At 45.9% G+C, this 260,873-nt stretch overlaps 8 protein-coding genes and 1 long non-coding RNA gene across 20 annotated transcripts; 4 read left to right on the top strand and 5 right to left on the bottom strand.

Moving 5' to 3' along the window:
• Nucleotides 1-44,160: 44,160 nt before the first annotated feature.
• Nucleotides 44,161-78,336, top strand: CSK (C-terminal Src kinase). Of its 5 annotated transcripts, XM_072628338.1 has the most exons (15): nucleotides 44,161-44,749; nucleotides 46,953-47,152; nucleotides 51,932-51,986; nucleotides 64,357-64,433; nucleotides 65,263-65,376; nucleotides 65,679-65,791; nucleotides 68,168-68,387; nucleotides 74,228-74,321; nucleotides 74,530-74,595; nucleotides 74,694-74,793; nucleotides 74,910-75,000; nucleotides 75,392-75,465; nucleotides 76,420-76,615; nucleotides 77,105-77,191; nucleotides 77,288-78,336. In XM_072628338.1, exons 4-15 carry the CDS (start codon nucleotides 64,419-64,421, stop codon nucleotides 77,468-77,470), a joined length of 1,353 nt encoding a protein of 450 aa, XP_072484439.1. In that variant the 5' UTR covers nucleotides 44,161-44,749; nucleotides 46,953-47,152; nucleotides 51,932-51,986; nucleotides 64,357-64,418; the 3' UTR covers nucleotides 77,471-78,336. The 5 variants fall into 5 exon arrangements, with proteins under 5 accessions (XP_072484439.1, XP_072484438.1, XP_072484441.1 ...); XM_072628337.1 differs by lacking the exon at nucleotides 46,953-47,152; XM_072628340.1 differs by lacking the exon at nucleotides 51,932-51,986.
• Nucleotides 78,337-78,438: 102 nt separating this feature from the next.
• LMAN1L (lectin, mannose binding 1 like) lies at nucleotides 78,439-121,280 on the top strand. The gene is made up of 13 exons (XM_072624387.1): nucleotides 78,439-82,992; nucleotides 91,628-91,782; nucleotides 92,097-92,204; nucleotides 92,304-92,362; nucleotides 93,774-93,873; nucleotides 95,205-95,406; nucleotides 107,843-107,914; nucleotides 108,377-108,574; nucleotides 109,088-109,356; nucleotides 111,743-111,810; nucleotides 116,550-116,682; nucleotides 117,739-117,863; nucleotides 121,000-121,280. The coding sequence occupies exons 1-13, from the start codon at nucleotides 82,824-82,826 to the stop codon at nucleotides 121,124-121,126; spliced, it is 1,785 nt and encodes a 594-aa protein (XP_072480488.1). The 5' UTR covers nucleotides 78,439-82,823; the 3' UTR covers nucleotides 121,127-121,280.
• A 4,126-nt stretch (nucleotides 121,281-125,406) lies between these two features.
• On the top strand, nucleotides 125,407-132,097 carry CPLX3 (complexin 3). Its single transcript, XM_072628335.1, has 3 exons — nucleotides 125,407-125,570; nucleotides 130,171-130,258; nucleotides 131,873-132,097. The coding sequence occupies exons 1-3, from the start codon at nucleotides 125,407-125,409 to the stop codon at nucleotides 132,095-132,097; spliced, it is 477 nt and encodes a 158-aa protein (XP_072484436.1).
• Nucleotides 128,887-141,423, bottom strand: LOC140517245 (uncharacterized). Its single transcript, XR_011971521.1, has 2 exons — nucleotides 141,329-141,423; nucleotides 128,887-129,449 (listed from the first exon to the last, which is right to left on the bottom strand). It is a non-coding gene; the product is annotated as an uncharacterized lncRNA (long non-coding RNA).
• Nucleotides 141,424-149,441: 8,018 nt separating this feature from the next.
• ULK3 (unc-51 like kinase 3) lies at nucleotides 149,442-165,095 on the bottom strand. 4 transcript variants are annotated; one of them, XM_072628333.1, is made up of 16 exons: nucleotides 164,940-165,095; nucleotides 163,167-163,307; nucleotides 162,408-162,528; nucleotides 161,931-162,035; nucleotides 156,255-156,398; nucleotides 155,174-155,256; nucleotides 154,520-154,675; nucleotides 154,314-154,419; nucleotides 153,888-153,928; nucleotides 153,385-153,487; nucleotides 152,349-152,413; nucleotides 152,165-152,243; nucleotides 152,033-152,073; nucleotides 151,733-151,780; nucleotides 151,443-151,509; nucleotides 149,442-151,253 (listed from the first exon to the last, which is right to left on the bottom strand). In XM_072628333.1, exons 1-16 carry the CDS (start codon nucleotides 165,039-165,041, stop codon nucleotides 151,237-151,239), a joined length of 1,419 nt encoding a protein of 472 aa, XP_072484434.1. In that variant the 5' UTR covers nucleotides 165,042-165,095; the 3' UTR covers nucleotides 149,442-151,236. The 4 variants fall into 4 exon arrangements, with proteins under 4 accessions (XP_072484434.1, XP_072484432.1, XP_072484435.1 ...); XM_072628331.1 differs by having other exon boundaries at nucleotides 162,408-162,591; nucleotides 164,940-165,077; XM_072628334.1 differs by having other exon boundaries at nucleotides 149,680-149,953; nucleotides 164,940-165,093.
• Nucleotides 165,096-167,945: 2,850 nt separating this feature from the next.
• On the bottom strand, nucleotides 167,946-190,464 carry SCAMP2 (secretory carrier membrane protein 2). The gene is made up of 9 exons (XM_072628328.1): nucleotides 190,273-190,464; nucleotides 180,013-180,093; nucleotides 179,228-179,320; nucleotides 175,841-175,958; nucleotides 175,071-175,199; nucleotides 172,661-172,820; nucleotides 172,397-172,498; nucleotides 169,806-169,929; nucleotides 167,946-169,602 (listed from the first exon to the last, which is right to left on the bottom strand). The coding sequence occupies exons 1-9, from the start codon at nucleotides 190,327-190,329 to the stop codon at nucleotides 169,468-169,470; spliced, it is 999 nt and encodes a 332-aa protein (XP_072484429.1). The 5' UTR covers nucleotides 190,330-190,464; the 3' UTR covers nucleotides 167,946-169,467.
• On the top strand, nucleotides 190,166-210,385 carry MPI (mannose phosphate isomerase). 4 transcript variants are annotated; one of them, XM_072628326.1, is made up of 11 exons: nucleotides 190,166-190,308; nucleotides 190,815-190,925; nucleotides 191,372-191,429; nucleotides 197,468-197,629; nucleotides 203,106-203,233; nucleotides 204,706-204,903; nucleotides 205,762-205,903; nucleotides 206,315-206,497; nucleotides 208,485-208,658; nucleotides 209,354-209,562; nucleotides 209,860-210,385. In XM_072628326.1, exons 6-11 carry the CDS (start codon nucleotides 204,706-204,708, stop codon nucleotides 210,076-210,078), a joined length of 1,125 nt encoding a protein of 374 aa, XP_072484427.1. In that variant the 5' UTR covers nucleotides 190,166-190,308; nucleotides 190,815-190,925; nucleotides 191,372-191,429; nucleotides 197,468-197,629; nucleotides 203,106-203,233; the 3' UTR covers nucleotides 210,079-210,385. The 4 variants fall into 4 exon arrangements, with proteins under 4 accessions (XP_072484427.1, XP_072484425.1, XP_072484428.1 ...); XM_072628327.1 differs by lacking the exons at nucleotides 190,166-190,308; nucleotides 190,815-190,925; nucleotides 191,372-191,429 and adding an exon at nucleotides 191,656-191,703; XM_072628324.1 differs by lacking the exons at nucleotides 190,166-190,308; nucleotides 197,468-197,629 and having other exon boundaries at nucleotides 190,845-191,703.
• Nucleotides 210,386-211,663: 1,278 nt separating this feature from the next.
• On the bottom strand, nucleotides 211,664-221,800 carry FAM219B (family with sequence similarity 219 member B). 2 transcript variants are annotated; one of them, XR_011971519.1, is made up of 7 exons: nucleotides 221,603-221,798; nucleotides 221,205-221,304; nucleotides 220,328-220,415; nucleotides 217,751-217,828; nucleotides 217,300-217,348; nucleotides 214,304-214,607; nucleotides 211,664-211,842 (listed from the first exon to the last, which is right to left on the bottom strand). XR_011971519.1 is itself a non-coding variant. In XM_072628329.1 (6 exons), the coding sequence occupies exons 1-6, from the start codon at nucleotides 221,720-221,722 to the stop codon at nucleotides 214,440-214,442; spliced, it is 603 nt and encodes a 200-aa protein (XP_072484430.1). In that variant the 5' UTR covers nucleotides 221,723-221,800; the 3' UTR covers nucleotides 211,841-214,439. The 2 variants fall into 2 exon arrangements, 1 of the variants encoding a protein (XP_072484430.1); XM_072628329.1 differs by having other exon boundaries at nucleotides 211,841-214,607; nucleotides 221,603-221,800.
• Nucleotides 221,801-237,427: 15,627 nt separating this feature from the next.
• Nucleotides 237,428-254,322, bottom strand: COX5A (cytochrome c oxidase subunit 5A). The gene is made up of 5 exons (XM_072628330.1): nucleotides 253,946-254,322; nucleotides 242,430-242,546; nucleotides 241,082-241,203; nucleotides 240,144-240,266; nucleotides 237,428-237,636 (listed from the first exon to the last, which is right to left on the bottom strand). The coding sequence occupies exons 1-4, from the start codon at nucleotides 254,055-254,057 to the stop codon at nucleotides 240,153-240,155; spliced, it is 465 nt and encodes a 154-aa protein (XP_072484431.1). The 5' UTR covers nucleotides 254,058-254,322; the 3' UTR covers nucleotides 237,428-237,636; nucleotides 240,144-240,152.
• Nucleotides 254,323-260,873: the final 6,551 nt, after the last annotated feature.

The raw sequence follows: 260,873 nt of genomic DNA, 5'->3' as shown, positions 1-260,873 counted from the left end.
CTGGGGTCTCTCTACTCCTCACTCCTACACACATCATACTAAGCAGATGGTCCCCTCCAGCAACAACCCATCTCTGGGGCTTTCTCTCTCTCTCCAAGGCAAGTTTTTCTGGTTTCTTAGGGATAATGCCATTCAATCTGTTCCTTAAATCCCTTTCCCCTTCTCAGTTCCTTGACCTTCCCCTCCCACTCTATCCCTCAGGTGCTATTTAGTGACAGTTAATACTAATTCTCTGATTGAAGACTATGGAGGTGAAAGGTCAGGCAGGAGGATAGCTGGGGGTGGAGTTAGGGAACATAGGAACAGGAAGGAATGTTCTCTGAGGTTTAGTGTAGAAGAGAAGGGAACGCACATTTATTATGTGCCTGCTGCATGCCCAGCACTCTACAAATATTATCTCATTTGACCCTCACAACAACCCTTCGTATTACTATTATCCCCTTTTTACAGTTTGGGAAACTGAGGCAAGCAGAGGTTAAGTATTTAAGTTACTAAGTGTCTGAGGTTGGATTTGAACTCAGGTCTTTTTGACTGCAGGCCCAGCACTCTATCCACATTTCCACCTAGATGCCTCAGGTCTCACTCTTTCCTCGAATTCCTGGATCTATGAAAGGAAAACCCTTCTAAGGTAGATAGGTTATTCACTGAATAGAATGGGTAATGGGGATAGCTATCAATTACAGTGCTTTTTTCCAAGATCACAATAGAGTTCTGTGACTGTCCCTAATCAATTTTTCTGTCTTTATTAATTTCTAACTTTTCTTTCAGACATATTTTTCTCATATGAGACTTTTATCTTTCTACTCATTTGCTCAAGAGCTTTCTTCAGCAGCTTCCCATTACTTACAAGATAAAAGCCAAACTCCTTCCTGAGCATGGCATTCAAGGCCCTCCACAACTGGTCCTAACCTATACCTCCAGCTGCATTTCCCGTGTTGGTTCATGACTTTCTGTTTGCAGATGATTGTGCACTCAATGCAACCTCTGAAGCTGAGAAGCAACAAAGTATGGATCAATTCTCTGCTGCCTGTGCTAACTGTGGCCTAATAATTAACATCAAAAAAACACAGGTGCTCTATCAGCCACCACCACACCATCTATATGTGGAACTATGGGTTACAACAAATGGAGAAGTTTTGAATGCTATGGATAAGTTCACTTACCTTGGTACTGTACTTTCCAGGGATGTACATTGACAATGAGGTTGATGCACGCATTGCCAGAGCTAGCTCAGTGTTTGGGAGGCTCCAAAGAAAAGTTTGGGAGAGAAGAGGTATTAGACTGACTACCAAACTGAAGACCTACAGAGCTATTGTGCTGATCTCATTGTTGTATGGCTGTGAAACATGGACAGTCTGCCAGCACCATGCCAGGAAACTGAATCGCTTCCATTTGAACTGTCTTAGGAAGATTCTGAGGATCACCTGGCAGTATGAGGCACCAGACATTGAAGTCCTTGCTCGAGCTGAACTGCCAAGTATTCAAACTATGCTTCAGAGAGAGCAACTTCGATGGGCTGGCCATGTTGTTCAAATGCAATATGTATACTTGCCTAAAAGACTATTTTATGGAGAACTCACATGGAGCAGGCGATCACATGGTGGTCTGAAGAAGTGACACAAGGTCACTCTCAAGAACTTTGGATTTGACTGTGCAACATGGGAGACACTGGCACAGGACCACTCAGCATGGCATGCCCACATAAGAAAAGGTGCTGTGCTCTTTGAGCAAAGCAGAATTGAGACAGCACAAAGTAAATGCAGGATACGTAAATCTGGGACATCCACCCCAAATATTCATACGGACTATCTGTGCCCAACCTGTGGTAGAGCATTCCAAGCTCATATTGGTCTGATCAGCCACAGTTGGACACACTGAAATTTCACTTTGTAATGGTGATGTCATTTTGGTCCTCTTCGAAGACGAAGAAAAACAGCCAACCATTCCTTCCCCATACCCCTACTTGACTGGTCTCCTCATTGTGCCCTGCATACAAAAGGCTCATTTTATTTTTATTTTTTAAATCAATAAAAATCTACCTCCTCTCTCTCCTACCCCCCACCCACCCAAAGGGGGAGGGGGCAGAAACACTTTTACAAACATATATAGTCAAACAAGGCAAATTCTTGCATTGGCCATGTCACCCCCCAAAATTTCAATCTGCTTTCACTCATCTTCTCTCTGGAATGTTCCTCATGGAACTCTCTCTGGGAACTTCTATGGCGAGGGGAGGAGTATCTACCTGATGAGGGCTGAAGGGAGGGTGTGAGACCCCCACAAAGACTGGGGCATCAGGGGCAGGTCACCTGGAGAAGAATTCACAGACTCAAGCATTGTTGAGGTCAAGGTAAAGATTTATTATGCTTTTCAGTGGGCAAGAGTTCTTAGGGAACCTGCAACCTTGGAGGGGTATAGGTAAAGTTTACATAGGATAGTCCACAGTAAAGCATGTGCCAAATATGCTAACTAGGTGTTTTGGGGTGAGATTAGGGAGTAGTTAAGGAGTGGTTAGTTCTTAAAGGAACATGCATTTTTGGTATCTACTGTGCAGGCATTTTACCCAAAATTCATCAGGAAATAGCCCGGGGAGGGGGGGAGGCTACCTGGAGGTGTGGTTTTAGGCCTGAAACATCTAGCAGTCAGGGCTGGCTCAGAAATACCAGGTTGCTCTCATCAATGTCTTGTTAGACAAGATAAATGTAAGGGAGTACACATATGTCTAAGTCTAGGATACATATGATTGGTCAGTGAGTAGTAAATGTCGTTATGACCCAGTGTACAGCCCATTCAGTCAGTACACAACTGGTTCAAACTAATGACTTTTATAAGTGCAGCTGGCTACTATAGCAGGAAGGGAGATAACTGTCGTTGCCAGGGCAGGCTGTGTCCTTGGGCTGGGGAGAAACTGCCTGGGATAGTGTTTTGAGGCTAGGGAGAAATGTGATTTTTAAAGAGAAATGTGATTTTAGAATTGGGGTCCAAGCACATATACTCATCATCCCCACCTACCCTGGACCTCTGTTCCTTGACTATGGCAGGTAGAGAAGGTGGCAGGCTGGGTGGGTCTGAGTTGGTATGTCAAGGTCCTGGCTGCCCCTTCAGCTTCATGTCTGTTTCCCTAAGCATGAGTAACACTGAGATACATGTTTTCCAGCTGGGAGGTAATCTTATAAGTTCTAACTGTCAGGAGCTCCTGGGCTTTTCTCAGCTCCAAGTGGGATGAGGATGGGGGCCAGCTGGGCTGAGTTGTTCCATGCAGCTACTATGGTACTTCTTGGGGGAGAAGGCCATGGGCAGGAGGATGAGCCTAGGCTATGGTCTGGCTGCCCAGAAGACTTGAGGGAGTCGTTCAGACAGTGCAGAGCACAAGTAAAGGTGAACCACCTACTTGATAATTCCACTAAATGCCCCATGTTTTAATATATTAGCTATCAACCCCCCAAGAGAGCATAAGAGGAGTCATAGGTTATGGGGTAATGTTGTAAGTCTTTGTCAAAGCTTTCATGGGTGTCTTTTGTGTTTTCACTCTTTATTTTGAATGGAGTAAATCAGTTGCTGAACAATAACACCCACTGAGTATTTTTCTAGGATAGCTAGGTGGTATGGTGGGTGAAGCACTGGGCCTGGACTCAGAGGACCTGAACTCTAATTTGGCCTCAGATATTTCCTAGCTGTATGACTCTGGGCAAGTCACTTAACCATGTTTGCCTCAGTTGCCTCATCTTTAAAATGAATTGGAGAAGGGAATGACAAAGCACTCTGCATCTCTGCCAAGAAAACTCCAAAATGGGGTGGTGAAGAGTTGGACATGGTTGAAAAACAATTACACAACTAAAAGTCCCCTCCACTGGGCTAGTCTCTTCTTTGTGACCTGAATACTTCTATTCTCTTTTGGGGATGCCTGAAATGTGAGCTAAACCTTAGCTTTAAGTGGTCTTTTCCTGGTCTAGGGTAAGGCCGTAAAGAGCTAGAGCATTCTAAAAATTCTAGGTGGAGCAATGGAAAGAGCACTAGGCCTGGAACTGGTAAGATCTGAGTTCAAATTTAGTCTCACACACTTACTAGCTGTGTGATCTTGGGCAAGTCACTTAACTTGTCTGCCTTGGTTTCTTCAACTATAAAAATGGAGATAGTAGTGGTACCTACCTCTTAAGGTTGTGGTTAGGATCAAATGAGATAATATGGGTAAAGTGCTTAGCACAGTCCCTGGCACATAGTTAGCATGTTTTCTTTCCCCTAAAAAAAGAAATGATCCCATTCTTTAGAGACCAGGCTTGCTCCAATACTAGTCCTGTTGAATAAATGCCCAGAGCTAAGGGTGCCTTAGCAAGTATCCCAGACTCCTTGAGTCCCTCTAGGGGGTCTGTTGTTACATGTAAAATGAGAAAGGATTGGACTATGTGACCTCAAAATCCCAAGATCCTGTGAAAACTAGCCTCTCTTCTACTTGTGAGGCAATGTTGAATAGTGGTTAGAGTACTGAACTTGGAGTTAGGAAAACTTGGGTTCAGATACTTATTGGCTGCAGAGTCCTGAGCAAAGTTCTCAGCCTTCCTATGCCTCAGTTTCCCCAAATTAGAAGATTGGATTCCATGACCTTTTAATTCCCTTCTAGCTCCAAATCTATGATAATCCAAACTTTTGTTCAGAGCTCCTGGCTTGATCCTCTGGAGCTGAATAAACCAAGTTCAAATCATCTTCTACATGCCAGACCTTCTAATATTTGAAGTCAGCTATGGGGGCACAGGCTCCGGTCCCCTAGCTTCTCTTTGCCTTGTCAAACATCCCTAGTTCCTTCAACAGATTCTCAGATGGCTCAGTTTTCCAACCCTCCCCATCCCAACATGTACTTCCAACATGCTTGTCCCTGTCCTTCCCAGAAGATGGCCCTCAGAACGCAACACAGAGCTCATGACAGGGCCTGACCACAAGTGTGTGTCCTGTGTTTATACAGGTGATTTTTTTAATTTGACTTCAGCGTCTGGCTTTCCATTCATCCCTATTCCATTAAATTTTATTTCATTAGGCCCATTGTTCTGACCTGACTGTAGGTCACTCAGTCAACAAGCATTTTTAATCACTTCCTATGTTCCAGGCACTGTGCTAAGGGCTGGGGATACACGTTGTTGCTGTTGTGTTTGTCGTCCTTCATTTTTGAAGAAGACCATGACATCAGAGAAATGATGACATGACTTGCACTTGACTTTGATTTGAGAGAGGGAAGGCTGTGCAAGGGCACCAGCCTCACTTTCTCCTCCTGAGCCATCTGGATCCAGTGGCCAGATATTCATCAGGATGACTGGAGATGGCCCAGGATGCAATGGGAGACCTTGGCCTTTTTAGGACAGACCTTTTCACATACTCATTTATGATGGGAAGGTAACACCCCTTGAGTGTATGGGCCTCTTTAAGAAGTGGTCAGGGAAAGGCCCTTTTAATGAATAAAGGAGAAAAAAATAACTAAATCAAACTAGCTTAGCATGATTATCAATAGTAACAGCTTCGGTTTCCCTCCCAGTTTGGGGATACAAAAAGAAGCAGAAAGAAAGATTGTACCTGCCCTCAAGGTCCTTACATTCCAACAGGGAGAGATAGCACATCAAAAAAATGATGAGTGGGGGGGAACATAGCCCTTAAAGCAGGGGCTGGTAAGGAGTCTCATGAGAAATGAAGAGATGGCTGGCAAGGGTACCATGCTTCACTGAAGGCTCTGCCTGGGGGAGCCATCCAGTGAGAGGGAAGGGCCTAGGGGGCAGCAGAGGGGACTTGGAAGAGGGCACTTCTGAAGTGTGAATTCCAGGGACAGTAATCCTTCAGAACAAAGTTTTCTGAGGCATGAGGGAGGAGTCAGGATTGCAGGTGGGTGCGAAAAATGAATTCTTTCTAATGTCTTTCAAATGTCTCCAGGTCTTACCATACATAGATCACAGAGGCAGAGCTGGAAGAGATCTCAGAGTCCAACTCTGAAGACTTAGCCTCACTCCTTTACTTTTAAAGATGGGGAAACTGAGTCATAGTGGAGCTGCAAAAATACCTCTGAGGCCAGTTAATCTAATGCTGTTACTTTTGCAGATGAGTAAACTGAGGCCAAGAAAAGTTTAGTGACATAGACTATAAACCAAGAACTACCCTCATAGGCAATTAGTCTAATTCCCTCATTTTAGAGGAAGACTCTGAGGCCCAGGGAGGTTAACTGTGAGGCAAATGGTGAAAGCTATTGTCCCTATTTATTTATTCTCTCCATTTTGAAGCTAAGAAAACTGAGGCTCACAGATGGAAAGTGACTTGTCCAAGGTCCCCAGCGATCCATATTGGCAAGAGAATAGGTCAGTGCTCTTTCTACCATCAGTTGTACTGTTTGCACCCCCTGCTTCATGAAGCAAGTTTGAGGAAAAGTGGTCTGTAAACTTAGAAGTTGCCCTAGAAATGTAAGCTATTATTAATTGTAAAATGACAGCGTTGAACTGGATAATTCCTAAAATGTCCTTTGGTCCTATGGTTCTGTAAGGGAAAGAAAAACTTGGCATGGCTACCTCAGAAGCTAGGGAGGAGGGAAGGAGGGACCTCAAGCCCAGCATTCCCAGTGGAGCCAGGAGAGCCGCTCCAGACTCTCTGCCTGCTAGTGACTATAACCATCAGAACATATGCTGCTAACCTGAATAATACATGGGTCTGATTGCATCTGTCTAAGAGCAGTAAAGTAGAGAGAAAGCTGGCCTCAGGGAGTCAGGGAGATCTAGGTTCAAATTCCTCCTCTGACATACTATGTGATCCTGAACAAGTCACCTGATCTTTCAGTGACCAGGGCAATTCTATGTGATTTCTAAGTTAAGGAAAAGATGTTGATCTACAATGGAATAGAAAGATCTTCACAAGCAACCTCCTAACCCAGTGAAGGGGCAGTTAGGTATCACAGTAGAGGTCAGGAAGACCTGAGTTCAAATCTAACCTCAGATTCTTTGTGACCCTGAGCAAGTCACTTCACCCTGTTTGCCTCAGTGTCCTCATCTGTAAAATGAGCTGGAGAAGGAAGTGGCCAACCACTCCATTGTCTTTGCCAAGAAAACCCGAAATGGGGTTGAGAAGAGTGGGACATGACTGAAAGACCCAACAATAAAAATCCAATGAATCTCAGATTCAGACTGCCCTCCCCCTTAAAAAATCTTGGGGGAAGAATGTGGTAAGCAGAGGAAAATCTGCATATGTATATGCAGACTGATCTGTGTATCCGTCCAAATGGGGATGCCCACGTTTCTGTTTTGTGGCGCTCTGATGTAATAAAAGACCTCCCACTCCTAGACCTGGAATCAGGGCTAGCCTGTGTTTCATTTCTTCCTCTGCCTCTTGCTGGACCTGTAACCCCAGAACCATTCACTGAACCTTTTAGTTTCTTCATCTGTAAAATGGGGAAAATTGAACTCACCTTCCCTAAGTTGCTGGGTTATAGTGGGGAAAACACTCTCTAAACCTTCAAGTGTTATATGAGTGTGAGATTATTAGGACAGAGGCTAGACCTATGATTTCATGGATGTTAGGAACCCCCAGGTGAGGAAGCTCCCGCCATCAATGCAGGCTGCCACCCTCTCTTACCATCTTAGAGCTGCTTAGACTCTAGAATACTGAGAGTTGAAGTGATTAACTACTCTGGGCCACCTAGCTAATATCAATGGGAGGCAAAGCTTGAACCCAGTGGTCTTCTTGGCTCTCTCTCTACTAGGCCAGATGCCTCTTTCATGTTAGCTGTTCTATCATCATCATCATCACTGTATATCAGTAAGTAACTTATAGTACGCACATCAAGATGACTCTTCCCATGACCTAAGCCTTGGTTCTCTTTTCTGGAAAATAGGGATGATACTTCAGTGCCTTCCTCATGGGGCTGTCACTCATAGGGCTAATATGTTATTTTGCTAACCTTAAAGTACTGTATAAATAGGAATTATGTTTATTGCTACTGCTATTGTTATTAGACCAAGGGTACAGATGCTCCCAGGGTTCTCCTGGAGCAGACTTCCAGGTTCCCTTCCCAGACACACCCCATGCCCTAGGCAGCCCCTTGGGAAGGCTTGGCCAGGCCAATGTCCTTATGCCGTGCCCCTCCCCCCATCCGCCTGGACCTCAGGCCTAGGCCCCCTGCCCAGGCCATCTTTCCAGGCTCCAGACTACATTCCATCGCCTACCCTCCACTAGCCCTGAAGGACTGGAAAGATGCCAGGGAATTGGAGTGGGGGGAGGGGGCAGTTGGGTGGGGGTTGGCGTGCCAGTGAACAATGAGGAGCTCCCCTCAACCCCTCCCCCGGTCCCCATCGCGTGAGAGCTGCCGGAAACCCATCCCCGAGCCAGAGCTGGGTGGGGCCCCAGCCGGCACCTCCACCTCTCCCGCCCCCTCTGGGCCAAGGGTCAGGGGCGGCTGGTCCAAGGAGCTCCAGCCCCATTCCCGATCTGCAGCCAGCCCCAGGGAGCCTGGGCTGGTCAGCTCCTGTGTTTGAAGGGTTCGGGGTGTGAGGTAGGGGGTGTGTATGCCCCCTGTGGGGCTCCTGCCAGGCCAGGGACGTGGACTAGGGACCGTGATGAGACAGGCCGCCCTAGGTCAGAGGGCTGGAGAGGGTGTCGCAGCCCCCCCCAGGGTCGCCTCCCATGCTCTCTGAGCTCCCCTAGTCCGAGACTCCCTCCATCCTGACTTCAGCGGCCTTGGGCTCTGCCTTCCTACTTCCTCCTCCGATGGGAGCCTCAGTTTCCTCATCCATTAAACCAGAAATAATACTAACACTTACTTCTCAGGTCATTATATTCCTCATTCCTCTGAATTCCCTCACAGTGCCCAACCCAGGACTGGGCACACAGGACACTCCACCTCAAGTTGTGTGTGCTGGAAGAAAGTCAGGACAGACTTTCAAAGATCAAATAAAAGAAGGCATATAAAGCGAGATCTATCCATCTGGCCACAACATCATACCTGCATGTATGAATGCATGCACACGCACGTGCACATATACACATGGACACATGCATGTACCTACATGCACATACAGGATGTCCCAAAAGACTTAGGGCAGTTTTAAGCTTTAATAGGTTATATAGGCATCATATAACCTTTCCCATTCACGTGTGGACATCTTTCCCTCCCAAACTCTTGAATTTAAATACTTTGTATTTATTCTTTTTTATGTTTATTCTGCAAATCCTTATATTTATTTTTCTCTCCAGATAGAATGTGGGAACTCCTTGAGAGTAGGGATTGTTTCATTCTTTGAATTTGTATTTCCAGCTTCTGGTCCAGTGCCAGGCATGTGGCAAGTGCTTAATAAAGACCTGTTTACACACACTAGAAACTGCATCCCAAAAGTCTTTGGGGATACCCTGAATGTATGCATGTGTAAATATATGCATGTACATGTATATGTTTTTACATATGTATTATCATATAAAATAATAAAACTATTTTCCAGAGGTAACTTGGAATAGAAAGTATAGAGAGTCATCTTGGAATCAAGTTCAAGTATCCTATCTTGGACACACACTGATTGTGTGACCCTGGATGAGTCCCTTAACTTAATCCCCCACAGCCTCTAGGACTCAAAGTTGCAGAGCTGGTGCTTATCTCCATTGGTAGAGGGGGAAACCCTAATTTTCTATACCAATGAAATCATAGGTCCAGGTTTGGGGTTTTTTAAAATATTATTTTGTAGTTGTTATTGACAGGAGCAAAGTATCCAGTAAGCTCTCGTTCCCTTCCAGTGGTTGGACTGAGTGAGTCTCCCTTCCTGGGGTGTTAGTGTCATGACAGAAGAACCCATTAAGGGTGCAGCTAAAGCCAAAGGATGGAAGTCTGATGGGGGAATGATGCCAGGCTCCCTGGCAGGTCAGGGAGAGATCTTTGGGCAGAAGAGTCTTCCTCCCAGCCTCTCACATCACACTCTTTAGGGGGGTGGGGTGGGCATCTGGTTGCCTTGCCTTCAAGACTGAGGCTCAGGACAAGAAGAAGCTGTCCTGGGGACTTGGAACCTTGGCTCCCCCCTGATATACTCCCCTAGCCTCTGTATCCAGACAGGGGTATACGGGAACATAGAGAGTTCACCAGAAGAGAAGACAAAGTAAGGGTTCCAGCCCTGACCCCCCCCCCCCCACACACACACACACTTGACAGATGTAGAGAAAGAAGACAGATGGGCAATGGACATCTTCCTGGGTCTGGAGGCAGCTGGGTGGGAATGCTGGAGACACAGGCAGCTTACCTGAAGGGGAGTGGGGGAGGAACTTGGGACTCATCACTTGTTTCTGTCACTTCAGGTCAAGAAGTTTTTATTGAGAGCCTGCTGTGTGTCACGCACTGTGCTTGGTGCTAGGAACTCAAAGGCAAAAGTGAGGCACTTCCTGCCTTCTAGGAGCCTATATAGGGCTTTACACTAGATTTGTAGATGTTTCCAGAGAATGGTGCAGGTCATGTGGGCAGGTGGTCCAGGGAGTCTGTAGAAAGATCTTTTACCGGAGCAGGGTGGCTCATCCCTCTGGAATAGCATTCAAACCCCTCTCACTCCTTCTCACTCTCTCACCTGGCTCAGGTTGGGGGGGAGGGGGAAGGACAGTCCTTGAGAGCAGGACCATGTCTTCTGCTTCCTCTGAATCTCTTCACAGTGCCTACACATGGCTGGGCACATGGGGACTACATCCAGGGTGTGGAATGACTGCCTCAGGCTGTGATGTACCAGAGGAAAGTTTTGGGATACAAAGATCCCACCGAAGTCAACCCTTCCCAAGCCTTCCCAAGGACCGAAGGCATACCCACAGATGTTTCTTCCCCAGTCCTCCCTCAACCTCCACATTCCAAAAGGAGGGCGAGGGGTCACTGACTCCATGAACAGAAAGGTGAAGCAACTGGCCGAGAGTCCCCAAAAGTCTTCTAATTTGACTAGGCTGGCCTGCCAAGACCCGAGGGATCTGTCCAGGAGAGGGGAGGCTGGGTAGGAAAGGCAAGTGGGCGGAGTCCCTTCATGGGATCTGTCGCTCTCTGGATGCCTCTTAGCTGTGACTGATTCCTTGGTTTTATCACAGGGCCTCGCACGCACACACGCACCCGAATACCAGCACAGACTAGGGTTCAGGGTGGGGCAGATGCAGGGTTCCCCCACCCAGTCTCCCACCCCCAACCTGGAAGGAAATTCTAATCTCTTCAGGGAGGGGAGACTTGGCCCTTCTCACGGCAACACTAACTCCAAGGCACGCAAGCTGGCTCCCAGCCCCAAGGGCAGACATGGGAGAAAACTTCCATAGAACCCAAGTCTCACAATTGAGACATCTCAGTGTTAGAAGATAGAGCCATATACACCTGGTTGATTTCAAATCCAAGCAAGTCAACAAGCTTTTAAGATAGCCAAGGCATGACCACCGATGTCTATGCATCTGGCCAGGCCATATAACACACAGAATAACACATGTATACATGCAAACCCATAGCTGGCTGGTCAGCAAGCATATACTCTGGTTAGCTAGCATATCCCTCCTAATGAGGACCTCTCTCTATCCCAGTATCAGCCCTGGGAACTAAAGGAGGACATTTGGAATCTCCCCAGGATATCTGAAGGTCTCCCCTGACACTACCTCCAACATGTGACCTTTTCTGATCTCCCCAGTTACTCATGCTTCAACCCCCCCAAATTATCATGAATTTCTATTTGTATATTTTGTTTCCTTCAATAGAATGTAAACCTTGTAAGAGCATGGACTACTTCCTTTTTGTCCTTTATCCGTATCACTTAACACAGTGCCTGGCACACAGCATAATACAGGCTTGTGGATTGATTGACATCATCATCATCATTACTCAAATGTCAAGATAGAGAACTAGCCTTTGAACCAATTCAAGTGTGACATATATTCACTGTACAACCCTGGGTAAGTCAAGTCATGTCTCAGTTACCTCCATTAATTCTCTAAGACTATAAATTGTATTAAAAATACAAAACAGAAGGAATTTCCTCCCCTGGGAGGAGAAGAAATTCATCAGGAAATTCACCAGTTCCACCAATGAAATGACAAGTCAGGTCTCTAGCCCTAAAACTCATATACTCAGATTGATTTGTCTACATTCCCTCAGATCATCCAAGTGGTCATTCCCTCTAGTGATGCAGATTGCAACCATCCACGGCTGCTCCTTTTGTGTGACGTATCCATGTTCTCCTCCACCTGTGAGGGATCTGCCTTGATTTCACCAACATTCTAAGGATACTGGTGAAGTTCATCCATTAATTATCATTATTATTACACTCATTGGTGAGTCTATCCTTCCATCTAGAATGTTGGCTCTCATAATCCAGGGCTCCCTACTCTTAAGATCTTATCCCCTAAAAAGTCCAACTTTCCAAGAGAACAAGGCAGTCTGGAATTGCAGTGGACCAGATACCAACTAGGGTTCTGTTCCCCATTGCCTGGTATATGTGTGACCTTGGATAAGTCCCTTCACTTCTCAGATGTCCTCATCTGTAAAATGAGGCTGGTAATATCTGCCCCCACATATCTCACAGGATAGCTGTGCAGATCTTGCTTCAATACTGGAAGGAAGAAGTACTTAAGAAAGAAGAAAACACCACCCGTACATGAGATATTATTGTTGTTCTCAGGATAGACAGGTGTGAGGAGGGGAAGGGAGGGAGGGAGAGGCAGGTTGGAAATGAACTGAGGGAGGAGATTGCCTGCAGTGGAGGGGGCAGATGAAGGGAAAGAAATCAGGGCAACCTACAGAGTGGAAACAGTCAGTAGCCAAAGAAATTAGTGTAGCAGAGACCATGTAGACTGCCCTGGACCTCCTCTTTTTCTGACATGCCTCATTGTCAATTCCCTCCTTTTACAACCTGCAAATTGAATGGGTTGGGAGATTCACTTGATCCAATCTTTTGATCAGTCTCACCCTTCCCACTAACAGATTAGTCAATAAGGATCTATTAAGTCCCTAATATGTACCAGGCAATGTGCTATGTGGTAGGGGTCCTGCCCTAAAGGAGAGACAACATGAACATGTATAAAAATATATAGGGAATAGATAAAATAAATACAAGGTGGGCTTGGAAAGGGGAAAGCTCAGGAGAAGCTTCATGTTGAGGGCAGTATTTGAGCTGAGTCTGGAAGGAAGTAGTGGATTCTGTGAGGCTGAAGGGAGGGTAGGGGAAGCATTCCAGGCATACATGCAAAAGCAAAAAGATAGGAGATGGCATGCCCCCAATGAAGGTCAGGAGAACAGATAATGAAACATACCTCCTTGAGCTCTACAGAGAAGTTGGAGGGGGAAAAGGGGCGGTGCTTAGGACAGGATATGGTCTATACATTGTCAGGTTCAGTCACGATGGAATATTTTCACTTAATTGTTAAGTGTTTAATCTCACAGGAGAGGTTCAGTTTAAGGAGCTGGGGCAGTTGAAATGCCTAATATAAAAGACAGAATAAATTTTTATAGACAGTTTCTCAGATAAAAGTCTCATGTCTTAAATATAGAGAGAACTTTGTCAAATTTATAAGAATATGAGTCATTTACCAGGTTGATAAATGGTCAAAGGACATGAACAGACAGTTTTTGGATGAAGAAATCAAAGCTATATATATAGTCATGTGAAAAATGCTCTGAATCATTGATTAGAGAAATGCAAATTAAAACAATTTTGATATATCATCTGTCACTTATCAGATTGGCTAAAATGACAGAAGAAAATGACAAATGTTGGAGGAGATGTGGAAAAACTGAGATATTGATACATTATTGGTGGTACTGTGAACTGGAATTACTCTCAAAGAGTTATAAAACTCTTTTGACACAGCAATACCACTCTTTCCCAAGGTGATCAAGTAAAAAGGAAAAGAACCTATATGTTCTAAAATATTTATAGCTGCTCTTTTTATGGTGGCAAAGAACTGGAAATTGAGGTGATATCCCCCAATTAAGGAATGGCTGAACACATTGTGGTATGTGATTGCGATAGAACACTACTGTGCTATAAGAAGATCATCAGGTTGGCCTTAGAAAAATATGGAAAGACTTGAATGAAATAAAGGAGAATAAAATGAACATAATCAAGAGAATGGCATACAGTAATGGTAATATTGTATCAAAGGATATCTGTGAACAACTGAACTATATTCAAATCAGCTACAAAGGACCTATGAAAGAAGATGCTGTCCATCACCAGAGAAAGCTCTGATAAACAGAAGTATGAACAGTATGTTTTTTACATATATTTATGTGTGTGTGTGTGTGTGTGTGTGTGTGTGTGTGTGTCAAATGGTGGCCTTCTCTAGTGTGGGGGGAAGAAAGAGGGAAGGAGATAGTTTAGAACTTAAAATGGAACAAAAATTTTATTTAATTAAAAAAATAAAAGACATAATAGCTAACATTTATATAACACTTTAAGATTTGCAAAGAGTTTAACATGTATTACTCTCATGTGAGCCTCACAACAAGCCTGATGGAATATTTAAAAGAAAAAAAAAGACCTTCATGGGCAGCTCCTCTCAGGAAGAATTCTGGGAGGACATGAGCAAGACTCACACAGAATGAGAAGGAGTGGGCAAAAGTTGGATTTTGGTTTAAGGTTTGGGGAAAGACAAGAAGGAAAGGAAGGAAGGAAGGAAGGAAGGGAGGGAGGGAGGGAGAGAGGGAGGGAGGGAGGGAAGGAGGAAGGAAGGAAGGAAGGAATTAAGGAACCCCAAGTTAACTGGATGTACTCTGGCCATCCAAACTTACCTTCCTTTGGAAAGGAGAAAGAAGGGGGAGTGGGGACAGAAGGGAGCGAATGAGCTGAGTTACACAGCTGGTTGGGTCCCCATTCAGGCAGTTCGGTCTACTCACAGGTCTGTGTTTGTCCTTCATTTTCAAAGAAGACCATGACATCAGAGAAATGATGACATGACCTGGACTTGATTTTGTCTTGAGTCATGCTTGCCAGTCTAAATTCTAGGCACTACACTAAGCATTGAAGATATGAAGACAAAATGAAACTCCCCTGCCCTCAGGGAACTTCCGTTCTACGAAAACAGCCAAGTGACACTTGCTGCCTATGGAACCTCCTCTGTAGAATGAAAGTGTTGGGCTTGATGACCCTTAAGGCCCTTTCCAGATCTAAATCTCTGAGTTAATGATCAGTATAAGGGAGAGCAAAAGAACTGAAAACTGCAGGAAGGGGGAATCAGAGAAGACTTCATGGAAGAAGAGGTGACTTGAGCCTTGGAAGAAGTCATGAGTTCTAAGATGCAGGGAGAAGAAGGAAGTGTATTCTAAGTACAGAGAATAACCACATTTACTCTCCTCTGGAAAGTCTCAGAGAGTGGATCTTCTTTTTTTTTTTTTTTTTTTTAAGATTTAGATTTTTTTTATTTTTTAATGTTTAACAATCACTGCCATACAATTGAGATTTTATCCCCCCCACCTACCCCCTACTACCCCCCTCCCTCCCCACGACTGCATACAATTCTGTATAGATTCTACATATACTTTCCTATTGAGTATATTTTCACTATAGTCATGCTATGTAGTCAGACTAAAATAAATGAAAGAAATCGTATAACAAATCAGAACATGATATACAAACACATACACATACATAAACATGATCTGCTACATTTTGTGAGTGACTTCCATATTTCTTTCTCTGAGTGTGGAAGGCATTTTGCCTTGAGAACCACCTTTGGGATTTTTTTTTTTTATAAGAAGTTTTTGCATTATTACAAAATTCCAAGTCTACCAGAAAAAACTCTCACACACTGTGGTCGTTGCTGTGCACAAAGTTCTCCTGGTTCTGCTCCTTTCACTCAGCATCAGGTCATATAAGTCCTTCCAGGCCTCTCTGAAGTCTTCTTGTTCATCATTTCTTATGGCACAATAGTACTCCATTACATTCATATACCATAATTTATTCAGCCATTCCCCAATTGATGGACATCCCCTTGACTTCCAGTTTTTGGCAACCACATAGAGTGCTGCTATAAATATTTTTGTACATGTGGAACCCTTTCCCATTTTTATGATCTCTTGGGGATATAGTCCTAGTAGCGATATTGCTGGGTCAAAGGGTATGCACATTTTTGTAGCCCTTTGGGCATAGTTCCAAATTGCTCTCCAGAATGGTTGGATGCGCTCACAGCTCCACCAACAATGAATTAGTGTTCCAACTCTCCCACATCCTCTCCAGCATTTATCATTTTCTTGTTCTGTCATGTTTGCCAATCTTATAGGTGTGATGTGGTACCTCAGAGTTGTTTTGATTTGCATCTCTCTAATCAATAGTGATTTAGAGCATTTTTTCATATGATTATAGATAGCTTTAATTTCTTCCTCTGAAAATTGCCTGTTCATATCCTTTGACCATTTATCAATTGGGGAATGACTTGTATGATTATACATTTGGGTCAGTTCTCTATATATTCTAGAAATGAGGCCTTTATCCCCGAGCTTAGCTGTAAAAATTCTTTCCCAATTTACTACATCCCTCCGGATTTTGGTTGCATTGGGTTTGGTTGTGCAAAAACTTCTCAGTTTAATGTAATCAAAGTTATTCATTTTGCATTTCATAATGCTTTCTATCTCTCCTTTAGTAAAGAATTCTTCCCTTCTCCATAGATCTGATAAATACACTATTCGAGAGTGGATCTTCTTTCCAGTGGAATCAAATCCCCCAGGCCAGAAACACGAAGGTTCTCTCTCTGTGCAGATGTGAATCTGTACGTGTGAATTTGTGTGTGCATGTATGAAAATGTATATGTGTATCTGCATATGAATGTGAATGTGAACTTGTATGTGGACATGTGTGAGAATGAAAGCAGAGAATGTCAGAGCTGTTGAGAATCATTGGGAACAAAGGGAACAAAGAAATATTGATTTTGAGCAGGAAGAAACCAAATCTCTTTGTAGCTCATTTTGCATCAGTTGAATGTCTTCTGGTCCCACTGTCTCTTCCTTTACTACTGGTTCAGAAGCATGAGGGCCCTTCTTGAAAAGGCCAGCCCCTCTCCTTAAACCTCAGTGCTTAGCACTTAGATGCTTAATAAACGCTTGTTTATTGATTGACTTCAACTTCTGCTTGTTGATCCTCCTGATTTCTCCATCAAATTGCCTAACTTAGCTTTTCTACTAATTCCTTTCCTGCTGCCCCTATATTCCTTCTTCCTTAAAAAAAAAATCTTCACTTAATCCAATCATCAACCTTCTCAGCTATTATTGGAAATCTCTCCCTTCTTTCTCAACTGAACTCTTAAAGAAATCCATCTACAATGGATGCCTCTACTTCCTCCCCTCTCATTCTCTTTTAAACACTCTAAAATTCGGCTTCAGACTTCAGCCAACTGAAACTGCCTTCTCCTGGGTTACCAAGGATCCTTGGATTGTTACCCATGACTCAGCTGATGTCCAGTAGATATCTTAACATAACCCAAACCAAACGTTATCTTTTCACCTAAACCTTCCCTTTTACTGGAGAAGGTGACATCTTCCTCCCAGTCCTCCCAGGCTGACCACCTAAGTGTCCTCAATTGTACACTCTCACCAACCAAATCTGGGTTGCTCCCTCCCCTCTGTCTCTTAGATTCCATGGACTTTCCAGTTGCTTATTTCTTCCCCTTTCCCGTCACCTACTCTGAATTTAACTTGTGTGTACTTAGTTATTTCCATGTTGTCTCCCCCACTTAAAGTTCCCTTGGCAGGGGATATTTCTCTGTACCTCCACTGCCTAGCCCAGTGCTGACATGTAGTTAATGCTCAATAAATGCTTATTGACTGACTGAGTGACTAATTGAAGAGACTGGAAGAATCCATAGACCAGAGGAGCTGTATGAGAAGGAAATACATAGCTGGAAACACCTGCTCCTGGATGTCGATTCCCTAGGCCAAAGCCCCATTCTCCAGGGCTAGTTCTGGCTCTGCTTGACCTCTCAGACACAAGAACTTCATTTCCAACTACTTGCTGGATATCTTCTCTTGGAATTCTGACCAGTGCCTCAAAATGGATATATCTGAACCATCGATTTCCTCCTGAAACCAGACCCTCCTCCCAACCCCCTCATTTCAGTAGATGACTCCCTCCATCTTCCTTTTACTGATACTTGAGACGTCGTAAGAGTTTCTGCCTCTTCCCTCTCCCTCAGCCTCTAGAGCTTCCAAGTCCTTGAAATTCTGCTTCTGCCATTTCTCTAGACTCTATCCCCTCCTCTCCATTCCCACAGTTACCACTTTAGTCCAGATCCTCCTTCCTTTTTGCTTAAGGTGAGTGGAACAACCTTCTCAGGGGTCTCCTCATTTCCAGTTTCTTTCCAGCTAATCATCTGCTGCCAGGCAAATATTTGTCAGGCACAAGTCTAATTGTGTCATATCTAAAGTATTTACTTCACAAGGTTGTGGTGAGGATTAAATGAGATCACACAGACACTCTCACACACACACATTTATAAAGTATTTTGTAAACCTTAAATCACTATATGTGTCTTTTTTTTAGGATGCTACTCCTCTGCTCAGGAACCTCCCATAACTCCCCAAGACCCATAAGGTAAAGTCCAAATTCCTCAGCCTGGTATCGGAGACTTTCTATGTTCTTTCCCCAATCTCCTTTCTCCACCTTTATGTCCTATTCTTCCCTGAAACATATTTCATGTTCCAGTCACGCTGGATGACCTCATGTCCCATGAATATCTCTTGTACTTTCCTATCTACTTGTCTTTGTTCAAAATGGTTTCCGTTGCCTAGAACACCCTCCTCCACCTCTATCTGTTAAGGTCCTAAATGCTATCTCCTTTATTATCACCAAATGAGATAATATCTGTAAAGTACTTCGCATAGTGCCTGGCATACAGTTAGTGCTTAATTAATGCCCATGCCTTTCCTATTATTCCTTCTGTTATCCTCCCTCCTCTGCATCCCCTCCCTCATCCCTCATTCTTTTTGTTATCACATTATACCTGCTGTTATAATCACTGTTCCTTTCTTGTCTTTCCAGCTAGAATGGAAGCTATAAGAGGATAGTGACCAGATTTCTTAGTCCTTAGTATAGGGACTCACCCCAGGAGGGCTCAGGGAATGTTTCTGAAGCAGCCTTTATTGAATGGAGTGGAATTTCAGATGACCTCTGATCGCCAGACCAGTCCCCATTCATCAACAATTACTACAGAGCTCCAAAGTCCAGCTGTTGTACAGGGGCAACGCAGCATCTGGAGTTAAGAGTACCTGGGCTTAAATCTGGGATCTGCTGCTTAATACCCACGTGATCCCAGACAAATGAGTCACAACCTTTCTCGGCATCCATGATTTTCCTAAATCCAAGATTCCAACTCACAACATTGAGAGCTATGAGGGAATCTGAAAAGTCTACTGACCACCCCCCCAACTGGAAGCTGTGGAAACTGAGGCACACAATATTACAACCATACAAAGTGGTGAGAGGGCTTGACTTGCATTCCAATTCTGTCCCTGGGATGTTTATCTAGCTCTGTGACCTCAAACAAGTCACTTGACTTCCTGAGCCTCAGTTTTCTCATCTGTTCAACAGGGAGATGTATTTAGTAACTATGGTAAATACTTCACAAAAATAAAATAAAGCATATAAAGCATTTTTCAAACCTTAAGGTGTATAGGACTGTTGCTTATCATTATCAAGTGGTAAGAAGCATTGAGAGACAATGTGATATAATGGATAAAGAGCTGGCCTCGGAAGTAGGAAGACCTGGGTTCAAATCCCACCCCTGACACATACCAGCTGAATGGTCCTAGGCTAGTCACTCTTAGGGTCTGCAACAACTCTCTAAGACTACAAATTGCACAGCAGTCGGTCAATAAACATGTATTAAGAACCTACTATGTGCCAGTCACAGTGCTAAGTGCTGGAAGCAGGCTATGGCCTTCATTTGGTGGGTGTTTCCCCACTGGGAACTCCTTTCAACATGAATCAACAGGTTCCAACCAAATAAAAGAGGCATTCACACCACCCACTTGGGCCTCCTCAGAGTTCAGCATATGTCAAGCTTCCTGATAGAAAGAAGGTGAATCTTGCCTTCCCCTGGAAGGTGCCCCGGTCAGCCCAGAACACCGTGGGGGGTGGGGAGGATGCGGTGGGGCTCTGTGCTGGGGAGGGGGGCCACACGATAGAATATTTTTCCCTCTCCTGATCTCAGAGGAGGCCCCTGCCTACTCCTTCCCCCTGCAGCCTCCGGGGAGGAGGGTCCACACCTGCTGAGATTAAGGAGCTGCCTCCTTGGAAAGCAGTTGGGACAGCTGAGAGCAGGTGTTCTCAGGATGCTAGGAGTTTTTTAGGAAGAACTCGGGAGCCCTGAGTATCTGGAGGTAGGACAGGTGGGACCACCTTCAGGGTGTGCTTTTCTGGGGCCTTCCAGGAAACTGCCCAGCCCACCTCTCACAGGCTAAGTCCAAGTCCTCTTAGGGGCAATGTGGAATAGATTCTTTCATTTCTGGGATGGAGGACAAAGGACGATGCAGATGGAGGATGCTGAGGAGCCACCTATCTCTGGGAGAAGGCATCTAAGAGCTGAGGTTCTGAGGGGTCAATGACTGATCTTGGAGCCTCTTCTGAATGCAAGGTCCATTTGGGAAGGAGGGAAGGAGGAACGAAAGTATCAGGTTCTGAGCAAGTAGAAAGCACATCAGAAAGTGGTGGAATCAGCCTGACTGGGTCTGGATGTGACCCACTTACTGCTCCCAGGGCCAGCCCTGAGTGGAGTCTTTCTCAGTGGGGGGTTAGTAAATAGCTGAGAACAAGACCTTGTGTGAGGAAAGGTGGAATCACTTCTTGGGGCTGGAGAATGGGGAAGAGAGAGGCTCATACATGCTTCCCATGTTCCAGATGATGAGGATCATAGTACTGGAATTTAGGGATCACCAAGTCCAGACCTCTCATGTTATCAGTGAGGAAGCTATGGCTCACATTAGGTAGGGGATTTCCAGCATTATGTAGAGAGCAGAGCTAGGATTTGAAGCCAGGTAGAGCTTCAGATGCCAGGCTCTTTGCTGTGTACCCCCATGACTTAAAGACAGACTGTCCTTCTTCTACACATCTGCACATGTGGGATTCCCTGCATGGGAAATGCATGCCAACATGCCCAGGAAATCTAACCCACTTACATGCTCCTAAGTCCAGGCAGAATCAAGTCAAGTCTGGAAGGGACCCTCCTCCATCGTACAAATGGAGAAATAGTCCCAGAAAGGAGAGGTGCTTATGCACACTTCAGAACTGACCTCTCTTCACATCCATAAGGGCTCTCTCTCCTTCCACGAGGCAGGGGGTGGTGGATGATCAGAAACCTCTCCTTTCAGAGAGGATTCTCCAAAGCATCTTGTACCTAGCTCCCATGCCTCAGCTTCCCAGAAAAGAACAGGTGAGATAAGGAGTCCTGGGTTTAAAGGCATAGCCAAGTAAGCAGCTACCAACCCTGGTGTGATGTAAGGGTGTCAAGATCATCAGACTGTCACAGAGAGGAAAATGTCTCCACAAAAGCTTCCTCCTTTTGGCCTCTTCTTTGCCTGGAGCCTGAAGGTCCCTGAGAAGGGTAGCATCTTCAGTCCGTCTCAGGGGAAAGGAGCTGATTACACACTCAGAGAATGTTAGAACTGCAGGTACCATCCAGACCATCTGGTCCAGTCCCACCCCGCCATTTGACAGATAGGGAAACAAAGGCTCAGTGAGGGGAAAGAGACTTGGTGAGTTAAATGCAGAGCTAGTGTTTGAATCAGTCATTTTCCCCCTGACTCAGGAGTAAGTAGGGAAATTCTGGGAAAGCAGAAAGGTGAGGAGTGCTTGGGCATGGGAGGGAGAAGACAACAGCAGTCTCCACTGAAGGCTAGATAATGACTTGTTGGGGATGTTCTGCTCAAATTGAGGAGGCAGTGTCATATTCTGGAAAGAACCCCAAGCTCTGAGGTGAGAGGCCTTGGGACAGATCCTGGCTCTGCCACTTAGACCTGGGGGCTTTTGGCCAAATCATTCCCTGGGCCTCTGCTTCCCCGTCTGCCAGATGAAGGGTTTGGACTCCAGGAAGTCTAAGGTGCCTTCAGGATCTATGACCCTAGATTCAACATTGAAATTCTGTGAGAGAAGGGGTAGAAGGCATAGAACAGGAAGGCACAGACCACAGAGACAGACTTTACCCAGGGTGGGCCAACACTGTGCCCCTGGCCAGAGCACATCCCTGTGCTTGGGCAGCAGGACCTAGAACGTGTGGAGCTATATCTGTGGGGGACCCCTTTAGGGAAAGAAAAAGAGGGGCTGATGCCAGAGGTCTGATTCCTGATGCTCCATCCTTGCCTAGTGGGATACAACTGCTACAGGGATATTCCTAAAGCACCATTCTGATCAAGTCACTTCCCTGCTTGAAAACCTTAAATGACTCCCTAGTGCCTCCAAGACAAAAATACAAATTCCACTCTTTGGCATTTAAGGCCTTTCACAATCTGGTTCCAACCTACCTCTTTTAGGCTTGTTACACATGAATTCCCTTTTACACACACTACAAGGTCCAATTAAACAGGCCCGCTTATTGTTTTTCAAACACCACATTTCATCTCTATCCCCCAGGCTCAGAATTCCCTCCAACCCCAACTCCACCTCTTCCAATTCCTGGCCTTTTTCAGAGCTTTCCTCAAGTGCTAACCTCCTCTATGAGGCCTTTCCTGATTTCCCATACCCCCACCAGCAAGAATTAATGATAATAATAACTAGCATTTTAATATTGTCTTACATTTTGCAAAATCCTTTACATATGTTATCTCATTTGAACCTCAAGGTGCTGTTAGGATCCCTATCTTACAACTGAGGAAACTGAAGCAGACAGAGGATAAATGACTTGCCCAGAATACCAAAGACAGTAAGTATCTGAGGCAGAATTTGAACTTGGATCTTTCCTGACTCCAAGTTTCATTTTCTATCACTCAGTTACCTGTCTCCTTCTGTTTGTAAATATATAAGTATGTATAAATATAATGTATAAATATATGTGTATTTATGACTATAATATATAATTATATGTGTGTGTATATGTACATACATGTGTAAGCATACAGGTGTATGTACCTATATGCACTGCATACATGTGTATATATTTACATATTGTACATGTTATTTCCCTAGGCACAGCTGGGAACACCGTAGCTAGTGCTAAAGTGGGAGTTTAATCAATGCATGTTAATTGATTGACTGTTGGGGGGACAATACCTGGTCCCCTACCCACCCCTGAGACTGTGACCTCCCCACACCTCAATAGATATTTCCATGGGATCCAGGCTGACGGGTGTCATCATCCAGTAGAGCCTCTCTGAGGAAATGGAGTGGTCCTCAGTGACAGATTTGTAAGTCATCCCTGCCTGTTCTGCCAGCCTGGGGAAAAGATGAGGAAGACCTCGAGTTATGGGATCAGTGTGGAGATGAACCAGGCATGTGCTGCCCTCTTGTGACTAACAACAGACTCCCAGCTTCTTTCAGACACTTGGAGAGGTCAGAGCTTCACAGGGTTCAGAGACGAGAGGGAGCTTAGAGATTAGTAGTCCAGCTCTCTTATTTTACTAATGTAAACTGAGGCCCAAGAAGACAAAGTAATTGACCTAGAGGAAGCTATGGGGCTCAATGGGTAGAATGTGGGAGTCAGTTCAAATTCAGCCTCAGATACTTACTAGCTGTGTGAGTCACTTCAATTAGTCAGTTATGAAGCACCTGCTAGGTGCCAGGCGTGGTGCTAAACACGAGGATACAAAGAAAGACAAAAGACATCCCCAGCTCTCCAGGAACTCCCAGTCTAATGGGGGAGACAACATGCAAATAACCACGTACAAACACAACATATATAGGAGAGAAGGGAGAGAATGAAAAGACAGAAGGCATCAGTATTGGGGAGGGGGGTTCTGAAAAGGCTTCTTGTAGTTTGAGGGATTTCAGTTGTGGTTTAAAGGAAGCCCAGAGGGCTGAGAGGCTCTTTGAGGTGTGGCAGATAGTGAGAACAGCCTTGAGATGTCTTATTTAGGGAATAAATAAATAATTTTTGTTACTGGAACTAGGAGTAATGGAGGGGGTGGGGTGGAAAGGTAGGAGGGGCAAGGTTATGAAAGGCTTTGAATGTGAAACAGAAGATTTCCTATTTGATCCCAGAAATAACAAGTGCCGCTGGAGTGTTTTGAAGAGGGGGAAGACATAAAAAGATCTGCACTTTAGGAAGATGAATTTGGCAAATGGATAATGGACTAGAGTGGGGAGAGATCTGAGGCAGGAGGACCAATAGCAGTCCATACGCTCAACCTCAGTTTCTTTATCTAGAAAGTGGGGATAATGATAACACCTACTTTACAGGGTTGTGAGGATCAAATGAGTTAACACATGTAATCATTGTTCAGTTGTTTTCCATCATGTCTGACTTTTCATGATCCAATTTGAGGGTTTTCTTGGCAAACGTATTAGGGTGGTTTGCCATTTCCTAATCCTACTTATTTTACAGATGAGGAAACTGAGGCAAATAGGGTTAAGTAACTTACCCAGGGTCACCCAGTTAGTAAGTGTCTGAGATCATAGTTGAACTCAGGTCCTCTTGACTCCAGGGCTGTTGCTCTATCCAGGCCACCTAGCGCACAAACAAAGCACTACACAAACGTTTAAATGACATACAAATGCTAGCTCTCATCATCATCATCATCATTATTGCCCTGAGTTACATGACTGAGCTCTTTTGCCTCTATGTCCAGACTCTGTCTTGCTCTGGAGCATTCCCAATGAGATGGGACCACCTGCTGTCCCTCTGGTCCTACAGAGGAGCTCTCAGAGAAGTCCAGGTGGTTTTGGGAAGGGAGAATGATGGAGATGGGAGGGACCAGGGAGGTCGCTCTAGGCTGGGGTGGGAATAATACCCCTAAAGAAAGAACTGAATGTGTGTTAAATATCTTTCACAGCTCTTCTAAGGATGTTCTCTATAATTTCCATTTTTCTGTAACTCAGTTTCCCTGTATGTCAGGGCCTGCCCTCTTCCAGCATAGCGTTCCAGGACCTCAGGTTCTCTGTGCTAAAATGAAGCATCAGAAGAGGATCTTGATGGAGAAACTAGCTAGTTTGTATCAATAATCTACTGAGAAAATGGTGTACGAAAACTATGGCCTTGTAATAATAGTTCTAATTATGTCTGACACAATAGCAATGCAGTCACAGGACAGTGTGGTATAGACCCCAGCACACAAGACTGTGAGCCCTCATGGGGGACCCAGGGGCTAAGAGGAAGAGAATAGGGGAGCTCTGAGTCATTTAGATCTTGACCCATTTCTTTTTGCCTCTTGGCCATATGAGATCACACTCAAACTCTAGGCTTCTTTTCTGAAAAAAAAATCTAACCTTCCTGCTTAGAGATCTGGAGAACACACTCCCAGGATGGCTGCTGAAACAGGCTCAGCCTTAAGCCTGGGTGTTCTCCACTGTTCCGAGAATGCCTCTCCCCATCCAAACAGAGTGACCAGAAAATGATTGTTGCATTTGTGGGTTGGTGTTTGTTCATTTTTCTAATTACAGAGTAAAACCTCTGGGTATAAGTGAGCATGGCCCTTCACAGCAGTTCCCCTGAGAAGACACCCCAATTCTAGGCAAGCTGACATTGCTCAAAACAGAGGAAGAATGATGTAATGGATTGGAAGTCAGAGGAACTGGGTGTGCCTTTGGACAAATCACTTCCCCTTCATGAGCATGAGTTCCCTCATCTGTAAAAATGGGGGGACTGGGCAAGATCAGGGCTTCCTAACCTTCCCTTGGACAGTTGGGGAAAGCATATGGACCCCTTTTCAGAATTGTGTTTTTAAATAGATGAAACACATATGATCACAAAGGAAACCAATTATATTGAATGTAGCTATCAAAATATATACACAAAATAAAACAAAATCCCATGTTCACAGGCTCCAGGTTAAAAACCCCTGGAGATGATTTCTAAGGTCCCTTCCAGCTCTAGGTGTGTGACTCTGAGGTTCTGGAGAGCATAGCAGCTTTGTGATTCTATAGGTAAGATACTAAAAAACTGAGGTTGAGCCAATCAAGAGCTTCCTGATTGGCTGAGAAGAAACCAGAGGTTATAGAACTGGTCAGTGAGTTCATCCAGTTGATAAAATTTCTAAACATAACTCTAGGAAGTGTTCTGAAAGCATTTCTGTGTGGGGCAAATGAGTATAGTTCAGGCTGGACCTACAGAAATATAGCTACATTGAGTATTTTGGGAAATTTAGAGTCTAGGAAAGGGATTAAGAAGTCTTCTTTTCTATGCATATCTCATTTAATTACTTTCTTGTATTTTCTCAGAATTTGTATAGGAAGATCTCCAGGATGTTGGATAGACCCTCAGTGGCAGATTTGTGGGATGGGAGTCATATCTGATAGGAAGACAGATGGGTTACAATTTGCATCATCCGAAGGATACCTACAGTGATGAAACCACAGATCTGTTGCTGTAGTGGACGTTAGCGCAAGATAGGTAAGTTCCTTGAGGGCAGGGACAGACAGACAGACAGATAGAATATTTATTAAGGCTTACTACATGCCAGGCACTATGCCAAGTTCTGGAGATACAAATACAAAACAAGCAAAGCAGTATCTACCTTCAAAGTGCTTACATTCTAATGAAGGAACACAACCCATAAAGATGAGCTAAAAAAAGGGTGGGAGGATCACAGTGTAGAGATGTCTGGAAAGACAGGGGGATCTATGTATGCCAACCTATTTTATAATCACACTTTTTGTGAAATCTAAGAATTGGAAACAAAGTAGATGCCCATTGATTGGGGAATGGCTAAGCAAAATGTGGTATATGAATGTAATGGAATACTCCTGTGCCATAAGAAATGATGCATATGATAAATACGGGAAGCATGGAAAGATCTCTATGAACTGATGCAGAATAAAGTAAGCTAAGAAATACACGCGATAACTGTAACAATGTAAACATAAGGAATGACTCCTCGCCAAAAAGTCAAAAGCAAATGCAACAAAGTTACAAAGATCAAGCATGACTCAAAAGTAGAGATATGACAGGACACCCCCAACCCACCTCTCACGGAGATGAAAGGTCCACAGGTCTTACACACTGTATAGATTTTCAGACTTTTTTAGTGTATTGACCAGCTCTGCAGATTTTACCTCTTAAAAATATTTGTTATATAAGATGGTTCTCCAGGAGGGGGAGAACAATACTAGGGGTAATTCTGATGGTGTAAGAAACAAAAAAAAGAGAGGTAGAGGTCCGGATCCAGTCAAGATAAGGGAAAAACTCACATGACCAAGACCAGAATGGTTCCCAAGAATGGAATCCAAAGTTCCAGTAGAAAGGAGGTAGGGAGAAAGTGAGAGGATGGCAGCCAGAGTGGAGGTAGCATGGTTTGGAGATGGCTGGGAAGTGAGGTAGAAGCCTGGATTCACGGAAGATAAGAGGGAAAGGACTGTATTTCTTTTTGCTTTTGTTTCCCCAATGCCTGTGCAATGCCTGGCATGTAGTAGACATTTAATAAATGTTTGTTGATTTAAATTAAATTAAAATTTTAATTAAATTAAACTAAATAAAAGAGAGGTAAGCAATGTCCTCTATGGGGTTTAAAGGAGAAAAAGTCATGAAAATAAAAGAAGCTGGGCTAGAGGAGGTTTCGTAGAAGGATTCATGGGGAGGCAGAATCCAGAGCTGCAAATTTCTGAACCCAAGGAGCTAAGCAAACTCGGGGACCCAGCAAAATCAGTAGGTTCAACAACTTAAGTTGAGTTTCATTGTTCAATGTGGGGACTTTCAATGTAAAGAAAGTTGAAAGCTCTGAGACCAAAGGGCCAGGACCTGTGAATCATTCTGAAAGAAGGAGCCAGTAGAAACAGAAACCAAGTTAGCTATGGCCTAAGGTCCAGCTTCTTGGGATCCTCTTTCCATTTCCATTTCCCTAACTAAGAAAATGGATCCTATCTGCCTCAAGACATGTCTACGGGTGAGGTTTCAAACTGAGGGCCAATGAAACATGTAGGTGAGAAAAGGAAATATCCTGTGGTCCTTTGCCTGAAATTGACAAAAAAAGATGAATGTCAAGGAGATGGTGTTGAACAATAAGAGAAATCCATGACTTGGTCTGATCTGGCCCAAAGAATTAAATGATGTGATGAGGAAAGACAGAAAGGAGACAGAGAGGAGAGAAAAGTCACCCTCCCAAATATCTCCCATCAAATGGCAGAGGTCATCCAGGGAGCAACCAAACCAAGACAAGACTTTTGGGAAAGGGGCTCAGCCAAGGGGATGGCTGGTGTTCATGGCCCTAAGTGAACCTGAGCATTTACATTCATCTTTGTGACCAATAGGTGGTGTCTTAGCAACTCTTTTTATTTCCTCTGTAATATTGTGAATTGCTTCCTTTTAGATGGGGAGTTGTTCTCAGTGCACTAGGAGGCATCATACAATTATATAGGAACCACAAGAGAGGAGAGGGAAAAAACCCTCCAAGGGGGTTCTGATCCCTTTGTGTCATGAATGCTTTTCTGACCCGTGTTACATTTCATAGGCAGGAAGTAGGAATGTCTGATTGAAGTGTGTCCCCATCAAATTTAGTGGTCATGTCCTCCAGACCTGTGCTTCTTGCCTGGGGGCAAGCTAAAAGACAATCCCTTAGTCCTCAAAGAGCTTGTACTCTGTCTAGAGGGACTTTTCATTTAAGGTCCTGCTCAAATCATGGAATAAAAAGATTAGGTGACCAGAATGGGCCCTAGCCAAAGGCGGTAAGGGTGGGAGTGGAATGGTACTGTCAGTGAGGCAGAAGGATATAGGGTATGGAGGGGTGGAGGGCTGGGGTCATGCAGAAGATAAAATCCTGCTCTCTACTAAACAGAACAATTGCTTGGACTTTGGGGAAGCCCTTTCAATAGTTAAAGACACTGTGCGGGGTAGGGTGGGGAGTGGTGAAAGATAGTTTGAGATGAGCTATGAAGGCTGTTAGAAAAGAAAGATCAGAGACAGGTAGGAAGACAGGCAGTCTCCCTGGTCACTTCGCTCTCATCACTCTAGGATGCCAAAAGTTCATGTGCATAAATGCATCCACGTGTAAAAGGGGATCTCTGGAGAGCGGTGGTGTGTGTCTGCAAAGGAGTTCTGAATAGAGATAGTGAGCAGGGAGGTGTGAATCAGGACATTGGTGAACAAAGGAGTGTGTGATTAACCAAGTGGGAGGGGGTCAGGAGGATGAAAGCAGACACTGGGCATATGAGCAAGGTCACTTAAGCTGGAATTGCTTCTTTTTGTCTGTTTCCTAAACCTGGCACATAGTAGGTGCTTCAGAAATGTTTGTTTAATTGAGCCGAATTGAAAGGTGTGAGTCAAAGGTGGGATTAGCAAAGGAATGCATGTGTGGAGGGGTAGAAACTGGTGGTGGGAAGTTGAGCTGGGAGGAAGTGAGAAGGTTTTACAAGGAGGAGGGGAAGGGTATCTGGTAGCCTATTGACTCAAGCTTCTGATCTTGCTGCAGTTCACACCCTCCAGGGTGGTTTATGTACAGCATGTCCCCAAAGTCTTAGTGCGGTTTTAAGTGACACAATGTATTAGACCTCCTTGGTCCACTCCTCCCAACTCTCCTCTCCTCCCACCCTCTCACTAAATCAGATCAGGGACAGGAAGAATAATGTATTTGTCTTGGGACAATGTTGGGAGGAGCTTCAGTATCTCCCCAAGGGGCCAGGGCCAAATCTGAGTTTCTCCCTCACCAGGCGCAGCTTTTGCTTCCATATCTCCCTATGGGGCCCACAATTACAAAAAAAAAAAAAAGAACAAACAAAACAAACAAACAAACTGGCGACTGAGTGAAGATGGAGGTCAGGGTTGACATCGGGAGCACTGACTCCACCTCTAGCCATAGGACAACTAAACGGTGAATGGATGCTGGGCTCGGCAGTCATGAAGATCTGGATTCACATCATGCCTCAGATACTTACTACCTGTAGGACCCTAGCTGAGTCACTTCCCCTCTTTCGACCTCAGTTTCCCCATCTATAAAGTGGGGATACTAATTTCAACTACCTCAGTTTCCCCATTTGTAAAGTGGAGATACTAATTTCAACTCACAAGGTTTCTGTGAGGGTCAAATGAGATAACATACAGTACTTTTCAAACTTTAAAGTGCTATATAAATGCTGGTTATTGTTATTTGAGAGGATATTGACAAACTACAGAGTCTAGAGAAGTTGGTGTCTCGAAAGCGCCATAGTATGGGAGAACAACCATAGCATTCCAGAAATTATTAAAAGAACCAAAAAGAGAACAAAGGCTAAGGGCTGACATGTGGAAGAAGGCTTAGATGACATGGGGTTAGAGGGGGCTGGCCCCAGAAGGCACAGTAACTGGTGGTTTTACAGAGTTGGAAGTTTCCAGTTACCGTAAGAAAAAAACTTCTCAATAATTGGAGCTTTTGAAAAGTAGGCTGGGCAGCTTTGGGTGGTAAGTGAGTCCTCCAATCACTGGAGACTAGATGACCATGCAGTCAGGCACTATTTTCAAAATACTTTACTGATATCTTGTTTTTCCATCATCTTTATTTCCTCATCTTTCTCCCCCTTCTCCTATCCAGTGAGCCACTCCTTAGAATAAAGGGGGTGGGGAAAGGGAGAGAGGGACAGAGAGACCCACAGACAGAGGAGGAAGAGAGGAGAAAGGGAGGGAAGAAGGGAGAGAGAGAGGAAGAAAGGGGGAAAGAGAGAGGGAGGAGGAATCAGAGGGAGAGGGAGAAAGAGGGAGGAAGAAGGAGAGGGAGAGAGACAGAGACAGAGAGACAGAGAGAGAGAGAGCAGTTCAGTAAAGCTAAACAATACTGATTCAATCTACAAATATTAAGCCTCTATTTTGTGTCAAGCCCTATCCTAAAGGGACAAAATTGCAACAGTCCCTGCCTTCAGGGACATCCTCTAAATTTGATGGTATACACTTAACATTCTACTTGGGGAATATACATACTTATAGACACTATTGTGTAATGTTATGTGACAAATACATCAGAAATAAAATAAAGCACAGTATAATATCAGAAGAGTCACTACTGACTAGTGGAATTGGAGATGGCATTTGTATTCGTGTAGGACTTTAAAAAATAGGCAGTAATTCAACACAGGAAAAGAGGGGGAAAGAAGGTCATGGGGTACAGCCTGAGCAAAGGCACAGAGGTGGGAAAGCAGAGTATGAGATAAAAACTAGTCTGGTTTGGCTAGTTTGTAGAAAGCAGTAGGAGGTATAAAAGTGAAAATGTCAGATGACATCATCTTGTGGTGGGTTTTGAATTCCGGGCAAAAAATTCCAGCACTGTCGACTTTTGAGAAGAGGATTCTGGGAGCTCTATGAAAGGTCGTTTGGAGGGAGTTGTGAGGGCAAAGTGGGATCTTTCTGCTGTTTTTATTTATACCAAGAAGTATAATGCCTCTTAATAATGTGATTAAGGAGGAACTTTCCCACTCATTGTTGGACCTGACCATAGAGGGAAGCTTGATTAGAGGAGTTGTTTTGTAGGAGGGTCCCACGTACCTTTTGTTTTTTCTACAGAGGCACTGGGTCAGAGGGTCATGCTCTCTGGCTCTGAAACGTGTATAAACACTCTGAGAGTGAGGTTTTACTTCAAGGCTTAGTTTTTGGAAGAAGGTTTATGTGCCAGAGGAGAGTCTGGAAAGCCGATAAGCAACCTCCCCTTCCCCTTTGAAAAACCCAGATGTCAGTACTTCCCTCTCTGGTAACTACGGTGAGACAGTTGGACCTGTCTGTTAAATTGTTTCATATGTATTGATTATGGTCAGACAGAGGAAGCAACGTCTGTTGATCTTTGATTTCTCTGTATTTTCTCTGAAGCTCAGGGTGCTGACTTTTTCACCTGAACTAACTGAATGATACATGTGCTTGATTAAAATGATTGCTAACCCCTCAAAAGTTGCCTTTCCTTTTAGAAATGCAGATCAAAGAACCTGTGATAGCAGGCCCCCATGTGTATGTTGGGGTGCTTACTGATACAGGAGGTGAGAGTGAAGACAGAAACCCTGTGAGGAGGCTACAGTTGTAATCAGAGCAGGTGGTAAACTCTTGAATTAGGAGGGTGGCAATGGGGATAGATAGGTGGAATTCACTTTTAACCAACTACCTAGAAGTGAGGGAGAGATTCCAGAAGAACCCAAAGGTCTTGAACAAGAGATAGAATGAATATGGGAGGCCAGACAGAGTCAAGTCACGAAGAGGAGGTTGGGATGGGGGAGACATTTCAAATATAATTGTGACCCAGTTGGCGAGGTGGGTCTGGAACGCAGAGGAACAGAGTCTGGAGCCAGAGCTGGGGACTGGCAAAGCCAGGGAGTGAGTGAAGATCCTGCACAGGGTGATGATGGTGGGAGCAGAGTCAGAAGGGGGAAGTATCTTTGTGTGATCAGAGCCGCAAAGACTACCCTGAGGTTATGGATGTGAATGGAAAAAAGGATGCTGAGTTTGTCATTTAGAAAGTCCGTGCTGATCTTGGAGAGCATATTCAGTGGGTGGGAGCAGAAGCAAGGGATTGCAAAGAGTGGGGGAGATGAGGAAGTGGAAATATTTGGTGGAGAAAGTTTTTCAGAAAGTAAAGAGAGAGGAGAAAGTAACTGTGAGAGATAGAAGGCTTTTTAGGATTGGTAACATCTGAGTGTATTTGTAGGTAGACTGGAGCAGGGCAGAGTTTGAAGATGCTTGATGGGGCTGGAGGAGGTTCATGATCGCAGAGGGATACTCTGGGGAATTACTGCTCAAGTTTGGGTTGGACTGGATTTAGAATCTGAGGGCCTAGGTTCGAAACCACCTTCTGCCACCTACTTCCTATGTGGTCTGTGACCATAGGCAAGGCATTTTTTCTTTGGGCCTCAATTTCTTTATCTGTCAAAGGAGGATGTTGGCCTTGACAAGCTCTGAGATCTCTCTGGGCTCTAAATCCATGATCCGATGGATGACTAGGGGATACTCCCCAATCATTTGAGACTTAGTGACTTATGATCTTCTAGCAGAAGGGACTGGGGGAAATGAGAGGTTAGCCAATAGACTTAGTCTTTTGCATTGATTGAAGGACCTGCTGCTCTAAGGCCCCTGGAGTGTCAGGTTTTCCTTTTTGGCCCAGAAACATAAGGGCTGAAGATAGCTCTTCCTGTTTTCTCTATTCCCAACCATCAGAGGTCCAGCCCTCTCCTATAAATAAGCTGAGCCATTTGATATCCATGCACCTGTCCTAGAGTGAGACTGGCCAGAAGGTATGCCACTGTTGGGGTGAGGAGAGGTACCAGCTTAGGGTATTAGCAGCAAGGACATCCCTTTCTTCTCCCAGCCCATGGCTCACAAAGAGAGGGGATCATTGTCTGAGGATATAACCATGATGGGCCAGTCAGGAGAGAATACACATGCATTCACCACATGGGTATTGGCTTTGGGAGCCACATTTTCTCCAATCCTCCCAAGCTCTACACATTCCTTCCCACTGCCTCAGCTTCCCACCTTCACCCACACCCCACATAATGTGCTAGTTTAGGTTGGGGGAAAAACCAACCATCCACAACTGATTTCCTTCTGGTTGCTCTGTTCACAAACAAGACAAATAGAGAGCAAAGACCAATAAACAGACTCCAAACCCAACCATCCCCAAACTCCACTGGGTCAACAGGAAAGCAGGAGGGCAGATTAGCCTGGAATCAAAGCATCTGGGCCTTTCCAATCAATCGGCACCAGGCTAGCATGATGGAAAGGACACTGGACTAGGAGTGAGAAGATCTTAACTGAAGCCCCTGCTCTGAAATATACCAGCTATGAGACCCTGGGCAAAGCTCTTAACCCAGGGGTGGGAAATCTGCAGCCTCAAGGCCACATGTGGCCCTGTAGGTCCTCAGGTGTGGCTTTTTGATTGAATCCAAACTTCACAGAACAAATCCCCTTAACAAAAGGATTTGTTCTGTAAAACTTGGACACAGTCAAAAGTTCACATCTGAGGACCTAGAAGGCCATGTGTGACCTTGAAGCCACAGGTTTCCCACCCGTCTCAACCTCTCTGTAAAATGGGACCAACAATTGTTCACATTTTGACCATGCATTAAAGATTAACAAAGTGCTTTCTCCTTATAGTTTCACATGGTAGGTAGTACCAAGAATCATCATGACCTCCATTTTTACAAATGAAGCAACTGAGAATGTTTTTATTGCCTGTCTCCCAGTGTGTGTGTGTGTGTGTGTGTGTGTGTGTGTATTTTCTCATAAATTTCTCTCTTATGGTTCAAACCCTTAGTGGAATGTGAAACTAGGGAACTCTAAAGTCATTTGGGAGTTATATTCTCAACCTTAGAAAGGCCATAAATGTGTGATTCTGTTTCTTTTCTGAAATCCTATGTCGAAGGCTCACATTCTGGCTTGGGAGGCAACACACACACACACAAAACTGTATGAAACAGGAAAGAATCAGATTTAGTTTGTGTGGTTCAGATTGGTAACTGCTGTAACCCATAGAGAGGAGAGATCAGTACAGTGCAAAGAAAACTAACAGTCAAGGAGATATTGGAGGATTGGAGTTTCATAAGGCCTTAGTAGCACTTCATAGTATTTCATTAGAAGACAGTGGGACTCACCCAAGGTCACACAGCTAGCTTGTAATGCCCTATTCTATGCTGTTGCTATTTCAGTGAATAAATTAAGCACCAGACACTGAACTAAACACCCCCTAACACCTCTTCTAGAGAGTCCCTCGAATCTCCTGAGAAAAAAAGGTCAGCATGCTCCCTTCTCCCCAGGGACTTTGTGGTGCAAGAGAGGAACCTGGAGCAGACAATAATAACCTCAAAAGAGAAATGTCAGGTACCAGGGATGAGGAAGATATTTGGGGACAAGCAAACTCTATTTCTTGATCTCAGGGGAAAGTGACCAAGGGTTGTACCTACCAAGGACTTTGATATATCCAGTTTCTTAGTCCAGGCAAACTCTATGTCCACAAGCGAACAAGGCTGCAGAGAGAAGATTTGGGAGGAGAGGGAGGAACCCCTGCCGTCCACTTGGGCAGTAAACTGTCCAGTTGCTCACCTCTACTTAGGACACCAGGTGGCGCTGCACCCCCATCTCATATCTGTCAAGGCCAAACCTGGAGAGGCTTTAATCCAGGTGTGGCACTGGACCCTTTGATTCTGATCTGGGGAGTTCCGCAGACACTCTGCATTGGTCTGGCCCTGCAGGGGTTATTTGAATACTAATTTATCGAACACCTCTCATGTGGAAGAGCCGTTGCCAGGAGCTCCCCATCCTTCTTGGCTCATTCCATTAAAGACCCTGACAGCCCCACAACCCTTCCAGGTACAGACTCTGGAAGCAGCTGCATTCATTCCCCCAAACAACTCTCCTCAAAAGGCATCTGTCCCTCAGGGATTTCTTCAAATGCCTCTTCCAGAGCCTGGTTCTGTTATCAGCTTAGGCTTGAGGAACAAGTCACAGAATGACAACCTGCTGAGGAAATAGGGATTGCCCAGGACTGGTCCTTAGATGACCCCTTGACCTCTAAGAAAGTCTCTCATTTAAATAGCAGGCTTGGGCCATGCAGAATTTAGGTCCTCATGGACTTGGCTTCATGTTTGCACTGGGTACATTCTGGTCAGTTTCTTTCCTGGTTTTCAAGTTCTCTTTTGTTTCTCTCTGGGTCTCAGTTTTCTCATCTCTCAAAGGAAGAGACAAGATTTGTCCTCTGAGAACTCTCTTGGCTTGAAATCTATGATCCCATGGCTTGGGATACTCCTGATCTTTTGAGATTTAGTAGTTTATGAGTCTATAATAGTGGGGATTAGGATCTATCTGTGAGGACTGGGGAAGATGGGGCTTAGCCAATGGGTTCAGCCCTTTGAATTGAATAATCAAGGGAAATAAAAAACCTCTGAACCAAAGCCTTGAAACTCAGTTATTACTATAATAACAGAACTCTAGACAAACAATAGTACAGAAGCATAAGCATTTAGTTGGAACAGAAAATGAAACAAACCAAAAAAAAGAGAAATGTTCTCAGCAATTATCCAAATTAGTACACACTTCTCTCTTCCCCCATATATTCTGGAAAGCCCCTCCCCTATCCATAAAAATACTGATAATAATCTAAAATAAGTAGTATATATTATCAATAATAATTAAAAACTTAATAGTTTAAATTTGTAGGGCGCTTCAAGGTTCTCAGACATTTTCCTGATGTGATGATCATATCCTAGCAGCCAGAACCCCAGTGCTTGCTGGCCTCCCCACACCAGTGGGTGATCTCAACAGACTCTGCCATATTTTGGCTGCCAGCAGTATGTGCAGAAGTTGACCTCTGCCTTTGGACCGGCTGGATCCACCTAGAGTTGCTCAGAACCTGGGCTTGGTCCTGTTCCCATTTTCTGGTTTTCCTCTTCCCAGTAACGAGTGTCTCCTGTGCCCATCAATCACCCTTCTAGGAAATGAAGTCCTGATCAGACAGGCTGCAACAAGTCTTCATTGGGCAGGCATTACTGAGAGCCTGGGATGAGCCAGGTCCTTGTGCTGGGTGCTAGGATAACAAAGAGAAGCTTACATTCTTGAAGGGGAAGAGAAATAATACTATACGTTGTAGAATAAATAGAAAATGATAAGGGCAGGGTGCCAACGACTGGGAATATTAGGAAAGGTTTGGTAGGAGGAAGCACATGATGTGCTTTTTGGGAAGCTAGGGAGTCTATGAGGCAGTGTGGAGGAAGAACAGCATTCCAGAGGGAGGGTACTGCTTGTGCAAAGGCACATAGGTGGGAACTGAAACATGGTTTGGGGGATAATTTGGTTCTCTGCCACTGATTACACCCAGAAAGCATAGTCCTGCCATTGTCTCCCATCACAACTTGAAAGGTCTGAAGACCTCAACCTACAGTGATGGTAAAGACAGATAACAGCAGTTAGGACTGGCAGGTAGGACGGGCAGGTGATAATTGCAGAATGATGGACAAATGAATAACGCTCATGGTGGTGTCAGCAGAATAGGACAGGTGATGGTGACGGTGGAGAACAGTCCTAAATGACACTACCTAGGGCTTGGCCCTCCCTGGCCTTGGTAGGTCCATCTACCTGTTGGGCATCTCCTGGGAGTGCCTTCGAAGAGCTTACAGGGAAAGAGGAGGAGGAAGAGAGACAAGGTGGGGGAGGGAGGGAGCCATGTTATAATAAGTAACAATGCTATATAAGGGTAGAGTTGGGCCCGGCTAGTTTCCTCCCATGTCTAGCTCAGCCCTGAGCACCTGCTCTGCAGGAAGTAGATGGGGACTCGCTGCAAATCAATCTTTTATCTTGGCTTCCTGTTTTCTGCCCCTGGGGGCCGACATACAGTCAGAGTTCCAAACCACTTCACACTGACTTCTTTAAACTGTCAGCTCTGGCCCCTTGGGGAAGGGGGGGGGGGGGGTAGAAGGGAATGGGGGAGGAGGCCCAGAGGGCGTTGGCCTGCCACAATCCTATTGTCAAGGGTGCCCCAGTTGGGAAGCACAGCTCAATTCATCCTTACTGGCATAGATTTTGCATTTCACTGGTATAACTAAATGCAGAAGTCCCTTCGGGTCTCTCTTCCTTCTCCTCTCCTCCCACTGTTTTCCCATTCTTCCTCTTTTCTCAAGACCTCTGATACCTCACCAACCACAATGTAAGAGCTGCGGGGACCTTGGGGATCCTCCACCAGTTCATGCCCCTCATTGACCAGAGGAGGAAGCTGAAGCCCAGAGAGGGGAAGTAACTTGGCCAAAGTCAGGAGGCCAAGAACGGTTCTTCACTCTTCCCTCAGTTGAAGTGGGCCTAGCCGCAAACCCAAAACATCAATCATCGATGCACCTCCACTTAGGTTCATTTAACCTGGGAGCTGGAATACTGGGTAAGAGGGAAAAAAAGTTACATCTTAATTTTCTAGGATGAATTTTTTAAATATACATTATGCAGAGAAGGGGTCCATGGGTTTGAGACTGCCAAGAGTGTTCATGAAGTTAAAAGGTTTAAGAGCTCCTGACCAAACTGCTTATTAAAACTGGATTCTAGGCCTGGCTTCCTATATATCTTTCCCAAAAACTGGCTGGAAATATTGTTCTCCAGGCTGTTCTCCCAGTAGCCCTCTAACCAGGTACCCCTATTTGCTACCCATACCAAATCATCTCTCAAAGGCACGGGTCTGCCCGCTCAAAAGTTTTCCAAGGACCCCACTGTTTATAGGCAACCTTTTAAACCGTCTTGGCTCTCAGTAAACCTTCCTGTCCCCCTCATCCAGACACACGTTATCCAAATACATTCTAGAGTTCATTGTGCCTTTATGGAGATCAAAACCAAGTAAAGAGGTTCATAAAGAAAAATTCTCCCCGACTTGACAAGCTTCTCCTATTCCCAGGCTAGAACTCCAGATGCTGGCACTGAAAGTTCTCCACAATCCTGCCACTGCCTGCTGGCCTGCCCAGGTCTGTTCACAAAGCTCCTCTTCTGGAAGTCTCCAGGCCAGTCCAACTGGCCTAACAGCTGTTCCCTGACTCTTTTCTCTGGGCCTTGGGCCAGGCTGTCTCACCAAGCCTCTGGGCTGGCCCACTTCTTAGAAGCCAGAGCTTCCTTCAAGGCTCAGCTCTGGGGGCACATGTTTCCCAAAGCTTTCCCAGACTACCCCTACCTCTGCTCCGCACCCTCACACAACAATATCACTTCAGTTCTTTCCTTATCTGCGTACCAGCTGTATATCCCCTCCCCAAACCAAGTCTGCTAGAAGCACCTAGGCATCCCAGGTCAGGTACCAAGCCTGGAGCCCAGCACACAGCAGGCCCTTAATATGAAAATGTTGGTTGAATTGAAAGACCCTTTACCACATCAATAAGGAGTCTTCTTTGCCAAGTCTCCATTGACTTAGGACCATCATCCCCCACCCCAGCATAAGACCTAAGACTAGGAGTTAAATGACCTGGATTGTAGCCCTGTATCTATCATGAATTTGCTGTGCAACCTCAGGCAAATCTGGACCTCTCTGGATCTCAAATCCCTCAACTGTCAGGTAGGTTCTGTGAGAATCCAGCAGGACCAATAAAAGCACTTTGTCTCTCCCTGCTCCAGTCCACCCTCTACTCAGCTGTCAGTGATCAAGTCTCAAGTCACCACCACCACTCCTCACTCAAGAAACTCCACTGGCTCCCTATCACCTTGAGGATTAAATATAAAATTCACCAGCCCTCTCCCCAACCCCTGCAATACCTTTTTGTCAACACACACACACACACACACACACACACACACACACACACACACACACACACACACTCATATTCATTCTCTCCTTTTCTCTCTCTCTCTCTCACACTCACACACATATTCATTCTCTCCCTTTGTCTCTCTCTCTCTCTCTCTCTCTCCTCCTCTCTCTCTCTGTCCCTTTCTCTCTCTCTCTCTGAGATCCAGTGACAGTGGCCTCCTTTTTGGTCCAGAACAAGACATTCCATCTCCCAACAATCTATGTCTCCTAGCTTCTTTTAAGTACCAGATAAAAATCCCACTTTCCACAGGAAGACTTTTCAGACTTCTCCTCTCCCTTTAATCCAGGGCCTTCCCTGTCGATAATATCCAATTTGTCCTTGAGAGCAGACACTGTCTTTTACCTTTCTTTGTCTCTCCAGTGCTTAGCATGGTGCCTGGTGATTAGTAGGCACTTAATAAATCTGGAAAGTACAAAAAAGACCTGTATGAACTGAGACACAGAGTGAGCGACAACCATGAAAGCCCTAAAAACTGTGAACACCACAACGATCGACCACGTTTCAGGAGACCAACCAAGCTACCACCTTTGGAGGGCATGGGAGTGGGGAATGGATTCTGGTCGCAAATGGCAACATCTATTTTTTGGACAAAGTAGGAATTTCTTTTGCTTGATTACGCACATCTGTGACAAAAGTTTTGCCTTTGTTTTCTGTCAGGGAGGAGTGGATTTTTGTTCATTAAAAGTTTTCAATAAAAAATAGAAAAATAAAGTGTGACACACCATGTACATCTGAAATCAGTCAGCAAGGCTTTATTAAGGACTTCCCATGTGCTTGGCCCTGGGGAGACAAATGTCAAGAATGAACGAGCCCCCAAACAGAAAATGAAAAAACGAAAAAGAGATGGAAAAGGCACTGCCATTATAACAAGGCAGGAGGATAAGAAATAGTTCACATTCATATAGCCAACATTTATATGGTACTTCCTTTATAGCAACACCATGAGGAAAGCAGCAGCATTACCTTCAATTTCCAGAAAGGGAAACTGAGCCACAGAAAGGTTAAAGTGACTCACCCAGGGTCACACAGTGTTGAAAACCGTCCTCTAACTCTGCTCTGACTCATTATTATTTTCTGACAAATTAGCATCAGCTCGGGTGCCCAGTGGCTACTTTGTGGAAGAGGGACAGGGACAGTGAGCCAGGGAATATAAACTAGGCACAGTGCTGGGCCCTCCCTGGATTGGCCAAGGCTAGTTTTGTTTGGAGCCCAGGAGAGGGGAGAATTCAGAACTCTTTTTCCCCCCAAAATTTATTAATTTATTTGTTTTCAGTTTTCAACATTCATTTCCATAAGTTTAAAATTTTTCTCCCCCTCCCTCCCCAAGACAGCATGCAATCATATATGGGCTCTACACATACGTTCCCATTAAACACATTTTCACATTAGTCATGTTGCATAAAAGAATTATAGCTAATGGGAGAAACCATTAGCTATAATTCTTCTATGAGAATTCAGTACTCTTGAAGGACATTTGTCTATCATCTTCCATATCTATTCCTTTCACCTAGTATTTAGAGTGTTTCACTCTTCTCTTCTCCCTCCATTTCTCTCCCCCTCCCTCCCTTTTCCTTTCCTCTCCCCCCTCTCTCTACCCCTTTCTTTTCCCCTTCCCCTCCCCCAATATCGGTTGGTAGTCTCTCTCAGACTAGGTCTTCCCCCATCAATCCCAGGGCCTCAGTGCTAACCCCACCGTAAGGAATCCAGGAGACAGGTGGCTTTGGTGAATATTCTTTCCTCCTGTTACTCAGAATCCTTTGCTGAGGAAATGCAAGGATTCCTTGGGGTCCAGTTTCCTGCTTCACTTCTACTTTAAAGATCGAAATTTCAGTTCAACTGCTGATAACCAGGTTACTAGAGAGCTGCTTGACCTTGAGCAATTCATTTGGGAACTCCTCATCTCCAAAATGCAGGATTAAAAGACCTCTGAGGCTCAGTGGGGTACAGCACAATGTTGTGGCTCTGTTCCTTACTACCTGGGTAATTTGAGGAAAGTCATAATCTCCCAGCCTCAGTTTCCCCAGCTGTAAGTAAAGGAGTTGTGCTTCTAAGGGTCTTTGGAACTGTAGCTCTATGATTCTATCCTGGTTCTAATTCTCATCCCACAGACTAAGAAATGCTGAAGGGGTTGATTGTGGGAAAAGTCTAAGAAGCCCTGATGTAGATCCTATTCTGGGATGTTGCTGGGAATACCAAGGAAATGTCAGAAGACTCACTACCTGTTGTTGGGATTGCTGTTGGGGTTTTTGAAGGCCTTTATGGTTATTTAACTTTGCTTTCATTGATTATCTTCATATTTATCCTATATATACAGGTAGATACAGATTTGTATATGTATAAACACATACTTGTTTTCTCTCCAATTAGAATGTGGAAGGTACTTGAAAGAAGGGATGGTTTCATCCTTTGTCTTTCTATCCCCAACACCCTAACACAGTGCCAGGCACATCGGGTACCCTTAATAAAGACTTGTTCACTGACTAGTACAAAGCACTGTGCTCAGTGCTGGCAAAATAAAGATGAAAAATGATCCCAACAAATTCAGAGTTTGTAATCTATGAAATGCACCAGGTAGGTAAAGGAGAATAACACAAAGACAGAATGTGAATGGCACAGGGCAGCTAAGTGGCCCAGTGGGTAGTTGAGTCAGGAGGACCCAAGTTCAAATCCAGCCTCAGACACTTGACACTTATTAGCTGTGTGACCCTGGGCAAGTCACTTAACTCCAATTGCCTCCCTACCCTGACCCTGCCAAAAGAAAACAACAGAAAGTGAGTGGGACCAAGGCAAAATTCAGACCAAGTGCTTTAGGAAAATCTGAAGTTTGAGATCACCTTTAGTTGAGGGGAAATACAGAAGGGCCTCCTGGCAGAGGAAGCCCCTGAGCTGAGCCTTGAAGAAAGAGGCAGGGAGGTTCCAATTAGCCTGCACTAAATCAGGAAACAGCAGGACCAAAATCAGAGCTAATCATCAGTTTGTTGAGAAAGGAGAATGTGTGAAAGAGAATATTGAGAAAATCAGTCTAGAAAGGTAGGATGGAAACAGGAGACTGTGGTGACAAAGAGCCAAAGGTTTTAGAAAAAGGGAGTAACTCCTCAAATCTACATAAAAGGATGGTTACTATGACAACAGTTTGAAGGGCAGGGTTGATGTCCATCTTGACTCCTGGAGTCTCTAAGCTGTCATTATTTTAAAACTTTTTTTGAGCCAATTGGGGTTAAGTGACTTGGCCAGGGTCACACAGCTGGTAAGTTTGAGTCCTCCTGACTCCAAGGCCAATGCTCTATCCACTGGGTCACCTAGCTGTCCCAAGATGTCTTCTTAAGAGCAGGCAGGGAAAAAGTCTTCTAGATCAGGGCTTCTTAAACTTTTTCCACTCTTGACCCCTTCAGCATTTCTTAAACTGTGGGTCGAGAAAATGGTAGGGCTACCTTCCTCCAGACTATGGGGGAGAAAGGAGAAGACCCCTTTTCTCTCCATAAAGTCTGGTGACCCTACAGCTTATTAAAGGCCAGGGAACCCATCCCTCCAAGAACCCTTAAGTTTATTTACACTGGGTGTAAATAAATCCTCCTCCAAACATATTGTACCATTCCTGTTCACTCTGACCTTTCTAGGGATCCAGGGTATCTAGTTCTTTGTGGCTACCCCTGGCTTCCTTCAAGTCTCAACTAAAGTCCTACCTTCAGCAAGAAGCCTCTCTTAAGGATCCTCAATCTTTGCACAATCCCTTCCATGATTATGGCCAACTTATCCTGTCTAGTCTGTTACAAGTGTGTGAATCTCCTTTCCCCCAAGTGAACCAGAGAATCTTAGGGTGTGGAGGTTTGGGAGTCATCTAGAGAAATTCACCCCTGAAGGAGAATCTTTTCTAGGACATACTGGACAAATGGTCAGCCAGCCTCTGCTTGAAGACACCCCAGTGAGGGGAAATCAACTGCCCTCTCCCCAAGGCTGCCCATTTTGCTTCTTAATTGCTCTAATCGTTGGGGAGAAGCTTCTCTTCTTTCTAACAACTCCTCATTGCTCCTGGTTTGGGCACAAAGCTAGTGTCCCTTCCACCGGACCACCCACCACAGACCGCTTAGTTTGGCAGTGAAGCCTGTGAGTCCCTTGAAAGAAGGAGCTGTCTTCTACCTTCCTTTACCCTGCCAGGCTTAGCACGGTACTGGCACACAGCAGACACACACACACTCGAACTCACTCTCACACACACAGCACGCACACACTCACACTCACATACACAGCACACACACACACTCACAGCGCACGCACACACACACAGACACACACACACACACACAGAGCACGCGCGTGCACACACACTCACACACACACACACACACACACACACACACACACACACACACACACACTCGGTTACACCAGTAAGGGCTCTGACCATGTACACTTGACCTCTAGACCTTGATCCTCGGGCTATTCCAGTCCTGTCCCGGGGTGCCGTCAGGCCGTGCGCTCGCACTGATCACAAAGTGACGAAGAGCTCCCCGCCCTGCCCCCGGCCGGCCCGGAGTTCTGAGGGAGCCGTCTGGACTGCGCCCACCGGTGCCCACTCACCACTTTGCAGGCGAAGGGCGGCGAGCGGGTCACTGTCTCGGGCTTCCAACTCCGCGCCCACCTGCCGGGATGAGCGACCCCCGACTTCAGGCGTCCGGCTGCCATTGGGTCGGCGGCCAAGATGTGAGGCTCGGGACGCGGGGACCTGGACACACCCCCATGCGATGCCCGTGGCCTCCAGTAGGTGGCGCAGCCTCCCCGCTCGCGCCCGGTCCGCGAGCGGGTCCAGCCCATTTGGCGCAGGCGCGCTGCTACAGGCGGATGGATCCAGGCTCCGCTTCCTCCGGCCAGGCCTGCGAGCTTCCTTCCAGCTGAGCCGGAGAGGGCCTGGGGAGGGGGCGGCCCCCGCAGCAGAGGACGCGCGCGCGCGCCGCCAGTCTTCCCCCCCCTCCCCGCCCCGCCCCGCCCCGCCCCTCCCGCCGCGCTCCCGGGGTGGGGGCAGCCGCCGCCGGCCTCCAGTCCGGCCGGGAGCCGTCGGGTCCGTTCCTCCGTCCAGCCCGCTTCCAGCCCGGGCCGCCGGTGCCGGGGGGGCTGGGACGCCGGGGCCCGCCCCGCTCCAGAGCCAAACGTCGCGTGTCTGGGCTGCCCAGGCGGCCCGCGCTACGTCCCCACCTCAAGGCTCGGCGGCGGCGTTCGGAAGCGGAACTCTCCCGGGGCCGCGGCGGCTACATTGTTTCCTCCTCCCTCCCCGACCCGGGCCGAGCGGTGCTCCCCGGCCCAGCCTCTCGCTGCCCTCTTCCCGCTCCTTCTCTCCTCCCCCCTCCCCCCGCTCCTTTGGACCCCTCCCACCAGGGCGCCCCCCCGCCCCCCGCCTCCACCCAGCCCCCGGCCACATGGACTGTCCCGCAGCCCACTGATGTCGCCGGCGGCTAAGTGGATCGGACCGCAGCGCTCGGAGAGAGGTGAGTGAGTGCCCGGCGTTCGGGGCCCTGGCCGCGGCGGCCCGAGCTGGGTGGAGATCGCCAGCCCCGGAACCTACTGGTCCTTGGCCGGCTCCCGCCCTCCCCGCGGCCGCTCCCCTCCCCCACCCGAGCTCCGACGGGTTTGAATTCTCCCGGGAGTTGCTGTCACGGTGTAGACCCGGGCAATAAGCCGTCCTCCGAGATGGGTCCCGGGCCCGTGGGGCAGGCGAGCCCAGTGCCAAGTTGGTGGGTCCTCACCGCCCCGGGGCCTACCGGGGGGTTCGAGTGGGGTCTGCGTGGGGGACTGGAAAAAACTCCACTCCTTAAGAGGTTCTGACTAAATCCTCGCCAGCCCTTTATCTTCCTCCACCCAAGAGCTCGGAGCCTCAGTCCCGGCTTTGGAGGGGCAAGGATGGGGCGGGGACCCAGGATAATGCCAGCCTTCCCTTAGTGGGACTGTGCAGGACGGGCATGTGGCTGATGGAGGAGGAATTAAGCTTCCAACATGGGGTGGGGTCAGACTGGACCAAGGTGGGGGTGTGTGGAAAGAGAAGCCATTTCATTGTCTCTGGGGGTTTGCCAGCACTGCCCCAAGCTCTATCTTCTCCTCCCCTTCCATTCTCCCCCCCACCCCACCCCCATTCCCACCCTCTACGCTGTAACCGTGCAACCTGCTGACGGAGCCTGAAGCCTGACAACAGGGCTGCTCACGCCGGCCTGTGCACAATGCTCCTGGTTCCCCAACCCATGCTTTAGGACTCAGGCTCAGACACCCGACTTTGGGCTACTTGTACCCAGGACAGGATTTCGGAGGATTAGTTTCCTCGATTTGACTCCCACTGAAGAGGTTGAAATACCCTCTCTGGATGGGACTGCTCCTTCTAGCCCGCCATCCCCAGATTGCATCCTTGGGTAGCCAGGGAGAGCAGCCTTGGAAACAAAGCCCCCTGTACCACCTAGAGGGAGCTGGTCTTGCACATGTGAATTGCATCTTTCCCCTTCCCCGCCCCACTCTGCCTGGACACCTAGGCCTGTGTTAGACATCCAGGATTGGAGTCATCGAATTAAGGCAAAAGGAACCTAGAGAACATTTAGACCAATCTCTTTTATTTTACTTTGGGGCAAAGTGAGGCATGGAAAAGAAAAGGGGTTTGCCCAAAGTTAGGGTCATAGAATTTAAAACTGGAAACAAGTTTATTTAGAGGTAGTCTAGTCCTTGTTCCTCATTTTACAGATGAGGAAACCGAGGCCCAGAAGTGACTCGGCCATAGTCACACATTAAATTACTTCCTGACACTGGGAGAGGTGGAGCAACTAATAGAAACCAAAACTGTTCCTTGAGCAGGCGGTAGCCAAGACAGACTGAGCCAGGCCCTGAGAGGCTTAACATGTGCTCAGCTGGGCTGCAGATCTAGGCATCTGGAGAAGAGAGGTTTGGAGAAAGTACCCAGCTGGCAGGTTTATGGCTCAGAGTGGGGTACTGGCCCTGGGGCATCCCTCCCCCAGGCTTGCTTCCTCTTATTGGGGTCCTGGGCTCTGAAGTCTCAGCTGCTTTGGGGACTCAGACCTTGTCTTTCTATCTTCAAAGCAACCATCCTGTCAGCTATGATTAAAATTTAATGTGTGGAGTGGGGAGTGATTAGAGCTTTTGATTTTTTTTTTTTTTTGGAGGGAGGTGGTAACTACTGAGGTAACTTGGTGTCCTTGGCTTTCCTTGGAGAGAGCTTTGCCCATATGAGTTACCCATAGACCTGGTTGTGCTGGGTAAGAATTCTTCATGTTCAGGGATACAGAAGGTAACTAGCAGAACAGGAAGGGTGATGTGGCTAACTAGGGACTCATATGTTCAGAAGCCCCACATTTCATCTTCCTCCTTTCTCTTTGATTTGGGATGGTAAGGGGAGCCAGGAAACTTGGCAGGGAACGGGGGGAGATCCTAACTTTCTAGCTGAATGTCATCTTTATGCCTGATTGGTCACTAAGGTGGCTTCTACCCCCAGAGGCATACTGCCTTGTACCATTGCCATGACCACCTCAGAGTACCTGAATTCCAGGGTCTGATAGCAGAGTCAGAGAAACACTTGGAAATTTCCTTGGCAAGGAAACTGTCTCTAAGGAGAGAATTGGGGTAGTGGGGGGGAAAGGGATGTGGGGCACCTATCTCTTAAAAGCTTTTTGACCTCATCTCTGGTGTGTGTCGCAGGAAGAAGAAACATTATTGAGGCATAGTTTAGAGGTGTCCAGACTCGGTTCCTTTAGCACAGAGCCAAGGGTCAGCCTTTGCCTTCCTTGGAGGCTGATTCCCACGAGCTGGTTCCAGCCACACTTTCTCCCTCAAAGGAGAGTTGGGGAGAGTCCAGTATCCAAGCTCAAAGTCATTTAAATCCCTCACTCCCAGTTCTTGTGAGTATTCCGTATGACTCTCCTCCCCTTCCTCATCTTTCAAAATAATGGCTGGAAGCCTCCATAAAACTGTGTTCCTACCCCTCCTTTTCTTAGTGGCCATCATCAGCTTTGTTGGGACTTGGGGAGGAGGCTCCAAAGCTGAGGGACCTGAAGGTGGGAACGTTTCCAATTTCCCTCATGGGCTACGTCCTCATCTCCATCCCATCCCCATCCTCTGGGACCTATGCTGCAGCCTCTGAGATCAGTCTAGGACATCAACCTCTACGGTGGCTGCCTTCCATAAATTTGCCTCAGACCCCCTGCATCCCAGGCCATCTTCTTCTAGCTGACGGTCCTGATAGAACTCAGTCCTTCTGATCCTGCCAATCTCTCTGTCCCCTAAAGTGGCCACACTGGGAGCTTGTGGCAAACTGGCTTAAAATATGGGTCCCAGCCTTGGGAGAGGGACAGAGAAGGTCCCATCCTTCTTCTTTCCCATACCAGCCTACCAAATAAGATGAGAGATCTGAAATAAAGGGGAGGAGCCGATACCAGGGTGGAGCTCTGGTGGGCTGGAAGCAGCTGGAGCCTTTTACATCCGGTCAGGACCATCCCCAGGGCTCCCCAGGGGACACTTGCTTAGCCTCTTGGGAAATCCCCATCAGCTTTGTCAAAGCTCAAGAGGTCTCAGTCTGGGTGTAAGTGCTGGGGGTGGGGGTGGGGAGAGGGAGAGAGTACCCACTTCTCATTAGCTACTGAAAGGAGGCACAGGAATATTCCTCCAACCAAAGGGACAAGAGCAGGGCCCTTGAGGTTGAAATAGATCCCCAAAGAGATAACCCAGGGAGACATGAACTGGACTCTGGACCATTGTTAGGATATTTCTTACGAGCTGCTGAAGGATAAAGACCTAAATTGTACCCTTCGTGGGCTGGTGGGAGGACACCCCTCCAACTGGTTACTTTGCCAGTGCAATGGGTCACAAGGGAAACTGGTCTAGACACTGGATGGTTCAGTGCGGTCCATCCTAACTACATCCCCTGCTGATGGTGGGTCATTTGAGCTTAGCTGAGGCATAGCTTGAGACCCCTCCAGAGATGGAGAGAAATCTTCATAGGTGACTCACTTCCCCTTATCACAGCCTGGTTAAGTAAGGACGGTTTAGAGGTGATTTCTCTCCCCCTCTCCCCCCTTTTCTAGCTTGGCTCCAGAAAGGTTCAGTCATCTGCTGGATGAAATGGCAAGCATCAGAGCTGAGATCCCTTCTGACCCTCTTGATTTCTGATGTGTGCCTTGTCTGTGTTAACTGGGGTTGGGTGAGAGAGGCTGGTCCTGGTCTTGACTTAACCCATCCTTTTTCCTGTCCTCCTCGGAGCAGAAGGGAGATTTTTCTTCCTTCCCGGCTGTCTCCTTCCTACTGTCCTGTTGCTTCTTGGGCTGAGCCCAGCCTTTTCCTAAGTAGCAGAGATCCCGGGGGCTTCATGGAACAAGATGAGCATCAGAGGCTCAAGGATGGGACTCAGACATCCTGACTGGAGCTTTGGTTCCCATCTTCCCTTACTGTTTCTCTATCTCTTTATGGGGAGGGGCTTGTGGTGGGAACTGTGGTTTTGAGATTTTCTAGGCTAGACCACACAGATCCCCCAAATCAGAGCAAAGAGTTGGAAAAAACAGAAAAACCATTTACTGTGGCCTCCAGGCAGGGCCTGTCTGCTTCAACCATCCCTAGTAGGTGCCTGTCCCCCTGCTCCTCAAGGGAGGGTACATAATCCCCCTTGGCCTGTGCTCCATTATCTGCTTTGAGAGCCAGCCGTGGAGATGGGCAGGGTAGACAGCCACCAGGGGCGGAAAACATGGGCAGGGACTCAATGAAGGAACTTTTAATCTGATTTTTTACAAGCATGTTTTTCGTGTCTGTGGAGTGTAGAGTTGGTTGTTATCAGTTAAGCTACATGTGACAGCCTGGGGCCCTCCAGTAGACAGTAACCATGGAGATGAAATTGTCCAGCCTTGCCTAGACCTTGGCTGTGCTGTTCAACCCATCAGCCGGGTCATCTTTAGGTCTACCCTGAACATGCCTTGCTGCATCGAGAGTCACCTTCTCTTCTGCCCTCTTCGGAGCTGGAGAGCAGCAGCCAATATCTCCTTCTTGCCATTCCACCAGGGAGTAAGGGCCAGTCCTCGAGGCATGAGACTGAGGTGGCTACTGGGTGCAAGTTCCCAGAGAAATCTCAGCAACCCTGAGAGCACTTGGGGCTCCCAAGGACCTGCTTTAGATGGACACAGTTTGGCCCAGTGCATGAGTTCTGGATTTGGGAGTCTGCAAGACCTGGTTCAAATCTCACCTCTGGTATTTATTTGACCTGTGGCCACAGGCTTGATGACTTCTAAGTGTCTAATGGTTCTGTCTAAATCCAGGATCTTTTGTCTTGACTTTCTAGAAAGAGGCCATTGATATGCTGGATCAGTTTGGGGAGCTATAACTCTGAGGCTATGTAGCCTTTAATCCTGGTCTCTAGAACTTAGACCAAAGCACGTTCCCTCAGGATATTCTTTCAGGTCCCATCTTCCTTCTCTTAGAATGCTCTAGACAAAGCTGGAGTGAGCTACCTTACCTAGGTCAGGGTAAGGGGCACCTCTGAGGCTCTAATTCATTAATCAGCTTTTTTTTTTTTTTTGACAGGGATAAGGGGTGGGTGGACAGTTGGATGAGGTCAAAATCCAGTGTGTCCCAGAACTAGATGAGTCAAAGGACGTTGTGCCTTAACTAACTGTGTGACTTTGAACAAGTCATTTCCTGTCCCTGGGCCCCAGTTTCCCCATTTGTGAAGTGAGTGGGGGTGATTTCTGAGTTCCCTTTCAGCTGTACAGTCCTGTGATTATAATGCCCCTCTTCCCAAGGGAGATCCTCCAGTTTCTTTCATGTCTGCCTCCTTTCTGTGGGGATTCCCTAGCCCCCTTTGGGGTAGTATGTGAGGTGGCTGGCTCCCCCATCCCATCCTCCACCCCACAGATCACTGCCTGCCTGCCTTGGGCTGCCCTCCGTGGGCTGGAAATAGAATCCGCTAAGTAACGATTAAAGTCAAATTCGGGCCTAAAAATAAAGTACTGGGGAAGGAAGAGTGAGAGCACATGTGAATGTACTTGGGCACAAGGGGAGAAGTGGAGCCTCCAACTGGGGCCCCTAGTACCTGTGTGGAGGGGGAGCAAGAGAACCTCCAAGGGCTGCCCAGACCACAGCCATCCTGCCAGTCTGAGCACCTTTAGACTTCTTTCCCATTCATTGACCCATTTGATTTTCCCAAGCAACCCAGTGTGGTAGACAAGGCAGGTGCTCTCCCCATTGTACAGGTGAGCAAACTGAGGCCTAGAGAAAGGAAGTGCCTCATGGTCACATAATAGCTTAATGGCAGAGTCACAGTTTAAACCCAGTATGTTGTTTTGTTTTGTTTTTTAACTTCACAGGCCCTAACTTAAGAACCGCAGCGTTAGTTTGGGGTAGGGGTGGGGGTGATTCTGAAATCAGACAATTTGGTTTCGAGTCCCATCTCTGATGCTCACTAACTGTCAGAACTTAGACAAATGATTTAACTTATTTAGGCTTCAGGTCCCTCCATTGGAACATTGCAAAGTTAGGTTGCATGGTCTCTGAGGTCCCTCTGACCTCTAGAGCTGTGCTCTTATGGCTGAGGTATCCTGTGGAAGCTCTGAGCCTGGAGGAGAAACCCATGTTAACTTACCTGTGTCACTTTGAACAAGTCATTCCTCTCTTTCTCGGATTGTTTTCCTATGTGTCAAATGAAGACATTGGACTTGGGTAACGTCCACGCTCCTCCTGGATTATAACTGGGAACCTCTAGGTATAACCCCGCTGGGCAGGATCAAAGGTGGAGGAGAGCATGGCCCTGCCTTGGAACCAGAGCAGTCTTTTTTTGTAGGAAAGTAGGCTCTACCCGACTGGGGTAGTGACCTCCCTGCTTGAGTGCAGGGTCCCCAGGACAAGCCCTGGCTGTCAGTGTGTATTGGGGGCGGGTCACTGCTGCCAGGCTGCCCTGGGTCCCCTCATTGGGCTCTCCTCCCCTGACCTCTTTCTCCCTCCTTTTCTGCAGTTTCCCTTCCTGCTTTTAAGGCCCAAAGTCCTGGGGGTGGGGACGGAAGCTGATTTTTAGGCTCTTAAATACTCTGCTCCTGTTAGAATGAGTGAACAAAAGGTCCCTCCTCTTACCTTCCCACCAGTTCCAGCCCAGAAAACTGGGGGAGGGAGGAAGGGAAGTGGCCACAGCTTGATCCTTTCCATCCCTCCCTTAAGAAACCTAGCCTCCGAACCAGACATCCTAGACCTCTTAACCTCTGGGTAGGTTATGGGGAATTCTGCCTGGGGCCTCTCCCTTCCACTCCATGCCCTCTCCATTTCAGAGGCAGTTCATCGAATCCCCCGGATTTCCCCTAGGTCCTGCTGACCAGCTGGGGTACTGTGTTCTCCCATTGTTGTGTGCACTCCACACGTGGCCCAGTTAGGCCCTGGACGGGGTGGAGATAGATTTGGAGAGGGAAATAGAAGAAAAGACTAGATGCTGCCCCGGGTAATTCAGCAGAATTGGGGATTCACACAGAAAATAGAGAGCTGTCAGTGGAAATGCCTCCTCCCAGAAGGGAGAGGGACCGGTCAACTTCCAAGGATTCTTGGAAGAGGTAGCCCTTGAGGTCTGCTTTTGAAGACTGAATAAACTTTATATAAATCAGAGAATCTCTGAGTTAGAAGGGATATCATTTCTAGTCTTACCACTTTCTTTGCAGATTGGGAAACTGAGGCCAGCTAAAGTGACTTGCTTCCAGTCAAAGTTATTTAGAGGTGAGTATAGGATTACAAGGAGAGACTGTGTCAAGTATTTCTTAAGGCCCACAATGCTAAACACTGGGAAAGCAAAAACTAGACTCCACTGTCAAGGAATTCACAGTCTAATAAAGTAGAAAACATGCAAACAACTGTACAAACAAGATCTAAGAAGGATAAATTGGGGATAATCTCAGGTTAATTTAGGTTAACCTTCACTGAGAGTCAGGAGGACTGGGAAAGACATTTGGAGTGAGACTGGAAGGCAGGAGACACAGATGAAGGAGAGCATTCTAGGTATGGGGGACACCAGGGAGATATCCCCAAGCGGAGTTAGTGCCCTGGATCACAAAGGGGAGAAAGGTGTAAAGACAGAGAAGGAAGGCACCAGGTTGTGAAAGGCTTCAGAAGTCGTACAGGATTTTCCATTTGATCTCAGAGATAATAAGAAACCACTGGAGTTTATTGAATGAACGTTGGCATGATCAGAGTTGCACTATAAAAAGATCGCTTTGATAGCTGAGTGGAGGATGGAACGGAGTGGGGAGAGACTTGAGGCAGGCAGAACCCCACCAGGAGACTATTGCCACAGTCCAGGCAGGAGGTAAAATAAGGACCTGCACCAGGGTAGTGGCAGAGGAGAGAGGCTGGTGGTTAGGAGAGATATTATGGAGATGGAAATGATAGACCTTGGCAACTGATTGGATGGATAAAGAGGTGAGAGTGAGATGTCAAGGATGACACCTGGCTTGTGAGCCTTGGTGACTGGGACAGTGATGGTCACCTCCAATCAGTAATTTGACAGTTTGGGAAGAGGGGAGGATCTGGGGAGGAAATATAATGAACTGAGTTTAGGATGTGTTGAGTTTAAGATGTCTGTGGGACAGGTATCCAGTTCCAAATGTCCAGCTGTGCTCTCCTCACTAGGCTAGTTATTCATTCCAACCCAACAGGATTTAAGTACCTACTGTGTGTACTGTACAGTGTAAACAAAAATTCCACCCCCAAGGAATTTTTATTCTACTAGGGATTTCTGCTGGGTTCTGCCCAGGAGCTAGGGCTAGCAAAAAGTGGATAAGTTTAAAATGTGTTGCACAGTATTTTTAACTTTGGAAATCTTGACTCAGGTGTATAACAACTTGCCCTCCCTGAGCTTAAAGGGATGTAGGGAAAGAAAGTCAACAGTCTATCCAATATAAACAAACCTTTATTAAGCACTCGGGTGCCAGGCACTGTGTTAGGCTGGAAATTCAAAGAAAGGGAGAAAAACAGTCCCTCCCTTTAAGAATCATACATCCTCAATTGGGGAGAGACAGCTGGCACTTATCTGGGCATATCCAAGATGTATAGAGAGTATTTGGAAAGTAGTGGGAAAGGGAAAGGGGAACCAGGAAAGGGCTCCTGCAGAAGGTGAGCTTGAAGCTGAGTGTTGAAGGAAGCCAGGGAAAATAGAGATGAGGAGGCAGATCAGGCCACCTTAGTGAGGGCATGCTTTAGCCAGGGACTTAACTTTAGCCAGAATAAATCAAGTCTTGGTTCTTTGTGATAGGAGGCAATGCCCTGTCATGCCAAGAAAGGGTGCTAGGCAGATAAAGGTTGACCTGGACTCTGACCTTTGGTCCCTTTGCAACCTGAATGATGAGACTGGAAGACAATTCAGATGTCTCACACCTTGACCAAGTGATTTCCTCCTTGGGGCAGCAAGTGATTATGTGTTAGGTGCTGGAGACTAAGACAAAAAGGCCTGGCAGAGACCATATGTATATACCTCAGTATTTACAAGATGCAAGGCGGGGTTGGGGAAGGCATCGAAGCTGGGCTAATCAGGAAAAGGCTTCATGTAGGGGGTGGGGTTTGACCTGAGCTTTGAAGGTATCTAGGAATTCTACAAGAAAAAGTGCCTTCCTGGTATGGAGGGGTAGGGAGGGGGTAAGACAGTCCAAGGTCCTATAGGACTAGAGCAGAATGACCTGGTAGGTCCCTTACATGGGACAGGGGACTACATACAGCCCAGGTTTTTTGACTCCCAGGCCAATGCCCTTTTTGCCAATCCCAAACCTGGGCACCAGTAGAATGGAAGCTCATACTACCCCATGGGGATGGGCAGAGGAGGAGAACAGAAGAGCTGGTTAGATTAGTAGACCTCTGAGGGGTCCCATGCCAGTCCAGTCATCCCCAGATTCTAGGATTAGTTTGCTGGGTTAATCTGCAGACTTAGGAAGGTTTATGAAAATGTAAGCAAATGGAGATGCAAACGCATTTATGCCCAAACCTGGACTCAAGGGCACTTGGCGCCTGGGATCACTGGTTCAGGTGAAGAGTGTGTGGGTGGGGAAGAGGGAGTGCATTCCTCCCACCTTCTACTGGCCTCTGATCCAACCCTTCTACTTTCTCCCTCCCCCCCCGGATTTCGTATCGTAGCTCAGGATACCCAACTGGCCTGGGTCACGCCTCTCGCTGTGCGGAGCTGAGCTCCGGCTCCACTACTCTCCCAGGCCCAGGTGGGGCGGGGCACTCCTCCCCAAGGGCCCAGCTGCCTGGTAATTAGGCGATGAAGCAGTAGTTAAATACCTTTCTGGGCCGGTAGGGCCGAGCTGTGCACGCTGCTGCTCAGCCCCGATGGGGGAAAGGAGGAAGGAAGGGAGAGATCGAGGAAAAGCCTCTGGTCCCAAGTTCTGGGCAGGGACAGATCAAGGCTAGTGCATGCATACAAGTAGGACTTCGGTACTGTTTTATTTTTAATGAATGCAAAGAAATGCCTTTATGTCTGGTTGAAAACGTTTTTTTCCTAGCAGCCAGGATTTAAGAAAAAGCCTAAGGGAAGCTAGCCTGGGATTCCCTTCCCCCCCACCCAGAAGATTACATGGCCTCTGTTTGACTACCTGTAAAATGGAGGAATCTGGGGTGGCCAGCCCCAATCCTCCCATTAGTATAATTAGGATGTAGAGCCTGGCCTGAGGGTAAAGAGCCCCCTGGATTTTAGTCCCTATTCAGGAACTAATTTATGAACTTGACCAAGTGACTTCGACTCCCAGACTGGTCTGGCTCCCACTTCTAGCAAAGGGGTAGATCACAAAATTAGCCCTACCCCCACCTCTCAGGCACTGCTGTGAAGACTCAGTTAAAATATACGTGCTGTGTGATCCTGGCAATTCTCTGAGCCTCAGGCTCTTCTGTAAATGGGAATGATTTTATTTGTAGCATTTGCCTCCTAGTGTGGTGAGATATTGTCTATAAAGAACCTTGCACATTTACCTCCGTATTTATAAAAGGCAAGTATTATTATTTGTAGTGCAGTCACTTTCCCCTTTGTATCTTAGTTACTCATGGTCTCCTCTCTGCCAAGCAGCTCTTCACCCCTATTCAGCTCTTCTGGGACCTTTCCCTTTGTGTCCCCAGGGCTCAAGTGTCCTGACCTTAGTAGGTGCTTAATGTTTGCAGAGCCTTTAAGGAATACTTGTGAAGAATTCTGAGAACCCAATAAAAAGACCCTCTATTGATAGGTAGAACTGATACCAATTTTGACCATTCCCCACTCTGTCACTCCCCAAGATCCCAACCCTGCCTTAAGGTTATTAAGAATGAATAAAGTTTCTCATTGGTGTCCTTTTTCAGCATATCCAGATATATGATTTCTTTTTTAAAACGATCTCCACTGGAGAGGTTGAATTTCTAAGTTTCCACCTGGAGGACCTTGTTTGGGCAGGTCACTTAATGGGGCGCAGGGAGGCCAAACAGCACCTTCCTAGAGAAGCCTCTAATTTATCCGATAAAAAGTGTTTACTGGCTAGTTTGGAGGTCATCTCAGAGGGTTGTGAAGTGAAGTGGGGAGGCTTCCAAGCTCTCTTCCGGTTCCAGATCTCGGACCCCAGGACTTTATTTGGCTGGTCTCCTGGGGCCGGAAACCAGAGGGCTTGCTTTTCCTTTTCGGGTAGCCTGAGCGAGGAGGTTCATTTAACTAACTACCTTGGAAAAAGTGGCTTGTATAAATAAATGCCGGCCAGTCCTCTCTTTATTGTGATTGTTTGATTGCTGCTGAACGAGCCGAGCGGTACGGGGCGGTTGGCACACCCTGCCCCGGGGCCTCCATGCTACTGTTTCCGAGATGCAGTTCAGCTTTTGAGCACCTCCTGGTATGCTCACCTGGCCTAGCTAGCCCAGCCCAGCCCAGGCCTGGGCCAGGTATGCTGGGAGAGAGCCCGCCTGCCTTATTATCCCCGATGCTTAAAGCCTTCGCTCCCCACGGTCTACCGCAGGAGTGGGAGCCCTTCAGCCTCGAGACCACGTGTGGCCCTTTAGGTCCTCGAGTGTGGCGGGGCCTTGAGCTAAGAGTTGCACATGAGGACCAAGAGGGACACATATGGCTCCCGAAGTGGTCCCCTTGTTCCTGGCTTTCCCTCTTCCAAGAATTCCTTCCCTCCCCCCATTTCTGCCTGTCCTTCACGGGCTAGCTCCTGCCTCACCTCCTCCTGGGAGTCTTCTCTGACCTCCTCAGCCCCACACTGATCTTTTTCTTTGGGGGGAGAGGGATCGGTGCTGTGCCTCTTAGAACCCATCCTAGCATCCTTTGTATACATAGTGCTCTGCATGACAGATCCCAGCAGTGTGATTTAAGGGCTCAGAGTGGCCTCAGAACAGGAGCTCTTCCCACTGTGGGAGTCTCAGACCCCTTTGACATTGTCTGCCCAGGTCTGTGGGCCTCTTCTCAGAATCGTGGTTTTAAATGCATAAAATAAAATACATCAATTTACAAAGGAAACCAAATATGACCTTACAGTCAAATTATTATGATTATTGTACTCTATGGTCAGATAATTTATATATTACTAGAAAATGCAGTTTAAGAAGACAAGTTCATATACTTCAAATTAAGAACTCCTTCCTTAGAACGTAGGACTTCAGGACTAGAAGAGATCTGAAGAACATGGGCTTTTCAACTTAGAAAATATCTTAGAATGCAGAATATCAGGTCTAGAAGAAACCAGAAATGTCATCAAGTTTAACTTCATTTTTTAGAAAAGGAAACTGAGGCTCAGAGAAGGAAGTGACTGACACCTAGCAGGTAGGATTGTCTAATATCTGGGCTCTTGAACAACAGTGATAACAATAATAACAGCTTGCATTTATATGGCAGTACTTCACAAGATGTTATCACCAACCCTGGGAGGTAGGTGCTGTTATTATCCTCATTTTACAGATGAGGACACTGAGGTAGCTGGGGTAAGTGACTTGGCCAGGGTCACATAGGTGTGAACTTCAGATTCAGTGCTGTATCCACTACACTTCTCAATGTCCCTGAGTTCTTCAGGCAAGGATGACCTGTTCTTCCAGACTAGCCACACTTGTGGCTTAGCTCACCTTAGTGTTCAGTGAGTACTTGACTACGAGTTAATGAACAGAAGACCCTTCCCTGCTCTCAGGAAGCTGATATTTTCATTGGGGAGTCAATTCACCCTGGGGAGTCATGTGGATGGGTAGAAAATTGACCCTAGCTGCTTTTATGCCCAGTAGAATGGTGGCAGTGTCCACCGTAAGGGGGTGGGGGTAGGGTCAGGATTCACAGTGAAAGATCACAGTTTAAATCTCCCCTCCTGTTGCCAGACTGGTTGTAAGAGACAATCTTAATAGTGGGGCAGGGATGGGTGGGCCTCTTGCGGATGGGGCTATACCCACACACAATCATTGGCCCATTTGGAGACTTCCAGGTGAAGATGGATTACACTCCCCACCCCACTCCCTCTGCCCGCCCCAGCTTCATGCTGAGGTATTCCATAACTATTTCTGGGACTCCATTAGGATCTAATTCCTACCAGTTCCTGCTTTGAGGTGCCTCTGCCTGAATTTACAAAGTACCCACCCAACCCCCCTTCTGTTCGCTTCCCTTTTCAGCTGGTATTTTTAGACTCGTGTAAACAGCCGCCCAGTGGCTCCCACGCCCCACCAGACTGGGCTGAGCTTGGGGGGTGGGGGAGTAGGGGGTAGGGAGCTAGGCTAGAGACCTTGTGTCCCTCCTTCTCTTCAACATCTACCTGGTTTTCTAGGGTCCCTGGCTGGTCCCTCTTCCATGGGCACTCTGGGTAGCTGGGACCATACCCCTCCAATCCCCCGTACCCACTCTTTGCTTTTAGCCATCCCCTCTTTATCCCCTAGGAGCCCATACTTTCTAAGAAAGGGCTGCTTGATGCCGTAGCCACTGACCTCAGAGCAGACGGCACAATGCCCGACTTGTTCCCCTGGACCTCAACACACACAGAGGCCCCTTCTCTGAGTCAGGGGCTGCCTCAACCCCCACCCCCACCCTCTCCTCAGGGAGCAGCCCCCAGGGCCTGCTGGGAATTGTAGTTTTGGGACCCACCCCATCCCACATCCCTTCCCATTGGTCCCAAGGGGATGTGACAGCTGCTTCCAGGAGTTAAATATAGCAGTTCAACCGAAGAAGGGTACATTCAGCATGGAGGTGCTAGAGGAGGAGGAGAAGGTATTGCTGGGAGCTCTGTCCATATGGCTTCTCCAGTCCTGGGCTTTCTGGTGGAGCTCCCTGTTACCTCTCCCTCTCTGAGGCTAGCCTGCTCAAACAACCGGAGGAGGAGGAGGAGGGGCTGCCTAGGGATACTTCCCTTGAATGAGTGGGGCCCCATCCCTGGAGGCCAGGCCACGAGACTGAGAGTGTCGTGAGAGATAGTGGTGGTGTGATCATCACTTCCTTTCCTATAACCCTTGATAATTTTCAGCCAGTCAACAAGCATCTCTCTAGGGCTCACTATGTGCTAGGCAGTGTACTAAGCCATGAGGTTACAAGGAGACAGAAACAGTACCTACTCCCAAGGAACTCACATTCTAATGGGGGGCGGGAACAACATGAAAAGAACTAGCAACATATGAGCTGTCCATACTGTCAAAGGAAGGGAAACTCAGAGAAGGTATAGTTGTTGTTATTCAATCCTGTCCAACACTTCGTGACCCTATTAGAGTTTTTCTTGGCAGAGATACTGGAGTGGTTGGCCATTTCCTTCTCCAACTCATTTTATAAATGGGGAAACTGAGCTAGACAGGGTTAGGTGACTTGCCCAGGGTCACACAGTTAATAAATATTTGAGGCCACATTTGAACTCCAGAAGATGAGCCACCTAGCTGCCAACTAAAATCCCATCTTTTGGGAAGCCTTCTCTACCCTCTCTTAATTCTTGAGCCTGCCCTCTGTTAATTATTTATTTGCCCTGTATCTAGCTTGCTTTATATCTGTTTGCATGTTGTCTGCCCCATTAGATTTTAAGCTCCTTGAGGGCAGGGACTGTCTTGCCTCTTTTTGTGTCCTCTGCACTTAACCCTGGTGCCTGGCTGCAGTAAGTGCTTAATAAATACTGATTGATTGATAACAACTGAGGGTTTGGGGGGGGGCAAGACTGGACTTGGAAAGGCCTCCTGAAGGTAAGATTTGAGCTGAGCCTTGAAGGAAGCCTAGGGAGCCAGAGCATTACAGGTGTAGGCAACAATCATTGGGAAGGCCCAAGAGGGGAGTTGGAGGAATGGAGGAATAGCTGATTGTAGAGGGTGTGCTGGGGACCACACTTTGAAGTGCTTTACTTCCAGAGAGGATTTTATGTTTGATCCTGGAGTATTGGGGGACCACAAGGGCCGGGGTGACATGGCCAGACCTCCCAAGATATAAAAATCACCTTGGCTGCTGAGCAGTGGAAGTTAGATTGATGGTGGGTTGCCATTTAGATAGCTGAGATGGGGGAGAGAGGGACACAGAGGTTGTTGCTGTAGTCCAAGAGAGGAGAGGAGATGAGGGGCTGAACAGGGGGTGGGGGGAGTGGGGTTGTGAGTGGAGTGTCCCAGTAACCCCATAAGAGTAGGGAGTGCAAATGTCTTCTCCATTTTACAGAGATAAAAGACACACCTCCCAACTCCCTTATCTGATGAAGGGCAGAGCCAGGAACTCGAACCCTAGGCTGTCCCCATCAGCAAATCCAGTGTTCTTTTCACTACTGTTCTAGGTCTTCCCAACCATCCTGGGAGCCCCCTGAGGGCAGGGAGGTGTCCTGGAATTGCTTGTTTCTTTCCAGTATTTTCCTTCCTTGGCAGATTGGGACTCTTGATTTGTGGATGATTGAGGGGACTCAGCTTTGCAGAGCCAAATTCCTAGGGGCCTGAGTCAGGAGGAGAGGGAGGAAGCTGCTGCTGCTGGTGAGAGACAGTCAAGAGAGGGAGTATTTGCCTCAATATTTGTTTAACAGATGGGGCTGATTGGAGCAGCACTGGAGGGCCTGCCCTTCTTCTTTGCCTGTGAGTGGAGGGGATTCTGGGCCCCCTCCCCTCCTGTACGCTGAGGACTCACTGTAAATATGGGCAGTAGGTGACTGATGATGGGAAACATCCCCATTTTGCAGATGGAAAAGTTGAGTAGTAAAGTGATCTGCCTTGGGGGTTTCATAGTGCCAGAATGTGACAGCTGAGATTGAATGGGGAGCTCCTGCTTTTTGCCACAACACTCTACCTCCCTCTCTTGATGCTCTACAGTCAACAGAGGACTGATGTGAGGCCCATTCCTCTCAGCAGCCACTGACCAACTCTGTGAGCTTGAATGAACCACTTAAACTGGACTTCAATTTGCCCATCTCTCAAATGGAAGTTGTTGAATCCTCTCATTCACCTTGTCATGACCCCTTTTTGGAGTTTTCTTGACAAAGATACTGGGGTAGTTTGCCATTTTCTTCTCCAGCTCATTTTACAGATAAGGAAACTGAGGGTTGAGTGACTTGCCCAGGGTCACACAACTAGTAAGTGTCTGGGGCCAGATTTGAACTCAGGTCTTCTTGACTTCAGGTGTGGAGCCATATCCACAGCACCACAGAGCTGCCTTTGTCAGATGGGTTTAAGTATAAATGCCTACCCCACTGATTTGATGAAAATGGATTGGGCGCCTTTAACATGCAGGGTGCTGCTGGGCACACACGAGCTATGTAAGATATTATCTCTGCCCTTGAAGAGCCTGCCACCCACCGTCTAGTTGAGAGAGCTGACGGATGTCAACTGCACATATAAAGGATGGGGAGAGGCGCGATTAGATAACAGGTCATGTGGAAAAAGATCTGGGGCTTTTAGTGGGCCGCAAGTTGGATATGACTCAGCACTGTGATGGTACAATCCAGCAAGGAGAGGCTGATTAAAGAGGCCTATTATCTGCAGAGTGAAGGAGGTTAGCTTCCTGTCCAGACCATGCTATAGGTTGAGGGCACTGAATTTTAGGGACCCCCAGAGAGAAGGGTGGGGAGGGGTCTAGAGAGGATTCACCATGAGAGGATCAGCTGAAGGAATGAATGGTGCGGGGAGTAGAAATAGCCAAATATTGGAAGGTCTGTTACTGAAGGAAGGATTAGATCCAGGGAAAGGGCAGTGGACCCCAAGGTAGAACTGGGGGCTAAGGGAGAGGTGACAAAGAGTGAAGATTCCTGACAAAGTCATCCCAGAACAGAATGGGCTGCCTCCTGAGGTACTGAGTTTGAGAAGCACCTTACTGCCCTGGAGGGGGTCCAGAGAATGGAGGCCAGTTTGGTCAGTAGGTCTAATATGGAGCAGTTGAAGGAACTGGGGATATTTTTTCCAAAGAACAGAACCCATTGTGGATGGGATGAGGATTCAAGTGTCTGACGGCCTGTTCTTTGGAAGAGGGATCAGACTTGTTCTTGTGAATGACAAAGAGGCAGATAAGAGCCCTGGGTGGTTGTTCAGTCGTTCTGGAGTTTGCTTGGCAAAGATGCTGGAGTTTGCCATTTTCTTCTCCAGCTCATTTTATAGATAAGAAAACAGGGTTGAGTGACTTGCCCAGGGTCATGCAGCTAGTAAGTGTCTGAGGCCAGATTTGAACTCTTCAAAATGAGTCTTCCAGGCTCCAGGCCCAGCCACTGTGCACCATGGTGCCCCCTGGCAGCCCCAAAGGGCACAGGATATAATTCCTAACAATTTGAGCAGTCCAAAAGTAGTCTTTGGTGGTAGTGAGCTAGGTTTTCAAGGAGAAGCTGGCTGGCTGTTTGGGTTTGACCAGCAGGGGCCAGGTGACATGTGAATGCTCTGGATATGCCTTGGATACAGGAGATGTACCAGAACATATCTGGTGCAACTTGGAGAAACTGAGGCACAGAGAAATATTTTTGCCTGTTATCCAAACAATAAGTAACAGCAGAATTCACACCTGATCCCATGCTCTCTCTCCACTATGTGAATAGACAAGCATTTTGCCAGTGAGTTAGTTTAATAAGAGTAATAGTGTTCTTGAGGGAGCTTGGGAGGAGTAACTAAAAGAGTCAGCTTAGAACCAGGGAGACCTGAGTTCTAGCCCTGCCTCTGACCAACACTGTTTGGGGCAGGTCTGTGCAACCTTTAGCAGTCTAGGTGAATAAAGACTTCAGTGGCAGAGAGAGTAGTGAGCATCATTGGGAGGAGTATCCTCACCTGGTAATCCCAATGCCTGGGAAATCACAAACCCATCCTTAATAGTATTCTTGTGGTCCCTGACCCTCTGAAGCATAGCTTGGACAAAAGAGCCCTACCTTGGTCTACTGCTTGGTGCAGTCCATGAGATTCCTTCACCTACCAGCAGGGGATGGCTTCAGGGACTTTCCCTGGCCAGCCCTGGGTGAGACTAAGCTGCCCAAGGGCTTCACCACAGATTCTCTGTTCCCCTTTTGCTTTGCTGGGTAACAGAAATCCATCCTGGGAGTCCCACTTGACTTCAGGATCCTAACTAACCTCAGCGGTTCTTTCCCCTTTTCCCTCTCCTCTTTGGTGTCATGGTGGGTTTTCCTTCCCAGATCCTTCCCTTGGAATAAAGTACCACCTTTAAGCAAAACAAAGGCCGTGTGTGATATCAGTCTGCCTCATTCTGGACCCATAGTCCATCTCTCCAAGAGGAGATGGGAAGTCTATTCCATTGACAGTCCACCACATTTATTAAGCCCTTGCTGTGTGCCAGACATCATACTAGTCACAGCTGATCAAGGTATTGATCAGTTTTTTGACATTTTTCTGAGTTGTTTTAATCACTGTTTCTTTTGAAGATGGATGAATTTCCCCAGAGAATCTAGTCAGCTCAGGGTGTGGTGGCAGTCTGGTGGAACTGCCCTGCTTACCACCTCTTTGTCTTTGCCCGACTCCTATTAGCTCATCCTTGCTCACCAGGTTGGAAGAGTTTTCCCTCAGCCCCCATAACTGGTCAGTTGCTGAGTCCTTCTTTTTGGCCTTTCAAGGTCATCAGACTGTAGATCTAAAACTAGAAGATACCTTCAAGGCTTGTTAGTTCAGCCCCCTCATTTATAGATGAGGAAACCGAGCCCCAGAGAAATCAAGTTACCTGCCCATTTTACAGAAGAGGCAAGCTGAAGCTCATGTGTTAGTCGTGTCTTCAAGACTCCTTTTGGGGTTTCCTTGGCAAAGACACTAGAGTGGCTTGCCATTTCCTTCTCTGGTTCATTTTACAGAGGAGGAACTGAGGCAAACAGGAGTGATTTGCCCAGTCAGGTCTTTCTGACGCTAGACCTGGTACTCTATCCACTGTATTATATTGCCGCTGAAATGAGTTATTACTATGTGCTCATGCTCAAAGCCACATAAGCCAGCATCAGATGCTACCCTCACCAAGGCCAGTAAGGGGTAGGGAGTGGTAGGAATTCAGAAAATGTGAAGGGCAAGGTCCCTTTTGGTAGAGGTAGAGGGTGTCCATTAGGCCGTGTTTGGTGAAGTGAGAAGGGCAGAGGGCACCACTCTTGGCAGATGCAGCCCACCAGCAAGACCGTGAGGTGGGTGCAGAATGCTAGGACAGATAAGCATGGCTTTTAGGTCCTTGGGCTGAGAACGACCAAGTTAGGTGGACTTTGCTCAGCCTGCATGTGTTTTAATGGGGCCTAGAAGAAAATCTTCACCTGGGGAGAAGGATTAATGTTCCTATCAGTGCTACTATCCCAGCTGGCCCAAGGGCAGCTCCTATGTCTCCAGTGTCTTGTTCTGTCCTTTTTCACACCCTTTAACCTTCTGGGCCTCTGGAGCCAAAGCTGGCTCTCTGATCCCTGTTCCTCATTCCCCTCTCCCCTCATCAAACTCAGGAAAGACTTTGAGGTCAGCCAGGGAGCCTTCGTTGAGACTCACTCTCCCAAAGCCATGTTCACCCCAAGCCTAAAGTCCCCTTCCCCTTGCCCCAAGTAATGAAGGACTGGCCCTCTGGATAAGTGTTCTCAGTCATCCTATTAGAGGAAAAATTTGGAGGACCCTGGGTCCCAGCATCCCTCTTGACAGACCGGCTACCTGCTTTGCTTCTAGGTAAAGCCAAAGGAGGAGGAGGGTGGTGCTTCAGGCCTACCTCCTCACTCTGCCTCCTCTTCCTTCTTTCTAGCTCTAATGGTACCAAGTGACGGATCCTTCTTGTGAGAGTTGGACGTCAGAACTCTAGAGAAGATGTCAGCAATTCAGGTATGGACAAGACACAGGTACCAAGGAAGGGAAAGCATGGAAGGAGTGGAGGGGGCAGTGGGTGCTCTGTGCCCATCTGGGGGGAGGCAACACGGAGTGGCATCAGGAACCCTAAATCTAGAGTCAAGAACCCAGCTTTGTGTCTGAACTCAGGCTTCTCTTCGCTGTAGGATCTGGAGCAAGTTCCTGCCTGTCTCCTGGGGCCTGAGTTTCTCATCTGTAAAATAAGTTGCTTGGGCTAGGTCATCCCTGGGGTCCCTTTAGCTAATGCCCCTTGATATCTGGAGGTCTGCAAAGCTGAATGAACACCACACCCTGCCCCCAGACCAGGGATGCTGTAGGAGTGTCTTCAGGTACCATTTGGGTTGGACCTTCAGCACTGAGTTTCTGAGGCTCTCTTTCCCCTTTGGAGCCTTCCCAGGAAGGAGATGGCAGGGTTGGGATAGATCTCTCTAGTCCTGGCCCCCTTCTTGCCTGTCCCCTAATTCTAGCTTCTTAATTTCATTGGGAGAAATTCCCATGAGAGCCAGGAAGCCATCTGAATGTAGGAGCTGGCAATTGTGAGGGTAGGATTTCAGGAACGAAAGGACCTCAGAAGTCATCTAGTCCTTTTCCTACTTAATTTCCAGAGAAGGGAAATTGAGACCCAGCAAGATTAAGCAGTATCCCGAAGGTTACACAGAGTGTTAGGGACAGAGCTGGGACTAGAATCTAGGATTAATGACTAGGGCTCGAGCTCTTCCTCCTCTAGCCTGAAGAAGTGATAACATGTGAGACTCGGGGGAGGCTGGGCTGGGTGCTGACCCCCTGTTGTCCTTCTGTCTGACAGGCCGTCTGGCCATCCGGTACAGAATGTATTGCCAAGTACAACTTCCACGGCACAGCCGAGCAAGACCTGCCCTTCAGCAAAGGAGATGTGCTCACCATAGTTGCTGTCACCAAGGTAACAGTTGCCCAGCAACAGTGGACTCCTTTCCCTCCTTTCTTCCTCTTTCCTCCTTGTCCTTTCTGTTTCCCAGTGCTTGGTCTCCAGCATGACAGGAGTCCTTCCCTAGAGGAGAGCAGGGGCTTCTGGGTCCTGCCCAATACTTTGTACCTCAATCCATCCTGGTAGTGGCTCTTAAAGTCACCTGTTGTCACACAGGCCCCCTTCCCTCCCAGTCTTGTACTCTTACTCATCAGCAGGATGGGGGAGCACTGGCAGCTGGTTCCCCACTCACCTATGCACCTCCTTTCCCTTCCTAGGACCCCAATTGGTACAAAGCCAAAAACAAGGTTGGCCGGGAAGGCATCATCCCAGCCAACTATGTGCAGAAGCGGGAAGGAGTGAAAGCGGGCACCAAGCTGAGCCTCATGCCGTGAGTAGCCAGGCCGGGCATCCTCAGGAAGGGAGGAGTTTGCTCTCTGCTCTGGTCTGCCTCATACTGCCCTTTCCCATTGGACCCCCATTGCCCATTCCCAGTCTGGCCTCCGTGTCCATATACCTCTGAAAGCAGGGCATCAGACAGTGATTAAGCACCTGCTGGGTGCAGAGCACTGTGCTGGGGATGGTTTGAAGCTTAACACAACTGTAGTCTCTTCATGCCTTAGTAGAGGGAAAGAGCCTGGACAGATAACTGTGATGCACAATATTGTAAGATAAAGGTGCTCAGGAGTTGTGGGCCAGAGTGTTCTCTGGGAGGCCCAAAGGGCAGGTTATTACTTATGTGTGTGTTTGGGGAGGGACAGAGGGTCACAGAAAGCTCTAGAAGGGGACCTTTTAGAGATGGGACTTTAATGCTTAAAGTAATTTGAAGAGAGGGCATGGATGGACCAGGGTGAGCAGGGGGTGGAAGGAAGTAGATGGCAGCAGCGGTTCAGGAGGCAGTTTGGGGGCCAACAGAGCACATATTGGGGGAGTGGAAGGCATGGCTGTATATTTGATTCAGCACCTTCTTGGGTGGGCCTGGCTCTGGGGTCAGGCACTTACCAGGGAGGCAGGAGGAGGAAGAGACATAGCCCCTGCTCTGGGAAGCTCCAGGTCCATCCACGGAGACAGAACAATTATTGTTATCATCAATAATATTAATTAATGATCCGTAATAAAAATAAGAGAGAGGCAGCTCAGTCTCTATTATAGTGCATAGAGAGCTGGCCTCAGGAGTCTGGAGGACCTGGCTTCTGACCCTGCCAACTGGGGCAAGTGCCCCAGGAACAGGTGGTGGTGACCTGCTTTGTGAAGGGCCTTTCCTCCCCTGGGAGTTCCCTCCTAGAATGAACCCTCAGGTCCTTCCCCTGTCAGTAACAACAGCAGCGGTAATAACATATTTCTGGAATGCTTTTCAGTTTACACAGACCTCACCTCATCACTTGCTTGTGAGCTTGTGGGTACAGGTTTATCTTGATTTTACAGCTGAGGAGGCAGGTTCAGAGAGGGACTGGAATCTGTCTGAGGTCACACAGACTGTGGAGACTGGTTGGGAACACAGAGGCCCACACCCCAGGTGCATTTTGACAAATGATACTGTAGTGACAGGTGTAGACATTGCCTGTGCATAGGCTTTGCCTAGACCCTTCAGCCCCCAGTGTCCCTTGTCCCCATCCAGGATCTCCTCTTTCTCCGAGAGGCCCTTCCCAGTCCCCACAGTTACTAGTGCTCCTCCATCCCATTCCCAAATTACTTGGATGAGGTTTTTTTTTGCTTGACTCTTGAACAGTGGTGGCTTCTCTCAATTTTCCACTTTGAGGGCAGGACTTACGTCTTTGTGACATCGCTGCCTAGCATAGAACTTGCTTAATAAACGATCCTTGTTATGAAGCTATGCAGAATCCCATCACTGGACCTGGTGTCTAGGGATCCAGGAAGTCAGGAAAGGAGGGATCCATATGGACTATAGAGGTTGGGGGGCAGGATCCCCCAACACAGAGGGGGCTTGAGGGAGAGTCAGAGAGGAAGGGGAGTGCACTATCAGAAGAGTGATGTGACTTGAGATAGGAAGAAGCCTGGTGTGTGCATGGGGAAGGAGGAGCCCTGCCTGGCCAGCGTGAGATAAACTTCTCAGTGAGGAAATGCCACCAACTGGTGCAAATTACCACCTTCTTTACCATTAATAATCTTCGAGAGATGCCTAGACTACAAAGAGGTTAATTTGCCCAGTGTCAGAGCTGTGTAGGACTTGAACCTAGACCCCCCCCCACCTGCAAGACTTGCTCTCTGTCCATGGTAGCCCTCCTGCCTTTCCTTAAATTGCCATTTTGGAGTCAGGCTGTGAGTGGTCTCAAATTACTTAGGATTTTGAACTCTCTCCTTTAGATAGTAGGGAACTATTGATCACTAAGCAGGGGAATGATAAACATGAAAAAATAAAAACAACTCACAAACCTTAGGCAGCAGTTCCTGCTTTTATGGCGTTTTGGAGTTTACAAAGCCCCTCATCAGTGCTGTAAGATTAGGTGTCTTATCAGTTCCCTCTTGATGAACAAGAATACCAAGATGCAGCAGAGGTCAGGTGGTTTGCCCAAAACCAGGTCAGCTGCCCCTCAGTTCTGTCTTTTCACATGCTGGATTTTGGCAAGGAGGCTGGCTGAGATCAGGGCCTCCTTCACTGGGGACTGAACATAATAGAGGAAAGATGGGACAAGTAAGGTTTGATCCCCACACCTTAGGGACCCTCCCAGGGGCCCTGCCTCAAGATTACCCCCAAGCCAGGGTTAGACCTCTAGCCCTGACACCCCAGGTGCATCCCCTCCCCCAGGTGGTTCCATGGGAAGATCACTCGGGAGCAAGCAGAGAGGCTGCTCTACCCCCCAGAGACAGGCCTATTCCTGGTCCGAGAGAGCACCAACTACCCTGGGGACTACACGCTGTGCGTGAGCTGCGAGGGCAAGGTGGAACACTACCGGATTATCTATTCTGCCAGCAAGCTCAGCATTGATGAGGAAGTCTACTTTGAGAATCTCATGCAGCTGGTGGAGGTGAGTGCCCAGCATGGGGTGAGAACTTGGCTTCACAGATGGCGTCTGGCCTGGTGATGTGATGTGAATGATGGGGAGTTAACACTCTTCCATCCTCTTTCTCTTTGTTAGACCAGAAGCTGCACTTAGAGATTCTTGCCCTTCTTGGCATCACGGCCCTCTGGGGCAGCCTGGCGAGGGCCCCTTCTCACATTTATAGTTTAAAATGCATAAAATAAAATATAGAAGAGCCGATTACATCGAAATACAATTATCAGGATTTTTTTAAGTCCACAGGTCCTTGAAATCTCTTGGTAGAGCCCTTGGTTAAGACCCCAGATTTAGGGCTGGGTTTCTTACCCTTGTCAACTATGAGTACAACCGCCCTCATAACTCCCGAACATCTCAGCCTCCAACTGCCAGAATATAGGAGCTGTGCTTTTAACAGCCATCGATGCCGGAAAATGCAGGATTGTATAATATGGAAAATCCATAATTCAGGAACACTCAGATTTGTATTTCATGAAGCACAACAGCATCTGTGCTCATTTGAAAGTAATGGGTCTGTGTATGACACATTGAGTCCACAGAAAATGTTTTTGTTCCTTAAAGGGGCAATCTCTGGGAGTCTCAGACCCTGGGACCTTTGTGATAACTCCATAGCCCTCCTCCAGAAGATTGCAGTCCAGAGGTTGGGAACCTCCTGCCCTAGTGGGAGAGGTAGGGATCAAAAAGGGCAGTGGATTTGGAATCAGAGACCTAGGTTCAAATCCTCCCTCTGGCACTTCTTAGCTGTGTGACCCTGGACAGGTCACTTCACCTATTCTTGTCTCCGTTTCCTCATCCATAAAATGAGTGGGGTTGGATTCAATGATCTCTAAGTTTCATTCCAGCTCCAATAATGTCATAGTCTTCCTCTCCTTTATCAGCTGTCAGACAAAACAAATCTAGTTAGAAGTAGCTGGTGGTACAGTGGATAGAACAGGAAGCTTGTCAGGAAGATGAGTTCGAATTCTGCCTCAGACATTTCATCTCTCTCTGCCTCGGTTCCTCACCTTTAAAATAGGGATAGTAACAACCCCTGTTTCCCAGGAATGTTATGAGGATCATGTGAGATATTGTGCTTTTTGTTGAGAGTATCGTTGCAGCTAATAGTAACCCTCCTCCTGCCCTTCAGAATTCTTTTTCAAAGCAGTGCTCATTGAGTCTTCTCTGAGGCCAAAATGTCCTGAATTCTTCCTTTTCCGTAGTGCTCACTATCCCCCTCAGCTTCTCAGCCCCTCTCTGGGTGCTACTTCTCAGTGGCACTCCATAGATTGAACACCAGTAGGGGACAAAGTCCTGTGGATGTGTTCTGCCTGGAGTGAGGACAGGAGGATGGGCACCCCTCATTCCCTTGTTGTGTAGACTGGTTTTCTTAATGGAACTTAGGATGAAATTCAGATTTGGGGCTATCAGGCTGCCCTATTTGGCATATGCAGGTCGAAAGAGGGCCATTGGAACACCCTTTTAAATGCACAAGAGAGCAGAAGGGAATTCAGAAAGAAACCCAGACAAACAGGACAGTTTTGAAAATAATAGGTGAAATTTATTAGACTTTTTTTTAAAACACAGTTTCATATACAATCCTCTTTCTGTTTTGCTTTGTATATGGAAATTCTTAGGGGGTGTTTATGTTCAGAATAAAAAATAAAATTTTAGCAGAGACAGATCCCCAGTCCTCTCCCCCAAACGGCCCCTCTCTCCCTCACATAGACAAGGCTCAGCTGCTGATTGACCAACCCAGATTGTGCTGGGTTGGGTCTGTGGGTGAGCCAGCCCTGCCCCTCCCCCTGGTCACAAGCCTCTCCACCCAAGACACACCTTCCATATGGGAAACCCTATGAGTGTACTGTGTGCTGGAGGATAGAAAAGGCTGTGGCTCTTCTGCAGCTGGCAAGCTAGCTGCCACCTTTTACATGGGGAGAGATAGGCTCAAGAGAGAGGAAACCGCTCACCCCGAGGTCCCACCTTGGTCACGTGGCTCAGTGGCTGAGCTGATCTCCTGACTTCCAGGCCAGGCCAGTGTCTTCCTCTTCAGTGTACAATTACACGTGACATCATCAGAGGTTTACATGCATATACATGTGAAAACATGGTCCCTTTAGAAAGTCAAGTGACATGTGACCCTTGCCCCATTCCCTTGGGTGTGGTACGGCACCTCACCTCTACTACCGGGGCCCCTGTGAACACTTACTTGATTTCCAATCAGGGTGACCTGGGTGCTTCTCCTTAGATCGTGAGCTCGTGAGGGCAGGGAGAGTGTTCTGCCTCTTTTTGTAGCCCTGGCACTTAACACAGTGTCTGGCACACAGTAGATGCTTAGTAAATGTTTATTGGTTGATTTACTCTCTTGACCTCAGTTCCCCCATCTGTAAAATGGGAATAACTGTACTTCATACTTTGCAGTGTTTTTGTGGAGTTCAGCAAGGATGTGTAAGCCAAAATAAAGCACTATGTGTGTTAATAATCTTGTAACAGCTATGTAAACAGGTCCAGAACAGACCCTGAAGTGGGAGGCACCTTCCTCAGCATCCCTTGTCCACAGAAAATCCCTTCTCCTACTTTTCTCCATCCCTGCCCTGAAGCCATTGTGGGCTGCTACAACCTAGTCAGTTTGGGATCTTCACTGCCTCTTCTCCCTTCCCCTCCCCCCCACTTCACCCCCTCACCCCCAAGCCTGTGACTGTGTGTGCCTGATAGGGAGTAGAGTGTTTCCGGCAGAGGCAGGAAGCCCTGCTCCCCAGCTCGCCCCCACAGAATAACTTATTCCATTACCCACAGTGGGGGAGGGGACTCATGGGGAGCACAGCTCAAGCTACCCAGCTCAACCCCTCCATGGCTGATGTGCCTCCCACCAGGGGCACTGGCCCCTGGCAAGAAGGAAGGGAGTCCCCTAGACATTCAGGAACCTTCAGCCCCTCTTTGACAGTGAGGGAAATGATGATACAGGGTAGGAAACGCTGAGAATCAAGACCAACCATCTTCAATATCTATCTTATCAATTCCCTCCACCTTCCTCATCCTACCCCTCCCCAGCCCCCAAAAAAGTTCAGACCTGTTTGAGCTTGACTAATCCAAAGGAGTGAGGGCTAAACCAGCCTGGTCCTAGTCTGCCCTCTCATGGCCAATCTTAGAAGCGCACCTCAAACTTTCATCACCCAACTCCTAACTTCCCCAAGGAGTATTAAGCACCCTACTGTATGTAAAGCAGTGTGCCAAGCCCTGGGAGAGAGACAGTGATCGAATTAGGCACAACCCCTTCCTTCCTGCTACTCACAGACTGCTCTCTCTTTCCCCACCCCTTTCCCTCCCTCTCTCTCTCTCACCCACTCACACACACACTCACACACTCACACACATACTCGCACACTCACACACACACACACACACACACACACACACACACACACACACTCACACTCCCTGTAGTGTACAATGTTGCCTCAGAAATACAAACCAGGTGTTTCTGTGGTCTTAGTGGGACGAAGTTATCACCAGAGGGGGTGAAGGTAGGAAGGGAGTTGGGGAAGAAAACAATAATAATCATGGTAACTGACAGGGTTTGCAGAGTCCTCTCCACCCTTTGAGGTAAGTGCTAAAGGTGTCGTCCTCATTTGACAGATGAGGAAACTGAGACTTCACTTGACTGGAGTCATCACTAGTCAGTGTAAGGAATAGGATTTGAACCCAGATCCAGCTGCTTCTCCAACAGATGGACAGGGAGGGATGCCTTTCTAGGAACAGAGAACAGTGACCAACACTAGCGGCGATTGTTGTCATTGATTGTCCTCACCATTGGAGTTCCTATAGAGGGGGTGTTGGGACATGTTGCTGTCCTGACGGGCCGGTGAATAAGATAGCTGCTTTTTGTGGTTGGATGAAAATACTAGGAAGAAGGTGCCTCCTTGGGGCTCACGAGGAGAGCGTTTGATGCAGCTCTGGCAGCAGATGAGATGTCCCCCTGGATCTGGATCTCCTCAGCATGCTCCCTGTATTTTTAAAAGCTTTTCATTATTTGCAGCTTAGCAGTTTTGGTGTTTAGTAGGACACAGTCTCTTCAATCCTAATTTGTCAGTTTCTTCCCAGTTAGGGTTCTGTCTGGGTAGCTGTGTACCACAGCTTGGTCTGTGGACGCCAGGTCCAACCCAGTGTGTTGGTCAGATTCCCCGGGATATACTGAGGGCTGTCGTTGTAGGACGGAAGTTGGCTAGGTGGTCCATGAAAGATGGGGACTTTTTGAGTCTTGCTGGAGAGTCAGAGCTGTATTTTTTTAGAGTTGTGAGGATCAAATGAGTTAGCATATACAAAGTACTTTCTAGCTAGCTATTGTTGTCTTTATCATCATTATCATTGCTATGCAGTTTTTTCCATTTTTCTCTACACCATAGCCTGGCAGAGTGGTTTCAGACTCAAAAAGGAATGGATCCCTACAGACTATATTGATTTAGAAAACCATAAATTAACATTATCTATGTTGTGTTGTATTTTTATTTATTTTCCCAAGGACATTTTGAGTTTTTCTCTGAGTTTGACACTTTTGGCCTAGTGCTTACAAGTTGGAGCTAGGGCTCAGACCTTCCTGACCCCAGGCCCCAGATCCTTACAGATGACCATAGTCTGCTCCCAGATTGCTTTCATAAATCCCTCTGGTTCCCCCAACAAATTCACAGGACAGTTAGCAATCATTTGCTTGCTGCTTATGAGTGGATAAGCTAAGTGGTGCCACAGTGACAGAGTGCTGGCCTTGGAGTCAGGAAGACCTGAATTCAGATTTGGCTGTGTGACTGTGGGCCAGTCATTTAACTTCTGTCTGCCTCATATTCCTCACCTGTAAAATGGAGATGATAACAGCACCTGTCTCCCAGGGTTGTTTTGAGGATAAGATCATTTTTCATACGACTAGAGATAGCTTTGTTTCCTTTGTCTAAAAATTGCCTGTTCATACCCTTTGACTATTTATCAATTGGGGAATGACTTGTATTCTTAGAAACTTGACTCAGTTCTCTATATATTTGAGAAATGAGGCCTTTATCAGAGATATTTGCTATAAAACAATTTTTTTTTCCTAGCTTTCTGCTTTCCTCATTCTTGGCTGCATTGGTTTTGTCTGTGCAAAATTAAATTTAATTAATTTAATTTAATATAATCAGAATTCTCCATTTTACATTGGACAAGATCATTTTTGTAAAGCACTGAACAAATGCTAGCTGTTACCAGACTGTTCATGGTACAATATAACAAACAATGGCTCTGGACTCCAAGGACCTGGGTTTAAATCCCACCTCAAATGCTCCTTTGCTTAGGCAAGTCATGACTTTACTTAACAGTAAAACAAGGGACTGGACTAAGACTTCTGGGATTCTTTCCAGCTCTGAATCTGTGATCTGTGTGGAACAAAGAGTTTTTCTTTATTCCCTCTGAGCCCTGCAACGTAAAGGCTATTATCTTCCCCATTTTACAGATGAGAAAATTGAGACTCCAAAATGGTGTAGCGACTTTCTAGCTAGTATAGCATTGGTACTTGGGTTTGAATCCTGCCTTGGACACTTTGTAAATGTTCAACCCTTGGCAAGTCGCTCAACTTGCGTGGGCTTCAGTTCTTCATCAGTAAAAATGAAGGCACTTGGACCAGATGGGCCTAAGAGGCCAGATGGTATCAGCCTGTGGAGAGCCTTGGGTGCTGAGCTAAAGCATTAGAACTCTATGTGATAGTTGGCGGGCAGTTTGAAGAGAGCAGATAGGAGCTGAGCAGGCGAGTGTAGGCCTGGGATGCCAAGGGGAGCCCCCGTATGATGTTCTTCCACCCCTTCTCTCCTCAGCACTACACCAGCGATGCTGATGGGCTCTGCACCCGCCTCATCAAACCAAAGGTCATGGAGGGGACTGTCGCAGCTCAAGATGAGTTCTCCCGAAGTGAGTGCCAGCTCCCCCAAGCACCATTTCTTCTTCTCCGTCCCTGACTTCTCACAGTCACCTCCCTCCTCCATCCCCAGACCTACCACTGCCTTCCCTGTGTGCCCTGGGGTAGCTCTTTCTCATTGCTCCTAGCTCTTGTCAGACTTACTGGGTCCCCCTGCCCCTCCCCTGTCCTCCCTAACACTTAGCTTCCTTCCTTGGACAGGTGGCTGGGCCCTCAACATGAAAGACCTCAAGCTGCTTCAAACCATTGGCAAGGGCGAGTTTGGGGGTGAGTGGTGGTGCCAAGCTGGGATCCAGAGGGGTTAGGGAGGGCAGGCTGGGGACCCCAAGAGTCTCAACCCTCGACCCCTATCTGTCATCCCCTAGATGTGATGCTTGGGGACTACCGGGGGAACAAAGTTGCCGTTAAGTGCATTAAGAATGATGCCACCGCTCAGGCCTTCCTGGCAGAAGCCTCGGTCATGACGTGAGTGGAGAAGGGAGGCTGAGGCTGGGGAGGGAGCTCACATTGGATGGAGGGTGGGAAAGACTCGGGAGCCAGTGTCTGAGCAGCCCAGATGATTTCCTTCACCCTCACCCCAGGCAACTCCGGCATAGTAACCTGGTGCAGCTCCTAGGGGTGATTGTGGAGGAGAAGGGAGGCCTTTATATTGTCACGGAATACATGGCCAAGGTGAGCAGCCCGTCCCCCCTCCTCCACACTGTATCCCCTTTCCTTGCCCTCCCCACCTCCCCTTTGGGGGGAGGGGAGGACACTTTCCAGCCCCTCCCCTTCCCACAGCACCTCAGAATTGCTCCAACACCATTGATGGGAATCAATGAGCCAGGGCAATGTTGGAGGGAAAGAGGAGATTGACAGTCTCTGAAAAAGAGGCATTGTGTCCTGAGTTAGGATCTGGGTTCAGATCCTACTCTTTGACTTCCCCTCTCTGTGATCTTGGGCAAGATACCCCTTCTGAAGGAGGCTGAGGACTTGAGGCCTCTGTAAAAGGAGCTCAGTGAGCTCTGCAGGCCATCCCAACTTGTAATTGATGATTCTTCCTGGATTTATCTCCCTGTCCCAGGGCAGCCTGGTGGATTATCTGCGCTCAAGGGGCAGGTCGGTGCTGGGCGGAGATTGTCTCCTCAAATTTTCCCTGTGAGTACCACCAACACTGAGGAGGAGGGGTCTGGGAAAGGGCAGGACTTTCATCTCCAGGGAGTGTCCTTTCTTAAGGAAAGATGAGGGAGGCCTTCGGTCCTCCTGTGGGTGGAACCCAGGACTGGGCACTGTAAGAGGAGGCTCAGGAGAGAAGTCATAGCCTGTCCTTTACAGGAGGAACACAACCTTCCCCTCAGGGATCTTCCTGTCTGAGTGGGACACAGGGTCTATTGCAAAGGGTCAAAAAGACACAAGATTGTTGGAGAGAGGAGGAGGCAGTTGGGGTTAAGTGACTTGCGCAGGGTCATACAGCTAGTAAGTATCTAAGACTGGATTTAAACTCGGGTACTTCCTGTTCCAGTGCCGTGCTCTATCCACTGTCCCTTAAAAAGACCTAAGTTTGACTCCCAAGTCAGACATTTCCTAGCTGTGATGACCCTAGGCAATGCAGTTAGCCTCACCCTGCCTCAATTTCCTAATTTGAAAAAAAACAGAGATAATGATAAGACCCACCTCAGATCGGATCCAGCTACCAGGGTTGTGGTGAAGATATAAAACCAACAATCTTGTTAGCTTGTTATTATTAGGTGCTTACTTATCTCACACACTAGGCTTGTGGGATAGAAAAGCAGAAATGAAACAATCCCTGTCCTTGGGGGCAGCTGTTCCACTGTGGTGGGGTGGGGTACAGTGGGGTTTACAACAAGTCCACAAACAACTAAACGCAAAGTCTATACGGAAGCATTTTGATGAGATGGGGAGATGGCATCTGAGCCAAGCCTGAGATTCCAAGACATGTTGGGGAGGATTTGGGGGATTTCCAGGCTTGGGAGACAATATTCAAAGGTGAGGGGGTTGATGGGAGTGAGGTTGGTCAGGAGGTTAGATGCTCAGACAAGAAGCTGGTGCAGGCCAGCATCAGCCCTTGACCTCCTGACCCTTCCCTCCCAGAGATGTCTGTGAGGCGATGGAATACCTAGAAGCCAACAACTTTGTGCACCGGGACTTAGCTGCCCGGAATGTGTTGGTGTCTGAAGACAACATTGCCAAGGTCAGCGATTTTGGCCTCACCAAAGAGGCCTCCTGTACCCAGGACACTGGGAAACTGCCCGTCAAGTGGACAGCCCCTGAGGCCCTGAGAGAAAAGGTAGGAGGCCGTCCCTACTCCTCTCAACCTGCCACCCCTTTGGAGTGAAGTGTAGTGAAAAGAGGAACCTATCTGGAGACCAGAGACCTAAACTGAAATCCTAAAGGCTCCTTGCTAACTGTGGCCTTCAGCAAAGGAGTTCTATCCTGGACCTCTAGTCTGGTGTAGGACTTGGGTAGGGAACCTGTGTCAAGGTCATATGTGGGCCTGTACTTGAATCCAACATAAAAGGGCCACACTTGAGCGCTACATGTGGTCTTGAGGCCGCAGATTCTCCACCCCTAGACTAAATGGTCTCTAAGACCTCTTAGACCTCCAAATACTCAAACCTTTGATCTGAGGCCATGTTGGCCTGAGTGTGTGGACTCCAAGGTCCTTGTGACTTCTTTTCTTTATTCCTCCCTGAAGTCCCCTTCTGGGTAGGTAACGGTAGTTAGGTGGGCCCTGAGCCCTGCTTTCAGATTCTTCTCCTTCCTCCCCCTCAAACAGAAATTCTCCACTAAGTCTGATGTGTGGAGTTTCGGGATACTCCTCTGGGAAATCTACTCCTTCGGCCGAGTGCCTTATCCGAGAATCGTAAGTTGTTGGAGGGAGCTGAGGGTTGTCAGGGACTGGAGGGTTAGGGAGGTCAGGATCTCCCAAAGACTCCAGTGTTGGATGGTCTCCCCCCAGCCTCTGAAGGACGTGGTCCCGAGAGTAGAGAAGGGCTACAAAATGGACGCACCAGATGGCTGCCCAACCGCCGTCTATGAAGTCATGAAAAATTGCTGGCACCTGGATGCTGCCAACCGGCCTACCTTCCTGCAGCTTAGGGAACAGCTAGAGCATATCAAAGCCCATGAGCTGCACCTGTGAATGCCAGGCTGGGTGGGGTCACCCTCTTCAATCACCTCCCCTATCCTCAACACAAAGACTGAGGTGCTGTTGAGAACTGGACCAGCTCGGACTGAAGCCCTCTCCTGGGAAAGACTGTGCACATCTTTCTGGCCTCCCCCTGTCCCCCAATGCCAGGACTGACTGGGATGGAGGGGCGTGACTTCAATCCTGGGGGGTGGGGAGCAGCCATCGGGAGCCCTATCTGGACTTCTCCCTTTCCCCCCTCCCATTTCCCTGCTCTGCCCTCCCAGTCCCCCCCCACTCACCTCTCACCACCTCTTCTCCATCACAGGAGGCCTATCTTGACCTGTCCCTCTCTCACGGGTCAGCTGAGTGGGGACCAAAGGGGTTTGGGGGACTGCACTGAAATGGGACTGCACTGAAGGGGCAGACTCTATCCCTTGTCTCCCCCGTCCTCCTGGCTTCTGCCTGCCTCTCTTTCTCATTTTCTTTCTTCCTCTCTTTTTTATGATTTTTTTTCTGGTTTTCTTTTTTCTATTATTATTTTCAAGTTGAGGAGAAAAAAAATACCCCATGTTGGGCATTTTACAAGAAGTACGAATCTTATTCTTAAATGTATTAAGGGCAGAGGGGGAAGGGAGTGGAAAGAAAAGAAACGCCCCCTCCCCGCAAGTTCTCTTCCCGTGGCCCCAGTCAGAAGCAGCCTGTGCCCCTCCCCTGCCCATCTCCCAGCCTCGGGCCTGGTGTTTGCGCTTGACCCTGTCTCAATGTTGCATGCCGATCCCAGAGGCCTTTGCGTTTCTGTCCGGTGCTTTAATCTCATGTATTGCTGCCCACCCTGTGAGATGAAACTGTAATAAATCATTCCATGAGGACACCCAACACCCCCAGCCTCAGTGCGTCCTCTCTTGGGGGCCTGCCTGTCCACCTCCCTCCACCCCCTCAACCTGAGGGGGGGCCCCTCCCGAACCCAACCGAGGCTTGAGAGGACTCCCCCCACACCACTCTCCCTGCCATCTTGTCCATCCCTCTGTCTCTACGAGCAGGACTGTGCTTGTCCCGTTGTACTGGGGGCGGGAGGCAGGAGGGGGCCTCTTGGGGAGATGTCAGCTGCCTTCTTGTTACCTGCATGAATGTCTTGTGTCCGTCACCATCAGCGAGCTCTAACCTCCCTCCCGCCCACCTCTCACCTATGGGAGCTGGGCCTGTGACGATGGAGAAGTCGCAGATGAGTGCCCAAGTTCTTGTGCTGTTGGCTCTGTGGCTTGGTGGGGGGGGCAGTGGGTGTCTTCTGCTGTCTACCTCCCTTGGTCCTGTCCCCAGCCCCTCCACCCTACTCTGCCCCTTCCAGCCTTGATCATTAAGGAAGGAGGTTCAGGGGTATTCAAACTCCCCTTTATTTTGAGTATGAAAAGTATAGAAAGGGGGCAAAGGGGCAGGGCTAACAGTCTACTCTTGTGGGCCTTGTTGGGGGGTGTGACTGTGTTCCTTGGTAGATGACTAGAGGCAGGGGGCAGGAACCCTGAGCCATAGAAGAGACATATGGCCCAGAGGCTGGAGGGTGGGGAAAAGAGGCATCAGGACAAAGCCCCCTGAGAGTGATATCTGTAGGAGTCCCAGCCCAGGCAGGAGGAGACACGGGCCCAGGCCTTGGTGAATTCATAGTCTGGGTAGGAAGACAAGGCTCATGAAACATGATGATGTATTTAAACGTGGACATGAGCTATAGGAACACTTGAGTGCTTGTGTCCCCAGTGGGAGTATTGGTATTGGAGTAACTGGTCAGGAAAGGTTTCCTGGAGGAACTGGGTTCTCAAGACTGATGAGATGTGCAAAAGTGGAGGAGAGATGGTGCTGTGGATAGGGAGGGTCCTCTGAAGGATCCAAAAGCTGGCATAGATCCCCTGACCATTGCATTTCCTAAGACATCAGCTCCCCTTGGGAGCCAGCCCAGGACACCTCTGCTGCCTTGACTGGTGTCACGACTGTTCTGTACCTTTATCCATACGTACCTTAGATTTGGGCATCAGCCACACCTAATCCTCAGTTATCTCCCTTTCCCTTTTTAGGGCCAAATCCTAGTACCACCTTTTTCCCCACCACCACACGAACTTTCTAGGGCTTATTCCCAAGGCGGAAAGAATCTACTCGGTTCTGTGACTTCCAGGGAATGGTGATGTTTGTATTTGTCCAAGAGCATTATTTGAGGCTTGGGGACATGACCCACATGGACACTCTGGGATTTGGCTCCCTTGTACAATTCCCCCACCAATCCTTTGGCGGCCTTAGGGTGCTGAGTTCAATAAGTAACCATTCTCCCAAGGGAACGAATTAATAAGAAAGTTGGTTTTAATTGTACACATTCAACCTGCCCTACTTTGACCCCCAGAGTTTGTGAAAGAAACTTCAATTGGGAATTGTCCCATTGAACATCTGGGCCAATTTAGCATCTAAATAGGAATCCCTAGCCCAACCCTCAAGATGCTTCCAGCATATGGTCATCTAGTTACTGGCTAGGAAGGAGAGCTCACATTCTTCCTTTCCCTTCTCCCAACTACGCACTGTCCCTCCCACAGCCTATTATAGGAGCCTCCCACCTGGTCAGCCTGCCTTCATTTTTACCCCTTTGGTAACTATGGTAAGGATATGAGGATTAGGAATTCCCAGGTGAGCACATTCCATCCACCAATGCAGATCAGCACCTTCTCTGTATTAATTGTCCACAATACCAAGAGGTGAAGTGGCTTGCCCAGGTTCATATGTCATGAATATGTGTCAAAGGTAGGACTTTGAACTTGTCTTCCCAGTTTTGCATGGTAGCCAGGACAATTTTTCTAACACCTACCTCTAACCAAGCCAGTTTTATACTCCCAAACCTTCCATGGCTCCCTTTGGCCACTCCCTTGGAATAAAATCCAAGCTCAGCCTGGTATCCAAGGCACCCATGGTGTGGGTACCCACCTATCTTAGCACCTGCTGTATCTCTGTAAAGGAGTTCTTAATTTGGAATTCATGGATTTCATGGAGTCTGTAAACTTGGGAAAAAATACCATCTTTATTTTCACCAACCTTCAGTTTTCTTTGTAATCCTATGTATTTTATTTTATGCCTTTAAAAACATGATTTTGAAGAGATCTGTAGGCTTTCCAAACCTGCTGCCACCCAAGGACCATGATATAAAATAGGTCATTGTGAGGAGTAGTGACTTAGCAATCAGTTGCTTCTCACTCAACACTCACTGCCCGATCCTGTATGGCACTTAATCCTCAGCCTTGAAGAGGTCACTAAAGTCAACCTTTACTTACCTTCTGTCATGTGCTAAAGGGCCATCTCCAGTTGTCCTCATCTATTATCTTGCTACTGGACCCAGGTGGCTCTGGAGGAGAAAGCGAGGCTGCTGACTTTGTGCAACCCTCCCTCACTGTAATTCAATTCATGGGAAAGTCATGGCATTCGCTTCCTTGGTACTCTTCCAGAATGAAGGACGAACCACAGCAACAACTATGTGCCAAGCACTGTGCTGATTGCTTTAAGAATATCTCATTTGATCCTTGGAACAACCCTGGGAGGTAGTGTGCTATTATTATCCCCCACTTTAAAGCTGAGGAAACTGAGCCAGACAAGTAACTTGTCCCAGGTTGACACTGCTGGTTAAATGTCTAAGACTGGATTTTAACTGGGGTCTTCCTGACTCCAGGCCCAACACTGGATCCAGATACTTTATTACTACCACTACTAGTACTTCTGTAGGTAACATGAAGCAGCTAGATGGTGGAGTGGATAAAGTGCTGGCCCTGGAGTTCAAATTTGGAGGACCTGAGTTCAGATTTGACCTCAGATACTTACTGGTTGTGTGACTCTGGCCAAGTCATTTAATCCTGTTTGCCTCAGTTTCCTCATCTGTAAAACGAGCTGAAGAAGGATCTGGCCAACTATTTCCAGTATCTTTGCCAAGAAAACCCCCAATGGGGTCACAGAGTCAAACACAACTGAAAAATGATTGAACAACATTTGAGCCTCATGACAGCCTGTGAGATAGATGCTATTACTATCAGCGAAGGGAAAATGCCTGACTTGCCTGATGTCACAGAGCTATTATGTATTTGGGGCAGGATTTGAATTCAGGTCTTCCCTCCATCAATGCAGATTTAAACCCATTTTCATGGCTGCCCATAATTTTCGATATGTTCATGTCCACCATTCATTACAGGATTTATACTCAGCATGTTGGGGACTTTCCCGGATTGTTTTGGAATCCCAAGGAGACAGTGGAATTCGTGAGCTATTCATTATCTATCCATTGCCCTCCGAGTGAGACTCCTTTTCAATTTTCCCAAGCCAGCATTATGGCTACACCACCAGGAAAGGATAGGCATTAAAGGGATGGACATTTTCATTCTTGAGAGAAGCTTGGGGAACTCCCCAAAGGCAGACTAGCCACCTGTCCTCAGTTTTGGGTCCAGTTCATTCATCAGCCAAGGTGTACATGGTGGGGAGTGTTAACCCTGGTTTGTAGATTAGGAAAACTAAGACTCAGGAGCTAAATGACTTCCTTATGATCACCCAGCAACCAGAGCCCAGGTGGGCCTGGAGTCAGGAAGACCTGAGTTCAAATGTGACCTCAGACACTTAACTGTGTGTCCCTGGGCAAGTCTCAACCTTTGCCTCAATTTCCTCAACTGTAAAATGGGGATCAGGAAAAATGGGGATCAGGGTTGTTGTGAGAAACAAATGAGATGGTATTTGTAATGTGCTTAGCACAGTGCTGGGCATGTAGTAGGTGCTGTATAAATACTGTTATTATCATCAGGACTTCTGATTCACGGTCACACTCCCTCACTGCCTCATTTAATAGTTAACTTCCTATATGTTTTTTGTTCTCCCAACGAGGCCATGAGCTTCCTGAGTCTGGATGGGAAGATCCCCTATGAGGGCCTACGTGGAGTAGGGACTCAGTAAGGCCTCTATCACTTGGATAGTGTGACCAGAAAGGTAGGAATGTGTTGGTAACCTGGTAGGAGTCTTCATGTCCAGCAAGGAGCAGAGAGAGGAGGCTGGCAAGGTGGGCAGGCAAGCTGCAGAGGGCCAAGAATGCCAGGAGAGCTCACACTTGATCTCACCCAACATAGACAAATAGTTGGTGTGAGGAGGGAGGGGCCCTGTCCTTGGGGAGTGCCAAACATCCTCTTCAGTCCCTTGGGCTGCCCTTTCCTGGCCTCCCCCCAGCCCCCCTGCAGCTCTTCTTCCTGCCCAGGCCTGGCCAAGCTCCAGGAGCCCCTCCTTCTCTTTCTTCCACGTGGATGCTGGATCCAGTCTGCCAGCCTGTTGGAGATACTTCAGGGAAAGAGCAGGTACCATTGGTCTGGGGCCCATGGAGTCTGGCCCTTCTCTCCTCTTCCTCCTCTGCCTTCTGCTGCCCCGCTACAGCCAGGTCAGAGCTACACCTCCTTGGCACCGAAGGTTTGAGTACAAGTTCAGTTTCAAAGGGCCCAGACTGGCAGTCGTCGGGCAAGAGATACCCTTCTGGAACCACCATGGAGGTTAGGGGATTGTATGGAAGGGGTTGGTGGGGAGGGGGCATCCAAGCCTGAACCTGAAAGAGGGTAGGAAAAGACTCTGAGGGCTCTCTTTCTCCCCTACTTGGTGCCAGCCCTTCTCTCATGCCTAAGCCCAGGGGCAGCTGAGGATGTAGGTGCTTTTCTGCCTCTGAAGGCCTCAGGAAAGACTGAGTTGTCTGTTCCCAGGCAAAGACCACCCCAAGACTCTACTTTTAAACTGGCAATGCCAACCAGTGGCATGGGATCAGAAACTAACCTTGTCCATCTGGACTTTGGTGTTCAAGGCTCAGAACTTAATTCTCTGGACTCCTCCAAAAGCCAGATGATCTGCCCAGTAAATAAGGACATGGGGAAGAGACTGGAGGTCATCTTTGGGGTCTTGGTTGTACCACTGACCCAATGGGGCACAGCTGCAGCCCTAACTGACCATATCACATTCTCATTCTCTCCTCCAGAGTCAATTTCCCCTGCCTCTACCTTTTCAATTTGACATTTCCCAATGTTATTCATAATCTTATAGACTGTTAAGTAATTTAGCAATTTGAAGCTCTTTTTTAGATTAAGAAACCAATACCCTCAGAGCTTTAAGAGACTTGGCCAAGGTCACATAGTTGTTATGCAGGAGAGTCTGATTTAAACCTATCTTGACCCAAATTCCAGGGCTTTTTCTATTGTACTGTATCACCTTTGATCCCTTCTTTTTCTCTCTGTCTCTTCTGCCCTTCCCACCCCTTACCTTAATCTCCTCTGTTCTGTTACCTGGGAGTTGTGTGGTTTGATGACTAGGTGATGACAGAATCATGGCCTAGAAGAGGCTTCTGGGGACGTTATATCCCAGGCCGTTCCTGTTAGGGGGTGTTCTATAGGGTGGCCTCGTCTTCAGACTCAGCTGCTCTCTCCCAGTGACTGCCTCCCTACCCCCTTCTCTAATCCCCAGGCCCTTCCCCAGTGTTGTTTGTGGGGGACCCAACTCCCCAAAGTCCCCAGACTCTGGAGGGGCCCAAACTTCTTCTCTCCTGCCAATCCTGGCTCCCCACAAGCAAGGAAGACCCCGAATCTTGCAGCTGAGGTCAGTCTTTCTGGCCTTGGGGTCTGAGAACCAGCAGCTTTATCCTGTAGCAATGCTAAAGCTGTTTCATTTCAATTTATCTCCAGTCACCATCTCTCCTTTCAGCCCCCCTGTCTTCCTCCTCCTCAGCACAGAGGTCAAAGAGAAGTATCTGCCAACCTTCTTCCCCTGGGAATGCTCCCTCCCAGCCTTCTCCCCAGTTCTTGCTCCTCAGGCTGGGTCAAGATCCAAAAGCTCCTCACTGATATGAGGTGTGGGAGGCTAAGTCCTCCTCTCAGCAGAGTTGGTAATATAAGAGAGAAAGGTATATAGAGCAGATGATACTGACTTTGAAGGGAGGCAGCTATAATGGGGGAATTTCAGGCACTGGGGAGTTAGACTATATTTTGGAATAAGACCTCAGAGCCCCTAAAATCACACTGCAGAGGGAACCTCGTCTTCCACCAGGGCTAATACTATACCTGCATAGAACCTTCTCTGGGTGGTTAGTCCCAAATAAGGGTGCCTGAGGGGAAGGAGCCTGAGAGGCAATGAAGAAACTGAGGCCCAGAGAGGTTGTGACCCTGCTTCTTAAGCTCTGTTCCCCTTCCTCCAACCAATGTGACCACAACAGATTGAAGGAGAGTCTTTGGGTTTTCTGTGTTCCCCTCCAGTGTAGGGGATGCTCAGGTGGGACCAGATTTCCACACCTGTCGCTCCCTTGGATTGACTCTGATCTCTCAGAAGAAAGAACTTCCCAGGTTGGGGGGAGGGGCAAGGCAGCCCCATGACCATCCCACGGGACAGGAGAGGTTCCAGGAGGGGCATCATGGTCTGGACTGGGAGCCACAAAGCCCAGATTCTGGTCATGTGCCTGTGCCACTTCTTAACTCTTTCTTCTCTGGGCCTCAGTACATGAAGAAATGAGCCTAGAGGATCTCAGGGGTCCTCCTAGTGCTACTCATCTCTAGAATGACTGGCCCAGAGCCTTCCCCATACCACATTCTTTCCTTCTTTCTCAGCAGCTTTTCCCAAGGGCAAACACAGGGATTAATAAAATCTCCAGTAGGAGCCAGCAGGGAATGGGGGAGGGAGGGAGATGAATGACAGAGACCTGGGACTTGTGCCAGCTTCCAGGTTGGCACATGACTGGGGGCAGGGGGACCAGCAGAAGGGAGGGCTGTGGTTGGGCTGGCAGTTGGTAACCTCTCCTTTCCCAATCAGGGCTGACCCTCTTTAGAATTGTGAACGGACCATGTTTTAGCTTGGTGACCCCAGTCTCCAGATCCTGGCCAGCCTGCCTCCAGCCTTTTCTTCTTTAGCAGCTGCTGGGGATGGAAGCTTGAAAGCAATGTATACGTATAAGTAACTAGGATCTACTGCAAATGTTACTCCTCACAATGATATTTGTATTTTAACAAGGACCAAAGTTTTAACAGGAAATTCAGTTTTAAAAATGAGCACTTATTAAATACCTACTGTGTGCCAGGCACAGTACTAGACACTGGGGATACAAAGATAAAAACAAATAGTTTCTGCACTTAAGGACTTTGCATTGTTTTTCTTGAATCCCCTTAAGTTAGGTACAAAGCCAAAATCAGGAGTTTTATGTTGAGGAAAGTGATAGAACCCGAGGAAAAGAGGAAGGGAAAGTAGCATGGAGGGCACTGTTAAATGGGGGAGAAAGAGCTGTTTCACCCACGACCATTTATATTTTTAGCAATAAGAGCTAGAGCTTATACTATAGGGAAGAGCTCACCCCAATCCATTGTCTTATATTTTACTGTTTAATGATTTCTTGCTAACCAGGCACTAAGGTCTGTTGTTCCTGTGCTGCTGAAAAGTCTCCAAGGGCTAACAGCTTCTCTTACATTCTGTGCCTCTAAATTTGAGTCCCTGGCATAAAACCAATTTCCCTTATCCTCATTACAGCCCTGGCCAGGGGATTGGGGTACAAAGCCAGATGAGATTCAGCCCCGGATTGGAGGACCTTTCACTCTCAGGGATGGGTTGGGGGGAGGTGGGTGACAAGGACAGAAATAATTCTGATACGAAGGATAGGGATAGAGACCATACCTGTGATTTCCTGAGCATAGAGAATTCTCAGGGGAGGAAATTCCTTCTACCAATATAGACTGGGACCTTTTCTGCACCTGCCTAGAACTCTGAGGTTAAGTGACTTCCCAGAATATGTCAGAACGACCTGGAACCCGAGTCTTCCCCAGCTTTAAGGCCAGTCTTCTGTCCACCAAACTAGCAGTTCTGAAAACATTTGGTCTCAGAATCCCTTTATATTCTTAAAAGTTTTCCTAATGTGCTTTATATGTATCAATATTTACTGTATTAGAAATTGTAATGGATACAGTTTTAAACATTTAAGAAGAAAGCCCTTATATATTTATATAAGTAGCATATTTTTGTCAGTTAGTGAGAACGGCATTGTTTTACATATTTTTTTGCCAGTCTCTAATGTCTGGCTTAAGGGAAGATCGCTGGATACCCGTTACTGTAGACAATTTGTTGCAATATGTCATTTTGATTAAAGTATGTGAAGAAATCTAGCCTCACATAGATATGCAGTTGGAAAACAGAGGCAAATAACATCTTGGTATTATCATGAAAATCATTTTATGAAAGGTCCCACTTTGAGAACTGCTGCCCTGAACCATCACGATCCCAAGGAGAGTGAGCTATATGAAAAGAAGAGAGGCAAGCAGAGTCAGAAAAAGGAATCCCGGGAGAAGGAGGATCACCTTTGCAGAGAATCTGTCACCAGAGCTGGGCTTCAGAGGAAGGAAGAGACAGGAAATACACTTCAGATATGGCGAGTGGGGCATCTGCAAAGGAATGGAGATGAGACACAACTGGATAAGAACAGGAGACAGATGTTTGGCTCTAAAGTCAAATATTTGAAGGGGACCCTCGTGAGATGAAGCTCCACCATTGGTTGGAGTCAAATTGTGACTATAGCCAGGAGTTTATGCTTTTTTTTTGGCAGGTATGGTTTTTCAATATTGAAGTAACATGAGTTAATAGCTCAGGGAAGGAGTATACTGGAAAACACACTGCGAGTCAAGGCTTATTTTCCAGCCCTGGTCCTGTCCCTAAATTTACATTGGGATCTCTAGGCAAATCACTTCTCCTCTAGGAACCTTGGTTTCTTTCTTTATAAAATGAGGGAGCTGCTGTGACAGGTGATGCACTTATCTCTGTCTCCCAGAGACCCCAAAGCTGATCCCCTATCTCCATCTACCTTAGTTTCTCCCTCTTCCAGCAAAGGTTCATTCCCCACTCTTTAGGGAAAAAGAAGAAAATGTGGTCCAGAAGTCCTAGGGAGCTAATTCCAAAAAAATGAAATCCAAGTGTCCTGCTTCCCAGCCCAGCATGCTCATTCCCCCTAAATCTCTCCAATATATCCTGAATGCATGTCATTGATCCCTCATTCTTTGGAGTTTTCCATTCTTCTCCACTCTGTCATCCTCCCTGGCCCTCACCCACTTCCCCCTGAACCCATCAGCTCCCTAATCCTATTGATTCTATCTCTACCACCCCTCCCTTCCCCATCTCCTCTTCTCCACTCATACCACCATCACCCAGGATCAGATACCCATCACCACTCACCAGGATTATTACAGTAACCCCTTAGTTGGTATTCCTGCTTCCAGTAGGTCCCTCCAATCTGACTGCAAAATGAATATTCCTAAAGTGCAATTTTGATCATATTTCCCTGCCCAAGAATCTTCAGTTGCTTCCTGTTCCCTCTAGGATAAAATATAAATCTCCATTTGATATTTAAAGCCCTATACAATCTGACTCCAACCTATATTTTCAGACTGGGCTTGCATTACTCCTGCTCTCCCACTACATTCTAGCCAAACTGCCCTATATCCTGTATATTATTTAATCTCCTACTTCCTGGCCTTTGTCTTGTGTGCCTGGAATGTTCTCCCTCTTCACCTCTGCCTCAGTTTCTTTCAAATCACAGTGCACGTCACCCCCTTCAAGGAGACCTTTTCCTGATGCTCCCAATTGTTAGCAATCTTATCTTCCAAACCCCTCCCCCCTGCAAAAAAAATCCCTTTGTATTCACTCTGTATGTAATTTGTATCTGCCCGTATTCTTTCCTCCCAATAGGATGTATACTTCTGGAGGGAATAGATTGTTTAATTGTTACTGCTACATTCCTAGCGTCTACCACAGTGACAGTAACTGATGAAGAATACCGCAATAAATTCCTGTCTTACTCTTAGCCCTGAATCTTTGCTCAAGTTGTTTCCCCAGAACTAGACTGTCTTTCTTCCTCTCCCCTTCCTGAAAATCTACCCACCCTTCAAGGTCATCTCTTCCAGTAAGTCCCCCTTGACTGTCCCCCACCCCCACGAATGCTGTGCCCTCTCTGCTTTGACCACCTTCAAGTCTGAACCACTATCTTATGTGATTCTGGACAAAGCCATTCGCCCTTTCTCAGCCTCAAATTTTCTCATCTGTAAAAGGAGTCTGGAGTAGATGGCCTCTGAGGTCCCTCCCAGCCCTGGTCTGCCCTCATTATTTCATGTGTAAGTCTTGTCTCTCTAATTATGCTGTGACTTCCCCAAGAGCTGAAATTGTGTCTTTTGGGGGGGCTTCAATTTCCCAGACATCTGCTGGAGCACTCTCTGCCAAGAGCAGAGCAGTTAATCCTTTCTTGCATTGCCTTAATGATAATTTCATCCTTCAAACGGCGCCAGAACCAACAAGGGAAGAAATTCTATCCTGGATCTGATTGTTACCAACGCAGAGAAATTGGTGTCTGGGATAGAAATAAATGGAAATCTAAAGGAGAAAATGACTACTTCATCTTAGAAACTATGATTGGGGGGAAAAGATGGACCCTAAATGTTGGAAGAGATTTGAAAGGGTCCAGAAAAAGGCAAGGTTGACTTCCTTTCTATGGCAGGGATGAGGTCTTACAGATGAAAATCTGAAGATTCATACAGAAACCATCCTCATGGGGAAGGAAAAGGGAAGTTACCTGCAGAGAACATTGATGAATAGAGAGTTTGTGAACCAGTTTATGGTTTTTTAAGGCTTGTACACAAAATAAAAGCAAGGCCAGGTAACTCTTGATGAATCCAGAGGTGTGATGGGATGATGTAAGGATAATCTCAGGAAAACTAGTGATGTGAATAAGCTAAGACTGGCAAGGAAACCGATGAATAATAATTAAATAGGAATTTTTCATGCTCATGCTCTATTGGGGAAGGAAGGAAAAACATAAAGGAGAGACCCACTGCTCAGGGAATAGGGGATGACAGTGACTGATGATGAAGAAATGGTGAAGCTGCTCAATTTGATTGATCTTGCCTGTTTTCTCAGCCAGGGAAAATGACCCTTGGATAGAAGAGCATAGAATAAAAATAGCTGATCAGGCCTTGATACCCAAGATAAGTGAGGAGCTAGTAAGGAAGCATTTAGCTGCCCTTGAAGTCACCTGGTCCAAGTGAACTCTGTCCCGGGGTGCTGAATAAATGGGCAAGTGCAATGAATGGCTGGGCCACCATTCATGATCTCTGAAAGATCATGGAGGATAGGAAGGCAACTTGTGGCACAATTTTCAAAAAAGGGAAGAAGATGTAATCTGCAAACTGGAGCGTGGCAGAGAGCTTGACTTTGATTCTTAGTAAAATCCCAGAACGTGTTATTAAAGAGATGGATGGTGCACATCTCGGGAAGAAAGCTGTGATTACAAAGCACAAGCACCATTTCAGCCAGAGCAGTTCATTCCAGACTCCTCTTGTTTCTTTTTTTTGACATGGTTGCTAAACTGGTAGATCCGGGTTATGCTTATTAGTAAAACATTTGCCAAAGTCTCTCATGTTCTTCTTGAAGAAAAGATGGAAATTTGTGACCTGAGTGACAGTATAATTAGATGGACTTAGAACTGGTTGAATGGTTGAACTCGAAGAACAGTCATTGATGGTTCAATGTCATCTTGGAAGGAGGTCTCCAGTGGAGTGTCCTACAAATCTGTGCTTAATCTTATGCAGTTTAACATTTTTATCAATCATATCAACAATTAAAATTTTATTAATCACTTACTGTGTGTAACGATGGCAGCCAAGTGGTATAGTGGATAGACTGCCAGGTCTGGAATCAGGAAGACCTGAGTTCAAATCTGGCCTTAGACACTGACTAGCAGTGTGACCCTGGAGAAGTCACTTTACCCTCTTTGCCTCCATTTCCTCATCTGTAAAATGAGCTGGAGAAGAAAATGGCCAACCACTTCCAGTATCTTTGTCAAGAAAACCCCAAATGGGGTAACGAAGAGTCAGACATGACTGAAAACAATTGAACAATAACTATGCAAGTCTCTATGCTACACAAAAAGTGGGTGCAAAGCAGTCCCTACTGTAAAGGAACTTATATTCTGTCAGGAGGATAAAACTTGTACAGAGAAGAGTAAATCTAAAGTAATTTCAATAGTAAGAGAAAGCAATAATAATTTTGGGGAGGTACAGGGTCAGGAAAGGCATTGAATAGGAGTTGGTACTTGAGCGGGGCTTTGAAGAAAGTTGGGATTCTCCAAGGTGGAGATGACGAGGGCCTTTGTTCCAGAAATGAGCAACCATCACAGCAGTCACAGAGGCAAGAAATGAAATGCTGTATACTAATAGTTTGACTGCAGTCCTGGGGGAAGGAGAGGGAATTGTGAAGAGGTTTGTGTAAACTTGGCAGAAGGCAAAACTTCCTCACCCTTGCAGTAATCCATAAATGTCTTGGACTGTCTCAGAAAATAGGGACCTCCTTCATTGTAGGTGGTTGGACAAAACCTGGAGGACCACTCGGCACAGGTATTATTCCTTGAAGGCAGAAACTTTCATTTTTGTCTTTGTAACTCCAGTCTCTAGCACTATACCTGGCACATAGTAGGGATTTAATGAGTAACAGTGATAACAATAATTAGGATTTGTATAATGTAAAACACTTATGTTAATGTATTTACATATGATGACACATTTACATGTGTTTGCATATGTTAATGTTTTAAATTTCACAACAACTCTAGAAGGTAGGCGCTTTTTAATTGACTTGGGGCATTTACCTCCTTGGGTCTCAGTTTCTTTATCTGTAAAATGAAGAGATTGGATTCACTGCTCCTCAGGGGTCCCACTCTAGGTGGATGATATATGTCTGAGTGTTGTGATGAAGTGATGCTTGTCCAGGTGTGAGTTGGACTGGATGGCCTCTCCTCTCCCTTCCAACTCTGAAATTCTGATTCTCTTGTCTCCCCTGTAGCATTTGGCACAAGGCTGTGTACAGTGGAAGCCCTCAACTAATAATAAATGAAATGAGTGAATAAATAAATGAGTGAATGAAGAATATGAATTACTAAGTGAATATATGAATTAATGAAGTGAACGAATAAATAGTGAATGAATGGCTCATGTGATGAATTACTGAGTGAATGAATGAATGAATGAATGAATGAGTGATGTGCCTTTGTTAGGCAGTGTGCAGAGATCACAGGAGGCAGCTGTCCTGAGGAAGATGGATGGCCCAGGTCTCTGAGTAATCCCTAAATATCTACAGATGCCATTCCTGGGCTAGAGGAGGTGAGGCTGGCCCCATCCATGAGGAACAGGAGTGGAGCCATGTGGACCCAGGCTGCCATCCCCTTTCCCAACTGGGAGGTGGAGGTGACCTTCCATATATCCGGGCTGGGCCGCTTGGGAGCTGAAGGGATGGTAAGCATCCACCCCCCTGCCCTGTCACGATGTCCATTCCGGGGGGGGCTTCTCTTGTCTGAGAGGTCCTGTTCTCCCTAGGTTGGTAGGGGCAGCTGCATCTCCCTTTAGAAGTAGCTACATTATAGAAAAGAGAACCAGGAGTAGCTGCCAGGAATAGGCTGACTGGCTAGGCAGGGTGAAGGCCCTCAGGAATCCTGAACTCCAACTCTATCCCTCCACATAGCTGAACAGAAGAGGCCATCTTGACCTGACGCCAGCTACTAGAGGCTGTCAGGTGCCAGGGATGGCTGACTGGCTCTTGGTACCCATAGGCAGTGTGGTATACCCGGGACAGAGGCCAGACTGGTCCAGCCCTAGGTGGGCCTGCTTTCTGGGACGGCATTGGGATCCTCTTTGACTCTTTTGACAATGATGACCAGGTGAGTTGTCCTAAGGATCTCTGACCGAGTCCATCCAAAGCCCCCTCAGGAGCATTGGAGTGCTCAGGCCAACCACCTCACTGGTTCCTCCTACAGAAGAATAACCCTGTCATCCAGGTTTTGGCAAATGATGGACAAATTCCATATGACCACCTCAGGTAAGGGTCTGCTCTCTTCTCTCCCCCTAGCCCCTGAAAATGAACAGGATGAAGCTCACTGCTTGAGCCCCTTTGCTTCCTTGTCAGTGTTGTACTCAGGCACCAGTATTCTGGGTTCAAATGCTACCTCTGACCCTTACTGCCTGTGTGACTTTGGGCAAGTCACTAAACCTTTCTGTGTCTCAGTTTCCTCATCTGTGAAATCTGGACTAGATAAGCTGAGGTCCTTCCTAGTTCTGAGTCTGTGATCTTTAACGATAGGTTGCTTACTGAATTATTGTGGAAGGAAGGGAGGGAGAGAGGAGGGAGGGGGGAGGAAGGAACGAAGGAAGGAAGGAAGGAAGGAAGGAAGGAAGGAAGGAAGGAAGGAAGGAAGGAAGGAAGGAAGGAAGAAATTTAAGTTGTCAATTCAATTCAATGAATATTTATTAAACTCCTAATCCATATAGAATGGAAGTAGCTAGGTGACTTAGTGGATAGAGTCTGGGTTTGGAGTCATGAAGACCTGAGTTCAAATCTGGCCTCAGACACTTACTAGCTGTGTGACCCTGGGTAAGTCTCTTAACCCTGTTTGCCTTAGTCCACTGGAGAAGGAAATGGCAAACCGCTCTAGTATCTTTGCCAAGAAAACCCCATGGACAATATTGGTGTTATGATCCATGAGGAGTCAGGAACAACTAAATGAACAACTATATAGAATAGGGTGTCAGTACTAGAGAGATAGAAAGACATGGTTCTTGTCCTCCTGAAGTTCAATCTGGTGGGAGAATCAAAGATTTTTGATTTTTGATGCCCTGGTGGAGCTTCTGTTTTATCAGTGAGAGTTTTTCCTCCACTTACACAGATAGCAACCCCTCTATTCCTTCTCATCCTGGACTATTACTATCCATGTCTTTTCATAAATCCTTCACATGGGATTTGTCTAGGTCTAAGAAAATATAAATGTAGCCTAAACTCCATATGGGTGGGCACCATATCTTAGTTATAGTATATGTCCATGTACACAGATAAATGGGACACAAGTTAGAACTGGATTGAGTGCATAACAGAGACCAAACAGAGAAACCTAAAGGATTTGAGGTTTACTTCTACATGAGCAAATCTGGGAAGGCTTCATGGAGGAGGTAACACCTTCAAGGTAGACCTTGAAGAAAGGGAAGGATTTCAAACAGGTCAAGATGTTCTAGGCATACAGAGACTGTGTAGATGGACAGAAAAGGTAAGAGGAGATCAGGGAACATTGAGTAATCCAGTTTGGTGGGAACATAGGTAGATAGGAGTCAGATTATGTGAGCCTTGAATGCCAGGCTAAATAGTCTGATATTTAGTTGACAAACAATTGAGAGCAGCTTAACAGGTTCAAGGAGAGGAATAATATGATCAGACCTGTGCATGAGTGAATGTCTTTCAGGGATGGAGGGGGCCAAGTACTGGGCTCTTGTCTTTGGGATTTCCGGAACCAGCCATACCCATTCCGAGCTAGAATCACCTACTGGGAGGAGAAGCTTCAGGTAAGTAACCCTGGGTCATTTTGCCACTCCACCCTTCTCCACCAACTAAAATCTATCTGGCTCCTTAAATGGAGGAGGTGGGAAGGAAGGCATGTGTGAACCTGGCTGACTCAGGTGTGGTGTGCTGTAGCTAATGCCTGTGGCAAACTCTGAGCAGTAAGGGTGTGGTCGCATCCAACACTCTTAGGTCCAGTTCACACTTTCTTAGGCTCTGAGTATAAGTTTCTCCTGAGTCCTCCTTGGGGTACAGAGATGACAGTTCCAGGCTCCTCAAAGGCTTTGTCAGAGCGAAACCTCTGGAAGATCCAGCCAAGCCAGGAGATGGCCCAGTAATCACCTGTATGTGGGGTCATTTGAGGACCAGCTTAGCTAAATTTGGAGCAGCTCATCTCCTGTTTTATAAGATCTTAGATGACAAGCTGGAAGGACACCTAGTCCAACCCCCTCATTATACAGATAAGAAATCAGAAGCCCTTAATAAACCTCTTATTAACCATTAAAAAAATAAGTAAGTCGGAAGCCCAGAGAGCTTGAATGATTTGTCCAGACCCACACAGGTGTGAATGGCTGAGCCAGACCTCATGGCCTCAGTTTTTTCCAATCATAGCCAATCTTTAAGACCATCTACTGAATTACTTATTGAAAGGAGTGTAATCTGTGTCCGTGGAGGGAGGGTCCACCACCAACCAGATTACAGATTCCTGAAGTATCTGATACTTGACAAACCTTAAAGACATGTAGAGGTAAGTTATTACTATTACTTATACACATTATCCACTTGGTTCCTCAGAACAGCTCTTTCATTAGGGTATGTGCTACAAGATGAGAAAACAAATGAAGGAGTTTTTCCAAGGTCACAAATCAGTGATAGAGACAGGGTAGACACACTAGGTCTTCTAACTTCAAGCCCAGCATTATATTACTTCCTTATGTCTAGGCATAACACATTTGAGGGTTTGTTTTCCAGGAGAACATTTATTGAATATTCAGTCATACAAGACATTATTTTTATCAAATAAACTAAAGAAACAAAAACATATAGCTAAACTCAATTTTGTTATCAACAACTAAACTCTACTTTTAAAATACAAAATTTTAAAAACAAGATACAAAATGCCAATATTTTTGTGTGCCTGAATTCACCCAGGATGCCTTGTGTTCACGTTTGCGCTTCTGAACATTGATCATAGGCACGCTGGTCAAGTCATACATGTACACATGAACCCCAGCGAGGTTTCCCACCTGCTACCAAATCAGTGAGGTATCAAGCCCTAGTAAAAACACAGAGAAAAACTCCAACACAATCTCTATTGCTTATCTACCCCTCAAAGGTATCTGTTGACAATGGTCTCACCACCCAAGGAGCAATAGATGAGGTCTGCACTGAAGTGGGCCCCCTTCTTCTGCCCCCCAGAGGCTTCTTTGGGGTCTCAGCAGCCACTGGTACCATAGCAGGTAAGGACTTACAGCTGAGCCTGGGGGACTGGCAGGGAGAGGTCGCCCCAATGGGGCCTTGGTTGAGAGGGAGAGGTTGAGGGAAACCATGGAGGAGTATATTATTGTCTTCCCCATAAGGGTGACTTTTTACAAAGTCACCTGCCTTATCTGAGTTCAAAGAGTAAAAAGAGGTGGGTGAGCAGATCAGGCCTCCAAGGGGCTTAGCTGGGCTATCTATTCGGAGCATAATCTGTAACTCTCAACCCAGACCTCCTCAACATGCAAGAAATGACCAATTTTTGCTTTCCAAACAGCAACTAGACCCTTAGTGCCTGCCCCGGTTCTACCTCACCTTAGTTAAAATGTCAAAGATTATCATAAAATATTTCATGAATTTATCAGATTTGTCTCAGCCCTCATTCTCATTAAGATCTCCTTATTATCTTTGTGTTACCCAGGGGAATATACATTTGCATGAAAGATTATAGTACATTGAATGGAATTAGAAATAAAAAAAGATACAACTAAACGCCTAGCTACTCAGTCACTCTGGGGAAGGAAGGTCAGAAAGTTCGCCCATTCCTCTCCCCATTGAGGCAGGAGCTGCCTTGTAGTCTTTCAGGGGCCAGCACCTCTCATCATCTGCCCTTCTCCATCCCTCCACCAGCACCACATGTACGTCGAGTCCCCCCATCTCTGTCCTCTTGTCTTGTTTGGTCTCCCCTGGATTCCATGATGCTTTAAAAGCTGCCAATTCTGACCCACTGATGCCCAGGAAAGCAGAAGGGCTCCTATTTAAAAGAGAGAGTCATCCCCATTTTATACCGCACCAGACCCCATACTCATACTGCGTTTTTGGGGCATCCCTGACATAGAGAAAAAGACTTTTAAAAAAACCTCTTTTTAAGCCCAGTAGAATATTACTCAACGTTACAAAATGCCCTGCTTCTGTATTTTTGCTTGTCTCTGGTGCTTTAAGAGCTGAGGAAATTGCAGGAGAAAGAACCTAGGGTATTTCAAAACGTGGGTTCCATTTCTTCAAGGTTTCAAGGATCCATGATTTCATCAAGGTGGATGCCTAGAGTCAGCTAGATAACTCAGTGGATAGAGTGCTGGACCTGGAGTTGGGAAGACCTGAGTGCAGATCTGGTCTCAGATACTTACTAGCTTTGTGACCCTAGATAAGTCACTTAAGCTCTGTATGCCTCAGTTCTTTCAGTTGCAAAATGAGGATCATAATAGTACCTACTTTTCAGAGTAGTTATGGAAATCAAATGAGATATTTGTCAAATGCACAGTGCCTGGCATATAGTAGGTGCTTAATAAATAGTTGTTTCCTCTTCACTGGTTGCAGATTGACTTTTCCATACCTTAGTAGACAGTGTTCATGAGTTTCCATATAAAAAAAAATGCAACATCTTGTTGAGGAGATCTCTGCACTTAACTGGCCTGGCCCTCAGGAAACAAACACAGAGCTCATTTCCAGGCCTGAACTTGAAGCCTTTCCAGTGTGAGAGGACCTACCAAGGCTTGTGTTCTCTTTATATTGTTTTCAAGAGCCCAGAGTTGCCTCTGTACCATGATGAGACATTGGAAGAAGACTCTCGTAGAGAGCTACTGCAATGATTAAGATTATACCACAGATGACCCTGATGGAAACTCAGCATTGTCTCATCCCACAAGTCTTTGCTGTACCATTGTGATGGAGACTGGAGAAGAAGATAGACTCCCTCTCCTTAGCTGGTCTCAGGACAAGACTTACATTCATAAAGTCAAAGAGTAATTAATAACAGGGCATGGTCAAGACCAAATGAAATCTAAAAAACTAAGAACTAGAATATGTCAGAGGAGGGAGACATTATCATACTTAGTCAAGGATGACTCTTTAAAGGAAATAGTAGGGGCTTTGAAGGATATGGGGGCAAGCAAGGTGGTACACTTGATAGAATGCTGGACTTGGAGTCAGGAAGACCTGAATTTAACTAGTGCTTTGGACATAAGCTAGTTACGTGACCTTGGCAAGTCTCTTAACCTCTCTTGGCCTCAGTTTTCTCATCTAGAAAAGGGGGGTGATAATGGCACTCACCTCTCAAGGTTGTTGTGAGGATTAAATAAGATAATATGTAAAATATTTTGTAAACCTTAAAGAGGTATAGAAATGCTAGATATTTTTTATTAAAGATGAGTAAGATTTAGATAATTGAAGAGAGAGGGGAGGGCATCCCAGAAGCAGAGATGTTACGATCAATTAGAGAGAAAGGTGCATGGTAAATTTGGGAGAGTGAGTAATCTAATCTAGTTAGAGCAGAGGAGAGGCAGGAGAGATACAACTGGATAGATCCATATTGTGGAGGGCTTTGGATAACAAGTAAATAAATTTGTGCTTTCTCTTATAGGAAAATAGGAAGACATTGAAAAATGAAATTATAAACAATATGGTCATGAATAATTTCTATGAGAAAGAATAGAGAGTATCATGTATAGAAACAAGTGTGGCTGCACAGGGAGTTCTCAGATAAGCTGAGGTTTTAAAAAAGACACAGACAAAAATGAAAACTGGGGCATATAACTGAGGAAGAGTACAAAAGAATGTCATTTACTTATAAAAATAAAGTTGGAAAGGGTCAAGTCCAACATGAGCCAAGATTTGTGGATAGCATTATGGACAACAAAAAAAAAAGGATTTTGAAAATCTATATATGAAGCAACGCAAAGAATGTGGAAAGAATAGGCCAAGTGCTTAAAGGTAGATGATGTAATATTAACAAACAATAGAAAGAAGGCAGAACTACTCAACTCCTAAAATGTCTCCATCGAGAAGAATGTTCTTCATACTGGAAATATTAGATCAGACATGGTTAAGAAGTTGAAGTCCAAAGTAAATGTGGAGATAGTAAGAAAACATTTAATTGCTCTGAGTTCAAGTCTCCTGACTTGGAAAAATGGCATCCCAGAATATGGAAAGAACTTGTAGATGGGATCATTGGTCTGTGGTCTGCCTTCTCCAAAGAATCATAAAAAATTGGAGAGATAGTACCACAAGATATCTTTTATTACTCCCATTTTAGAAAGGGTAAATGGGAAATGGATTCTACAAATTTAGACAAGTGAGTTTGAAATTAATAATTGGCAAAATTCTAAAGGCAGATTTTTAATCAGTTGGCTTATGGATACTTAGGTAAAATGGTGATCATAGGACTTAGCACTGGAAAACACTTACAGGTCACCTCACCCTAGCTCTGTCCTACACAAATGAAAAACAAAGACTTAGAGAGGGAAAGTGATTTGACCAAGGTCATGCAGCTAGGCCTGACAAAGCCATTATTCCAACCTAGGTCTTTGATTCCAAATCAGGCTCAGTCTACTCCAAGTATCAACATGGATAAGTAGGCTATGCCAAACTATCCTCGTTTCCTTTTTTTTTTTTTTAAACAATTAGGACACTGTAGATACAATATATGAATTTCAGCAAAATTTCTTGGGAGAAAGTCTCTACAGGAAGAGTGAACTCTCGGAAGGTTAGAATTGGAAGGATAAAGATAATCTAATGCACACCTCCCCTACATTCATGACCACCACTCCATCACTTTAGAGGATCGTGGACTCATAAGCCTAGTACTAGAAAGATATTTAGAAGTCATCTATCCTCATAAGGAGGTAAGTGACTTTCTAAAGTCATATGTGACATGATAGAGGTATATTGTAACTTCAAAGGTGATTCAACAACTATATTTGAAGAGTGGTAACCTGGAGAATGGTCTCTAATGGAGTACTAACAGACTCTCTCCTTAACTCTATCCTGTTCAGTGTTTCTGTCAAATACATGAACTCTTTTGGTCCCATCACCACCAGCTGTACTGGCACATAGACATTGAAGAGCAGGGATAGCACCTATTTATGAGGAGTTATAGCCATCAAGATGCTGGGACATACCATCAATACCATCTATCACCATCAATACCAAAGGTGCCATACTAAGCTCCACTGTAAGCACCTCTCAATCAATCAATTAACAGAGATTTATTAAGCACCTACTATGTTTCAGGCACTGTACTAGGCACTGGAGATACAAAGACTAAAAAGGTTCTCAAGAAGTTTGCATTCTTGACTGTATTTGACATTTTGATTTGGTTTCTGATTTCATACATACCGACTTCCTAACACAGATAGATTCCTAATTCCCATTACGGTTGCTTTCCTCCTTGGCATGGTTACTGACTCATACTGTTCAGATTTTCCCTTCCTTGGCTCAAATTAGGACCCCCTACCTCCTGTTTCTACTTGAAATCCTTCAAGATCACCCTCCAGGTGTGCCATGGCCCCTCAGAAGGCCCAGGTATGGATCAACCAAGCTCCATCATCATCAGAAGCACCATAGTATAACAGATAAGATACAGGACTTGGAGGGAGGAAGACTTGGGTTCAGATCTCACCACTGATATTTAATTGCTTTGTGACCTTGGGCAAGTCACTTAAACTCTCTGGATCTCAGTTTCCCCACCTGTAAAAATGAGGAGTTGGACTGGATGGCCTCTAAGATCCCTTACAGCTCTAATCTATAAGCCTGTGATTACATTGGTAGGTTTTTCCAAGCTGTTAATGACACAAAGCTGAGTGAGATGGTGACTACAAGGAATGCAGAACCCAGATCTAAAAGAATCTCAACAGACTAGAATAAGAGGTTAAATCTATCAGGACAAACTTTAATAGGCATGAATATAAATGACTTTGCTTTCATCTGAATCCTTCAATGGGTCTAAGACCTCCATGGTATGGATATTCTGTCTTCTGAAGCACATCACATTCTGTGTGATCCTTGTCCATGACTTTCCATAAATCTCCTATGGAGGAGAGAGTCAGCATGCTAGAGGTTCTAATAGCTCAAGAAGACAAACACAGCATTCAGGCCACCCTTCTATTATCTCTTATCTTTATTGCACGACCACCTCACCATTGCTTCCAGTCATACACATCCTTGATGATGGATCTTGGGTTATTCCTTATGCCCTGGAGACATAGCATAGCCTATTTACATCCATCATATGCCTTCCAATTAGCCTGGAGGATCACTCATGGTTTTGACTCTTCAGTCATTATGCTGGTTCAAGAACAAATGAAAAATCATTTATTGAATATCTACTATGTGCTCTTGTGGTGAGCGCTAGGAATATAAAAAACACAAAGAACCTGCCTTCAGTGCATTTAGGTTCTAATAAGGCAAGACAACTCAAATAGACGAGTGGGAGTTAGGAAGCATGTTATGGTTTAGAAAGTTACAGAGATAGTGAGTGAAGCAACAGAACCATAATATGATTGGGTAAAAATTTTAAAACATAGGGCTTTGTGTAATATAGCATGAGATTGCTGCCTGCCTTTCCAAAGAATATACACATTTTTCTCTTCCTCCTGTTCAATTCCTGGCTATCTGATATGTATTGATGGATTAATTCAATGAGCTGCCCACCCAACTGCAGGTCATAATCTGGGCACTAGGCATTCTTCATCCACTTGGTTTTTCTTGTATGGATTGTTAGACCAATCTCTTCTGAGTGACCATGCATCTCACTGGAGAGATCCAACAGTGTTTCAGGATTTGATGCAATATATACAATGTCATCCATACACAGGAGCAGCTAGAGGGTCACTTCATTCTGTATCTCAGTTTCCTCATTTGTAAAATAAGGGAATTGGGATAAATGATTTATTATAACCCTTCTGGCTCTAATGCTGTATTTCTATGAAATTAAAAACAAACATCTATGTAATTAGAAATGGAGACATGACTAGAGGGCTCATATGAAGGGATCATGTGAAAAAGACTGCGATGTTTTAGTGGTGTCAATGATGTGACATATCCACTGAAAAAAATTTATCTGAGTTTAGTCTTCTCTGACAGAGGACCAGCATCCCAAAATGGGGATTTGGAGTAGAAAACTGGAAGGTAGTAATAATACTGGTGCCTTCTGTCCTTACTGGATCAGAACTATAACCTGGGTAGGGCATATGGAGCTTTTCCTTAGGGCACCAAATTTAGAAGGTGTAGTCCTTCAGCAACCCAGGAACAACAGAACTGAGCACCAAGTCAATGAGAATGATAAGCTAAAATGGGAATCTACAAGATGACGCACTAGAGTGCGTTCCTTTCCAAGAAAAGTCTTATACTGATGTTCTGTAGGAAGTTGTTCCTCTTCCCCCTTCCCTCATCTAAGGATGAGCTTCATATCTCTTGCCCAAAGTGCTAATATTCCTAGTTACACCTAGGGAACCTAGCAAGTAATCAATCCTTCAGCAAGCCCTTACTGATTTTATGGACTGTCAACTCTCAAAGACTGGAGCATCTTTCTCTTTCTGGACTGTCATTTACATGTGAGGGATGGACCTTCTGGGCCCCTTCTCACTGAACTCTCTTAGAAATCGGCAACACCCCAGGTCTCCACCAAGCACTCACATAGGTCACCCATAGTTGCTGTATGTGAAAGTGAAACCTGCTCTCTCCAGCGTCCACCATTATAGTTTAGGAAAACAGCAAACAATACTCCTTCTCTCCAGCTGTGCCCAGCTATAAGGAGACTGCTGTATGGAGTCACATGGAAGCCCCTGCCCTAGCACATAATAATAACTCACACACAATATTTTAATGTTTGTACTTTACATTCATTATCACATTTAATTCTAACAACAACCCTGGGAAGTAGGTACTATTATTAGCCCCTTTTTACAGATGAGGAAGCTGAGGCAAACAGAGGTTAAGTGACTTGTTCAGAGTCACATAGCTAGTAAGTATGTAAGGCAGGATTTAGGGTCAGATCTTCCTGACTTCAAGTCCAATATTCTATCACTCTCAGAGGTATTCTATCCCTGTTTTCTCCATCCCTGGACCAGACTGAGGCTTGAACCCCCTCAGGGACTGCATTTGGAAGGCTCCTTAGCTTGGGATATTCTGCATGTGTGGAGGCAATATTCACTCCACTCTGCTTCTTCAGATTGTACTAGAAAACAATGAGTGAACCCTTCATCACTACTGAGAAGTCAATACCAGGCCTCTCCTCTCCAGGACACCACATAGAACTCGGACCCTTTGACACCAGGCCCAATCAGAAGCCAAAAGGCTAGCTCTACGTGACTTCTGGGTGTACTATCTGGGGATGAAGCACATAAGAGTTTGGTCAGACCCCTAGTGACCGGATCACCGGGCACTTACCAGCCCAGACGGGTGGACCTCAATCTCTGGCCCCTGCTGATGACAGATGGGAAGCAGGCTGCTGTTTGGATAGAGACCAAGTTTATGCTGCATCCTTTCATCACAGGACCCCAGAGGTTGAGGGAAAGGGCCCCAATCAACTGGTATTTCCCCATCCTGTGGCTAACACACTCTTACCTCTTCCTGCCCTAATCTTTATAATTCAGAGACACCATCTGCCAAGGGGAAAACCTCTTTATGTTGCCAACACTCCGCACTTTATCATTCCTATCCAGCTCAGCCCTTCCCCACTCCCTCTATTCGTCCCTTATATTGTGCCCTTTGGATTCATTAAGACTCTTGTTCATCCTAAATCTCTTCTTTTCATACCATCCTCTCCCTACAGCTGCCAAAATCATCTTCCTAAGGTCCAGGTCTGTCCATGTCACTCCCCTGCTCAGAAATCTTCAGTGATTCCCCATTGCTACTAAGGTAAAATAAAGCCCTCTGCCATCTAGCTTCCAGATATTTCCTGTTAACCTCCTTTGCATATCCCAAATTCCAGCCAAGCTGACTTCCTAGCTATTCCCAGAATTTGGCATTCCATCTCCTTTTCAGGGGCTGTGCCCCATGCCTAGAGTGCACTGCCCTCACCTCTACCTCTTAGAAGACTCAGCTTCCTCCCAAGTTCATCTCTGATGTAACTTCATCCATAAAGCCATTCCACATCCCCTCCTCTCTGTCCTCCAACTACCTTGACCCTGCCTGTGTGTGAACATGCTCTATCCTCCCAATGGATTGGAAACTCCTTGCAGGAAGGGATTGTCCCCTTTTTTTCTATATCCCCAGCCCCTGTTATCATGCAATATGCACTAGCCACTTAATATATAGAGTAGAATTTTGGTAAGAAGGATCTTTACTCACCTTTTACATCTTTTACTCAGCTTTTTACACCTTTATATTTATAAAGTAATTTCTTCCTAATCACCCTGTGAAGTAGTTAGTACAAATGACATTAATTAGGAGTCATCTAGCATTTATTAAGCACCTACTGTGTGTGAACTAATGCTAAGATGAAAAAAGTAAAACTCTGAGAAGGTCATCAGCTTAGCCAGGGTCACACAGTTAAGTGTCAGAACCAGGATTCAGAACTAGGCCTTATGGTTCAATGGAAGGAGTATTGGATTTAAAAGAAGAGGACTGAGATTTGTATTTCACCTCTGCTCCATGCTAGCTGGGCAGTGATCACGAGCAAGTTCTTTCTTCTCTCTGGGGCTCAGTGTCTCCCTTTGTAAAATGAGGTGGTTGGACTAGTTGGTTTTGAAAGGGCCTTCCTGCTCTAGAGCTTTGATCTTCTGATTCTTGAATTCAAGGCCAGTGTTTTCTCCTGCTGCCTCTAACTGAGCATGCCTAGACCCAGTCCCATGGCAAGTACAAGGATGAGCTATCTTTGAATCATGATCAGTTTCCACATCACCTTGGTTGGAGCCCCAGTTATCTCAGCAAGATGGATGCATGAGTGTGTCTTCAAAGTTTTTTGTGTTCCAGTAAATTGAGATGTCTGACCTATTGGCCTTTGTGTTCTGTCCATTCTTATAAATCCACCTCAGGACATTTAAAGTAGCTTATTAACTTCATTGATGTGAGCATTCTTCGATTCAGCTGAAAAACCAGCTAATCCCATCCTTTCATTTGATGGATGAGTAAATAGACTTAGAAGAGGTGAATGACATACCCAAGGTTGCATAGCCAGAAAGTGTCAGAATCAGGATTTGAACCCAGGTCCTCAGACTTCATAAACAAGATTCTTTCCACTGCCCCACATGGTTTCTCCCTCTGTTTGGCTCTCAAACCATCCTTGCCTTTTTGTTCTTTGTGATTCTTATCCAGGTTTTCCAACAGATCCTTCATAGAAAGTGTTCCCAGTATTCTGGTAGCCTTCCTCTAGGACCTTTTTAATGTTTTCATGGATAACATTGCAATACTTGAACTGTCAATCTACTATCCCTCCCTTCAATTATGTAAATTGCTCACCTTTGATGATCACATGTCTTACATGACATCCTTTATAACATGTCTTGCATGTAAATCATCTTTTGAATTATGTCGAAGCCTATTTATACCTACCTTGTATGTCTTAGTCTCTATGTCAATCAGTCAACCAACCAATCAACAAGTATTAAGTGCCTACTATGTTCCAGGCACTGGATTAGGGGCTAGGATTATGAAGAAATAAGGATGAAATAATCCCTTGTCCCAAGGAGCTTACATGCTATGTATGGGAGGATAGAATCCACAAATTACAGTCTTCAGAGGTTATAGTATCCCAAGACTCACAATCCTATAGCATTGCCAGAAGAATATTTGTATTTTTTTAAGAAGATGATTTTTTTGTATACTAGAGAGCTGCTGGGCTCTTTAAACGTACTACTCAAATTCCAAAGTGACTGAAAGGGACAGAAAAGTCAAGATTCTACTGTGTTGACTGTTCTTTTATTACAAAAAGAAACCATTTGATTCAGTAGAGAAAAATGTAGCCTTCCAGGCTATCCTCCAGAAGCAGTCGCTTATACAGATACTCTGAGAATTTAAGATTTTTTAATAAAGGCAACCACCAGAGCCATGCTAGACAAACTGAGCCTAGATGACAGTTCAATGGGTGGTGGTAGGGGTGGTGGGACAGAGAATGGTTCCATTGCAGATGCAGTGGCAAGGATAGGAGACAGCTGGTCCCCAAAGAGTCCCCTACTATTAGTGGGGATAACATCCTCCAGTATTCCAGAGGACCAGGAGGCAAGGCACTTAGGGAAAAGTATGGAAGCAAACCTTCCCAGGAAGGATTTGTGATGCTTCCTGCACACCCTCCCCGTATTGGTACCCTTGGCCAAAGCTCCATTCACTCTATGCTAGTTATAGCTCTGTCAACTATAGAGATATCTAGCATTTTCATAGAATGAATCCAGTGCAGGGTACGAATGGAAACTATGAATTCCCAATAGATGCTAAGGTCCTCCAGATGTTCCAGATTTGAGAATTCAGTTCAATTTAATTCAATGCACATTTATTAAGTGCCTATTGTATGCTAGGTGAGAGGCAGCATAGTGGATAAAAGGCTAGCCTTAGAGTCAGAAAGACCTAGGTTCAGGTCCTGACTCTGACTTACACTGGCTGAGTGAACCTGGATAAGTAACATAACTTCTCAGTGTCTCAGTCAACTCTCTAAGACTGCAAATTCCAAACCAGGAGCCTATCTGCTCTGGTAAAAGGAATTCCTCTCAGGACATTCCCTTCACTGATGACATCACAGAACAAGTCAAAACATAATTTCCCAGTGCTATTTCCCAACTGAAAGAAAAATAGTTCTTACCTTCAAGAAACTTTCATTCTCCTGGGAGATTCAATATAGACACAGATAAGCAAATAGGAATTATATACAAATGAAATATGATGTAATGGGGCAGGGCAAGGAACCGTGTGCTAATAACTAAAGAGGTCAAGTAAGACCATGTGCAGAAAGTTGAACATGAACTGATTCTTGAATGGAGTTAGATATTCCAAGAAGTGGAAGGGAGCCCAGAGAACTCTTCAGCCTTCCAGATAGTCTAGGCAAAGGCACAAAGTTGGGGGATGGAATAGAGAAGAAGAAATAGGCCAGTTGGGCTGGAAGGTGGAGTGATGTGCGTGAGCCTGGAGAGACAGGCTGGAGTCCCATTGTGATGGGCTTTAACACCAAAGAAAGGAGTGTGCATTTGATCCTGGGAACCACTGAAGCTTTTGAACAGAGGAGTAACGGGGTCAGACTTGTTCTTTAAGAATATTCTTTCAGCAGTTAAATGAAGTGTGGGTTGGAGGGAAGAGAGTTTAAAGGTAGGCAAACCAATTAGAAGGCTCTGGCTGTAATCCAAGGGAGAGATGATGAGAAGCAAACCTAGGCTAGTGGTTCTGTTAAGAGAGAAGGGAACAGGTGTGAGAGATAAGGAGATGCAATAGACAAGACTTGGTAACAAATTGATTGTCAGTAGTAAGGAAGAGACAGAGTGAAGGATGACTCCAAGGTGTTAAATTGATTGATAAGAAGGATGATTTTGTCCACCATGAAAGTAGGAAAGTTAGGAAGCCAAGTGAGTTTAGGGAGAAAGATAACGAGTTCCATTTTGGATATGTTGAATTTGAGATGCCTATGAAACAGGCTGGAGCTGCCCAGAGAGCAGTTGTGATATAAGATTGGAGCTCAGGGTAGAAATAAAGGCTGGATCCTAGTTTGGGAGTCATCTACATAAGATAATTGAACTCAAGGGGGCTGAGGAGAGAGTATAGAAAGAAAAGAGCACGGGCCCAGGACAGAATCTTGGGATATACCCGTGAATAGGGGCATGGATGATTCAACAAAAGAGAATGTCAAGGATTAGTCAGACAGGTAGCAAGAGAGCCAGGGAAGAGTCATGTCAGGGAGAAAAGAATATTACGGAGGAAGCAGTAGGTGAAGATTGATGTCAGATATGGCAGAGAAGTCAAGAAGAGTAAGGACTGAGAAAATACCATTGGATTTAGCAATTAAGAGGTCATTGGCAAAATTTTGACTATCTTACCTTGGGAACAAGTTTTAGTTGAGTGGTTGAGTCAGAAGTCAGACCACAAGGGAAGTGGAGACAATGAATGTAGATGTTTTTTTTTCTAACAAGTAGGCTATAAAAGGGAGAAGAGCTAGAGGATGATAGCTTGAGGGGATGTCAGGGTCACATGAAGGATTTTGAAGGATGGGAGAGATCTGGGGATGTTTGTAGGCAACTGGGAAGGAGCCAGTAGATAAAGAAAGATTGAAAATTAGGAGGAGGGGACCCATCAAAAGGACAAGTTCCTAGGAGATCCAGGAGGGAATAGGATGAAGGACACAAATAGGGGGATGACCTTGTCAAGAAGGACTGACTCATGACAGATCGATAACATTTATTAAATGTTTACTATGTACTAGCCACTGTGCTAACAAACACAAAACAGTCACTACCTTCAAGGAGCTCCCATTTTAATGGTAGGAGACAGGCGAGGAGAATACCTGAATAGGAACAAGGTGGCTGGTGAGAAGGTGAAATTCAGAGAGTGAGTTCAACCATGAATGACTCAGATACTTCCTGGAAACAAAGGAGGAGAGAATGGGACATGTATAATATTGAAGGGATCTCTGTTTAACTGGAGAGAAGAAAAAGCTTGTAAGAGGTGATAATTGTCTCTGAAAAGTATGAGGCAAAGCATTCTGCCACCTATGGTGAGACTATGAGGAGATCCTATAGGGGAGAGAGTGTCAGTGGAAGTGGGGTCTTAGTTTCTGACCTTCAGTGTCTCCCCTACTGCCAGATGACCATGATGTCCTGTCTTTCTTGACCTTCAGCCTGAGCAAGCCAGCTCCAGAGGTAGAGTATGAATCGGGTACTTTCCTTAGCTGTTGTTGGAGGAGTAGGGGAAATGAGGTCTCTTAAAACCTAGCCCAAGCTGAGCAGTTGGTCTTTCCTTTTGGACTCTGGTCCCCAGCTAGCTTGACCTGAAGGTTCTGATGGCCCATGATAGAGGAAATGATATGCCTGCCAGCTGAACTAGGGAATATACCTTTATGCTGAGTAGAGAAACTAGGCTGATGGGGATGATTCATGTAGGGGATAGCCTTTCCAGCAGTCTAGTCTGAAGTCAGGGAGACTTGGCACAAGATATGAGTGTTTATGTGCTCAGTTCTCCTCCCACTCCTGGGAAAGGGACTGAAGGGCAGCCTCCTAGACTTCTCTGCACATGGCCTCCTGTAGAGGTCCTCCTATATTTCTTCTTTCTCCTTGTCCCTTCCAACATGGTTGGGGACTTTATGACCAAGGCTGCTGCTTATGCATGATTTCCCCCCAGGCAACACCAGCCTATTCTCAGTGGGCTCTGTCCTGTCACTCCATCCTGCCCCCACCCAATTCTCTCCCCAGGCTCTCCCCTATGTCATTCCTGAAGCTGAGCAACTCAGGCTCAAGCGTCAGCTGCAGGATCTGCAGAAGGAGCTGAAACATCAGAAGGAAACTTCTCCAAGGCCAGACTTGGCCACCCCCTCCTGGGGTAGGAGTCACATCACCCACCCACCCCCAGACCAGAGAAAACATGTTAGTGTGATGGAGAGATTGCTGGATTTGGAGTGAGAGGGCTTGGGTTCAAATCCCAGCTCTTCCACTTACTACTTGGGTGGCCTTGGGCAAGTCACCTACCTCTCTAAGCCTCAGTTTCCTCAACTGTCAAATGAGGCAGATGGGCTGGTTGATTTCTAAGACCCCTTCCAGCTCCAAATCTCTGATCCTATCATCTGAATGCCTCCATTTGTTTCAGTTTAGAAATGTCAAAGTCTCTTTTCTGCCATCCTCCTTTACCTCACCATGCCCTGCTCATGTGTCTGCTCCCAGACCCATTAACTTGAACTAAGACAAGCCCATCCACTTGACCATGACCCAGAGAAGGCATTGAGGGGGAAGGGGGCTGGGAACATTGCCTAGAAGAGGCAGCCATGAACCCCAGTGGGAGACCAGAGAATTTGGCTTCCTTCAACTTGAAACTATGAGTAAGTCAGTCCATCCCCAGAAGTCCAAGCGGCCAGGGACTCGGGCCACATGATTTCCCTCACCCCCACTCCTAGAAATCCCTCCCTGAGTTCCCAACTCACTCCCCACCCAGGGGAAGAGTACCTTGATCTACAGCTGACTCTCAAGAGACACAGCCAGGTCCTGGAGCAGCTACAGGACCTCTCAGGGAAGATGACTCAGACTGTGGGTCAGTGGAGGAATCAAATGCAGTCTTTGGGGCGCCTGGACGAGGAGAAGGACGCTGATGGTGCCCAGGGAAGAGGCTGGGTGAGTAACTGCCTCTAGCAGGCACCACAACTTCTCTGTGGGGGGAATGAGGGGAGGATTCCAGAGAGTCTTTATCCCTCTTTGTAGCCAGGGGGTGACCTCTAAGAAGATCTGAGAGTCAGACAGGTATGTCCCACCACTATATTCCTGTGACTACACAGAGCAGGGTTGAGAGTGAGTAGACAAGGGTAGTATACTAGAGAATCAGCAGAGACAAAAAAGAAGAGAAAGGAAGAGATTAATTTATAGGACTCTGTAATAATAACAATGACAGTGTTAATGATAGTAATGCTCTAGGGAACAGAGAGATGACTAATACTTCACATTTATAGCTCATTTTACAATTTACAAAACGCTTCCTTCCCTCTTGCCAATCTTGTGAGTTGGGTCATGTACAAATTGTTTCCTTATTTTATAATGAGGAAACTGATGAGGTGATGTGATGCAGGGGTTGTGGGGTGGGGGAGCTCTGGATAGAAGTCGGAAGACTTGGGTTCGAATCCCTACTCTGCTATTGATACTAACGTGATTTGGGGCTAAATCACTAAATCTGGAAAATGAGGGAGCTGAAGGAGATGACCTCTACTTTTAAATCCTGTGATGCTTCCTAGAGATTTGGAGAGATTAAGCAGCATCCCCCAGTCACACAGACCTTGTCCTGGAATCCACTCCTCTGGACTCCAAGTTCAGGGATCTGCCATTTACTATTCCATGCTGAGTAGGAGGAGAGTGAGACTATCAAATGAGAAGAGCTGCTAGGTGGCATTGTTAGCGCACAAAGTATCAGGCCAGGAATCAGAAAGACCTGAGATCAAATCCAGCCTCAGACTGTGACCCTGGAGTGTGTGACCCTGCGCACACACTCATGTTTGTCTCAGTGTCCTCAACTATAAAATGGGGATAATAATAACACCTACTTCCCAGGGTTGTTGTGAGGATCAAATGAGAAATATGAATAGTGCTGTATAAATGTTAGCTCTTAAAAGCAAGAAGAGATAGATTCTTGCAGAACCATGGAAATAAATGCATTTGTGAATGGATTTATCCAGGGCTGGGAGCAGTCACTAGCGCTTATGAGGAACTAAAAATGCCTATTACTTGGGCTCAGGCTTACCATCTGACGACAGGTCTAGAATTGGGGCTAATTCACACACCACTTTGTATGTGATTGTCATATCACCTGATTAATGCCCAGATGCCAAAAAATTCTCCCAGGCTCAGTTTCTTTCATCTGCCAGTGTCAAGCCCACAGCAAATCTTTGGTATACTGTCAAGACCAATATACCAAGCCCAGGAAAAAGGAATGGACACGCAGGCTCTGCTCAGGTGTGCCCAGCTGGGTTTGATCTTCAAGAGTAGAGTTGAGGATTGTGAGTTTTGCTCAGCTATGATGACAGATGACTTTAAGCTTCATAATCCCTTGAGCTAAAGCTGCTTATGCCTGGGGTGATTGGAGGAAGAAAAAGATGAGGAGGGAGGAGATGAGGTTTGGGGTGGGGCAGGATTGGGAAGAAACTGTAAAAGTCTTCCTCCTGGTGGGGGAAGGTGGATTAGTGGGAGAATTCTATGGGCAACCCTGGGACAAGGATCATTGTTTGCTGCAGTCTGATCTCCAGGCCCCCTACTACTGAGGCACAGAGAGGGGCATTCTGGTATCCAACATTGCACAGTAAAGAAAGAATTTTAGAAGAGCTCACTGATGCCAAGTTCAGTGCCTGCTCCCTGGGTGTGATGGGTGGACCAATGGCCTGGAGGTTCCAGGCTATCTGAATTAAGGCAAGAGATAGCCCCATATAACCTGTATTCTAGATGTCAGAGAAAATGGCTATTATCCTGGGGAGTGAATTGACTAACCAGGGCCCTAGGATAACAACTGTGGAGGGAGGTAGAGAAATGAGAAGATATAGTCCCCATTCTCATGGAATCCCTGGAATGATAGGGGGAGGTACAAACTGCCCTCCTTATACCCCTTACATATATTCTCATTTGAGCCTCTCAATAGTCCTATAAAATGAGAATCATTATTCCCATTTCACAGATGAGGAAACTGAGGAACTCAAAGATGAAATGGTTTACTTGTGGTCACACACTTAACAAGTAGCAAAGTTAGGGCTCAAACCCAGATCTCCTGACCCCAAATATAAGGGCCTTTCCATCACACTGGACTTTAATTTGTTAAGGAAACTTTCAAGTGACTGGATCAAACAGACGGGTTTGATCGGGGAAGACTTCCTAGAGATGAGCGTGGAGCAGAGGTTTTGAAAGAGTGGTTTGAGACTCCAAGAGTTTAGTTGGTTATGACTGACCAGGATGTGGCCCCAGGGAAACAGTCCTCCCCTCACACTCAGACCCCCCCACTGAATGCTCCATCCTGGGGCTCTTGCAGAATTCTGCTGCTGTGAGGGTTCTCCTCCAAGGACAACAGACTTTGCTTCAGAACATGCAGGAGATGAGGTAAGCACAGCTCCCCACTCCAGAAGGGAGTAGTCCCATACTCTGTAGAGAGAGACGAAGCTGATGACTACACAGCATGATCTGAGGGTTTCTGACATGGGCTCCCTGATCAGAGATCACTGCCATCTGCCATTCTAACAGGAGAGCCTCATTCCTTTGGGTTAAGGAGCACATCCCCTTGGGAAAGGTCACACATGAATGTTATCAGTTATGAATACCAGTGTAAATGAGGTTATCAGAGCCTTTCTCTGTGGAGGGTCACTGGGAATTTTGATGCCGGCTAGAAAGGAAGGGGTAATTTTAGAACCCAGGACGCTGCCTGGAGAGGATGGGTCAGGTGGGGTGGGGGATGGGAAGAGGAGAGGAGAGAAAAGAGGTCCTATATAAGGTCTGTAGGACCCCTTCTTCTTTCTTCTGCCTCTGCCTGAGCACCCTGTCTAAATTAGAGAGCTCAGGGAAGGTGGCCACCGGCAAAAGTGAGAGGATTGAAAGTGATGTGTCCAGAGGGGCAGACCCTGGAAGTCATAACTTTGGCCACTGAGACCTCAGAAGCTTAAGGGGAAGTTCTTTCCCATTGACTTCCTAGCAGGATGCTTTGGACATCTGGCTTGGGGGAGGGCTTCAGCTGAGAGGGGGGTACTTGGGCCATCATGGGGAGCACAGGCCCCAGATGGAGGAGGGAGGGAGTGACACATAGCCTGGCAAGGTTGGAACAGAGGGTTGAACTCAGACTGCTACAGCCTGATCCTTCCGACCATGTCAGCCATGTTCATAAGCAAAGTTAGCATCTATGCAGGCCCACCATACAGGATGTCCCAAAAGTCTTGGTGTAATCTTAAAGTATAAAGGTAATAGCTATTTAAGGTATTAAAGCTTACAATTTCACTAGGACTTTGAGGCCCCCCCTTATAAGGGAGGAATGGGAAAGGTACTACCTCCAGATTTGTCCTTTATCCACTTGTGACCTTTCCTGAAACTCCCACTCTCAGAGTCCTTCCCTTTGGACCAGGCCATCATATCTCAAGAAGAACCCAGTGAAAATATAAGTACAACAAAGAATAGTAGACTCTTAACAATACAAAACTGATCCAAATATTATTTACTTCCCCCATGTATATACCTAGATCTGGCTTGTATAAAGCCTGAGTTCAATCCATAACTGAGGAAAACACCAGAGGGGAATGGGCAGGCTTTGTCAGGTGGGTTTCTATAGAAGATCACATATACATAGTCATGCAGCTGGCAGCTATGGAGAATATGAGATCCTGTTTTGTCTGTGGTCTTCCAAGGGGAAGCTTCTACCACACACAGTACATTAACATGAAACGAGCTTCTATAATAGCTGTGATCCAGGAAATAAATCTTCAGCAATCTGCCCCTCAAAGCACTGACATCAAGTGAGGCATCTAATGAGAGGATGTGGTCACTGAAGGCATCTGCCAGTGTCATGAAAAGCATCATTGATGGCCAGGTTATCCAAGTGGTCTTCTCCATTGGCAATGTTACCATTCCACTGAGTCCCAGAAGACTGCTCAGAGAAGAAGGAAGGAAGGAAGGAAGGAAGGAAGGAAGGAAGGAAGGAAGGAAGGAAGGAAGGAAGGAAGGAAGGAGGGAAAGGAAGAAAGAAAGAGATTAAGAAAGGAAGAAAGAGAAAAAGAAAGAGATCAGTCTAGCCATCCATTCACACTGAGAAAATAAAGTGGATGAAAAGCTCATAGTAACTACAGTCAAACATGCAGCTGGATGGGCAGCTTACACTTGCACCAGTTGGGGAGCGTTACACAGCACTGCTATGCAACATTACAAAGAACCTTCCTCCCAGGCCTGTAAGATCTGACTGCAAATGCGCTATGAGTTTGACAGTTCTTTTCACTTTAGAGAAGGGAACCAAGCTCAGAAAAAATGAAGTGGTTTCATAGGGTTAGATTGGATGTTAGAGGTGGAAGAGGCTTAGAGGGGTAAACCAACCCCTTCCCCCCACCCCAGGAGGGGAAGGAGACAAGGCCAGTCAGTTGCAGAGGTAGTTTTCCAATGATCTGACTCATCCCCCGATCCAGCCCCATGCACCAGTTGGCCTCTGCTGGAGGATCAATGATCCTCCAGGCACTCCTGATCTAGGAGTACATCTAATGAGGTAATTGTTGCCTTGGGAATAATAGAAGCGGGAGAAGGTGGAAGGAAGGCAGTAACAAGCTTAGAAAACTCCAGAGCTGAGAGCCTTGCCTAGGAGGGCAGGCTTGATTAGGAAACACAAACAGAAGTCCTAGGTGGGCTTGGGATGGGTAATAGAAGGGATCTCAGTGTCCTGAGGCAGGGATTAGCATAACACACTTGCCCTGCCCTTCTGCCTCCTGCCAGGCTGCTCCCATTCTGCATAAGACCCAGCTCTGCAGATGGGAAGGGATCAGTCTCTTCTCTGGCGGTCTCCTCTTTGGGGAGGGGGTCTCCTCTCCCCCTTATTCTGCATGAAAGGTGAGGAAAGTATGTGCCAAGCAGAGACTCTCAGGTGATATATGTGGCCAATCATGTATACTTCCTCCATCCCATCTACCCTCCCCAAGATGCCTCTGGCCCTGGCCTGATTCCAGGTAATCCTCCTGCTCCCCACCTTTCCCCAGAAGCCTGCTGAGGCCCCTCAGCTGGGCGAGGTTTCTGGCAGCTTAGACCCCTGAAGGGTACAATGGGATTTATAACCCACACACAGCATGCTCCCATCCCAAGACATGGAACTAACTATTTCCCTGTGGACAAATGAGTAGATACTCTTCCCTCCCCATGGATCTAGAGAGAAATCCACCAAGAGTACAGGCTTGGCATGGAGGCTCAGAACATAGGGATTCCCTAAGCCAGGCACTGATGCCAGAGGGTCTCCAGGGAAATATCAGCCTGACGCTGCTCTCCTTTCCCTCCTCCTTGCCTATGTGTGGCAGGCGAGGGGAGAGGGGGGCAGTGTGTGGGTAGGCAGTACGTGCCAGATGGCACAGGGGAAGCCTGGTAAAGGGAGAGAGAGGGGGGAAGAGAAATGAGCAGTCTTCAGGTTTGGGGGAAGGGCACACTGGCCCAGGTAAGGTGAGGGAGGTACTGAACAGAGGGCAGCGTGGGAAGCATTTAGAGTTAGGACAAAGGTTGAAAAAGAAGACAATCAGTTTCAGCAAAAACTAACCAACATTTCAGTCAAATTCAATATTATTTGTAGTATTTCACACCCCTAGTCCCTCACCTTCTCACACCTCTTCTTTGGGTCTAAGCTCAACCATTATGATTTTAGGGCATTTCCTTTTTCTTGGGGTGATTCTTCAACAGACCAAAATCCTTCCCCTAACTCACACTTGAGAGGATAGCCCATATAATTCACATTTGAGGACATCGCCCATTTAATGTATTGGTGTGGCTATGAGCATGGTCCTGAGAAGGGAGACTGGTTGTTGTTGAGTCATTTCAGTCATGTCTGATTCTTCTTGACCTCATTTGGGGTTTTCTTGGCAAAGACACAAGAGTGGTTTGTCATCCCTTCTCTAACTCATTTTATAGATGAAGAAACTGAGGCAAACAGGGTTAAGTGACTTGCCCAGGGTCATACAGCTAATGAGTGTCTGAGAATTTGATTTGATTTGAATTCAGGGAGATGAGTCTGCCTGACTACAGGTCTGGAGCTTTGAGCACTATGAAGCTACCTAGCAGCCCCCAGGGATATTGGAGATGCCTGTTGACGATAAGCCAAGCTAAATTCAAAAAGGCCTGTTGCCAACTTGACTTGAGGACAGTGAATTTTTTTTGTTCACTGACTCTCCCAGATAATAGAGGAGTTTGCAATATGTGTTGGGGAAGGGGAAACTCAAGGGGATGAAACACTAATCTTTGCAGGTCCAAGGTAGTAAAAGGAAAAGGCACAAGATTTAGAGTCAGGGGGCTTGGAATCAATTCTCTGCTCTCCTACTTAATACCTTGCGACCTTGAGCCAATCGCTTCATCTCCCTGGGTCTCATTTTCCTAATGTGAAAAGCAAGAGGGTTGAACTGATGACCTCTTAAGGCACCTCCCAGGTCTACATTTATGATGCCCTGATCCCAAGCACATTACTGTACTTAGTACAGTAATGGAATGAGCACTAGGCCTCCCTCATTAACTAGCTATATGACTGTTGGCATCTAGGTGGCGCTGTAGTGGATAGAATGCCAGGCTTGAAATCAGGAAGATTCATCTTCCTGAGTTCAAATCCCACCTCAGACACATATTACCTGTGTGACCCTGAGCAAATCACTTAACCTTGTTTACCTCACTTTCCTCATCTGTAAAACAAGGTGGAGAAGGAAATAACAAACCACTCCAGTGTCTTTGCCCAGAAAACCCCAGATGGGGTCATGAAGAGTCAGACATGATTCAACAACGACTGTTGGCAAGTTATTTGCCTTCTCTGGACTTCATATTCATCTTCTATAAAACGAGGAAGTTGGACTGGAAGATGATCCCCTTCCAACTCAGACCATCTGTGATTCTAGGGCTGGGGACCAGGAGCAGATCGGGAGGCAAAGGCTGAGCACCTGAGGCATAAGGATTGAGCCTTTTCCTTCCCTGCACAGAAGTTTTGGGGTCTTTGTGAGACATCTCTATCCGTCCCACTTCCATTCTCTATGGAGGCTCTGTTGGGAGGGTGGTGACCTGGGAGACAAGAGTTAGGAGGAAGCAAAGATGGCCACAGGGTCTGCCTCCCTTCCTTTCTTGTCCCCACTGGGATATAGGGCTGCTGCTGCCCGCATCGCCTCCAAGGCTAAGGCTTTCTACCTGCCTGTGGGCACAGAATATCACTTCCAGGAGCTGCATCAGACCTTGACCCTGCTGCAAAGAGATGTAGAAAGTTTGCAACACCTGCTGGTGAGGTCATAGGGTGGGGTGGGGGTGGGGAACAAGGGCTGGGATGGAATTTAGGTTGCCTCCTCCTCCTTCTCTAATTCTCTCCATCACACTTTCCCCACTCAGATTCACTGAGAGTGTTAGTTTATGCATGGATCTGACCTTCTCTCACCTCTTTCCTGTCTCAAGGGTCATCTTTCTTTCTGCTTTCCTATGTGCATGTGTGTATACATTTGTTTCTGTGTGTATCTCTGTCTATCTATATCCATTGTGTTTGTGTGCATCTGTATGCCTTTCTGACTTCATCTATTGGCCCTGTGTGTTTCTTTCCCCTCAGTCTTAACCTATTTCTGAATGTATGAAATGTTTTTCCACCCTTTCACCTTCAATCTCTTTTAACCTTTTCTCTGCAGGGTCTGGGGATCTATTTCCACTCTTTGGATTCTCTGCCTCACAAAGCATCTATTTCCTCATCTCTAGAGATTCTTTTGGCTGGCTCTCTATTTCTCCCTCTCCCCTTCTTTTCCCCTGTCCTCTATCTCCTTATGTCACTGTTTCTCTCTCTCTTAATGTCCTCTCCCTCTGTCTAACTATCTACCTCCCTTCAGTGCTCTCTCTCCCTCTCCCCTCTCCCTCTCTCTCCCCTCTCCCATCTTGTCTCTCTTCTCTCTCTCTCTCCATCTCTTTCCCTTTCCATTTCTTTCTGTCTGGCTGTCTCTCTCTCTCTCTCTCTCTCTCTCTCTCTCTCTCTCTCTCTCTCTCTCTATTTTCCCCTCTGTCTTCCCTTTTCTCTCACTCTTTCTCTCATCCTTCATATCCCCAAGCTATTCCCAGCTGCTCAGATGAAGCCCTGTTTCTCCCATGGACACTGGGGACTGGCAGGAGGCTTTTTGTCACTCATTATTACTGGTTAGAGGCCAGGCTTTTGGAAAGTGATTGAATTTGTCTCAGATTTGGGGTTAATATTTCCCAAGCTATGGGGGTGTGGATCTCCTTCCAACAGGAACCCCTCCTTACCCCTACTTCTGGGCTCTGAGTGATGAGCTGAGAATGAATTCTCAAATTCTCCCCCTGCAGAAACGTGCAGCCAAGTCCTCCTGTTCCCATGCTGAGCCAGGAAGAGTCCTGTGCTTATCCCGCAGCATCTTTCTACTCTTTCTCCTGATCCAAACTGGATGTGCCTTTTACTGTCTGTTTTTCAGGTGGGTGACAATGACCCCTCTTTCCATGCAGCAGACCCTCTTCTTCAAGAAATAAAACTCATTGAATCTTTGAAAAAACCCTTTTGAAGATAGGCAAAGTATTAGTATTCATCATATGGATGGGGATCCTGAGGCCCAGTCAGCAACTTGCCCAAGCTCACATACAGCTTAGTAATAGAGCTCAGTTCTCCTAATTCTCAATGTATTTTCCAATAGTCAACAGGCAGTTATTAAGTGAATATTACATGACAGGCACCGGGTTCAATTCAAGGGATATGAAGAATGACCATGAAGAAACTCACAGCTTAGTGGAGGAGACAACATGTAAACATCTCTGCACAAACAAGTTACATACAGGATAAACTGAGGGTTAGTCTGGGAGGAAAGGCAGTAGCATTCAGGGGGATCAAGACAAGCTTCTAGTACAAGATGGAGTCTAGCTGGGACTTGAAGGAAGGCAGGGAAACTAAGAGACCCAGATGGAGAAGGAAAGCATGGCAGACATGAGGACAAAGACAAACAAAGTAAAGACGCCCCAGAATCTAGAGACAGGGTGCAAAGCACAGCAGGGAGGCCGATGGCACTGAATTTCAGAATAAGGTTAAGAGGACTGGAGACATGCTATGAAGGGGAGGGAGCAAGCATTTCTTAAGCACCTACTATGTGCCACATACTACATTAAGCATTTTGCACACATCTCATTTGATTGCTAATTATATTTGATCCTAGAGAAAATAAGGAGGTACTGAAGTTTATTGAATGGGGAGATGTACAGGACACTGTGGTTAGACCACAGGGAGAACTGACAGCAGAACTTATACCCTTCTTTTGACCTCAGCATGATTGCCTAATTGGGTGCTCATCACTTACCAATCCGTAGGTTCATAGAATCATGTTGTTCAACCATGTCCAACTCTTCATGATCCCGTGGACCATAGCATGCCAATACTCTCAATGGGGTTTTCTTGGCAAAGACACTGGCGTTTCCTTCTCCAGTGGATTAGAGCAAACAGAGGTTAAATGACTTACCCAGTAAGTTTCTATGGGCAAATCTAAACTCGTGTCTTCCTGTATCTAGACTCAGTACTCTATCCATTGATCCATCTGGATGTTTTCTTATAGAATCATAGATTCTCCAAACACAGAGACCTTAGAGAGCCTCTGATCCAACTCTCAACTGAAGCAGGCATCTCCTCCTAAATCTCCTCAGATAAGCAGTCATTACATGTTCACTTGAACACTGCTAGGAACAGGGAACTCACTGTCTACCCAGGTAGCCCATTCTGGTTTAGGATATATCTAGATCCCAATTAGGTCAAATAAGAAATTCCCATGAAGTGGTCACATTATTCAAATTAGCACTGCCACACTTCCCTTGAGCTGGAACCAATGCCCTTAATTTTCCATAATTATAACTTCAAATAGTGAGAATTCACCTGCATTCAACCACTTCAAGGAATTCATTATTCACATTAGTTGAGACCTCACTACAGCTCTAACCATTAGAGAGTATATCCTTATAAACCAGTTCTTTATCTGTTCCACTGGGCTACCTCTCAAGAAGCTCCCAAGTCTTTTGGTCTCCAAACTTAACATCTCCAGTTCCTTAAAGCAGTCTTCGTGTGGTATGGTCTTCAATCCTCCTTCTATCCTAATTATGATCCTCTGAACCTAGCTTCTCACAGGCTGATCCAGAATGGGTTTCCTCCCAAGTCAGGGAAAGGATGAGTTTGTAAGAGATGAAAATACAGAAAGGCACAGCAAGGCAAAAAAAAAAAAAAATCAATCAATTTCTGAGGCATTTTAAACTATTGAGCACTGAAAGAGCACGGACAGATTCCTAACATATGCTGATCTATATTCATTACATGAGGGCCGGGTAAGGGGTATGGCAACATCTCCAAATTTACCCTTGCTCTCAGCTGAGATCAGTGAAATTCAGCTCAGGTTAACAAATATTTGCTGAGTGTCTCTGGTGTGCCCAGCCCTGTCTTTGTGTTTGAGAGAAGCAGGAAGAGGAAGAAGACACAGATCTTGCTTTTAGGGAGTTCCAAGGCTGGTTTGAGGTGTTGTCAAAAGACTATTGGACTTAGGATCAGATCCTCTAAGCTCCAGGACCAGCCAGGACCAGTCACACAGCAGGTGTCAAGTGATTCACCTTTCTGGATCTCATTTTTCTTATCTGAACAATGAGATTAATAATACTTGCACTGCCTACTTCATACCATTGTTGTGAGTCAAGAGCTTTGTCAGTTGTAAAACCTTATGGATGTGTGAGCTGCTACAGTGTAGAAGGTGAAGCTTGAACTGAGACTTGGAGAATGGGGAGGATTTGAAAGGTTAGAGAAAAGGCAGAGGCCATTCCAGGGCATTTCATTCTCTCATCCCATAATCAAAGGCATATACAGAAATAAGCAATGTATGTGCCAAACAGAGTGAGGCCCCTGTCTGCTCCCCCCACAGCTGGATGGTAAGCTGCATGTTGGGGTGAAAAATAAGGTTGAAGGTATTAGTTTGAATCAACTTGAGCAAGGGTCTTGAATATCATTCTATAGGGTGGGGGGAGGGGCAGCTAGGTGGTGCAGTGGATAGAGCACCTTTTCAGGCATCAGGAGGACCTGAGTTCAAATCTCACTTCAGACGCTTGACACTCACTGGCTGTGTGACCTTGGGCAAGTCACTTAACCTCAATTGCCTCATCCTGGGTCATCTTCAGTCATCCTGATGAATATCTGGTCACTGGATTCAGATGACTCTGGAGGAGAAGTAAGGCTGGTGACCTGCACAGCCCTCCCTCACTCAAAACAGTCAAGTGCAAGTCATGTCATTATTTCTCTGATGACATGGTCTTCTTCAGCAATGAAGGATGAACATACACAGAGTGGGAGTGAGGTATTGGACTGGCATGTTAGACAATAGGAAGTAGCTGTGGGTTCCATACAGGAGGGTGGTATGTGATTGAAATTGTTCATTGAGGTAGAGGAGCCTATGGGGTGTGTAGGATGGATCAGGGCTTCAGAGATCTAGAACTGGGTGCAAACTCAGAGACCATCAATTGAGTCCATGATGGTTTTGAGGAGGCAGAGGCTGCAGCCAGCCAGAGTGACCTGTTTTTGTGTTCCCTCCTTGTTCACAGATGGGAGAGTGACAGGAGCCTTAAGGAATGCTTTTCCAAGAGTTCGCTCGTCCTGGTCCAGGGCTCCAAACAGCTGTTTAGGAGAGTACCAAGACAGGACTCCCTGACCCAGAGAACATATCCCTAAACATCCTGCCTCAGCCAAACAGGCCAAAAAGTCCCGAATTTGGCTAGGTACGCATTACCCTTCCCTTTCAATATGTTCTCTCTCCTTGCTGTTTTCTTCCTGGGCATGTTTCCTTGGAAGACTAATTCAGGATGAACCCTCTGCTACATTAAAAGCATCTGGTGGGGTTTTTTTTTCTTCCTTTGCGTCTCCTCCATCCACCACTCTTCCTTCCTGTAGCATCTTCCTTGCTGAGGTCTGATTATCACTGAAGGCTGTCACCATCTCTCAGTTGCTGTCTTGCCAAATAGGACCCTGAGGCTGCCTACAATAGGAGAGAAGGACAGAAATGGATGGGGGAGAATGACTTTCCAGAAAACTAGTCTATTTCATGCGTTTGACTCCTAGACCCTTGGAAAGAGGGAGAAATAGAGGTATTGACAACTCTGCTTAAGGATGGGACCCAGGAAACCCCCCCAAGTCATGACCCTCCCAAATGAACAGAAATGACCAGCTGAGGAAGGGGCATAGAAAAGAGCTGAAGTCCATTGAGTCTTCTCCAGTTTAATAATGATAAATAACAAGCATAACTGGTCTGTGCAATGTGGCTTATTTTATAAAACATTTTCACATTCCTTTTCTTATTTGATCATTGAAGAAACCCTGACTGGTATCCAGGGTAGAGATTTTTAACCCATTTTGCAGATGAAGAAACTGATGTCCAAAAGAATATATTAATGTGATCTTATTATGTAAAATCATAGATTTGGAGCTGGAAAAGACCTTAGGGTCATCAAATCCAATCTTTTCATTTCACAGGTTAAGTAACTGTGATCCAGGGAGTAAATGACTTGCCTGTGGTGGCACACATAGTGGCAGAGCTGGGATCTGAACAATACAGATCCAGCACTCTTTCCTCTACAATTCATCACTTCATGTAAGGGGAGCAATATGCACAAGGTCACATGCAAGGTCTCAAGGTCACATAACCATTCCCACTGTCTTGGTGCCTCACCAATGTTTTTCATCTCATCTGACCTCCACCAGTACCCTTGTGACACAGAAAGGGAGGAATCATTACACCCATTTTATCAAGGATATTTGAGATCCAGAGGGAGAAATGACTTGTCCATAGTCAAGGTTATCCATCTGATACACAGACTAAACAAAGACAGCCTGAACTAGGGCCCTTAAGTCCTGACTCCTGGGATGTTTTTTCTTAGGAATGTATTGTCTTCTTATCAATTCACCTTCTATTATCACCTTTTATTATTCACCTACTGGGAGACATGCCTCTTTGGGTTTTATGGGGGTTTTTGTGCACTGATGCATTTTGTTTTGACACAACTGATACTTCCCAAGAAGCACCTGAATAACCCTCCTTCCAGTACATGATTTCTTGAAAACAGTAGATCAATTGTTAATAGAAGAGAGGCTCATGTCCTTGCATGGTATCAACATTGACCATTACATTTGGCAAGAGTTTTGAGTGCCTTGCCTGCCTAACAATTCTTCATGTAGTCATTGGAGGCACATTTCCTTGTGAACCCTCTGCCTCTTGACAGTTAATGAAGTTGAACTCATTGTCTCCTTATGTAATTATGCCCCAGACAACCCAAAGCAGATAGATACTGGGCCGGGAGTCAGGAAGACCTCAGACACTTACTAGCTGTGTGACCCTGGACAAGTCACTTCACCGTGTTTACTTCAGTTTCCTCTTCTATAAATTGAGCTGGAGAAGGAAATGGCAAACTACTCCAGTATCTTTGCCAAGAAAACCCCAACTGGAGTCATGAAGAATCAGACATGACTGAAACAACTGAACAACAACATACTAAACAAACATCTGGTAGATGGAGAGAACTTTTGAAATAAAAGCTTTGGAATAAAATACAGCATAATATAGTAATAATAGTACAAGATTTGACGTCAGAGGGCCAGGGTTTAAATCTGGCTCTGCTATTTCCTTGCTGACTTTGGGCAAGTCATTTAACTTCTTTGGGTTCTTAATTTCCTCATCTGTAAAATGAGGGGGTGGGGTGGGGAGTTGGATGCCTAAGTTCTTTTATAAACCTATAATCACATGAAGAAAAGCAACCACTTTTCTCTGTGACTGGTTCTAGTGTTTGGAACCTGGCAGGAAGTCCTTTTCTCTATTTATCTATAATCCCTTATGGTCCAATCCCTATTTCCTGCCATGCCATCATCTGTATAGCCAGATGTTGATAGGGTTCTAGAGAGTTGGAGGGGCAGCATTGGGATAATAGTGAGGAAGCTGAGTCCTCAACAATAATAATCCTTTGTGGAGCAGCTGGTGGAGAAGTGGACTGATGGGAGCCATGCTGGTGACTAGAAGGGACGACAAATGGATTTTCTGGATACTTCCTGTCATTGACCCTGCCTCCTACTCCCTTTGCTGTCCTAGAAGATTTCTGCCTATCAATGCCCTCTTTTAAGGGGCTAAGGAGAAAGGGAGAAAAAATGGTCAGAGTTAATAAAATGTGGGCTGGGTTGAACTGGGTTTTGTGCTCTAACCTGAGCCGTAAACTCTGGATTTGGTAGGAAATCTGAACTCTGGCTCTCTCCTGGACTCTGTCTGTAAGCTCAACCCCCCAACCACATCCCCAAATGAATGATATCTGGAATTGACTGGATGAAGCACTGAGACAGGTTCTAGACTGAACTGTGGGCTGGACTCTGGGCACTTGATTCAACACAATTTTATTAAGCATTGACTGTATGCAGAGCATTGTTTCAGTCAGAGGGAGGAAGATTTTAAAATTTGTATAAGATGCAGACCTCATTCATGAAGCTACCAGTCATATGGCACATATACAACTATAATACAATTTAAAGTATGACAAGTAAGTGAGAACTGCAGGCAATATGCTGTCAATGTCGGGGGAAGGGTGAGAAGCTTATTGATCATTCCAGGGAACGAAGGAAAGTTTATAGAGGAAATGTCTTTTTTTAAAAAACTGTATAGAGTTATTTTTTCAATATTCTTTTTTTTTATAAGATTATGAGTTCCAAATTTTTCCCCTTCCCTCCCCTTTCGCTTCCCCAAGACAGCAAGTAATCTGATATAGGTTATAGATGTGCAATCATGTAAAACATGTTGTGGAGCTGTCATCTGAATTCAGCTTTAAAGGATTATGGCCTTTGGGCTGTGGGCTGGTTGAAGTTATTATGGGTCACGTTCTAGGCTGGGGTCTCTAGGTTGGACTTTAGTCTGGTCTGTGACCTCTGTAATTTGGCTTCTGGCCTTTAGGCTGGATTCTGGAATTATTGTGACCTTTAGGCTGACTGTAAACTCTGTGCTGGATTAGATTCTAGTCTCTAGGTTGAATTTTGGACTAGGCAAATCTCACCTAAAGAACTGATATCTCAGGTACACTTACCTTTCTCTGATACCCCTCATATTTCCCAGTGGCCAATCATAGGCATTAAGGATGTGAAGAACATCTAGTTAAACCATCTCCCTCAACAGGAGAGGAAATTTGAGTCCCCGAAATGGGAAATGGGGCAGTTAGGTGGTGTAGTAGATAAAATGCCGGGACATCCCAGTTCAAATATGACCTCAGACGATGTGTGATCCTGGACACTTAACCCCATTTGCCTCAGTTTCCTCATCTGTAAAATGTGCTGGAGAAGGAAATGGCAAACCACTCCAGTATCTTTGCCCCAAGAAAACCCCAAATGGGGTCACGAAGAGTCGGACACGACTGAAAAACGACTAACTGAACAAGAGCTACAACAACAGGCGACACAGGTAGCTGACCCAGGCTTCTACACCATATCCCATGACTCCCAATGTAGGGTTCTTTCCGCAGGTAAAAGACTCCCCTTCCATACAGCTCTAGCCTGTGCGATATTCTACAGGCAGCCCTTAATCCACTGTCATTTAACTCCCTTGACGAAGCTTGGAAAGCGGGGGGAGTATCGGGGGAGCAGAACATGTGGTCTGGTCGCGTCAGTCCAGTGAACGCCCCCTCATCCCTCTTTAAAGAACTGGAGAAAGCAGAGAGATAGGTTTGAGGACTGAAGGGAGGGGCCGAATCCGACACTGCTGGCCAAACTCGGTGGCAGCCTGCGCCCAGCTCCAGCGTGGGGGCTCGGGTCTATCCAGGGGTGGGAGCTGTCCACAGGGGACGCAGTGCTGAAACTCTCTAGAGCCTGATAAGCAAGAACAGGAGAAAGTAGCTCTAAGGGCTGGAGGGTTGAACGGATCTCCCCTTTCTCCGGAGTCCTCTCTCCTTAAAGATCCCCTGCCGTCACCCACTTTTGGTTAGGGGAGAGATATGGCGTTCATGGTGAAAACCATGGTGGGAGGCCAGCTGAAGAACCTCGCTGGGGGACTGGGGGGCGGCGAAGAGAAGGGTGAAGGGGACAAATCGGCGGCCGAAGCTCAAGGCATGACCCGGGAGGAGTATGAGGAATATCAGAAGCAACTGGTAGAGGAGAAGTGAGTAGGGGAATATCCTTCTGGGTTTTAATCCCTCCTGTGTGTCCATAGCATTCCCCCCTCCCTAGGACTCCTGGCTTGTCTGCTTTCAGGGGCAGCCTCCCCCCCCCCCCCCCCCCGCCCCAATACCATTGAAGAATCTATTTCCCTTCCCCATTCCCTGGGACAGAACCAGATTCCAGGGAGAGGACCGAGGACCGAGAAATTCCTCCACAATAAATCATCTCAAGACTCCAGTCTGTCCCCAACCTCAGCCCCTCTTAGAAGAGCTGGAGAATCTGGGTTATTGAGAGTTAGGGAGTGAGGAAGCAGGAAAACTCTGGAGCCAGAGAAGGATGTGAGGGGAGGGGGAATCAGGAGATCCCTAATGTATTTCTGATGAAACACATAATCCCTTAATCCGATTCTTACCCCAAGTGGGTTGGGTGTCCCATCAGGATCTCTGAAACTGGGGGCTCAGGACCTGATGAATGAGCATCAGGGACAAGGGAGTCTGGAAGAGAGATAGACTGATAGAAATCTACACAGACATAGAAATAGAGACAAAGACCAGCAGAAATAGAAAGGCTAAAACAAACAGGTATGAAAAGGACCAGAACAGAGATAAGACGGAGTCACACGGACACAGTCTTGTACTCAACTGTGCTCTAAACAACCCCATAGGGTACATATGGAGAATTATAGGAAAAAGGTGGTATGGGGTTGTATTGAGGTGGGTAGAGAGAGGCAAAACACTTCTGGGGAAGCACCATCCCCCTTGCTACTCCACTCCACACACACACATGCACACACATACACACACACACACACACACACACATCCCTCCCTTTCCCCCTAAAAAGGATAATGTTGACCACAAAGAAACTGAGACATCCAGGGGAAGGTTAGAGATAACAGAATTATGACCTGTAAGTCAGCTCTTCCCACTGACCCTACCCTGTCCCAGAAAACACGCCTGTCTCCTTCTGTAATAAATAAGCCTTCTGGCCACCAATCCACAGGGCCTCAAGAGACCCCCTCTGATCCAATTATTTCATTTAAAAAATGTGGAAACTGAGGCTTAGAGGCAGGAAGTGATTTCCCCAAGGTCAGAGAAGGAGGAAGCTGCTACATACCAGAATACAACCCAGCTTCTCTGACTCTGAATTCTGTAATTTTTCTTCTACATCCATCTGCCATCACAATGGAATTCAACAAACATTTATTAAACACCTGTTATGTGAGGTGTGGTGTGCTACCCAGTGGTGATGCTTTCATATTTCTGTAGATCTATGATGTCATCTGTGTGGGCATATACTGCACTGGTACATATCCTGAGCTTTTCAAGCCTTCTCATCCTGGGCCATTCTTATTCATGTCTTTCCAAACACCCTCCACAGAGGCTCTCCCCACTATGCTGGAGCCTTCCTCTAAATCTCTTCATGTTTTGTGGATGCTAGTGTATCACTCAGATGCCCATCTGTTATCCCTCAGTTTTTATACCTGAGTGGTCACCTTCCTTTTCTGATCACATGCATCCTTGTTGATATCTTTTAGGCCACTTATAGAATCACAGAATTATAGATTGAGAACTGGAAGGGACTTTGGAGTTCATATAATCCAACCTGCTCATTTTACAGAGGAGAAAGCAAAGGTCTAGAGGAATGAAGTGACTTGTTTAGGATCACACTGTTAGAAAGTTGTACAGCCAGTATTTGAACCTAACTCTTCTGACTCCAAAGAAGTGGTTTTTTTTTTCCATTCTACTATGTTGCTTGCATGTAAGTTATTGGCAATATGCTAGAGTGTACTTATACCCATCATGTGTCTTTCTATTGCTCTTTGGTTTCCCTGCAATTTTGATTCTACAGGGATCATGATGTTCCACTATCCATAACCATATGGCATCACAGGGAGAACATTGATTGGTGTTTTAAAAAAATAGGTGAGTTTTGTTGGAGGGAAGCAGCTTGGGATCATTGAAAGTACTGTGTAATTTCCAAAATTACAGCTCATTTTCCATCTTCAGTCCCTCTCCAAGATAGATAGGCAGACAGACAGACAGACAGACAGACAGACAGACAGACAGACAGACAGACAGACAGATAGATAGATAGATAGATAGATAGATAGATAGATAGATAGATAGATAGACAGACTAATTCTGTAGGCTCACCAATTGCATGGCATTGGCTGGACAATATGCATTCTTCATCCATTTCATTTTTCCTGTATGGATTGCTATGTTGATCTTTTTTGAATGACTGTGGATCTCATTAAAAAAGGTTATCTTCAGGGGATCAATGCAATTAGCACAATGTCATCCATAAACATGAGCATCTGGAGGTCTCGTCATCTGTAGGGAATTCCTTTTCCATCCAGTCTGCACACAACACCCTCCATGACAGTGGCAAACACTTTTGTCAAATACCTGTCTCTCTAACATATTCTTCACTTGTTATTGATAGTCATAAAATCTCCAAATAAAGTTATTTCTATAGCTGCATCTATCAAAGACTCTTAAATGACTTTAACGTGTACATGGGAGATATATCATTGAAAGAGAATCTTTAAGACCACATCTTATTTTGTGAAGTCAAATGCTTTTCTTGGGAATCCAAAAACAAATACAGTGGGTTCCAGTATTATTTATTTTGCTTAATCAATTGAGTGACTCTGAAAATGTAGTCTGTCTGAGATAATTCTTTGTGAAAATCTGAAACTTCTCTTATATTTTCATCAAAGATACTCTTGATATGTGTAGATCTTTCTCATAAAGAATTTACAAGAATGAGAAAAGAGACAGCCACCTTTCAGAGAAATAATACCACCATCAGTGATTTTTCTCCATTCTTTTTGGATCTTCCCTTGCTGTAGACATCTTGAAATTTTCTCAAGTGTCTTTAAAACTGTCTCCTCCAGCAAAGATTTCTTTTATATATGATCGTTCCACTGTCATTAATAATGAGAATATATCACTCTAGAAACAGCAGGAGATCTGGTCCACTTTATACCTGTTTGTTGTCTAGCTTCATCTATAAATACCCTCCGAATGATCTAGCATAGTTGAGTTACATTGAATTTTCTTCAGATTTGTCTTTGCTATTTTTTGCTGTTTTGTGAAGAGGTAGTTTTCACTCTTACCCTTTTCCTTTTTTGTGATGTTTTACAAATAAGCTTGTATTCCAAACTTATGTTGCCCTTGGTTATTATGTTTCTCTACTTGAAGGAGGACAAATATTTTCTGGTTGGTTAAGTTTCTAGTTTTTTTCGTCCTTTCACATTACTGAAGTTACATGTGATTAAATGTCTCTAGAAAATGATGATAAACAGCCAATGCCTCTATTTTGTATTTATTTCTCAATTTTCAACCAACAACTTACTTAACTAGATCTAGTTGGAGCTATCTATACATATATATATAGTCTGTGTGTCTTCTTTTTAGCTTTTCTTCTAATTTGTTGTTGATTTTGACCTTTTCTGGTTCAGCTGATTTAGCAGCACACAGAGAGTTGATTCTGAAATCCCACTCACGTTAGAAAGCGCTCCTTTTTGATCCATTAAGACAGCATTCTGTTTCATTTTTGTAATGTTCTACCCAGAACCTTCTGAGAAGCTTCTTAAAGAAATAATGAACCAGATGCAAGACTTCTAAATAATCTATTCCTATGGGCTTTTGCTCTCTTTCATTTCTTAATCTCAAAACATTTTCCATCACATTTTTGTCATCCCCTCTTTTCCCCTCCTTTTCCCATTGAAGCCAAGAAGTATCAAGTTATATGTTTAGTTTGGAGAATCTCACAAATTTCTCTCCTTTTTCCATCATAAAAGAAATCTTGGTGCATGAACTGCAATCATCTCCATGGTGGTATTTCTTTTTTCTCATGTTCTTTGTGCACACTGCAAAGAGAGATGAAACAAATAAGGCTTCTTCCTGCCTTTTGGTGTACACTTGCTGTTTTTTGGAACATTATCTTGCATCATGTCATGGACCCCCTTTGCACTCTGATAAAGCCTATGAACTTCTTTTCATAATGTTTTTAAATACATACAATAAAATACACAGGATTGCAATGGAAAACAATTACATTGAGAGAAAGTCATCAAAAAAAATTTTAATTCACAGATCTTAGGTTAAGTGACTTGACCAGGATCACACAGCTAGTATGTGTCTGAGGCTGGATTTGAACTCACAAAGATCTATATACTGTAGCACCACCTATCTTCCCTTGCTAACCAGGGAGAGGCTCATTATCAGAAGGTGGTCCACATGGAGAAGAATTCTTTGGCCTCATCAAAGCATGAAGAAAAAGAAAAAATATAAAATAGCCTTCAGTCTGGCAAACAAGACTAAAGAATTCTAAGAATTCTAATTTTTCTACCACCTATAAATTGTAATTTGACCACTGGTAACCAATAATATTGAAATATAATTGTAAGTATTTTTTACATGTCTACAAACCCCAGGTTAAGAACCCCCATAGTAGAGGAAGAGAAGTTCATGGCCTTTCATAGTAACCCTGGGTTTCTTCCCCTCTGAGACTGCACAATACCTCAACCCTTGACAAAAGGCTGACCTCTTAGCCCCGCCCAGTTTGACTCCCGGTCCTCTGATCTACAGGATGGAACGAGATGCACAGTTCACACAAAGGAAAGCAGAAAGGGCCACCCTCCGCAGCCACTTCAGAGACAAGTACCGACTGCCCAAGGTGAGCTGTCTGCCTCCTAGCTGCCAATATTCTCCTTGCCCTTTCCTCTTGATGCTCAACCTCCCTCCCTGAATAGGTTCTGGGGCACTGGCCCAGACCGGCCAGAGCACTTCCTGGAATGAGGTCCACTCAGAACCATTCTCTGGTTCCTCACACCAAATCTACAGAGATCAAGTTGAGAACATTTGAGTTCTTAGGGCTACAAAGGACTTGTCTTCCTTTTCCTGTCCCCTCCTTAGCACAGCACAGGGTTGGGCACTCAGGAGGCCATTAACAATTTGCTGAATGAATGGACTTCAGGGAGAATAAAACCATTTGATGGACAAAGATAGTTCCCCTTCTTAGTCCATTCAATTATCCACCCCATCCTATCTCCCAAAAAAATCAGCCAGGCCCCAGAGTCAATTAATTATCTGGGAACTCAATCCCCTTCTGCTCTCTTCCTCCGGGGAAGAGAACCCATTGGTCCACATGTCACCTGCCCTTCCCAGAATCTTACAGAACATTAGTGCAGAAAGGACCTTAGGTATCATCCAATCTAACCCCATCATTTTACAAATGGGCCAGGGGCCAGACAGGGAAAATGATTTGTCCAAGGTCACATGGCTTTAAATAGCAAGGCAGGGACTCAAACCCAGGATCCTCTTTTCATTGTGCCACTCCCAGGCACACATCACATTGCTGCTTCCTGTACTAGATCATTCTAATCTTCATGGTCTTTCATCCTTAGCGTGAAAAAGGAAATAAAGTGCTTTGAGATCATATTCAAGCATCATAATGTGGTCATGTTGACATATTAGGAATCCGTCAAGGGTACATAGTTTTCAATGAATTTGCATCTTATCTGTCTTGTCCCTGGCACTAAGAACAAGATCTGAGGCATTAGGTACTTTGTCATGCCATTCTCATTGCCTAGAAAGGAAAACTGAAGTAGGATCAATTGACAAAATGTTATCTTAGCACCTTCTACATGCCCAGCTCTGCAGTGACCCTATAGAGGACATTGGATAGGCTGACATAGTCCCTGCATAATTTGGGAAATAAGTTTTGAAGTTGGGGAAAAGACCATTAAGGTAGCAGTATGATTTTACAAGGCAGGATTGGGGCCAAATGTGAGGTACACGTTCTTATACCACAGGCAGCTATTGTGTAGACAGCTAGGGAGTGAAGTGGATGGATAGACTGTGGACCTGGAGTCAAGAAGACCTGAGTTTAAATCCTACCTCAGACACTTACTAGCTGTGTGATCCTGGGCAAGTCACTTAACTTCTCATATTCCTGTTTCCTGAACTGTGAAATGGGAAATAATGAAAGCATCTACCTCCCAGTATTGTTGTGGGAATCATATGAGATACTCGTAAAATGCTTTACAAACCTTAAAGTTCTATTATAAATGCTAGGTATTATGCTTAGGCAGTCAGAGGTGGGAGAGGTCTCTGTGGGCTGGAATGGTGAGCAAAGCCTTAGAGAGTGGGATTTGAGAAAAGTTTTGCATGACAGGTAGAATTCTTATCCAAAAATATCCCGGGGACCCAGAGTTCTATTGTCTATCCTTTTGTGTTCCTGCTCCCATCACCAATTCCTTTTCCTCTCTCACTCATCTCTTCCCAACAGAATGAGACAGATGACAACCAGATCCAGATGGCTGGGGGGGATGTGGAGCTGCCCAAGGAACTGGCCAAGATGATTGAAGAGGACAATGAGGAGGAGGAAGAGAAGGCTTCAGTCATTGGGCAGCTGGCCAGCATCCCCAACCTGGACCTCGGATCCATCAAGGACAAGGCACAGGCTACCCTGGGAGAATTAAAGCAGTCAGCTGAAAAGTGCCACATCATGTGACCCCCATCTCCCCACTCAGCCCCCAAGGCTGTCAGTCTGCCCCAGCCCTGCCTCAGTGTGACATGCAAGGATGGGGTGGGTAGGACAGGGATGGCTGGATGTTGAAAGACACAGCTGGCAGGGAGGGTAGCTGTAGAGCAGTGTCATTCCCCTGGGGCCCAGGGAGGGCTCTCCTCCTGGTGACCCATATTCTGTCTCTGAGTCCTTATCTCTCCAGGGTTGTCCTCCATCCTAGCTAAAAGCTGCCTTCTAGTCCCCACCTGTCCCCACTCCTGACATCCTTAGCTCTGGTCCCTTATCTAGGGAATGGATATAATGGGGCTTCTCTGGTAGCAAAGCCCCTCTCCCCTAGCCAGATGTGCAGCTGACATTTAAGGATGAGTGAGAACAAGAAGTTTTAATATCTTTGTTCCTGGAAGTTCAGCCAACCCATCCTTCAAACACACTCACTCACACACACACACACACACACACACACACACACACACACACAAACACACATACACCAAACCTAGAGCTCCATTGACCTATGTAGATACACATCTAAATACACAATCACAAGCACAAAACCAAACACACACACACCTGCTAATACACATAGGCCAAGACATAGATTTCCATGTTGACACACAGACCTCAGTACTCAGAGGCCATTGTACACATCAGTAATACAAACACTGACATGCAGACTCCTGTCTTGGGACATGGAGCCAGAAAGAATGGTGGGGAAGGAGGAGAGGGATCTGGACTGGGACATAGGAATCCTGGGTTCTTTCCCTGTTATTGTTGCACATCTCTGAACATTTCATCTTCCCCTACTCTGTGCCTTGAAAGTAGGAGGGATTCTATCCATCCTTCAGGGTCCAATTCAAGTCCCACTTCCTCCAGAAAGATCAATCTGACTGCTCCAGTCTATATTGATCCCTCCCTTTTCTGAACAAATCCCCAAACATTTAGGGCACATACCAGTTGATGTGCCTTCCTCCCCACTCCCAGTCCCATAGGAAGCATCCAAGTGAGTCAACACCTTGATGGTATCAATCCCAGAAATTTCTCCCTCTATTAGGAAGCCTGGTTTGCTGGGGGCCTCATGTTTTGATGGCTTTACCATCTGAGTTCTTTGGAAATCCTGGGCTGACACAAATTTCTTCTTTGCTGGGCTTTCTGCTTTCCTCACTGAATGTTACTGGGGGAGAGGAGGCATGGTTAGCCAATAGGAGCCCCATAAAAGTGAGTTAGGACAGTGTCTGTCTGACCATGCAAGTTCACTTGGTGTAGTCAGCTTTCTCTCAGCCACATGCATACATGCACATTGCCAAATGTTCTTCATTCTCACCAGGATCATTCTTCCTTCTGGAGCTCTCCAATCACATTCACACTAGGACTTAATTCATCTTGCCTCCCCAAATTCATTGGGTGAGGATCAGAAGTGTTTCCCCTCTTGGCCATTTTTCAGGTGAGTCAACTAAGGTTCTGGAGGAAGGGAAGAAAGGATTCCCCTCTCCAACCCAGCTTTGGGACCAGACCTAAGCCCAGATGATCCTGCAAAATCTGAGTTTTTCTAGCCTACAGTCAGAGTCTCAAAGTCAAATTTTCTGTGGTGTCTTGGGTATAAGAGCAAGGTCACATTGGGTGTCTTGAATTGGGATGAGCTGGGCTCAGTTCTCTCTGGCTGAAGTCCTTAATCCTAATGTCTTCCCTTTCTCCAGTAGAAATATTTCTTGATTTTATAACTCAAAATTAAACTGTTGTAGTTTAGTGAAAAATAAAATCTCAACACAAACCATGTAACTCTTTTCTTGTATTCTAACAGACACCGATGCCACCCACCTTGTCCAATCAGACTTCTCCCCCAGTAGAATCAGCTCCAACGTTCTGCCCTTACTAGTTTTCCCAGGCTCACATGTTAAAGTAATGAAGGAGTCTTTAAAGTCATATTTAAGTAAAAACAAATAAAAGTTGTTTTTTCCCCACAATTACAGGTATCTAAGGAGATATCACTTCTTGGAAATATGACCCTCCCACCAGGGATTTCTCATTCCTGATTTTGACAAATCCCTGAAGAACATACCTATGAAAGGTTAATAAGGGGAATCAGAAGGGTTGGGGGCTCATTCTTAATCCATCAAAGATGGGATGTTATCTTTATCTCTAATTTAGCCGGCCCATAGCCAAGCTTTGGCAGGGTTTTCAGTGACCAGAAAGGCCGTAGAAAGAAGGTAGAGGAAAGTAAAGACCTGGGTTCAAGACCTGGCTTTGAAACATACCAGCTACAAGACCCCCAGACAAGTCACAGTTCATCTAATCTTTAGTGTTCTCACCTGTGAAATGGGTATAATTTGAAATCTGGAAAGGATGTAATCTGTCCTATCCCTCAGAGGGCTGACGTGAGGATAGATTTGCTTTAATTCACCAAACATTTGTAAAATGCCTATTCTATCCAACATCCCATGCTAGACACTGGAGCTTCAAAGACAAAAGCAAAACAGTCCCTGTCCTCAAGAAGCTTACACTTGTAAGAATGGAATGGCTCCTCCGGGTCAATCTATCTTCATTATATATGGAGAGATACAGCAGGTGTGCAATCCAAATAATATAGATAAATCTAAAGTAATATGGAATCATTTCAAGAGTGCTAATAACTGGGGAAGGGGGAAGGGTGGTGGTAATCACCAAACTGTGCTTTGAAGGAAGTTCAGGATACCAGGTAGAGGTGGGAAGGAAGTACAGGAATAGAGGACAGACAGCCCAGGCAAAGGCATGGAGGTGGAAGATGAAACGTCACTTACAGGAAACAGATGCCGACCTGTTCAAATGAAATAACATTTCCAAAGTACTATAGAAATGTGAACTGCAGCTACTGTCATTCTTGTCCTTGCCCCAGGCATCCCAAGAGCCGTATTTAACCCCCTTGAACAGAGGGGCTCCTGGACTACACAGGGCCAAGCCATCTCCTCTCCCCTCTACCCGGTACCAGACTCCAGGACAGAAGGTTTAGTGGGGGAGCCCAGGATGCTGAGCTGAGCTGAGCTCAATTCTGCCTTGGGCGCCAGAGGCCCTGACGTCAGCAGCTGCTCCCTGAGGTGGGGGTTCAGTCATCAGAACCTTGCCTCTGAGGGGTTTCCTACATAATGAAACGTGACAGATTTGTGCCTTTCACTTCAGTGCTTTCCTGTTTTACTTTTAATTAGAAATTAACATTGGAGTATCTGTGTATGCATGTATGTATGTGGCAGGGGCAGGGCAGAGAATTAAGGGAGGATTGTGGTGGTGCTTGGTATATTATACACACACACAACCTCAACCCACTTACCTAATCACGATGGGCTTCCTGACAGAGAAAGTATTTCAGTAACTGAATTTGGAATGAGAGGAGGCCCTGGTAAGAGGAAGGCGGCTTTAGAGGGGCATAAAGAAGAATGGTTGGGGGGCTGTAGGATAAGAGTTAGCATGTACATAGTGCTTGAAGCTTGATCTAGTACTTTGCATGTTATTCCCTTTAAAAAGGGAAAAAGTAAGATATGTGGTGAGCCAGTGCATGGGATAGGCTCTGTTCTTTGTCCTTCATTCTCAAAGAGGACCCTGACATCAGGAAGAAGATGCCATGACTTGCAAGTGAATTGAATTGAAGGGAGGGAGGGCTGTGCAGTCACCAGCCTCATTCTCTCCTCTGGAGCCGTCTGGGTCCAGTGGCAAGATATAGATCAAGACAACTGGAGATGGCTCCAGCAGTCTTGGGAAGGAGTCAGGAATTTTACCAGAACCTGAGGCTGCCCTTTTCCCCCTCCCCTCTTTCACATGCCAATTTCCAGCAGCAAGAAAGCCATGCAGCCCCTCCTTCCTTCCATTTGCCTCACCAGGAGCCTTGGGGAGCCCATTGACCTAAAAGCCAAGTACTGAAATCTCTTGGACAGAAAGAGATCTTTGAGATATTCTACTCCAACTCTTTCACTTTACATAAAAGGACACTGAGACCCTGAGACAAGAAGGGATTTGTCCAAGCCCAGTCAGTCAGCTGGGCAATACCAGGGTTCTGCCCTTAGGGCAGGATGCCCATGTCCCCTTTGGGCATCAGGAGTCCCCCAAGCATCTTCTGCTGGACTTTCAGGGAAGAAAGAAGGCACAGCTACAAGGAGACGACTAACAAAAAAATAAAGGAGAAGGACCCGGATGGCAAGATGAAAAGAAGGAATGCATGGAGGACAGAGGAAAGTAGTCAGAAGGATTCACTGCTTCCTGTTTTCTTTCCTTCTGTTTATCTCCCCAGAATCACTCCTCCTTCTATGGGTCCTTCCTTTGCCTCTAATTCTCTGCCTCTTTGTCAGTCTCTCCAATTGTCTGTATTTCTCCCTTTGCCCCATCTCTCATCCCTAGGTCTATCCTGACCCACCCGTCACAGAAAAGGCCTTTTGTCATCAATCAGTCAAAAATATTCATTTGAATGAGACACAATCCCTACTTTCATGAAATTTACAATCTAGTAAACATGTGGAATTTAGGAAGAGGGACTGACCCTGGTAGACAGCTAGGTGGCATGGTGGATAGGATGGGGTACTTGGAGGCAGAAAGATTTCATCTTGTTTGCCATCTTGTCATTGGGTCCTTGTGTGATCCTATGTGGACCTCTCTGTGCCTCAGTTCCCTCATCTGTAAAATGGAGATGATAATAGCACCTATCTCCCAGGGATGTTGTGAGGATCAAATAAGATAATGTACGTAAAGTGCTTTGATAACCTCAAAGTGCTATGTATAAGCCATTGTTAATATTATTTTCCACTGCTACAGGAATTCTCTCTATCAGTGCAGATGGGCTCCTTCTTTGGAGAAGGCTTTGTAGAGCACTGAACAGTTAAATGATGTGGTCAAGATCACAGGGCCAGTATGGGCCAGAGGCCGGCCTTGGATCCAAACCTTTCTAGTAACTAGGGTCCACTGCCTCTCACAGAACACACACAAGTAATTAATTATTATACAAAATGGTCTAAGTACAGAAGAGAATTACAAATAACCCACAAATGTGTATGTGCTCGTGTGGGTCTGTCTGTCTGTGTCTGTCTGTGTTGAGGAAGGTCATTGTTGACTGGAAAACTTCCTGGAAAGGTGACATTTGCATTGGGCTTTAAAGGCTGGGTAGGAAAGCACCCCTTCCTCACCCCCACCTCTCTGATTCCTTATTTTCTGTTAAGGCTGAGCAGCAGCTTCTTTCAAGAACCCTCAGCTGAAAAGGTTTTATCCCTCCTCAAACACAGAATCTTTACTCTCTTTAAGTCCTGTCCTATATTCTATTTATCTGTGAACATGCTTATCTCTCCCTACCCCCTACATGGTCAACTGGATAAAGGGCTAGACTTGGGGTGAGGAAGATCTGTGTTCAAATCCTCCCTCAGACACTTGCCAGCTGTGTGACCCTGGATAAGTTACTAATTTCTCTGGGCCTCAGTTTCCTCATCTTTAAAATGAAGCAGTGAGATCCAATATTCTCTACAGGTCAATTCTAGATTTAAATCTATGATCTTGAGAATATAAACTCCCTGACAGCAGAAACTGTCTTTTTTTATTTTTTTATTTTTTCATCTGCATACCCTTGCAAGCTTAGAATAGTACCTGGCACATAGCTCAACACTTAATCTTGGGTAGCCTCCACTCAGAAGAAGCACCCTCCCCCACCTCCTCTGGCTCACGGACCTTTCATCCATCTAGTTAGAGCAGAAACAATTTAGCCCTGGGAGGGCCAGCTTAGAGGCCAAGTGACATTCTCCCAAGGTCACCCAGCCAAGCAAAGGCAGGAGGAGAAGCCCATGGCTATGTTTGTGGCTATTTCATCCAGTGGAGATAGGGAGGCAAGAGTGGACTATTCAACCAGAATGCTTCCTTGGGTTTTTGCTGGCAATGGCCATCCAAGCTCGGAGCTGTTCCAGGCATCTCCCCCCACTGCCAACTCCCACCACCCCTCCAGTGGCCAGATGGTTCCCTCCCAGCCAGCTGACAGTCCAGCCGCCTCAGGGTCTGGTGACATTTGGAAAATGTGTTCGCTGTCTGAGCTCCCCTGGCCTCCATCTGCCCCCCTTTTCCCCCAGGGCTGGCTAGACTCTCAAGGGGAAACCACAGTCTTCTTTGGACATTCTGCTATCAGATGGAAAAGTCGAAACCCAGAGGGAGGGAGAGAATGGACTGAGACCAGGGTGATAAAACAAGGTGAGAGAACAAGGAGAACTGACTGATAATAAAAGAGTCCAAGCCAACCCATATCCTTCTCCAGCAAACCCCTCCCTTCAAGATCCTCCCAGAAGCAGGAGTTCAGACCCCATGAAACCCAACTCAAAAGCACATTCAACAACCTTATCCCCAGCCATATCATTCACTCACACCACAGCATAGTACTTTATGCAGCCAGACTGAAAATGCAGGAATTTTATCAGTTTAAATATAGAGATAAGGACTATGACTGGACCTGTGATTTCATTGACATAGGGAACTCCCAGGTGAGGAAACTCCCTCTACCAACACAAGTTGGCACCTTCTCAGTAACTTAGTTTTAGAGAGTTACCTGAGAAGTGACAGGCTTTATTAATTTCCCAGGGCTATGCAGGTGATATCAGCAGTAAAATGTGAACCCAGGTGATGACTCTTAAACATTTTAAAATTTAAAATTAAGAAACAATTCGTGAATTTTGGATGGAGGTGGAAGGCAGTCAGAGTGGGTTTTACCAAAACCTTACCAGACCTGGAATATTTGACTAATGGCATTTCTGCTGTCATGAAGAAATTCTCAGTCTGATAGTTTCATCTAGATGACTTCCAAGATCCCTCTATGAACTCTATGTTTGTAGGACAAGATGTGTGCTAAAAATGGAATTCATCATCTTTCCCACTTGGAAAACTGCCCCATTCTTTGTTTTGTTAGGCATGGCTGTCCACCCAGTCTCCCAGCAACTCAACCTTGTGGTCATCATTCCCACCCTCTTGTGCCACATATCCGATGATTTGTCAAATCTTCCCTCTACAGTATTTCATTGCCTTCTCTCCACTCATACTGTCTTGTTGACCTATTGTTGTATCTTCTAGTCTTCCGATCTTCATTCTCCTCACTTCCCAATCAACCAACAGGTATTTTACATTTTACAGTTGAGGAAACTGAGGCAAAGTGAAGTGACTTGCCCAGGGTCACACAGGTAGTGTCTGAGTCCAGATTTGAACTCACAAAGATGAATCTTCTTGACTCATTGACTCAAGAAGCCATTACTATGTGCCAGGCACTGAGACTACTAAAACAAAAATGCAAAAAGGTCCTGCTTTCAAGAAGCTTCTATTCTATTAGGGTTAAAAATGCTTATACACTATGACCAAAAAAAAATCTTCCTAATACACCCTACCATTCCCCTACTCAAAAACTGTCAATGGCTCCCCATTGCTTCCTGAATAACATAAAATCCCTCCACAATTGGAGACCAAACTCCCTGCCCTATCTTATTTCATCCTGCTCCCTTTCTCCTATTCTGTTGTTGTTCGTCTTTCGTTTTTGAGGAGGGGCAATTATATCACATGGTGACATCTTGATTTGAGAATGAAATGGATTTAAGTGAGGCAGAGTTGCACAAAGCCATCAGCCTCACTCTGTCTTCCTGAGTCATCAAATGGCAAGACAAAAGTTAAGACAACTGATGATAGCCCTGGATGCAATGGATGACCTTGGCATCTTCAACGAGAACAGCAAACTGTTCTCATCAGCTCATTCCTCCAGAGGAAGTCTTCATATTTTTCAGTAAACACCCCCCCAAATCACTGATAGGTTTGGTTATTGGTTACCCTCAATCTGGTTTAGCTGTCTGCCAAGATGGTTTTACCAGATTGTCACATTCAACATAGCTGGCATCACGTGTGGCTCCCCTGTGCTAGATTCTAGTCAAACTATCCCCTTCTGTTCCCCACTATCTCTGTGCCTTTGTCTACTTGGGGCAAATAAGAGGCACAGTGGATGGAGTGCCAAGCTTGGAGTCAAAAAGACTTATCTTCCTGAATTCAAATCTGACCTGGCACTTACCAGTTGGGTGACCCTGGGCAAGTCACTTCACTCTGCCTCAGTTTCCTCATCTGTAAAATGTAAAATACCTGTTGGTTGATGGGGAAATGAAGAGAATGAAGGTTGGAAGACTAGAGGATACAACAATAGGTCAATATTGTTGGCCTCAGTTCTTTCATCTGTAAAATGAGCTGGAGAAGGAAATGGCAAACACTTCCAGTATCTCTGCCAAGAAAACCCCAAATGGGATCACAGAGTCAAACACAACTGAAAACGGCTGAACAACAGCTACTTACTAAAAATTAGATTGACTGTCAGTGGAATAGACTTCCTGGAGAGATGGTATATTTTACTTCTTCATCACCTTCATATCCAAATATCCCTCTTCCCTGCCCCTTCTCAGCAAACCTCCATTAGTAAGGAAGCTCTGGGGGGCCTTGTTCCAACTTCTCCCACTCTAGTTGACAAATTGGGTCCCATCAGGACCTATAGATTCTTCAACCTCTTTGTTTTACAGACAAAAGAACCATGGTCCAGAGATGTAAAACAAAGCCTCCAGTCACACAGATAGTAGCCAGGTTGGGTTTCAAATGTAGGTCCTTTGGGTCAAACATAGCTGCACTACGTTGCTTTCTCCTGATGCCCAATTTTAGCACCATTGACTCTGTGAAGACTTCTCAGAGTCCTTTCCCAAGACTTCTCATTTTCAGTCATTTCACATTCTCTTGGATCATTGTAACCTCATTCTTGTCCTTCTATACTCTCTGCCCCAAACTGGGGAGTTGGGTCTGTGTTATATATTATATGTATGTGTATTATATTCCCAGCACTTAGCCCAGGGTTTTGCCTCTATCATTACTTATCTTTCTTGTTTTTTGAATTCCCAGCACAACACATCTCATACCCATACATCTATCTGCTTAGATTCTGACTTCTCTCCAGCCCAAAATCAGATTCAAAAGTATACGAATTCTTCTAGCACAGAGTGCCACAAACACTGAACTCCTAAAGCTTAAGGCTAACACACACACACACACACACACACACACACACACACACTGTACGTCATGAAGCCACCCGCAACCCTCCCAGAAGAGTTTCAATGCAGGAGAAAAACACAGACATATACTTATGTATACTCTCAACTGGGCCCTCACCGCAGCAAAGCAATGATTTTATACCAATCAATTTATTCACAATATTCTACTCACCACAGCAGTTCTTCCAAGACTTTTTATCTCTCTTCAAATTTCCTATGGCTCCCCAGCTTCCACCATCCCAGATGAGAATCATGCCTCATATTTCACTGAAAAAAAATTGAGGTCATTCACCATGAATTCCCTCTTCTCTCTTCCTTATCTCAAATCACTCACATACCTTCGGACATCTCTTCCTTCACCTGTCTCACATGATCAAGTGGCCTTTCTCCCACTCTGTCCCATCTCCTCCAACAGATTGCCCCCCTCTTTATCATCCCCATTCTTTCACTAATCTCCAATATCCTTGTCTACTGGCTGCTTTCATGCTGCCTACAAACATGTCTCCCCTATCTTCAAAAAGTCCTCACTTGATCTGTTCATTCCCTGTTTCCTATCCTTCTTCCCTTTCCCAGCTAAATTCCTTAAGAAGGCAAATTTAAAAAGAAGTCCGCATTTCCTTTCCTCTCACTTTCTTACTTCTCTGCAGTCTAGCTTCTGACTTCATTATTCAACTGAAACTGCTTTCTGTAAAGTTATTAGTGATAGCTTAATTGACAAATCCAATGGCTTTTGCTCAGTCTTTATCCTTTTTGATTTTTCTGCATCCCTCAACTCTGTGGATCACCCTTTTCTCCTTGATACACTCTTCTCTCTATGTTTTCATTACATGCCTCTCCTGCCTCTCCTCCTTCCTATCTGATCATTCCTATTCCGTCTGTTTTGCTAGATCTTCATCCAGGTCACATCCACTAACTCTTGTCCCCCAAAGGCTCCCTCTTGTGCCTTCTCTTATCCCTGTAAATAATTTTGTCTGGTGATTTCATTAAATGATCACATCTATGCATATAATTCTCATATGTATTTATCCAGCCCTAACCTCTCTTCTAGAGGCAGCTAGCTGGCTAAGTGGATAAAGTACTGAGCCTTGGGTTGGGAAGACCTGGGTTCAAATCTGGCCTCAGACTCTTATTATCTGTGTGACCCCGGACAAGTCACTTAACCTTTATTTGCCTTAAATCCACTGAAGGAGATGACAAAGCACTCCAATATCTTTTCAAAGAAAAGCCCATGGACAACATTGGTATGCTGTAGTCCACAGAGTCACAAAGAGCCAGTCATGACTGAACAACACCATCCTCTTTCCTAACCTCCAGCCTCTCATTTGCTTGTCTCACATACATCTGAAGTTCAACATGTCTAAAACTGAACTCATTATCTCCCCCCTAAATGCTCCTCTCTTCCCAACTTTTCCATTTGTGTCACCAAATGTCACCTGTCACCAAGGCTCACAACTTAGGCATCATCCTCAACTCCTCACTCTTACTCATTGCCCCACATGCAATCTGTTGCCAAGTCCTTTGTAACATTCCCTCCTACAGGCTCCTTTCTCTCCTTGGATGCTGTCACCAGCCTGGTACACGTTCTCATCACCTTCTACCTGGACTGTAGAAACAGCCTCCTACTTGGTCTCCTGCTGAAGTGCAGGTCCAACCAGCTTACTTCTCTTTTTAATAGACTCCTGGGGTGCCTCATTGCCTCTAGGATTAAACTGAAAATCCTGTTTGGCTTTTTCAATCCTTCATAATTTGGCCCCTTCCTACATTTTCAGGATTCTTCTACTATATGCTCCTCACACAAACCACTCCATCTCCTGACTTTGGGCATTCCCCTCCTCATCTCTGCCTCCCCCAGGCTTCCCTGAAGTGGACTTTCCTGATTCCTTCCATAGTGCTAGTGCCTTCCTTCGGGAACTAACTTCAACTTATCCTGCATATAGCTTGTTCCGACATCCTTGTTTGCCTGTTGTCCTCCATTAGATTGGGAGCTCCTAGACTGCAGGGACTGTTTTTGCCTTTCTTTGTATCCTTAGCAACAGCAAAGTGCCTGGCACACAGTAAGTGCTTAATAAACGATTCTTGACTTGTTGATTTGACATACTACACAACAATCTTTTAAAGACAATTATATTTTATTATGTTTATATATATTTGTCATTTTATTATAAATTATATTTTTATTATAAATGTGACAATCTTCAGAAAATACAAATATTTCTGTATAAAAAATAAAAACAATTATATTTGAAACCATGAACTTGTTACATTATTTGTTTTTAAAATGTGTCTATTAAAATGAACAAGGTAACAACAAATCCCACTTCTTAACTTTCTTGTGCCTTTTTAAACTTGTAGCGGTTTTCTTTTTCTGCATTTCGATCGTTACTAACATTACTAACTCACACCTCCACAAGCCCTCCCTTGTAACAAGTAAGTCTAACCAAGCCACAACAACCAAGATGTAGGATGTAAGCAGCTAATTTCTGCTGGGGTTGACAAGCACACACCGGACTTCTCTGTAGCCAAGGTGCACTCAGATGTCTCAAGGGCTTTGAAGCAAAGTCTGTGTGCAGAAAAAGAGAAAAGATGGGCAAGAGAAAGGAGAAGAGAGTTGGGGTTGAGGAGGAAGAGGGGGCCTAGGGATTGATGGAAGCAGGAGAGAAGGCTGGGACTAACGAGGGATTAGGGTTGGGAAGGAGGGTAGGGGAGAGAAAAGGAAAAGGCTTAGAATAAGAAGTGAAGAGAAAAGGGAGAAGGGGGAGGCTAGGGGATTGGGGAGAGAAGCATGTAATGGAGGGAGGAGGAGAAAAAGAAGGCTGGGATTGGGACCGAGACAAGCTGAAGAGGGGTGAGAATGGGGGTGGGGAGAGAAGTCTGGGCATGAGTAAAGGGAGGTCTGGGAAGAAGGAGAGGAGTCCGAGCGGTCACACTGAGGCATTGCCTGCGATCTTAATGCGCTACTCGCTACTAAAGGGCCTTCCTGGTAGGGCTGGGTCTGTCCACCACCACGTCTGACTGCGGTGGGAGGAGCGGGTCTGATTTCCAGCAAAGAAAAGTGTCTCAGAGAACTGAGCCAATTACAGTGTATCCTATCCATTCTTCGCTACGAGCGCTCGTCTCCTAGCCTGAATTTTCCTGTTGTTTGCTTGAGTGTGGAATGCGCGGCGGTGTATACTTCAGGAGTGTGCATCAAGTGTGCGCGAATACGCATATGTGTGCAAACATGTGCACAGCGGCAGGCTTAGAGGGGTGTTTTCGAGACTGTGTAGGCTGCGGGTCTATGGAGGATTCTGAGCTCTGTCCCCCTCCGGCTTCCACTCCCCCCCCCACCCCGTTTTCCCTGGCATTGTAAAGCCTCCCAGGCCTCGGAGCTCGGGACTGGCCCCCCTCCACTCCCTCCCCCAGAAGGCCCAGACAGGCCTGGCAGGGTCCTTTCCATGTGAATGGTGGGGAGGAGGAGGGAACGCCATTACGCGGCTGCTTCTCAAGTGCCCTTTGTGGGGAGGGGGGGCCAGGACAGAAAAGAGCCTTTGACCAGAGGCAAGGCATGAACAATCTCGGTCCTTGGCTCCCCGCGGACCCCCGCGGGGACAAAGGGAGTGAACCCGGCCAGAAAATGCGATTCTATTCTCCCGGGCCGCTTTCAGACTCTAAACCCTCCAACCGCCCGGCAGTCCTGCCCCGCCCCCTCGGCTACCCAGCCCCAGCCCCTCTGGGCCTCACTTAGAGGAAGAGGCGAGCCCCCAGGGAAGGAACCCTTCCAGGTTTCTCTGTGGACCTGCTCAGTGCCTCAGTTTCCTCTTGCTCATACACACCTCCCCGGCCTTCTGCTCCAGAGATGCTCAGTGGACTGGGAAGGGATATGGAAGTGTCCTCGAAAAGGGCAAAGGTGTTCCAGGCTGGAAACCAGGGCTCTGAGATGCCCTACTGTTTATTGAGGACAACTTCAGCTCCCACTCCCCATTCCCTTTCTCGGGGTCCCCTCCTCTTTCGTGGAAGGGTTCCCGAAAGTTATGGTGTCTCAGGCATCTCACAAGTCTCTGGGGGCAGCTACAGGGACCACACTGGCTGTTCCCTCCTCCCGATAAGAAGGCCAGGGGGGCGGGGCGGGGAGCTGGGGGCTGTCCGCGAGGCCAATCCCCTTGGCAGCAGGAGGGGAGAGGACCCGAACAATAGGCCGGGGGGCTGCCGGGCCCTGAATGGAGCACTGTCCCCACCCCCGGTCCAGCCGCGGGAAGGTGGGAGCCGGCGGGCGGGAGGAAGAGGAGGAGGAGGAGAGGGGTGTTTCTTACTGGACTGCCGGGAGCTGGAAGGAGCTGGGCCCAACGGAGGGGCTCCGGACCCGGGAGGGGAAAGCCACCAGGACCAGAGCAAACCCCTAGGGCACAGCCTGGACCAGGGAGACAGAGAAGTACTGGACACCAGACAGGCAAAGCAGAGCGAAGCGGATTGGACGTAAGCGACCAGGAGACCCCGCGCGTCCCTCTCTCGGGCCCCGGGGGTGGCCGCAGCCTAAAGCAGGTGCTCAGTGCTGCTGATTGGGGGAGCCAGGGTCCAGGAGTGCCTGCCGTCGGAACCGAGACCCTGGAGCGTGCGGCGTGCCGAGGCCTATAGGCGTCCGGGGCTGGAGCTGGCCCTTGGAGCGCATGGCGGCGCCCGGGAGCCCACGGGGGCCATGAGGCCGGCGCGGGGCTGGGGGGACAGAGGCCGCGGGCCAGTGCTCCCGCTCCCGCTCCTACTCCTGCTCCTTCTCTTGCCGTCGCGGCGGGCCGACGTGGCAGGGCAGACGCCGGTGGAACCGTGCTGGGAGGCGCTGCTGCGCTGCCAGGGAGAGCCGGCGTGCGGCTCGGCCTACAGCCAGAGCCAGGCGGCTTGTGAGCCAGTGCTGGGGGGCGCGGGCGGCTGCCCCAGCCACTGCGTGGGCGCCCTTCTGCAGCTCAACAGCACCGAGCGCGGGCCAGCCCTGGAGCGCTGCGAGTGCGGGGCGGACGCGCGCTGCCGCCGCCTCAAGGCGGCCCTCGAGCCGTGCCTGCCGCGGCCCGCGCGCGGTGGCCTAGGGTGCACGGCGGCCCGACGCCGCTGCCAGGCCGAGCCCGCCTGCCGGGACACGCTGTCTTCCTACCTGGCCCGCTGCGGGCAGCTGTTTAACGGGCGGCGCTGCACCACTGCGTGCCGCGCGGCCATCGGGGCGCTGCTGGCCACGGCCGGAGGTCCGCTGCTGGAGCGCTGCGTGTGCGACGGTGCCGAGCGGCCCTTCTGCCAGGTGCTCAAGGACAACATGGGCCGCCTGTGCTTCGCACCCGCGGCAGCTGTCGCTGCGGCGGAGGCAGAGGACGACGACTATGAGGACGAGGAGGAGACGTCACCGCCACCTCCCCATGGGCCCAGCGACACACTGTGGGGCCGTTCCCGAGCCCAACCGCTGAGGCCAGGGCTGGGGCAGGAGCAGGGCCTCTCAGGGGGGGCCCTGGCCCTGGGTCTCCTGGGACTGGCTCTCTGGCTCCTCTCCAGCCTCTAGGAGAATGGACCTTCCCACACTTGGAATCTGGGAGTGAGGGTGGCCCTCACGACTCCCTTCTTTCTGTGACTGAGGTCCAGACCCCACCTGTGCCCTCTAACACCCCAGGGGCAGCAGAACTCCTAGAATCTGAGAAGCCAGAGCCAGGAGGGTGGAACTGCAAAGAGGGAGGGGCTGGAGGGACTTTCTTCCATCCCTAAACCCCCTGTACTGCTCTCCAGACCCCATCCCTCGGAGAAACAAAAAGTCCATAGGAATGGCACTCAGAGACTGTCTGGTGCCACCCACACCTGAACAGGAATAAACAACATTTCTCAGTACTACTGGTCATCCAGCCTTTGGTTGAAGACTTCCACAGATGGAGAGCTCACTGCCTCTCTTGGCAGCCCCTTCTGCTATAGGACAGCTCAGATTTTAGGAAATTTTCCCTACTTGTGTTGGAAATCGCCCTCTACAGATCACGCAAATGCACCAAGAATAATGCAGGTGGAAATATGTAAAACAGACTCCAACCAATATTTCTGAACGAAGTGAGCGTTTTTGTGAGACACTCTGTTAGGGGCTGGGAAGGACTGGATTTCTACCCCACCCCAACCCCCCAAGTAAAGCAGCCTCCAGAACTAACCCAGCCTTCCTAAATCTTCCCTTCTCTTTTCCCACAGAGGACAGAAATGGTGAATGAGCCTGGGGAGGGCACCTGGTCAGAGGACACAACTTAGGAGTTGTTGGGGTAAGGGAGACATCAAGATCCTTGCTCCCTTCCCCCTCTCCAGCAACCCAGGTTCTTTATCTTTTCAGAACTGCCTCATTATGTTTGATTCTCTACCTGTCTCTAACCCAAACCTATCATTCCTCCTAGATTCAAGGACCCTGACAATAAAAGGCTGAGGAAAGTCTAAGGGTGGGACTTTTCCATGGTTGGTCAACCCACCTTCTTTGTCCAAAGCAGACAGCCTCCCCTCACTCTTTCTTCTCCCTCATCCCTCCTCAATGAGGCATTCTCTCCCTTGCTGTCATTTTGTGCAGGATTGAGCTGAACCCCACTCTTCTCACTGACACCTCTCCTTAGTCCGTAAATGCAGCATCCCATCACTGACTGCCTTCTCCAATCTCTGGTCTTTTGGGGGCATTCCACTGAATCCTGAGAAAGCTCATCTCTGGCAGCTTGGCCTTCTTCCTCCTTCCCCTTCCCCTCACTCCCATCAGCATTTTCCCCAAAGGCCACCAGGGACCAGATCAGACCAGACCCTTTTTGGGCACCTGTCGCCATGTGAATATTGTACAGGGCTGGGAGGGGAGCTTCCCTCTCCGCAAAGACTTTGTATAGAAAACTGGTTGGAAGTTTATTTATGTTGTAAAAATGTCCACAGAGCCCCTTGGTCCTGGCCCCTCCTTTAAACTCAAATAAAACATGAGATCGTTCCATCCCTTCTCAGCAGTGTTAGACTCCAGGGCAGCTTTCCAAGCACTGATGTTGGGGGGCCTTGGAAGGGTGGCAGCCTTGTCTTAGGTTCATAGATTGAGAACTGAAGGGGAACTTTGGGGTTCCCCTACCCCTGTACAGAGGAGAAAACTGAAGCCTGATGAGATTATTCTCCAATACGCATTTATTAAGCACCTGAGTGCCAGGTATCATGCTTAGGACAAAAACCAAGCAGCTCCTGTCCAGTGAGAGCTCACATTCTTGGAATGGGGGGAGGGGGAGGAGAAGCAACCTGTACACAGATAATACAGAAAATGTGCAAAGTCGTGGGGGCCCCCTGGTCTCCACCCAGTAGTGGTGGAGCTGAGTCTTGAAGAAAGCTGGGGAGCCTGTGTAGCAGAGATGAGGAGGGAGAGCATTTCAAGCATGGGGAGTGATTTCATCCTTTGCCATGCATGACATGGAAGAAGGATGTGGAATATTGTATATGGGGAAAGCAGGTGGTCCAGTTTGTCTGGAGGGTAGAACTCATGAAGGAAAATAATGGATAATAAGCCTAGCCAGGTAAGCTGAAGCCAGACTGTGCAGGCTTTATGTGCCAAACCAGAGTCTACTCCAATCATGACTTTGCCCAAAGTCACAAGGTAGAATGTAGCAGACTCTGCATTTGAACCTAGGTCTGCTAACTCCAAATTCTGTGTTCTTTATGCTGTGCCCACTGAGCACTGGTCTCTGGACCCCTGCGATCTCTCTGAGAACATAGCTAGAACCAAATGTACAGCTCAAAGTCTTAGGGCTGGGTTTGAGGTCTGGGGTGTCTCGAGTAAGGTGTGGGGCTTACTCTTGGTCAACCATCTCTCATCTTGACCCTGTTATATACAGGGGGCCACAAATGAGGGGAGTCCTATTCTTGGGCATGGCTCCCTCCAGACCCTGAGGTGGCAGAGCTGTAGGCATCACCACTGGGCACCAGGGGGCACCCAGGCTATGTACTGGAATGGACTCCAGCCAGGGGAAATGGCAACAGTTGAGGGCATGTCTGTCTTAGGTGGGAACAGTTAAAATCGAAACCTAAATGTCATCAGTTTTCCTTAGGAGGGACCAACCAGCATCAGTTGACCTGATATGGAACCCCCAAGATACCATGGAAAAGTCTCTGTGTCTCCTCTACCCCACTGCTGCCCCCTCCTTCCCCTGGTCCCCAGATGCCCCTTTGTGGAGGCTGAGCCTCTACCTTCAACCTGAAGAAGTCACCCAGGCCCTGCCCCCTCCCCAAGAAAGCAACACAGTCCCCCACCTCCCACCCCTATTGCAAGGGGGCAACTTCCAGGAGGAGAAGAGGACCAGTGATTTTAGAAAATAATTTAATTGAGAAAACAGTAAAGTATATTCTCTTTAACAGATTGTGGATGGGAAGGCAATTCTGTCATAGCTGCATGACCACAGATTAAGCTACTACTCTTTCAGATTCAGTTTTTCTTATCTACAAAATGGGAGTAAAAATAGCACCTACCTCACTGGTTGTTGTGAGGTCCAGACAAGGTAATGTGTATAAAGCCCTTTGGAAACCTTCAAACACTCACTATAGAACTCTCTCCAGGGCTTGGTTCTGTTCTGTTCTTAAACCAACCCAAAGGAACTGTCATACTGCCTCCCACTAGCAAAGGATTTTCTATTCTCTGGGTGTTTTCACCTCATTCAATCCTTTTAACTGTCTGGTCACAGGAAAAGGGTTGCAGATATTGAGTATTCCTCCCATTTCACAAATGAGCAAACTGAAGCCTTGCCAGAGATCCCTGAGCCAATCAAGGATGGGTTTCTTGACTCCTGTGCTTGGCCTAGTTCAATTGCATTTGAAACCATTCAGACAGAAACCAACCAACCCCACAAAGAGCCACCTCCAATCACTGCAGCCTCAAGCACCCCCAAAGTCTATTTCCTTTAGCCATGCACTAGATTTGGGGTGGGGAAGTGATGCATTCCAGGCTTAGGAGAGTGTCTCCCCTCTTCCCCACACTGATCCCTTGCTTCCTGGGGATGGGATCCCATTTTTAAAAATCAGTCTGCCATCTCCTGGTCACTTCTGCTACCACCACATACATGCCACTGAACTGACTTCTCACAGTAAATATAGATGAGGTTTCAAGTTGAAAGGATTATTATTTTGTTAAACCAAGATTGTCTCTGACGCAGCTAACACAACTAGCTGTTTGGGAAGGATGCTCTGATTCCAAGGGGACTGGCAAGGGGGACCCTGAGTGGGGATCTCAATGCCATGGGTACCAGCCAGAGTCCAGAGGGAAGGCTCCAGGGATGAGGACTGAGCAGAGCTAGGAAGAGTGGCCTGGCTGGGCAAGGCCAGGTTAGTGATGGGTACCCCAACCCCTATTCTGTAGAGGGCCCACACTTTTGGGAAAGCAAGTCTGAACGAAACAACAAAACCAGATCCCATCTTTAACCTCTGAAAGGGGTTTCTGGGTCAGCAAAGGGAAGTCAGTATCACTCTCCCTGGAAGATGCCTGGGAGGGTCAGTTAGACCATGGCCAGAGAGTGTGGTCCAGCCCATTAGGTCCCAACCAGGCTCCTAGATCTAAAGGAAAGATCTCCATGTCAAAGGAGAAAAATGTAAAGGACACAATTACCAGTTGGGCATCTCTGCCCTTCCAATGATTTGGGGAGTGAGAGGGGAAAAGATCTGGAGTAGGGGAATAATTGAGAGGTCCCCCAGTCATGCTTAGAAATAACTGCCAGAGAACTCAGTCCTCTCAGCAAAGGAAGAACCCAGTGTAAGCCAAGGTGGTAGGAGAGGATGAGGTCAGGATTCCAGGACCCTCTTTTTCCAGGGAATCCCCTTAGGGCCTAGCACTAACTAAGAGTTTATTGTAGCGGGAACACAGGAAGTAGATCAGGAACTCCAGCAGACAAAAGGACCCTGTTGGTCAGAAATGGGCCCTCAATCCCAGAGTCCCTCCCCCACAAGACCACTGTCTCCAGAATGCTTTGTACCCTGATCTCTCAGAGGGCTACATTTCTCCACCCAGCTGCCTTCCCCCTGCCTCCCTCCTCAAGGCTTGCATCTGGTGACAGGACTCCAGAGGGCCCCCAGAAGATGAGGGACAGAGCCAGCTCTCAGGCCAACAGGTCACTGCAGAGTACAGGCTGTGTGGGAGAGAAGTGAGAAGCAGGAGTAAGCAAGCAGGGCTGGGGGGTCAGGAACCACTCTAAAGGTCTTCCCCACATCCCCACCCTCCCTGGACTGGAGAGGGGTGTCTGGCTGCCCCCAGGCTCCCCTTTCTGCCAAGTCTCCTCCCTTCACCAGGCCTCTCCTCTGCAACTGACAGTACTCACAGCTCCGGACAGACTCAGACAGTCCATCTTTGTCCACTGACTCAGTTTCCCACCGGTTCTCTTTCATCTGGAGAAAAACACAGAGTGAAAGGCAGAGGAATGAGAGAGAATACAGACAGAGGCAGACACAATGAGATGGGAGAGATAAAGAAACTGGAACAATGAGGGACCAAGGGAGGAAGACTAGGAGATGGGGAGACACTAAGACAGACAGATGTGGAGGTGGAGGTGGAGGGCTGGAGAAATACACCCAAAGACAGAGATCAATAGAAGTATCCAGCCCCTGATACCTTGATCTGCTCCTTCAGGTACTCTGCTCGCCCCATCAGGGTCTGGATCTGTCAGGGACAGAGACCACCAGCTTCCCATTAGCCACAGCCTCCCCCCAAACAGGCCAGGGGGCTTCCACTTGACTTCCCAGAGAAGCCTTCTTGAACCACCTCAGCCCCCATCTCTGACCCCCTGCAGAAATCCTGTAACGATCCTGTTAGCACCACACAATCTACACCTTAAAGGCCCTCAATATTATCTGTGAGTCTCATGGGGAGCAGAGGAGGGAGGGAGAGAAGACTGCCAGCTCCCAGGCCTACCTCAGCATGCAACAGCTCCCGCCTCCTCCCAGTAGGTTCAGCTGCAAAGAGAAGGGGACTTGGTGAGGCCTGGGCCTGGGGCAGGGAAGGGGTGTGGATAAAGCCAGGTAGGCAGTGTCCTATCTCACTTACCTGCTAAGAGCAGTAACAATTCCCCAAGGCTCTGCTGGTACAGATCCAGGGCATCTACATCATCCTGACCCTCCTCCTCCTAGGAGAGAGATAAGAATCCCTAGGGAGGTCATGGTGGGCAAGTGAGGGGTCCCAGAGAAACACTTCCTACCCCGCCAGCTTCCATGTCCCCACGGGCACTCACCTTGGCCATAGCCACTGAAGCCACCTCCAAGGCAGCCACGAGTCGTGGCTTGTCTCTAGCCATTTCTGTAACAACAAGGTCAGGGATGGGGATGAGGGGACCAAGGAGGACAGAGGGAGAATCAAAGAGGCTACTACCCCTTGCCACCTTCCAAACACAGGTGAAAGACTCCCTCTGTTCAGGAAGCCAAGCCCATTTGCTCAACCTGAATCTAATTCAAGCATAATCTGGCTCAAAGTTGGATCTTAGGAAGTACCTAGTCCTAGCCCTTGTTCCACTGAAGCTCAGAGAACTTTCTCAAAGATTTGGTCAGTAGAGACAGGGAGGATTTGAACCTAGCTCTTAGATACTGGCTTTCCCCTGCAGGACACTGCATCTAAATGCTTTGGCCTTTGTCCACACCTTACTTAAATACTTAGACACATATGGGCTTTGTGCCATCAGTGCTCCCCAATCAGGAACTGACTCTGTGTCCCCCAATAAGTCAGGGGGAGTCAAGCTGTGGGGAGAGTAATGCAAGGGGACACAGAACCACTAGGCTGCTTGGTACGGATCTAGGAGTCAGGGGGCCTGGGTGCCATGCTCTAATCTGATATCTATAAGTGATGGTGGCTGAGTCAATTCCACTGGCCAAACCTACAAAACAGGAGTTCCAATTCAACAGTTTGTTGACTCAGTAGCTACCATGGGGAATGCATTGTGCGGGGCACTAGGGATTCAAAAACAAAATAGTCCCTACCATCAGGGAGGAATACACTGGAGTCCCAAGTCAGTACATACAAGGATATGTCAAGAGAGGGAGAGTGGGAAAAAATCGTGGGAGAAGGAAAGGCCTCATGTACAAGGTGGCTCCTGGGCTGGGCCCTGAAGGAAGCTGTGGATTCTAGGAGATGAGGAAGAGGAGGGTGAGAACGTTAGACAAAAGGGGACCATTTGTGCAAATCACAGTCAGAGTTGTGAAGAGGAAAGGAAACCATGAAGACAGCTTTAAACATGGAAGCCAAGCCATGCTGGGGTGGTAGGTGGGCATGGGTACCTTTGAGGAGGTCTCGGGCACAGGTGCCCTGCTGGAGGAGGGCCCGGTTGGAGGAGTTGACCAGTGCTTTGAGCTCCTCAGCCCTGGACACATACTGTCCCACCTGTAAGATGGTGAAGGATCAGGTGGTGGGATGGCGGGGGGAGTCTATCTTCTCTAGGAACTCTTCTTCTTCCAATCCTCCCCCCAGCATATACTTCCCCCTTCACATGCACAGACGCACACCCAAAGGTTAGAAGCCCCATCCCTGGGCAGGTGTTTCTTGGCTCAGGAGGAAGGCTCCGGAGGCTCTCTAAAAGGTCCCAGCGTGAGAAGGGTAAACATCACAAGATTATTTATTGATTAAGTACATCCCATTTGCTTAGCCAACTTTACTGAGGAGGAAACTGAGGCAGAGAGAATGCCATTCTCTAAGTGTTCCTTAGGGAGAGGGATGATCTGAGATTGCTAGAGAGGGTGCAAGAAGCTATGGTACATACACTGCTCCCAGGGCTCTCACTGACCTTCACCTTTATTGCCTCCTTACGCCTGGCGTCCGTTTCATCTGAAAGAGGAATGGGGGTGAGGAGGTCACCTGGGGGATCTTCAGGGCTCTAAGTCCCCAAGGAAGCCCCAAAGACACCAGGTCCTAGAGCATGTGGGTAGGACAAGTCATTTCCTCAGCCTCCCTCTGTCTCCCCTGAATGATCCATAGGGAATTCTCTAGTTTAGCCCCCTCCCTAGCTCTGGCTGGGCCTCGGTGCTGGCCACCCCCTCCAGCAGGAACCCTGAGCCATCCCCAATCTCCCAACATCTCTATGGCCAGGAAGTTCTTCCTTATGTCTAAACTAAGCCCCTTCTGCTTCACTGTTAGCTCACACAGGATTTTGGGGAGGGGGCTGGGCTTCTGGGACTCTTGTGCAAAGGACTGGGGGGTGGGAGCTACTCACAGTGTAAGGCTGGGATAAAGTAGTCTAGAGCTTTGCAGTAGAGAGACAGGGCAGATGAGACATCTCCTTCCTGGTCTTTCTTCACAGCATCCACAACCAGAGAGGTCTAAGAGGGGATGGGGGCAGAAGTACAGAGGAGGCAGGGTCAGGGGTTTCTGAACCACCATCTCCTCCCTGCCCAGGCCCCCACCTCCACCCTCACTCACCGCTTGCTCTAGGCTCCGTCCACTTGGCATATGCTCAAGGTCTACAAAGGGGTGACTGAAAAAGTCCTTGAAAGAAATGCGTTTGTCGGGGTCCCGCTCCAGGAGCCGCTGGAGGAGGTCTCGGCAATTTCGGGAGAGCTGGGGCCGAGTGGGAAGCTAGGGAGGTGTGCATGTAGTTGAGCAGGGGGGCCAGGGAGGAGCAGGATGAGGGAAGGGACCCTCTAGGTATTGGTACAGGCTCCATCTCTGCCCTGGCAGGGATCATCACTCCATATCACCTCTGGGAGGTGGCCAGGACCAGCAGGGATCATGGGATTCAAGATCTCACAGGTCGCCGATCACTTGTTTTGTAACTAATGAAATCAAGGCCCTGGGGAGGTGAAGGGACTGGCCAAGGTCACACAGAGGGGAGACCCATTATTCCCACTTGACCAAAGAGGAAACTGAGGCTGAAAGAGGGGAAATGAGTTGTTCCAGGTGATAGAGCAACCCGTGGCAGAGTCAGAACCAGAACCCAGGTGGGCTTCCCACCCCAGAAGTCATCCAGGCTGTCTGGCTGCCTCACATCCCCCACCATCATTGTTTCCACGTGGCTGACTCCTGACCATACCTCCCTCAGGAATCCACATTGTTCCACCTGGGCCCTGGCCCTACCTCAATGACTCGGTTGCTACGGATTTTCTCCTCCAGCTCTGTAAATGACTTGGAGGCGAAAGGTGGCTGGCCAAAAAGAGCCTCTGGTTCACCGGAGGGGGAGAGACAGGGAAGATGGGAAGCAGTCAGCGCTAGAACCCGAGGGGAGGGGTCACAAGCCCTGCAGGTCCCAATGGGAAGACAGGAAGGAGATGTTGGGGAAGGTTCCCTAAGTCTCTGTCCCCATATTACTAGGGGACGCTATAGAGTCAAAAGCAACAGGTCCATCTCACAGAGAGGAAAACTGAGGGCCTAGCCAAGCAAACTTAGAAGTCCCAATTCTGACTTCCTGGGCCCTCCCTTCCTTGCTGGACCCCTAGATGATAAGAGGCAGCCAAAACTGCAAGTCAAGACAAGTGGATATCCTCCCAAGATCTAAGCAATGGGCATCTGGAAGGTCCCAAGTAGCCAGCTGGTTCTAGCTTGAACAGAGCTCAATAACAGGCACTGATCAAGGACCTACTATGTGCCAGGCACCGGAGATAAAGAAACAAAAATGAAACAGCACCTGCCCACAGGATGTTTACATTCTGTGGAACAGAGAATTCATTTTTTTCTCACTTCCATGCTCTAAGACTCAGGGGAACTTGGGATTCCAGTTTTTCTGGGGAAGATGGGAGGGGAATCTTTCTGTCAAAAGGAAACACTTTTTGAGCACAGGGCTGAGAATCACAGCATCTTAGAGAGGAAAAGGCCCTGAGCCAACAACTAACCTTTCCCCATCACATTTTATAAATTAAAAAACTGAGTAAAGAAATAAATTTCCTAGGGTCACACAGCAAGTCTGAGCCAAGACTAGAAGCCAAGGCTCCAGTCTAGCGTTCTCTCTCCCACAACAATCCACACTGCGCCCACTGTCCACTGCCTTCTTCTTTCTTTGGCCTGACTGTTTAAGACCTTCTCCTGTTCCTGGACATATGGGACAGTGGGGAGGGGTATAGAGGATAGGGCAAGTGGAGAAGAGGAGTGGGACTCAAGGAGGCTCTGAGGAGGCAGTTGCTCCTGGATCAGCCTGGCCCCACCTAGAAGAAGGCCACCTTACCATAAAGGATGACACCAACAGACCAGAGGTCCACCCGGGCATCATACTGCCGCCGACACACCATCTCGGGGGCCATGTACAGAGGAGAACCTCGGAGCACATGTTTCTCATCCCATGGGGACATGTGCTGCGCAAAGCCAAAGTCTGTGTGGGAAAGAAGCCCAGGCTGCAGTGAGGGCCAGTTCTTGGGGGATGACTGGAGACAGTGTGCCACTTGCTCTCACTGAGCCCTTTGAGGCTGATGACACAAGGCTCTCCAAAATCTGGTGTTACTCATTCACTCCACTATCACATCCTGTAGCCCTCTCCACTGACCCTCTGCACACAAAGGCTCATTTCTGCCACCTGTTCCCACCACTAAGGGTGCCTTCTCCTCTCCATCTACTCCGATCCTCTCTTTCCAGGCCCAGCTCAAACCTCACCTTCTCCAGGAAGACTTCCCTGATTACTGCAGTACATAGGGATCTCTCCCCTTCCTGATTTAAAGTCAAGGATTGTGCCTCTAGAGCTGGAAATCATGATGCTCACTCTATTCCATAAACATTTACTGGGATTCCTCCATAAACATATACATGAAATCCACACTGGAACCCATTCTGTTCTGTTCCATCCCTTCCTCTCATTATTCTACCTGGGTATTATCTGATAATGTCTGGATATTGTCTTGAAAATAGACCAAGAGGTCCTCAAGGGTTAAGGGTCAATCTCTGGCCAGGGTTAAAAGTCAGTCTGTGACTAGGTTTAAAGTTGGTTTGTGGCCAGGATGAGGGGTCAGTCTGTGGCCAGGATTAGGGGTCAGTCTGTGGCCAGGGTGAAGGATCAGTCTGGGACTAGGTTTAAAACTGGTTTGTGGGAGGAGTCAAGATGGCGGAGTAGAAAGATACACATATGCTAGCTCCAAACCCACAGCCCATAAAATACCTATAAAGAAGAACTCCCAACAAATTCTGGAGCAGCAGAAGCCACAGAACAACAGAGCAGAGGAGATTTCTGTTCCAGAGAGACCTGAAAAACTGATCTGAAAGGTCTGTCATGCACCAGACCTGGAGCAGAGCCCAGCCCTGCCTTGGCCGAGTGGCACCGAGAGCAGATCCGAGCAGGCTTCAGGGACAGAATCTCCAGCGGCTGCGCAGGTCCCTCCACCCACAGATGCCAAAGGTCAGTGAGAGGGTCTTTTTTCAGATCGACGAGAGGGGAGCAGGGTGTCTCCATAACTCAGGCCCCCTTGGGAGGCAGCAGCGGACAAGGGCAGGAGCTTGGATCCATTGTTGAAGGTCTCAGCATAAACCCCCTGAGGGAACTAAGCCCCTAGTGGTGGCCCTGCCCCCACCTGAGCACCTGAACTTAATCTCAACTGAATAGCAGCCCAGCCCCCTCCAAAAGCCCTGAGGGCTGGGGAGCAGCATTTGAATCTCAGCCCCCAAGCACTAGCTGGGCGGATCTGGAGGCCAGGTGACTGTGGAAAGGAAACTCAGAAGTCAAGTAACTGGCTGGGAAAATGCCCAGAAAAGGGAAAAAAAATAAGACCATAGAAGGTTACTTTCTTGGTGAACAGATGTCTTCTCCCATCCTTTCTGATGAGGAAGAACAATGCTTACCATCAGGGAAAGACATAGAATTCAAGACTTCAGTATCCCAAACATCCAAAATAAATATTCCATGGGCTCAGGCCATGGAAGAGCTCAAAAAGGATTTTGAAAATCAAGTTAGAGAGGTGAAGGAAAAACTGGGAAGAGAAATGAGAGATGCAAGAAAAGCATGAAAAGTAGGTCAACACCTTGCTCAAGGAGACCCAAAAAAATGCTGAAGAAAATAACACCTTGAAAAATAGGCTAACTCAATTGGCAAAAGAGGTTCAAAAAGCCAATGAGGAGAAGAATGCTTTAAAAAGCAGAATTAGCCCAATGGAAAAGGAGGTTCAAAAGCTCACTGAAGAAAATAGTTCTTTCAAAATTAGAATGGAACAGATGGAGGCTAATGACTTTATGAGAAACCAAGAAATCACAAAACAAAACCAAAAGAATGAAAAAATGGAAGATCATGTGAAATATCTCATTGGAAAAACAACTGACCTGGAAAATAGATCCAGGAGAGACAATTTTAAAATGATGGGACTACCTGAAAGCCATGATCATAAAAAGAGCCTAGACATCATCTTTCATGAAATTATCAAGGAAAACTGCCCTGAGATTCTAGAACCAGAGGGCAAAATAAGTATTCAAGGAATCCACCCATCCCCTCCTGAAAGAGATCCAAAAAGAGAAGATCCTAGGAACATTGTGGCCAAATTCTAGAGTTCCCTGGTCAAGGAGAAAATATTGCAAGCAGCTAGAAAGAAACAATTCAAGTATTGTGGAAATACAATCAGGATAACACAAGATCTAGCAGCTTCTACATTAAGGGATCGAAGGGCATGGAATAGGATATTCCAGAAGTCAAAGGAACTAGGACTAAAACCAAGAATCACCTACCCAGCAAAACTGAGTATAATACTTCAGAGGAAAAAATGGTCTTTCAATGAAATAGAGGACTTTCAAGCATTCTTGATGAAAAGACCAGAGCTGAAAAGAAAATTTGACTTTCAAACACAAGAATGAAGAGAAGCATGAAAAGGTAAACAGCAAAGGGAAGTCATAAGGGACTTTACTAAAGTTGAACTGTTTACATTACTACATGGAAAGACAATATTTGTAACTCTTGAAACTTTTCAGTATCTGGGTAATTGGTGGGATTACATACACACACACACACACACACACACACACACAGAGCACAGAGTGAATGGAATAGGATGGGATCACATCTTAAAAAAATGAAATTAAGCGGTGAGAGAGAAATATATTGGGAGAAGAAAGGGAGAAATGGAATGGGGCTAATTATCTCTCATAAAAGAGGCAGGAAAAAGACTTCTTAGTGGAGGAAAAAAGAGGGGAGGTGAGAGAAAAACATAAAGTTTACTGTCATCACATTCGACTAAAGGAAGGAATAAAATGCACACTCATTTTGGTATGAAAACCTATCTTACAATACAGGAAAGTGGGGGAGAAGGAGATAAGCAGGGTTGGGGGGATGATGAAAGGGAGGGCAGTGCGAGGAGGAAGCAATTTGAAGTCAACACTCTTGGGGAGGGACAGGATCAAAAGACAGAATAGAAGCAATGGGGGACAGGATAGGATGGAGGGAAATATAGTTAGTCTTACACAACACGACTATTATGGAAGTCATTTGCAAAACTACACAGATATGGCCTATATTGAATTGCTTGCCTTCCCAAAGGGAATGGGTGGGGAGGGAGAGATGAAGAGAAGTTGAAACTCAAAGTTTTAGGAACAACTGTCGAGTACTGTTCTTGCTACTAGGAAATAAGAAATACAGGTAAAGGGGTATAGAAAGTTATCTTGCCCTACAGGACAAAAGAGAAGATGGGGATAAGGGAAGGGAGGGATGTTAGAAGAGAGGGCAGATTGGTGATAATGGCAATTAGAATGCTCGGTGTTTTGGGGTGGGGGGGAGGGGAGAAATGGGGAGAAAATTTGGAACCCAAAATTTTGTGGAAATGAATGTTAAAAGTTCAATAAATAAATTTTAAAAAATTTAAAAAATAAAACAAAATAAAATTGGTTTGTGGCCAGGATGAGCAGTTAGTCTGTGGCCAGGATTAGGGGTCAGCTTGTGGCTAGGTTTAAGAGTCAGTCTGTGGCCAGGGTTAAAGGTCAGTCGGTGACTAGGTTTAAAGCTGGTTTGTGGCCAGGATGAGGGGTCAGTCTGTGGCCAGGATTAGGATCAGTCTGTGGTCAGGATTAGGGTCAGTGTGGGGCCAGGGTTAGGGTCAGTCTGAGGTCAGGATTAGGGGTTAGTTTGTGGCCAGGATTAGGGTCAGTCTGTAGCCAGGATAAAGAGTCAGTCTGTGTCAAAGGGTATGAACAGGTAGTTTTTGGATAAAGAAATGAAAGTTAAATGTAGTCATATGAAAAAATACTCTGAATTATTATTGATTAGAGAAATGCAAATTAAAACAGCTTTGAGACAACATCTCATACCTGTCAGACTGTCTAAAATATAGAAGGGGAAAACAACAAATGTTAGAGGGGATATGGAAAAATTGGGACACTAACACTCTGTTAGTGGAACTGTGAATTGATCCAACCATTTTGGAGAATAATCTGGAATCGTGCCCAAAGAATTATAAAATGGTGTATACCCTTTGACCCAGCAATGCCACTATTAAATTTGTTTCCCAAGGTGATCAGGGGCAAAGGTAAAAAATATAACAGCTCTCTTTGTGGTGTCAAAGAACTGGAAATCGAGGCGATGCCCATCCATTAGGAAATGGCTGAACAAGTTGCGTATGTGATTGTGATGGGACACTACTGTGCTGTAAGAAGATCTGCAGGTTGGTCTTAGAAAAATACAGAAAGACTTGCATGAAATAATGAAGAGTGAAATAAGTAGAATCAAGAGAATGTTGTATACAGTAATACTAATACTTTTCAAAGAATAATTATGAACTAAGTCATTCTGAGTGATACAAATATTCAAATCAACTAAAAAGAAAGGGCCTATGAAGGAAGATGCTGTTGACCTCCACAGAAAGAAATGACAAATAAAAGTATGCGTAGTATGGTTTTACATATATATATGTATATATGTATTTGTATGTCTGTATATGTATATATACATATATATGTGTGTATGTGTATGTGTGTGTGTATGCATATATCTCTGTGTCAAATGGTGGCCTTCTCTAGTACAGGATGGGGAGATAGGGAGTTAGTTTGAAATTTAAAATATGAAAAAATTTCATTTAATTTTTAAAAGTTTTAAAAAAAGAGTAGTCTGTGGTCAGAGTTAGAAGTCAGTCTATAGTCAAGGTAAAGAGCCAACTCAAAGGGTGGGGACTGTGTCTGCTTCTCATTTTCCCCCATCGTTGAACAGGCACAGGCATGGGTACCCGGTGCCATTTGGCAGGATGTGCCAGGCAGGTCTAGAGGCTTAGACACAGTTCCAGCCCTCAGAGTGGGGCCCAGAGCCCCTGAAGCAAGCAGAAAGATTAAGTCTTAAATGAGTAAGAATTTGTAGGATCACAGACTGAGAGCTGGAAGAGAATACAAAGATCTGTAGATCCAGGCCCCTCCTGTAGAGGACACCAAAGTCCACTGAGGGAAAGTGACTCTACTAATACCCACACAGGGAAGAAGGGGCAGAGCTGAGATTCAAATCCAGAGCTTCCTACTCCAGATCCAAAGGCCTTTCCACTGCATCCACAATCCATACCATCTGGCCAGTCTCCTGAACTGACCACAGAGAAAAGCTATCATCTTCATGCCCTGAAATGACTCCAAATCGTCCCTGTGAATTGAACAATAACCCTGGCCTCATACTCACCCTTAACCGGGGCCACAGAATGACCCCTAATCATTCACACAGGCTAACCTCTAACCCTAGTCACTGACTGACACCTAACCTTAAACACAGCCTGACCCCTAACCCTGGACAATCAACTCCCTTACAATTGTTCCCAAGGAAGCCCAGGTGAGAGGGTGTGTGGATGCCTCCTTAGGACTGCCCATTCCACAGGTGAAGGCTCATCATCTGCTATAGTGAAGGGAGGGAAGAAGTGGGGAAGGGAGAGAAGGGGAGGGGAGGGCCATCTTTCCCTGCCCCCAGGGAGCTCACCTGCCAGCTTGAGGTGAGGCTTCTCCAGGGAGCTCAGCAGGATGTTCTGGGGCTTCAGATCCAAGTGAGAGATATTCTGGTCATGCAGAAACTGAAGGGCACTGGCTGAGGAACAGAAAATGAGGGGCAAAAGAGTAAATTGCAGAGGGTCTCCTTGTGCTGGCAGACTTAGGCCCGTCCCCCTTCACCAGCTCCTTGCTGCCCACAGTCCTGGAGGGGAGACTGGAGCAGACAAAAGGAGTGCCCAGGACTCCAGTAAAGCTGGGGTCAGGACAAGATCTCCTCCCTGAAAGCTGGGCTCTCATCTTCTCCCAGTGCCCCTGCCTAGCCCTTCTGATCTCTCACTGTGCCACCCTCCCCCTCTAAAGGCCCTGCCCCAGGGCCAGCACCAGGGGACATTCTAAGAGCCCCGGTTCATCCCCATCAGTGGTTGCCTCTCCTTCCTCTCCCCAAATCTGACCCCTCCAAAGCCTTTACCCAGCTGCTGCAGGAAGAGGCGTGCCACCTTCTCAGGCAGGATGCGGCGGGTGCGGATGAAGCGGGACAGATCACCCCCAGCACAGAATTCCATGATGAGGTAGATGTTGTCATTGTCCCACTGAGGAGGACACAAGGAGGATGAGAACAGCATTCATCACAACAAGTTAGCATTTATCTTGCCCTGAAAAGGAGGCAAAGAGTTTTACATACATCATCGCATTTGATCCTCCCAACAATCCCATGGGGTAGGCACAATGATCATCCCTGTTCTACATATGGCAAAACTGAGCCACAGATAGGTTCACTGATTTGTCCAGCACTTGAGGAAAGACTTGAATTCAGGTCTTCCTGACTCTAAGTCCAGGGCTTTATCTACAGCTAGGGACCGTGAAGTGGCACAGTCCATAAAGAGCTGGACCTGGACCTGGAATCAGAAAAGATCTGAGTTCAAATTCAGCCTTACACATTTACTGGCTGTATGACCCTAGGCAAGTTACTTGATCTCTGTCTGTCTCAGTTTCCTCACCTGTAGAAAGGGGACAATAAGAGAACATAACACTTTCCTATCACTATCTCATTTTAAGCACTTAGCACAGTGCCTGGCACACAGAAGGTGTAACAGAGATGGTAGCTATAATAATATGCTTAATAAAATGCCTGTTCCCTATGTCACCTAGCCATCCCAGGTTGGACCTCCCTTGCCTCCCAGGACCATGACCACCTCCCTCCCTCCCCTCTCCCCTTTGATCCACGGACCTGGAAGTCTTTCAGCTCCACGATGTGGGCGTGCCGGACAGCCTTGAGAATCTCAATTTCCGTCAGCAGGTTTTCCACCGACGCCTTGTTCAGACTCTTCTTACTCACACACTTGATGGCTACCACCTCCCGGGTATCTTTCTAGAGAGAGAGATGGGGAGATAAAGGTAAACCTGCCCCAATGAAGGGGGTAGCCCCCAGAACAGAGAGACCTGTCTAGCTTTCCTTCATCTCATGCTCTGAGTCATTGAAGCAGGAACCAGGGAGGGATGCCTCCAAAGATAGGGTACCACCTCCTCAGTCCTGACCCATTCAGCTTACCTTACTCTGCTCAGTTCAGTTACCAGTATTTTTTAAGTACCTACTAGGTAGAAGACACCATGCTCAGCACTGGAGAATATGAAGAAAAAACTAATCAGTCCTACACTCAAAAGCTTAAGTTCTATTGGGGGGAAGGAGGGAGACAACCAGTATACAGGAAAGAAATACAAACTTTATACAAAAAAAAATAAAATTTCTTTCATTTCATTTTACATATGCAGAGTACCAAATACTGGGAAAATCAGGAAAAGCTTTTGGTAGGAGGTAGCATCTGAACTGAGCCTTGAAAGAAACTGGAAATGGCAATAACAATAATTGTGATTAGCAGTAACAGATATAGCCCTTACCACGTGCCAGGCCCTGTACTTCACAAATATTATCCCACTGGATCCTCACCACAATCCTGGGAGGTGGGTGCTATTATTATCCCCGTTTTACAGATTGGGAAACTGAGGCAAACAGGTTAAGTGACTTGCCCAAGATCACTCAGCTAGTGTCTAGAGGTTGGCTTTCTAAAAAGACAGATGAGGAAGGCAATTCCAGGCAGCGGGCAAATTTGAATGTGGCCTTCAAAAATTACAAGTAAGCCAGTTCCGTTGGAGTATAGATTGTGTGAAGGGGCATAACATGTCATCATCTTTGAAAACTAGGTTGGAGAAGATGGGGAAGAGCTTTAAAATGACAAACTCTGGCCCCGCCTGTGATGGAAGCCTCTGGAATCCGAGCCCATGTATCTGAGAGGTGGAACCAGGGTCCTAGGCGGGATTCCCTCCCCTGACATCTGGACAGGGTCCCGGCTTCTTCTGGAAACCGCTAAGGCGGGGGAGCCGCAGCTTCTACTCTGGACAGCTCCAGGACCAGAATTCCGGCAGGAGGAGGGTTACAGAGGAATCCTTGTTATCAAGGAGAACTGTTTTGGGTGGAACAGTTTTTCGTGTTCTTTATGGAGAAGAATCTGTCCTCGGGGCTCAGTCCCTTCCTGGAAGAAGCCTTCCCTGGGCTCTCTCGTGGATGAGGCTCCCCAATTTGTCTTTTAAATAACGTGGGAAAGTGGTACTGCCCCCAGGAGGATGAAAGATGGTGGAGGGGTGCGGGGGTTCTCTGCTCTTGGCCTCGGCACCCCCGGCTCCTGGGGCTCAGGGAATGGAATGGAAGGGCACTGACGAGTCTAGACGCCAAGCATTCCCTAATCCACAACACCTGGGAGGTTAAAAAAAATACAGCAGCCGGGCTGGGCTGGGCTGGGCTGGGCTGGGCTGGGCCGGGCCGGGCCTGGCCGGGCAGGACGGGCACCGAAGGGTCCGACTCCAGAGGGGCCGGCTGGGCGCCCCTCCCCCAGCCCGCCCAGGCCTCGCTCCCCTCCCCCTTCCAGGGTCGCGGCTCAGCCCAGGCCGGGCCGCGGGAAGCCCGGGGCTGCTCGGGGCTCTGCCCTTCCCCCTCGCGCGCCCCCACCTTGCCGTAGGCCTTGTACACCGTGGCGTACTTGCCGCTGCCCAGTCGCTCGGTGAGGATGAAGCCGTCGAGGCGCGGAGGTGCCCAGCCGGGCGCAGCCATGGTGCTCCCGGCCCGGCCCGGCCCCCCGCTGTGTGCGGCCCTCGGCCGCGCAGGCTCGGCAGCCGCTTCCTGGTGGCGGACCCGGCTCCGCGCTGCCCCCAGCGCCGGCCGCGGGCACTGCAAGGCGGCCATTCTGGGGAGCCTGCCTCGGGGTCCGGACGTGGAGCCGGAGCTGTCCCTCGACAGGCGGGGAGACTGAGGCCCAGCGGCCCGGCCACGACTCTTCCCGCAGAGCTCCCTGCGCCTACCCTTCCCCAGGCTTCCCCTTTATTCCTTGGTTAGGGGAGGGGTGTCCGAGAAGTCAGGGGTGTCACAGCCCCTTGCTCCCGACGTCCCCGCCGCTCCCCAGGCCCGGGTTGTGCCGGGGCCATCTGCTTTCTATCTTTTTTTTTATTCTGAACTCAAAACACCAAATAAAACAGGCATTTCCGACTCCACCACAGGAAAGGATTGTGCCCCAAACTCCCACTCAGTGATGCCGAGCGCGCTTCTCCTCTTAAAAGGCATCATCCACATAGAGCTTTCCGAGAGGTCCTGCTTGTCCCACCCCTTCTGTTCTCCCCTCAGTAGAAGGGGCTGGGGGCGTCCTACCTCCCTCCCCCTTCATCTCAACTGAAAAATAATAGGGTAAATGTAATCAAGCAAAACAAGTACTGGCTTTGAAAACCTTTATCCCTGGCTAGGTTCTAGAAGGCTTTGAGGGCCGTTAGGCTCCTTTCAAGAGGCAAAGCACGTGGTGCTGATTCCATTCCAGCTGAGATTTACAAGGTAGGGGGACCAATGCTCATACAAAAGCTGACTGACATTTTCCAGGTTATATGGCAAGAGGAGGTTATCCCCCAGGAGTTCAAGGATGCCTCTCTCCATTGTCCATCTTTATAAGGGTAAAGGGAATAGATTGTCCTGCGACAATCAGAGGGGTCTCTCTTAGTCATTGCTGGCAAGATTCTTGCTAGAGTCCTCCTTAATAGGCTGACCCTTCACCTGGAAGATGGTCATATACCTGAGAGTCAGTGTGGCTTCAGAAAGGGCCAAGGAACCGTTGACATGGTGTTTGTCACCTGACAACTCCAGGACAAATGCCAGGAGCAGAACAGAGGTCTGTACACAATGTTTGTAGATCTGACCAAGGCCTATGACACTGTTAGTAATGAGGGCTTATGGAAAATTGTCAAAATTTGGTTGCCCGGAGAAGTTCATCAATATTGTCAATTTCATGATGGCATGTTTGCCAGGGTTCTGGATAGTGGACAATGCTCTTGTGCCTTCCCAGTCACCAATGGAGTGAAACAGGGCTGTGTGCTTGCTCCCATGCTTTTTAGAATGATATTTTCAGCCATGTTGACAAATACTTTCAGTGAGGATGAACATCACATCAAGGTCAACTACCATACTGATGGTAAGTTCTTCAATTTGAAAAGGCTACAAGCTAAGACCAAAGTGGAGGGAGTGTGGATCTATGATTTTCTGTTTGCAGATGATTGTGCACTCAATGCAGTCTCTGAAGCTGAGATCGATTCTCTGCTGCCTGTGCTAATTTCGCAATAATAATTAACAGCAAGAAAACACAGGTGCTCCATCAGCCACCACCATATCATCCATATGTGGCACCATCGGTTACAGCAGATAGAAAAGTTTTGAATGCTGTGGATAAGTTCATTTACCTTAGTAGTGTACTTTCCAGGGATGTACACATTGACAATGAGGTTGATGCACACGTTGCCCGAGCTAACTCAGTGTTTGGGAGGCTCTGAAGAAAAGTTTGGGAGAGTAGTATTAGACTAACTACCAAACTGAAGGTCTACAGAGCCATTGTGCTAACCTCATTGTTATATGCCTGTGAAACATGGACAACCTACCAGCGCCATGCCAGGAAACTTAATCGCTTCCATTTGAACTGTCTTAGGAAGATTCTGAGGATCACCTGGCAGGATAAGGTAGCAGACACTGAAGTCCTTGCTTGAGCTGAACTGCCAAGCATTCAAACTATGCTTCAAAGAGTGCAACTCCGACGGGCTGGCCACTTTGTTTGAATGCAAAATGTATGTTTGCCAAAAAGACTATTTTATGGAGAACTCCCATGGGGCAGGTGACCACATGGTAGTCTGAAGAAGTGACACAAGGTCACTCTCAAGGTCTCAAGAACTTTGGATTTGACTGGGCAACATGGGAGACACTGGCACAGGACCACTCAACATGGCATGCCCACATCAGAAAGGGTGTTGTGCTCTATGAGCAAAGCAGAACTGAGACAGTACAAAGGAAATGTAGGATGCAGAAACTTGGAGTAACCACCCCAAATATTCACACAGACTATCTGTACCCAATCTGTGGTAGAGCATTCCGAGTTCGTTTTGGTCTGATCAGCCAGTTGGACACACTGAAACTTCACTTTATCCTGGTGATGACATTTTGATCCTCTTCGAAAACAAAGCACAACAACCAACCAACCAGTAGGTGAGAGATTCAAATATTAAAAGTCCCGGTGGAACCCTCTTTTCCTTATCGCTAAATAATAGCTAACAACCATAGAGCACTTTACAGTTTGTGATCTGATCTTATTTGATCCTGACAACCACCCTGTGAGGGAGATGCAAGTGTTCCCATTTCATTTTTTATTCTGCTTTTGAGGGAGAATTATTCCCATTTCACAGATGAGGAAAGTGAGGCAGAGGTTAAGGGTCTTGCCCAGTCAGGGTCACACAGCTAGTGTTTGGATTCAGTTCTTGCATCCTTTAAACTTCAATGCACCTGAATGCTTGACCTGCTTTACCTTGTGGGCTTGGGCAGTCTTCCCTTCAAGGGCAAACCAGGCAAATCCAAGCAAACATTGGACAATCTTCCCCTAGCCCCTACCTCCCTCATTTTCCTGTTTCCAGGGAGAAAAGTGTACACTGAGAAGAGTTCAATTTGTCCATCCATATTTTTATTTAAAGCACAAAAGTTAAGACATAACATATACATTTATACACAGAGAGGAAAAATATATCTCAGAAAGGGGGAGTTTGGAGTTTTTAAAATGTCATTCATTGCTACTACTGCTAGGTACATTTGGATCCTGAGGGGAAATCAGGCAAACAGCATTAAGGTGGGGGTCCTGTTCAAAGAGCACAGCCCAGTCCCCACGTGATTGGATGAGCAGTCAGTCAGACTGGATCACAGGCACCTCCTCCCATCTCGTAGAACCAAGACCACTCCCTTCCCTCCAGAGGCTCATCAGCAGGTGGTACTGAGGATGGGGGCCTAGCTAAGGGTTATCTCTTCACAGGTTAAGACATGGAGGGGCTGGACCTCAGCCCAAAGCCCTGTTTAGCTTTCTGGGAGAGATGCTAAGAGGAAGGATGGTTTTTCCCAAGTCCAGGCCAGGCAGCAGTCTATTGCTGATGGAAAGAGGTAAGAGGAAGGAGACAAGAAGGAAGCAGGGACAGAGCAAAATGGATGCAGCAGAATGAGGGTCTGTATCAGGTCAATGGGCCAGTCAACTGCCCACGGACCCAAGAGCCTCAGAGGGAAGGGACTCCCTTCTCCCCCCACATACACCAAGCCAGTCTGAAGCACAAGCTCCCATTTCCAGCAGGTTCTTCAAGCATCTCTGCCCCCAAGGAAGACCCTGGGCTTCCCTCAGAGACAGCCCACACTTGGGGGGGGAGGGGAGGGAGGGGAAGAGATGTACTATTAAGGCACTTTTTGCTTAGAGACTGTGATTCCAGTTCTCTTCCCAAGGCAGGGGCGGCCCCAGCCTGGCAGCCGACATGATCCAAAAGCACTTGGCTCTCAGGGGTGAGCCCTGGAGATGGAGCTGCTTTCCACTCCTGGCAATGAGTTAGTGTCCCGAAACCAGCCTTGCCATGGTTTTCCTACGGGTTTTATTAAGTCACACATTAATTTTCCCTGAAAACAAGCAAGAGTAAAGGAGAAAAGATCACCTTAGTCCCTTTTCCAGTGCAAGAACTGGGGACCACTTAGCATCTTCTGGATGGTGGCCTGTAGAAGGGGGCACCATGCTGGAATGGTGCTACTGTCTCCCTCTTCCCTGCCCAGGACACCCTTTCCCAAGCCACAGAGACTTAAAAGCCCAGCCAGAGGTCACCTATCCCACACAAAGGGGATCCCACAACCAAACTCTACTGCTTGAGGACAGGAATTCCACCAAATTACCATACACACAGAAGAAAAGACAGACCTGGGCTAACTTTCATATGTGTGTGAATGTATGTATAAAAAAAAAATGACCCTCCCTGGCCTCAAGTGGGAGGGAAGGCTGACTGCTGACACAGTGAGCCCAAGGTGGGTCCCATTTCTGTGTCTTAGCTGGAACCGTTCAGTAAGCAGGGCACCCCTGGGAAGTGCGTCTCAAGAGGGGGCGGCAAGATGAGGAAGAAGAGAAGGCTGGCAAAGAAGAGGATGCCGGCCGGCCCGGAAAGGGTTAATTTCCCTGGAACGCTCCTCGGGCAGCACCAGCTGCTGTATTTCGGAAGGTCCTGCTGGCAAAGATGCCCTGGGAGAATTCTTCTTGGGCCTGTTGGAAGCTGGCACCTGTCCGTCGATACAAAGAGTGCACCTGAGGAAAGGAAGCTGGAACAGTGAGGTGAGGGCAGGGCCATCCCTGCCTCACATCCTGGGTGACCTCTCTCAGACTGTCTCCCTCATAACTGCAGACTCTGAGGAGCTGGTTAGATGAGAGTGCAGAGATGAACAAAGCCCTCTCTGTGGCTCAGGGCCCCCTTGAGCTCCTTCCTCCCACTGGTGTGCACACCTACTTACCCGTTTCAGGAGGAAGAGGGAGAGGACAGCACAGAGTGTGAAGAAGCCAGCCACCACCATCATGATGACTGAGATAGCTACAGGTGAGTCAGAATTCACCATGGACAGGGCAACAATCCAGCCACTGAAAAAGAGAAGGAACAGTGAATGGCTGAGGACTTGGGAGCAACCCTAGATAGGACATGGCCAAAAATTGCTTCAATGAAGAAGGTATCACCAGGCTGGCCCAAACAGGTCCAGGGCCAGAAGCCAGGTGTTCTGGTGGAATGAAATCCTTCCTCAGAGACCTACTTGTGACCCCTCATGGAGGGGCCTGTCTGTCACCTGAGTCCTCATATTCCAAACCCTGGTGGGGGTTTTAGCTCCTCCTCTTCATTACCCAGGCTACCAGAGGGAGATGGAGTCAGTCTAATTTGGGGGTTCTTAACTTTGGGCCACAGATTTCTGGGAATCTGTGAATATATTTTTAAAAACCACTCTGATGGCTGCATTTCCATCAAATTGGCTTCTTTTGTAATCCCATGCATTTTATTTGATATGTTTACGCCTCCAGTTCTGAGGAGAGATGCACAGGGTTGGTGAAGCTGTGACCTTCTGAGTTGAGGAAGCAGGAAGAAGGCCAAGATTCTGCCTAGAAAGGCCCTGCTGGTTGGGGAAGCTATCAGCTTTGAGCCTGGGAGGAGCAAGCTTTGTCACATGCCCACCCTGACAGAGATGGAACCAGTAGTCTGCAAGGCCCCTCCTGCCCCCCACAGTGGCCCTGGCCTACTGGCTCCTTCTCTTTCTCCAGGCTCCGGAAGCTCTCCCTGCTTGTCTCTGCCCCCTGGCTTCCCAGGTTTCCTTCAAGTCTCACTAAAATCCCTGCTTCTTCGAGAATCTTGTCCCTGTGCCCCTCAAGTGAGGAGGGTCTCCTTCCTGAGATGACCTCTCCTTTCTATAGGAAAGATGCAGAAGGAAAGGGCGTTCACACAGTGTAAATGTGTTAACATGCATCTGGGGCAGTATAAGCTCCTTGAGGGCAGGGCTATCTCCTGCTTTTCTTTGTACCTCCAGCGTCTGGCAAAGTGCCAGGTACGTAGTAAGTGTTTAATAAACTGCTGACTCAACCTTAAAAAGTAAGGGAACAAACCCACCTGCTAAGACCACCACCAAGAAAAGTGCCTCAAATAAGAACCTGGTGTCTCTCAGGCCGGCCACTGCTTGGGTGTCCTTGGGTACAACCTGGGCCTTTCTCAGGGCCCACCACTTGTCCTACCCACCACTCTTAGGACACAAGGGTCAAAAAGGTCATGGATGTCTGAGGGGCTAGAAAGGTTTTTTTAAATCACAGAACCACAAAGCTGGAAAGGACCAGCCAAAGAAAAAGGCCCAAGAAGGGGAGAGACTTTCCCAGGGACTCCCAGCAATATAAACAGCAGAGCCACAAGAATCCCCCTATCTCAGCTCCCAGTGTTCCCAAGGATGGCAGCATTCCTGACAGCAACTATCACCAATGTTTACACTCTACCTCCTACCAGGGATCCTACTGGGGTGATAATGGTCCAGCTAGGCCCCTATGCTGAAGGAGAAGGGACTAGAATGAGAATCAGCAAAGTAGGTAAGGAAAAGAGCCAGGGTGGAAATGAGAAGGAGAAGGACAGTGAGAAGGAGAGAGGAAGAGGGGGAGAGGGAGAGAGGAAGAGGGAGGTGGGAGAGGGAGAGAGAATGAGGGAGGGAGAGAAAGAGAGAGGAAGAGGGAAAGGGAGAAGAGAGGGAGAAAAGAGGAGAGAGAGAGGGAGAGATGGGGAGAAAGGAGAGAAGAGAGAGGATGAGGGATTGGGGGGGAGAGAGGGAGAGAGAAAAGGAAAGGGGGAGAGAAGAAAAGAGAGGGGAGGGAGAAGGAAAAGAAGAAAAGAGGGAAAGATGGAAAGAGATCTCTTGTACCTGCTCAAGATTGGGCGCTGAAGGAAAAGGGCAAAACAGACCCATTCATTCCAGGTTCTGACTGAGCAAAGTGTCAGGCCTGATCTTTATTTTGCAATTTCTTATAGGCACTGAGGCAGGAAGAAAATATCAATTCTGATCTTTTCTCAGGGTTTGGTTTTATACAGCCTATATGTCTGTAATGTCCATGGGACCCTGGTATTGACTTGCCCATGTGGGAAATGCCAATGACCAAACCTCCTTCAGTTTGGAGTTCAAAGAGTGCTCCACTGACAGCAAGAAAAGGAATGAGAAGGGAAGTGTCCAGGTTCCCCTATCCTTTTCTGAAGGTGGTCCCTAGCTCTCTGTCTGTGGGAAGGGACTGTGGCTCATAACCCAAAACCAAGGACAACTACCTGGGGAGCCTGCAGACAGGGGATCAGTTCTGTTCCAGACTGAGGCCTTCTGCGGAGGCTTGTACAAGGGTCTTACAGGCAAAAGGTAGCAATAAAACCCAGTGACAAGGAGGCAGGCTGGAGGTCTGGGGCCAACAGAGCAGATGAGGCCATGGGAGACACTGGGTTAAGCCTTGGGTAGGTGAGGCAATACAAAGAAGCTGGCAGGAACCAAAGCACAGAGAGAGCTGGGGAAGAATCAGGCAATGAACGGCAGGAGCAGCCCAGGCTCACCTGTTGCCCCAGGTTGGGAGGCCCACCAGCTGGATGATGTAGATAGCTATTTGGCAGAAAAACACGAAGAAGAACACAAAGAAGCTGAAGGAGTTGTCAGACCTGTGGAGAGAAGGAGAGAGAGGGCATCATGGCTTCCTCTGCACACATGGAACAGTGCCAAGGCCCCGCACTGTCAGCTCTCGCTCACCACTCACCTCTCTCACACCAACCCAAGGGGCCTGCTAGGCCTGAGCACCCCCCCACCCCCGGTCCCCAACTTGCCTGAAGGCCTTGTAGATGGGTCGGTACCAACAGATGAAGGCACATGGGGTAAAGAGCACAAACCACAGGATGGAGAGCCCAAAATCAATCCCTCTGTCGTTGTGAGCACAGAATGCAGCCAGGCAGGCGAGAAGATTCAGGAGCAAAGTCACTGAATGCACTGGGGGAAGGAGATAAGAAAGCTTAGGCCAGGGAGTCAGATCAGGGGTCAGGTCAGCCCACTCACTCTGGGAAGGAAGCAGGGTCCATCGAATCAAGATGGCAGGTCGGGGTATGGTCACTGCCAGCGGGGAACAGGACAACTTCTCAGGCAACGGCCACATCTCAGTATTATAGTAAGTGCCTAGTATGTGCAGGGCACAGCACTGGCTGCTGAGAACATGAAAACAAAAGCAGAATACTCCCTGCCCCTACCCTCAAAGAGCTCAGGATCCAGCCAGTAGGGGCACCATGTCTCTCCATGCATAGCCATCACCCTAGTTCAGGCTTTTCTCCCCTCACCTGGACTCTTAACTGCTCTCTCTCCATTTTCCCTCCAATCCATCCTTCACACAGCTGCCTGAACTAGGGTGGTGGCTGTGAACGGAGAGGAAGACAAAAGGCGGGGATGGCAGGGAGGTAGAGGCAAATTGGGATGACACCCAGAAGTGAGCATTGGCAAGGGTACAGTCCTCAACAGAAACATGGAAGTGAAGAAGAGGGATGGATTTGGGGGAAAAGATAATGATTTCAATGTTTGTCTATGGGACACCCAGGCTGCCAGGAAGCAGCTGAGGATGCAGGATTTGAGAGAGGAAGTTACAGGGAGAGAGAGACACAGAGAGACAGAGAGGGAGAAGAAGAGAAAGAGGGGAAGGGAGAGAGGGGGAGGGAGGAGGGAGAGAAAGAGAGAGGGAGAGAGAGAGAAAAAGGGGGGAGAGATTTGTGAGTCACCAGCATAGAGATAATAATTAAATTCAAGTGATCTGATGAAGTCACTTAGAAAAGAAGAGAACCTTGGCAGGGGTGTGTTGTAGATTATGACCCAGCAAAGGAGATGTAGGAGTCTGATAGGAAGGTCCCAAAAGAGTCCCAAAAGGCCAGAGAGGGAAAAGATGCTGTTCAAGTTATGAATGGCTGCAGAGAAGTCAAGAATGAGGACTGAGGTAATTGAGAGATCACTGGTAACTTGGAAGACAGGGTCACAGGTCAGCAGACAGCCAGTTTTCTCAAGAAGTGTGGCTGAGAATGGGAGGAGATCTAGGACAATCCTTGGCAGTACCAGCAAATAAGGAGTGAGGGGACATGCTAGGAGGGCAGTCTGCCAGAGGAGACAGGAAGTGAGAGGACCAAGTGCACAGATAGGGGAGAGGGGTAGGTCTTGGCAAGGAAAATGACCATGTTTTCCTGGCAGTCGTCAGTGTCCTGTGTCTTGCTTATGCCTCTGCTGTTTTTCCACGTTAACATTAACATTCCACAGCAGTGAAGACTTGTGTTTGATGTCTTTGCCAGATCTCTGTCTCTCACCCCACACCTGCATGGTCTCTTCTTCTCTGGGGCCCCTTAGGACCATGACTACATGGAATCAGAGGCCCTCCAGGACACAAACCGAAAAGCTGGAAGGCTGGCAGCCACCGTATCCAAACCTGGCACATTCCTTGAGTGTCCTCCAGGCACTGCTTGCAGAACTCCACAGCTCATGGAGCCCTCTCCTGTGCCCTTATGGTCCCCCAGGAGAGCATTCTGCTACCCATCTTTATTGCTTCCTCAGCACTGTACTCTGCACACAGTAGGAACTGAGCAAATGGCTTACTAAATATCTGCATTTGAGCAAAAGTGTGTCTATTCCCTCCATCTTGATTCTCCATGAGGCTGGGGGCCCAAAGGAATTATCCCCTGGTAGACCAAACCCTTTACAGTTTCCAAAGCAAATTCCCAGAAGAGCTACAGAAACCCCAGAGAAAGAAAGGTCTCCACTCCATCTCTCTCTGGCCCCTGAGCTGGAGGCAGGCGACTGTCCTTGGAAGCCTCTGCACTTTGGATTGGGTCCTGGCAGCCACAGAAAGCCAGGTGCTTCCCATGATGCTGTGCTGGCTTCAACAAAAAACAGCTGCTTTAGGACTAGCCAGAGTTCTTCACTTTCCTGGATTGCCTTCTATTCTAATGATAGGGAAAAGAGGGAGAAGAGGAGAGCTGGGTAATGTCAGACACAGGGCATCTCAACGGCCTCTCCTCTGCTCCCCCAAAAACAGTGGGTGAAAACCTCAGTGGTCCCCTTTGGAGAGCCAGGCTTCCCAAGCTGCTGACAGTCTGATATGGTTCAGACTGCCTTCCTCCGCCAAAGGCTGGGCAAGGGAATATTGGGATTCATTGGTCTGTGGATGCACAGACCACCAAGTCAAGCCTCTCTCGGGCCTCTACACATACTCACACATCCAGAGGTAATACAGCATCTTGCACGTTCGCTGGTAATCAGCTGGAATCTCTGCAGAGAAATCTTGGTAGAAGCAGGGCTTGATGGGGCAGACTGAGGGAAGCGGGGGCCAATTGTTTGGCCTCACTGTTAGGGAAAGGAAGCAGGTAAGTGAGCCTCCTACAGCAGGAGGGCAGAGGCTCTGCTCTGCCTGGGGGTGGAGAAACAGAGCCAGAGAAAGTCTGGTTCTTAAGAAGACTCAGTGGGCCCAGCACTAAGTATACAGTTAATAAATAGTTATTGACTGACCAGATCTCAAAAGCAGTGTTAGGGAATGGAGAAAGAAAGGACTCAGAATTTACTTCCCAGAAACTATCTCCAGGCATTTGCAGGCATAGTAGTGCTTTAAAAAAGCTTAGCAAACCATACAAATGTGAATATTGTCATTCATTAGCTGTTCAAGTCCCTCAGTCAGGGCATATAATCATAACCAGAAAATGTAGGGAGAGAGCTCTATCTCCTTTGACTCTGAGGGAGCCAGAGGCACAGAAAACATTCCCAGAGCAGGGATACTGTTGGGCCCAAGCTGCCACCAGGCCCTTCCACCTCTAGACTCTTGGCCCTTTCCCCAGAGTGGACCACAGGGATGTTTAGATTTACAAAAGGGCCTTCTTCATGATAGCCCTGAGCAGAGGAGGCAGCGTCCCCATCTGACTGAGAATGACCCCCCACCCCACACCACCACCACCAAGGTCAGGGCACCAGGCCAGGCAGGGAACCAGACTCACCATGCAGGTTGGCCGTGGCATTCTGCAGCTCCCGTTCCTTCCTGTCCAGTTCGGCGGCCTTCCTCTCCAGCTCTTCCTGCTGCTGCAGCAGGCCAGCCTGAGCCGCAGAGGCCACAGCCTACAGGAAGCAGATGCCCAGGGATAAAACGAGGAGGCTTTGCACGGGGCCTCAGACAGGGTCTCAGGCCCCCAAGGGGCGCTGTGAGCCAATCTCCAGGAGCCTTCCACTATTCTCCACCCTGGCCCAATTATATCCACAGCTACAGAACCCAGGTGGAAGAACTATCCCTTCAGTCCTCTAGAGGCCTGCTAACATATTGATACAAATGAAATCAGATGACAAAAGAAGGAAATCATGAAGGAGCTAAGAGTCCTAAGAGATGTCATACAGTCTGAGGGGGAAGTGTTGACCTCAACCAGACACTTTGGATGAGAAAAGCTGATTGTACACACACGGCCATCAGGGCTTTCTTAGCTCCCTCAGCCCAGGTACTAGATCCAGAGGTCTGGGCACACATACAACTCCCAAATCCCCTCTGGCTTAGTTCAATTCTGTCTAGTTGCAGGGACTTTTGAATCCAAAGTTTTCTCTCCTAGACACACTGGGCAGGAAGTTTCGGATGCTGAGGTTAGAGTACATTACCCAGATCTGAAGGCTGGAATGGGGAAGGAGAAGAAGGGCTAAGTGCAACTCCCAGTCTTTGAGTCTCATGAATAAACTCTGCCCAAAACCTGGCCCCAGAATGGGCCTGAGTCAGCTAGGGTACCCCACAATGGTCAAAGGCATAGAGCCATATTGTCCCTTTTCTTTTGGAAAGGGTTGGAAATGTGCCCCTTCACAGGGGTTCAGTGGCCCCTGAAGCCAGGCCTTCCTTTTTTTTTTTTTTTATTAATTTTTTTTATTTTTTTAATGTTTAACAATCATTGCCATACAATTGCGATTTTATCCCTCCCCACCCACCCCCCACTACCTCCCTCCCTCCCCACGACTGCATACAATTCTGTATAGATTCTACATATACTTTCCTATTGAGTATATTTTCACTATAGTCATGCTATGTAGTCAGACTAAGATAAATGAAAGAATCCGTATAACAAATCAGAACATGATACACAAACAGATACACATACACAAACATGATCTGCTACATTATGTGAGTGACTTCCCTATTTCTCTCTCTGAGTGTGGAAGGCATTTTGCCTTGAGGTCCACCATTGGGATTTTTTTTTTTTTTTCAGAAGTTCTTGTGTTATTACAAAAATCTAAGTCTACCAGAAAAAACTCTCACACACTATGGTTGTTGCTGTGCATAAAGTTCTCCTGGTTCTGCTCCTTTCACTCAGCATCAGGTCATATAAGTCCTTCCAGGCCTCTCTGAAGTCTTCTTGTTCATCATTTCTTATGGCACAATAGTACTCCATTACATTCATATACCATAATTTATTCAGCCATTCCCCAATTGATGGACATCCCCTTGACTTCCAGTTTTTGGCAACTACATAGAGTGCTGCTATAAATATTTTTGTACATGTGGGACCCTTTCCCATTTTTATGATCTCTTGGGGATATAGTCCTAGTAGCGATATTGCTGGGTCAAAGGGTATGCACATTTTTGTAGCCCTTTGGGCATAGTTCCAAATTGCTCTCCAGAATGGTTGGATGCGCTCACAGCTCCACCAACAATGAATTAGTGTTCCAACTCTCCCACATCCTCTCCAGCATTTATCATTTTCTTGTTCTGTCATGTTTGCCAATCTTATAGGTGTGATGTGGTACCTCAGAGTTGTTTTGATTTGCATCTCTCTAACCAATAGTGATTTAGAGCATTTTTTCATATGATTATAGATAGCTTTAATTTCTTCCTCTGAAAATTGCCTGTTCATATCCTTTGACCATTTATCAATTGGGGAAAGCCAGGCCTTCCTGAAGAAGGAATCCATGTTCCATTCCATCCCCAGTCCCCCAGGAGGTCTTGAGGAGGAAAAGACGTAGGCCCTACATGGTTATTGTAGCCATGCAACCTTTCTGGGTGGTCTGTTTGCATGTCTTCCAAAGCAGCTCCCAGTGGTTATGGCCCAGGAATCCAGGGCCTGGGAGAGTCCCAGGGAACAAGTTCCAGGGCTTCTGGCCCCTTCCCCTTGCTAAGCCTGTGCTCCTGCAGCCCCCAATGTGTACCCCAATGGAGAAGCAGGATCTTGCCCAGGGCTGTTTGGGGGGAGGGCTGCCGCAAGGCTGAAGGATGCCCCTATCACTCATGGGAGAGGTTTGCTTTTGTGCAGAGCCTCAGTGGTTCCAAGGATGTTTTAAATAAGTGGGGAGGGCCTTTAAGGTCATCTGGTCCGACCCCACTTTCCAGATGAGGAGGCCAGAAGGGGTAAAGTATCCAGGCCTCAAACCAAAGACCTGGCCAAAGACCTGGCTTCTTCCATCTGTGCCACCCAGGGTCTTCCCCAGAGTTAAGTAAAAGCAATCATGGAAGACAGGAAGGGATCACAGGCCATCTATAGGAGGAAACGGTCTCAGAAGCTGCCAGGCCCCATTCCTTCATCGTGCACGTGAGGAGGTGAAGGGATTGACCCGAGGTTGCACAGACACAATCAATGTCAACAGGTGGGATTTGGAACCCAGTGCTCTTTCTACTGTATGATACTGAGAACCGGGTTCTGGGGAAAATGGAACTGAGAGGGAGCCTAGCCAGGCTTGTATTGTCCGAATGGGAACATGGGTTACTTGAGCACACACTGCTCAGTCTGGCTGGGGCACTGGCTTGGGGAGCTCTCACTCTCTCACATCTACGCTTAATGCCTACCTTAGGAAGCTTTCGCATGTGGCTGCCATTCAGAACACGATCTCTTCCTGGAAGCATCTATCTCTCTGTGAACCAGCTCACTGCCTGGAACCTGGTAGGCAGGTACTTGTCAGACTGTCTAAGCAGGAGTTACAACATACAACTACACTGTGTCTGAGTCTACAATTCTCTAACTCTCTATTGCCTGGAAGAGCATCAAGAAAGCCAGTCACTGAAGAATGGAAGAGAAACCGGGTGCCCAGGCAGGAGACAGGCCCAAACCCAGGTGACCATGTCCAGAGTCTCTCAGCCTTCTCCCTCCTCAGCCCATTTGGATAAGTGAGGACCAGTCACTGCCACAGACCTCCCTAACGAAAAGGACTGAGCTGACTGCCTCCAGAGAGAAAGCTCAGGATAATCTAGAGATCCCGTATGTTGATTATTTCCTAATGGAACTGAATTAGAAAAACCCAAGACTGTGTCCCTCCCCTTGAATACCGGGGCAAAGCAGGTTCACAAGAGGCAGTGATGGTGCTACCCATTCTCAGTCTGCCAATAGGTAGTGAGGGGCGGGGGGGGGGCTGCTTCTATACAGTACCTGGGGGGTAGGTTCCACTGAGGGCTGGAGGACTGCAGGCTGCGATGGCCCAGTGGCCTGGGGGACTGGGACTGTCGTTGCTGCTGCATTTGTCTAAGGGAATAGAGAGGAAAAGATTGAAGAGGAAGGTGTGTGCAGGCCTTGCAGGTCTGAGGAAGGGACAAACCCCACCAAACACCAACACAGAGGCAGATGGGTACAAGGACCTCCAGAAGGCACAAGTCCTTTCCAGAAGGCACAGGTCCCCACAGCAGCAGCAAATGCATGGCTGGGGCTTTGGTGAGAAGAACCACTCACTGGGACAGACTTGATTAAGCCATCTATCCTAGACCCGGGATCTCAGCTCAAGCTACAGGCTGTCCCCAGTTTCTTGTCCAGAAGAAATCAAAGTCACTATGAGACCAAATTTAGCATTCCTATGAACCAATGAATTATGGGAACAATACTTGTTTTCACCTGCTTTTTCATTCTTTCTCCTTTGGAGAAGGAAATTTCAATGGCTCAAACCTCCTCCCAATCAGGAAAAAAAAAAACCCATCATTCTTCACTGAGAGTCTACCAGAACTCCCAGGATGACATCTACATTACTTTAAAGTTGTTCCTTCTAGAGCACAGATGTCATCAGAGTTGCCTCCTCTTCTTTATCCCACTATCCCAAAACAGGGCCCAGGTTCTTGGTACCAAGGCTCCAGAGGGAGACACAAGCTATGTATGAATGAGGGAGGTGGGCAGGGTACTATCATGGTGGGGGAGACAGAAGTTTCGAGATACAAGGGCATACTCACCAGCTGGGAATTCTCTGAAAAGGGGTTGAATTCCGCCAGGCCACCCTGAGGGGGATTGGTCAGCTGGGTCACAGATGGATCCTGAGAAGATGATGGGAAAGGCCCATAAATACATTTAAAGTCCACTGGAGAGGGAAATGAGCTGGGAAATCTGAAGCAGTTTATTAATGCAAAGAGCCAAGTTGCCATCCTATTTTCGTCCCTCCCCACAGCCTGGCTCATGGGCATTTACCCCAGTGACACATGGCAACAAAGGGCAGGTGACCCTCTAGAGCTGGCACAGTTACAACCAGGACCTGCTGGGTCCATCTAATATTGCGCTTCTGACACCCTGAAATAAAATGCCAGTTCTTGAGAGTACACTCTGTACACTACAGGAAGGGGGATACAATGTGTTTTCACAGCTTTCTAGTACTGAATGAGAAATCTTGTGCTCTCACCAATGGCTCACTGGACGTCTTCATTCAGATGTCCCACAGGCCCCACAAACTCACCATGTCCAAAACATGTTGCCCCTCCCAGAACAAGCTCATCCTCTCTAATCTCACCACCCAGGGCTAACTCCAGCCTTGACCAATATCACTCCCACAGCCGGCTCTCCCTTGACTACAGGCTGAAGGATGGAGCACTAAACTCCTCTCAATGCCTTTCTTAATATAGGAAGAAACTGTACTCTATCCTCACTCCACTTTGCATGTGATGCCAAGTCTGGTTTCAACTTCAGGGAAAAAGAGGGCCCTGGGTCAGGCACCCAGGGTCTGTTCTTCCACCTGCACTGCCTATATTCTTTTGCGTCTTCAGATGGTGAGCTCCTTGGGGGCAGGGGCTCTCTTCAGCACATAGTAGACAACGTTCACTGGCTCGTCCCAGGCCACCTTCAACTTTCCCATCCAATCATTTACAGTCTTATTGATTCTACATTCATGACATCTCATAATAAGGCTAGTCCCCATTCTACTGCAGGCCCTCATCACCTCTCATGTCCCCTAGCTTCCTAGTGGGCTCCACTTTCCAAGTCAGCCTCCACACAGTTGTCAACATGATGACCCAACGGGGGCCCAGGCCTGACCTTCCAGAAGCACCCTCCCTCAGATGGCCTCTAGGATAAAATAAGACTCCTGCTTGGTAGTAAAAGTTCTTCATATCTGGACCTGGCCTCCCCCATTCTGATCCCACCACACAGTCTATGGACTGGCAAACTGGCTGCTCAGTGTCTCCTACAAATGAGATTTCCTCTTCAGCCACCAGGCCTTTCTTTGGACAATCTATCCTCCCTTTTTTCTGTTTGGCTTCAGTCAAGGTTCTGTTCAAATGCTGCCTCCTACATGAAACCTTTCCTGACTTTGCCCTCCAATCTTATTGTGTGTTTACTTTGCACGTATGACCTTTGTACATGTTGTTTTACCCCAGTAGAACGTAAGCATCTTGAAGGCCGGTACTGGCTTTGTTCTCTTTTATCTGCAGTGCTTGATCTAGCACACAGTAGGCACTTAATGAATTAAACTGAGCCTGAAGACCAAAGCTGAAGGCCCAGCTCTGTCACTTACTTGCTATGGGATTTGAGGTGACAACTCTCTGAGTGTTTCTTTAGCAATAAAATGGAGATAATAAACAGTGCTGACCTATTTCACAGGCTTGTTGGGAAGATCAAATAAGAGGTCCTGCTAAGGTGGCGTCTGCCTCCACCTGGCTCTCCTATTCCTATCCCAATACAAATCAGAAATATATATGAGACTGGATAATGAGCCAGAAATTCAATTGAGGACCTCCAAGAGTAACTTCTCCCCCTAGCACACAGAGTCGGCCAGAAGCCCATGAACAAGAAGACAGAAGGCCTTCCTGCAAATCGAGCAAAAGGGAGCTGCCTACCTCTACCTGAGATGGATACATGTGGTCTGCACAGCTCTGTGACCAAAGGCAGCCAGAATGATAGGCCCTTGGTGGAAGCCAGATCCAGAGGCCTTGAGATACCTACCATCGCCCCAAGGGGACAGTACTCTGAACTCCAAAAGAGCCAGGGGAGCCCAACTCAGAGGTAAATGCTATACGTGGGCTACCTATTTCCCAAGGATAGATGGGAGACCAAGTGAGATGATTTATTAGTAAAATGCGTTAAAGCTGTAAAGTACTAGTTATAAATGTCAGTTCTTATGAGGAAATGGAGGTTCAGAAAGGGCAAGGCACTTTGTACAGTTACAGAGCTAGTGGAAAGCGGCCAAGACAAGACCTGAATCCAAGTCTTTGGACCTGAAGCTCCATTCTCTTTCTACTAAAGGCCTGCCTCACCTCCATTTCTTACTCAATGATACTCCCAGGAGGCTAGGGCAGGGTAGTCTTCCTGTGCCCTTCCTCCATAAATCCCTGGCTGATCAATGATGTGAGAGCCCAGTCCCCAAATTCTGCTTGGAGCCAGACTACGAGATGCCAGGGTTCCAGGTGACAAGAGGGAGCCAGGGAGAGCTGCCCACAGGGAACAAGAACCCACCCACAGAACCTTAGGGTTTCCAAGGAGCTGTGTCCACTTGCCTCAGATCCTCCTTGCCATTCAAAGCCTATTCCTGCCAACAGTGAGGTCTCTTCAGCCAGTCAAGTTTGTATCACAAAGTCTGCAGAGAGCTTGTTTCTTGACTCCAGAAGGTACTTTCCTGGGAGGAAGGGATCCTGCCAGCTCGCTGCCCCCCTCACGCTGAGCCCCTGAATGATGAAGCACTCTGGAATGACTCTCTCCAAAGACTGACCTGCTCCTGCAAACACTGGCCTCCCCTCCCCCTCCATGCCTCTCTCATGTCTCTTTTCTGCTCTCTCTCATTTCTCTTTTCTAGTTTCTCGGCTCTAAGAAGAGACGGGAACATCAAGGCAGCTAGAGGGATCATCACCTTAAAGCGAGACCACTCTTTCCGAGATGGAACACCAGGACCTACCTTCTGGGATTGCCTAGACTGCTGCTTGAAGAGGTCCCTGCCCAAAAATATCCTCCTTACTCTCATGCTACAATTTCCTTATTTCTTTGGGTCTTAAATCTTCTCATACTATACAAAGGTCTCTGAGAAGGGGAACCCCTCATGCCGCACCTTGATACAGGATCAGCTGCCAGTTGAGAGCCTGCCCGGACCAGAACAGGATCCAGGAAAGTACAGACAAGAGGGGTGAGGAGGGGTAACAACCAGCATCACCAAGTCTTCAGGAACAAGGCTCAGCCCTAGGTACCCCCACACCTGCTAGTGCCCAGATTCACTGGAACTGGTGGAACTAGTACATGAAGAGAAGACTCCCCAGACCCACTGTAGGCTGGAAATCACCCTGCTTTAGTGACTAATAAAACATACTCCAAGGGGCAGACTGGGGACATCTTTCTTTCAGTTAGATCAAGGGTCAGCTGACAGCTCTAAAAACCCTGGCCTCTCGAGGGACAGACACATGGAGCACTTACTCTCATTTCAGAGCCAGGATGAGCCATCAACTTGTTATGGCCCAGAAATTGGACACTCCCTATCCAAGAACTCATTACCTGAGTCTATGTCACCATGGGGAGGAGTCTTTGCTAGCAGGCATTACAGGTGTTACAATGCACTGACTTGGGTCCAAGCTTTGCGTAATGAAGGAATCTAACAGGCATTCCTATACTTTCTCTAGGTGACACTATTCAGATGCTTTCATGGGAGGAGAAGGCTTCCACAGAACAGGTGTGGCCCTGAAGTCAAGGCAGCACCTTCTGGGGCAGTTCCACTATATTTCAGACAAGGAAACTGAGGCCCAAAAGGTGAAAACACTTGCCCAAGGTCACAAAACTAGTAAGTGGCATTCAAAATCAGACTGTAAAGCAAAGTCAAGTCCTTTGACTCCAGTTCAGCCCACACTGCTTCACTTAAGAGGGCCTGTCACCTCAACATCACCTGGACACATGAAAAGCCTGTCCCTTTAAGACCCTTAGATGAATTCTGGTGACTGAGGTCCAGACACAGCCTTGTCTGTAATGGGATTCACCCTTGCTCCTGGCTAAACTAGAAGTTAAAATGAAGGACAAAAACTTCCCATGCCCAAAGTGGGTGATTAACTTTTACTCATTGATTCAAAGGGAGTAATCCACAATACGGAGCAATTATACATCAATGACTCATCTTCAAATCTGGCCTCAGACACTTATTAGCTGTCTGACCCTGGGCAAGTCTTTTAACTCTGCTTGCTTTAGTTTCCTTATCTGTAAAATCAGCTGAAGAAGGAAATAGCAAACCACCCCAGTACCTTTGCCAAAAAAACCCCAAATGGGGTCATGGAGAATTGAACACAGCTGAAAAAAATGACCTAACACACATACTTAAACAGTATAAAATGTTATCTCATATTTCTTATTGAACTCCATAAAGAGGAACATTAACTCCAGAGACCTCGCTCACATTAGGGACTTGCTACAAGGCACAGACTTGTGGAAAAAGCACTAGATTTGAAGTCATAAGATCTTGAATTTAGAATTAAAAGGTCCTTGGTGATCACTTAGTCCAACTCCCTAATTTTATAGGTTCAGAGATGGAGACTCAGGGGCATGAAACGATTTGCCTAAGGTCACACTGTGTCAGAGACAGGATTTGAACTCGGATCTTCCTGAGTACAGTCCAGCACTCTATCCATTTCTCCATGCTGCTTCTGGGAGTTCGAAGACCTGAGTTAAAACCGTGGCTTTACCACCAACTCTCTGACATTGGGCCAGTCACTTCACAGCTCTGGGCCTCCACTTCTGCACCTGTAAAGTGAGGGAAGTGAACCAAATGACCACTTAGGGCCCTTCCATCTCTGAAGCCAAGCTTAAAAAATACTTTGCTTTGGGTCAAGGTCAGACCTCTCCCCCATGAGAAGCTGCTGAGAAGGCCATGTGGGCAGTTCATGTGGCTTTACAGTCATTCTTTACTTATGCTGCCCAAGTCCTGGTTCATCTCCTGCATCCTAAGCTTTTCCTGGTCTTTTCTTCCCCTATAACTTGTAGCCCAGCTGAGTGCTAGTTTCAGGGTTGTGGACACAACTGGCACTCTATAAAATAGTTTACTGAATGAATGCTGAAGGAGGTAAAAGCATGGCGGGATCAATTCTTTCCTGCAAGGTAAGGGCTCTGATTGGTGAGGAGACATCATAATTTTGAAGCTTGTGAAATTCCAGGCCTTTCTGAGACACCCGACACGTCAAGTCATTATGGAGCAAAATGAAAAGAAAGAAACAAAGAAAAATTACTTCAAACCTCAGCCCCAGAGAGTTGAGCTGGGCCAGAAGCCCAGAGAGTACCTACAGGTTCATCAGAGGATCAAGGCCGCCCCTGTGGCCTCTTTCTCTGTGGGGGGCAGTACTATAGTACTGTACTGCCTACAAAGAAAACCCAGACTCTTCAAACTGGCACCAAAGCCTTTCCAACTTGGACCCAACCTCCCTTTCTGTCCCAAAAGCTTTTTCTTCCCATGTCCTGTAGGATCCTGGGCAAGTCACCTGATTTTGATAAACCTCAATTTCCTCATCTGTAAAATGGGAAAGATGAGACCTATCATGCCAACCTGGCCTGTGAGGTTGAAAGACAATAAAATACACAAGTAATATCTTCATCATTACACCCCAATGCTCACATCAAATTGGACTTCTGACCTAGAAAATGATCTATCCTTCCTCGCCTTTGCTCTTGGCATCGAGACACGACAAGGCATACCCCTTCCTTGGCCTCTTCTTTCTCTCAGCCCTCCTCAAATGCCCAGTTCAAATGTTCTCTGTCTCCCTAAGACTTTCTCATTCCCTTAGCTGGAAGTGATTCTCTCTCCTCTGACCCTTGTACCTTTCTTAGAGACTTTATTTATCATATTCTCTCTTGCAAATTATTTCCCTCGTAGATGACAGGCCTACCCTACAATGTCTAGCACACAAGTTTGTATTCAGTAAATGTTTCTTAAATTTGCAGAAAAAGCACTGGCTGAACCATTGGTTCACCAAAATCTAAAACAACCCCTCTCTGGAAGAGTGACAATTCAGTCTTGTTTGTTCTGGTTAAATATTACTGTTAGCCTGGTACAGGACTAACCACCTCCAAGACAAAGCAGAGCCTAGATCCACCGGCACTCCTATTTCCCAGTGAAATGTCTTCTATATACTCTTCCTCACTCTCCAAACCAAGGAGATGCTGGACTTGATTTTTCCCTCACCTCATGGAAGACAACAAAGGAAGCATCCTCATTCAAGATCACCTGACAGGCAAGGATGGTTGCCAATGTCCAGGATCATGCTTCCTGTGAGAGTCAGAGGACAGGACAAATACTACAGGCTCCAAACTCTCCCTAGGACACTGATTTCCCTATTGAAAATCACACATTCCCTAACATGCAAGGCACCAGGCCATTCTTCAGACTCTAGACCTACCCTGGGCAAACTAAGACATCAGGATAAAGGTGTAGGAAATGTCAAGTGACACTGTGCACATGGCCAAGGCCTATGTCTTCTTTCCCCTTCCACCATGGAGAAATGTTTGAAACCCTTAAGGAACAGAGATTATCTCTAAACTGCAAAGAAGCAATGTGATCGAGAGTTATTATGTATCTGTCGGCAGGCTGGGGTTGAAAGCTTTACTTTGTCAGGCAGAACCTCCACTTATCCCACTCCCTCTCTCTGGGAGTTTATGGGATTGGTTTGGCAGAAATTTCCAGTTAGATAAGGCGCCCCAGAATTAACCTAGGTGGTCTCATTTTTCTTGAACCCTAAATGAAAGCAAAGTTTATCAACACATCAGGGGTACCTGACCTCTTCTGCATCACGGACTTCTTCAGCAGTCTGGTAAAGCCTATACCTGCTTCTAAGAATGTTCTGCTTTGATTTTTTTTTTTAATTAAAAATAGAAGGAAAGTTTAAATTTAACCCGAAGGTAGTGAAAATAAAGATGCAATTTTTTTTCATCCAAGTTCCCAGAACCTCTAAAAACTCTCCACAGACCCCTAAGTTTAGAAGCTCTACCCCATACAAAAGTCAGTCTCGGGCCAGATCAAATGGCTCCTTACCTGGGGAGCAAGCTATACCCTGCTACCCCTTTGCCCCCTTGCCCCAGACTCTGAGCTATAATCTGACAGTAGGAGGAGTCCCAGGAATAGCCTGAGGCCAAGCCATCTCCTCCCCAGAAAGTGCAAAGCAGATAAACTGTAATTAAAGGAGTGATCAGTGTGTGCCAATGAAGTGAAACTCATCTCGGTTGTGAAGGTTATCACCTTACTTGCAATTTTCCATTTTGTCCAAAGAGCGCAATAGTCTTTTGAACACATCCTGGACTGAAAATTATGCCAACTGCTCTTCTTCTTGAATATTTCCAATCATCACAATTATTCCTATGTTGAAGTAAAGGTGTCACAAAAATACAGCCCCACCAATAAGAAGGTAAGATATGGGGGAGGCAGCAAAGAACAGGAGTAAGGAAGTGAGAGGCTCTTCATTTCTCTGGTGGATTCCATTTCCATTCCACAGGATAAAGGTCAAAGAAGATTTTGGCTTGCAAGAGTTTATAATCCCTATTCTCTTTTTAAGTCCTTCTTTGAATTATGTGTCACCACCTTGAGTAAATGAACATGTGCTCACACCCAAGCTTCCTGGGCCCTACACCCACCAGTTATCCTATGTAGGCAGAAAGGCAGCAGACTCTCCACCCAGCCAGAGAATGAGCCTGAAGGGGACTAGCTTTGAGCAAGGCCAGGACTTTGGGGCCTGGTAAGTAGAACTTCCCCTCAAAGCCTGCACAGGGCACCAGAACAAGTTTGCAAGGAGCAGCATTGCAAGCAGATTTTTCTCTTCTCTGGACACAAGGTCAGCAGTCAGATGCTGCTGCTCATGGGACCCCAGCTGCTTCCTGTTCTGCCTGTATCCTGGTGGTACACTTCCATGACAACTGATGGATACTGGATTTCAGCTGAATGCAGAAGAGGCCTCCAAAATGGTTAGCATAATTTCTGGGGTTGAAGATTATACAGATTACACAGGTTGGAGATCCTGGAATGGTGTCCCCAAAGCACTGCTAAGAAAAAGGGAGCAGGCTTCCGACTCCTCATTTTGTCCAGCTCCAGGGCTGGAAACAAACCCCTGGCATCTTTGGATAGCTGGCTGTCCTGGCAGGTGAACATACAGGAATCTCTTGTTTCTAGACCCAACAGGCCAAAAAAACCAAGTAAACTTTTGTCCTGCCCACCCAAGGTATCCCATTTTCAGTAAAATTTAACTCAACCTTTACTCTTTTATTATAGCCTGATAAATACAGTGAAAGGAGATACTGGTTGGAACATACCTTTAAGTCAGCCATCTCCGTGTATTAACCAGCCAGAGACATTTACTGGCCCTCATTTAGTAACGGAGACAAATTTCCTACAAGAGAAATCTGTCTGAAAACAACCTTATGCTGCAAGTAATGAATGTTTTGTATGCTTAACATTACTTAGTATTTGGTGGTAAAGATAATGGAATAACCCGCCATTTCCTTCTCCAGTTCATTTTACAGATGAGGAAATTGAGACAAGCAGGTTAACTGACCTGCCCTGGGTCACAGAGTTAGTGTCTCAGGCTGGATTTGAATTTGGGTCTTCCTGACTCCAGGCCAGAAGCTCTATACACTGCACCATTTAGCTGCCGCCTCACCCCCTTTCTCATAAACAATGAAAATGCTGTTTATTTGTCACTGATCACTTGAAAGGTTTGGAAAAAGGATATCAAACATGGTCATGTCATGATAAAAAAAAAAAAGAGAGAGAGACTTGTATAGATTTGAGTGTCCTCCCACTGGCTGAGTATCCCTGTCTGAAAAAGTAGTAAGTATTTTCATTCTCACATTAGTGTATAACTGTATTACACGATTAAAGTCTTCTTTTACTTTTATGTTATTGGACACTGAAAACGGGGAAGGAAGTAGAAAGGGTGTGCTAAGTTGCAGGAAGGACTCAGGATATCAACCACAGTGGCCCCCCCCTAAACTAGCAGGGCCCTTTAAGGAGGAAAGTCCTGTGAACCAACATAATGAGCTCTACTGAGTCTGCAGGAAATTTAGGTTAAGTGAACAATCAACAATATCTTGTGAATAGGGTAAATCCTTAGTTACCTGTCCCCAGAAGCTTTCCTAAATCAGGTTCTGGCCCACAAAGAACTTTTGGATACACTTTCCCCCTTCTGTAAAAGAAGTACACCTCACTTCAGAATCCCAAAGCCACAAAATTAGAGTTGAAAGGGGCTTCAAGATCATCTAGTCCACTGGTGAGAAAACTGAGGTCCAGGAGAATGGAGGGTGGGGCAGGATAACCTGCAGGGCACACAGGGCAGAGGTCCTTGAATCCAGCTTGCACCTCAAGAATTTCCACAATGTCCCTAATTCCACCTGGATGCAGTAAACAACCACAACTTCTCCCCACCTCTCAATTTCAAAATTCAGGAGAGATACTACAAATCTCTGAACTCATTTATATGTTGTAAACCTTGGATTTTAGGTCTGGGTGGGTATGTATTCCCACCATTTCTTTTTGACCTGATCAGGTATAAGGAAGGCAGCATACTAAAGCACAGTATAAACGCTAATGATCAGATATATTAAGACAAGAAGGGAGGATGTGTCTACCTTCTAAAGCAGAAGAAACGCCTCTCCATCTATTCCTCCTCACTGGGTCCAAGGAGGAAAGGGAGGGGTGGGGGCCAGTCCAAGTTCTTTAGCAAACTTAACCCTTCAAGGCCCTGGTGGGTGGGGTACCTTCCTCCTTTCATTTTACATCCCTTTTCTCTCACACCTCTTCTGCCAAAAACCTTTCCTCCTTCCTTCCCCCACATCGCCACTTTCCCTATGCTGCCCCCCAGCCTCCTGGCAGCCCCTCCCCCCTCACCACTTTCCCCTTTCTCTTACTTTCCCTGCCCTCTCCAAGCCGACCCTTTAGAACCGTTCTCCCTGCTCTTATTGCCCTCTGACCCCCACAAACTACTTTTCTTGCCCCCCTCCCCCTTACTTACAATTTCCCTGCCCCTCCCCCTCATTTGCAATCACTCTCGCTGTCCCCTCCCCGAAACACCTGTAGCCACCCTCCCCCCTCCCCCAACCCCGCCCCTCCGCCGCCGTTCCACCCGTGGCTGGTCCCGCCCCCTCCGGCCCTGATTGGTCAGACCTCGGGTTCCCGGCTCGTTTATTGGGCGTGGGGCCCGTCCCTTGGGCGCCACGTCTCCCGGAGGTGGAAAGGCCCCGGCCGCGGCCCCCAAGCAGAATCTCCCCGGGACGGCAGGAGCGTCCCATACCTGGAAAGGATTCACGTCCACCGGGTCCGCGAAGGGGTTGGTGTCGAAGGCAGACATGGTGGGCGGGGCGGGGCGGGGGAGGGAGGGTGGCAGGAGCCCACAAGCTCAGCAGGCGCTGCTACCGCCCTAGCGCCCGGACTCCGCAGCTCTCTCCGCGGAGACCCGCCACTTCCGGGAGGAAGCCGCACCTGCGCAGGCGCGAGCAGCGGAGAAGAGGGCGTGCTTTGTGACATCACAGTGCTCGGTTCCGCCCTCCCGCCCTGACAGGTGTTCCGCGCTTGCGCAATACTTCCTTGTTTTGTCTTCCCTCCCCTTCTCACCTCCCCCACCCTGTGGCTTCTGCTCCGGAGCCCCTATCTGGACCAGAGAGCCTGGGAGTGAGAGACGCGTAGGGCCGGATCCTAGCTCTGCCCCGTTCCCAGTCGTGTGACCCTGAGCCTCGATTCTTCATCTGTAAAATGGGGACGAGCATATGTTTCACTGGGGTCTGGTGCAGTGTTGAATGCTTCTTTATTCCCTTGTTTTTAACCTTCTTTCCAAAGCCGACTGGTTCCGGTCTCGTAGGTGGCTAGGTGGATGAAGCGCTGCAGCTGGCTCCAGGAAGCACCGAGTTCGAATCCAGCCCTAGACATCTGCTGTCTGCGTGACTCTCGGCAAGTCACGTTTCTCTTGCCTGCCCCAGCTATGTAAAAGAGGGATAAGCACAACCCCTTCCTCCCAGGGTTGCTGTATCAAAAGAGCTTTGCAGACCTTGAAATTCCGTGGCCCTGAGAGTGATGATCCTTATACTATTATCTGTAGCTTTTTAAACGATAAGAAGTGGGAGGATGCTATGGAAGGCTACTGTCTGCTCCCTTTCCTTCCTGGGGAAGTCTTTCACCAAACCCAAGTTCCTCCCATGGCTTTGGGGTGACTTAACAATAATTAGTTACAGAAGAAACGTACTGATTATGAAGGGTTTGGGGAGGAGGAAAAAAAACCCCAAATCAGTGTGGGAAAGGGAAGCCGGACTGAATTGTGAAGAACAACTTTAATATTCCCTGGGGTTTGTGGGGTTTGTTTTTCAGGGTTTGAATCACTTGCATATCTGTTTCATTAGGTCATATCAACCTCCCCACTGAGGCAGGAAGCAAAACAGGTGCCCCTGCATTTGGCAGGTGAGGAAACTGAGGCCCAGAGAAAGGAAATGATTCGCCCAAGGTCTCCACAAATTGTTGGCAGAGCTAGGAACAAGTCAAGCCAAGTCAAGTAAACAGGCATTTATTAAAATACTCTTTATGAGTCAGGAATGTTGCTAAGCACTGGGGATACAAAGAGATACCCTCCTCCCCCGCAATACTCAGGCAGCTTATACACCAATGGGGGAGGCACCATGGACAAAAACAAACCAGACACCACACAGGAAAACCTTCGGACAATCAAGACAGTATGGTATTTGGGGATGGGGGAGGGTGTCAAGAAAGACTTCTAGCAGAAGGTGGGATTTTAGGTGAGACTCAGAGGGAACCAGAAAGCAGAGATAAGGAGGGAGAGAATTCCAGGCATGCTGGATGGCCGGTGAAAATGCTAAACTGGAATTAGGGCATTGAAGTCTTCTATGAGGAACAAGGAGGAGGCTGGTGTCACTGCATCCCAGAGTATGTGGGGAGGAAGGAGTAAAGTATAAGAATACTGGAAAGGGGACCAGGGTATGAAAGGCTTTGAATGACAACTAGAGGATTTTCTTTTTGATCCTGAAGATAATAGGGAGCCAGTAGAGTTTATTGGTAGGTCTGGGGATGTGACATGGTCAGACCTACACTTAAGATCAGTTTGACAGCTGAGTGGAAAGTGAACAGGAGTGAGGAAGTACTTGAGGCAGGAAAATACCCCACTCTTGCATCCCAGCAGGCTTTGCAACAGTCCAGGTGTGAGGTGATAAGGGCCTGGGACAAGGTAATAGCAATATCAGAGAAGAGAAGGGGGCATATGTGAGAGATGCTAACAAGAGTAAATAGGACTGACAAACAATTGCCTAATTTTGGGGAGGTCCAGGTGAGAGATCAGAGGAGCTGAGGACAACACTGTTATAGACCTGGGTTTCTGGGAGGATGGTGGTGCCCCAGAAAATAAGAGGGAAGGGGGAAAGGTTTGAAGAAAGATGATGAGTTCATTTCTCCTAGTCTGTGTCAATTGTATTGGAAAGGGATCCTATCCATGAAGTGCAGGAAAAGAGGGTTGGTGTTGGGAGGGAGGAAAAGGAATTGAGGTGAGGGGTTCAGAGCTCAGCAAGAGTCACCAGCAAGAGTCCCTGGCAAACAAAGTAGTACAATCTTTTCTCCTGTGTGTATCTTGTTTCTTCAGCTAGACTGTGTCCTTGGGAGGCAAAGATCGCATAATATTTCTTGTATATCCCCATGGTCCCCATCACAATACTGGGCACATAACAGGTATGCACTGTGGGATTAGGAGCAGAAATTCCACCTTGGATCAACTCCATGGTTCTGCCAATCAGTTAGGATGGACAGGGCAAGACCAAGGGGAAAAGCAGTGGATTTGGGAAGCCAAAGACCTACATGCCAATCCAAGCTGTGGAAGCGTATTTGAATGCCTCTTTTTAAAAAGTTTCATTACAAGTATCAAGAAATAACATTTTTCCCTAAAAAGCCCTTCTAAAATTCTTGGGAAAACTTCTTGGTAAAGTGGATTGTTAGGTCAGGACAAAAAGGAAAAAAAAGTATTTCCTCAGGGCTACCCCATGGGAGGTACCCTCTTCTACCCAGCAGGAAGTATTCGTATTGCCCCTATTCTACTTAGATTCATTCAGTTCAGTTGTTTTCAGTCCTGTCCAACACGTTGAGACCCCATTTGGGGTTTTCTTGGCAAAGATCCTATAGTGGTTTGCCATTTTCTTTTCTAGTTCATTTTACAGATGAGGAAACAGGCAAACAGGGTGAAGTGACTTGTTCAGTCACACAGCTAGCAAGTGTCTGAAGCCAAATTTGGACTCAGGCCCCTGATTTATCCACTGTACCATCTAGCTGTCCTAACTTAAGACTTACAATATAGATTTGTGAAAGGGATCTCACTGGTTCCTCAAGGATGAGAGTGATCCAGGAGAAGTGAACTAGAGACAGGGTTACTCAGAACTGTGTCGTTACATATCTTAATTTTCTTTCTTCAGTACCTATAAATGTTACCTGAAAGGAACAAAGAGTCATGTCTCTCTGGGATGGCAAAAGAGATTGTGCCAATTTCACTCTTTGAATTTACATTAATGTTAAAATCAAAGTTGTTTCTGGCAGGTTTGAACCTATAACAGTATCAACGGGTCTTCATGGTGCTCTGTATAATGCTAACCCTGCTGCTTCGCAGTAATGGGAAGGAAAACAATGGGACATGAGGCTGGAAAGACCCATTGGGAAGGGCTTTAAATGTTGACCTGAAGGGTTTTTAAGTTTTCTCTGTGATAGGAAGCGTCCCATGAAAAGTTCAGGGCCCCTGTAGCTGACTGTTCTCTTCTGTCTTATGCAACTACAGAAGGATCATGTATCAGCTATAGTGCATGCAAGGCTGAGTGCAGTCACTGCTGACCCAGCAAACTCAGGGCCTTGCTAGTAGTAGGGTCTAAGGAGGTATGGGCACCGGCCTGAAGCTTAGACCAGTGCAAGACATGGAGTCCTCACTCATTTGCCTTTCTCTTGTACTGATTTACAGCTTCTCGATTATCAACAAGTCAGCCCTAAATATTTATTCAGCACTAATTGGCCATGTTGGAGATGAAGTTTCATGAGACTTGGGGTAGAAAAACAGAATGGAGTATAAGGGCCCCATATGGAGTCTAGCTGGGGTGCCTGTGCAGTAGGTGAGCCTGGAATCCAAGGGTAGTCAGAATAAAGGCACATGGAGGAGTGGTGAGCAGGCCTAGATCTGGAAGCTGGGATAGATGGTCATTGACTGAGGGCTATAGAGTGGGAGAGTATACAGGCTCAGAATTCTACAAGCGTTAAGCTGGGCCAATACAGATGATTGCTGTCTCCAGGCTACTTGTGTAAGAGAGACCAAAGGAAGCTGTAGTGGTGGTGGTGGTGGTGGTCACATTTTCCTGCCCTTAAAGCAGGAGCTCATACACTTTTTTGTGCTATGGCCCCCTTTGCTAATCTGATGAAGCCTGTTGGATCCTTTCTTAGACCCACATGTACAAAAATATTTATAGCAGCTCTTTTTGTGGTAGTCAAGAACTGGAAATCAAGGGGATGCCCATCAATTGGAGAATGGCTGAGCAAGTTGTGGTATATGAATGTAACGGAATACTACTGTTTCATAATAAATGATGACCAGGCAGATTTCAGAAAAAGCCCAGAAAGACTTGCATGAACTGATGCTGAGTGAAGTGAGCAGAACCAGGAGAACACTGTACATTGTAACTGCAACACTGTGCAATGACTGACTTTGACAGACTTAGCTCTTCTCAGCAATGCAAAGATCCAAGACAACTCCAAAAGACTCATGATGGGAAATGCCATCTACATCCAGAGAAGCAACTATGGAGTCTGAATGCAGTTTGAAGTATACTGTTTTCTCTTTTTTTTGTTTTTTCTTTCTCATGATTTTTCCCTTCTGTTCTGATTCTTTTTTTATGACATGTCCAATGTGGAAATGTGTTTAATATGATGGTACATATATAACCTATATCAAATTGCATGCAGTCTTGGGAAGGGGGGTATGGAGGAAGGGGGGAAATTTTAGAACTCAAAATCTTATAAAAGCGAATGTTGAAAACTCTAAATAATAAGATCCCAGATCCCAGATTAAGAATTCCTGCTTAGAGAATCCCCCTGGATTGAAGGAGGAAACATACCTAGAAGTCTCTAGTCCAGGGATGGGAAACCTACATCCTTAAGGCCACATGTGACCTTCTAGGTCCTTTAAGTAAGCCAAATTTTGCAGATTCTTTGACTCCATTTGGGGTTTTCTTGGCAAAGATACTGATGGGTTACCATTTCTTTCTCCAGCTTATTTTACAGATGATGAAACTGAGGCAACAGGGTTAAGTGACTTGCCCAGGGTCACACAGCTAGCAAGTATCTAAGGCTAAAGTTGATCTCAGATCTTCCTGACTCCAGGCCCATCATTCTAACCACTGAGCCACCTAGTTGCCCCTTGTACCACCTAGCTGCCCTAGCTTTCCAAAGTCATACACATATGAAATGGCTGAAGTAGAATTTGAGCCCAGGTCCTTTGACTCCAGAGATAAAAGGGGAAAGGAGGAAAAAACAAGTATTTATTCAGTGCCTACAATGTATCAGCAGGCACTGTGCTAAGAAAGCAATCTGCGCATTTTATCTCACTTGAGAATGTTGGAGTTACTGGAAGCCTGGTGAATTGTTACTTACTGGTGGTGATGTAGAGGGATGCGTGTTCTCAGGTTCGTTCTCAGCAATCCCTTCAAGCCTTCTGTGTCAAAGTCTGTTCTACATTTACTGGCTGCCATTCACCACCTTAAGAGTTGTGATACTCTCCCAGATCTTAAGGAATCTAAAATCAAGTGGGTGAGCTAAAAAAAAAAATGCATAAAAATTTTAAAAAGCAGAAAAGATCATTTGGCAATACCAGGCATGGTCCTTAAGTGCTGTAAGAATTCAAAGGAGGGAGAGACTATCAGATGACTGATTTCCCACCATTCCCTCCCCCACTTCAGTTTGTAAATGAGGACATTGAGTCCCATAGCTCTGTAGATGGTCATGGTCATGGTCACAGGTGAGGAGTAAGATCTGGGAATTCAAGCCCTTTCACTCCAGATAAGGAGTGGGTTTTCACTACACCATGCTGAAGATAAGTGAGCATTGATTAATGGACTGGCAGCTGCTTTAATGAGAGGAGATATGTCATTATTCAGTTGTTCCAGTCACTCTTTGTGACCCCATTTAGGGTTTTCCTGGCAGAGATACTGGATGGTTTGCCATTTCCTTCTCCAGCTTATTTCACAGATGAGGAAACTGAAGACAACCAGGTGAAGTGACTTACCCAGGGTCATATAGCTAGCTAAATTTTTCAGGCTGGATTTGAACTCAGGAAGTCTTCCTGACTCCAGCCCAGGGCTTATCCTCTGGGCCACCTGGTGTGCGGAGAGGGGATATGGAGAGAGCCAATCCAGCAGTCCATCATTCCACAATCTTACTTGACCTAGAGGTGGGCATAGGTTGGGGATGAAATACAAGAAAGAAGGTTTCTGGGAGGAGGTAGGCTTAGAATTGATCCCTACCAGCTAAAGAGATTGATTCAATTGAGAAGGCAGAGTGGAGCCTTTGAGGACATTGCAGAGAATTGAGTAGCGGGAAACAGTGAAAAATTTGGGGGATGAGGTAGATTAGCTTGACTTAAAATACTTTTATTGGTCTAAGGGAATAGTGGGAGATCACCAGATAAGTTGTAACCTCCTTGAGAGTAGGTATAAAAGCTTTTTCTAACCTGCACCTAACACAATGCCTAGCACATAGTAGTCACGTAGTAAGTACTTGTCAAATAGAATTTATTTAAAAAAATTTTTTAGCATAGGGCTGGGCACATCATATGTGCTGAGAATCTTATTGATTGAATGAGGTGGTTCAGTTCCTTTTTATAACAGCAAGACAACCCAAAGGAGAAATAGGAGGCAGCTTAGGCCAGATACCTTGACGACTACCTCCGCTGAGACCTTGATGAAGACAGCCCAGGACCCTGGACCCAAGAGCCTTGGGAGTAGCATTGCCCCAACATCATCAGTCTTGCTTCCAATCCCTGAAGTCTTCACTTGGGGAAGTTAACTAGTGTGGAGATGGGGTCAGTTAACTCTATCCACTACAATCCACTACAGTCAGTCAACAAACATATGATGATGATGATGATGACAGCTAACTTTTATCTAGTGCTTACTATGTATCTGGATCTGTGCCAAGCACTGGGGATACAAAGAAAGCAAAAGACAGTCCCTGTTTCTCCAGGACCTCACAGTCTGGGGGCAAAGGATGGGTTGGGGAGGACAACATTCAAACAATTATGTAGGAATAAGATACAGATGGGATAAATTAGAGATTATCAATAAACGGAAGGTACTAGAATTAAGAAGGGTTGAGAATGGCTACAGGGTCACAAACCAGTCTAGATGAAACAGCAGCAAGGCACCCTATGGAGGAGACAGGAGCACTGCCACCAACTGGATCACCATCTGTCCTAGGGAGACGACTTGTGATTTTGAACCCAAGAACTTTGGGAACAGCAGCACTTCCAGACTACTGGGCTCTCAGTCATCATTAAGGAGACAAATCGCTTTGGGGAAGGGGTCCACTTTCCGAACCACCACCACCAATTGCTGAACAACTGCCAGGTGCTGACCGTGGTAAGTGAGCATCAGAGCCCTGGGCTCACAGAGTTGAGGCTCCCCACCCTCCCAACCCAGACCAGCAGCGCTGCTTCAGGAGAATGAGCCCAGTGGAGATATGGCCTGGCTTCTCTTTCAGGTATGACCATAGCTGCCAAAGACCTATTAAAGAAAGTTCTTGCCACCAGAGACGTTAACCCCTTCAAATCAACAATAGAAGCATATATGATTGGACTGGTGGAAATGACGTAAAAGATGAGAAAATACCTTCTGCTGTGCTGTATCCTAAAGGCCCCTGGGCCTTTCCTTCTGGCTTGAAGATGAAACCTCCTATCTCCCATTAAAATAATATTAATAATAACTAGCACATACATTGCAATTTAAGGTTTGCAAAATGCTCTATAATTATGATTTCATTTGGTCCTCATGACAACCCTGGGAGATATTATTAGCCCCATTTTACAGATGAAGACGTGGAAGCAGCTGGGTGACTTGCTCAGGTCCAGGGTTACACAGCTAATAATTATCTGAGATGGGATTTGACTAGATCTTTCTGATTCCAGGTTCATTGAGCTTCCTAAGAAGAGGGACTCTCTTTTTTAATTTTAAAAAATGTTTTATTTCATTAAATATTTCCCAATTACATGTACGTTTTTTAACATCCATTTTTAAAATTGTGAGGTTCAAATTTTCTCCTTCCCCTCCCCCACCCCTTGAAAAGATAAGCTATATTCTATCACTTTTCTATTACACTACCAAAGCTTAGTGCAGAGCTTTGAACACACGAAGCATTTTATAAATGCTTCTCCCCCACACCCCTTCAGCTAAACAGTGCAGTGGGACAGAGCCTCTGGCCTTGTCGTCGGGAAGACGGGTTCAAATCCAGCCTCAGACACTTATGGCTGTGTAACTCAGGGCAGTTCACTTCACTAGAACGCCTCAGTTTACCCATTTGTAAAATAGGGATAATACAGTAATAACAATTAAGGTACTATCTACCTCCCCCGGTTGTTGTGAGAACCCAATGAAACATTGTTTGCAAAGCACTCTCTATGCTAGCTAGGATACTTTATTTTACACCATGGACACTTCGGCAAACGGAAATCCCAAGGTCAGGGCTTAGGGGCCCCAAAGCTGCCCCTCCTCTGGGACGGTCACATCCTTCCCCTCCCCCCTTCCTCCCCCACTCCCCGTCCCTCCCTCTTTCCCCTCCTCCCATCTCGGGCCTCCGAAGGAGTCCGCGACCGGACTACATTTCCCAAGGGGCTCCGCGCTCAGGCTGATGAGGTAACACTACTCTTGGGAAATCCAGACGTGCGGGGAACCGAGACCGAGGATGGCCGACCTGCGAGGTGACCTGAGGGTGTGCGGGGGAGGGGGAGGTAGGGGGTGATGCACGGTAGGGGAGCCCCTCGCCCGGCTCGCGACCCCGCGGGGGGGGGGGTGTGGGGGACAGGCCTGGAACCTGTCTCTCGGGGCAGCAAGGGGGCGGGGCGGGTCTCGGTCTGGGTCCCGGGCCCCGGTGGGGTGGGGGCGGGGAGAACTTAGGGTTCGCCTCTGGAAGGGACTGTGGAGAGAATCAGCCAACCCCAGGGCACACGTGGGCAGACTAGCGGGGTTCGCCCCGAGGCCCCCCCCTTCTCCCCCCCCCAAAGGGCCTCCCGGTCCGGCTGCTCGTACCCGTGAAGGAGTTTTGGAGGTCATCCTGCAGTAAGAGCTGGCCCCCACTCGGGCAAGACCTAGTCCCTTCCCCGCTGCCCGCTTGGGTTTCCTCATCTGTAAAATGGGCTTATCCCAGCGCCCACCTCCCCAGGTGGTGGTGAGGACCAAATGAGAATATTTGTAAACGTTTGCATCATTTGTTAAGCACCTACCATGTGCTCAGTGGGGGGTGCCTTTGTTGTCCCTCTGTCGTGTTCATTTCTCTGGTGACCCCATTTGGGGTTCTCTTAGCAAAGACACTGGCGTGGTTGCCATTTCCTTCTCAGCCTCCTTTTACGGATAAGGAAACTGAAGCAAACCGGTTTCAGTGACTTGCTCAGGGTCACACAGTCTCAGACCAAATCTGAATTCGGGAAGATGAGTCTTCCTGACTCCAAGGCAGGCCCTCTGTCCACTACACCCCTAGCTGCCCGCATGCTGGGGATACAATTCATAACAAGACAGACCCTGTCCTCAAGGGCCTTCCCATCTAATGGTGGGAGACCTCACACAAAAGGAAGCAGGAAAGGGGGGGAAACCAAAGAGCATGGGGGGGGGATGCATCTTGTTCTGTGGAGCTGAAACTTGGCAGAGCAGCAAATGCAGAGGGGAGTTATATTCATATCAATATAGGTATTATTATTATTAAACATTTCTGAAGTACCTACTCTGTGTCAGACATAGAGCTAGCCCTTTGGGTGCAAAAGGAGGTCAAAGGCAGTGCCAGCCCTCAGGGAGCTCACTATCTGATCTGGCAGAATTATAATCCGTATTATGACTTTTGTCTCCTTTGGTTCTCTGCTCAGCCCTGGGGATTGGTCCTTACACATACTCACTATTTTCAGTCAGGGAAGCTCTAGTTTCTCACTGATCCTAAGTGGGCTCAATCCTGTGTCATCCCCAATTCCACTCCAGGGCCTGCCTCCTCCAGTCAAACCCTATTGGGCTATGGAAATATGGGTCAGGATGAGGAGCACTTAGTAGACCATCACCTTTCCTTAGTCCTGGGAGCCTCCTCTCCAGCCAGGTCGACCCTGATGCCACATTGACGTGACTCAGATATTGGAGACCCACCTGCAGGCTGGGGCAGATTCTGCCAGTGTGGCTCTGTAACAGAAGTGTCCACTCTGCTTCCTGAGGATGAGCCTAGCTCAGGAGAGAGAGGCCCATGGCCAGGAGGCTGGCCTTCATGGAGAAGCCTCTTTGGGGGAGGGTACCCTGTGGCCAACTTGAACTTCAAAGGAATACAGCCAAGAACCACACTGGAGGGGCTTCAGGCTTCTTCATTGGAGGAACGAGATCCCAGAGGCATTTGGGTATCTGAGGGAAAACTCGATGAGGAAGAAACACCCTCCACCACAGCAAGTCTTCAGATGTACAACTTGTCATTTTAGAGCTGAAATGTCAAGCAAATTCCCTTAAGTCCTACTGCCAATATGTGTTAAACATGGGACTCAAACCCAAGCCCTCTTACTTCCAAGGTTGTTTCTCTATTGACTATAACATGGATGTGCCTCTTAAATTCTCACTATTACAGTTTCTTCAGAAAATATTTGTTAAAGTCCTTATTGATGGGAAGGGGCTTGCACAGGGAGAGAGATAAAAACCATACACTTTCAAGAGCTGAAAAGGCCCTTTAAGGGTAATCTCTTTAAAATCAGGCTGTGCTAGCATTTATTAAGTGCCTGCTGTGTATATAGCCATGGTCCCTAGACACAGAGAAATTAGTCTAGGAGGGGCAAGGTGACACATACATAGATAACTAGTCCAAGGGTGGGGAGCCTGCAGTAATCTATACTAATACACAGTAAGTACATTAGATGGGCATACAGATCAACTGCTGTGTGAGATTCTGGGGGAAATGTGATTTATATACTGGAGGGAATCAAGGTAGACTTGTTGGAAGAAACCATTTGAATTGGGATCAAAAGGACAGATAGGAATTCAACATGGGGCAGGGACCACAAACTGAGGAAGGCCTTCTGAGGGAGAAATCCAGGCCAGGAGTACATGGGCATGAACAAAACCTTTGCCCAAAGCACTGAGTCTGTGAAGGAGAGGAATGAGAGAGGGTAAACTGAGGCTTAGGTGTTTGGAGCCTTGACTGCCAGCTTGAGGAGTCTGAATAGACTGGGTGAACTGTGAGAGGAAGATGGGTGATGAGAGCAAACTGTGAGGAAGCTTAATCAAGCCTAAGTGTATGGATGTCCAGAGTGTCCACAGTAGGCAGTTATCCAACCTCAACCTCTACTTAAGTACTTCCAGAAAATGGGGAAGTCACTACCTCTTAAGAGGGACTGATGTGGGACAGTTGTAATGACCTGAAAAGTCATCTGAAAGGACAAAATTCTTTGTGATGAGGTCTTTTAAAGTCTCATTAGGGAGAGATGGGGGTCAGCTAGGTGGTGTAGTTCATAGAGCACTGGGCTTGGAATCAGGAAGACATGAGTTCAAATCCAGCCTCAGATACTGGCTGTGTGACCTTGGGTAAGTCACCTAACCCTGTTTGTCTCAGTTTCTTCATCTGTAAAATGAAATGCAGAAGTTAATGGCAAACCTCTCCAGTACTTTTGCCAAGAAAACCCCCAAACTGGCCCACGAAAAGTGGGACATGACTGAACAGTAACAGTTGGGAAAGAGGGAGGAGATTCAGAAATGGAGGGAATACGAAAACCAAAGGTTTGGAGGCTGGACCTGGGATGTCACCCTCTACCAATGCAGGAGGCTCCTTTTCAACTTGAGTCTGTTCAGAGCTGCTTGAGGCACTTGAGAGGTTGAGGAGTTGACCAGGTGCCAAAGCCATTAGTTGCCAGAAGCACGACTTGAATCCAGGCCAGCACTTTAGCCCCTATACTCTCTCATAAACAAGACGTATCCATTAAAAAAATGGTCCTGGAGCTAAGAAGCACACGCTGTCACGTGTAACACCCACTAACAACCAGAGTCATGAATCCTTTTACTCCAAACAAATCTGATTCGAGAAATCAAGAGTCTTGTCCATGCTCTGTCCCATGCTGGCTCTGCTTGGGGTGGGGAGGGGTCTGCCTTTAGGAGTGCATAGGTTAGTGGAGGAACAATAACATGCCATAGAAAATAAGACAAACCAGATCATGGTAATCATGGGATGTTAGAGTTGGAGGGCCTTTGAGACCTAGCAGGCCCAACCCCCTCATTAGTAGGAATATGGAGCCTAAGGGCTTTGACCAAGGGGCCCTGGGGAATTCTTAGCAGAGTTGGCATTCAAGTCTAGACTTCTTCACTGTTCAGTGTGGCTAAAATGAGGGTTATGGGAGTTCAGTTGGCAAGCACATGTATGTGACCCTTTTCACAATTACTAATTGCACACAATTCAGAGCCACGGCACTCACAGGTGCACACTGGGGGGTCTGCTGAGTGTCCAGGGAAAGAGAATCTGCTCCTCTGAGGGGACCTTGTGCCCCAAGAACACCAATGTTCACTGGGGTTGGGGCTGCTGGACAGGATTTGAGTTCCTCATAAATCAAGGATGCTTGACTTGGGCTCTGTGAACTTTATTGAAAAAAAATACTTTGATAACCGGTTCAAAATAATGTATTTCCTATGTATTTTATGCCATTAAAAACATTCCACCAGATTGCCAGAGGGGTCCAAGAAAGCCCCTTCTCCATAGCCTGCTAAGAGCCAGTGAAAACAGCTCTCCAGTTGTGTTGGGCCTGACCTGCAGATAGCCAGTGTTCTCCCAGGCCCCTTTCCCATGAAGCCAGGCATTTGGAAAACACCAAAAGCTGAGCTGACCAACTGTTCCTCCCTGCAGTGTTCCTATTGTCCTGCCCTGTTCAGCACTATGCCTGGGGGAAGGTGGGCTTTTCCAGTGAAGTGGCCCAGTTGCTGGCAAGCAGTGATCCACTGGTCCACATTCAGGAGGACAAGCCATATGCAGAGGTGAGGAAGGCCCTGTTTCTCACATATGAACTATGCCCAGACATCCAGAGACTGTCCCAGGGAGCCCCAGCAGCTCTGAGGTCCATCAGCTCTTGGTTACCCACTCCCCTTTGGCAGGTGATAGAGAGAAGGAAGTCCAGCTCACCCAGTGTTTACAGATGGAAAGACAGCATTGACACAAGTAGATGTGATTTTCTGCCAGCAGAAATGGGAAGTTTGAAAAAACATAATCTGAGGATGATTACTTTTTTCTCAAAACTCATAGCAATCATTGATTTCCTCCTCAATTTTGAGGCTTAACTTACAAAGAGAAAACAGGATGAAGTGGGGAAAGGGGGATGGACCATGGCCCAGGAAAATCGAAAGGCCCATCAGGTTAACAGTAATCTCGAATATCTGTGCAGTGTCTAAAGTTTGACCTTATCAACCTACTCACCCAAGTTGGGGGGGGGGGGGAGTGGTGGTGTCACTGAGTCCTAGAGAAGTTGAGTGATGTGCTCAAGGGGACATCTCCAGTTAGTGAGAGCTGAGTCCTCCAGACTCTTCAGCCAGTGCTCTGGGTGCCTGCCTGATGACAGAATCAGAGCTTAAACTCCATTCTCCTGATACCATCCATGACTACTCCAACCTCTAGATGTTTGGGAGTTGATGGTGATCTTGATTTGAGGTGTTGGGGCTCTTGTGATTGCAGTTAAGGTAAACTAAGGCACAAAGTTCTGAGCACACTCGAATTAGCAATTACCAATAAAAGGGATCTCTCAATTCCTGAGGTAGTCTAAAGACCACGAGGTGGGGCTTGCTAGCCTTCGTACAGTTTTGGGAAGAACAGAAAACAGAAAACACCACAATTGGTTACACTCTTTAGTATCAACAACTTCTCCTTCTATCTTGTTAGGGAAACCTCCCTGGTGGTGTGCACATGGTGGCTACAGTCCCAGGGATAGAAGTCTAAACTTTCTCGAAGGACAACCATTTCTGTTGCAGAGATAACAAACTTCCTGGCACCTACCTGCTTCTTTTTTATTTTTTTCCTTTTTATTTAAATTATTTAAGATTTTTTTTGTTAATGATTAATTTATTTGTTTTCAGTTTTCAACAATCACTTCCATAAATTTTACATTTTTCTCCCCTCTCCCACCTGCTCTTACAATGCTTATTAGTGAGATCACAGACCTCCCTTAATTGTACATGGACAGTAAGATGTGTAGAGACAATATGTTTCTGTGAATTAAGGTGATTTATGGGACAACTGAATTTTAAAGGAACTCAGGGAAAACTGAACATCTGAACTAGTGAACTTCCAGACTTTTAACGCAGAGACAAAGAAACATGGCTCAGGCAGTTACAGAATAGAATCAAATAGAAAATCTCTACTGGGTTTTCTCAGGGGTCTGTACCTGATAGTGGTGGTGACTTGATCCTCTAAGCAACTCTCCATCACCTTCTCTGTCTAATGACGCTCTCCTGTTCAGATGTGGATGGGCACCCACCCCCGGGGTGATGCTGTGATTCCTGACATTCATATCTCGGAGAAGACCCTGGGGCAGTGGATCACCAACAACCTGAACTGCTTAGGGCCCAGCGTCAAAGAAACCTACCAAGATCTGCCTTTCCTTTTCAAAGTGCTATCTGTCAATACGGCCCTCTCCATCCAGGCACATCCCGATAAGGTAGGAGATAAGCACAGGGGCAAGTGACAACGGGGAAAAGAGAAAGATTTCCTTTTTCTGGATGTCCTCCCCACAGCAACCTTATCATCCCCACCTGGCACTGATGACCTCATCCTTTCTTGTCCAACCCAAAGCTCAATCCAGAGTTACAATGATAGCTCCTAATTGAACTCCCTGGAGCCTGGCTTTGGCCAGCAGGCCTTGCCTGGGCATCCAGCTTGGGCTGAGAACTCTGTAGCTTCTCTCCTCACCTGGCCCCAACTGTTCCAAAGGACCTGAAAGATCATCTTTTTGCTCTATCATGTTAGAGCTGGAAGGGACTTGTGAGTTCCCCTTTATGGTGAGAGGGACCTCCCTTTATAGGTGCAGCTGAAGTAGAGAGACATGAAATGATTGGGGGGGAGCTGGAATCAGAACTCAGGCTTCCTGGCTCTCAGACAAGGCAGGGGATCCTCTGACAGTAAGAGCCTGTGTCCTTGTGTCATCCCCAGGTCTCCCAGTCAGCACATGGCTATAGCCATGCACAGGTTGATACAGCATGTGGGAGTTACAGAAGCCTAGATCCCATCTGAGGGGTTTGGAGTGAGGCCAGGCTTCCCTTGGGGCTTCCTGACAAGACCCTTAGCTGGCCAAGTGCAAAGCCAGACCTGCAGCTAAGACTGAACTTTTCCAAGAAGCCAGCCCCTGAAACTAGGGGAGAGGAAACTGAGGCAAACCATGCTGCCCCACCTGTTCAGCAACACCTACTTGCCTAAGTGTAGGTGGGTCCCATGGGATGGGCAGAGGTTCGGAAATGCTTCCAAGTGGCCAGAGGTCCTAATGTTTATTGCCCTTTTTGTCTCCCTGACTCCCTCATAGGAACTGGCAGTGAAGCTTCATGCCCAGGCCCCTGAACACTACCCAGATAAAAACCATAAGCCAGAGATGGCCATCGCCCTTACCCCTTTCCAGGCCTTATGTGGCTTCCGGCCCATCCAGGAGATTGTGGGCTTTCTTCACAGTAAGGCCATGGACAGTAGGGTGGGCCTGGGGCTATGGAAGAAAGGGTGACCACTGAGAGTCTAAGGGGAGCATCCTTAGGGCCTCTAAAATATTTGGAAGACCTTTCCAGATAGAATGTAAATCTTGGGATAGCTATAAGATTGATTTCAGGAGTGTAGAGAAGTGACTTTCAGTCCAGCTCTAAGTGGGAATGGCTGGGGAGGCTGTGAGGTTTGGAAGGAATAGTCCTAAGCAGCAGGGAGATCTGGGAAATCAAGACCACAAGCTGGCCAACGGTGTATTCTCTTGCTGGCTTCTACTAGCAGTCTCAGGGCCATGAGGATTTGGGGGTCCCTCTCCTTGCCACTTCTAGGGTGGGTGGGAAGGGATCTAGTTCTGAAGTCAGACCCCCAGGCTCATCTTCCTGCAGAGGTGCCAGAGCTCCGGTTGCTGATTGGCAATGAGGCTGCAGAACAGCTAGAACAGAGCATGGGCCAGGACCTCCAGGCTATGTCTTCTGCCCTTCGAGTCAGCTTTACCAAAATGATGAAGAGAGAAAAGAAGGACTTTGAGGAGCAACTCAACATCTTGGTGAAGCGCATCTCTCAGCAAGGTTAGGATGGCTTTGGTGCCATGGTGGGTTCAGCTTGAATCTTGGGGTATTCAATTCCACGTCTCTATACCATGTCCTGGTGGAGAACCTGGGATGCTCTAATGGGATCTTCAGCCTTTTTTCCCAATAGTGTGCACTGAGTGAAACCAAATTTGGGGTGGGCATTGGCTCTTTGGTATTTCATTTTCAACAAGAGTGCAGTTTAATTGAACATGACAGAACCTTCATGGTAACATTTAATTGGAGTTATTCTGCATAGACTAGGTGACTCCTAAAGTACTTACTAATTCAGTTATAACTACAATTTCTCCCAGTTCTCTGGATACACTTTTTCACTTCCTCTGCAGAGGAAGGGAAAGAAGAGTCTGGTGCTCTACAGGAACCCATTCAGTCTCAAGAGCCTCTTGTGCTCAGCCATGCCCTTGGAGGACCTAATCTATGATTCTTCCCTTAGGGAGCACAGGGTACTGAACAAGAGACTGGCACAAGACAGAAGAGAATCACTACTTATCTGGTGTGGTGCTGTGGGCACCCAGAGCTCATCTCCCATGGCAGCCAGACTGGTGTCCTCATCAGCAGAACACATCTTTGCTCATGCTCTTTTCTTTTTTTTTCTTCATAATTAATTTGTTTTCAGTTTTCAACAATCACCTCCATAAGTTTTATATTTTCTCCTCCTTCCTCCCCCCTCCCACCACAAGATGGCATGCAATCTTACATGGGTTCTACACATAACATTCTTATTAAACACATTTTCACATTAGTCATGTTGCATAGAGGAATTAAAACGAATAGGAGAAACCATGAGAAAAAACAAAACAATTTAACAGGAGAGAAAATAGTCTGCTTCATTCTGCATTCTGACTCTAGTTCTTTTTCTGTATGTAGATGGCATTTTGCATCATGAGCGCTTTGGAAATGTTTTAGGTCTTTACATAGTGAAGGGCTAAGTTTATCAGATACAGTTCTCACACACTGGCTCTTACTCTATATAAAATATTCTTCCGGTTCTGCTCATTTCACTTGGCATTAGTTCATATAAATCTTCCCAGGTTTTTCTGAAGGTCTCCATAGCACAATAGTATTCTATTACATTCATTTACCACAACTTATTCAACCATCCCCCAGTTGATGGATGTCCCTTCGATTTCCAGTTTTGGGCCACCACAAAAAAGAGCTGCTATATTCTTATACATGTGAGTTCTTTTCCCATTTTTATGATCTCTTTGGGATAAGTCCTAGAAGTGGTATTGCTGGGTCAAAGGGTATGCACATTTTTGTAGCCCTTTGGGCATAGTTCCAAATTGCTCTCCAGAATGGTTGGATTAGCTCTCGGCTCCACCAACAATGAATTAGTGTTCCAACTCTCCCACATCTTCTCTAACATTTATCATTTTCCTGTTTTGTCATGTTAGCCAATCTGATAGGTGTGATGTGGTACCTCAGAGTTGTTTTGATTTTTATCCTCTTTTCTTAAGCTGTCTTCTCTCTTCCCTTATGCCTAGGGAAAGCCTACCAATATATAAAGGCTTCCTCCACCCCCCTACCCATAGGAATAACTTGTCTTTCTGTCGTGTTCGGAAGTTCATGCAACATAGCACCTATAGCACCTCATTTGATCCTCACAACTCTAGGAAGTTGGAGTACTGCTGGTTATTTCCATTTGACAGATGAGGAAATAAGGGCTCAGGTTAAATGATTTGCTTGGGACCACCCAGGTAAAAGTGGCACTGCCAGACCCAGAACTCAGGCTCTTATTGATTCTAAAACAAGGGAGTCCAGGAAGCCTCACACTCTGTCCCCTTCTCTTGTGCTAAGACACACATTATAAGCCACCTTATGTTGTTGCACTGTTTCCAGAGCCATCTGGATCAAGCCTGTGCCCCACCATCCAGGGCTCCTCTGCTTTGTCTTTTATTGCCCAGGAGAGGAGGGTGAGGCTTGTAATGTGGCCTCTGACCTGCTTCTGGCACCTCTTCCCGTCTAGTGGCAGAAGGGAAAGACGTGACAGACAGTAATGGGGTGCTCCTCCTGAAGCTTCATGCACAGTATCCTGGTGACATTGGCTGCTTTGTCATCTACTTTCTGAACTTGGTGATACTACAGCCAGGGGAAGCCATCTTCCTGCAGGCCAATGAGCCCCATGCCTACCTAAATGGAGGTGAGTGAGGGAAGACAACAAGGGCCACATGGATGGGTGGCCAGCTTCTTGGTCCACAGGCTTGGGGTCTCAGCATGAGGGCCATATTTCCAAGTATGATCTAGTGAGGAGGGCCATAGAGAAATGTGCAGCTATCTCCATCCACTAAACTGTTCTTTGCTTCTCCTAGGCCCTGTCTCCTGGCTTTATGATTCCTTCTCACTATTGCTTTAACTTAGATCCCCATAACCATTGGGGTCAACACGAAAAGAAGTGGATCCTTGTGGGCCACAGATTGACTTAAAAACCACAAAATAACATTAACTAGGGCATATTTTATTTCATTTTGTTAAACATTTCCCAACTAGATTTCAATCTGGTTCTGGCCTCTGGGCCCCAAGTTGGATATTCTGCCCTAAAATAAAACTGGACAATGGGAGGGGTAAAACATGGGCCTGAAGCAGACAGATGGAAAGTAAAGGGCCTATGTTAGTGAATGCTTCCCTTGAGTGATTCTTTATGGGATAGAGGGGAAGAGACTATCCCTTCAAGGGTAGGAGGTTTGGTGGTTTGAGGATGGGGTGCTGCTGCAAGAGCGGGGTGGGGTGGGGTGGTGCAGCCCAATGGTCAGGGAATCTGTCTTCCTGCTCCTGTGGAGGGAATGCCAGGGGATGGGGAAGATCAGGCAGACTGACCAGTATGTCCACCCTTTCTAGACTGTGTGGAGTGTATGGCATGCTCCGACAACACAGTGCGGGCTGGTCTGACACCCAAGTTCATTGATGTGACAACACTATGTGACATGCTCAACTACACTCCAGCCCCAAGCAGTTCAAAACTCTTTCCTGCCGTGATTGATGAATCCGACCCTTATGTCTCCATCTACAATCCACCTATACCTGAATTCACGGTTTTAAAGATCAAGGTGAGCTGTGGGGACATTACCCTCCCCTACCCGAGCCCTCTGGCACCCCGAGGTCAGATACTGGGTATGAGACGAAGGGGATAGGGTGGCTACTTTAGTGCATAGGGGTTATATGGGTCAACTTCTTAGAGCTTGTCAATGGGCACCCAGGCTATGATCAGCACGTTTCCTCTACAACCCCCACCCTGTTTTTCCTTTTCTCTGGGTCTACACTAGACCAGTAAGATAGGGCAGTAAAAGCAATGGCAGCTTCTGGTCCCCCCCTTGGATTTCATATGCTTGTTTCTCTTCCCATAGGTTCCTTCCACCATTCCCTTGTACATGATGAACAAAATAGAGTCAGCTAGCATCCTCCTGGTGGTGAAGGGAAAAGCGACAGGTAACTCGGCAGCACTCAAGTCTGAGCTGTCCTTGCAGCGTGGCACAGTAGTCTTCATTGCGGCCAATGAGAGTCTCTCATTGGAACTCAGCTCAGAGGAGGACTTGCTCATGTTCCGGGCCTGCTGTCTGCCATAGCGACTCATCCTTGCCTCTCCTGCCACAGCCTCACCACATTTAGCACAGTGGTCTCCAGTCAGTCTGTGCTGTGTCTGTATTACATCTCAGGGCAGATGCAAGACAGTAGAGTAGGCCCGAGGATCATGATCATGCCAGCAGCTGTTCCTCACCTTGCTCCAAAAACCCCTGGAACATCTAGAGGAGCTGGGGAAGGGACCTGTTCTATATGGGTGGGTCAACAATCTGTCCAACAGTGGAAGAAGGATACACATGCTCTATCTCTGGAGTATTTAAGCACACAATTAAATGCAGACTGCCCTTCAAAGATGCTGTACTGGGTGGGTTCTAGATTTAAAACCAATCTCCCTGTTACCACCCCTGGCAGAAGTCCATGACATAACATGGCAAAGGGCACCCCTGTTGGAAACATTGTGCCTGCTGGACCTGATGCTCAGAAACCTGAGCAAGGCCTTTCCTCCCCCTCATGTGCCTCAGTTTCTTATTCTGTAGTGAGGCTAGTGGTGGGCTGGTGGCAGTGTGAGCACATCCCTTCGAAGTTTTCAGTGAGCCTCTCTTGGGCAGACCAGTGAGGTTGGGGTGTGTGGTTTCAACAGAAGGGTGTTTTTCCACCACTGGACACAACACCACAACCCTCCAAGGATGGTTGGCCTGATCCAGATTTGGCTGGCATGCTAACACTTGTCCTCTTCTCTCCAAGAGTGCTCTGCTCCTAGCAGGCTTCCAACAAGCATCTGTTGAGTTGACACACTGGTTCACTTTGGTGTTCCTGATTGTTTGATCTTAAGTGTCCACAGGAGGAATTTCTGTCAATGCAGGTCAGCATCTCATATTGCTGAGGGGCCAAGCTAGGCCAGCCAAGATCTGATGGGGGAACTTGAATCTGGGTCTCCTGTAATGGGCTCCCAGAGAGGTCATCTGAACTGTCTCAACAGAAATACCAGGGCTAGGGAGGTGCATCTTTCTGTGCTGATAAAAACTCTGAGCCAGGGGTCAGCAGAATGGGGAAATTATTTTCCAAGATGCCAGACCTGGTGTGAGTTTGACCTCAGACTGTGAGGTCCAACAAACACAGGACATCATGCTGGGGAACTGCTTTTCTATCACAGAAGCTCTTGCATCAGAATTAAAGAATGGGTTATTAGGAGAGCTGGGTTCATGTTCCCTAGCCCCAGGCAACTCAGGGCAGTGTCAGGTGAGTGACAGCTGAAGTTGTTTTTAGGTAATCCAGCAGCTGCTGTATGTCATTCACAGGGCACAGGTTGAACCTAGACATCTGAGGTGACAATGCCCAAGGCCTGACACAGGTTCACTGGACAGGAGCTTGCTAGCTGGTAATGGTGAGAGGGAATCAAATGCGGGTACAAGAAAAATGGCCAAATGGATCCCTAGCTTGTGTGGCCTTTAGGATGTCATGGCCTTGTGGCCAGATAGATAGCTGGCCTCAGAGTCCATAAGACCTGTACTCAGTGACCAGGGCAAGACATTAACCCTCTTGGTACTCTGGACAGTGACAAACTGTACAGAAGAGATTTCCTATAGCAATGAAAGCACATTGGACCGCATGCCAGTTTACCCTCGGGGCTAAGAGTGAATAAGCACCTGCTGACACTGCAGCTACAGCTGAGGGGTGTGCCGGTACCCCAAATTCCTAGTTCCTGAAAGGAGGAATAGAGATCTTCCTAGGATCCACAGGTCCAGATCTTTCATCTCTCACCTGGGGGACTCAGGCCAGCAGCCCCCACAACAGTAACACACGAGGTTCTGTAGCATGAAGAAATTTATTGATATTATAAACTCTGCTCATGATAGAAAACTCTAAGCCATACACATCTCTGAATACACATACTATCTACACCACATAAACTCGCCCCCAGATTAAGTAGCCAAAACAAACCAGTCCATTTTCCCAAGTGTACTGATTGTCAGTTGCACAGCACCAGCAGGTGGGGGACCCAAAGCAGCCCTGCCACTGGTGATGTGGGGCCATGGGACTTTAACCATTAGCTTAGTCTGACAATAGACTGGGAAGACTCCTTACAAGTTTTATCTAGAGCTCTTACAGCTTCCTGTTAGAATAGAATTCCCACTGATCTATGAGGCAGGATAGGCATTAGTACCAGAAACTTCAGAGGCCCTTTTTACGGCAATGAGACAACCAAAGAAACAAATGGGGTAGAAAGCCAAGGGCTAAAATGGGGTTAGAACAGTCCCATAAGTCTAAGAAAGAATCCTGATTCTGGGCCTAGAAACAGGCTTGGAGTCCAGGCTTTTCTATCCTTTCATCCCACTGGGGGAATGTCTGAACCTCACTCCAGCTCTTCTGTTACCCTACCAGAAGATCCATAAAGGTGAGAAAGTAACCAAGCTTTTAATGAACTCTCCCTGCCAGGCCTGCCCTACATTCTTCCATTGCCTTTTCTCCCCACTCACTTGTTCTCATTCTTTACCAAAAAAATACATACACTCTGTTTCTCTGTCTCTCTCAACAAGCTATAACACAACCTGGGAATACAGATACTCAGACATCCAAAAAGTGGACAGACAGCTACAATGGAACGACTACCCAAAAGGGGTCTGAGGCTGGGACCAAAAAAAAAAAAAAATAGGACAAAGTTATTGTTAATGTTTACGTTGTGTGTGAATTCCTGTGACCACCTCTTGCCCAGTCCAGATCTAACAGGCCCAGCAGACCCTTGTGGTCACATAGCCTTCCTGTGAACTGACAAAGCCAGTGGGACAACAGCTTAGTGAAGTCAAGAAACTCTGAAGCACCTTTGAGGCTGCCCCTGCTCTCTTAAAATTCCTCTTTCCACAGAGCCATGAAACCAAGCACTGACTTAGTACAGGTAGCTCCCCAAACTCAGCTGAGGGGACAGGGGAATGTCAAGAAAACAGTCTGCAGCTCAGGAAAGGTCTCTGTGGAAGATGGCCCCAGGGTGCTAGGCAGCCAAGGGGAGCAGTGGCCTGGTCCATTCCCAAATCCACACTAGCTCCCTCCAAGGCCCACGTCCCAACACAAGGAAAACAAACTAACCACATGAAAATCTAAATATCCAGGGGGAAACTGAGCCCAACTGCAAAAAGTCCCTGAATCAAAACAAAGAATTTGAAGGACAAATCTCAAGATTTTCTATATCAATGTTATCCCTGGATCCTGGCTGAATAAGACTCCTGAGTGAAAATGAAAACCCCCAAATGTCTGCAGGAACCCTGCCTCTAAGCCTGCCTTGAGGATGTGTTGAGGTCTACCAAGAGGTGAGAAGACCATGAAAGGCAGGAGAGCATGAAGCTCACCAGCCCTTTTGGTCATGTGCTTCTCTGGTTTGTCTGACTCCTACTTTCTATTCCTTGGGTTAAATCCCACAATCGTCTGCCAACTCTTCAGTCTGACTCCAGAGTTCTTAACAAAGATTATAAAACTGCTGATCAGTCCTCTCCTCACCAAAGCTGAAGGCCAGCCCTCTCCCACAGTATCTGAATGCCATTAACCCAGGAACTAGGCTGGGGGAACCCGGTGAATACAAGGCCAAAAACAAAAGACCCCAAACTCCAAATAAATAAATAAATAAATAGATGTAGGTTGGAAGGGAAAGAAGGACTAGCTGTACAGAGCAGCCACAGCACCTGGCTATGGGGTTGTGACCAGTCACACCAACTTCCTAACTCCCACAAATTGGAAATTGGTTATTACTGGGAGCCACAGCCAACATTCCCAAAGCACTGGGGTACCCTCACCAGAGGTAAGCTGAGGGGAAGTGGGAAGCCCAGCCAGCAGCACCTAAGAGAAGGGAAAGGAAACCTTGGTCCTTGCCAAGGCCTATGAAACCTCCCTCTGTCAGAATTCTAAGGGAACCAAATCATTCTTAAATGCTTCTCAGCTACCTCTGACTCCTCTTTCCCACCTAGCCACAGAATCTCATCCTGAGCACACTATGTGAGAGAGCTGATGCTTCTTCGAAGAATGCCAAACCAACAACATCCATCGAATTCAAATGCTGATGACTTTCTTCTCTAAACCAAGACAGATTTTGTTACCCTTATTCTTAAGAATCAAAAAATCCTTCATTTCCCTCCCTGTACAGTAGAGTCTTCTCCCAATCCTGCATTGGTGAGAAGCTGTATGAAGCCCTCCTTCATTCCCAGGCACTGCCCACCTGAATTCTGCCCTCCAGAGCCTTTGGCCTGAGACACATCGTGGCAGAACTTCTTGCCAGTCACTGACCTTCCTAAGTGGATGTTTGGCTCCCGATGATTCTGGTGCTGATGGCTCTGTCCACCAGGGAAGCAGAGGACAATGCTCTCTAGGACCCAGGAAAGCCATTGTCCCTCTTGTGGCTTTCCCCCCAGGCAGGCATTGCCTACTGGACGGTGCAGGAGAATGATTCCCCAAGGCAGCAGCAGCAGCAGGTGCAAGATGAGGAGGCCATGGGTTTGGGAGGAATGAGGTCCAGATCTTCATCATCCGGCATTTCATCCAAGTGATAACCATCTTGCAACAGTTGCCGGTTCAGATCCTGATTCACCTGCTAAGGGAGGAGGTTAGAATGATTAGAAGCCAGACTGGAAAGTAAAAGGAAGTGCTGTGCAGAAGTGTGCCCTATGCATTCAATGGCCAACTGCTATTGCTAGATGGGTTCTCTAAATCTTGGATGGCATCTCTGCCACCCTAGAGACCTGTGAGCGTGCTGTACATCTGACTTGTTGCTTGATTCCAAAGAGCAGAGCCCACTACTCCCCTCTGCACCTATTAACAGCCACAGGGCTGGGCACTCCCTGGCATATAGTGAAAGGGAAATGACAAAACCCAGAGCTTTAACCCACAGACACTGATTCAATGGCAACTCATGTTAGGAAGTAGCAAGTCACCACCTCTTACTCTGGTTCTCCACGTAGAGTCAATTTTATTCAATTTGAAAAACATGATGCACCAGAAACTGAATGTAAAAACTGTCCTAGAAACTAAAGATACAAAACCAGAATGATCACATGTATTCCAAAAAGTAGAGGGACAAGGCCTGTTCCTGTGATTTCACTGGCATAAGGAATTCCCTAGTGGATTAATGACTTTTCCAGTCATACAACCAGGAGATGTCAGGATTTGAACTCAAGTTTTCCTGGGTCCCAGATCATGTTTCTATCCACTACCCATGCCGCCTACAGAATATTAAGATAAGTACATACAGAATAATATAAAACAGTGGAGAGAGGGGCACACTTTTCTAACTGGCAGGAAACTGGGGGTTCCAAGAAAGGGGAGAATAAAGAGCTTCCCAGACTGAGACAAATTGTGCACAGGTGGGGAGAAAGAGGTCATGCTACCTATAGGGGACAGAAAGAAGACCAATGTGACTAGAATGTAAACTGCTAGGGGAAGTAGTGGGTACTCAGCCTAAAGCCAAAGTGGGATGGGCTTTAAAAGTCTGAGGAGGCTGTATTGTGTCCCACAGGCAACAGAAAGTCACAGAAACTTCTTAAGCAGGTGAGTGATGTGGCTGGCCTCCAGCTCCAGGAATGTTGTTTTACAGGTGGTAGAGGACAGAGGGTAGAGCCTGGAGACAGGGAGACTAATGAGAAAATTATTACAATAGTTAAAGAAAGAGGGACAGTGGGAAGGAGGACAGCAGGCAGCCTGCCAGAGTCAGGAAGATCCACATTCAAGCCCTCCTTCTGAAACATTCCAATCCTGGGCAAGTCACTGCTTCCCAAAGAGAGACTGCAGGCTGCAGAGAAGATGCCAGTCTGCCTTCAGAGAGGGAGTCCTTCTACTAACCAAACCCCAGTCTGAATAAGAGTAAATGAAGGCCCAAATGAAGGTCCTGGGATGTGACTGGAAAGAAAAGAATGGACAGGGGTGTCTGTGGGAGCTGAAGAGATAAGACTTGGCAACAACTGAAACTGCTGGGAAAAGTCAATGACTAGGAGGGACGTAAACCTAGGTGGGGCTGCAGGATAGTATCAATATAATCATTTTATTAATAACCAGCTAAGTGGCATAGTACAGAGTACTGGACTTGCAGCCAGAAAGACCTGAGTTCAAATCCAGCTTCAGACATTTTCTGGCTGCATGAACCTTCAATCGATCTCAGGTTCTTCATCTATAAAACTGATAAAAAGCACCTCCCTCCTGGGGCTGCTGGGAGGACCAAAGGAGACACTCATAAAAGTGTTCCATTAAGTTGGCTCCTTGTCATTAAAGGAGCAATGTTCTTTACTAAAAAAATAGGTCATCTTACAATCGCAGAATGGATGGTCATAAGTAGAGCAGTTAAAGGAGAAACTATTATTACTCAAGTTCCTTATGGAAACCCTGCTGCTCTGGGGCAGGCAAGAAGCCAGGCCATGTCCCTCCCTGCCCTGGGAGTGGCAAAAAGAACCCAGGAGCCTTGCCCTGCACCAGGATGGCCAGAGCTCTTTATAAGTGGGAGCTTCCCTGGGGCAGGGACTATATACACCTGACACATAGGAAGCAGTTATTAAAAATGCCTGTTGAGTACAATTACATCATTTGTTCCTCCCAGCAACCCTATTAGGGAGGTATTACAGAAATTATTATCACTTTACAGGGAGAAAACTAGGAGCTTGGGGGGAGGCTAAGTGACCCAAGGTCATAGAGCAAGATGAGCGGCTCAGCTGAAATTTGAACTTAGATCTCCTGAGTCCAAATTCAGTGTTCTTCCCACTCAGACTCATTGAGGCCTCCCAACAAACCATGGAGGGGGGGAATGTTTCCTTCCAGATCTCTTCTTTATCCTTTAATCCCCTCAGTGACAGATAGGTGCCTATTAGCTGGCACTGTTCACTGTGGCAGGATGTCAAGGGCCACCAGGGTTCTCCCCACTGTTGGCAGTACTGGACATTGCCAGAAAAGCACATTACAAAACAATACGGCATCTGGACTCCTCCCTGAAAATGTGCTGGCAGCTGCCATAAGGCAGAGAGCTCACCACACAATCTTCTTCTAATATCATTTCACAAGACATTTAGAAGGAGGCAGTCAGAGTCCAAGTGGCCACCCCATTTTTGTCAACCTTCTCCAAAGGCACGTCAGACACTTAGGTGACTGCTTGGATTACACAGGACTACACAGCAAAAAGGGACTCCAGACCAGGTTCTGAAAAGACATGCCCTCCCCCCCTAGAGCCCCACTCTATGAAACTGGTTGGTGTTCAGACGCCAGGGTGAGAGATGATTCCATACAGGCAGGGATTGTGGACTTGCCTCTGCAGAGGAATACCCTGATGAGTATCTGGATTCCAGTTCTCCATCACTAGGAAAAGAGAAAGATAATATAAGGATGAAATCTGAACCTCAGTGCTAACTATAGCCAGATGGAGAAGAAGGATAAAGAGATCCAGGGCACAGGTCAACTAATCACCAAATGGCTTATGTTTAGCACTGAAGGACCTCCCAGACCAGTTAAGAGGTGCTCAGGATTGCGCCATCCTTCCACATTATATTAACTCAAGCAGTTGTGTTACATTCTTGGACAAGCCCTATAGTTTAAACAAATAAAAGGATGGCTCAATTCTATAGAATGGCATGACCCATTAGTTCAGAAGCCAAGCCATTTTTAGTAGTTCCTATTGACAGAAAAGAACTGGGAGGAATCTGGCTAAGTATTCACTGTCTCTGCCCCCAAGTTCCTCCTGGCCTTAGAGGAAAAACTTACCTGTCTGAATCGAGAGACACCAGGTTTTCATCTGCACTTTGGTTGAGGGCAGCATAACCCTTGTTAAACTTCACTGACCTGAGGGGACACAGGGATAAAGGACAGATAACAGCATGGAATGAAGTAATGTCATCTTATATAAGAACTGTGGAAGTATGTAATTAACACAATACCCTCGATCTCCCTCCTATAACAGATGTATAATACATGGATGTACTCTGCATGTATAGTGCATGGATATACAGTGTGTGGAGGTACTCCGAACTGTCCAAAAGATAAAAGATTCCCAGCTGCCTCATCTATCTGGCTGTTGGATTTACCCTCATTTTAGGGGCCTAAGCTCTCTGAATCAGAGAACCTTCAAGTGACCTCAGAGAGGCCTAGTCTCACTCTATAAAGCATGATTCCCAACAAGTGATCAATCAGCCTCTGCTTAGAGGGGCCTACAGAGAGGCTCAGGTAACACAGAACTTAACTAACTCCTGGTACAATCCATTCAACTTTGGCACAGGCCTAACTGCTAAAATGTTAAACATTAACCATTTGTTTAGCCAGTGAACAGAATAGTGAAGGAGTATGAGATAATGCAAAGAGCACTGAAGACGTGAGTTTCTGGCCCTGAGTCTCACTGGATGACACTGGGCAAGCTGCTTCATTTTTGTAGGACTTGTTTTCCTTCTTTGTAGAATGAAGTTTTGGAATATAAACATTACAATAGCCCTGATATCTGTATGAGTTATTATCTTTACTCTTTTTTACTATCTAACTTCTTGAAAGAGAAGTCAACCCTCACTAACTCCATTTCTCCACTACTCACAACTCACTCCTCAACCTCTTGCAAACCAACTGCCTTCCCCATTTACTCACTAAATCAGCTCCTTTGGGAAAATCAACAATCCAGTGGCCTATGGTAAATCTTCATCCTTCTGGCCCCCTTTCCAGCATCTGAAGCTGTGGAGCATACTGTGCTGGGTGTCCTCTGGCCTCTTCAATTCCTCCTATGAGGTTCCTCTTCCCTCAGGCTGTCCTTTTGGTCCTTTTTTTCTTGGCTCCTCCTTAATCATCTGTCCTGGTTTCACTATTAACTTCCATGTCAATCCTGGCCTCTCCCTTGAGCTCCACATCTGCACTTCTCTCTGACACCCCACACTCATTTTTGGTGTCAGAAGCCTTGAAATTAAATCCAAACTCTCAATCCAACCTGTATGACATCAGGCAAGTCATTGAGCCTCTCTCTAGGCCCGTTTCCTCATCTGCACACTGGTAGTGTAGGCCTAGGTAGTGGGGGGCTCCTTTCAAAGAAGAAGGAATGTCTGAAGCTGGATGCATCAATTCTGTTCCCAACTAGCCTCTCTTCCTGCCTTTCTCCCATTTTGGCTAATACTGATATTCTCCTGTCACCCATACTCACAACTACAGTATCCCTGATTATTCCTTAGCTCTGTTTTCCGCATCTGGTCACTAACCCCTGTGCCCCCTACCTTTGCAGGATTTCTTCAAGGGCTGTCCTCGTTATCTCTTACCAGGGAGCTGACAAGCAGCTTCTCTCAGGCCACACTCCTCTCCACTGCCCCTGAAACCTGACCAGGACATCACTGGCACATCAACTTTGCTGATGTAGAGCTCTAATCATACCAGTGTTCAAAAGCTTTCGGGGACTTCCCAATGCCTGAAAAATAACACCTGTACCCTTTAGAATGGTTCCACTTTCCCCCGACAGCCTCATCTCATTCTACTCCTCTCACATACTCCTTCAGCTCAAGTCTAGTCAAGTCTTTGGAACATTCTCTGTCTATGCCTCACTCTGGACATTATTTCCTACACCCAGAATGGTCTTTTTTCCTCTTCCCATTCCTGCCAATTCATAATAACCATCTTCTCCATAAAGTCCTCCCTTATCCTCCCAGGGAGAAGTCATGGAATCATATATTTAGATCTAGAAAGAAGCTGAGAAGTCAAGAGTCTGATTCCTCCACCCACAATACAGACTAAAGGTCTGTCCCTATGAATTATTATGACATTTTGTTCATACTTCCCTTAAGTCCTAATTACATTTATTTTGTATTTCTGATATTGATTTAGTGAAGAACTTTACCTCTGGTAAATTTAATTTAATCCTCACCACAATGCTGTGCAGTATTTTATTGTGCTCATTTTATTTGCCTTTAACAGCAAGGATCGATCTTTTCCTTCGAATCTGTGCTGGCACATAACTCAGGGCCTCTTCTCACAGAACATCAAACATTTACTAAGCACCTCTTACTGTTCTGCTCTTCCCAATGTTCCTCTACCATAACCAAAGACAAGGGGAGACCCCAGAATCCAAGTCCTTCCCCTGCCCACTTTGCTGGCTTCTCTCCTACAGCAACATCATCTTATATTTATATAACTTTTTGACCCTAAAGCTTTTTTTCACCTAGATTACATCATCCACCAAAGTAGAAAGATGGGCATTACATGAACTTAAGTATTCTCAACTCCCAGCCCAGTACCCTGAGGCTCTACTGCCTACATTCTAATGGCCATCCCTGAAAATACCCTGGCCCAGAAAAAGTGGAACAGGAAGTTGGAAGGAACCTTTTCCCTGAAGAGTTGGGATGATGTGAAGAGGCTCCCATCACGCCTTTTCTCCGCAGGACAGCCTTTGCCAGATCCCGGTGCTTCTCTGGAAAATTAAGGAGCCTAAGTCAATAGGCTCACTTTTCATGAGATTCCTACTCTCACAGCCAAGGAAGTGATCACTCAAACACATACTGAATGTTATCTAATTTTGATACAGTGATGCAATCTCTGAATTGAATAAAATAGAATTAATCTTTGATATAGTGCAACACATGTAGTGAAGGAAAAAGTAGTAATATCACAGCAGTAAGGGGGCCTCATCAACAGCCCTGGTCCCTCAGGAGGGTCAAGTGCCACCGCCATGGTGCCTGAGTATAACAAGTATTTATGTATATTCAGTTAATAAGATGAAAATGTCCCAAATATTCCCTCCCTTCCGGAGGACTCTCGATATTCATTTCAGTTTCTTTTGGCTTCCTTTCTTTTCCTCCTCAAAGTTGCCCTTGTATACAGAGGGAAAAATGCTAAAGTGAAAAAATGTGATTTGGTCTTACACTAATTTGGCAAGGGGGCAGGACTGCCTGGGTCGGGCGGTTGGGGAGAGTTGTCCCATAATCTTGCCCTGATGTAGGGGATGTCACTGCAGCAGGACCAAGGCTGAGACTGCCCTGGCTCGCTTCTCTCTTGCTGGCACAGTCCTCGGGGGGCCTGGGTTCCTGTCTCAGCTCTATCAGGTACTACCTCTCTGAGGCTCACTTCTCTCATCTGTAAAATGAGGGAGCTGAACTCGGAGGTCCTCATGCGGCTCTAGGTCCACGCTGCCAGGAGCTGCTGCCCCCCTGAACCCTTGCCCGGGAGCCAGCGGGCATCAAGCCTCTCGGCAGATACTCACGAAGCTTGGCCTGGAGGGAAGGCATTCGGGTCATGATGTACGGGCCCCTTTTCTCCACGGCCTCTGGAGCCCAGTCTACCCTCTTATGGGCACTCACCACCTGCGGGGCAAAGCAGCGCCGTCAAAGGCCTCGGACGAGGTACCCCTGAAGCAAGGGCCCCCGGGGCTCCAGGCATTTACCGGAGGGGGGATGGGGAAAGGTGGACACACAAGGGGGGAGGGGGGAGGGGAGCAGGGGGCGGAGGGGAGCAGGGGGCGGAGCGGAGCAAGGTCTGCGGGGCCCAGGCTCCAAGCTCGGCACATGCGGCCCGGCCCGTCCCCGGCCCTCGGTTTTCCCTTCAGCCCTTCCCCCTCCCCGCCGCCCCGGGCGGGGTCGGGCCGGGCCCGCGCTTCCTCACCGCGCCGCCGGGGGTCCGGCCGGGCCGGGGTCGCGAGGCCTGGGCGGGGGTCCCGGCCGTTGGCACTTCGCGGGTCTCACGCGGCGGCCGCGAGGGCGGAGGGGGTCCGTGGGTCGCCATGGCCTGGGCGGGCTCCCCACGGGGAGGCCGCTCGTCGGGCGCGGAGCGAGGCCGCCGCAGCCGCAGCGGAGCCGCCCTCCCACGTGACCGCGCCCGCGCCGACGCCTCGGCGCCCCGCCCCTTTCCCGGTGGCGGGCAGGGGCTCTCCCTTAGCAAGATGGCGGCTCGCCAGCGGGCTCCCTGGTGGTAAAACCAACTTTCTCGAAGATGAAAATCCTATTGAAGTATATGAATCAATTAGGAAATCAGCGTGGATCTCCTTGGATAAGGCCCTTAGCTAGTCTGGCCCTGTCAGAAATGAACTTAACTTGCCCTCTCCCTTCCTCAGTTTCCACATCTGTCAAATGGCGATGACTTGGAGTTCCTAATAGCCGAATGTTAGCGCCGGCGGAGCATCCCGCGGGACCCCGAGCCGGAAACGCGGAGTGACTTGTGGCCAAGGTTATTGCCTCCACCTGCCCCTGCTGTAAAAGGAAAGGGCCCGCTCTTACCTTCCAGAGCCTCGTTTCCTCCCCAGCTCTAATCGCTGAATGGCTGCTGCCTCCACTGAGGCCTGGGAAAGCCCTTTGCTAAAGAGGGCCAAGGTCTCCCCCTGCGCCCGCCGCCTGCGGCCGTCCTGATCTAGCCTGGCCGCTGAACCCGCGTGGCTCTGGAGAACGTGAGGCTGGTGACCCTGCACAGCCTCCCCCGCTTAAATCCAATTTGCTTGCAAGTCACGGCTTCACCTTCCTGATGTCATGGTCCCTTCCAGAATGAAGGACAAACCACAACCACGGGGGAAATGCTCCATCTTGTTAAACACCCTTTGTCAAAGACCTCCGGCGTTCAGGCCCGGACTAGACAAGCGCGCCCTCCGCTGTGTGGAGGGGTAGGTGGGGGTGGGCGATAGAGTTCTGCCGTCTATGCTGGAAAATGAGTGTGGTCAAAACTTCAAAAAAAAAGTGAGAAGCCATTTTATTTTATTTTCTTAAAAATAAGGTTTTGGGGGATCTTGTTTCTTACCTCATCATTGCTATCCCAAGTGTTCCTCCCTTTCCCTCTCCCAAACGGCCATCCTATATAACAAAGTATTTTTTAGAGGAAAAAATCAACATAACGGATCAATATATTGAAAGTGTGGTGGGTGACACCTGTGGACCTGCTAAGTCCAGGAAGGGGTGAGGTGGGGGTTGTCCTTTCCTGTCTCTTCATTTGAGCCAGGGTTGATGTTTATATTTTGTTGCATTTACTTTTGACATTCCTTCCCTTTACATTGTTGCGGTTATTATGTATATGTTTTCTTTCCATGCTTGTCATACATTCATGTATCACAGTTAGTTTAGCCATTCCCCAACCGATGGCCTTCTACATTGTTTCCATGTCTTAGCTATCACTAAAAGTGCTGCAATAATTATTTTCTTGTATATGGAGACTTTCTCCTTAATACCTTTGTCGGCTTACTGGTCCAGTAATGGAGTTTCTAGTTCAAAGAGTATGGGCATTTCAGTCACTTCACGTAATTCCAAATTGCTTTCCAAAATGGTTGTACTATTTCACGGATCCACCACCAATGATTAGTGTGCCTGTCATTCCACAAGCACTCCAACTGTTGGCTATTGCCATTCGTGGCTATTTTTGCCAATTTGCAGGGTGTGAGGTAAAACTAAAGCTTTGTTTTGATTTGTATTTGTCTTATTAGTGATTTGGAGGATTCTTTCCTGTGACTGAATACTTTGCAAGGCTTCTGAGAACTGTTTGTTGATATCTTACTTACTGACTCAATCCTAGTTAGGGTTTTCTTGGCAAAGATAGTGGAGTGGTTTGCCATTTCATTCTTCAGCTCACTTTACAGATGAGGAAACTGAGGCAAACAGGGTGAAGTGACTACAACTAGTAAGTGTCTAAAGCCAGATTTGAACTCATGAGAATGAGTTTTACTGCCTCCAGGCCTGGCACACTATCCTAGTGCCACCTAGCCATCTGACTTATTTATTGGGGAATGACTTATTATGTAATTTATTATAATATATAATTACATAAAGATATATAACTTATCATTATAAATGTATTATACATTTATTAAATATTTGTATATCCTGAATAGCAAACCCTTATAAGAGAAATTTGATAAAAAGATCTTTTTTTCCCTTTCAGCCATTTCCCTTCTTAGGTGCATTAATTTGGTCTGCACAGAATCTTTTCCATTTCATGTAATCAAAGTTATCTATTTTATCTTTTATAATTGCCTTTATCTCGTTTGCTTAAAAATACATCTTCTACCCATAGTTGTAAGATGTATATGATCTGTTTCTCTTCCACTTTTTTAAATAGTATAACCTTTAATATTAAGGTCAAATATCCATTTAGAATACTTTGTGGAAAATGGTATAAAATGTTAGGATTTCTGCCAGATGGCTTTCCAGTTTTCCTAGCAGTTTTGATCAATTAAGAAGTTTTTTCCTAGGCAATTTATATTTTGCACTTATCAGACGATAAGTTACTGAGTTATTTTGTCTCTGATTCTTGGTTTTCTAGTCTTTTCTACTGATCTATCTCTATTTTTTAACCAATACTAGATGCCTTCAGTGAACATGGCTTTATAATATAATTTGAGGTCTGGAAATGCTTTCATCATTTCCCTTGATATTCTAGATGTTTCGTTTTTCCAAATGAATTGTGTTGTTTTTTTATGTTTATTTATTTTTTAAAAATTTTTTTATTGTTTTTATACTAATTGCTTTTACCTCACTTTGTAATTTTTCTCCCCATCACTCCCCTCCCCCCACTTCCTAAAACCTTGCATTCTGATTACTCCTTCCCTCAATGTACCCTCTCCTCTATCACACCCCACCCCTCTCCTATCCCCATCTTCTCTCTTTTCTTGCAGGGTAAGATGAATTTCCATACCCCTATCCCTGTAGTTCTTATTTCCCGATTATATGCAATAAAAATTCTCAACATTCTCAACATTGGTTTCTAATACTCTGAATTCCAACTTCTCTCCCTCCCCTCTTCCCTCCCCAGCCCCACTGAGAAGGAAGCAATTCAATAAAGACTAAATATGTGTTGTTTTGCAAAAGACTTCCATAGTAATCATGTTGTGTAATACTAATTATATTGCCCTCTGACCTACCCTATCCCCCCTTATTTTTCCCCTCTACAATTGACATTGTCACTTCCCGAAAATGTTTATTTCTAGTGACTCGCTTCTCCCATTTGCCCTCCCTTCTAACATTCCCCTCACCCCACTTGTCACCTCCTTTCCTACTTTCCTGTGGTGTATATAAATTTTCATATCAAATTTAGTGAGCATGTTATTCCCTCCTTCAGCCACATGTGGGGAGAGTAGCTTTATTCCGCCCCCCTTCTCCCTTATCTCCTCCATTGAATAAGATTTTTCTTATCTCTTTTATGAGTTATAACCTGCCCCATTCTATTACTCCTTTTCTCTTCCCAGAATTTTCCTCCTTCACCCCTTAATTTTTATTTTATTTTTTTTGTGTGTGTGTATGTGGATATCATTTCTTCTGATATAACACACCGTGTACTCTCTATCTATCTATGTGTATGTGTGTGTGTGTGTGTGTACAATCTCTCCAACTACCGAAATACTGAGAAAAGTTTCAAGAGTTAAAAATATTTTCTTTCCATGTAGTAATGTAAACAGTTCAGTTTTAGAGAGTCTTTTATGATTTTTCTTTTCTGTTTACCTTTTCGTGCTTCTCTTAATTCTTGTCTTGGGAAGTCAAATTTTAAAATACAGATCTGGTCTTTTCCTCAGCATGAAATCTTGAAAGTCGTCTATATCACTGAATGACCATTTTTTCCCTTAAAGTGTTATATTCAGATTTGCTGGGTAGGTGATTCTTGGTTTCAATACCAGTTCCTTTAACTTCTGAAATATCCCACTCCAAGCCCTTTGATCTCTTAATGTTGAAGCTGCCAGATCCTGTGTTATCCTGATTGTATTTCCACAGTACTTAAATTGTCTCTTTCTAGATGCTTGCAGTATTTTCTCCTTGATCTGGGAACTCTGAAATTTGGCCACAGTATTCCTAGGAGTTTCTTTGTTCGGATTTCTTTCAGGAGGTGATCAGTGAATTCTTTCAATATCCATTTTGCCCTCTGATTCTATAACATCATGGCAGTTTTCCTTGATAATTTCATGGAAGATAGTGTCTAGGCTCTTTTTTTGATCATGGCTTTCAGGTTGTCCAATAATATTTAAATTATTTCTCCTGGATCTATTTTCCAGGTCAGTTGTTTTTCCAATGAATTGTTTCACCTTATCTTCTATTTTTTCAAATTTTTGGTTTTGTTTACCAAATTCTTGGTTTAACTCATAGTCATTCGTTTCCCTGGACTCAATTCTCCCTTTCAACAAATTATTTTGTTCAGTGAGCTTTTGAACCTTCTCCTCCATTTGGCTAATTCTGCTTTTTAAAACCTCCTCCTCCTTGTTGGCTTTCTGGACCTCTTTTTCCAATTGAGTTAGCCTCTTTTTAAAGCTGTTATTTTCCTCAGCATTTTTTTGGTTTTCCTTTAGTAAGCTGCTAACTTGTTTTTTAAGGTCTTCTATTGCCTGAGCCAAGTTTAAGTACCCTTTGGAGGCAGGGGCCTTGACTTCCTCTGACAGTATGCCTTGTTCTTCCTCATCTGAAAGGATGGGGGGAGACACCTGTTCCCCAAGAAAGTAACCTTCTATGGTCTTATTTTTTTTCCCCATTTTCTGGGCATTTTCCCAGCCAGTTACTTGACTTCTGAGTTTCCTCTCCACAACCATCTCGACTTTAGTTCTGCCCAGCCAGCACTTGGGGGCTGAGATTCAAATGCTGCTCCCAAGCCTTAGGGGCTTTTGGCGGAGGTGGGACTGCTATTCAGTGTGAGATTAAGTCAGTTGCTCAGGTTGGGGCAGGGCCACCACCAGGGCTTAGTTCCCTCAGCGGGTTTACAAGACCTTCAACAATGGATGTGGGCTCCTGCCTGCTTTGGGAGCCCTTGTCCGCTGCTGCCTCCCAAGGGGGCCTGAGTCATGGGGACACCCCACTCCCCTCTCAGCCACCTGAAAAGACCCTCTCACTGACCTTTGGTGTCTGTGGGTTGAAGATCCTGCGCTACTGCTGGAGATTCTATTCCTGAAGCCTGCTCGGATCTGCTCCCCTGGGTGCCACATGGCCAAGGCAGGGCTGGGCTCTGCTCTGGGTTCGGTGCACGAAAGACCTTTCCCATCGGTTTCTCAGGTCTCTCTGGAACAAAAATTTCCTCCACTCCATGGTTCTGTGGCTTCTGCTGCTCTAGAATTTGTTGAGAGTTCTTCTTTACAGGTGTTTTATGGGCTGTGGGGTAAGAGCTAAGCATCTGTGTATCTTTCTACTCTGCCATCTTGGCTCCTCCCCGCTGTTATTTTTTAAATGAAATTCTATAAAGTACCACCTTGGTAATTTGATTAGTATAGCATTAAAAGTATAAACTAATCTTGCTAGTATTAATCATTTTTATTATATTGGCAAGACCTAGCTGTGATCACTGAATACTCCTCCGATTACTTACGTTCTTCATTTCCTTTAAGGAAACCTTTGTAACTGAATCCACACAAATTTTTTGTGTAGGTTGATCCCCAAATATTTTATAAATTTTGTGGTCATTTGGATTTCCCTTTAAATTATTGCATCTTGTGTTTTGTTATTATATAGAAATTATTATATAGATTTTTGAGGATTTTGTAGCCCACAATTTTGCTGAAGGTATTGTCTCAATTAGCATCTTTGCTGATTCCCAAGGATTTTCCAAGTCAACCATTATATCATCAGCAAAGAGAGATAGTTTCATTTTCTCTTTATTTTTATGTCTTTAATTTCTTTCTCATCTTCATGCTGTTGCTAGCATTTCCAGAAACACATGAAATAATAGCGGGGAAAGTAGGCATTCTTGCTTCATTTATTGCAAAAGTTTCTAGTGTATTTACATGGCATATGATGCTTGCTTTTGGTTCTAGATAGATGCTTCTTTATGATATTAAAAAAAGGTCCCTCTATGCCTATACTTTGTAGGATTTCTGGTATTAAAGAATATTGTATTTTGCCAAAGACTTTATGCATCTCTGGGATGATCATATGATTTTAGATGTTTTGGTTTTTAATATGATTATGTTGATTGTTTTCCTAATGTTGAATTATTTTTTGCATCCCTAGTATAAATCCTACTTGATCATAATGATTTCTTGGATAAATTACTGTGGTCTATTGGACAGGATTTGTTTAAAATTTGTTCATTAATGATACTGTCCTATAGTTTTTCTCATTGTGTTTTATCTTTCCCTGGTTTAGGTATGGGGGATATATATTTGTCTGATAAAATGGTAAGGTGCTTTCTCAGATTTTGAGAATACTTTGTGAAGTATGAGTACTAATTGTTCTTTAAAAATTTAATGAAATTCTCCTGTGAATCCAGAGAACAGGAGTTGCCCCTCTCCCCCCACCCCACACTTTGGTAGTTCCTTTAAGCTACATCAACAGTATATCCTTTTCTAATATTGGGTTATTTAAGATCCCTAACTGGACTTGTGATAGTTTGGGTATCAATTTCTTTTGTGTTCCCAGGTTTGTTAGTATATAACTGTGCATAATATGTTCTGATTACTCTTTAAAATTTCTTCTGGTTTTGCTGTGATTTCACGTTGTTGTTTTGCTATTTTATTGATTTTTCTCTCTTCTTTTTAATCAGATTAGCTAAGGGTTTAATTTTGTATTTAACAATTTTTTTTGTATTTAAATTTATTTATTTAAGTTTTCAACATTCATTTCCACAAATTTTGGGTTCCAAATTTTCTCCCCATTTCTCTCCTCCCCCCACCTCAAAACACCGAGCATTCTAATTACACCCATCACCAATCTGCCCTCCCTTCTAACATTCCTCCCTTCCCTTATCCCCATCTTCTCTTTTGTCCTGTAGGGCAAGATAACTTTCTATAACCCATTACCTGTATTTCTCATTTCCTAGTTGTATGCAAGAACAATACTCAACAGCTGTTCCTAAAACTTTGAGTTCCAACTTCTCCCCATCCCTCCCTCCCCACCCATCCCCTTTGGGAAGGCAAGCAATTCAATATAGGCTATATTTGTGTAGTTTTGCAAATGATTTCCATAATAGTTGTTTTGTGTAAGACTCAATATATTTCCCTCCATCCTATCCTGCTCCCCATTTCTTCTACTCTCTCTTTTGACCCCATTCCTCCCCAAGAGTGTTGACTTCTAATTGCTCCCTCCCTTCCATTATCCCCCCCACCCTGCTTACCCTTCTCTCCCACTTTCCTGTATTGTAAGATAGGTTTTCATACCAAAATGAGTGTGCATTTTATTCCTTCCTTTAGTCAAATGTGTTGAGAGTAAGCTTCATGTTTTTTCTCTCACCTCTCTGCATTTTCCCTCAAGTGAAGTCTTTTACTTGCCTCTTTTATGTGATAATTTGCCCCATTCCATTTCTCCCTTTCTTCTCCCAATATATTTCTCTCTCACCCCTTAGTTTCATTTTTTTAAAGATATGATCCCATCCTATTCAACTCACCCTGGGCTCTCTGTCTCTCTGTGTGTGTGTTTGTGTAATCCCACCAACTACCCAGATATTGAAAAAAGTTTCAAGAGTTACAAATATTGTCTTTCCATGTAGGAATGTAAATAGTTCAACTTTAGTAAGTCCCTTATGATTTCTCTTTGCTGTTTACCTTTTCATGCCTCTCTTGATTCTTGTGTTTTTAGGTCAAATTTTCTTTTCAGCTCTGGTCTTTTCATCAAGAATGCTTGAAAGTCCTCTATTTCATTGAAAGACCAATTTTTCCCCTGAAGTATTATACTCAGTTTTGCTGGGTAGGTGATTCTTGGTTTTAGTCCTAGTTCCTTTGACTTCTGGAATATCCTATTCCATGCCCTTCGATCCCTTAATGTAGAAGCTGCTAGATCTTGTGTTATCCTGATTGTATTTCCACAATACTTGAATTGTTTCTTTCTAGCTGCTTGCAATATTTTCTCCTTCACCTGAGAACTCTGGAATTTGGCCACAATGTTCCTAGGAGTTTCTCTTTTTGGATCTCTTTCAGGTGGTGATTGGTGAATTCCTTGAATACTTATTTTGCCCTCTACTTCTAGAATCTCAGGGCAGTTTTCCTTGATAATTTCATGAAAGATGATGTCTAGGTTCTTTTTTTGATCATGGCTTTCAGGCAGTCCCATAATTTTTAAATTGTCTCTCCCGGATCTACTTTCCAGGTCAGTTGTTTTTCCAATGAGATATTTCACATTATCTTCCATTTTTTCATTCTTTTGGTTTTGTTTTGTGATTTCTTGGTTTCTCATAAAGTCATTAGCCTCCATCTGCTCCATTCTAATTTTGAAAGAACTATTTTCTTCAGTGAGCTTTTGAACCTCCTTTTCCATTGGGCTAATTCTGCTTTTGAAAGCATTCTTTTCCTCATTGGCTTTTTGGACCTCTTTTGCCAATTGCGTTAGACTATTTTTCAAGGTGTTATTTTCTTCAGCACTTTTTTGGGTCTCCTTTAGCAAGGTGTTGACCTACTTTTCATGCTTTTCTTGCATCTCTCTCATTTCTCTTCCCAATTTTTCCTCCACCTCTCGATTTTCAAAATCCTTTTTGAGCTCTTCCATGGCCTGAGACCACTGAATATTCATTTTGGATGTTTGGGATACAGACGCCTTGACTTTTATGTCTTTCCCTGATGGTAAGCATTGTTCTTCCTCATCAGAAAGGATGGGAGAAGACATCTGTTCACCAAGAAAGTAAACTTCTATAGTCTTATTTTTCTCCCCTTTTTGGGCATTTTCCCAACCAGTTACTTGTGACTTTTGGGTCCTTTGTGAAGAGTAGAGTATACTCTGGGAATCTATAAGATCTCAGTTCCTCCAAGGTGGCACCTGGCCTCCAGTTCTGCCAAGCCAGGGTGGGGTGGGGTGTGGGGGAGGGCTGAGATTCAGTTAAGCTGCATGGGCAGGGCTGCCATTCAGTGTGAGATAAAAGATCAGCTCCCTCAGTGCCCCCAGGGGTTTTATGATCCAACAGTGGATGTGGGTTATTGTACAGGCTGCTGTGGGAACTGCTGCTGCCTGCCTGATGAGGCCTCTGCAGCCAGTGCCTGAGGCCGGAGCTATTGGAAGGCCCTTCTACCTTCCAGGCCAGCTGAAAAAACCCTGTCACTGACCTTTGGCGCCTGTGGGTTGAGGGATCTGCGAATGGCTGCTACTGGGACTAGGGATTCAAACCCTGAGGGCTGTTCTCGAGCCACGTGGCCAAGGCTGGGCCGGGCTCTGCTCTGCGTCCAGTGCAACAGACATTTCCTGTGGGTCTTTCAGGTCACCCTAGGCTGGAAATCTCCTCCACTCTGTTGTTCTCCACTTCTGCCGCTCCAAAATTTGTTGAGTCCCTCTCTACAGGTATTTTATGGGCTGTGTGGGGAGAGCCTGCATATGTGCGTCTTTCTGCTCCGCCATCTTGGCTCCGCTTTGTTAGTCTTTTCTAAGAACCAGCTTTTGGTCTTATTCATAATTTCTGTGGGATTTTTGGTTTCCAACTTGTCTATTTATGCTCTGATTTTTACTATATCCTCTTTTGTATTTATTCAGTCCATTTTCTCTTTTGTTTCTGTTTTATATAGTTCTGCTGATAAGATTTTCCCTCTGTGGACTACGGAAATTTTGGTATATTATTTCATCATTGTTTTCTTTTACATAGTTATTGTTTTCTATGACTTTGACTCCCTCATTCTTTAGGATTTTATTGTTAGGTTTGCTTTTGGGTCTATATCTTTTATTTGTGGTTCCTGAATCAATGACTATTTTTTATTGTATTATAATCTGTAAAGGATGTATTAGCTATTTCTGCCTTTTTTTTTTTACATTGTAACATCTCTGTGCCCTAGTACATGGGCAATTTTTGTGTAAGTTCCAAGTTGTGCTGAGAAACATGTACATTTTGCTGTGCCATATAGAAGTCTTTTAATTCTAGTTTCTTCAGCAATTTGTACTGTTCCATATTTTACCTTTTGTTTATCTTTTCATTAGATTTATCTCAAACCAAAACAGGGATATTGAAGTCTCCTGTCAGTATTGTGTTACTAGGTCTTCTTGTGGTTCAGATGTTTTCTTTATGAATTTGAATGCTAAGGCTTTAGAAACATATAAATTTATTACTAATATTGTTTTGTTATATGATTCCTTTCAACATGATAGTTATCTGTTTATCCCTTTTCATTTTTCGAGTCTGTTTTTACTTTGTTCTTGGATTCACTTGCATAGTAAATTTTTTCCATCACCTCAGTTTTATTTTATGTGTCTGTTTCTTGTAAAAAATAAATTGTAGGGTTTTGTTTTCTTATTCTGTCATTTTTTTTTCATTTTATTGGATTGTTTAATCCATTCACTTTAAAATTTATTAGTTAGGTTTATATTCTCCTGTCTCTAATATTTTTTCAAGTTATGATTTCCCCCCTCTTCTGCTGTAAAAACAGTACATTATATTTTCTAATTGCAAATTCAGCTCAATATTTCCAACTTAACCAACATGTAACTGCACACTAGCAACATCCAAGGAAACTGATGTGTCATCTATTTAGAAGCCATCAGGTTCACAGACCTGAAAAATATCTTAGAAGTCATTCTAGCTCAAGCTCCTCATCTTACTGAAAAAGCAGACCAGGAAGTTAAGTGACTTGGTGAAAACCACCCAGCATACAAAGCAGAATTTGAACCCAGACCCTCTGACTTCAGAACCACTGCATTTCCTGCTGCACCATACTGCCTCAACCCTTTCATTTTTGCAGAAGTCATTGGGAACTTCAAGTTCACACGAAACTGAAGTAGTAAAAGTTTCCCTGATAGTATTTCCTTCCACTGCTGAAGGGATGAAAATATGAGCACTGATTCTATTCTAGCTTTCTGAAACTGCCAGCATGGGTACTAGAACATAGATTGATGAGGTAATTTGATAGAGCAAAGATAGTAACAAATTATGCAGGGTGTCCCAAAAGTCTTAGTGTTGTAAAGTTATTAAAAATTTTAAATGGCACTAAGACTTTTGGGACACCCTGTATAGTGCTATCTCCTGGGTACAAGACTAAGATCAAATCCTACCTTCTGCAAGATGCCTTTCCTGATGGGCCTCCCCCCTCCTCCCCTGGAGATGACTTCCCAAATTACATTGTACATAACTTGTACCTTGTCTCATTCGTTAACATTTGAACCACTTGAGGGCAAGGACTGTTTTTCCCCTTTCTTTAGACCCCCAGCCCTTAGTGTTGTGCCTGGCACTTTAGTCGAAGCTCTTTAAATGTCTATTGGTTATTGGCTGACAAAGTATCCCTCCCCACTCATCCAATAACCCTATGAGCTAATATGAGTTACCATTCCCATGTTACAGACGAATAAAGCTAAGTTCAGTCTTGCCCAAAGTCAAATAGCTAAGTTTTGGAGATCAAAGACTGATGATACCAACTCCTCTAATACTCTTTCTACTGCACTATGCTATTTTTTGATACTTGGGAGATAGTAATCACATCTTTCCACTAAATATTTTGGAAGATCATTTTATCCTCATGGGCATTTCTGCTACTAAAGCAAATAACTCCTTCACTTCCTTCATCCTATCCCCTTTCATTGTTTGCAAGGCTCTTTTCTCATGTTTTTTTCTTTTTTTAAAATTTAATTTAAAATTCTTTTCAATTAAAAAACTTCTATCTCACCCCCTGTCTATTGGGGAAAAAAATCCCTTGGAACAAACATGTACAGTAGGGTAAAATAAATTGCCATATTGACCATGTCTAAAAGCACGTCTCATTTTGCATGAAGTCTATTGCTTCTGTCAGGTTAGAGGTGGCCTGCTTCATCATTTGGTCAGTCATTGAATGGATCAGAGTTCTTCAGTGTTCCGAAGTTGTTTGGCTTTAAGTGTTATTCTTATTATATAGATTGTTCTCTTGGTTCTGCACGCTTCATATTGTATCGGAGCTTGTACAAGTCTTCTTGGGTTTCTCTGAAACCGTATCCTTCATCATTTCTTAGAGGACAATTGTATCCCATCAGATTTATAAACCATAACTTGTTCAGCTATTCCCCAATTGAAAGGCATCTTCTTTGCCTCATATATATATATATATATATGTATAATATATATATTATACATATATGTATATGTGTATATATATATATATATATATATATACACACACACATAGACACAGACACACACATACTGATATATGTATATATAAAACATATAGGGTACTTTTTCTCTGAAGTGTGGGGCAGCTAGCTGGTACAGTGGATGGAATGCTGTGCCTAGAGACAGAGACTCAAGTTCAGAGTTCAAATCCTGCCTCAGACGTTTACTGTGTTGACCCCTGGGCAAGTCACTTAACCTGTGTACCTGTTTCCTCATCTGTAAAATGAGGATCTTTGTAATAGCACCTACTTCTCAAGGTTGTTGTGAGGATCAAATGAAATTGTATTTGTAAAGTGACTGGCAAGATGCCTGACACATAGTAGGCACTATATTATTATTATTCCTATTTATCTGTCTCTAATTCCTAAAATGCTTTACGTTGAATCTTCTACCTTACATAGCTACTGTCTCATGCACTGATGGCATGACTTCTTGAAAAAGTTGCTTTTATATATGGCAGCAAAAACTGGAAACAAAGTGGGTGCCCATCAACTGGGGAACAGCTGAACTATCATCTATGAATAAAATGAGTTAGGATTTGAACTCAGATTTTCTTAATTTCAAATCCAGTACTCTCTCCACTCCTACTTAGCTGCCTGGAATAATGCAGAGATGTAAGTAAAACCAAGAGAATATACACAAAGGACCACAATAACTTGAAGGAAAGAAACACTAAAGTATGTCAATGTGATGGTACATACATGTGATGCAGCAGACTCATGTCAAAATATACCTCTGTTCCATAGAAAAGTGAGTAAGCAGGGAATGAGGCAGTTGCAGTTGATACAAAGTCTAATTGCTTAGTGGCACTTCTTTGTCACAAGGGAAGGTTCTGAGGTGCACGCATTTGGAAGTGATAGTGATACTTAAAAAGCAGTAAACAGCACATCCAAAAAACTAAGATCTCCACTTCCTCACAACCTACTCTTACCTAAATCCCCTGCGACTAAGCCTCTGACCTTACCACTCTGCTGAAACTTGTTTAGGTTCCCAATATTTTCTGATCCTAAAATGCAATAAATGGCCTTTTTTCAAGTCTTCCCTGTGGCTTTTGCTGCTACTGAATGCTATCTTCTTACTGAATTCTTTCCTCCACTGGCACACATTTCTTCTTCTTTTTTACCTTTCCTTGCCTTTTCATTCTCAACTGAGATGGGTATTCTCCATAAGACCCATCCTTGATCTTTTTTTACACTCTTTCCCTTAGTAATTTCATTCATTTACAGAGCTGCCTATAACTGCTACCCTGATGGATATAGATGACTCCTTTATTTTTATTACTTTCTAGCTTTGGCCTCCATTCAGAGCTCCAAACTGACATACAACCACCCAAAGGGCAGTTCCATCTGGTTATCCCACTGGCAACTCAAAAACTCCTTTGCCTGGCATTCAAGTCTTTCCAAAACCTAGCACTGCACAGCCTTTCTGAATTTCTCTATTATTCTCCTCTGAGGACTTGACTCTATGCTCTTGTCAAACTGGACAACTAAAGAGTTAGATGCTCACTTAAGGACTCACACCCATACTTTTCATCAAGCATTCATCTTGCCTGAAATGCCTTACCTCCAGTGTCCCCTTCTCTTGCTGCATCCCAACCATTGGCAACCTTCACTCTCACCTCTCTAGAACTGGGCAGGATGTGTTTGGGTCTTTTACCCCTCTATTAAAATGAAGATTTTTGAGAAGGTTCAGTATGTCTAAATCTACCAATCTTCAGCCACTATCCCTCTCCTAGCCTTTAGTAGTAGTCAATAACCCTAATGGCAGAGAACTGGATGAGGCCGGGTCTTGCTCAGCAGGGTGGCTGTTAGCAGGAGAAGCCTGCCTTTTCCTCCATTAAAGTGCCAAGTTTTCAATTTTGTCAAGTTCCGTCAATTTAAAGAATTATTTCTTTCAACGTTGGGAAAGCAGAGCATCCTAAAAACTGAGAAGGAACCTTATGGACCAAGTACTTGGTCAAAAACCTAGTACAGATGAGGAAACCAAAGAGCAAAGAAGGCATTTACCCAAGGTAACAGAACTAGTTAGTAGCCCAGACACAACTTAAATCCTACCTCTTAATTGTTAGTACAATATTCTTTCCAAGTAAGATTAAAAAATTTTTTTTGTGAGACATCAATGTTAGAATAAAGTCCTCGTTGGGAGTGTCCAAGCCTTGGGCACCACCCACCACCCCAGTCTCCTTCTTCCTTTCTAATCATTCCAAGGTGCTTCTGAGTACATTGGCCTACTGATTTGGAGACTTTCCTTGGGACTATGGAGACCCCAATGGGGGAACTACACAGTCCTTTCCCAAAACCTTCCTCACTACCCCAGAGTGCACAGAAATGTCTTTGTCATAGTACACTGCCTTTCTCCAAACTGAGTGTTTCTTAGGATTACATATTATTATCATCTGAGTAGTCCTGGTACTTAGACTCACCTAAACATATTGATGTTCCTCTAAATTCATATCTGCCTTGGTACCTGTAAGGGGGCCCTCTCTGCTATCAGCCACTGATAGCCAACCTAACACAGGGGATGAGAGTCAGGATCCAAACTGGGCTGAATCAAATATAATGAATTTAAGAGATACCTGTAAAAAAAAAAAAAAAGCCAGAGCCTGGCACACAAGGGCTGAATAAACATGAGATAAAACAACAACAAAACGACAACTTTGCAAGTATTAGATGGGAAAAGTATAGCTGGACAGTTTATTTTAAAAAGATCTAGAAGAAGGTCTTAGTGGACTCACAGCTCTAAGAGTCAACAGTAAAATATGGCAGCCAAAAGATTTAACCTAATTAGGCTCCACTGAGAGAGCTAAAAGGAGCAGGAGATATTAGTCCCATCGTGTTTAGTCCTGGTCAGATGCCATCTAGAATGCTAGATTTGGTTTGGAGTGCCACATTTTGGGAGGACAGTGAGAAACCGGACAGCATCCAGAAGTGGGGGATGACTTCATGTGAAAGGTCAGAAGAAAGTGGCTATGTTTAGCCTAGGGATGACTGGGGGGAATAGAAAGGGAGGATGACAATTGTCTAAAGGTTTCATGGGCTCTCAGGTGGCAGAGAGATTAGCCATGCTCTGCCTGAATTCTCAGAACAGACCTCAGAGCAAAGGAAAGTTGCAGAGAAAGAAGCAACAAATAAGTCTGAAGAAAAATTTCTTAATAATTAGAACTGTCCCCAAATGAAATGGCCTGCCTAGGGAAGTACAGTGGACTGTCACCTCCCTCATCCAGGAAGCAGCATACTTTTAACCTATTAGCCCCAGGCCAATCATTTCATCCATTTCAATGGAGGTAGCAGCTAAGTGGCACCATAGTGCACAAAGCACTGGGCTTGGAAGTAGAAAGACTCATCTTCCTAAATTCAAATTTAGCTGTGTGAGTCTGGGCAAGTCACTTAACCCTGATTGCCTCAGTTTTCTCATCTCTAAAATGAGCTGGAGAGGGAAATGGCCACCACTCCAGAATCTTTGCCAAGAAAAACCTCAATGGGGTCACGAAGAGTCAGACACAACTGAACAATGGCAAATTTTTTAATGTAAACACGGGTGACAACTGCTTAAATTACGTTCAAACTGTTTCCCTTTTATTAAGGTCCAAGTAAATACTATATAGACTGGGACTCAATAAAGAAAAACATGTTCAAATAATATTTTATCATCAGCATCTCCAGGTAAATGTGTATAATCAAGTAGCATTACCAATAAACCCTTAGGAAGCCCATCTGAAAGAGGAAAAAAAAGAAAATCATTAGTGACAGCTATGCCTCTTCTTGAGCTCCTATCTCCTTTAATCATTTATTCTCATTTTACAACTTTCTTTGCAACTCTCTTAAGAAAAAAATATGCTAGGTACGAATCATAGGTTCTAAAACTGAAAGAGACATTAGGTTGTATATTTCAACCCCTTCATTTTAGAAATGAGTAAATTGAGGTAAAGTAATTAAATGACTCATCCAAGGTCACAGAGCTAAGTGTGGAGCAGAGACAGGATTTAAATCCAGGTCTTCTGACTCTTTATACCCTAGGATTTCCATGGTGGTCTCTAGAGAAAAGTGCTGAAAAGATCTGGTGCCTCTTTACCTGCCAATTCTCACCTCTACTAGTTACCTTCATTTATAAAGATGTGGTGAAGGATTGGCTTTCATCTCTTATACTATTAGTTAGGCTTCCTACAAAAAACAACTGATTTTAGCTTATTCATGCATGTCAGACTCCTTTTGAAGGCAAGGTGAAACAGAAAGAAACCAAATCATGAGTTCACAGTAGCATGGGACAGTGGAAAGTGTACTGGATTTGTCAGATGAATTAGATTTGAACTCTGGATTGGCCTTTCTAGAGGTCGTTTTCTAGAAATGAAAACTTGGGTCCCTATTTCTTCATCTGTGAAATGACAGGATCAAACTAGATGCCTCTAAGGACTCTTTATGATCCTATGTCTACAATTTAATCTATTTACAAATAGTATGAAACCCTTCTGCATGATGAAACTCCCTAATTTTGAGTATGTGAAGCCAAAAAAATTCTAGTAAAATAAAATACTTTTGATATTGAGTTTCCTGTGGGCAATACAGGCCTATCTACAAATACTTGTTTGCCAACACTGATAAGGAATGCTACATCCAAAGCATGTATAGTATGAATCAAGAAAAATTATGCTTTGCACACTGTAGGTGCTTAATGTCAGCCAAAATGAACTGCCTTTCTTCAATGCTCAAACATTAAGGCAACTCAACGTCTGTTTGTACATACAGCACCTGGAATGGAGCTAGTTGTATTCATTTATACCTGCATTTTGCATGTTCATGTTTATAAATAGCAGAGCACCATATAAATATGAATTATCATCAGTAATGACAACCTAACTAATTTCACTGGTCACTTACCCACTTGAATAGTGCCTATCCACTAAGTAATAAATAATATTAATTGATCGCATTTTTATTAAAACCTATACAGCACAGTCTAGTTTATATCCCTAAGCTCAGTGTAGAGTGCTGGCCTGGAGTCAGGAAGACTGGACTTCATTTACTAGCTTTTATGACCCTGGCAAAGTCATTTAACCTTTGTTTACCTCAATTTTCTTCACTGCAAAATGGGGACAATAGTACCTATCCCCCAGGGTTGTGAGATATTTATGAAGTACTTATTAGCACATAGTTGGTGTGTAATAAATAGCTACTCCCTTCCCTCCAACTTTTGCTGTTCCTATTAGAAAACAAATGCTTTCAGTCTTGCAATTTTCATCTTGGAAACAGGAGTGAACACCTTGACATCTCAGTGTCTAAAGGTTATAGATCAAAAGATGCTTCCTTCACAAAGCACATTCTAATGTATCTTTCTACAGGAGACCACGAGGGTCCGTAAATTCCCTCAAATAGCTATAAAATTCCAACTCGGACAGGTGAATAAATGGCAGTATCAAACTTAAAAGGCAGTTCTTTACAGAAACATTAGTGAAAGGACACTTGTGATAACAAATTCATGCTAACAACACTTATTCCATAAACCTGCACTCTTCAATTGTCTTTTAGCCAATGAAAGAAATGATTATTAATAAGCAATGACTTGGGGAGCTTCAAATTTCCCCCGTTTTCTTTTAGGTGGAGTTAACCCCCTCTATCCAGACCCCACCCAGGTGGGTCAGCTATTATGTTCTACTCAGATGGTGGTGGTGAGGAATAAATTCTTTGAATAAATTGTCCTAGGCTAGGGCTAATTTAGGAGTAAATGACATCATCTAAATTCAGGTCCAGCCCCCCATAGTACTGTTCATTCTCTCCTTAACTGGTAGCCAACCAGAGTTGATTGCCACCCTTGAAGCCATGAGCTTGCTACGGTTGTCTGTGGTCTAAGAGAGAGATGGCCAAATGACCATCCTTTTATAAAAATGCTAGCATTAATAAAATGATTAACTACCCAGAAACTATATATCTCAAAGCTTTTTAAAGGTCACACCTCTAACCACAAATATTCTACTTAAGAAATTTTTAAAGGTCCTATGCTACAGTGTTGGGTGACTGCTGTTGGTTTTTGAGGGTGGGATGAGGGGCAGAAGGAACAGACATGCGCCTCTTAACCAGATGCCAAAGCACACTGAATGTTCTGCTCTCCAGTGGCCCTCCTATTCAGTGCTCATCTCCTCTGCTTACTGAGGTGTAGAACTGACTAGGTCATTTTTAGAATACATAATGGTGGTAGAAAACTTCTTATTTTCATTGCTGCTCCTTACCCACAAGAGTTATGGTTTGTCCAGGCCCAATTCCTCTGGAGTAGAGATTCCCAATTCATCTAAAGTTGGTCTAAGTTCCTGGATAATATATGGGTAGATTTCCTTATGAGGTCCTGCTTTGTCCTAAGAGCAAGAATAGAAAATACATTTAATTTAATGCACATAGTACAGGTAACAAAACCAGCCTAATATGAAATACAGCTAATACATCTAGAGTAGAAGTTCCTATCCCCTTTAGGATCAATTTAGTCAGTGAGCAGTTAGTTTCAATAAAGAAGACAAACAAGTACTTCAGAATTTAAAATTTTAAAGTGCATTTTTAAAAGCAAGGTAAACCTTATTATAGTCTAAGAATAATTTTACCAATTGGAATATGCTAATTAGATGTGTCAGGAAGGAAGGCAGTGATGACAGAAAACTTTGTGAAGGCAGTCAAAATGTGCCCAGCAGGCAACATTTATAATTGAATCAACAGAGGAAAAATATTTTAATTTCCCTCTAATTTGAGTCCATAATTCAATTAGCTCCAGTGTTGAATGGACTGATAGCCAACAGAACCCATAATTATCCCTTTCATTTAAGATAAAGCAATTTCATTTTCTTTCCTTGTGTATGCTGTGATTTGGCAGGGGGGGGGGGGGGGAGGCGTTGTTATAGTAAAACAACAGTGTCTTTTCTGAGAAAATTGGGTCCTGAGGTCACTTGTTTCTGGGATGTGAGTTTTGGCAAAATTCTGCTTTGCAACAAAATCTATATTCCTCATACAGCAATCCTTTCTCAAGTTAAATAAATTCAGAAAACTTTAACCTGCTGTGCTGTTCTTTTGCCATTAACAAATTCTAAGATACCTTTTATACAGTTATTTTAACAAGTACTTAAACACAATACAAACCCATAACCCAACAACAGAATTCTCAGGCTGCTGCTATTTCACTGACCTTTACAACCTCTAGAATGCGAACTGCACTAGCAAAATCATCTAACCGTCTGCATGCCCTCAAAGCAGCATCAATGATTTTGGGTTCTGGAACCAGGTCATAGCCAACCAATGTATTCATTCCTATTAGATTAAAAAAAAAAAGTGGGGAAATAATGTAACATCAGACATGTTTGTATGATAAATTTAATTATCCACCCTTCCAAAGAATCATGGAACTAAAATGAACCTTAAGAGATTACCCAGTTCACCCTTCTTATCATACAGATGAAAACTGAGGCTCTGAAAATGACTTACCCCAGGCCACAGAGTTAGGACAAAGATTCCAAGTCTCCCAATTACTGTTTTAGTGTTCTTTGAACTACTACATTAAGGGATTATTGTTAGTTCAGTTTATGGGATCATATGATTTACAGCTGCAAAGCTTAGTCCAACAGCCCAAGTGCTGTTTCACAGACAACAAACCTGAGAAGTAATGAGGTTATACTATTTTCATTTCTATATAATACAGCACACAAAGACACCTTAATCTTTTGTCAGATTTGTCTTTTGACAGAAAACCAAACTCACTATTACCTATTCTAAGATCACTCAAAGGTAATACTCCTGGAATGAAGAAGGATAAAGTCACTATACTTCTTTTTTGAAACATTAGAGCCTTAAAAACAAAACAAAACAAAACACAGTCTCTACAACAATCCAAAATGTTAGAATCCAGCCTGAGAAGTCTTGTTTTGAAGGAAATCATACTCACACACTATATATGAAGCAGTAAGCTATTAATCCCACTTAACTAGTGTTTTAAATAGAAAAATACAAGTATGGACCAACTGTAATATTTATATACTTTAGCAAATCAAAATATGTGACCCAAAAAAATCTTCTAACAAGCAAGAAATAAGAAAACTGACAAGAGTTTCTGTGAATCATTTTAAAGGTACAAAACTCTCCAAAGGGAGGAGCCTTGTGTGTTATTTTATAGTAGTCGTGGCAAACTCAAATAGAAATGGAAGCCACGAAACCATTCATGGATCCCTGAAGATGCATAATGACTTAGCAAATCAAATATTAACATTATGGTATATTATATTTTTATTTGTTTTGTTAAATATTTCTCAGTTTCATTTTAATCTGGTTCTGGCTGCACTTAAAAGAGTGTTGTGGGCTGTATATCTGACATCTCTTTTTTAGAGGATAAAATTTAAAAGTTATGCTTAACTAGTAATTGTTTACTTTAACCAGTATTGATGTCACAAAGACTCGATGGGTTCTATACTGGCAGTCTATGAATATGAAGCAGCTGAATTTCTCTTACTAAAATCAATTTACAGTCACATCATAATCCATACCTTTTCGTAATTCCCAGGCATCAAGATCTGGTTTGCTGAAGTATGTCACCCAGCGAGCATCAAACTCCTCGTCTGTCTCATGGGACCCATGGGAATAGCAGCGAACTGACTGGATTGCTACACAGAGAAAATATATTTTTTAAAACATTTAACTAAAATATCTATCTCATCTGAAAAAACAATCTAACCATATCTTCAATGTTTAAATGTGATACTTGCTAAAAATCTCAGGATGTATTTCATGTATACTATAAAGTTTCTAAAGACTGGGATTTAAGCAGTAAACATATCAGGAAAACAAGAACACATCATTACCCCTCCCATTCTTTAATATTTGGCCCAAAAAAAACACAATTCCTCAACACATCAAAGAATAAAAATAATTTTCCCCTTTTAACTACTCAATAGCACCTGAAAGACCATGAAGTCAATGAACTAAAAATAAGACATGGAGAGGAAGTATGATTTAATGGGAAGAATGCTAAGGCCAAGAAGATTCCAATAATTTGTATTTCCTATTTTTAAGAAGCCCAAACTCATTAGTAAATTTCAGTTCCTTTGACTTATAAAGTAGAGCCTGATGTACTATATAGTATTTAAAATATTTTAAAACATACACACTAGTTATAAAATTATTCAAGCCTAGTTCTGAAAGTATTTCACAAAATAGGAGTTAAAAAGCTACTAAGAAAAAAAGTCAAACTGAGCAAGTGAAAAACCAGTAATAAGCATGGAGAACAGATAATGAAACACACCTTCCTCCTCTCAAGAGAGATTGGGGAAATATATTTCTGTACAACAATATGTTCCACATTGTGAGATGCAGTTACTGTACTAGGTATTTTTGATTAGTGGTTTTTTCTTAGTTACACAGAGTGATTCCATCTCGAGAGGGTTTGGAAGAACAGGGATATTCCCCAAAATGACTTGGGATATAAAAACAAAAGGCATCAAACATTTGAAAAATATGTACAAATCTAACGCTAAGAAGAAATGATAAAGAAAAGAAAGTACACCAGAAAATACAGCCAAATATTGGAAATTGGCTGTTTAACTGACCACACACCAAGGGTGGGGAACGTGTGGCCTCCTAGGCCCTTGGGTTTGACCTTTTGATTGAGTCCAAGTTTTACCGAACAAATTCTTTTAAGGGGAGGCATTCTGTGAAGTTTGGATTCAGTCAAAGGGCTGCAGGCTCCCCACCTCTGGACCACACCATTCAGTGTTATCTGCAAGGAGGAGTTTCATTGGACCTAATAATGGAAATGCGTTTTTGTTGTTTTTCTCAAGAGGGAAAGAAAAAAACATTTTAATTCTTGAAATGAGTTATGTTAATGGATGAGAATGACATATACTTTCAATATTAAAAGTTCAAAAAGAATGGGTCATCAGCCTGGCCCAACATATAATAAATACAAAATTTTAATCCAAACTTGAAGAACTAACAGTAGCTCTAGTATAGCTAGCTATTATAGTAATAATCAAACTTATATTTATCATGTTACGGTTCTGATTATTTTAATTATCTTAACTGCTTTATTTAAAAAGCAGTTAAAGTACATTTAACTTTAACATTCTTCAGATTAGCAAACTGAGGATCAAAAAGGGTATATGATTTCCTTGAGGTCCAACAGGTGGAACTGACAGAGCTGAGTTTTAAAACGAAGTTTCCCAACTAAGTTCGGTGATCCTTCCAATACAGCAGGGGTGGGGAATCTGTGACCTTGAGGCCACATGTGGTTTTCTAGTGTAGCCCTTTGACTGAATCCAAACTTCACAGAACAAATCCCCTTGATAAAAGGATCTGTTCTGTAAAATTTGGACTCAGTCAAAAGGGCAGACCCAAGGACCTAGAAAGCTACATGTATCCTTAGGGTCCAAGGTTCCCCACCTTGCACTACACCAACTACAAAGAATTCAGTTACTTACAAACTAAGCACTCACAATGCATTGAAATTTTGAGAGATACATAATAGGCCCAGGATTTGTTGGGTTGTGACTCTGAGAAAATAAATCAGTATTTCAATCAATCAGTATTGAGGTCCAGCATTTCTGGATCTCAATTTTACTGTATGTAAAATAAGAGGGCAAGATCAATCAACAAACATTAAATGCCTACTATGTGCCAGGTACTTTGCTAAATTCTGGGGATACAAAGAGGCAAAAGGCAATTTCTACCCTCAAGGAGCATACAATCTAATGGGGGGGGGGGAGCACATGCAAACAAATACATACAAAGCAAGCCATATGTAAGAAAAACTTTATTAACGAGTGAATTAATTTTATTAACCAGAACTAAGAGGGATTGGGGAAGGCTTCCTGTAGAAGGTGGTATTTTAATTAGGACTTAAAGGAGAGTGTTCTAGGCATGGGGGAACTGTGAGAGCAAATGCCCCCAAATGAGAGATGGAGTGTTTTCTTTGTAGAATTGCCAAGAAGCCAATGTCACTGGACCAGAGAACGTGTGAAGGGCAATAAGGTATAAGAGGACTGGAAAGGTAGAAGGGGGTTAAGCTATGAAGGGTTCTAAATGCCAAACACTGTATTTTGTATTTGCTCTTGGAGGCAGTAGGGAGTCACTGGAGTTTATCTGAGTAGAGGAGTGATTGGATCTGCGCATTAGGCAAATCATTTTAGTGTCTGAATGGAGAATGGATTGGAGTGGAGACATTTAAGGCAGGCAGACCTGCCAGCAGGGGATGAAGGTCTGTACCAGAATAGTGGCAGCATCAGAGGAAAGAAGGGGAGGCCTCTATTTGAGAGATGTTGCAAAGGTGAAATTGGCAAGCCTTGGCAACAGATTGGATTCGGGAGGTAAGAGACAGTAAGGAATCCACAAGGATTCTTAGGTTTCCAGTGTGAGGGACTGGGAGGATGGTGTTGCCCTCTATAGTAACAGGGGAGGTAGAAGATGCAGGAGGGTTTAGTGTGAAAGATGTGTTCTGTTTTGATGTACTAAGTTTAAGATATCTACTGGACATCCAGTCGGAGATGTCTGAAAGGCAGTTGGAAATGTGAGGTAAGAAAGAAGTTGGGAAAGGAAAAGTAGATTAGAGAATCATCAGCATAGAGATGGTAATTAAATCCTCTGGAGTGGATGAGATCACCATGTCAACTAGCATAAAGAGAAAAGAGGGCCAAGACAAAGGTTAGAGGGTGAGATCTTAGAGCAGGGTCCAGCAAAGGAGACAGAGAAGAAGCAGTCAGGTATATAAAACAGGATTTCAAATAACATAATGATATCTTTTCTCAAGACAGTATTATTTATAAATCATCCATTATAAAAGCTGGTTGCAATACTTCAAAAGAACCATGATATCCACTCTATAGGACTTTCCTCTTCTGGTGCAGACTGTACCCCAGTGCTTTCCGGAGTCCTTCCCAGAAGATCTACCATAGTCTTTCTAACACTTTGTGGGCACCAGGGAGTCATTCAGGATTTCTGAGCATCTGTTTATAACTTGATTTCTGTGACACATTGTTCCACCTCCTTTTCTCATCTTGTATTTCCTTGATGCTATTCCTCAGACCACTGCTTGTCCATGAGGTATCATGAAAATGTATGCAGGTGACCTCCTCCTACTGTGCATCTTCCCTATTGTCCTTTGGTACCCACAATATTAATTCTTCAGGTTCCACAGAGCTCCAAGACTCACAGTCATATAAATATCACTGGGGAAATAGCCATAATAAAAAATAAATTTTTCTATTAGAGAATTATTTGGAATCACTGAAAGCACTGCCTAATTTCCCAAATGTAATTGCAGCTTTCTTTCCTATTCAATCCTAGGTCCAGTTCATTGGCTAACAGCTTAATTCAACTGACTGTCCAATTAAATGCATATTACAATCTGGACAATAAATATTTTTAAATCTACAAAAAAAGTGGGTTATTAGGCCAATCTTTTCTGAGTTTAGTGCTCACTGGGGAGGTCCTACAGTATTCTGGGTTTTGATGTGTCTGTGTTTGTCCTTCGTTGCCAAAGAAGACCAAGCTATCAGAGAAATAATGACATGACTTGCACTTGACTTTGTTTTGAGTGAGGGAAAGCTGTGCAGGTCACCAGTCTCACTTCTCCTCCAGAGCCATCTGGATCCAGTGACTAGATATTCATCAGGATGATTGGAGATGACCAGGATGAGGCAACTGGAGTTAAGTGACTTGCCCAAGGTCACACAGCTAGTGAGTGTCAAGTATCTGAGAAGTCCTCCTGACTCCTGCACTGGTGCTCTATCCACTATACCACCTAGCTGCCCCTCTGGGTTTTGATGCAACTAGAACAATGTCACCTGCAGACAGAAACATCAGGAAGACTTCACCTCCTCTAAATGCAGTCTGTGCAGAGTATCCTTGACACATGGTAAACATCTTTTACAAACCTACTTCCTCCTGCTTTAAGGTTTGCTTGAGACTGATAAACAGAAGCTCAACAAACAGAAGTTCTCTTACATAGCTGATGACTGCTTTGAATGCAGAACTGGGTTCTTGGGCTTACTTTCCCAAAAGTAGCAGCTGGTCAGCAGCTGGTACTGGCAAGGAAAGCTGGCCTCTTCTCCAGTGATGATTCCCCTCACTGATGCCTATGAAGTCTGAGTTGGAAGGAGGTCGTGCTATTCATAAGGACCTTGAGTTCAAGGTCTTAGGCTACTTCCATCAGAGTCTGCAGAAAAATGGTGACAGTGGTTTGATTTGCTTGGTACATTCCACCTGTCTCTTCTTCAAGGTACCTTACTGCTACAACTATGCTGGAAATAGCTTGTTGGAGAGCTTTCAAAGATGAATTTACTATGGCCAGAAAACACTTTTTTAAAGTAAAAAAAACAGTAGGATACTATTCAGTTAATCGTGCAACTATAAAGATGTCTTCCAAAACAGATAATAGTATAAAAACCTGACTATGGGCTTCTTATGTTTTTATCAGAAATTCTCAATATGTGTATAGCTCTTTCTCAAAGATCTGAGAGATAAGAAAGCAGGCCCATGGGTCTCCTGGATCGCCTCTTTTGGTGGTAGTATTTTCTGGTTATTTGGTACTGTTCTTTTGAAATGGTATATAAAATTGGATTCTACAATGCTTTCACAGTTGCAGTTATGAAGGTGGTAAGTAACGAACTGGGACATGTCCACAGTCCAGGTAAGATTAAAACTCATCTGTGGCACTTTCTTTGTGGTTTATATTAAAATCATCAAAAAAAAAAAAACTTCAGTGTTTTCACTAAATAGAGTTAAGTGAAGGCAAATTAATCAACGTGCCTAAGATAAATCCTGACAGCAATAAACTTTTGCTCACAAAACTATTATATATTATAACCCATAAAGGTATATTACCTTAAATATTCTCAACCAAGTTTGTTTTACAACTGTACTTCCAGAAAATCTTTTTGACCCAAACCATGAACCAAATAGAAATATTTTATCATTCTTTGTTAAGTTTTTATTTTACTAACCTAAATTTATCAAGTGAAAATCTAGGCAGCATGATGTCCTAGAAAAAATACTAAACATGAACAGATTTGGGTTTGAGTCCCAGTTGTCATGTATTAGTTCTGTGATATTAGGCAAATAACATCTCATTAGGTCTCAGTTTCCTCAACTATAAATAGATATATTAGTATCATTACTAGCCCTACCTATCATATAGGGTTGGGATGACGCTCAGGAGAGGGAATGTGTTTGTATGTGTGCGCACACACACACGTCTTTGTAAATTGTAAAGGATTATGGGTGAGGGAATCATGCCCCTTTATGACCTTTAGTTTAATTGGTATAGAGAATTTCCAATAAGGAAATTCCTTCTACCAATAAAGATCAGCAAATGTTATACAGATATAGTAATCTAAAAGAATTTGGGGGCACTGGTGGGAGGGTCTGTGACTTGTCCAATTTCAGACAGTCACTATGTTACAGAACTGAGACTTTTCTCACTTTGAAGCTATATCCACTTCACCTTGATGCCTCTCTTTACATCATTAATCAAAAAAGTATTCAAAATCAGGACACTACAATCTTTCTCTGGCTTCCTACTGCATAATTCCACAAACATCTCACTACATTTGACTATAAGGTCCTTTTGAGGGCAGGGACCGTTTCTTTCCTCTTTTTGTATCTGGAAGTGCTTAACATAGTTGATTTGTTTTAGGAATACATAAGATTTAGACCTGGAAGATACCTTAGTTATCATCAGATACCAATGTCTCATGGAAACAGATCCAGAGAAAGAAAGTTATTTGCCTAAGGTCACACAGTTGGTAACAGCCAAGTTGAAATTTGAATCCAGGTCCTTTGAATCCAAAATCCAAAGGTCTTTCCATGATATACCACAGAGACAGGACTAGACCTATGATTTCACTGGTCTAGGGAACTCTTTAGGAGAAAATTTCTTACCTTCACTCAAATTAAAGCCACCACCCCAGGCCCCAGATGTGAGAGGCATCATTTCTGCTAAAGGAACTAAAAGTGACTCAGGGAGAAGAAAAGGGAAATGCAGAAGCAAAGAGTTACAAAAATAATATGTCAACACATGAAGCAGAAGTAGCACACAGACAAGTCCATAATGTACTTATCAGGTTAGCATGAGACTTCTCACGGCCTTTTCTAAGGTAAGGAAAGCAATAAGTAGACACTTTTCTTCCAGGGAGTTTGTTACACCAAGGAATCGAAGGTGTGGTCCCCATCCCTATGGTATGCCATGGAAAGGCAATTTACTCCCCATACTCTCGATTATTGATTTCACATGTATTTGGGGTGAGCTGACAATGAATCCAACATTCAGCTATTTCTTTATAATCATGATTTTTAAAGTGTTTAAGACCATCCCGAGACTCTGACCCAGCTACTCACTGCAACTTTCCTAAGGAAGCTCCATGACATTCATTTTAATACACTGATGGAATGGCTTGGAGCATCTAAAAGTCAAAATTTTATGTAAGAAAAGGTGCCAAAGAAATTAAATATAATGGAAAACAAAGATCTAACAGTCATGGGATAGAATTTAATGCTTATCACACCAGTTATTTCTTCATCTGTAGCATTTGTCCTGTACCAAAACAGTTAATAAACTCATGCTTTTGAAAAAAAAAACAACACAACACAGTTATTCCTGTTTAGGAACTGGTTAAACTAAATGACCTCCAAGACCCCTTATGACCCTGAAACTCTTCTATCTGTAGTTAGTTGAACAAGGCAATTTATTTCCTATTTGTAGACAGAAGGCATAAACTGCCTGTAGAAATGAGCATACATGCAAAAATCTTAAATTAATGAAAATACCCTTGTTATGTCACGAACAGAAAAGGGATCAACAATTGCATGTGCCCCTTTCAGATCAAGTCAGTTTTATTGCCCTTTTCCTTTCAAAACCATATGTATATTCTCAATTTTGGAGTTGAACTAGAGTGGGTCTGCACAACATTCGATCTGCCTGCTGCTTGCAGCCAGAGGGTGGTATGTTGCAGAGCTCTGTTTTTACATCTTCTACATTTTTCTCGAGCTAAGGAAATCCTTTGGTGGGTCAAAAGTGGCCTGTGGGTCATATGTCGTGCAGGTCTTAACTGGTGGAAATATTGTTCTGTAGATCAGTTTTAGTATAAAATGTTATATATACTCCCACATAGAAAAACATTTGCATATTTCAGTAGTTTTGTATAAATTAAAAAATATTTTGCCCCAGACTTAGCAAAGTTTTCATAAAACACAGAATCTCCAAGCTAGAAGTTACTTCAAGTTCTAAAATTTCCTCTAAAATTTTGAAAGATGTCTTCCTTCTTTGGACTCCTTTTATAGTTATTCAAATTAGGGAAATCATAAAGGAGGAGAAAGATCCATTTCACAGATGAAAAAACTTGGGCTCAGCTCAGCGTATAAAGTGACCTGTCCAAGGTCATAGTCACTAAGTGGCAGAGTTAAAATTTAAGTTCAGATCCTCTCTCTGACTGAACCAAACCAGGGTTCTTACCTTGTTATTCATATTAAGACAAAAGCTACCATTGCTGGTCTCTGCCAAATGCTGTTCAACACTAACTGGCTGTCAGAAGCTCCTGTAATCCAAGGATTTTCAATGATGTAACACCACCAGGTCCCCACACCCACTTCCTTTCTCTGTGTTCAATCTAACAAGAAAAATAAATGTACATAACTATTTCCTTCCAGTTCAACGCTAACTGTGACAAAGCTTCTCCTTCCAGCAGTGCCCCAGGCCCATTGGGCAGGCTGGGCAAGTATTATTATTCCCATTTTACAGGTTTAGAAGTGAAGTGACTCAATGGTGGAGCCAGAACCAAACTTCAGGGGTCCCCCCATTCCTAACACCTCCATTTAACAGTCTGGTCCTTGTAGGAAGTCTCCACCTTACAAATGGGAAGAAGTCCAGATTCCATAAGTCGCCTCCGTAGAAGAGGCACACCCAGGTGTGACCCCTCCCTGTCCCCATCTTAGCAACTAGGAACTCACAGCCATGTTCGATATAAAGAACATAGTAAGGCACCTCAAATCTCAAGGACAGGCTACATATAGTCTTGTTAATACCTCTGACTGGAATAACTTATCTTAAAATATAAACAAAGATTGTTATTCTAAATCTCCCCTAACATCCCTGAAAAACTTCATGCCAACCCCTCCTTTCATCCCCAACAAAGCAGAACACCCAGGTCCCTTTAATTCTTTTCTATTATGGATATACACAAGTTTCACAACAGCATTCCAGTTTTAGATTCTCTGGTCAAGTTATTACTTCCTCCACTTCAAGGTAAATTAAGTAAGCAATTTTAAGACTTCACTATGTTTCAGGCATTCACAGTTATCAGGCTATATTTTTGCCTGGGAACTTTTTTAGATTACTTGGTTTTTTAGGTTGACAGTATAAATTTTGTGAAAAGTAACTATCAGCAGTACTTGTCCAAAATGAAGGTCTGTAAAACGCTGAATTATACAAAATAAAATCTTATTATGATCATTAGTGTTTATAAAATGCTTTAAAACCCTATAAACACGAACCTAAGAGCTTACTCATTTGGCTAGATCCTCTGAAGGAAGACACAGAATCAGAGAACATTAAGATAGAAAAGGACCTTAAAATCTGGCTGGTTCAATTTTCTTGCCAGATTTAGAAGTTATTTTAATATTCTTAATTTTCAGGGCCTCTTCCCCCAGTTTCTTAACTCCATCATGTAGAATTAAATTGCACATTCCTATTTTAAAAGTAAATTCCATGTAGGAAAATACATTTTTTATAATATTCTCTTTTCACTGAATATTAAATGCAAATGGGTTTTTTTGGGGGGGGGGGCAGATAGGAAGAAGGAGCTTCCCCAAAGAATGGAAAACAAGATGCAATTAAAAAATGCTTTCAACCCAAAAGTCCCCAAACTGAAAAACACAGAACTAAAAAATGGCTAGAGGAATGATGCAATGGTATAAACATACAATTAATTTCCATTATAAAGATGAAGGATTTCCAAACTCTCTTTTCTGACACTAGGATAATCTTTTCCAACTGGTGTTATAAGACATACTTCCAAATTTAAATTTTTTCTAAAAATAAAAATGCTCTCTAGATATATCAACATGGCACTTTGGGTAGGGAATCACAAAACTGGACAAATAAGATACAGAAACTCAAATGATCGAGAATCACTGATCTATACTAATTTACACACCGTTAAGATAAATAGGAGGAATTAAAATTTCCAGAGATTGACAAGCCAAACTTTAGATTCCCCAAAAAGACTAGAGCTTCCCAGGAAGAATGGTGTTACAGATTTCAGTATTTAAATTCACAACCTTAAGTGCTTAATTCCAAATTGTAACATGTTACCATCAGGGATTCTAGGATTAAAGTGCCATTACCATAAAGCCTTCCTAGAACAGATACAAGAGTAACAAGATAATAAAAGGGAATTAGCAGAGTATATTACACCCTAGTCAGATTTCTCAACATAAACTAAAAATGTCCCAGTCACGGCAGAGCATGATCCTGTACACAGCATATTTCTTAGGATCACCCTAAGTGGTCTTTTCTTGGTTCCTCAGACACTTTATCTATTTCTCCAGGCCTTGGGTTACTCGCTGTCCGGTTCTCAGAGTTCCTCTCTTTCTTTTAGCTGCATGAATCCTTTGCTGATCCCAATGCTAGCGCCCTTCCTTTGTGGAGACCTTAAATTTAACCACTTCCTATGTATCTGTATTTGTTCTGCATCTGCTGTATTTAGCACGGCTGTGGGCAACGAGGTGGACCAGTGGATAGAGGACTGGGCTTGAAGTCTGGAAGACCTGGTTCAAATCTAGCCTCGGACGCTTACTAGCTATGTGATCCTGGGTAAATCACTTAACCTGTTTGCCTTAGTCTACTGAAAAAGGAATCAGCAACCACTCCAGTACCTGTGCCACAAAACACCACGGACAGTACGGTCTATGGGGTCAGGACGAATCAAAGGTGACTCAACAAAAACCTACCATATGCAGTGCATGCACACAGCACACTCTCTAGTCTAGGTACCCGTCTTCCTATTAGAATGTAAGCTCCTTGCAAGGAGACTGTGGCATTGTACTTGTATCCCCCGTCCCCATCTCGGAACCTGCGCGCATAATAAAGGCTGACTGCTGAATCCCAGCTCTGCAGCTAGCAGGCACCTCAGAGATCACCCGGCCAAAGGAGATGCTCAGAGAGCACAAAGGGCTTCCTAGCCCGTGATAACAGTCCTGGTTTTGCTGACCCCAGGCCACTGGGTGTTTGCGCACTCCTGCACGCTGCCTTCCTTCTCCCTTAGTATCACGAGCAAAGGACCTGTGCGTACCCGAGGCTTTGTAAGATCGCAGGGGCATTTCCAAGCGCCACCCCGTCGGTCTCCCGCACAATGGGGCTCTCGCTACTACCTTGCACTCCCCGGGGTGCTTCTGAAGTCATTTTGGACCCGCGCCGCTTGGGCTTTGTGTGCCCCTTTCGGCGGTGTGCTAACTCCTGCATCCCCTTCTCAAACGCTTTAAAAACTACAACTCCACCACGGAAAAAAAAGCTACATTTCACTGTCAGAGGTCGGTGAAAACAACTTCATCTCCTCCCAGTTCTCGACCCCGCTGGGACACCCCCCCCCCCCCACCCCGTTCCGGCTGAGGACGGGGCCCCCGGAGGCTTGAACGCCGCAGGGTTCCGTCTTTGGGCCGGGACAGCCAGGCTCCTACGCGCCGCGGACCCTGGCTCCCACGGAGAGCCCCGGGCCCAGGGTCACCGGGGTCAGCCCTAGGTGCTCCTGGAGGCCGGGCGGCGCCAGTGGCCCTTCCGCCCCACCCCACGGGCGCCCGGACGTTCAATGTCACCTTCGCCTAGGGCGCGCCTTAGGGGCCGGGTTGCCAGGCCCGCCCGGGCCCGCGCCCCTGCTCGAGGAGCCCAGCTTCGGGAAAGAGCAGACCGGGGAGCCGGGGCCCTGGAGTCGCCCCCGGGCGAGCCTGGCCGGCGGCGGTCACGCTAGGCCGCGGCTCGGGTCACCGCAAGGACGCCGGGCCGCGCGGGCCGGGTGCTTACCGGCGGTGGCGGGAGAGGCGGAGGACGACCAGGAGGAAGGGGCCGCAGCCCCCGGCTTGGGTAGCAAGACCCGCACCGAGGCAGAGCAGCGGCGGAGAGCGGCGGCCAGCATGGTGACAGCGGGTGAGGGCGACGGGACTGACCGAGTCACGGACTGCCTGCCGACTGCTCAGGACACAGGCTGAGGAGCGCGAGCGGGTGCGCGGCGCATGCGCGTGGGGGAGGCTGGCACCGAGCTCGCCCAAGGGGAACCGACGGGGCGGGCGGGCGGGCGTGGGCGCGAGTCAGCGCCAGCGGCGCGCGTGCGCGCGCGCTCTGGGGGCAAGTGGCTGCGGACGCCACGAGGCCGCCGAGGAGGGGGCAGGGAAGGGGCGGGGCTATGGCGGCGCTGGGAGGACAAACCACATCCCGCTCAGCTGAACCTCGTGACTGGCCGCGGCCATCTTGGAACGAGGGCGGCCAGAGGGCGAGCAGGAGGAGGGAAGGGAAACGAGAGGAAGGCGTATTCCCCAAAGGGAGAGGAAAAGAAGAGGCCGCCAGGCGGCGCCCTCGCTCCGATCGCGGGAGCGAAGGCCTATATCCAGGCCGCTGGGACTCTCGCCAGGTTGGTTCTAGCATCGCACACTCTATGGCAGTTCCTTGATTGGCTCAGTCTACGCTGAGAACCTCCCGGCAGCCCGGAGCGCGCGCACGGGGCCACGCCCCCTGACTTAGCGGCGGCCAACCAGCCTCGCCGCGCCCCCACGTGGTTGAGTCGTGTTACACCCGGCGCTCCAATTAAAGTCCTCATCCCGGGTCTGCCGGGGTTACCCCAGCTAGACAGGCATCAGTGATTTTGGTCAACTCACCTCCCTTCTCTGGGTCTCGGCTTTCTCGTCTGCAAAGTGAGGAAGGCCAAGGGAATTGGACTAGACTTAATACTGTGTGCCAAGCATCGTGTCAGGGGCTTATTAACCTTCTACTGGAAAGAGGCAATTGGCCCAGAGCACGCCAAGTGGAAGGTCACAGGGTGGAGGAGAGGGCTCTGGACCAGTGCTTTACAGGCAGCTGGGGCCTCTAGGTGAGGACCGCGAAGGCTGGGGGTTCTGCCCGGCTGGAAAGGCTCGCAGACTCCAAGTCAGTGGAGGGCTTTCCTACAGAGAGGACATTTCAGTGAAGAATTGCTATAGTAATGTTAATAAATCCCAGGAGAATGTAATGTAAAGTCTTTGAGCCGGGGATATTTTTGCTTCTTTCTTTGTCTTTATATCTTCAGCCGGACCTGGTGGCCGGAATGGTGTAGGCGCTTAATAAATGTTAATTGGATTTATATACCTCTGAAAGCACTTTCTTCATTATTTAATCAATGACATGATCTCCAGGTAGCTTAGCTTCTGTCCTTTGAATTCCATGGAATTGCTCGCCTCCCAAAGATCTCTGGTGACTGCATAATCACCATGTTCAGGGATCTTGTTAGAATCACACTCCATGACCCCCCTACAATATTTGACCCTGCTAACCATCTCCTTCTGCCACAGGGGTTAAAAAACGACAGAATCCCTCATCCCTTTTTTGTCAATACACCACACTCTCCTGCCCTCCTCTGCCTGTCCTGTCTTCTTCCCTGATGTCATGGTCCTCTTTGAAAACGAAGGACAAACACAACCTGTGAGTTGACCAAACTGTCTGAATGGGGACCCAGCTAGCTGGGTAACTCGGTTTGTTCTCTCCCTCTCTTTCTCCTCTCCAAAGGAAGATAAATTTTGATTTCCAGATGCTTCCCAGTTAACTTGGAGTTTACTGGCTAGGTCAGTCTTTCCTTCCTTCGTTCCTTCCTCTCTTCAAAAAACCTTAACCCAGCTCACTCTGAAGCACATAGATTGGACCACAATAGGTCCCTGCCCAAGCTCCACTTAAAGGCTATATTTTGGGCCCTCCTGGCTTACAGTTAATGTCAGTGGTAATTGTTTCTCTTGGGAGCAGCAACCCTGAGAGTCTTCCCTGGTCACTGGATCCAGATGACTGGAGGAGAAAGTGACACTGCTGACCTTGCACAATCCTCACTCAAATCAAAGTCAACTGCAAGTCACCTCATCATTTCCCTGATGTCATGGTCCTTTTTGAAAATGAAGGACAAACACAAAAGTACACATGGGTGTACTTTCTATCCTGGACCCTTCTCTACTCTTTTTTCCTTACCCTTCCTTTGTCAATTTTTCTATGCCTGTGGTCTCCACTGACATGTAGGGTATCTACAGGACTCTGGAAGACAGAAATCTGAAAACCTAAGTTCAAATATGGACACTACCACATATGTGTGTTCTTTGGTCCTCAGTTTTCCAGGAATTGTAACAGCCATTGTACCTACCTCACAGAATTATTCTGAGAATCAAATGAGATATGGTAGGTAAATTGCTTTGTAGCCTTTGGAGAGCTGTTATATAAATGTTGGCCATTATTATCTATACAACTGACTAGCAAATCTACAACTTCCAGACCACTCTCCCAGACCAAGCTCCAGTACTGTTGTTCTCCCGGCCCTTTACCTGCTGGACAGCTCCATCTGCTTTAGCTGTCAGTTACAAACCCAACATGACTAAAACCAGTCAGTACACTTCTCAACCTCAATTAAATATTTATCAAACATCCACTATGTGTAAGATTTGCTGTGTTAGTGATTGAAACCTCAAAGATAGTCCCTAGTCCGATCCTTTGCCTTCAGAGAACTTGCAGTCTAGTAGGGGGAAATGACCAATACACAGATAATTAGAATACAAGCAATAACATATTAATAGAAAAGGTCCAAAGAGAGTGACATGAGAGATTCAGATGGAGAAAAAGCATTTATAATGGGGTGAATCAAGGAAGGCTTCATAAAGGAGGTGTCTGAACTACTTTTTGTTATTGTTGTAGTTCAGATCTATGATTACCTTGGTGTGGTGAAACCCTCAGCCTGAAATTCCTTTCCCTGATGCATTTTAGCAATCTCTTTGTAGTTTATAGTCTTAGAGAGTTGCCTGGGGCACTGAGGCTAAATGACTTGCTAGCCTGTATTATACTTTGGAGGCTGGGAGTGAATGTAGGTCTTTCTGACTTCAAATGAATGATGCTTCAAGTAATATCTAGTACATCAGGCTGAAGGTCCCTTTATTCTGGTAGCAACAGCAGCATTAGTACTAGTACTAGTAAGCAAAGCACTTTACAGCTATTATTATTTCACTTGATTCTCACAACAACCCTGAGAGGTAGATGGGGATAATTATCATTCATTGCATAATTGATCTATTCTTTGGACAGTAATTTTTAGTGCCATATCTTTTGTAACTATGAGATTGTAACAACAAGCACTCTAGCATACCCAGAATGACCTGCTAGCACAGGTTCTTGGATCTACTTTACTAGGAAAGATAGTTATTTAAGGAGTCAACAATCTTTTTAAAATTACATTCATTAGTTCAGGGGAAAAGTCAGCATTCTGAACTTCAGAGAAAATATAAGCAGAGAAATAAAGACCAATAGACAGGGTTCTACAGTGCGAATCAAAGCAATATTGTTATACACTTTACATATATCCCTGGATGGAGAGAACCTTTACATTTGAGTAGTGTGGGGGGGAGGGGGCTCTGGACAGAAGGCTGCTCTGGGACTCAACCAGGGAATCACAAGATCCTTCTCATAAGCAAGTCCCTAAAGCAAAACCTTACCTCAGAGTATTTACACAACTTTCTCAGAGCCAGAAGGCTTTGCAACCCTCCTGACTCAATGCCTAATTAGAAATTAGCAAATGGTGTGAAAGCCTTCCCAAAAGTAAACCTCCCCTAAGCAATCTTCCCTTAATGGGTTCCAAGTGAAGCCTGTTAATGGGTGGGGAAGATCTTAAATTCCATTAACATTACAGAGATTCAAAACGGTAACTACTCTGTACTGGCCTCTGAATGCATTCAGCAGAGAAGAAACAAATTGGAAGACAGATTCATGGGATTTTTTTTTTCTGTGTTGATAATTTGGTGATCCAGCCAACTACATTAATATTATTAGATTGGCAATGTTTTGTTTTGTCTTTGTTTATAAATTCTTAAGATTGTTTTAAGTTAGTGCTGTCTTTATAAGTGTCCTGCATTATCATTTTGGGAAAATATTATATAGAAGTGCTGCTAATATTAAGAATGATACCAAGAATTTGAAGCATTAATAACATTAGGAGGTTAGATCTTTGTCTGGAATGTTGTGATGGATTTATGAATGAAAGCAATCACAAAGTAGAAACATGGCATGACTATTTCCTCTGGTTAATGGTCATCTTAAATATTCAAATGTGTGTTCTCCAGTTTGTCAGAGTTCATTTGGGTTTGGTAAACAAGACTGCAGATACTGGAAAGCTAGAAATGCTAATAGAAAGCATAATTTGAAAACAATAAGATTTACTGGGACTATTTGGAACACACTCAAAATGTGAAATAGACTATCTATGCTGCATTTAAATGATATGGGGTGATTGTTTTTTAGAAGTCTGAAGATATCTGAAAAATACTGTTATAAAGAAGACTTCAGAGAGGCCTGGAAGGACTTATATGACCTGATGCTGAGTGAAAGGAGCAGAACCAGGAGAACTTTATGCACAGCAACAACCACAGTGTGTGAGAGTTTTTTCTGGTAGACTCAGATTTTTGTAATAACACAAGAACTTCTGAAAAAAAAAAAAATCCCAATGGTGGACCTCAAGGCAAAATACCTTCCACACTCAGAGAGAGAAATATGGAAGTCACTCACATAATGTAGCAGATCATGTTTGTGTATGTGTATCTGTGTATCATGTTCTGATTTGTAATACGGATTCTTTCATTTATCTTAGTCTGACTACATAGCATCACTATAGTGAAAATATACTCAATAGGAAAGTATATGTAGAATCTATACAGAATTGTATGCAGTCGTGGGGAGGGAGGGAGGTAGTGGGGGGTGGGTGGGGAGGGATAAAATCGCAATTGTATGGCAGTGATTGTTAAACATTAAAAAAAAATAAAAAAATAAAAAAAAAAATGAAGGACAAACACAATAAAAAAAAATACTGTTATAGCGTATTCAAATGATTTTCATTTTATCTTTAACACTGTTAAAGTTCTGTCAATTGTTGTTTACTAAAGTGTCTATAGGTAATTGCCTAAAGACCCTTTATCACTGATGTGAAATGTATCATATCCTTATATCATATTCTATAGAAAAAATTAGGCCATTCTTGGATAGCCTCTTCAGCTCCTATCACTCACTCTTTTCCTTCATTCCTGACTCACACGATGAAGTGGATTTACTCTTTTACCAAGGCAAACCTTGCAAGTGATCTCATTCTATCATGTCTCCTCCAGCAGATTGCCCCTTCTCTCATCTTCATTCTCTTATTTTTTAATCTCTCCATAGCTCATTCCTTACTGCCTATAAATATGTTCATGTTTCCTTCATTCTGAAAAAATAATCCTTATTTTATCTTTCTTTCTTTTACAAACTATAGTCCTATAGTTCTTTTGCTCTTTGTAGCTAAGATCCTCAGAAAAGCCATCTATAATGGGCTGTCTTCTCTCCTCAAACCCTTATATTCTGGCTTCCAACCCTGTCATTCCACTGAAATGTCTCTAAAGTTACCATAATCTCATAGTTGCCAAATCCAATGGACTTTTCTCAATCCTCATTCTCCTGTAGCTCTCTTCAGTCCTTGTTAATTGATGATTCGTTTATGGAATTATGAAATGGGGCAGACATTCCTGATTCTTTGAGTCATTGATGGGAAAGACCAGGATGGCAGCAGGGAGTGGTGCTTCAATCACACTAATAAGGCACAGATGGTACAGGGATGAACCTACAGAAGGTACAAAAGAAGTGTTCAAAGGGGAGTGATACAGAGGCAGATAGTGAAGGGACCAGGGATAGGATGATGGGGGAGACCAATAGTGGAGGGGAAGAAAATGGGAAGGGAGGAGAGGCACAGAAAGTCACTCATATAACCATAGATTGAAAATAGGAGCACTTGGCAGCATGACCCTGAGATAGAGGAGCAGTAGAGTGGGGCAAGAACTTGGGGTCTCATTTTTATAGGGTTGTTTTAGGGGAACAGACTAATTCTTATCTATACCAACTTGGGGTTAGTTAATTAACATATTCATGTTGTCTCAAAGTTATCAGCACCATTTGGTGTTCTGCTGGTCTTACTATGGATGTACAAAGCTGATCTGAGTTTAAAATACCATACACCAAAAGATCCTGACAGCTAGGTTTAGATGGCTTTCCCTGATTTAACACATAGTCTCAGGATGTGATTTTTGATTAATAGATAACACAGTTTGCAAATCATTCCAACTTGATCTTTGGGAAAGTCTATATGTGACTTCTGGGGTTCCCCTCTTTTCCTGGCTACTTATAAACTTGCTATACTAACTGGAGGGTGTGTGTGGTCAGGGGACCAGAAGAAGATACAATTTTAACCCACTTTCACACTCTTGGTCACCATGTCCTCTTTGATTCTCTCTTCTCTCTAGGTTTTTGGGACACCCTTCTCTCCTGATTCTCCTCCTACCTATGTAACCATTCCTTTTCTGTCTCCCTTACTGGGTTCTTCTCCAGATCATACCCTCTAACCATAGGTATCCATTATGGGTATGTCTTGGGCCCTCTTCTCTTTTCTCACTGTACTACTTGGTTATTCCATTAGCTCCCAGGGGATTTGATTACCATAATTATTCTAATGATTTCTCAAATCTACCTATCCTGGCCCAAACTCTGTTCTGACCTCCAGTCTCACATCTCCAACTGCCTTTTAGATATCTTGAACTGGGTGTCCTGAAGTCAAACTAAATATGTCCAAAACAGAACTCATTATCTTTCCCCCCAAGCCCTCTCCCTGCCCCACTTTCCCTATTACTGTAGAGGGTAATAGCATCCTCCCAGTCTCTCAGGCTCA

This window comes from Notamacropus eugenii, chromosome 1, assembly GCF_028372415.1.
Source record: "Notamacropus eugenii isolate mMacEug1 chromosome 1, mMacEug1.pri_v2, whole genome shotgun sequence".
NCBI lineage: Eukaryota > Metazoa > Chordata > Mammalia > Diprotodontia > Macropodidae > Notamacropus > Notamacropus eugenii.
Note: the sequence above shows the minus strand (reverse complement) of the source record. Positions and strands in the feature narration are given on the sequence as shown.

Coding starts and splice junctions, on each gene's coding strand:
- ULK3 (XM_072628334.1), bottom strand. CDS start 165,041: ATGGCTGCGCCCGGCTGGGCACCTCCGCGCCTCGACGGCTTCATCCTC. Junction 156,399..161,930: donor GCCTCACCTCAAGCTGGCAG/GTGAGCTCCCTG, acceptor TTTCCCACACAG/ACTTTGGCTTTGCGCAGCAC. Junction 149,954..151,442: donor GTCTGAGTCTGTCCGGAGCT/GTGAGTACTGTC, acceptor CTGTCTGAATGG/TTTCAAATGCAATTGAACTA.
- LMAN1L (XM_072624387.1), top strand. CDS start 82,824: ATGGAGTCTGGCCCTTCTCTCCTCTTCCTCCTCTGCCTTCTGCTGCCC. Junction 93,874..95,204: donor ACTGGGAGGAGAAGCTTCAG/GTAAGTAACCCT, acceptor TACCCCTCAAAG/GTATCTGTTGACAATGGTCT. Junction 117,864..120,999: donor TTTTACTGTCTGTTTTTCAG/GTGGGTGACAAT, acceptor CCTTGTTCACAG/ATGGGAGAGTGACAGGAGCC.
- CSK (XM_072628336.1), top strand. Junction 65,377..65,678: donor CCATAGTTGCTGTCACCAAG/GTAACAGTTGCC, acceptor TTCCCTTCCTAG/GACCCCAATTGGTACAAAGC. Junction 65,792..68,167: donor ACCAAGCTGAGCCTCATGCC/GTGAGTAGCCAG, acceptor CCCCTCCCCCAG/GTGGTTCCATGGGAAGATCA.
- SCAMP2 (XM_072628328.1), bottom strand. CDS start 190,329: ATGTCTGCCTTCGACACCAACCCCTTCGCGGACCCGGTGGACGTGAAT. Junction 180,094..190,272: donor TGGACGTGAATCCTTTCCAG/GTATGGGACGCT, acceptor TCATCTTCTCAG/GATCCATCTGTGACCCAGCT. Junction 169,603..169,805: donor CCCTCTTCCTCCTGAAACGG/GTAAGTAGGTGT, acceptor TCCTTTCCTCAG/GTGCACTCTTTGTATCGACG.
- COX5A (XM_072628330.1), bottom strand. CDS start 254,057: ATGCTGGCCGCCGCTCTCCGCCGCTGCTCTGCCTCGGTGCGGGTCTTG. Junction 241,204..242,429: donor TGCCTGGGAATTACGAAAAG/GTATGGATTATG, acceptor TTAATCTAATAG/GAATGAATACATTGGTTGGC. Junction 240,267..241,081: donor GCATTCTAGAGGTTGTAAAG/GTCAGTGAAATA, acceptor TCTTGCTCTTAG/GACAAAGCAGGACCTCATAA.
- MPI (XM_072628324.1), top strand. CDS start 191,631: ATGGGGGAGGCACCATGGACAAAAACAAACCAGACACCACACAGGAAA. Junction 204,904..205,761: donor TCCAGGCACATCCCGATAAG/GTAGGAGATAAG, acceptor ACTCCCTCATAG/GAACTGGCAGTGAAGCTTCA. Junction 208,659..209,353: donor CCATGCCTACCTAAATGGAG/GTGAGTGAGGGA, acceptor CACCCTTTCTAG/ACTGTGTGGAGTGTATGGCA.
- CPLX3 (XM_072628335.1), top strand. CDS start 125,407: ATGGCGTTCATGGTGAAAACCATGGTGGGAGGCCAGCTGAAGAACCTC. Junction 125,571..130,170: donor AAGCAACTGGTAGAGGAGAA/GTGAGTAGGGGA, acceptor TCTGATCTACAG/GATGGAACGAGATGCACAGT. Junction 130,259..131,872: donor ACAAGTACCGACTGCCCAAG/GTGAGCTGTCTG, acceptor TCTTCCCAACAG/AATGAGACAGATGACAACCA.
- FAM219B (XM_072628329.1), bottom strand. CDS start 221,722: ATGGCGACCCACGGACCCCCTCCGCCCTCGCGGCCGCCGCGTGAGACC. Junction 217,829..220,327: donor CCCAACTCTTCAGGGAAAAG/GTTCCTTCCAAC, acceptor GTGTCCCCTCAG/GTCAGTGAAGTTTAACAAGG. Junction 217,349..217,750: donor GTGTCTCTCGATTCAGACAG/GTAAGTTTTTCC, acceptor CTCTTTTCCTAG/TGATGGAGAACTGGAATCCA.